Raw genomic sequence first — 283,415 nt, 5'->3', positions numbered from 1 at the left:
ATGTCTGTGTTCCCTGTTATCTTCCTCCTTAGCATTTAGCGAACCCTAATATATGTTATTTTACTTATTTATCTTGTTGATTGTGTTTCTTTCTCCCTAGAACAGAAGCTCCAAGAGGACAAGGGCTTTGTCCATCTTGTTTGCTAAGGTGTCCCCAGCAACAAACACATTGCCTGGCACAAGGGATGCTCAAGACATGTTTAGTGAATAAGTGAATGAATGAATGAATGAATGCAGCCTTCTGTAAACATGATCCTGCTTCTGGCCGGGCACAGTGGCTCACACCTGTAATCCCAGCACTTTGGGAAGCCAAGGCAGGTGGATCGCCTGAAGTCAGGAGTTCGACACCAGCCTGGCCATCATGGTGAAACCCCATCTCTACTAAAAATACAAAATTAGCCGGGGGTGGTGGTATGTGCCTGTAATCCCAGCTACTTGGGAGGCTGAGGTAGGAGAATCCCTTGAACGTGGGAGGCGGACGTTGCAGAGGGCCAAGATCGCGCCATTGCACTCCAGCCTTGGCGACAAGAGTGAGTCTCTGTCTCAAAACAAAAACAAGGACGTGATCCTACTTCTGAAGAGTCAGAAGAGCTGGTCAGGTCAGGGATCGATTTTCCCGCAGAGCCACCAATGACAGAGGAATCTTGCTGGAGGTCCACCGAGGCAGCTGTGAGCTGAGGACTGGATGAGAGCCAGATGTGTTCCGAACTCCATCCCTAGCACCTCCCAGATGTGCAGCTGGGCCAGGTGGCAGATTTTCTAGTTCTTGGAGAATTGGGATGGCACAGCCCGCCTCAGAAGCATCAAGGGCTCTGAAGGGGTTCTTGGCCCCTGGAGACTTTCTACTGGCGGGGAGCTGAGGTTCTTTTTATTTTTGGAGATGGGACAGGATCTCACTCTGTTCCCCAGAGTGGAGTGCTCTGGTGCAATCATGGCTTATTACAGTCTAGTCCTCCTGGGCACAAATGAGCCTCCTCGCTCAACTTCCTGAGTAGCTGAGACTACAGGCATGCGCCGCAAGCCCAGCTAATCTTTAAACTTTTTGTAGAAACAGGGTCTCTCTACATTGCCCAGGCTAGTTTCGAACTCCCAGGCTCAAGCGATCCTCCTGCCTCAGTTTCCCGAAGTGCTGGGATTTCAGGCAGGATCTGCAGCCCCTGGTCAAGCGGAGGTTCTTTAGAGTGGAGAGGATATCTCTTTCTCCAGTTTTGAAAGGACAGAGCAGCCAGGAGCATGGGCCAGGGGTGGGTAATGAGTCATAGGGCACAGGGTCTGGGGTCCCTGTGGGAAGGAAGTATAGAGGAAGCAGACCCTGGAAATCCCAAGGAGAAAGACGGTTCTAGAAGGTCAGGACCCCAGAACGCGGACTCTGGAGGGAGGTTGTATGGTGATGCTCTTGGGATCCGCGCCTGTCGGGGAGGCGGACGGCAGCAGGGGTCACAGAGGGAAGAGCGGGGCAGCTCATCGAGAGCTCAGTCCACCCTCAGACCCTCCGAAGCTGGAGCTGGGCCACCCAAGCTCTGTCCCCATCAGCCACTGGGCAGTTGCCCAAGAAAGGCCTGGTCTTGAGTGAGGTGCTGTCTTCCACAGACGGCGATACCTGGTCACCTTCCCAGCAGGCAGTGGATGGGGGACATGATCCTTCAGATCTTAAGGGGTCTTTGGTCCAACAGCAGAGAGTCCCCTCAACGGGGCAATTAAGATAGGGCTGCCAGGTGCGGCGGCTCACGCCTGTAATCTCAGCACTTTGGGAGGCTGAGGCAGGCGGATCGTGAGGTTACGAGTTCGAGACCAGCCTGGCCAACATGATGAAACCCCATCTCTACTAAAGATACAAAAAAGTTAGCCAGGTGTGGTGACAGAGGCTACTCAGAGGCTGAGGCAGGAAAACAGCATGAACCTGGGAGGTGGAGGTTGCAGCGAGCCGAGATTGCGCCACTGTGCTCCAGCCTGGGCGACAGAGCGAGACTCCGTCTCATTTAAAAAAAAGAAAAAAGAAAAAAGAAAAAAAGAGATAGGGCTAACCTCAGCATCCCCCCTCCTGGCTCCACTGTGGTCCTCCAGCCTTTGACGTCTGTGACCAATAGCCACAGTGCTCTGTACCGTCTCATTCTTGGACCCCTGCCTTCCCCGTGGGCATCTGCAGACATCTGTTGAGTCTGACGGTGTGACTTGCTTTAGCCATCGATAGAGTAGAGGTAACATGAACGGAGGGTTTATTTAATTAATTTATTTATTTAGACGGAGCGTCGTCTGTCACCAGGCTGGAGTGCAGACGCGTGAACTAGGTGCACTCCAGATCCTTACCTAGAATGCAAATGGCGGAGGAAGACACAGGGGCCGGGCTAGGCGTGGGTGAGGATGGGGACGAGGAAGAAAGGCGTCGAGGCTGACAGCAGCAAGGTGAGAAAGATCCCGGAGCTCAACGGGCAGAGTGTGCGGTCCGAAGAGCAGAGGGTCTCTACTCTAGGCCTTCCAGCTCTGCTGTGTGGCCTTGGGAAATTTACCTCCCTCTCTGATCCTTTTCCTCTTCACCTGAACAATGGAGGCTTGGGGCTCGGGGGAGCAGTGAAAGATGCATGGGTGAGAAAGAGCCTCACTGCACATGGACAAGGCCTCGGGGGGCCTCTGTGGGACTCTCGAGCCTTCATGGCCTGCTGTGTGCAGGAGCCGGTGGCCTCTGTCTCCTAGGCTGTGTTTCTGGGGGTTGTACTTGGAGGCCTGCCTGGGTTGTGGGATGAGCCTGCCTCCTTCCTTGGCCTCCTTCCCTAGGAGACATCCAGGGGTGCTAGGGTGGCCCCCAGGGTGGTCCCCATTACTCCACTGTTGAAGCCCACGGAGAAGGTTTTTGGCTGAGGTTGAGGAAATAGACACCCAGTGGGTGCTACAAAGAAGAGCCCAGGAAAAGAACCTCGACCCGCCCCTCCCACCAAACCTGCCCAGCCAATCCAGGGCTGGGGAAAACAGCAATTATGAGCTGAGATATTAAAGGCTGCAGGATTTTAATTAACAATGGAATTACCTGGTGGTGGGACCTGCCAGAGAGGGGATAATGACGGATTGCTGGAGGGCTTGCATTCCAGCCTCTCCAGCCCTTGAGAGGCCTGGGAAGGCACCGAGGGGCTGGCTTTGCAGTCACTAATGAGGAATCTGCAGAGAGCTCAGGGGAGGGCCAGGCAGAGCGGAGGGGCCGTGAGTTCCCTGGGGGGCCACCCTCCTCCCTCGGAGCGCAACTTCAGTGATGTGCTCAGATGTGTTTGCCGACAGGGCTGCTAGAGGAGCCCAGCAGAACCCAGAGAGCCCTGGCTATAAGGTTCAGCAGGAAGGAGGCCATGCACGCCACTAGGGTCTCCTGGGTGTGAATGGACTTCTGGGTCCCATCTCAGATGCAAGTTAACGAAGAGCCTAGAGATTCTCATCACATTTGAGTTTCAAAACCAAAGCAGATCTTGCCAGATCTTCTGATTTATTTCAGAGCCATAGCAATTAGGATAAGGAAATTCTGGCTCCTGGCTGGACAAACAGACCAATGAAGCAGAACAGAAGCTTTCAGAGCCCAGAAACCGATTCCCGCATTTGGAAGCTTGATGCTCAGGAGAGGAGATATTACGGATCAGAAAGGAGAGGATGGACTAGTTCTGTAGAAGGAGGTTGGTGATTCAAATACCCGTAAAAAAGTAAAATTGGTTCCCTGTTCCAGGCTCTACCTATAAATCAATTCCAGCTTGATTAAAGACAAAACAGTGGAAAGGTAAATTTTGAAACAAACAATATAGGAGGAACATACACACCACAAATCATAAAGGACACAATTCAGACATTTGACTATAGTATCATTAAGAATATCAATTTGGCATTGGATAGCGTCAAAGTACCAGCCACCAGCCGGGAGACAGTGTTCATAGCACCTCCGACTAACGGACAGATGATCAGTGACCAGAATTTAAAACAAATTTGTATCGATCTGTTTTTAAAAAGACAATCAACTCAGTAGAAAAGTGGGCAAAAGGCATCTCACAGAAGAGAGGAATGATTCTTAAAACTTACAAAAAGAAGGAAAAAAATACTCTGGCTCGGTGTGGTGGCTCATGCCTGTAATCCCAGCACTTAAAGTGGCCAAGACAGGGAGACTGCTTGAAGCCAGCAGTTTGAGACCCTGTCTTGAAAACAATAAAAAAGTAGGCAGGTGTTGGGCGCATGCACCTGTAATCCCAGCTACTCAGGAGGCTGAGGCTGGAGGATTGCTAGAGCCCAGTTGTTGGAGGCTGCAGTGAGCTGTGATCATGCCACTGCCCTCTAGCTTAGGTAACAGACAGCGACCCTGTCTCAAAAATAAATAAATAAATAAAAATAAAAACCAATAACAAACAAATGCTCAATCAAGGAATCAAGGAAATGCAAATTAAAATCACCAGATTAGCAAGAGTTTAAAAGTTAGCCAACACCAATTGCTGTTTGGAAGGAGTGATGGTGGGAGGCCTCATTCATGGCTGGTGGAGACCCAGCTCAGCTCACCCACAGTGGCAAACGGTTTGTCATCATACACTGAACACATGTGGGTCTTACAGTTCGGGAGTTCTAATCCTACTCATGGGCCTTGGGGATGTTCTTGTCTTTATGTTCTTTGTCAAGACACATAGGGAATGGCAGTGAACCCAAGTGTCCATCCAATGCTAAAGAAAGTAAGGCCAGGTGTGGTGGCTCACATCTGTAATCCTGGCACTTTGGGAGGCCGAGGTGGAAGGATCACCTGAGGTCAGGAGTTCCAGACCAGCCTGGCCAACATGGCGAAATCCCGTCTCTACTAAAAACAATAAAAATTAGCCAGGCATAGTGGAGCACACTTGTAATCCCAGCTACTTGGAAGGCTGAGGCACGAGAATCGCTTGAACCCAGGAGGCAGAGGTTGCGGTGAGCTGAGATTGCACCATTGCACTCCAGCCTGGGGCGACAGAGCCAGACTTTATCTCCAAAAAAAAAAAAATTGATGATGATAATAATAATAATAAAGAAGGGGTAGCCCACCTCCTGAGAATAAAGACCTTTTTTTCTCAGTAGATACAGGATGGCACTGAAATTGGCTTGGTTTATTAGTGGAAAACAAATTGGTCCTGTTGAATTTGTTTTTCCATATGGTATTCATTGCAGAAGACGTCGTGAGCATTGTCGCTGAGTCTCGTCTGTTGAAACGAATTCCCCACACACGAGAGCTTGCTTCCATCTGCAGCTGCTGCCTCCACAGCTGTGAGCGTGGCGTCTGTTCTTCAGCCTCGGGCCCTGCCTCCCATTGCTCTGCATCTCCTTTTCTGAGAGTCTCAGGGCCGGAGGAGATCCTCGTCTCATGCCTGAACCCCACCAGCACCATCCCAGCGGGGTGGATGTGCAGCCTCTGCTTACACACCCCCTCGGACGGAGAACTCACTCCCTCACGTGGGCTTCGTTATTTGAACCCAAATGAATTACGGGCAGCACCCTCTCCTTGCTGCTGGCTCAGCAATCTGGGGTCCCAGACCGCAGCTGGTCCTCTTCTGTGGCTCTTCTTTTTTTTTTTTGAGACAGAGTTTCGCTCTGTCACCCAGGTTGGGGTGCAGTGGTGCAATCTCGGCTCACTGCCACCTCCGCCTCCCGGGTTCAAGCTGTTCTCCTGCCTCAGCCTCCAAGTAGCTTCTGTCACCATGCCTGGATAATTTTTTTGTATCTTTAGTAGAAATGGGATTTCATCATGTTGGCCAGGCTGGTCTTGAACTCCTGACCTTGTGATCTGCCTGCCTCAACCTCCCAAAGTGCTGAGATTACAGGCATGAGCCACAGTGCCCGGCCCTTCCTTGGATCTTCTACAGATGTTTGCCGACAGCAGCTGAGGAGCTGCCCCCACCCCGACCTCCACCCTCAAGCCCTTCCTCCCAGGAAAATTCCTTTAGTTTCTCTGTTCATCCCTCACTCCAGTTCACTGCCAATCTCTCTGGAACCAACTCCACTCCTTCCCGAGCGTTTACCGAAGTGGGATTTGATGAGGCCCTGGGGAATGTGTCTGTCAGGATTGGAGTGGGTTGAGATGAGAGGCGGGAGGGATCAGTGTGAGGTGGGGCAGGAAGATGAGCCCGGGGTCTAGAGGGAGCGTGGATCGATGAACTAAATACAGAGCCTGGCCTCTTGGGCTGTGGGATGCTGGCCTGGCCAGGCAGCAGAAAGAACTCTGAGGATCCCTGGAGGCTCATTCACTAATGCCCGTAACCCCTGTCCAGTGAAGCTCCATTTATGGGGTTCCTCTCATTCCTCCACCCTAGCGGCCTCTGAGACTGGAGGGTCACCTGTCTCACAGTGGGGCCAATGACTTCCTCTCCACCCCCTCAGACGCTTCCCTTGACTGTCACACCTGGATTGCTTGTTAACCATAATGTGACCCCTAAATTGTATTTATTTATTTTTGGAGACAGGGTCTCACTGTGTTGCCCAGGCTGGAGTGCAGTGGCACAATCATAGCTTACTGCAGCCTCGAGCACCCAGGTTCAAGTGATCTTCCCACCTCAGCCTCTAAGTAGCTGGGACTACAGGCGCTCACCACCACATCTGGCTAATTAAAATTTTTGGGGGGGGGCCGGACATGGTGGCTAACACCTATAATCCCAGCACTTTGGGAGGCCGAGGCAGGTGGATCACCTATGGTGGGGAGTTTGAGATCAGCCCAGCCAACATCGCAAAAACCTGTCTCTACTAAAAATACAAAAATTAGCCGGGCGTGGTGGCTCACACCTGTAACCCCAGCACTTTGGGAGGCAAAGGCGGGCAGATCACCTGAGGTCAGGAGTTTTATTTTATTTTAAACCAATTTTATATTAAAACCAATTTTATTTTATTTTTAATTTAAAAAACATTTCAAATATATATGTTTTTGAGACGGAGTCTCGCTCTGTTGCCAGGCTGGAGTGCAGTGGCATGATCTCAGCTCACTGCAACCTCCACCTTCCAGGTTGAGACAACAGGCATGCGCCGTCACACCCAGCTAATTTTTGTATTTTTAGCAGAAACGGGGTTTCACCATGATGGCCAAGCTGGTCTTGAACTCCTGACCTGAAATGATCCACCCACTTCGGCTTCCTAAAGTGCTGGGATTACGGGCGTGAGCCACCGTGCCCGGCCTATTTGAATTTAAATAGAAATGGGGTCTCACTAGGTTGCCCAGGCTGGTCTTAATTTCCTGGCCTCATGCGATCTTCCCACCTCACTCTACCGAAGCGCTAAGGTTACAAGCACGAGCCCCCGCACCTTGCCATCTTTCGTTTTCTTCATCTTGCTGTATGTGCAGTCAGTCTGCAGATTCCTAGCCTTCTGTTCAGGGAACCTCTCTTCCTGCGTGTCTCTGATCACTCCCTCCCTGCTCTCCGTTCTGTCTTTCTGGAACTCCCAGGGGAGACTTGGATTTCCCCTCTACATCTGATCTTTTATCTCCCATCTCTGTTTTCCTCTTTTCTGGGCGAGTACTCAACTTGAATCACCAACTCTTTTGTTACCTTTTAAAACTTCTAGCCAAGACATTTTGAATTTCCCAGAGCTCTATTTTGTTTGTTTGTTTGTTTACTTAGTGAATCCCTCTAGGGACGTTAATTAAAAATTTTATTCAAGTTATCTTCCACCCCCTGAATTAACTTTGTCTACTCGAGGGCACTTTCTAATTGACATTTTACATACACGAAGGTAAGTTTATTGACATTTAACATACATGAAGTTAAAAGCCAGAAGAGTTGGCTTTTCTTCCCTCGCTCTCTTCTGTTTGGTTTGGTTTGGTTCGGTTTGAGACGTGTTCTTGCTCTGTCACCCAAGCTGGAGTGCAGTGATGCGACCATGGCTCACCGCAGACTTGGACTCCAACAGAGACTCGCTATGTTGCCCAGGCTGGTCTCGACCCCCTGGCTTCAAGTGATCCCCACACTCAGCCTCCCGAGTAGCTTGGACTATAGGTGCACACTACCATGACCAGCTAAGTTTTAAAATTTTTTGTAGAGCTAGGAGCTGGCTGTGTTGCCAGGGTTGTTTGCCAACTCCTGGGCTCAGACAATCCTCCCACCTTGGCCTCCCAAAGACCTGGGATTACAGGCAGGAGCCACTGCACCCCGCCTGCAGTTGGCTTTTCAAACCCTGCAAACCCCGAGATTGCTGGTCTCTTCCTTTTCCCTTCTAGTTTTGCTTATAAACTGGCCAAATCTTTCCTGAGCTCCTCTTTCTTTCTTCCTTTAATTTTTTGAGATGGAGTCTTGCTCTGTTGCCCAGGCTGGAGTGCAGTGGCGTGATCTCGGCTCACTGCAACCTCCACCTCCCAGGTTCAAGTGCTTCTCCTGCCTCAACCTCCCGAGTAGCTGGGACTACAGGCACGCGCCACCGTGCCCAGCCAATTTTTGTATTTTTAGTAGAGACGGGGCCTCATCCTGTTGGCCAGGATGGTCTTGATCTGTTGACCTCGTGATCCGCCTGCCCCAGCCTCCCAAAGCGCTGGGATTACAGGCGTGAGCCACTGCACCTGGCCCTAGTTTCTTCTGTGGGTTTGTTTTCAGCTCAGCGATTGCTAGTGTTAGTGTGTTTTAGGTGTGGCCCAAGATAATTCTTCTTCCAGCATAGACCAGGGAAGCCAAAAGATTGCACATCCCTACTCTACATGGATGAATTGTATAGCTTGGGAATTATATCCCAATAATGCTGTTCCAAAGAAAAAAATCCCACTTGACTCCTGGATGTATGGGCTGTGCTTCCAGATACCCTCAGAAGGGCTCCAGCAGCTTCTACTGCCTCAACTCTAAGTGGCAACATCAAGGAGGTGCTCTGGACCAGGAATCAGCGACGTGCTGTGTGTGCTGGGGTGAATCCATGCCCTCTCTGAGCCTCTGGTTCCCCTAGGAGCACCGAGGAGTAATGCAAGAGGTGTCAGAGTGGTCCTGTGGCGGGAACTCTGTCCGAGTCCACGGTCTGGACCGCGGCAGGATGGGGGTGATGGGGGCGGCACCCCAGCCTCCTTGCTCTGGGGCATGGAGACCACCTTCACACGTTCTGCCTTTGATCTTCCCCAGAGCCCGAGCCTGTTGGTCCTTAGATGGCAGAGAATGAAACAAATTACTGATGAAAGCCCTGGCTTGTTGACGGTGGTGGCGCGCTCAGCTGTGACTTGTAGCCAGAGCGATTTTGCCGTCTTTTTTTAGATTAACAACCTGCAGAGAACCTCAGTCTCCTCCCCTCCTAATCCCCTGCTCTGCAAAAACATGAAATTAATCTTCTAGATACTCAAGCTGGTTCCAAAAAGAAGTGAGCAGAGACAAAGGGTGGGAGAGGGCTGGAGAGGAATCCCTCTTCCCCCAGCCAGCCACCAATCTTCCGAGTGCTTGTTCATGTCTGACTCGCTGTCCAGGGGAGGCAAATGGCTGAACTGCCACCTGGAGTTTCATGACATCCCCTGCACCAAACCGTGCAGGCTTCCGTCTGGCTCTGCTTGCATACCTCCAGTAACGGGGAGCTCGCTACCTCGAAAGGTGTCCTGTTCTATCTGAAACAGCTCCGCCTAGGGCTCAGTCCTCCCTCCAAGTCATCTGGCTCCGTCCGCGTTTGCACGGCCTGCCCTCCGGGAATTTTAGGACCAAGCCTGTTACTGGTTCGTTCAACAGATAGCAAGGGCCCCGGGTATGGAACCTTTACAGCCTTGGTCACAGAGGGTGATGACAGTTGCTGAGAGCAGCTTAACCTTGTGGACACCCCAACAACTCCCGTCTCAGCCAGAACACAACAGCTTTCCCTCATCCTGCCCAGTTTGAATGGGATCTTATGCAAGTTAGAAAAAGACTCTCCTTCCTCCAGGTAGATAAGTCTTCACGCCAGGGTCAGGTTCAGCCCCTCCTGGCTCCTTAGCCAGGTGCTCGTGAGCAGTGAACAACGTACACAACCATACCAAGCATCCCTGAATCTGCCCCCATCCCTGCTGCCTGGTCTCAGCAAAGGGCTCCATCTCTTCCTGGTGTTTGTTTGTTTTGAGATGAAGTCTTGCTCTGTCACCCAGGCTGGAGTGCAGTGGCATGATCTCAGCTCACCGCAGCCTCTACCTCCCAGGTTCAAGCGATTCTCCTGCCTCAGCCTCCTGAGTAGCTGGAATTACAGGTACTCACCACCATGTCTGGCTAATTTTTGTATTTTTAGTTGAGATGGTGTTCACCATGTAGGTGAGGCTGGTCTCGAACACCTGACCTCGTGATCTGGTTTGGTGGTTTTGTGCTGAGTCAAACTGGCCAAGCTGGAGTCTTGTTTCCTAGAATCCCCTCCCCGCTGTGGGTCTGAGTGGGAGCTGAACTAAAGCTAGCTTTGCGCTCTGAGCAGCGTCATGGCTAGTGGCGGGGTGGAGAGATGGACACAGACGTGCCCGCAGGTTCCAGTTTATCCACACTCTTTTGCCTGTCCTGTTCCCTGACTGGTGGCCGGCTCTTCTCTCCGACTGCTGGCCCTGTTAAGAAGTCCCAGTGACCTGTGCCTTCCCCGGACACTTGGCCGTGACCTTACAGAGGTGGTGTGCAGAGAGCTCCATGGGTGTCCGCACTGGCCCCGCCTTCGTATTGCAGCCGCCAGATCCACCTGGCTCCCGGATTCTCTGAAAGCTCCGGCTCTTCTGGCTGCCTCCCTGCTGTGGGAGGGCTGGCGGGTGACTTTCCCCTGGTCCCCAGTACACCTCCCTCACTTTGGACCTTGATTTCTGCAGACAACCCCATCCATGTCAATGCTCATTCTTTTTTTCCTTTTTTCGTGACCTGAGTCTTGCTCTGTCACCCAGGCTAGAGTTCAGTGGTGCCCATCTCAGCTCACTGCAGCCTCCACCTCCCGGGTTGAAGCGATTCTCCTGCCTTAGCCTCCGGAGTAGCTGGAATTACAGGCTTGTACCACCATGACTGGCTAATTTTTTCTTTTTTTTTTTTTTAGTAGAGACAGGAATTCACCATGTTGGCCAGGCTGGTCTCGAACTCTTAACCTCAAGTGATCCTCATGCCTCGGCCTCCCAAAGTGTTGGGATTACAGGCGTGAGCCACTGCACACGGCCCTGGCTAGTTTAAAAAAAAAAATTATTTGTAGAGATAGGGTCTCCCTGTGTTTCCTGGGCTAATTTCAAACCCTTGGCCTCAGGTGGTCCTCCCGCCTCAGCCTCCCAAAGTGCTGGGATTACGCGTGTGAGCCACCAAGCCTGGTCGAGCTGCTCCTATTCCTGCAACCCACTTACCCTAGGGGTTGTAGGAAGTCCTGAGGCGGACTCTGGGGAAGGACTCTGTGCCCTGTGCTCCTGGCAGCCATGTACTGTGCTCTCCAGTGACATGGGGCACCTCTGCGCCTTGAGTCACAGTTGTGGGTAGACATGAGTCTTCCCAGGAGCCGGGCCGCTGAGACCTGAGATCCCCGCTGTGATTCGGCCGGGTGGCAGAGCAGACTCTGGGCTGCGTGGCGCTTGGCTCCAGACGTCTTGCCAGCTTTTATCAGCATCAACGAGTCTTGTTGAGCGTTTCGCGATCTTTGCATCTTTAATTTATCGCACAACAAATTGGAGAGGATTTAACGTGTATTTAATTAATTTGACGAAAATAGTTCAACGACTGTAAACAAGGTTTAGGAGATGCAGTTGCTGGGAAGAAGCGCCTGGCTCCTCCCAGCCTTTGCCAGGGGCGCGGCCTGAGGTTGTGTCTGGGGGGCTGATTGGACTTTGCAGGACAGGGAGACGGGGTGCACCCTCGGCGCCAGGGCCTGGCAGGGTGGGGGTCAGGGAGAGCTGGGTGGCAGGCGGGGGTCTGGTCGGGGCTGGGTCACAGGCCCACTGCCAGCCTTGGCTTCAGAAGCGATGGGCAGTCCCGCCCTGCTGCCCGCCAGGGCCTCCTGCTGGGTGGGTGAAGCGCATTTTGCCTCTGGAAATCCCTGGACTTACTCAAGATGCGTGGGTCCCCTCCCGTTCCGCCCTCGAGCCCTACTCGTCCTTCCAGGTGAAGCTCAGACACCACCTCTTCCAAACAATGTTTCTGTTTTTGTTTTTGAGACGGAGTCTTGTTCTGTCGCCCAGGCTGGAGTGCAGTGGTGTGATCTCAGTTCACGGCAACCTCCACCTCCCGGGTTCAAGCGATTCTCCTGCCTCAGCCTCCAGAGTAGCTGGGATGATGGGCCACACCACCACTCCTGGCTAATTTTTTGTATTTTTTATAGAGATGGAGTTGGGGGGAGGGGGCGGGCGGGTCTCAACATGTTGCCCAGGCTGGTCTTGAACTCGTGACCTCAAGTGACCCACCCGTCTCGGTCTCCCAAAGTGCTAGGATTACAGGCATAAGCCACCGTGCCCAGCCTGACGTTGGCTGAATCAATGAAAGGGGAATTACAGGGCCAGCATCTCCCATTTGTCCCTTCATGGAGGTGACATTCTACAGAGGATGTTGGGGTGTTTGTGAGTTTGACAGAGTGGCTCCCTCCATCCGGATCGGGCCAGTACTTCCCTCATTCCCGCTACGCTGGGCGAACCCTCCAGCCCCCATGGGTCCCCAGCTGTTGTTTCTGCTGACTTCTCCCTCCTGGGGTTGGGGTGCGGGGAAGATCTCCAACCCCTCTTCACCTCCACACTCGGATTCACGCTGGCTCCTGAGCCCACCCAGAATGACTTTCCCAACGGCAGGGTCCTGTGCCCGGGCAGGGCCTGCCCTCCCCATTTACTCTTGGCAAATGGACCTTCCTATTTCTAAGAAAACGAGCTTTAATTGGTAATGATCTCATGTCTTTTTACAGTGCCTTTCATCCAGGTGCCCACAGCACCCAGCTTGTGAAACGGAATCCTTAGAAGGTGCCGGGACTTCAAACAGTCCCCAGGTTCAATTGGGCGCCTTGAAGGCTCCCCACAGCGCGGGCACCCCGGGTCACTTGGGGCCAGGTGGGAGTGTGAGTGTAGCCTGGGAGGTTTCCGGAGAACCCGCCATGTGCCCAGCTATGCTAGGAGGCTGTGAGATGGGTCGGAGAGAAGGGGAAGACCCTCTTCTTGCTTTCCTTTGTCCTCGGCACCCCTCATCCCGGTGTTAGTTACGCCTCTCCTCCCCTGCAGAGAAAGAAACCCCTTGTTACTTTGACCTACACCACACACAGCACAAGTGATGGCTTAGGGGATCTTTAGCTCCCGCTCCAACCTGTATAAGGGCTTCCCCACCCCCTTGCCCAGCCTCCTGAAATAGACGATCTAAATAAATTAGGGCATTTGTCATGCAAATCTAACTTTGAGGCAAATCTCAAAGGAGTCCCACCTTCCAATAGATTGTTCCTGATTTTACTTTTTTCATTTTATTATTTTTATTTTTTGAGACAGTCTTGCTGTCACCCAGGCTGGAGAGCAGTGGCGTGATCTCAGCTCACTGCAATCTCCACCGCTTCCCAGTTCAAGCGATTCTCCTGCCTCAGCCTCCAGAGTAGCTGGGATTACAGGCACCCGCCACCATGCCTGGCTAAGTTTTGAATTTTAGTAGAGACTGGGTTCCACCATATTGGCCGGGCCAGTCTCGAACTCTCGGCCTCAAGTGACCTACTGACTTTGGTCTTCCAAAGTGCTGGCCACCATGCCTGCCATCCTAATTTTATTTTTTAGAGACGGGGTCTCGCTCTGTGGCCCAGGCTGGAGTGCAATGGTGCCATCACAGCTCACTGCAGCCTGGAACTCTTGGGTTCAAGAATCCTTCCCCGCAGACTCCTGAGTAGCTGGTACTATAGGCCTGCACCATCATCCAGCTAATTATTACATTTTTTTGGAGAGACAGAGTCTTGCTATGTTGCCCAGGCTGGTCTTGAACTCCTGGGCTCAAGCAATCTTCTCCCCTCAGCCTCCGAAAACTCTGGGGTTACAGGCGTAAGGCACCACCCTCGATCTGTTTCTAATCTTATATGGTAAAGAAATGTTGACTCTCCCCATCTCCCCTACCCTCCACCGGCCCCTTCTGGTGCTTTGCTGGGGAACAAATATTGGCACCCCAGGATCCTCCCAGACAGGGCTGCAGGGACTACGCTCAGGAGGGCAAGAACGAAGCACGCCTCAGCAAAACGGCCACTGCTTTCATTCTTTCTTTCTCAGAAGTAACACGGTCAGTTTCAAATCAAGGTGAACCTGGGCCAGGCACAATGGCTCACGCCTGTCATCCCAGCACTTTGGGAGGCCCAGGCAGGTGGATCACCTGAGGTCAGGAGTTCGAGACCAGTCTGGCCAACATGGGGAAACCCCATCGCTACTAAAAGTACGAAAATTAGCCAGGTGTGGTGGTGCATGCCTGTAGTCCCAGCTACACGGGAGGCTGAGGCAGGAAAATCACTTGAACCTGGGAGGTGGAGGTTGCAGTGAACTGAGATGGCGCCACTGCACTCCAGCCTGGTGACAGAGCGAGACTCCGTCTCAAAAAAACAAATAAATAAAAGTGATGTTTCCCTCACTGATACGGCTTTGGTCTTGTCCTCTCCAGAACTGCACATTTTCCTGGGGAGCCTGGCTTGTCTCAGGGTAAAACCCTAGCATATTATGCTAGGCTTTTAATCATTATACTGTAGTGTACTACTTCTGCCTATTTAAAAAAAAAGTTAACTATAAAACAGCCTCAGGCAGGTGCCTCAGGAAGTGCCCAGGAGAAGACGTTGTTGTCATAGGTGATAACAACTGTGAGTTTTAGAAGACCTTTCAGTGGGATAAGATGAGGAGGCAGAAGATGGTGATGCTGGAGATCCTGACCCTGTGTAGGCCTAGGCTGACGTGTGTGTTTGTGTCTTTGTTTTTAACAAAAAAGTTTAAGAAGTAAAAACAAAAATTTAAAATAGCAAAAAGCTTATAGAATAGGAATATAAAGAAATATTTGTTTTTGGGGGGTTTTTTTTGAGACGGAGACTTGCTCTGTCACCCAGGCTGGAGTGCAGTGGTGCAATCTCAGCTCACTACAACCTCCATCTCCTGGGTTCAAGTGATTCTCCAGACTCAGCCTCCCAGGTAGTTGGGACTACAGTGACCCACCACCACGCCTGGGTAACGCTTTGTATTTTCAGTAGAGACAGGGTTTTACCATGTAGGCCAGTCTCGAACTCTCAGCCTCAAGTGTTTCACCCACCTCGGCCTCCCAAAGTGCTGGGATTACAGGCACAAGCCACCATGTCCAGCCTAAGAAGATATTTTTGCATAGCTGTATGATGGGTTTGTGTTTAAAAGTAAATGTGATTACAGAAGAATAAAGAAGTTAAAAAGAATCAGAAAGCTTATAAAGTAAAAAAGTTACAGGAAGCTGAGGTTAATTATTACTAAAGAAAGAAAAATACACATTTTTTGAGAAGGGATCTCACTCTGTTGCCCAGGCTACAGGGCAGTGGTACCATCATCACTCACTGCAGCCTCAACCCTGGGGCTTCAGTGATCCTCCCCCACCTCAGCCTCCTGAGTAGCGGGGACTACAGACACATGCCACCATGTCCAGCTAATATCTATGTTTATTTTTGCTAGAGACAGAGTGTTGCTGTGTTGCCCAGGCTGGTCTTGAATTCCTGACCTCTATCGAGCCTCCCACCTTGGCCCAGAAGTGTTGGATTAAAGGCGACAATATGAGGGTTGCTGTGGAATATTTTTCAGGAGGGCTCTTACTGGCCATGACCCTCCTTGCTGTGGGTGCCACAATCTGTGGAGGCTGGTGGAAAGTCCAGCTCAGCGATCTCCCTTGGAGGGTGATCGAGGTCAGGCTTAGGGGATGGGTAAAATGGGGGGCGAGCGTTAACAAATGGCTCACCTTTTCTGGGCGCTGTGGCTTACACCTGTAATCCCAGCACTTTGGGAGATCAAAGCAGGTGGATCACAAGATCAGGAGTTCGAGACCTGCCTGGCCAACATACTGAAACCCTGTCTCTACTAAAAATACAAAAATTAGCCAGTTATGGTGGCAGGTGCCTGTAATCCCAGCCACTCAGGAGGCTGAGGCAGGAGAATCACTTGAACCTGGGAGGCGGAGTTTGCAGTGAGCCGAGACCATGCCATTGCACTCCAGCCTGGGTGACAGAGTTAGACTCCATCTCAAAAAATAATGAATAAAAAAAGAAATAAAAATTAAATAAACAAATGTCTCGCTTTGCCCTCCCTGCTTCTGGCGGACGCTGCCTGGGGTGTAAGCTGCTGGGTGCTGGGTGAGGGGCTAATCCTTCAGCCGGGACAACAGGAGGTAACTTGTCATAATCACGGTCCGTCCCGGTGCTGCCGGCTCAGCTCTCGGAGGAGGGTGCGCGCAGTCTCCAAGCAGCAGAAAGCCCACATTAGCACAGCAAATTGGGCCCCTTTGGCAACCTCCAGGCCCCTGGGAGGGTCCCGAGCCTGGGCACGCCTGCCTGAGCCACTGTCTGCTGCAGGGGTGCCCGGAGCCTCGGGGAGGCCCCACCTCCACTTCCAGGTTACTCAGCTCCCAGGCACCCCTTGGGGAATGGGGTGGGTGGAATCGCGGCTGGAAGGGCCGTGGTGCACCTCGAGCGGCCCCTCACGGCCTCAGTTTCCTCAGCTGTCCAGCGGGGCAAAGTCAGCCTGGCTCTTGGAGGGAAAGATAAGGAAAACAGGCAACCACCAGGGCCCCGCTCATCCTCTCTCTCTCCTCCTCCTCCTCCATGCAGGCCCCAGGGATTCCTCCCACCTCATCATTCTCTTCTGCTCTGAGCTCTGGCAAAAATGCCACAGGGGCAGGAGAAGGCGTGGACCTGAGCCCCTACACCCCCTCCCCCGGCCACACTTGCAGAGGGCAGGGACTGACAGGGCAGAGGGATGAAAGGGCTGGAGCTGGCAGGAGGTTGGCGAAGCAGCTGGCTTAGGAGACTCAGCCCTCCTGCTGCGAGCCTCAGCTGCTTTTTCTTTTCTTTTTCCTTTTCTTTTCTTCCCTTTTCTTTCTGTCTTCTCTCTCTCTCTCTCTCTCTCTCTCTCTCGCTCTTTCTCTCTCTCCTCTCCCCCCCCCCCTTTCTTTCTTTCTTTCGAGACAGTCTCACTGTCACCCAGGCTGGAGGGCAATGGCGTGATCTCCGCTCACTGCAACCTCCACCTCCTGGGTTCAAGTGATTCTCCTCCCTCAGCCTCTTGAGAAGCTGAGACTATGGGTGCGTGACACCACACCTGGCTAATTTTTGTATTTTTAGTAGAGACGGGGTTTCACCATATTGTCCAGGCTCCTCTCAAACTCCCGGCCTCAGGTGATCTGCCTACCTCCCCAAATTCTGGGATTACCGGCGTGAGCCACCAGGCCAGCCTGGGAGCCTCCGTTTCTACAGCTGTCAACGGCGAGTGAGGCAGGAGGAGGCCGTGTAAGCCCCTCCGTCTTCCAGGACTTGGGTCAAGGGCTCAAGGCAGGGTATGATGCAGGGACACACAGACCCAGAGAGGTGATGCCCTGGTCCAGGCTGAGTCACAGGGAGCCGGCATTGGTTGGAGGAGGGCCCAGCCTCCTCTCAAGGTTGTTCTCGGCAGCAAAAGGGGGCTTGACCTCTCTTCCCTTCTCAGGCCCCTTTCCAAAAGCAGGCCTTCCTGGCTGTGGCCGGACAGCCACCACCTGTCATGCTGTGCCACCCCCCGCTGAGTTTCCTGGATTTCCTGGGCTCATGTAGTTGGCTGTGGGACAGAGGCTCCCCTCCTGAATTAGCCAGGGTTCCCTAGAGGGCAGAAGTAATAGGACAGAAGTATATATGAAAGGGAGTTTATTAAGGAGAACTGACTCACAGGATCGCAAGGTGCGGTCCCACGATAGGCTGTCTGCTAGGGAAGCTAGCTGGGCGCGGTGGCTCACGCCTGTAATCCCAGCACTTTGGGAGGCTGAGGCAGGAGGATACTTGAACTCCTGACCTCCGTGATCCTCCCACCTTGGTCTCCCAAAGTGCTTGGATTACAGGTGTGAGCCGCCGCGCCTGGCCATCCCCGGCTATTTTTACAGCAGGATGCTGTGACCACAGGACCTTTGAATGGGATGCCTCTCCTGAGCGTCTGTGTTCACAGGAGAAAAGTATATGGGGAAAAGTGAAAGTCACGTCTCACATGGAGGCAGACAAGAGAAAAACCCGTGCAGGGAAACTCCCCTTCGTAAAATCAGAGATCTGATGGTTTCATAAAGGGGAGTTTCCCTGCACACTCACTACATGAGAACGGCATGGGAAGGGCCCGCCCCCATGATTCAATGACTTCCCACCCTGTCCCTCCCATGACACGTGGGGAATTATGGGAGCTACAATTCCAGATCAGATTTGGGGGTGGGGGGGGGACACAGTCTCATAGACTCCAAGTTCACCAGCCTGCTGAGCCACAGCTATGAAACAGGCGAGAGGCATTCCAGGAGACATTCTTCTTAGTTTAAAGGTTTCCTTGTCTTTTCTAAATGGCCTCCAATTGGGAGAAGGCTCCAGATGGGACAGGAGCTGAGGAGGTGGGGACACCAGGGAAAAGACAGCCCACGCCCTCTAACTGTCCTCAAAATCTCAGACCTCCCACCTGGTCATGAGAGAGTTGATGACACGAGAGCCTGTTTCCTCTGGGTTCAGAGGAACAAAGAGGAGGCAGGTCTTGAGTCAGGGCGTGTCTGAAATGCTACGTGTGGGCTGTTCTGGCCTGAGCCAGCCTCTGGTTCCCGGTCGGCTCTAGCCGGTCAGGAGTCTCGGCGGCTGCAGGAGCTCAGGGGCTGTATGCACCCCCAATCTGGACGCATTTGCTCAATACGTGGCAGAGATGGAGAAAGGAGCTATGGATGGAGGACGGGCAAATGGTACTCTGTGGCTTTGGGTGTTTCCTGTGGACCCCGCCTACTGTCTGTTTTGGGGCCACAGGGTCTGAGGAAAGCCGTGGTCCAGGGCTGTGACATTTGAGATGGGAAGAGAGATCATCCAAGGAGTCATGCTGCCCTGGCCAGCCAGTAAGGGCAGGCCGAGAGGGCGTCTCTCCTCCACCAAAGACACAGAAGCCGCAGCACAGGAAGCACGTTCTGAAAGCCCAAGAGGGGCATCTCTTGGCTCAGTGTCTTGTCGCGAGCAGCACGTCCTCTGCCGATAACCAGACAGGATTGGTAGCCGCAATCTATTAGCCCCAGGCAGGTAACAAACTTGCCAAGTGAAACTGACTCCACGGGACAGGTGGAGAAGCTGAGGATTCTGGGAAATTCAGCGATGTGGGGTGGGGTCACATTAGCGAGTGGTCCAGCAGGACTTGAACCCACTTTCATCTGATTGCAAATTCACGCTCTCATCTTCCCATGGGTCCCAGAGCTCTGAGGAGTAGGCGGTGGCTGTGCAGCCTGTCTCCCAGCAGATCACATTTAAATCTCACTGGGATGGTTCTTATTTGTTGTTTTATAAAGAATTACTCAAAGCACAGAGCATGGTGACTCACGCCTGTAATCCCAGTACTTCGGGAGGCCAAGACGAGTAGATCACTTGAGGTCAAGACTTCAATACCAGCCTGGCCAACATGGTGAAACCCCATCTCTACTAAAAATACAAAAAGTAGCTAGGCGTGGTGATGGGCATTGTAATCCCAGCCACTTGAGAGGCTAAGGCAGAAGAATTGCTTGAACCTGGGAGGTGGAGGTTGCAGTGAGCTGAAATTGCACCACTGCACTCCAGCCCAGGCAACAGAGAGAGACTGTCTTTAAAAAAGTGAAAAAAAAAAAAAAAAAAAAAAAACTGGCTGGGCACAGTGGCTCATGCCTGTAATCCCAGCACTTTGGAAGGCCGAGGCGGGTGGATCACGAGGTCAAGAGATCGAGACCATCCTGGTCAACATGGTGAAACCCCGTCTCTACTAAACATACAAAAAATCCCAGCTACTCAGGAGGCTGAGGCAGGAGAATTGCCTGAACCCAGGAGGCGGAGGTTGCGGTGAGCCGAGATCGCGCCATTGGACTCCAGCCCGGGTAACAAGAGCGAAACTCCGTCTCAAAAAAAAAAAAAGAAAAGAAAAAAAAAAACTCGCTGAGTCGTCCAGCCTTCATCTTCTGTGCTGGAAGCTTCCTTCCCTTGAACATCAGACTCCAAGTTCATCAGCTTTTGAACTCTTGAACATCACCAGTGGTTTGCCAGGGGCTCTGGAGCCTTTGGCCACAGACTGAAGCCTGCTCTGCTAGCTTCCTTTTTTTTTTTTTTTTGAGACACAGTCTTATTCTGTTACCCAGGTTGGAGCGCAGTGGTGCGATCTCTACTCACGGCAACCTCCGCCTCTTGTCAGGCGATTCTCCTGTCTCAGCCTCCCGAGCAGCTGGGACTATAGGCACACACCACCACGCACTGCTAAATTTTGTACTTTCAGTAGAGATGGCGTTTCACCATGTTGGCCAGGCTGGTCTCGAACTCTTGACCTCAGTGATCCTCCCACCTCGGCCTCCCAAAGTGCTGGGATTACAGGCTTGAGCCGGCTCACCCGGCCGAGAGGTCTTCTAAAGCAGGCTGGAGACTGGGATGGGGAGGAGTAGGGGAACATGTGATATGGCCCAAGGCATGGAGGAAGGAGATTTCGGGAAGCATTTGAAGAACAGCCGAGGTCAGGGTGGTGGCTGGCCAGGGAAGGGGTCCAGGCTGTGGGGCTTGGGGACCGGGACAGCCTGCTGACCCTGAGGAGTTAGAGGTAAGGGGTTAGGGGTGAGGGCTGACAGAGGAGGACATCGCCCCAGCTTGTTTCAGTATTGTCTGGGGAACAGCTGTCCCCTTGCCAGGCAGCTGGGCTCGTTCCAAGCTCCCTTCCTGGCTCGGACACTCCCAGGACCTTGGTTACCTCTAAAAACCAAGGGCTGGGTTTTCCCTGACTCAACCCTAGGCAGACTTGGCGTTTCTGATCCAGAGGCGACTTGCTCTCCAGAGTCCCCTGGTTGGGAGCAGAGACCCCTCAGAATGTCTCTGACCCCAAGAACTGCCCCTGGCCCTGTGGTCCATTGAGTCAGTGTGACCCAACCATGAGGACTGACTCACTGCAGCCTCTCGTGGGTGAGGGGACTGCAGCTTGGAGAGGCTGTGAGTTCTGTCAAGGACCCATCTACACGGAGGGCGAAGCAGGCTCTGCCCTCCGAACCCCAGGCCAATGACCCCAAAGCCCGCCTCCTTCCCATGGCACTAGGCTGCCCGATGGCAGCTTGAAGGGGTCCCGGCTGCTGGCACCATTTCTCAGATGGGGAAAACTGAGGGTCCCACAGTGGGTATGGAACTCATGGCTCCCCCTTCTCAGGGCCTCCCCAGGAACAAGCGTCTGCCCACCATCTCACCCGGGGTTCTCACCCCCCTACCAGATTTCCCACCGGCTCCTCCTGCCTCCGGTCCTACGAAGGAAGAGGCCAGGGAAGGAAATCCACTGAGACTAACTTGTAAGCCCGGTGTGACTCACCAGCTTCTCTTCCCCTCCTCCGGGCAGGCCGGGCGGCTCTCTGCTTGCTCAGGCCTGCCCCCCCCCCCCCCCCCGCTCCCACCTTCGGGAGCTCCTGCCTTGGTCCTGGGCGTGCTTCCCAGAGGCAAGATCCCTCACTTGCCGAGGCCTCGGGGCGGCAGGAGGCAGGAGTAATAGGTTGGAATAGCATCGTCTCTACCTCCCCCCGCCCCCCGCAAGCCCAGATGCAGGAGGCCCCCAGAGCCAGGCTCACGGGCAGGGCATAAAAGCCTGCCCCGTGGCCACTGTCCTGCGGCCTGAGCCCGGAAAGAGGCAGGCACCTGTCGCTGCCACACTGCCCGCTTTCTGCAGCAGCTCCAGACTCCCAACCCCAGAGCTGGGTGCTCCTTCCCCGGCCTGCTGAACGCAACTGTGAACACACCTATGGAACCAGGACACCGGGAGAGGAGCCCTGTCAGGGGAAACTGAGGCACACAGTTTCCTTGCTGCAGAAAGTGGGCTGTGCAATATTATGGCAGGACCTGGCGCCAGCTCTGGGAGGAGGACTCAGTCACAGGAGCTCAGGGACATCGGAGTCAGCTATAGTCAGGATGACCGGGAGGGGAGCAGGAGGAGGGGATAGTTTGGATGAGCAGAACCTTTTGGAAGCTCCCTTCTGGAAACACTAGAAGGAGGGGCTCTTGGCCAGGTGCGGTGGCTCACGACTGTCATCCCAGCACTTTGGGAGATGGATCAGGAGGTCAGGAGTTCGAGACCAGCCTGGCCAACATGGTGAAACCCCTTCTCTACTAAAAATACAAAAATTAGCTGAGCATGGTGGTGCGCACCTGTAGATCCAGCTACTTGGGAGGCTGAGGCAAGAGAATCACTTGAACCCGGGAGGAGGGTGTTGCAGTGAGCCAAGATCGTGCCACTGCACTCCAACCTGGTAACAGAGCGAAACTCTGTCTCAGAAAGAAAGAAAGAAAGAAAGAAAGAGAGGAGCTCTTGTCTTGGCCCCACCTCTCTATTTTTTTTAGTTTTAGAAATGGGACCTTGATCTGTTGTCCAGGCTGGAGCGCAATGGTGCAATCATAGCTCATTGCAGCCTCAACCTCCTGGGCTCAACTGATCCTCCCACCTCAGCCTCCGAAGTAGCTGGGTCTACAGGCGTGTGTCACTGATAGGAAGGTGCGGGCGGGAAAGTGCTGGGAGGAGAAAGACGAGCTCCCTGATGAGGGCTCCACCCTTGGCCTGTGCTCACAGACCTGGGTGAGGACAGTCACTCCTGTTTTCAAGCCCGAATGTTGTATTTTCCAAGACCACCCTGGCCCACTACAGCCCCCATCCTGTGCCTATAAAAACCCTGAGACCCGCTGGGCGTGGTGGCTCACGCCTGTAATCCCAGCATTTTGGGAGGCCGAGGCGGGCCAAACACGAGGTCGAGAGATGGAGACCATCTTGGCCAACATGGTGAAATCCTGTCTCTGCTAAAACTACAAAAATTAGCTGGGTGTGGTGGCATGTGCCTGTAGCCCCATCTACTCGGGAGGCTGAGGCAGGAGAATCGCTTGAACCCGGGAGGAGGAGGTTGCCGTGAGCCAAGATCTCACCACTGCACTCCAGCCTGGAGACAGAGGAATACTTCATCTCAAAAAATAAATAAATAAATAAATAAATAAAAATAAAAAACCCTGCGACCCTAGCGGGCGCACACACACACAGGTGGCTGGATGTCAGGAGGAGCGAAGGAGCACACCGACCGGCCCCGGCAGACGCTAGCATGCCATCGACTGGCAGAATAATGCAGAAGACCTGGGGAATTTGGCAGGGGTGGGGAGGTGGCAGACGGAGGAGAGTCTGGCCCCTGAGCACCTTGACTCCAGGGCAAAATCACCTTCCCACTCCTTACCCGTTCCGGCTCCCCGTCATCTGCTGAGAGCTACTTCTACCACTCGACAAAACCTGGCACTCATTCTCCAAGCCCACGTTTGATCCATTTACAGGACACCAAGGCAACAACCCCGAGACACAGAAAGCCCTTTGTCTTTGCGCTAAGGTGGAGGCTGTAACGGAGCAGATTAACACAAGCCACCTACAGACGGCGAAACTGAAAGAGCATCCTGTAACGCACGCCCACTGGGGCTGCGGGAGCTGTGAGCGTCCACCCCTGGACAGTGCCATGGGGTCGGAGCCCCACCACCTGCCCACCAGCACGTTCCTCTAGAGGTTTAAGCACTGGGGCACGGAGGAAGCCAGCCACATCCCCATCGCATGCCCTTCAAGGGGGATAAGGGAACTTTTTCCATTTCACCACTATGCCTGGCTAACTTTTAAATTTAAAAATTTTTTTCTGTAGAGACAGGATTTCACCATGTTGCCTAGGCTGGTCTTGAACTCCTGGCCTCAAGCAATCCTCCTTCCTCAGCCTCCCAAAATGCTGGGGTTACAGGTGTGAGCCACTGTGCCTGGCCTCTGGCCCCACTTTTTTTTTTTTTTTTTTTTGGAGACGAAGTTTTGCTCTTGTTACCTAGGCTGGAATGCAGTGGTGCAATCTCAGCTTACCACAACCTCTACCTTTCGGGTTCAAGCGATTCTCCTGCCTCAGCCTCCTGAGTAGCTGGCATTACAGGCATGCACCATCACGCCCGGCTAATTTTGTGTTTTTAGTAGAGATGGGGTTTCTCCATGTTGCTCAGGCTGGTCTCAAACTCCTGACCTCAGGTGATCTGCCTGCCTTGGCCTCCAAAGTACTGGGATTACAGGCATGAGCCACCAACACCTGGCCATGGCTGCACTTCTTACCTGACTTGGCTGAGTGACTTAACCCATGTGTGCCTCAGTTTCCTCATCTGGAAAATGGGGTATGGATTGAATGTGAGGACACGTGTTTCAGGACACGGCCTGACCTTCTGTGTTGGGTATTAGCTGCTCTTCTTATTATTATGCCATTCCCTTCCCCCAGGGCAGGGGATCAGCTGTACTCTGGCCTGAAGGCCTGAGACCAGCTCAAGGGACAGTTAAGCTCTCCAGCCTCTAGGGACCCGTGGGCTCACTGCCTGAACCCAGCACTGCCGGCCCTGGCAGCTGATCAGATGTGGCGGCGCCCAGATGGACAGTGGCAGCCTCTAAGTCCGAGCCGGGGCTGCTGGGCTACGCTCGACACAGGAGGGGCTCTCCAGGCAGATGCAGGCTCTGTCTGGCAGATATCCTAGAGGATTCTTGGGCTGGGCCAAGCCTGGTGGCTGTGTGTGTGCAAGGCCAGGGTGGAATGGAGGTCTCCTTTTTCAGTTCTTCCTCATCAGAGTCATCTCCGTTTTTCTTTTTTTTTTTTTTAAGAGACAACATCTCACTCTGTCACCCAGGCTGGAGTGCAGTGGCACAATCATAGATGACTGCAGCCTCAAACTCCCAAACTCAAGCAATCCTCCTGCCTCAGCCTCCTGAGGAACCACAAGGGCACGCCGCCATGCTCGGCTACTTTATTTTTTGTAGAGATGGGGGTCTCACTGTGTTGCTCAGGCTGATCTCGAACTCCTGGCCTCAAGCGATCCTCCTGCCTCGGCCTCCAAAATCTCTGGGGTGACAAATGTGAGCCACTGTGCCCGCCCCATTTTTGTTTTATTTGTCTCTTTGCTTTCTCTGTTCATTGAGCATTTCAATACCCTGAGGGGTCCCCCAGCCTGGGAGTGAGCAATGGGGGCCATGATAATAGGTATATTGGTAGAAGGGACCCCTGAGGGCCAGGTTGGTGCAGAAACCCTCTCCATAAGCAGACCAGTGGGGTGTCACACCCTCCGATGAGTTTCTGAGCCTCCTGGAGGGTGATGGCCCCACCCAGAGTCCCACGACTGCAGAGGTCCGGCCACGCTGCAGTCTGAGTGGGTCCCAGCCATCACGGGTGGCCCCACCCTATAGAACACTCCCTGACGGCTCCAGGCCAAGTCTTCCCACTGGGGTTGCCGGCCTCGACTCACTCTATGTCCTTGGCCAAATGCCCCTTCCTGGGCCTTGGTCCCTTGGCGCTAGAGAAAACAGTTGCCCAGGGCTCTCGGAGATCTGGAGGCTTAGGCAGTCCCTGCGTCCGTGGTTTTTGCCCACGGATACCCCCCAGCCACACCCACTCTGAATGGCCCAAGGCAGGTGCCTGGCAAGGAGGCCCCCATTCTGTCCTGAATCACCTTGCTCACTGGGCCTGGTGTATGCCAGGGGCCCTGGGAGGACCACTATTTAAGGGCCATCCTCGAGCTGTCCCCAGGCCAGCTGCAGCTCCAGGGAGCTCTCCAGACCATGGTAGGCTGGGGTTGTTCCGCCTCCGCCACAGCCACCTTCCCCCTGCCTCCACCTCCTCCCCCGGGGAGCTCAGACCTGTGGCTGTTGCTTTGGCTTCAGCTCTGCAGGCCTCTCCCGCCCACCCCCGACCCCGCCCCTGAACCTGACCTCATTCCACAACTTTCTTTCTTTTTTTTTTTTTTTTGAGACAGAGTCTCTCTCTGTCGCCCAGGCTGGAGTGCAGTGGTGCCATCCTGGCTCACTACAACCTCCACCTTCCGGGTTCAAGCGATTCTCCTGCGTCAGCCTCCTGAGTAACTGGGACTACAGGCTTGTGCCACCACGCACGGCTGATTTTTGTATTTTTAGTAGAGACAGGGTTTCACCATGTTGTCCAGGTTGGTCTCGAACTCCTGACCTCAAGTGATCTGCCCACCTTGTCCTCTCAAAGTGCTGGGATTACAGGCGTGAGCTACCGCACCAGGTCTCATTCCTCAACCCAGAGCTCATCCTGTGACCTTGACTCTGGTTGTGATCTTGACCTTCACCTCCTGCCTCTCACTCACCTTCCTGACCTTGGTCTGATGTTGTCCCTGGTCTGACCTGCTCTTCCCTCTTGATGTCATGTCTGGACCCACCCGGGAGTCCTCTCCACGTGGGTCCTGATTTGAGTCTGCTTTCCTGGACTCGGTGGGAGCTGCTGGGGAACGAGGAAGGGGAGGGTGGAGAGAGATGGGGTGGCCGGGACCTGAGGGCTTCACAGAAGCAGTGGCTCTGAGGCCATGGGCCCCTGGGAGGGTAGGGGGTCCGTGTTCCCGACAGCGTGACACCTCTGGAGGTCTGAGGTTCCCCTGCTCATCCTTGCCTTCCTTGCCTGCGGGCCTCTTTCAATGTGGGGCTTGCCTGGAGCTCCTGCCCCTGGGGACTCCCTGCAGGGTCTCAATCTGGCTGTCCCTTTGTGCCTGCGTCTCACCTGCCTCATTAGTGAGTCCCTCTCAGCCCGGAGCTCTGACTGGTCTGTCAATCTCCGATTGTCACCTCCTGACTGCCTGAGGGCCTAGGGGTTTCTCCGACCTCTCAACGCCTGTCCCCTCCTCCGCGTCCTGATTCAGCTCTGGGTCCCCAGGACTGGGCACGGGGCCTGCTCGGAGGTCCGCAGGAGTCTAACATATGTCCGGATGCTTTGATGGAGACGTGCTCTTGGTTTTATAAATGGGGAAACAGGCTCAGCGATTACAAGTGAATTTCTTTTTCTTTTCTTTTCTTTTTTCTTCTTTTTTTTTTTTTAAGAGATGAGGTTTCACTATGTTGGCCAGGCTGGTCTCGAATTCCTGACCTTGTGATCCGCCCGCCTCGGCCTCCCGAAGTGCTGGGATTACAGGCACGAGCCATCACGCCCGGGCTTTTCTTTCCTTGCCTTTTCTTTTTGAGACAGTGTGTCTCTGTGTTGCCCAGGGTGGAGTGCAGGGGCCCGATCTCGGCTCACTGCAACCTCCACCTCCTGAGTTCAAGCAATTTTACTGCCTCAGTCTCCCCAGTAGCTGGGATTACAGGCATGTATCACCAGGCCCAGCTAATTTTTGTATTTTTAGTAAAGATGGGGTTTCACCATGTTGGCCAGGCTGGTCTCGAACTTCTGACCTCAAAAGATCCACCCAGCTTGTCCTCCCAAAGTGCTGGGATTACAGGCAGGAGCCACCGCGCCTGGCCGACAAGTGAATTTCTTAACTTCACAGAGGCTGGGAGCAGCCAAGCCAGGCTTTGAACTCAGCTCCAGGCGGCCCACTCCTTCCCTGAGATGTTCCTTTCAGGGGAATTTTATTTTTCAGGGGCCCGTTCTCAAAAGGAATTTCCAAGACAGCGGGGCTGCAAAGACCCTCAGGTTTAGGACTCTTCTTTTGCAGTAGAGAAAATGATCTCTCCCTCCCTTGGGGAGCTCTGGGGCACCCTAGGGCGGTGGTGTGACCATGGGGGTCATGGGGGGCAGGGACTGAGGATGCCGAGGCCACGGCCCGCCAGGTCTGCCAGAGAAAGGGCAGAGCCTCCCACAGACGGAAGTGATCATTTTTTATTAATCGGAGGAAATGTATATGTAATTATGTGAGATGAACTCTGCGGGGAAGTTCTTTTCTTTATGGTGTCTGAAAGGGTTTATAAATATTACAGAGGTTTTACAGCATCATAACGTCCCGGCCGCCCTGGCAGCCCCCTTTCAAAGGATTAGCAGAGACAAAGCACCCAGTAAAAGCTAATTATAAGTCAGCCGGCGCTCCGCCTGCCCCCTCCGCCCCGCCCTCGACACCGTGGGCTCCTGGGCTGGGGGGGGGACTGCAGTGGGCTGGGGGCAGGGGAGACCACACAGGCATTGGGGGAGGGGAGCAGGGAATGAGGGGAGTCCTTTGCTCCAGCGAGGGCGGGTAGACAGGGGCTTGGCAGGGGAGGGTGGTGCAGGCTGTGATGGAGGCAGGAGCTGGCGGTGGGAGCCTGTCTGTGCATCCCGTCCACCTCCCCCTGCGAAGTCCAGCAATTCTTTCCCCACAACAAGAGCCCGTTCTGGGGCTCACAGGTCCCTGGGGGCTTTAAGGAATGGCTGCCGAGGGACGGTCCCCTTAGGGGTCTCGGGGACCTGGGGCTTTCAGCAAATGCCCAAGGGTGGACTTCCAGGCACCCCAACATCACAGAGGCAGGAAGGCCGGCTGGAGACCATCTAACTACTCCATGTGGGTGGTCTCCAGCTTTGCCTGCTTCGTGGGTTGGCCCCGAGTTCTGGGCCGCTGTTTCCAAGCACTGGTTGATCCCCACTTTGAGGCAGGTTCAGGATGGGGACGGGAGGAACCAGAGATGGGACAAACTGGCTTTATCCCACTTAGTCGGGGAGACAGACGCAGAGATACGTCAGGATAGTGTGATGTGTGCTGTGGGGGTGACAGGCTACGATGGAGCCACGTATGGAGCCGTGTGGGAGGGGAGAGTGGCCTGGGGTCAGGGAAGGCTTCTCAGAGGAGGTGACAGCAGAGCTGCAGGATGGGAAGGAGTCTCCAGATGGATTCTCCAGGGGGGGGGGGGCATTCCAGGCAGGGAATTCCAGCAGAGCAACGCATTCCAGGCAGGGTCAAACGCAGGCAGGGAGGGAGGCTGCTTTGGGGCAGAGTAGAGGGCCCGGGTGAGAGGGAGGAGAGGCTCTGCAAGGGGCCAAGAGCCAGATCCAGCATTGGGGCGAAGAGCTCACTTGTTCTGAGAACACGAAGAAGGTTTTCAGCAGCTGGCGACAAGGTCAGATTCCAGCTGTCGTGGAGGATGCCGGGTGGAGACGGGGAGGCTGAAGGAAAAGAGGCCCCCCTCTGCTCGGCTGTGCGGGTGCTGGCCGCCCACCTTCCTGCGCCCGGGGGACAGGGCCAGGAAGCAGCTGTCCAGCTCGGCGGGGGTGCGCCCCACGCAGGCTTCTTGCCACGGGCTGGGAAAACGTCCTGATTACCGCACGGCTTCAGGGGCAGCCTTGTCTGTCTGCTGTGGGCACTGGCGAGGGCAGAGCAGGGTCATTCCGGACTGTGATGCCCTGGGAGGTGAGGCAGGGAGTGGGGGCTGACCCCCGAGGCAGGGGCCGCTGCAAGGCTTCGTCTGGTACCTTGCAGGCACCGAGAAGAGCTCGGAAAAGAGCAGAAGGCACTGCCAGCTCCAACGTCTTCTCCATGTTCGATCAGTCCCAGATCCAGGAGTTTAAAGAGGTGGGTGTGCTGCCCCACAGGGCAGTTGCGAAGATTCATGGAATGCATGCCAGTTGCTCAAGGAGCTGGGCGGAGGCTCGGTCCTCAGTCTTGCGGGGCTGAAGATTTTACATATATATATATATATATATATATATATATATATATATATATATATATATTTTGACAGAGTTTCACTGTCACCCAGGCTGGAGTGCAATGGCGTGATCTTGGCTCCCTGCAACCTCCACCTCGTGGGTTCAAGCAATTCTCCTACCTCAGCCTCCCAAGTAGCTGGGATTACAGGTGCCCGCCACCACGCCCCGCTAATTTTTTGTATTTTTAGTAGAGACGGGGTTTCACTATTTTGGCCAGGCTGGTGTCAAACTCCTGACCGTAGGTGGTCCACCGCCTCGGCCTCCCAAAGTGCCAGGATTACAGGTGTGAGCAACCGTGCCTGGCCCATTATTATATCTTTAAACAATTTTTTTTTTTTTTTTTTTTTTTTTTTTTAGAGACAGGGTCTGGTTCTGTCACCCAGGCTGGAGTGAAGTATTGCAGTCATAGCTCACTGCAGCTTCCAATTCCTGGGCTCAAGCGATCCTCCCACCTCAGCCTCCCGAGTAGCTGGAACTACAGGCGTACATCACCATGCCTGGCTAATTTTTTAATGTTTTGTAGAGATGGGGTCTCACTATGCTGCCTAGGCTGGTCTTAAACTCCTGGCCTCAAGCAATCCTCCTGCCTCAGCCTCCTAAAGTTCTGGGATTGCCAGCATGAGCCACTATGCCTAGCCAATGCCACCATTTTTTGAGGCCACCTCGGCCACGGCCACGGCCCAGAGCCTGAGTGTGTGACCTGTTGCCCTCGGGCAGCCTTTTCCTCTCTCTATACCTGAGCCTGTGCTTGCTGTGTGACCTCGGGCAAGGCTTTTCTCTCTCCGAGCCTCAGTTTCCCTTCTATAAACCAGGATTGCTGTGAGCCTGAAATGAGGGGTTAGGGATGGAGCCCATCCCATGTGGGCTGCCAGAGGGACCTGGCCTGAGCTCTTGGGCAGCAGTTGGCAGGAGGACAGCCTTTGAGGGAGGTGGCCAGGCTTGGAAGGGTGGGTTGCCACTTACCGCCCGTGTCTCTGCCAGGCTTTCACCATCATGGACCAGAACCGCGACGGCTTCATTGACAAAGAAGACTTAAGGGACACCTTTGCCGCACTGGGTGGGTGAACCAGCAGCCAGGGAGCTTGAGGCCACACCGTCTGGAGAAAGCGGGTGGCAGCAGGGGCCATCAGGGCAGTGCCCTCAGTGAGGGTGCGGGGCTCCTGTGCCGGGGAGCCCAGGGGCAAGGCGGACGCTGCCCGCAAAGTCAGGGGATCTTCCTGGGGGTTGGAGAAAGAGTCCAGGGAAGGAGAGGACACTCCAGGGACAGGAGCAGCAGCCTGGGCCTGGTGTAGGGGGCCCTGGGTGTAGGGAGGGGCCAGGAGAGCAGGGGAGAAGCTGAGTCGGGGGAAAGACTCAGAGAGGTTTCTGGCCCCTTTAAGGATCCAGGGAAGAGCCTGAAGTTACCCACGGGGCATGTAGATGGTGGAATGGACGTAACCAAGCCCCGAGTGCCTGGGAATCTGAGTGTCCCCTGGAACCACGGGGAATCCCGGCATCCAGACATCCACTGACCCCTCCTGGGGCACGCTGTGCACCTCAGCTGCACCTTCTTGGGCCTCAGTTTTCTCACCTGTAAAATGGGGATGAGAGTGACTTGCCCCCCTTCCCACGAGGCTGGGGGCAGCCGGAAGCTGACTGTGGCCCAAATGCCTCCCCAAAGAGCCCCGCAGCAAGGCAGCAGGGCCTGAGGGCTGAGTCGGGGGCAGGTGGGGCAGCCGAGCGGGGAGGCTCTGTGGAACCCTCCGAGGTCCAAGCTCTGTTCTCTCACATCCTCCCGGGCGCCCCCATCTCGTCTCCTCCAGGCCGCATCAATGTCAAGAATGAGGAACTGGAGGCCATGGTGAAGGAGGCCCCCGGGCCCATCAACTTCACGGTGTTCCTGACCATGTTTGGGGAGAAGCTGAAGGGTGAGCCTGGCTTCTGGGGGGCCAGGGGGGTGACGGGGAATGCAGGTGGATGGGTGTGGGAGGCGGGGCCGTCACACACACACAGTCCACAGGTGGGAACGTGATGTGACCCCAGATACCAGACCCCGGTGCACATAACTTCGAGATCCCTGCCTCAGTTTCCCTCTCTTCACTGCAGACTGGGGTAACTGTAAAGACCCCTGCCTTGGCCGGGCATGGTGGCTCATGCCTGTAATCCCAGCACTTCGGGAGGCTGAGGCGGGAGGTTTGCTTGAGTTCGGGAGTTTGAGACTAGCCTGGGTGATAGAATGTAACTTTATGTCTACTAACACGAAAATTAGCCAGGCGTGGTGGTGGGCACCTGTAACCCCAGCTACTCAGGAGGCTGAGGCCAGAGAATTGCTTGAACCCAGGAGGTGGAGACTGCAGTGAGCTGAGATGGTGCCACTGTACTCCAGCCTGGGTGACAGAGCAAGACATCATCTCAAAAAAAAAAAAAAAAAGAAAGAAAGAAAGAAAGAAAGGTGGGGGCCAGCCCTGGCAGTGGCTGCCCTGGGTGGTAAGCACTGTCAGCCCCCCAACCTCAAGGCCGCCCCTGCCAGGCCCCCTCCCTTGCTAGGCTTAGGGTCAGGCCCTGGCTTCCCATTGACTCCTAGGCTGACCTTGCACAGATTTATCTGCTTTCTGTCCTCAGTTTTTTGGTCTGTAAAATGGGTTTATAATAGTTTCCTGAACCCACTGTAACAAATTCTCTGAAACCAGGTGTCTCATAAACAGCAGATATGTATTCACTCACAGTCCTGGAGTCTAGATGTCCAAAATCTGGCAGAGGATTGGGGTAGAATCCATTCTTTGCCTCTTCCAGCCCCTGGGCGCATATCTCTCCCACCTCCGCCTCATAGTCAGCGGCCCCATCCTCTTCTGTCTAACCTCCCTCCACCTGCCTCTTCATTTTGTTTTGTTTTTGAGACAGAGTCTCACTGTGTTGCCCAGGCTGAAGTGCAGTGGCTCAATCTCAGCTCACGGCAACCTCCGCCTCCCAGGTTCAAGCGATTCTTGTGCCTCAGCCTCCCCAGAAGCTGAGATTACAGGCGCACGCCCACCACGCCCGGCTAATTTTTTTGTATTTTTAGTAGAGACAGGGTTTCACCATGTTGGCCAGGCTGGTCTCGAACTCCTGACCTCAAGTGATCCACCCACATCGGCCTCTCAAAGTGCTGAGATTACAGGCGTGAGCCACTGGGCCCGGCCCTACCTGCCTTTTAGAAGGATGTTTGCCATTGGATTTAGGTCCTACCTGGATAATCCGAGATGGTCTCTGCATCTCAAGATGCTTAACTTCCGTCCGCAAAGTCCCTTTTTCCAAATAAGGTGACATTTGCAGGCTCTGGTGGACATATCTGCTTAGGAGCCACCGTTCAGTCCACGACGGGGTGATCCTACCTGACATCACAGGTTTGATGGGGTGAAAAATCAGTGTTTTCATGGGTCGCGGCCTGCTGGGGGGTAGAGCAGCCTCCCCGCCCTGAGTTCTGGCTGATCTAGAGCTAGAAGGAAGGCAGCCATCAGCCTGCGTGCAAGAGGCAAGGAAGCCCAGGGCAGGGGAGGACAGGCTCATCTGGAGCAGGCCTTGAACTTGGGGCTGTCTAGCCGAATCAGGAGTGTCACTGGGCCCACCTCCAGGGGCAGCTGGTCAGGACCTATTTCCAGGACCCTGGCTGCCTCCTGGAAAAGCTCAGAAGCCCAGGAGGCCGGGACAGAAGAATGCTCTGTGGGAAAGATATTCGTGACTCCAGCCAGTGACTTCAAAGGAAGCAGACAGGCTGATTCTTTTATCCAGAGGAACGTCACTGAAGACGTGTTCAAGGCCAGCGGGCGGGCCTGGGGAAGTGGCTTCTGGTTAGAGAGATCTCCAGGAGTGCTGGGGGAAGAGGAGGGGACTCTGTCAGCTCACAATGGGCCCCAAACCTGCTTCACAGATGGGAAGATTGAGACTAAGAGCTCATGTCGGTCCATGGCTGAGCCGAAGCTGTGACCCAGGACCTGGAGTGAGCCGCAGGGAGGCAGCTTTTTCTCATTTTTGAAGGGGGTGCTGGGACTGGGGCTCCGGCTCAGCCTGTCGTGCAGATGTTGCCAGACCTCGTGAGAGGCGGGTGGGAGGGGACAGGAGCTGGGAGGGCAGGGGGCTGGGACGGGCGCCACCTCACCCTGCTAATTGGGAAGAGGAGACTGTCGTGAGATTCCCAGCGATGATGGGGGGAAGTGGACAATCTGTAGCAGATTTTATGAGGTTCGCAGTCCCAGGAACAGTGGCCCTCTCTGGGGAGGAGGGAAGGGAGGACTGCCAGCCACGGCGACAAGGAGTGGCGGGGCTGTGCTGGGTGCCTGAGAGCCTGAGCTAAGTCCACGTGCATGGTCCGCAGGGGGACAGGCGGGAGCCAGCCACAAACCTGTCCCAGCAGTGAGGCCTCTTCAAAGACGAGGGGAATTTTCAACTAATCGGTGAAACCTGGGAGACTGGCCTCAGAGGCAAACCCCATATGGGTGCCCCACGTGATGCTCTGGGCACTCAACCCTCACCAGCCTGGAGATACCCCCCAACCCCTGCTGGCTTGGTCAGGCCGTATGGGCCTGGAATGTCCCCGCTGTGCCTTGGGCTGAGCCTGTCTGCTGGGCACACCAGCTCCCTGCCACCCTGCCCAGAGGCAGTCCATGGCTCTGTCCTCTAGGAGCTCCCAGGCCAGTGAGGCCAGTGTGTGCCAGGCTTTTTCACTCTGGGCCAGTTTCAGAGATGCCCGGAGACTCAAATACTGCCCAGTCCCAGTCCCAGGTAGTTTCTAGTCTGATGGGGGAGGCCCAGACGGCCCTGACCCAGTCTGATGGGAAAGGCACAGATGGCCTTGATCTGGTCTGATGGGGAAGGAGCAGATGGCTCTGACCCAGTCTAATGGCGGAGGAATAGATGAGGTTCTGATCTGATCTGATGCGAGAAGTATAGACATCCCTGACCCAGTCTGATGGGAAAGGCACAGATGGCCCTGATCAAGTCTGATGGGAGAGGAACAGATGAGGCTCTGATCTAATCTGAGGGGGAAGGCACAGATGGCCCTGATGCAGTCTGATGGGGGAAGGCACAGATGGCCCTGACCCAGTCGGATGGAGGAGGCACAGATGACCCTCACCCAGTCTGATGGGGGAGGCACAGGCGATCCTGACCTAGCGTGATGCTGGAGGCACATCAGACTTAGTCTAATGGGGGAGGCACATGACCCTGCCGGACCCAATCTGACTGGCAGGAGCACAGGGTGGCAGAAGGAGCAGGGGACTCTGGAGTCCGAAGGTGGGTTTAAATCCTCCCTTCTCTTATTAGGGGGCCCTCAGGCAAGTACTAAAACCTCTCCAAGCCTGTTTTCTCTGTGATAAACTAAGGCATCCATGTCTACTCATCGGTGCTCTCAGAGCTCCAGCGGGTAACATCTTAAAGCTGCAGGCCTGGAGCTGCAGATGTGTTTGCAGCCCTGGTCGATACATGTGTTGGACCGGCCCGAGCATTGAAAGTCAACACCAAGACAAAAGTATGCCACATTGCAGGGTCTTTATTGCCGGCGGCCACAGAGGACTCGCGTCTCCCCAACCCGTGGCCCCGAAAGGAGGGTGTCAAGACCTTTTATACCCATAAAACCACCTCGGGAGTGAGGGTGGGGGCAGGGGTGGGGGTGAGGGGCTTCAGATGTTCTGAGGGCTAGTGGATTCTGTAAATCACCTCCTGGGCGGAGATGAGGGTGAGGGGCTCCGGACACTCCGAGGGCCAGGGGACTTTTGACATTCTGATTGTTACTTAAGTGGTTCACAAAAGTCAAGATTAGCATTTGTTTACACATTGTCTGGGTAGGGTGGAAATTACAATCCTTAATTGGTTATTACAAGTCGCAGGGGCCAAGGTGGCCTGGGTTTGGACGGCTTGCCTGTCACGTTTGCGTTACAGAGAGCAGTTTCAGTAGAAAGCCGAGGTATGGCTGAGGTGTGCAGGTTTACGGGGCTTTTACCATGTCACACATGTTGGTCAGAACCTTACCGTGAATGGTGTGTGACCTTAGCTGCTCCTGTGAGGTGGGTGGCACGCACCGTCCCTGTCCCCATTTCACCAATGACTCAGGTGAGCACCGAGGAAAGGAAGGGAGCACGCCCGTGTCCAAAGTGAACAAGGGGGGACACGGTGACAGAGGGGAAAAGGGCACCGGGCGAGGGTGGCCAGGTCACCTGTTGTCCCTCACGCAGCCTGTTCCTCTCTCTGGGCCTCAGTTTCCCATGGGTGCAGCGCGAGGGCTGCACGTTCAATGCTATTATGGGTATCCGATTCGCGTCTTCGCATGGCATCTCTCCCCATGGCTGTGCTGTGAACGTGATAAAAGCGGAGTATCTCTGGCTGCCCTTCTGCCTCCCCAAATCCCCGCCCTTGGCCCGCTGGCCCACCTGCCCCACTTCTGGCTGGGCCAATCTCACAGACTCCGATGCCACTGCCCAAGCCCCAGCCTTTTGGCACCCACATACAGAACTCTTTTTCCTCTGCCCACGGCCTCTTGGGCATGGCTTGGGTAGTGCACGAGCCCCAGAGTCATGTCCCCCACTCGGACCACTGGCCACGCAGTAGCCTCGGCTGTGAGACTTTGGACAAGTCGCTTAACTTCTCTGGGTCTCAGCTTGCTCATGTGTAAAATAGGGAAGGGTTAAACATAAAGTTTTTAAACGCTCAGGGTCTCCATGTACAGTTGCACAGGCTGTTCACAAAGGTATATATGCGGAACCCTTGTCTACAGTTACAGTGACTTGTTTCCCTCTCTGCTCTTGCTTCAAGTGAGCTCTGCCCTCTCTGTGCAGTGAAAGCTGGGGAAGAAGTTCCCCGGAGCTGTGCCTCTGTGCGGGGCCACGAGACTTGCCCCCAGCCCCAGCCCCTGCCCAGCTCGGTGCCTGTCTCTGTGGGGCCCTCTCCATCTACCTCTCTCCCTGCCCTGTGTGTGCTGCTTACAGGCACGGACCCAGAGGAGACCATTCTCCACGCCTTCAAAGTGTTCGACACTGAAGGGAAAGGCTTCGTCAAGGCCGATGTGTAAGTTTCTCCTGACTTCCTTCGGTTTTTTGCTCCCTGCAGACGCTCCGGGGGTAAGCCAGCTCTGGGCTGGGGTCAGGGTGGGTGGCCGCCCAGTCTCCCCTCCCAGAATCCAGGAGTTGGGAGGCTGCTGCCTGGCCCGGTGATATCACTTGATGTCTCTTCCCCTCCTGAGCCCTGGTGTCCCCATCTCTATGTGTGCGTGCAAGTAGAAATGGATAAGGAATGGGTCAGGCCGGCCGCGGTGGCTCACGCCTGTAGTCCCAGCACTTTGGGAGACCGAGGCGGGCAGATCACTTGCGACCAGGAGTTTGAGACCAGCCTGGTCAACATGGTGACCCCTGTCTTTACTGAAAAAAAAAAAAAAAAAAAAAAAAAAAAATTGCCGGGCATGGTGGTGGGCGCCTGTAATCCCAGCTACTCTGGTGGCCGAGGCAGGAGAATCACGCGAGCCTGGGAGGTGGAGGTTGCAGTGAGCTGAGGTTGTAGTGAGCCGAGATCACGCTGTTGCACTCCAGCCTGGGCGACAGAGCAAAATTCTGTCTCCAATAAAAAAAAACAAGTGTTGGGTCACTCGGAGAGAGTTTCCTAGTGAGGTGGGTGTGGGGGCAAAGGCAGGCCTTGAAGGATGGCCATGGGTTGCCCAGGCTAGGGCGGGAACAGCATTCTAGATGTGGGAATGGAGGGATCAGAGGGCCAGGGCTTGGCGTGTGCATGTTGGTTCGGAGTTGGCTGCAGCTTGAGGGTGCGGGTGGGGGTGGGTGGGGGAGACTCAGCGCGGAGTGGCAGGCGGGGCTTGCCTGCTCACACCCCAGCCCCTGGACCCTGCATGGGAGAGCTCAAGAAGGAGTTAGGCAAGGACACCATGGAGGCCAGCCTGGAGGAGGAGAGGAGAGGGCTGCAGCTCCCAGGAGGGTCATGGCCGTCGAGACGGAGTGGGGTGGACAGATAAGCAAAGAGCCAGAGGCCAGCGCCGGTAGGATCCGGGTTCTGGGAAGAGGACTGAGCCAGATCGTAGCCAGCACCGCCTCGGGCAAGAGGGCAGTGAGGGCTGGGGAAGGTGACCAGCTCCCTTGGAATGCATGAAGGGGACGTGGCTGCAGGCAGCTGTCCGGCAGGTACCAGGCTGCGATCGTGACAGAAGGAGTGCCCCACTCAGTGACAACATGGGAGCAGAGAGCCAAGGATTGCAGGCAGGGCTGGGCGGGGGAGTGGCAGCCTGCCCTGGACCCTGGCTTCAGGGCAGACCTCTGAGCTGGGCCTGGGCGGTCCCTTCAGAACCTCGCTGGACCTGGAGGTGGCCTGGGGCAGGTGAGATTCCTCCCCCCGGCGCGGGCTTCCTGATCAGTTACTGTGATGCTGCGGCCTTCGGGTTTTGAGGCTAGCTTTGCCAGTTTTGAGATTCTCACATATGGAGGTGGAGGGGAGAGGGCAGGCGGGGCAGGGGTGGAGGTGGAGAGGGTCTGCCCGTCTCACACTTTCTCACCTCCAGAGCCATGAGTCACATACTCCCCTGGGGTGGGGAGGGGACGCAGAGGGCCGCTCCAAGTCACAATGCTCTCCTCCTCCCCTCCCTCGGGGTCTGCAACTCCTGCCTCCTTTCTGGCGCCCCTGGAGTGACCCCGAACCCTCCCTCCCCTGTCAACCGCCTTCACTCTCACCAGTGCAAGGACAAGGCTGGGAAGGACCCTTTGGGGACCCAATTTGGGAACTGAAGGCACTGCCTTGGGACGGACTGTGGCTGCAGGCCAGACAGGCCACGGCGGAGGCTCTGGTTGAAACAGTCTGTGAGAAGTCCCCAGCTTGGAGAGCTGGAAACTGTGACTGTCCCACAGAAACATAAATAATGGAAAATGTGCCCTGGTCCTCAGCGAGACCCGCCGCAGCCGGTGCCAGAGGACGCTCTGGGCGGAGGAGGCCTTGCTCAGCCGTCGGGTCCCATTCCTGCCCACTGAGCCCCCTCAGGAACGCTGCACAGCCCTCCAAGTTTGAGGGGCCACCAGTCCCTTGCAGGCTCAAGAGGACACAGACCTGGCCAGGCCGTCCTGTGCCCTTAGCCAAGCACGAGCGTCTCGTCGTCTCTAAAACACTGTCTGACGTCAGTGAACATCACAGGCTGGAAAAAACAGTGTGTCCAGAATCAGGCAGAAGAGGGTCTGGGCGGCGGACCTGAGCCGTCTCCCCTCAATGATGCAGAGCTTGGTGACAGTGCATGACGGGAAATCAGAGTAGCCCTCATGTTGGGGTCCCCAGGTCATTCCATTAGGTCCCCACCTGATGCTGGGAGGAAAGCCCACTTCACAGAGCAGGAAACTGAAGTTCAGAGTGGTCCCCAGGTCATTCTATCTGGTCCCCACTAGATGCTAGGAGGAAAGCCCACTTCACAGAGGAAGAAACCGAGGTTCAGAGTGGCCCCTTTGTTGGGGTCCCCAGGTCATTCCTTTTGGTCCCTACCTGATGCTGGCAAGAAAGCCTGCTTCATGGAGGAGAAAACGGAAGTTCAGAGGCTACTTGGCCATCAGAGGGGCTGACAAGACCAGCCCCAGGGTGACATCCTCCTGGGCCAGGACACTCCCTGCCCCCGCTTGCCCCTCATCACCCCTGGGGTCTGCATGTCCAAGCTGGGTATCCCTTACCCTGAACATGACTGTGTCTCCCCCTTGTACAGCATCAAAGAAAAACTTATGACCCAGGCAGACCGCTTCAGTGAGGAAGAGGTAAATGCGGGCTTTGGGTGGGCACGGCAGATGCCCCGCTCCTGCTCTCACCTGGCCCGCTGCAGGCTGACTCTCTGCTCCTTCCCAGATCAAGCAGATGTTTGCAGCGTTTCCCCCAGATGTGTGCGGTAACCTGGACTACAGGAACCTGTGTTACATCATCACTCACGGGGAGGGGAAGGACTAAAGAATGGCAGGTCTCCCCGACATTCGGGGGCAGCAAACTGTCGGGGGAGGGGTGACAGAGCGCCTGCAGCCAGAGGGGGCGGGGAAAAGGCTTCCCTCGTCCTATGATCGGGGACAAAGCAAGAATAAATAATGCTAACGAGGTCTGCCTTTGTGCGGTACATGCTCCAGTGACGGAGAGAATGAAACATTCCTGTCTTGTTGCTTTTTCCGAAACTTTTGTTTCCCTGGCTCTGCTCAAATGTTCCTGAGAAGCTGGTGATTAGAGCTAATTGACAGTTTTAAGATCCCAGCTAAGCCACAGGATATTGCCTTCATGTATGGAGCTTTTATTAAGCACCTAGTGCGTGCCAGAGACTGCTGGTCCCAGGGACTCGCAGGGACTGGCAGAGGAGCCAGGACCGTCCCTGGGTGGGAAGATCGAGCGGATGGCGGTGAGGAAGGCAGAGGACGGGGGCAAAATGTGGGGTGGGGACATCGGTGGGAGGAGAATGGGGAAGCGCGGGAGAAAACTGGCTACAAAGAGCTGGCTGGAGGCGAAGACGTCAGAAGGGAAGAGGGGGCTTCAAGGGATGTTTAGGGGGCAGGCAGGGGCTTCTTAAACAGGACACGCGTAGCTCTGACCATAAAAGTGGATAAATTGGGCTTCATCAAAATGAAAAACTTCTGCTCACCAAAAGATGCAACTAAGAATGCGAAAAGGTGCTGGACGAGAAAAGATGCCAGCAGCCCAGATCGTGACAAGGATCTCATATCCAGAGGATATTTTTTAAAATCCCACATGTCTATAATAGAAAGATTATAACCCCGAAAAAGGTAGATGACAAGAATAAAATCCAAATGGCCATAAAGATCTGAAAAGAGAGGCTGGGCGAGGTGGCTCATGCCTATAATCCCAGCACTGTGGGAGGCCGAGGAGGGCGGATCACGAGGTTGGGGGCTCGAGACCAGCCTGACCAACATGGTGAAACACTGAGTCTACTAAAAATACAAAAATTAGCCGGGTGTGGTGGCGGGCTCCTGTAATCCCAGCTACTCAGGAGGCTGAGGCAGGAGAATCACTTGAACCTGGGAGACGAAGGTTGCAGTGAGCCAAGATCGTGCCACTGCCTTCCAGCTGGGCCACAGAGCAAGACTCCATCTCAAAAAAAAAAAAAAAAAAAAAAAAAAGATCTGAAAAGAGTCTGGGCATAGTGGCTCAGGCCTGTAATTCCAGAGCTTTCGGAGGCCGAGGCAGGAGAATTGCTTGAGGCCAGGGGTTTGAGACCTGTCTGGGCAACATAGCAAGACCCCATTTCTAAAAAAAAAAAAAAAAAATTAAAAATTAGCCTGGCATGGTGGTGTGTGCCTATAGTCCCAGCTACTGAGGAGGTTGAGGTGCGAGGATCACTCGAGCCCAGGAGTTGGCAGCTGCAGCGAGCTGTATCACACCACTGCACTCCAGTCTGGGGGACAGAGTGAAACCCTGTCTCCAAATAAAAATAATAATAGAAAGAAATGCTAGGGCACTCATACGTGGGAATGCCACATGGCTATGAGAGTAAACCGTTGATATACACGGCAGCTTCGTGATTGCTCGTATATACTACACTGTATGGAAGACGACAGAGGCCAGAGTGCATATTTTTTTAAAGCGCTTTTTTATTGAGACACGATTCGCATACTACAAAATCCATCTTTTTTATTTTTTTGAGACAGTCTCACTCTGTTGCCCAGGAAGGGAGGGAGGGAGGGGAGGGAGAGAAAGAGAGAGAGAGAAAGAAAGAGAGAGAGAAGAAAGGAAGGAAGGGAGAGGGAGAGAGAGAAAGAGGGCGGATGAACGGACAGAGGGGAGGGAGGGAGGAGGAGGGAGGGAGGGGAGGGGAGGGAGGGGGAGGGGGAGGGAGGGAGGGGAGGGGAGGGGAGGGAGGGGGAGGAGGCAGATGGAGAAAGAGAGAAGAGCTGATGTCTAAGGAGGAGAAGCACACGCCTGAGGTGTGGGCTTGGAATTGGTGTCTGAGGTTGGGAGGAGGTCCCTGGAGCCAAGGGTTGGAGGCTGTGGGTTAAGCATAGAATTCAAACCCTGAGAAGCCAAGAGGAAGGAGGCCAAGGAGGGTGGTATGTTGGACCCTGCAGAGGGCCGGTCCTGGTTTTGACGGTAGCTGCTTCACCATAGGGGCCACACGCCCTGACCCCTGGGCCACAGCGAGCCCTCCCCTCCTCCTCACCCCCCCCACCCCCACCCCCGGGCTGAGCCCCTGTTCCCTCTGTGAGAGGCGGGAGAGAAGCACCTCCGTCACTCTGGAGCTCTGGACTCAGGGGCACAGGGGACAGGTAGGTGGCAGAGGAGGGGAGGGGTCCGGGCAGCTCCTCCCTGCACCCCAAGCCTGGCTCCGCTTGCTCTCCAAGACATTGCCTTTCCTGGAAATCATGGACCGAGCCCTGTCTCTGCTGCTGAGGAACTCGTCAGACCTGTCTGGGTCCCGCAGAACCAAGCCAGAGCCAAGGCACCGCAGGCCACCGGCAGCGAAGCCTGCCCACCTGCAGGAGCCCAGCTCCTTGAAGACGCAGAGCCAGCTGGCAGGGGAGGCCAGAGGGGCTCCATGCCGGCTCAGAGAGGAGGCCAGGGGCATGGGTCTCATTCATTCCTCTGTCCTCGGTCCCTCAACTCGTCTATACCTCCTCTGTACCAGTGCTTAGAGAGGATGATCAATATCACCAGTAACTCCTCACCTCTGCCCTCAGCCGTCTCGGCTGGGAGATGCCAGGGTGGGGGTAGGGTAGGGGCATGGGAGTGGTGCGGCTCCAGAGGGGGCCCCAGAGAAACGAAAAGAAAAGCAGGGGTCCTCTCAGAAGGCACAAGCCAGCTGTCAGGCTGCCAGTGCTTCAACTCCCTGGTCTCCGCCACCGGTGGGAGTTACACAGTGTTACAGTGAACCTCAAGTTTCTCTTCAAATAATCGGCATGTCAGCATGTTCCGCTCTCGTATTCCTTAATTCTTTATTTTAAAGTTTAGCTTCCTTGTAATCAGTAGTTCACATCTGTTCCCCCGGCCCCCGGCTCCGTCTTGATTCATCCCGGTCACCTGCTCCTGTCACCTGCTCCGGTCCCCTTTGACCTAGGTCACCCCCCGCCTGCCGGCTCTGACCTGCCCGTACCGTCCACCCTGCCACTCCAGCTCGGACCCCTGCTCTCTTTAGCCAGTCAGGACGAGGCTAGCCGGTGCGGTCTAACCCTAGCCAACAGGGGAACGACACAGCAGTCGGGGCGACCCCCGTCAGGCATAAGTAGCCCTTCCCCTCCTTGTCCAGATGTGTGGCTGCCACTGCCCCATCCGTGCACCGCGCCCTTCTACAGAAGTCAACTGCCTGGCTGAGAGGATTTATCTTCGAGGAGGCCCCTCTCGCCCAAGCTGTGGTCACTGGAGGTCTCCGCTGCCCTGACCTGGGCACACCACCAGCCGCCTTCAATATCCACGTCTTTCTGTCCCGTCCTCGAGGAACACCTGGATGAGCTCAGACTGTCCAGTTCTTCCTCTGGTGTCTGTAGCTGGGGTGATCCACAGAGCGGCCCTTCCAGGGGTGGACAGCGGAGGCTCCCAAGAGCCAGAGAGAAATCAGCAAGAATGAGCCTGGACGTGGACACACCGCCCTTCCAGAGCTCTGTCTGGAACCACCTTTCTAAAGGTGCAAGAACGTGGCGGGGCGCACTGCCTCACGCCTGTAATCCCAGCACTTATGGGAGGCCAGAGTGAAAGGATTGCTCGGGCCCGGAATTCAAGACCAGCCTCGGCAACAAAACGAGACCCTATCTCTAAAACAAAATAATAAAACAAAATAAAACGAACGAAAGAACCCTTTGCCAGCCTCTTGAACTTCCCTGCACCACCGTCCTGTTGGCTCTGGGTTCCAACGGCACAGTGTCATTCGGGGCCCTGCGTTTCCTTCTGCGGCAGGGTGTTTGCTCAGGCTGCTCTCCCTGCCTCCGCCCAGTACCCCTGTGTTAATCAGGGTTCTCTGCCCCCTTCGCCCAGTACCCCCTGTATTAATCAGGGTTCTTAGAGGGAAAGAACTAACAGAAGACATACATATATACATAAAGAATTATTATATATAAATCTTTTATATATATATATATGGGAGTTTATTAAGGATTAACTCACACGATCACAAGGTCCCACAATGGGCCGTCTGCAGGCTGAGGAGCAGGGAAGCTAGTCTGAGTCCCAAACCTAAAGAACTTGAGTCCGGTGTTCGAGGGCCAGAAGCATCCAGCATGAGAGAAGGAGACAGGCTGGGAGGCAAAGCCAGTGTAGGCTTTTTTTTTTTTTTTTTTTTTTTTTTGAGACGGAGTCTTGCTGGAATTCATTGGCGCAATCTCAGCTCACTGCAACCTCCGCCTCCCAGGTTCAAGTGATTCTCCTGCCTCAGCCTCCTGAGTAGCTGGGACTACAGGCATGCAGCACCACACCCAGCTAATTTTTGTATTTTTAGTAGAGACGGGGTTTCGCCATTGTTGGCCAGGATGGTCTCGATCTCTTGACCTTGTGATCCACCCGCCTCAGCCTCCCATAGTGCTGGGATTACAGGCGTGAGCCACCGTGCCCGGCCCAGTGTAGTCTTTTCATGTTCTTCTGACTGCTTTATATCCTGGCTGCACTGGCAGCTGATTAGCTGGTGCCCACCCAGACTGAGGGTGGGTCTGCCTCTCCCAGCCCACTGACTCAAATGCTTATCGCCTTTGGCCACACCCTCACAGACACACCCAGGACCAATACTCTGCATCCTTCAGTCCAATCGAGTTGAGCCTCAATACTAAGCATCACATCCCCTACTCAGCTTTCTGGTCTCAGTCAGCAGCACATCCTAAGGCCCTGAGGCTGGACTAGGCCAAATCACTTTCCATGCAATTTCATGGCACTGAGAACTCTTGCTTTCTGGTAGTGCTACAAGTTCCTGAGGGCAGGGATTGGGCTGGATTTTGCCCATGGCTATGCCCCCAGCACCCTCCCTACGTGGGGCCTCGCATGGAGGAGGCTCCTGGGAAATGTTTGACCAGCTCCAGGATGCCCAGAGAGCCAGCCCCCCACCACAGGAGTTATCTAGAAGCAGTTCTGTGGCTTCGGGTGCCCAAGACACTGCAGGGCAGAAGCTGAGGCTGGAATCGCAATTACTCCTGAGCTTCCTGGGGCTTTCAGGGGGCTTTCCCTGTCTGCCTAGGCCTTAGTCTTCCCCTAAGCAGAATGGAATCCCAGGTCTCCTGGTGTCTGAAGGATCTCTATCCCTGCCCACCCCCCTCCCACCACACACACACACACACACACACAGGGCAGCAGCAAACCCAAGGTCACAGCCAGTTCTGGGCCTGCTTGGTGGCATCCAAGGTGGCCTGTCTTGTTATCCAGCCAACATGGCTCTCCGGGAATTCCTGGTGGTTCCAGACTTGGCCTGGTGGGTGACAGACAGGGAACACAGGCAGGGCTGGGACCGGCCTTTGCAGCCCCAGGGAGCTGTGTAAAGGGATCTGGCCCCGCCCCAGCCCCGCCGGCTCCCACAGCCAGCTGCGTCTCATTGAGGGTAATTAGCCCAGCAAGATGCCTGGGTCTTGGCATTTCATTTTTCCACTCAAGATCCATCAGCTGGGGGCCTCCGGACAGTGGTCCCCATATAAATCATGAGGGGGTCGCTGTTAAGAGAAACGGCAAATTCCTTCCACCCGTGCGGCTGCTTAAATTGACTCTGGGAGCAGATTCTGTCCTGGCGTTCACTCAAGAATGGTCAAGTCCTTTGAAGGTCTTTCCAGGACGGACCCCAGGGGCTTGGAGCTGGCGGGGCAGGGACTCTCCCAGGGAGCCTCCGCTGACCGCAGGAGGGTGGGGCCCCTCCTGGGACAGCGAGGCTGGTGGAGGGACCCTGCCTGGCACCCGCTTCCACCATCAGTCTGTTTTTGTGCCAACCCTGGGGGTGGCTGCACCTTTTTCACAGCCAGGAAGTGGCTGGGGTGGGAGTGGGGACTAGGGACTCTTGGTGTCTTTAGTCCGGGACACCAAACCTCAGGGCAATGAAACGTCCCCATGGAATTTCAGGCCACAGGGGCTGACGAAGGCCTGCGGTGAGGTTCCGAGGGGACGCCCCCGTAGCCGGAGTCTTGATGGGAAGTTGTACTCTATGCCTGCTGTGAGGGTTTCAGTCTGCCGGCTGGGGGGCTTGGTTTGGGCCTCTGGGTGTCTGTCTGTGTTTCTCTTCCTGTCTCTCTCAAACACAGCGTCTCACTTGATCAAGGTGAAGAAGAGCCCTTCGAGGGAAGGAGTTTAGGGGAGGGCGGATCCCTGCTGGCTCCAGAGGCCGGGCTTTGCCTCCAGGTCCGCCGTGGCTAGATGGGTGACCCTGGGAAGGTCCCCAACGTCACTGGGACTCAGCTTCGCCGTGAGGAAAATGGAGACAGTGATGTAAGTTTCCAGGCTGCTCTCTTCCTTCACGCAGGCCGGGCTTGGGGACCGGATGGTGGACAGATCACACCTCATCAGACCATGCTGAGCTTATATACAAGAGAAGGCTGAACCCATGACCAGTCAAGACATCATGACACAAGAAGAACTCGAGGCGGCAGAGGTAGACAGCCAGACGGCAGCTGGGGGTGGGAGGGAGTGACCCATAACTGCGGGCCATGGTGAAGGTTTGGCTCTTGCTGGGTGCAGTGGCGCCCATGTGTAATCCCACCACTTTGGGATGCCAAGATAGGAGGACTGCTTGAGGCCTGGAGTTCAAGACCAGCCGGAGCAACATTGTGAGACCCCATCTCTGAAAAAAAAAAAAAAAAAAAAAAAAAAAAAAAAAAAAAAAAAAAGCTGGGCTTGGTGGTATGTGCCAGCTACTTCGGAGGCTGAAGCAAGAGGATTGCTTGAGCCCAGGAATTGGAGGCTGCAGTGAGCTATGATTGTGCTGCTGCACTCTAGCCGGGGTGACAGGGCAAGACCCTGTCTCTAAGGGAAAAAAAGGGGCACTTTGACTCCACTGGGAGAGACGTAACCAGAAATATGATTTATGAAACCAGGATGACAAATGCCAATCAGGAAATGCCTGTGGAGCTGAAGATGCACAGTCGGGATGCCCTTTTCGGCCTGGAGGGCTTCCTGGAGGAGGTGATAACTTGAAGGATGGGCAGGAGAAATGCAGACAAAGAGGAGACCGATGACCAGCCTCCAAAGGAAAGAGGCTGAAAGGGAGTCTCCTTCCACAATGTTTGCTCCTGGCTGCATCAAGGAGAGGCTGAATTTGGTGCAGACAGGTCTCTGGCCAGCCCACTGCCCTCTAGCAAGAGAGCACACACCAGGCTGAGAGCCTTCCCTGGGCCCCGGCAGCCAGCCCGAACTAAACGGCATTGTTCCGTTTTCGTGGCACGCATTACTTATTTATTTATTTATGTTTGAGATGGAGTCTCGCACTGTTGCCAGGCTGGAGTGCAGTGGCATGATCTCAGCTCACTGCAACCTTCACCTCCTGGGTTCAAGTGGTTCTCCTGCCTCAGCCTCCTGTGTAGTTAGGATTACAGGCGGCCGTCACCATGCCCAGATAATTTTTATTTTTTTTAGTAGAGATGGGTTTTCACCATATTGGCCAGGCTAATGTCGAACGCCCGCCCTCATGATCTATCCTCCTTGGCATCCCAAAACGCTGGGATTACAGGTGTGAGCCACTGTGCCCAGCCGTGGCATGCATTTTTACGCTTATAGTCTGTACGTGGCACAGGGAGGGAACTAGCTTTTCATGCTTGATAGCAAGGTTTCTTTTTTATAAAAGCTTTCTTTAAAATAAACATAAACAAGGTTTCTTTTTTATAAAAGCTGTCTTTAAAAGGAGTTGGTTTAAGGAAAAAGGTACATGTAAACAATATTCAGGTACCAAACAAAAGTCATGAAGGTGGAGTGGAAATTACTGAATTCTGGGAAGAGGCTGGGTGCGGTGGTTCACGCCTGTAATCCCACCACTCTGGGAGGCCGAGGTGGATCACCTGAGGTCAGGAGTTCGAGACCAGCCTGGCCAACATGGTGAAACCCATCTCTACTAAAAATTAAAAAATTAGCTGGGCGTGATGTGTGCCTGTAATCCCAGCTACTCAGGGGGCTGAGGCAGGAGAATCGCTTGAACTCAGTGGGGGCAGAGGTTGCAGTGAGGCGAGATCAAACCAGTGTACTCTAACCTGAGCAGCAGAGCAAAACTAAACTAATAATCAAATAAGGCTGGGTGTGGTGGCTCATGCCTGTAATCTCAGCACTTTGGGAGGCCGAGGCAGGCGGATCACCTGAGGTCAGAAGTTGGAGACCAGCCCGGCCAACATGGTGAAACCCCATCTCTACTAAAAATACAAAACTTAGCCAGGTATGGTGACATGAGCCTGTAGTCCCAGCTACTCGGGAGGCTGAGGAAGGTGATTCGCTTGAATGCAGGTGGTGGAGGTTGCAGTGAGCTGAGATGGCACCACTGTACTCCAGCCTGGGCAACAGAGTAAGACTCTGTCATAAAATAAAATAAAATAAAATAAAATAGAATAGAATAGCGAAGTCTGGGAAGAGCTGAATTCTGGAGAGATTAATCTGAAGGTGGATGTTCCAGAACCTTCTGGAACATGGGTTCCGGAACTGGTGTAACTTCTCTATACCAGTGTCATCTTCCAGCCTTGAGCCCAGATCTCTTTGAATCAAAAGGCTTGATCCTGGAAACCAAACAGGCAGGGTGAGGATGGGGAAGCGTGGCTGCTCACAGATAGACCGACGGACAGACAGACGGAGAGACAGCCGCCCAGCTCCGTGGGAGCCTCTGGCCTGGCACCCGCGCAATGCGGAGTTTCAGGCTGGTCGTGGGGGCCCCTGAGGCTCCTTAGCAGGGAGCATCCATAAGCAGAGCTGTGCTGTGCCGGGCAGGTCCGGCCCGCTCTGAGCCCCAGACCCCTTTGTGGGGACGGGGACTCTGGCCTGACATGCTTGCTGGGCGTGGGCCCGGCAGTGGGGCTCGGAGGGAGAGGCCAGCCCGGAGCTGCCCTAATCCGGGTTTAGCTCTCACTTCAAAGCTGGTGGCTTCAGCTTCATTGGAATGTCCAGCCATACGGGGAGGAGGGGCGGGCCTGGCTCCCATCAAGCGTTGGGGAGTCACTGTGGCCTCTTGAGGGCCAGAGTGAGGGGTTGGGGGGAGGCATGGGGGTGGGGCTGGAGATCTCAGTGAGGTGGGCATCTGGGGTGAGGAGCCCCAGCCCCGCTTCAGCCCTGCCTCTTATAGCTGTGTGACCTCAAGGCTAGTGGCTCAACCTCTCTGAGCCTTCATATCCCTCATCAGAGAAACCGGCTAAGCGGCACCCCCTCTCCTGGGGCCATACCTGGTGCAGGGCTTGGCCTGGAGCGGGGAGACCCTGGTCTGTGCACAGCTTGGTGCGTCAACGCGCTTCTGCAGCGAAGCAGGCTCTTGCGGCCCCACAGCGCCATCTTCTGACAGCTGGGCAGCTCCGCCTGGCTCCGCCTTCCCCAAAGCGTCTGGCGCCTGGGCATCTCCGGATCACCGTGGCGGGCAGGCGTCCAAAGCACAACTTTGGTGCAGACAAGACTGAATACGCAAGCCCTGGCTGCGTGTTAACCTCTTTGACAAGTTTCTGTTAGTAAAAAAAATAGCAAACGCTTAGAGAACAGTCACTGAGCCCCAGGCACTGTGCACTCACGTGTGTCACCCTCCCAGCAACCCTGAGACGTAGATCCTATTATTAGACCATTTGACAGATGAGAAGACTGAGGCCAGAGAGGGTAAGAAACCTACCTGCCTGTCCTCCTATCCCAGCTCTGCCGCTTACTGACTACCTGACCCATAGACCAGCCGAGTGAGTACATCTGGGGCACCCACCTTGCACGGCTGCAGGGAAGGATTATACCTGGAGACAGTGGGAACCCTTGGCTCCAGACGCTGTGATCCGGTGACTCCAGCCACCTAACCCTCGGAGCCTCTGTGTCCCCATCTTCAGTGTTTGCATGTATTGGTGTCATTTTTGCTCTGAGCGGGTGACCCTGCCCGCCCACAGGCCCCAGCAATGATCCGTGAAGCAATCCTTTATCTAGCCTCAGTCCTGCGCCCCCAGGGCACTGGAAGGCAGGCAGTTGGCAGGGGGCTAGGGAGGGTTATTCAGGGGCAAGAGACCTTGCTTGATCCTGGTCCCATGTCCACAGGAGGAACAGGACGCAGTCATCAGGGACCTCAGCCGTTGAACTCCGATTCACGCCTTTCTCCACGTTTGCTGGAGGTGGGTTTCCTCTCCTCGCGGGCTTCCAAGGGTTCTTTAGGTGACCAGACTCAACCACTAACTCAGGAACCTGGGCAGCACCCCCAGGACAATGGGTGGCAGGGGGGTTGTTCCTCTCTCTCTCTTTCTCTCTCTCTCTCTCTCTCTCTCCCCCTTCTTCCTTCCTTCATTTCTTTCTTTCCTTCTTTCTTTTTCTTTCTCTTCCTTTTCTTTCGCTTTCTTTTTCGCTCTCCTTCTCTCCCTTCTTCTTTCTCTTTCCTTCCCTCCCTCCCCCCTCCTTTCTTTCTTTCTTTCCTTTTTCTCTGTCACCCAGGCTGGAGTGCAGTGGTGCGATCTCGGCTCACTGCAACCTCTGCCTCCCAGGTTCAAGCAATTCTCTGCCTCAGCCTCCCAAGTCGCTGTAATTACAGGCACGCTCCAGGCTAATTTTTGTATTTTTGGTAGAGATGGGGTTTCACCATCTTGGCCAGGCTGGTCTCGAACTCCCGACCTCGTGATCCACACACCTTGGCCTTCCAAAGTGCTGGGATTACAGGCGTGAGCCACTGCGCCCGGCCGGGGTGTCCCTTTCTGTCCCCCACCTGTCACTGCCTGGCTGTGCGATCCCCTCTGCCATCCCTTGTTTCCTGGTCTGCAGATGGAATGACGTTGTACCTCCAGCCATTTCCACTCCCAGCGCTCCGTTCGCCGCTCCTCCCTCTCCGCAGCCCAGCCCGTCAGGGCACTGGGTTATTCAAGGATGCAGGTGGAGACCTCCAAGTACCTCCAGGGGGCTTTGTCTGTGAAGTTTGACTCCCCAAGTGGGGTGACAAGATTCTTGATTCCGTGGCCGGGGGCAGTGGAAGTGCCAAGGACAGGGCCTGGGTGAGGCTCCGGATTCCCGGGACAGCCTCGAGGGCAGCTCAGGCTCCTGCACGTCCAGATCCCGTGGGCACCTTTCCCATGCCACCTCCATTCAGCAAAAGGCCCTCCTAGAAATCCCTCATCCATTCCGGGAAATGCTGGTTCTTCTTCCTGCTCTGCCCAGCGCTTCATCAAGTGGGCAGATGTGAGTCTCCCATAAAAGCTGGAGGCCTGGCCAGATGCAGTGATGCACGCCTGTGATCCCAGCACTTTGGGAGGCCGAGGCAGGTGGATCACTTGAGGCCCGGAGTTCAAGACCAGCCTGGCCAACATGGTGAAATCCCATCTCTACTAAAAAAAAGTTAGCTGAGTATGATTGTGTGCCTGTAATCCCAGCTACTCTAGAGGAGGCAGAGGTTGCAGTGAGCTGAGATTGTGCCACTGGACTCCAGCCTGGGTGACAGAGCGAGACTCTATCTGATGATGATGATGATGATGATGATGATGATGATGGAAGCCTGAGCTGCCTTAAGCACAGGCAAATAAAATGAGACGGCCAGAAGCGGGCACCCAGAGACTGTCTGTCCAGCTTGGGAAACTTCAGGAACTTTTTGGGATGGGATCTCAGACCAGGCTGGGCCCAGAGCAACCCTGGCTGGGGACCCAACGCTCACTGGGTCACCATCCAGGCAGACCCTCCTGCACAAGAGCCGCCCCTATGCCCACCTGCCAGTGAGGTTGCCAGTCCCTGGGTGGCCTGGACCACCTCACACATGGCCCTCGACAGTCTAAATGGTACCTGGACCTCCACTGTGAGGTGGCCCAGGCAGGGTGGAGCCCCCATTTTACAGATGAGAAGGCTGAGATTCAGACAGAAAAGGCAGCTCTCCTTCGCACACATAGGCAGGCAGTGGCAGGATGAGCCCAAAAGCCAGGGCTGAGGACCCTGGACCAGCACTTTCCCTGTAGGATGCTGTGAAGGCTCTCACCCCAGCTTAGGTCCGATTCCAGGGGACCAGGCACAGTGACAGAGGATCCCAGAGCTGGAGTGTGGGGACTGATTATTTTGAGCACCTGGGTCCGATTTGGTACCCAGGGCTTCATGCGATTGGTCTCTCTAAAACCTCTCTCCAGCCTTAGGGCCGGGCACTGGGGCTGACACCTGTAATCCCAGCACTTTGGAAGGCTGAGGTGGGCGGATCCCTGGAGATCAGGAGTTCAAGACCAGCCTGGCCAACACAGTGAAACCCCGTCTCTACTAAAAATACAAAAATTAGCCAGGTGTGGTGGTGGATGCCTGTAGTCCCAGCTACTTGGGAGGCTGAGGCAGGAGAATTACTTGAAACTGGGAGGCAGAGGTTGCAGTGAGCTGAGATTGTACCACTGCACTCCAGCCTGGGCGACAGAGTGAGACAGTTTCGCTGTTGTTGCCCAGGCTGGAGTGCAGTGGCGTGATCTCGGCTCACTACAACCTCCACCTCCTGGGTTCAAGTCATCCTCCTGCCTCAGCCTCCCAAGTAGCTGGGATTACAGGCGTGCGCCACCATGCCCAGCTAATTTTGTATTTTTAGTAGAGATGGGGTTTTACCATGTTGGTCAGGCTGGTCTCAAACTCCTGACCACAGGCGATCCGCCAGCCTCGGCCTCCCAAACTGCTGGGATTACAGGCGTGAGCCACTGTGCCTGGCCAAAAAAAGCCCTCTCTTTAGCCTTGTGTTGCTGTGCTATTTTGTAAGGGAATGGGTTCTAATATTCCCATTCTGCAGATGAGGAAACTGAGGCTCAGAGAAGCTAAGATACTTGTCCAAGGGCCCCCACTGCCCACAGCTGTCTGTTCTCGAAGCCTGTCATCTTTCTACTCTGAGGATGTGGTCACACTGCCCTGTCAATGACCAGAGACTTCACTTTGTAAACCACCAGTGGGGGCCTCCTGGCACCAGGCTCATGATAAAGCACTCGGAATCCTCACAGGCTCACACCCAGCCTCTGTCCTTGAGAGGCTGAGCCGTGGGCGAATCCAGAAACAGCCCGGGGCATGGGCTAGGCAGGGTCCCCCGGGCCCTGGAGGAGAGAGAAGGTCTGGTTGCTGGGGGTGGGGGAGCCATCCAGGGCACCAGTGAGCCAGAGCCGCCAGGGCAGGAGGAGCTCCGAGAGGCGGTCACCAGCCCCTTGTCACAGTCATTGGGGGGCCGAGCTCAGCGAGTGATCAGGAGGCAGGGCCTGAGCTGAGAGAGGCCCTCGGGGTCAGGTGGCAGGACCCGGGCTTCCAGCCAGAGCAGAGTTGTCATTTCGAAGGCATGGGGAACCTCCCCCGAGACGTGGGCCCCCGCGTGGGTGCTGCTGTGCCTTCCTTTTGGGGAATGGATGGAAGGCCCATGCTGCCGTCCACAGAGGTGACGACGGAGCCACTGCTGGGCACGGTGAGAGCCCGGTGTGTGCTCTGTCTTGGCCTCCTGCCCCGCGAGTCCTTGGAAAACCAGAGACCGCCGCCATCTGGTCTTTGTGGGTGGAACCAAGGTCGCATGCCAAGAGGGCAGAGGGCAGTGGTTTCTTTGGCCATCTGAGTTCCATTCCCTCTGGGTTTTGGCTCCTGGGATCTGCCCCGTGAGCTCACAGAAAAGTACAGACTCCAGTGAGCTGCAGGCCAAGTCGCCCTGCCAGACTCCAGCTAAGATGGGGCCAACTGCTCCCCGGGCCGGTCCCTTCCACCAGAGTGCCTCTGGCCACTGGGCGACAAAGCCCAGGCACAAGATGAGCTGGGAGCAAAGTTCCTTTAGCTCCAGCCCCCAGCGGGGCCCAGCGTGTGTGGGGCCTGGGATCTGGATGAGAGGCGGTGCCTGCCTGCCTGATGTCACCAGTCAGCTTTGCCAAAGCCGATTGACCGGAACACACAAGCTGCGCTTCCCGGGAATGGAGCAGGGGGCAGGCTGGGCCCTCCCTGCCCCTCCTCGTGCTCGTCCAGGCTCTGGGTCCCTGTCGGGCCTGGGTCTGTTCTCCAGGGTGGATGCTCTGCCCATCGCCTGTGCAGTTTCACCCCTACCCAACCCCATCTGGGATCCTCTCTGGGATCAATCATTTGTCCCTGGAGCAGGGTGTCGGCCCGGCCCAGGAGGCCTAGGGGCCTGCGATTTGCGTCCTCAGCGCTGGGTCGCCGAAGGCTCCACGAGGCCTCCAGCGGCCTGCCCGCTTCCGAGAGGTGAGGTCATGCACCTGAAAGCAGGCCCGCCCGGCCCTGCGCCTTCAATAGACTTCTTGTTCTCCTAGATCCCAGCTGTCAGCACCAGGCTCGTCAGCGGGAGGTGACTCTGTTGGCCGTTCCTGCCTGGCCAGAGGCCCACCAGAGGCTAGGCCGGGATGGAAGGCAGCTCAGAGTTGGGCCCGAACAATCCCTCCAGCTGGGAGGCCCCGACGTCTCTGCACCCCTCGTCCCTGATAGCGGGGCATGGGGAGGAGATGCCATATCTCAGGGTCTTCCACCGTGAAATCCTAGAAGCTTCTGGTGCTCAGATGCTCAGTACAAGTTGCAGGGCCCCTGTATTCAGCAGCTTGGCTTTAATGCCTCCCCTGGAGGCCCAGAGGTAAACAAGCCCAATGACTACCCACAAGGCGCACCCAGCCCAGGGAGCAGAAGAATGAGCAGTTGGGTCCCAGCGGTATGACCTGACCAGTGGGATTTTACAGACAAGTCCTGTAAACAGAACTTCAGAGCACGGAGAAGGGAAGGATGGAGGCCTGGAGGTGGCAGGCTGCAGGAGGGAGGGCTGCCAGCTGAGCACTAGTGAAGGAAGACGGGCAGGGGACAAAGGTGGGGGACAGCTCTAGGAGGCCCTGGAGTGGGAACAGTGCACCCTGGAGCTCCCGCCAGGATAGGACATGGGTCAGGGAGGACAGAAGGGGGACGTGGATGCTGTGTGGGCCTTAGGAAATGTCCTTGTCCCACGAGCACCCCTTCCATTTCTAGTTTCTTTCTTCAGAGTCCTCTGTTCGTCCCCAGAATCAGAGTCTCCCTTTGATCTCTCTTTGAAAGCTTTCTAGCCATTCCTCCTACGTTTGCACACTGTTGGGCCATTCTGATACTTCTGAAAACTTTCAAAGTTGCACATAAATAGACCAGGCACTGGGGCTTATGCCTGTAATGCCAGAACTTTGGGAAGCCGAGGTGGGAGGACTGTTTGAGCCCAGGAGTTTGAGACCAGCCTGGACAACATAGTGAGACCCTGCGTCTGCAAAATAAAACATAAAAAATGTAGCTGGGAATGGTGGCATGCACCTGTAGTCCCAGCTACTCAGGAGGCAGAGGTGGTAGAATCACTTGAGCTGAGGACATGGAGCCCGCAGTGACATATGACTGCACAATTGCACTCCAGCCTGGGTAATAGAGTGAGATCGTGTCTCTATAAACATGGAAAACAAATAAGCAGAAAAGCCCACTGTTACTTTTTTGCTTTTTCTTTGCAGGGTTCAGTAAATATGTGCTCAGAAACTTTCAAGTTCTTTTTTCTTTTTCTTTTTTTTTTTTTTGAGATGGAGTCTCCCAGGCTGCAGTGCAGTGGTGCAATTTTGGCTCACTGCAACCTCTACCTCCTGGGTTCAAACGATCCTCCTGCCTCAGCCTCCAGAGTAGCTGAGATTACAGAAGCCCACCACCATGCCCAGCTAATTTTTGTATTTTTAGTAGAGACGAGGTTTCACCATGTTGGCCAGGCTGGTCTCAAACTCCTGACCTCGTGATCTTCCTGCCTCGGCCTCCCAAAATGCTGAGATTACAGGCATGAGCCACTGCACCTGGCCACATACAAGTTCTTATATGCAAGATTTTAAGTTCAAAATGATGATACATATTTAATGCTCTACTGAAAGGAGTTGGTGAACTTTTCCTGGAAAGGGCCAGACAGCCAATATTTTAGTTGCTGTGGTCCATATGGCCTCTGATACCACCACAGAACTCTACTGCTGTCATGACAAAGCAGCGGTGGATGAGATGTGACGGAATAAGCATGCCTGTGTTTCAATCAAACTTTATTTGTGGTTACTGAAATTTGAATTTCATATAAATTTCTCACATAGCTCACACAATAATATTCTTCTTTTGATTTTTTTTTCCAGCCATGTTGTAGTATAAAAATCATGCTTACCTTGCAGGCTGTACCAAAACAGGCAGCAAGTTATTGTCTATAGTTTTCTGTAGTATAGAATGACTAATCTTTTCCAAAACAAATAGTAAATAAATACTTTACAGTTTCATAAATGGGTATACCATATGTTTCAGTTTGCTGTATAACAAATTGCCCCAACACTTAGTGGTTTAAAGCAATAACCATCTTAAATCTCATTATCCTATGAACTGACTGTGCTCAGCTGGGAGGCTCTTCTGCTTTATGTGATGTTGGCTGGGGATGCGGCCATCAGGGGGCTCCAGTGGGCTGGAATATCCAAGACGGCCCATCCACATGACTGGCAGCTCATGTTGGGTGTTGCCTGGGACTTTAGCAGGGCTGTCAACCAGAGGGTCTAAATGTGGCTTCTACACATGTTTTGGAGAATGCTGGCTGGCTTCTGAGAAGCAGTGTCCCAAGAGCAAGTGTTTCAAGAGGGAGAAGCAGAAACTGCCAGTCTTCTTAAAGACCAGGACTGTAACAGGCCATTGTTCCTTCCATTGCATTCTGTTGGCTAACCTAGACTCAACAGGAGGGAAAATAGATTTCTTTTTCTTTTGCTTTTTCATTTTTTTTGAGATGGAGTCTCACTTTGTTGTCCAGGCTGGAGTGCAATGGCACAATCTCGACTCACTGCAACCTCTGCCTCCTGGATTCAAGTGATTCTCCTGCCTCAACCTCCCAAGTGGCTGAGACAACAGGCACACATCACCACACCCTGCTAATTTTTGTATTTTTAGTAAAGACGGGGTTTCACCATATTGGCTAGGCTGGTCTCAAACTCCTGACCTTGTGATCTACCCACCTCGGCCTCCTAAAGTACTGCGATTACAGGTGGGAGCCACTGTGCCTGGCCGGGAAATAGATTTCTTGAAAGGCATGACAAATAATTTGTAGCCATCTATAGTCCACCGTACCATCTGTCCATGTCAACATTGAATGAATGAACTTGCGTGCATGTTAGGTGATTGCTGGACACTTGAATGTACATGGGCTTCATGTATGAGTACCCAAGCCAGCTAGACAGTGTGGATACGTTCCCAGAGAGTTCATGGCTGACACTTATTGAGCATCCTTGAGGGATCTATTGAAAATGTATTATGGTATCCTCACAATATCCCGTAAAGTAGAAACTATTGTTTTTTCAGTTTTTACAGATGAGAAAAGAGGCTCAGAGAGTTCCATCTGTGTGGCAATGACTGGCAATGTTCATGGAACATCCCATAATAGAGCTCAAGTGAGAGGGGGTGGCAAGGTTTGGGGTTCAGAGCGATCAGGGCTGAGGGGCACAGAATGGCTTAGATCGTGAGAAGTGATGTGTCCAGGGTCAGCCTTGACATCCCCAGTGGAGCTGAGACAAGAACTCAGGGCTCCCAACTCAAGGCTCCACCCCAGGAGGGGGCTCATTTTGCACCACTACCTGGATTTAGGAGACAGAGTCTTGCATTTTCTCCTCCTTCCTTCCTTCCTTCTTCTTTCTTTCTTTGTGTGACAGAGTTTTGCTCTTGTTGCCCAGGCTGGGGTGCAATGGCATCATCTCAGCTCACCCCAACCTCTGCCTCCCGGGTTCAAGAGATTCTCCTGCCTCACCCTCCTGAGTAGCTGGGACTACAGGCATGCGCCACCATGCCCAGCCAATTTTGTATTTTTCGTGGAGATGGGATTTCCTCATGTTGGTCAAGCTGGTTTTGAACTCCTGACCTCAGGTGATCCGCCCGCCTTGGCCTCCCAGAGTGTTGGGATTCCAGGCTTGAGCCACCGCACCCGGCCGAGTCCTGCATTTTCATTCAAGCTTGCCAGTCGGACCAGTCCATTTCCCCGAGCTTCAGGTTTTCCTCCTTGGCAAACAGAGCAGCGAACCGCTTCCTCTCAGAGCCATAGTGAAGACCAAACAAGAAAAGAAAAAAATCACCACCACTGTCACTTTGGAGCATTAAGCCTGGGTCTTCGGAGTGGAATAGATAGAAATGACTCACGTGGCACTCCAGGCTCTGCAGTTTTCTCATCTGTAAAACGGGCCTGGGTGTTGTAAGGGTTAAATGAGATAGCGTGTATAATATGCATCCCACTGCCTGAGTGCCCCCGAGGCACTGGTAGAGACGGCAGCTCTGTCCAAGTGACAAACCGCCTTGGAAGTCGCCAGTCACAGGTCCTAAGCTTGGTGCCTGACAGTGGTGTTCAACATATATTGAATGAATGGATGCATTCTCGAAACTCTACAGCTCCTAAAAGAATACAGAGTAAGACAGCGTGTGCACAGAGGAGAGTCAGGTGAGGGGAAAGTCTTCTGAGAATGAGAGCCTCATTCTGCGTCTTGGGAGGATTGGGGTCTCTAGGGTCAAGCAGTCTTCCTCACTTGACCGCTCCATGAGGAGAAGAAAGATGAGAGACATATTCAGTTGTGTGCTAGAAAATGTAGCAGGGAAAGCCCCGATTGGTAGCATTTGCCAATTCTCACGGTGTAAAGACCCTCACTACGGTTGATGTCTTTCTTGCTTGCTTGCTTTTTTTTTTTTTTTTTTTTTTTTTTTTGAGATAGAGTCTCATTCTGTCACCCAGGTTGGGGTGCAGTGGTGCGATCTTGGCTCACTGCAACCTCCACCTCTCGGATTCCAGGTTCAAGCGATTCTCCTGTCTCAGCCTCCCGAGTAGCTGAGATTACAGGCACACACATGACATCCAACGCATTTTTTTGTATTTTTAGTAGAGATGGGGTTTTGCCACGTTGGCCAGGCTGGTCTCAAACTCCTGGCCTCAGGTGATCCGCCCACCTCAGCCTCCCAAAGTGCTGGGATTACAGGCATGAGCCATCACATCCAGCTACTATTACTGATTTCAAGATATTATCCTGACATCAGCTGGCCTGAAACTTACTAAAAGGATTAACAATTGGTTCTTGAAGCAGGCAAGAGAAAAAGGACCCAGATGCGGTTATCCCCCCAAGTGGAGGGGATTAACTGGTCCCTTTATTATCCATTGTTTATCTCTACTCCCCAAATGGCGTTTGTTAGCAATGAAGACAATACATTAAGATGGAATGATTAAATCAAGATTTGGGGGCTGATGAATGTTAATGTCTGAGAGGCACAGGGTAAGGTCAAGGGTGAGGCTGACACCCTAAGTGAGTGCCATGGCTTTTTCCTGATCTAACCTGCCTCCCCTCCCTTGTGGTCTCAACAATGCACTTGATCTTCTGGGCCAGACAGACCGCTGAGAGGTGAGAGGGCCTGGCGGGGACCAGGGAAGGGTACCCAGGTTGGGGAAGAGAAGGCTCAGAGACACACCATGATCTTCAAGTTTCTGCAGGGATATTCCAGGTCAGCAGGAATACGGGGTCCAGAGGGCACAGCCAGGGCCAGTGTGGATCCCCTATCCAGGAAAGAGCTTCGCACAGATGAGCCTCACTAGCCTGGAAAGGTAGTGAACATCTCGTCAGGGGAAGTATGTAACAGATGCTGGCCAGCCACCTATGGGAGGTTTTTCGAGCACTTGACTTGAGGGCCCATTTGATCCAGGCTGTGGACCTGGTTAAGAATGTGGCTCGGGACTCACATCCCAATTTCACAGCTTCCCCGGCATGTAGTTGGGGCATATCTTTAACCTCTCTGTGTCTGGTTTTCCCTTCCCCTAGACCTCCACCTCCGTGACCAGCCCCTCCAAGTGCCCTCCCAACTGGGCCTCCGGCAGAAACGTTCCTGGTCTCCTAGGGTTTCTGAAGCCGGCTGAACGTGACAAGAGTGGCCACATTTGCGGTGGTGGGAAGCAGAGATTTGGGTTGCTCTCTTTTTGTTTGTTTTGTTTCGTTTTTTTGAGACAGGGACTCGCTCCGTGACCCAGCCTGGAGTGCAATGGCACGATCCGGGCTCACCTCAGCTTCCGCTGCCCAGGGTCAAGCAATCCTGCCTCAGCCTCCCAAGTAGCTGGGACTATAGACATGCACCATTATGCTGGCCTACTTTTTTCTTTTTCTTTCTTTTTTCTTTTTTTTTTTTTTTTTTTTGAGATGGATTCTTGCTCTGTCGCCCAGGCTACAGTGCAGCGGCACAGTCTCGGCCCACTGCAACCTCTACCTCCTGGGTTCAAGCGATTCTCTTGCCTCAGTCTCTGGAGTAGCTGGGACTACAGGCGCCCATCACCAAGCCAGGCTAATTTTTGTATTTTTGGTAGAGACAGGGTTTCACCATGTTGGCCAGGCTGGTCTTGATCTCCTGACCTCAGGTGATCCACCCACCTTGGCATCCCAAAGTGCTGGGATTCCAGGCGTGAGCCACCATGCTCTGGCCAAGATTAGTCTCTTGACACCTTGTTCCTGGTGCCTCTTCTGTTAAGCCCCATTCATTCTTTCATTCCTTTATTTATTCAAGCCATCATTATCATCAGGTGTCACTCATTCAAGCAGGAGCTTATAAAGCCCTTCTGGGCCACCTGGCACCTGGAGATGAAGCCCCCCCTTCTCCCTGGCTTCGAGGAGTTTCTAGGGGAGACAGCCCATGATTAGCTCCTGACTAGCTCAGGACGATGCCCGGGCTAGGTGATGCAGATGCCAGCTGTTCTGATGGGTGAGTTCCAAGCCAGCGTCTCTCTGAGGCACGGCTGGGCCACCTGAGGAGGCGCAGGAGTCTACCAGGTAGAGAAAGAGAAGAAGGTCGTTGGTGTCAGGCCAGGTTGTGCGCAACCGTGGGTCACAGCAGCTGAGCTCTGGTCTAGGACAAGCCCGGCGCCCGGGGCAGGTGGAGCCGGGAACATGTAAAGGAGGGGATGGCGGGCAAAGCCAGGGAAGCTGACGGGGATAGAGCTGCAGGGTTTGGAGCACCAGATTGGGAAGTTGAGGCCACATCCAAGACGGTGGGGAAAGACTGAAGGGTGGAGAGCATGAGGGGTCCCCGCTGAGACAGCAAGGGTGTCAGTTCCCACTGAGTCCACCCCTCGGACCTCTCCTCTGCCCAGGTGCATGACGTCTGCCTGCAGCCCCGTGCCACCTCCCCTGGGCATCAGGGAGAGCCAGAAACAGCAGAGGCCCACCCACCGCGGGAGAGCTGCCCTCAGCTGCCAAGGGCCCGCCAGCCTCTTTGGAAGACCTCAGGGCTGGGTTCAGGAGGCCCAGGCCTCAGAAGCCGACTTCCCAGGGCGAGGCTCGACGCCAGGTGTGCCAGGCGCTCATTAGGCCTCCGTGCGCAGCCCAGGCTCTCAGAGTGTCTTTCTGAGAATCCCCGGAGAAGAAAGAAATCAAAGGCTGGGGATTCAAAAACAAGGATGAGGAGCTAGAAAACAAGATTTCTATCTGAATAATTTCCTCTAATTGCTGGTAAGAGACATTCATTTTCCTTTTGAAGCTCCCCGCGGCCCCGGGCTGTCTTGGGACGTGCCAAGATGGCAGCCCGTCTAGCCGGATTATCTCACAGCCCGCCTGCAGGGCTGGCACCAGGCCACCGCGGGGGTGGCTGGCGGCGGGCTGGGTGCTGCTCCACTCTCGTGGGGGGACTCAGGGTGCAGGAGGAGCCCTGGGTCTGGTGCCTGGAGGACGTCACACAAAGGTCTCAGTGCGCCATGTCCTCCTGGCCTCCTTCTCCACCATGGGTTGGACACAGGAGTGTCCCGGCCACCAGGCGCCCAGGCCCTACTGGGCTTTGGGCACACAGGGGATCAGCTGGGTCTAGGCCCAAGCAACTGCCGTTTCCTCACTTCTCCGGCCCGTGAGTGACTGCAGCCCCCACAGCAAACAGACCCAGGGGTGGCCAGCAAGGGGAATGCCAGTGTGAGGCCCCGGAGAGCGTGCACCTGCCTACAGCTCCCCAGGGGACATAGGTCTCATTATGATCTCCATTATATAGATGAGGGAATGGAGGTTCAAAGCATCAGACTGGGGCCAGACGCGGTGGCTTGTGCCTGCAATCCCAGCACTTTGGGAGGTCGAGGTGAGCTGATCACTTGAGACCAGGAGTTCGAGACCAGACTAGCCAACGCGGTGAAACCCTGTTTCTACTAAAAATGGAAAAATTAGCAGGGCCTGGTGGCACGTGCCTGTAATCCCAGCTACTCAGGAGGCTGAGGCAGGAGAATCATTTGAACCCAGGAGGCGGAGGTTGCAGTGAGTCAAGATCGCACCACTGGACTCCAGCCTGGGCGACAGATCCCCACAAAGTCTGGGATTGGCCCCACCGTAAGAGCAAAGCTGGACGGATTTTCTGTGCCCAGGGCCTTTGCCACTGTGCTGCCATCTCAGATAGCTAGCCCCAGCTGGGCAGAAAAGCACGAGAGAAAACCCGAGATTCTTTAGCTGGACATTCAAGACCGTCTCAGGCTGAGGCAGGAGAATTACTTGAACCTGGGAGTTGGAGTTTGCAGTGAACGGAGGTTGCGCCACTGCACTCCAGCATGGGTGACAGAGGGAGACCCTGTCTTAAAAAAAAAAGGACAGTCTTGACATTCCACACCCCCAGCTCACCCGTTTGGTCTCTTCTCCTGCATCTGAGACACTTAGAGACCTTCTCTGGGTCCCCTTGGCCCTGGGTGTCTCTCCAGAGACTGTCATGGCCTCTTGCTGGGCCTGGTCCCCTGTCCCTGGCGGGGAGCATCTCAGGTCTAGGTGGCATCTAAGCCCACCCCGTACCCCATGCCCGGCCCAGCCCATGCTCTCTCTCCATTGAGGCTCAGGGAAGGCCCCCCACTCCAAGACAGTGTGCGGGGCTTTCCAGCTGGTGATGGAACTCCCATTGTCTTTTACCCTAAGAGCATTTTCCTTTCCTTTTGATCCCTTGCAATTTATGAAAAATAGAACGCATGTGTTCCTGATTAATTTCCACAAAGATCACGAAACTGTTGACTTTTTACTTAAAACAAAAAACAAACAAACAAAAAACCAGTCATTTTATGTGGTGGCTCCTTTCAGATTCTTGCAAGACTGCCTTTGCCCAGGAAGTGAAATCTGGGGAGAAATCAGGCCATCCTGCCACCAATACAAGATTTGGTGCTGTCACGAAAGCTGGCCGTGGCGAGCAGGTGTCCTGGGATGTCGCCACCTCACTTGCACCTGGCTCCCCGCTGTCCTGGAGATAAAGTCTGGTCTTCCACAGCCCAGTCCTCCGGGCCTCTCCATCCCCAGGAACCCTAACATCCAGCCTTACTGAAATTCCAGTCGTTCCCCAAACACACCAGCCCATTCCCGTTCCTATCTCTCTGCACAGTTTGCTCCCTCTGCCGGGAACACACTCGATTTTGTCGCTTGACAAACTCCTACTCATCCCATTCTTCAGGGTCCAGACCCAGTGTCTCCCTGGCTGTTCACTGTGTGCTGCCTCCTCCAAGAAGTCCCCTGGGCTTTCCTCAGCATTCAGAGGGGCGAGTCCTCATTTGACCCAAGAGGCTTGCACACATTGCGTTTGGCCTGCCTCCCAGGGTCACGGACCCGGGTGTGCAAAGATGAAAGGCTGGTATGTCATGGTAAGAAGTCATAAAAGGAAAAAGACAAATCCTTCCCAAATGGAAGCCATGCGCGGTGTTTATTTTTGGTGTTTTATGGGGTGCTTTTGAGAATGGAAGCTGGAAAAAGAGAATTCCACCAGGGACAAGCAACAGATTTCACCCTTAGGTGGGAGGAGGGAGAAAGGAGGGACAGTCCCTCTAGTCCAGGGCTGACCTCTGGGGCCTGCCTGGATTCCGAAGGAACAGAGTTGCTGCCCAGCCCAGAGCAGGTCCAGGCAAACGTTTATTTTCTTTTTGAGATGGAGTCTCACTCTGTCGCCTGCACTGGAGTGCCATGGCGTGATCTCAGCTCACTGCAACCTCCACCTCCCAGGTTCGTGATCCTCCTGCCTCAGCCTCTGAGTGGCTGGGATTTCAGGGGTGCACCACCACACCTGACTAATTTTTCTACCTTTTAGTAGAGACACGGCTTCATCATGTTGGCCAGTCTGGTCTCAAACTTCTGACCTCAAGTAATCTGCCTGCCTCAGTCTCCCATAGTGCTGGGATTACAGGTGTGAGCCACCAGCCAGCCAGGGTTTTAGATCCCAACAGAGGGTCCCTCTGATTCCCATAACCTCCGTCCCCATGCCCACGCCTATAAGTGATTTGGAACTGACTTTGTAAGGTGGGGAGGATAAATACAATACCCATTTTACAGAGGAGCAAACTGAGACCTGGACACAAAAGGAATTGGCTTAAGGCTGCAGGATAAATTAGCAGTCGGGCAAAAACTAGAACCAGGCATCCGTCCTGCAGTGTAAGCTGCTTCTTTCTAGCCCAGCTGTCTCCAGTCATGGGAGAGGCAGCCCTGGGTCCCCAGCATCCTATCTTGAGAGCAGAGGCTGCCATATCTGTCAGCTTCCCCCAGTCTGTCCCCCGGCGTTCCTGCCACCCCTCTGCTTTCCAGAGTCCTGTCGCTTCTTTGCTTGAAGAAGCAGGGCCAAGCATGCATGTGGCGTTCTAGCCATGAAACCACGTGGCCCAGCTGAAGAGGCTGCCTAAGGGGCAGGCCAGCATCGGAGACAAAAGAGACCCTCATCTGCTGGATAGCCTCCTCCCCATCCAGCCACAGCCCAGAGGGCACTCCAGGACCACCAGCAGCCTACGAATTATGGGAGCCTGAAGCCATGGCAGAGGCTGGAAGGTGCCAGGGGCTTGGAAAGGTCATGGGTGCTGTTAGGTGTCAGCCCAAGGGAGGAGTGGGTGGTGGGGGCAAGGGGAGAGCGCTCAGCTCTTAGGGAGTGTGCATGGGTCATGGAAAGCAGAGTGGCCTTGGGTGAGGCCCACTTGCTGAGCTCCTGTTAGGAACCTGTCTCTGGGGCCGGATGCGGTGGCTCACGCCTATAATCCCAGCACTTTGGGAGGCCAAGATGGATGGATCATTTGAGGTCAGGAGTTCAAGACCAGCCTGGCCAACATGGCAAAACCCCTTCTCTACTAAAAGTACGTAAGTTAGCTGGGCGTGGTGGTGCATGCCCGTAATCCCAGCTACTCAGGAGCCTAAGGCAGGAGAATCGCTTGAACCTGGGAGGCAGAAGTTGCAGTGAGCCCAGAGATCGTGCCATTGTACTCCAGCCTGGGCAACAGAGTGAGACTCCGTCTCAAAAATAAATAAATTAAATAAATAAATAAGAAACCTAGCTCTGGGCCTTTACCCATCAGTCACCTGACTGGCCTCAATTCAACATAGAAGGAAACTGAGAGGGCTGAGACGAATCAGTGACTCTTCCGGGCTCACAGGGCAAGTCAGCAGCAGATCTAGGATTGGATCCACGTGTGTCTGACCTCAGCCTGTGCCCTGACCCTCAGGAATGGCTGCTCACAACAGTGGGGGCCTCCCTGTCCCTCCCCCTGGGCCAAGGTTGAAGGAGAGACTGCTGAACTGGCCCCAAGAGGCATCCCAGGTGTGTGGCCTCATACTGTCCAGCCAGGCCCCCCAGAAACATGAAAGTGATTGCTCTGTCCACCACCAGTGACCACCCTAGGCCATTTTGGAAGGCAGCTGGGCGTAAATCCTCCATCAGACAATCTTATCATATTTTAGTTATTTATTATTATTATTATCTTTTTGAGACGGAGTCTCGCTCTGTCACCTAGGCTGGAGTGCAGTGGTGAAATCTTGGCCGGCTGCAACCACCACCTCCCAGATTCAAAAGATTCCAGAGCATCCTGGAGTAGCTGGGATTACAGGCACACACCATCAAAGCCGGCTAATTTTTGTATTTTTAGTAGAGACGGGGTTTCCCCATGCTGGCCAGGCTGGTCTCCAACTCCTGACCTCAAGCGATCCACGCCGCCTCAGCCTCCCAAAGTGCTCTGATTACAGGCGTGAGCCACCGCACCCAGCCAACCTTATTGCAGACTCATCTCTGACATCTTGAGGCTCTGCTGAAGCCCTTCAGTGCCCTGCCCCGAGAACTGCACGTGATTGAACACTCACAACCACCGCTGCAGGAATGCAAACGTTCGCCCTTTAGCCAAGTGCTTCTCTACCTCCTCGCATCCTTTGCAAGCCACTGGGGGTCATGTGACCAGGTCTAGCCAATAGGATGTGAGTGGAAATGACCCCATCTCTGTTGGGCTGGAGATGTGAGGAGCCAGTGTCCCCTCTCTGCCTGTCTCCTGCTGCTGTGATCTTAGAGGAACACCCACTCTAGATAACAAAGCTGTAAGAGAGAGGGAAGCTGCCATGCTGGATTTTGCATGGGGCGAAAAATCACAGTTGTACGTTTAGTTCAGCCACTGGGTTTTAGGAGTTTCTCTAATGTTGATTACCTGAGTATTATTACCCTGAGATACAATTCGAGGAAGTAGGGGCTATGATCTCCATCCTGCAGATGAACACACTGAGGCCCAGAGAAAGAACTTGGCTGAAATCTCTTTGTTATTGTTGTTTTTGAGACAGAGTTTCAGTCTGTTGCCCAGGCTGGAGTGCAGTGTGGTCTCTGCTAACTGCGACCTCTGCCTCCCGGGTTCAAGTGATTCTCCTGCCTCAGCCTCCCCAGTAGCTGGGACTACAGGCGTGTGCCACCATGCCCAGCTAAGTTTTTCATTTTTTAGTAGAGACGGGGGTTTCACCATGTTGGCCAGGATGGTCTCGATCTCTTGACCTCATGATCCGCCCACCTCGGCCTCCCAAAGTGCTGGGATTACAGGCTTGAGCCACCACGGCCGGAAGGTTGGAATCTCTTAATTACAGAACCGCTGCAGCCCACCCGGTCTGATTCCAAACCCCGTGAGGTTTTGCCTGCTCTTTCATGGTTGGCTTGTTGAAAACAAAACAGCCTACAGGGCACAGGCCAGGGAGAGGGTAAAAACCCAGCAGGAGCTCGCTCCAGCTTGCTTTTAAAACTTGCATGTCGTTAAAACCCAATCAGGCTTGTGTAATCGGGGGCAGGGACAGCTGCTATTTATGAAAGCACAAGAGATAAGTAAAACTGCAGGGACACCTGGGCCCCCCAGGAGGCTGGGAGGATGCAGGGTCAGCCACGTGATGGATGTGCACAGGGCATGAGGGCGGCGTGTGGGCCTGGCTGTCGGATGCCCCACCTGCAGCGTAATGGATGGCAGGTAGGGGCCACCAGGACCCAGAAGGCAGAGATAGGGCCTGATTTACAGGCACCAGGGAAGAAAACGCAAACAAGATTTATGGCGGCTCAAATGACTCGTTGGAGCCGAGTTTATTATCCATCACGTGCATCTGAATGTGGATTTATGGCTTTCCAAATGATCCTGTCTCGTGGAAAATTATGTCCAAAGAACATCAACAGCAATTAATCTGCCTTTGGAAGAACTGATCCTGAGTGAAGGAGTTCAAGGCGTCTTCTAGTCTCCCAGGGATGCCGGGGGCTGCTCCTATTTACGCGGTGCACAGGTTGGAGAAGCAGACACTGGCCAACAGATGCTCTGAGTCAAGTCTTGCAGAGCAACCAGTGTGCAGAGATGACCGTACCTCACGGAGCCCTGCCTGCACCCTGCTGCGTCTGGTGCTGAGCTGCAAACGTTCACCAATTAGCCACGTGCTTCTCTACCTCCCAGCCTGCTTTGCAAGTCACCTGGGGTCATGTGATCACTTCCAGCCAATAGGGTGTGAGCAGACATGACCGCATGTCTTCTGGGCTGGAGCTCACAGGTGCCACTAAGAAGACAGCCCAGGGAGAGGGCAAGAACACCAGCTCTGTCATCTAACTGCTGAGTGACCCCGGGCAAGTTACCTAACCTCTCTGAGCCTGTTTCCTCATCAAGAAATTGGAAATAACAGCAATAGCTACCTTGGAGGGTAATTCTGAGGCATCCAAGATCCTGCATGTGAAGTGCTTAGCACAGCAAGAGCCCATAAATGGTTTCTTTTTGTTATCAACATGATTATGACTCAAGCATCATATGTTACGCGCTTGGCACAACCTGACCACACAACAAAACCAAACAAGGCAAATGTGGTATAGGCCCCGGCCATGCAGATAATCACCTACACCGAGCTTGTATCTTGGAACTTTATCAATACATGAAAGAACTGGTCATGAATGGCATGATCTGTGCAATCCTCAGACCTGCAAATACTGTTTATTTATTTATTTATTTATTTTTGAGACAAGATCTCTGTTGTCCAGGCTGGAGTGCAGTGGCATGATCATGGCTCACTGCAGCCTCAACCTCCTTGGCTAAAGCGATCCTCCTGCCTCAGCCTCCCAAGTAGCTGGTACTACAGGTGCATGCCCCCATGCCTGGTTGACTTTTGCATTTTTTTGTAGAGACGGAGGGTCTCACTATTTTGCCCAGGCTGATCTTGAACTCCTGTGCCCAAGCTGTCCTCCTGCCTCGGCTTCCCAAAGTGCTGGGATTACAGGTGTGAGCCACCATGCCCAGTTTTAATATTTTTACTGAACCCTGAATTTCAGCATTATTGAAGACAAGAGTCGACATTTCACTGGTACACACTGGTATGATTGTCTCTTTCATGTGTGTAATTAGCAGTCACAAAACACTAGAAACTGTTGGCCAGACACCTGCTGCCCCGGGCCACCCCAGCCACTCTGCCAGGACTGTTTGATTAAGGGGTGTCCTTGGCTGGGCACAGTGGCTTATGCCTATAACCTTAGCACTTTGGGAGGCTGAGGTAGGAGGACGACTTGAGTCAGGAGTTTTATTTTATTATTTTATTTTTTTGAGACAGAGTCTTGCTCTGTCACCCAGGCTGGAGTGCAGTGGCTTGATCTCGGCTCACTGCAACCTTCGCCTCCCGGGTTCAAGTGATTGTCCTGTCTCAGCCTCCTGAGGAGCTGGGACTACAGGTGTCTGCCATGACATCTGGCTAATACTTTTGTTTTTTTAGTAAAGACAGGGTTTCGCCATGTTGGCCAGGCTGGTCTCAAACTCCTGACCTGAAGTGATCCACTCACCTTGGCCTCCCAAACTGCTAGGATTACAGGCATGAGCCACCACACCCGGCCATGAGCCCAGGAGTTTTAGACCAGCCTGGGCAACATAGTGAGATCCCATCTCAACCAAAAATTAGCTAGACATGGTGACACATGCCTGTAGTCCCAGCTACTCAGGAGGCTGAGGTGGGAGGATCACTTGAACTTGGGAAGTGGAGGCTGCCATGAGCTGTGATTGCACCACTGCACTCCAGTTTGGGCAACAGAGCAAGACCCTGTCTCAAAAAACAAACACACGGACGAAAACACAGGATCATCTTTGTTTAAGAATGCAAAACCTAAGACAAGGTCTTGGGAGTTGGGAGTTTATTTGGGAGGCGCCTCAGGGAACAGACAGAAGGAACAAGAGTGTTAGAGGGAAAGAGGAAAAGCTGATGTCAGGGTGAGTTACCATGGTCGCTGCTTCGGCAAAGGGAGGTTGATTCTGTAGGAACCCTTGCAAAGACTACAGAACGTCTCCAGAATTGTCCTTCTGCAAGAAGGAGCCTGGAACATTTATCCACCTGCCCCTCCACCTCTAGAGATGGAGGGTGTCCCTTGAGGACACTGACTTCCTCACAATTGTGGACAGACCTCATAGCCTCAACAGACCCTTGTTGTTGAAAGGACCCTGAGCCTGAGCATGCTTGATGTGGGACACGCCCTGCATGCCTGCACTTGCCTGTAACTGATCCTGCGTTTGCCTGTAACTGCTGAAATCAGAAGGGAATTGAAGGAAAGTGACACAGAGCACCAGAAAGTGTCTGCCACAGTCCACCCCTTGCACTACTCAGATCCACATGTGCCCACCCTGAGTCCACGGTGGCACTGAGTCTTCGGGAGAGTGGATGGTCATGACCCACAGAAAGACTGAATACAGAGATGTGTTGGAATGAGCTACATTCCGGGCAGCTGTAGCGGGTCCCAAGTCCGTAAGTAATACCTGTCATCAGTCCCCTCTAGAGAGAACCGATGCAAGATTTTCTTCACCCTGAACCAGCATTTCAGATGGTCTGAGGCTCTTGCCTGCTGAGGTGACCCAGGCCCTCATCCCGGAGGGGCCCAGCCTTTGGTTGCCTGTTCTCTTTGGGCATGACTGCCCCCTGTTCACCGTTATCGCCGGGCATGAATGCACCAAGATCCTCATGGTCTCCTGGGCTCATAAGGTCCTGGTGAAGCCCTGCATTCCAGACAGACTCCTCCCTTCCTCCACTGTGCAGACAATACTCAGTACTCCACTGTGCAGCACAATACTCAGTACCCAGTACTCCCCTGTGCAGACAATACTCAGTAATCCACTGTGCAGCACAATACTCAGTACCCAGTACTCCCCTGTGCAGACAATACTCAGTACTCCACCGTGCAACACAATACTCAGTACCCAGTACTCCCCTGTGCAGACAATACTCAGTACTCCACTGTGCAGACAATACTCAAAACTCAGTAATGACCCCCATTAGTATGGCAACTCCTTCCTTTGAATTCTATTTCACTGACACAGAAACAGATAGCATTTACACATTTACAGATGCAGATTCAGAGGAACTTGTCATGGTTTTATTTATTATTTACTTATTTTGGAGACAAGGTCTCCTTCTGTCGCCCAGACTGGAGTGCAGTGGTGCCATCGTGGCTCACTGCAACCTCCACCTCCTAGGCTCAAGTAATCCTTCCACCTTAGCCTCCCAGGTAGTGTGAACCACAGACACACAGCACAAAGTTTCTGTATTTTTTTGGTAGTGATGTGGTTTCGCCATGCTGCCCAGGCTCCTCTCAAACTTCTGGGCTGAAGCGATCCACCAGCCTTGGCCTCCCAAAGTGCCGGGATTGCAGGTATGAGCTACTGCACCCTGCACCTGGCCCATTTCACTGAGTTTTCTAATGGAAGTGTTTCTCTGGCAATTGGAAACAGGGCTGCCTGGTGCCGCCCCTGGGAGTGATTTGGGAGAGTCAGTCCCTGCTTCGGAACTTTTGAATTCCAGCTGTTGGAATGCAGCGCGTCAACTGTTGGTTCAATGTGTACGGCATGTTGTAGAAGATAGCTTACATCAGTAACATTTGTTTAAACTGTCTGTATTTTATGATGCTTCGACTTCTGGGGGCCTGGCTAATCCTGGAGAGACTGTGCCTTCCAGCACTAGTGAATTCCTAGAGATGGTAAGCAACGTCCCTGCGAGCGCTAGCATGCCTGGGTATGCAAACCGACCCATCCAGAGCCAAACTCGACCATCTTCTCCATCTGAGTTTCGCACTCTTGGAGACAATATTCCTCTGTCTCCAGCATCCCGGGGCCAGACATCAGACAGCTAGGAGTGGCCCTTATACCCTGGAGGCTGCTTATCACTCAAATGAGCCAATCCCAATCCCAATCAGCCCATTCCCCCGGCCCACCATTCCTTCTTGCAAAAACCACAGTGAAGGCTCTCACCCTGTTCCCGAGTTCCCCCTCTGCCTCTGCCTCCTCACCCACCCAGGTGCTTCCCTAAGAGGTCCCACAGGCCTCCTGTTTCTAGGGATGTGGGAGTAAAATCTTTTTCCTTCACGGTATTTGTCTTCTGACCTGTTGGCTTCACCATACCTGATTAAAACAAATCCCAGGCACTTTCTTGGAGGCGGGAGTTGGGGACAGAGTCCTGCTCTATTGCCCAGGCTGGAATGCAGTGGCACAATCATGGCTCACTGTAGCTTTGGACTTCTGGGTTCAAGTGATCCTCCCACCTCAGCCTCCTGAGTAGCTGGGACTACAAGCATGCACCAACATTCCTGGCTATTTTATGCATATTTTTTTTTAGAGATGGGGAATTCACTATGTTGCCCAGACTGGTCTTGAACTCCTGGCCTCAAAACAAACCTCCTTCCTCGGGCTCCTGAAGTGCTGGGATTACAGGCATGAGCCACGGCATACATTTTAATTTAATACAAGCTCCAAACACCACAGAGAAAGCGCAAACCAGCCCCTTAGGCCAGACTTTAATAAGGTCAGGAGTTCGAGACCAGCCTGGCCAACAGAGTGAAACCCCATCTCTACTAAAAACACAAAAAATTTGCTGCCCGTAGTGGTGGACACCCGTAATCCCAGCTACTGGGGAGGCTGAGGCAGGAGAATCACTTGAACCTGGGAGGTGGATGTTGCAGTGAGCTGAAATCACACCACTGCACTCTAGCCCAGGCAACAGTGTGAGACTCTATCTCAAAAAAAAAAAGAAAAGAAAAGAAAAAAAGAACATTTTGGGGCTGGGTGCAATGGCTCATGCCTATCATCCTAGCACTCTAGGAGACTGAGGTGGGAGGATCACTTGAGCTCAGGAGTTCAAGACCAGCCTGGGTGGCATAGTGTGACTCTGTCTAAAAAAAAAAAAAAAAAAAAAAAAAAAAAAAAAAAAATCTAAATGCCAAATAATTTCATCTGTGGATGATGGCAACTTACTTTTTCCTTGCAATCTGTATATCATTTTCTTGCCTTATGGTGGAGGTTGGCAAACCTTTTCATAAAGGCCAAATAGCACATATTTTAGGCTTTGCAGGCCATATGGTTTCTGTCGCAGCTACCCAGTTTCTCAGTTGTGTGCGAAAGCCGCTACAGGCACCGTGTAAATGAATGGGTAAGGCTGCATTCCAGTAAAACTTCAGGCACAAGAACAGGTGGAGGAGCACGACCAGAATGAGAGAATAATTAGAAAAAGGACTTCTGAAATCTGTTCCTTCATAAAAGCAATGAGCACGCTGGCAAAAACGTCGAAATCAACTTTTTCATACCTCCAGAAATTAACCAAAGGCTTGCAGCTACCTGGGGAGTGTTTATTATTACAATGAATATTTTTTAATAAGGCTGACTTTGGGGGGCTGAGGCAGGAGGATCACTGGAGGCCAGGCATTCGACACTGGCCTGGGCAGCATAGTGACACCCCATCCCTACAAATATTATTTTTAAAAAATTAGCAGGGTTCAATGGTGCCTTCCTGCAGTCTTAGCTACTGGGGAAGATGAGGCAGGAGGATTGCTTGAGGCTGGGAGTTTGAGGTTGCAGTGAATTATGGTCATGCTACTTTGATCCAGCCGGGGAGATGGAGTGAGACCCAGCCTTAAAAAAAAATAAAATCAGGCTGTATTGCAGTAAGAACAGTGAACTTTGTGAAGTTTTAGCTGGTCCTATTCCCACAACCCTTTTTATAGCTCTGTTGCAGGCATGAAAACCAACAGCCTTACGACTATGGTATCTGTGAAACCAATAGCTTAATAGCTACTAGAGGGGAGTAACTTGTTTGGAGTGTCCCCAGAAAGCTCTATCCCCATAGAATGGCCACTATTTGACCTGTCTGGAAGCGCCCTGAAAAGCTCTGTTCCCAGGGATCCTCTTTATTTGACCTGACTCAGAGCTTACTTTGTGGGACCAGCCCTGGCCCGAGGGCACTCGTCAAAAACAATCAGCAATAACTGTTCAACATTGTAGCTGCCTGTGTGGCAATGCCATTTGGGGTCAACAATAGGCTAAGTAAAATTGTGAAAGGAAAAACTGGGAAATGAGACATCCTTTGGGAACTTAAAAAACTTTAATACATTCCTGGGATGATCAAGGCTACATGCATGTGCAGACCAGTGCATGTGCCCAGAAAGACCTGAAAAGACCCTGATGTCTCACCTCTGGCTGAACTTGAGGCTCTCTGCTCAAGCAGGAAATGAAGGCTAGGGCAGAGCTACAAACTGCTTGGTAAAGCGTTGAAGTCAGGCTCCACACACACAGTGGTCCTCAGTGAAGGCTGAGAGACTTATAAGTTTAAGGGATTTAGAGCAATCACACCTGTCATCCCCAGCCCTTCAGGAGGCCCAGGTGGGTAGTTGAGGCCAGGAGTTGGAGACCAGCCTGGCCAATGTGACAAACCCCCGTCTCTACCAAAAATACAAGAATTAGGCAGGTGTGGTGGTGTGTGCTTGTAGACTCAGCCACTCGGGAGGCTGAGGCATGAGAATTGCTTAGACCCAGGAAGTGGAGGCGGCAGGGAGCCAAGATCGTACCACTGCACTTCAGCCTGGGTGACAGAGCAAGACTCTATCTCAAAAAAAAAAAAAAAAGCTTTTTCAATCATTAGTTGACTACTAAGCTAAAAGAAATTTTGGCTGCAAAACATGAAAAAGAACACAGACTTTATAGAATTAATCCAGAAAAATCACTAAGGAAACAAATAGCAAAAACAACAACAAACTCTTTGAGGTGGGAGTGGGGGAAGGGTCAGGGAGATCTGATTTCCAAATTCGCTACATTATGTTATTTTAAATGTTCAGTATTCAACCACAAAAAATTATGAGACATGTAAAGAAACAGAAGAGTATGGCCCATTCACAGAAAACTATCTCTGAGGAATGAGAGACGCTGGAATTACTAGGCAAAGTCTTCAAGTACACTGCTAACAATATGTGTAAAAACTAAAGGAAACCATGTCTTCAGAATTAAAAGAACACTATTATTCAATGGAACCTTACAGACATCTATAGAACACTCAACGACATCAGAACACATGTTCTTCTCAAGAGCACGTGGAGTGTTCTGCACTATAAACCATATGTTAGGCCATAAAACAGTTCTCAGTAAGTTTAAAAGGATTGAGATCACACAAAGCGTGTTTTCTGATCTCAGCAGAATGAATTTAGAAATCAATAACAGAAGGAAACGAGAAATTCAGGAACATGTGGAAATTAAACAGCACGCTCTTAAGAAACCAGTGGACCAAAGAAGAAATCACAAGGAAATCAGAACATGCTTTAAATAAAAATGAAACAACCCACCGAAACTTGCAGAACGCAGCCATAAAGTAGCGCTTAAGAGGGAAATTTATAGCTGTAATCACCTATATTAAAAAGAATAAGGATCTAAATCAGTCACCTAAACTTCCACTTCCTGTAACTTGAAAAAAGTCTAAACTAAACCCAAAACGAGTTGAAGAAAAGAAATAGTAAAGATTGTGAAGAGGTGTCGTTTGTCTGAGGTTCATTGCCTCACACCAAGGAAACTGATTACACAAGGTGTGAGTTTAAGAGCAGAGGTGTAAGAGGTGAAAGGAAGAGAATAGAGAAAAGGTCCCTCTCCTGCAGAGAAAGAGGTGCTCCTGAACGGGTCTTCCGGTTTCATGGTGAAATGCATGGGGTTTTATAGAGGAGCTTGAAGAGGCACTGCTTGATTTACATAGGACATGAGAGACTGGTAGGACCAGGTGTGCTGTTTGCATAGCACAGCGTGCAAAGAAGCTGGCCATCCCACCCTCATCTGTTATTATGCAGATGGGGTCTCTACCTGGCCAGTGCCATTTTGCCTGCTTTTTTACCACACACGTGGCGACAAAGGAAAGGGAGGAGGGAACCTCCGTGTTGAATATACCTGGCTTCCAGGTATCCCTTTTCTATCGGCACGGCTGCTGGCATTTACCTATGCAAGCTTTCAGCTTGCTTGTCTATGCTTACAGCTTGATTTATCAGGCCAATTTTTGTTAGAAAAGAAATTATTTGGGGGCTGCTTTTTATTCAAAGGAAACCTTACCTAGGATTCTCTTATTCTCACTATCTGCCTAAATAATTTCTTTCTGGCTCCTATATCAATTGGAATAAAACAGATGAAATAGAGAATAGAAACACAGGCTCATGTGGCTTCACTGGTGAATTCTACCGAAAATGTAAAGAATGATATGGTTTGGATTTGTGTCACCACCCGAATGCCACGTTGAATTGGAGGAGGGACCTGATAGGAGGTGATTGATGTTAAAACGTGTGCTCTAAATGAAGAGACCCCTCCCCCCCCCAAACAGGCTTGGCATGAGCAACGTGGCTGTTTATACACCCTGGGGCAGGCGGGCTAAGTCCAAAAAGAGAGTCAGCAAAGGGTGGTGGGATAGGAGTTGGTTTTATGGGATTGTGAGGAGGGCAGTAGAAAGTTGCAAAAGTTACAGTTTAGGACGGTTTTTTGCAGGCTGGGAGGGGGGTCGTAGGGTGTGAGGTTACAAGGTTAGCCAAGGTTGATTACAAAGTCCAATGCCCTTGTCAGTTGAGGCTGGAATAAGAAACAATAGAGGAATGTCTCAGGTGAGGTGCTGCAGGGGTTGATTGTCCTTCCGTTTTTCCTGGTATTCCAGCTACTTCAGGTTTTCTAATTCCGGAAGGCCCTCCAGAGGTGCACGTGCGGGTCATGGGGGTCGCCATGCTGTCCACGGTGCAGTCAGACCTTACAATTGGATCATGGGTGCGGATTTCCCCCTTGCTGTTCTCGTGACAGTGATTGAGTTCTCAGGAGAGCTGATGGTTTCAAGTGTGGCACTTCCTCCTTCCCTCACTCCGCCTCCTGCCACCACGTGAAGAAGGTGCTTGCTTCGCTTTGCCCTCTGCCATGACTGTAAGTCTCCTGAGGCCCCCTCCTAGTCACATTTCCTGTTACGCCTATGGAATTTGGAGTCAATTAAACCTTCGCAGATTACCCAGTCTCTGGTAATGCCTTACAGCACTGTGAAAATGGACTAACACAAAAAATAAACGCAAATTCTTGACAAAACCTCCAGAAAATATGGATGAATAGATTTTCCGACTCATTCTATGATACCAGTATTACCCAGATAATAAAACTAGACAAAGACATCACCAGAAAAGAAATTTATGAACCAGTATCCATTATGAACATAGATGGAAATCGTCAATAAAATACCAGAGAACCAAATTCAGGAACGTATAAGAGGATTATATATCACCACCAGGTGGGATTCATCCCAAGAATGCAAGATTGTTTTAACATCTGAAATCAATCAAAGTAATACACCATGTTAATAAAAGAAAGGAAAAAACACACAGGACCATCTCAAAATGTACAGAAAAAGCATTTGATAAAATCGAACACCCTGTCATCATAAAAAATAATAATAAATAAACTAAGAATATAAGGGAACCTCTTCAACATGATAAAGGGCATCTACAGAAAACCCACAGTTTGGCGAGGCATGGTGGCTTATGCCTGTAATCCCAGTACTTTGGGAGGCCGAGGTGGGCAGATCACAAGGTTAGGAGTTTGAGACCAGCCTGGACAACATGATGAAACCCCGTCGCTACTAAAAATACAAAACTTAGCCAGGCATAGTGGCGCACACCTGTAATCCCAGCTAGTCAGAAGGCTGAGACGGGAGAATCGCTTGAACCCAGGAGGTGAAGGTTGCAGTAAGCCGAGATCATGCCATTGCACATCAGCCTGGGCAACAGAGGGAGACTCCATCTCAAACAAACAAACAAACAAACAAAAAACCACAGCTAACATCATATTTAATTGAGAAAGTATGAATGTTTTTATCCTAAAATCAGGAGCACAACTAGGATATCCTCTCTCACTACCTCTACTCAGCATTGTACTGGAGAGTCTGGCCAGACTAATTAGGCAACAAAAACAAAGGCCTCCAGATTGGAAAAAGATAAGTAAAACTATTTCTATTCTCAGTTGACAAGAACTTACATTTAAAAAATCCTCAAAAATAGACACACACACTATTAGAACTAATAAACAAGTCCAGCAAAGTTTCAGGATATAAAGTCAGCATACAAAAAATCAATTTTACTTCTATAGACTAGGAATAAATAATATGAAAATATTTTATTTTATTTACTTTTTTTGGAGACAGGGTCTCACTCTGCTGCCCAGGCTGGAGTGCAGTGGTGCAATCACAACTCACTGCAGCCTCAAACTCCTGAGCTGAAGCAAACCTTGAACTAGCTGGGACTACAGGCACTTGCCACCACACCTAGCTAATTTTTACTTTTTTATGGAGACAGGAATTTTACTATATTGCCCAGGCTGGTCTGAAACTCCTGGCCTCAAGCGGTCCTCCCACCTTGGCTTCCCAAAGTGCTGGAATTACAGGTGTGAGCCACTGTGCCTGCCTAAAAAAATTTTAGCAAAGCCATCAAAAAGAAGAAAATCCTTAGGATTAAGTTTAACTAAAGTAGTGCAAGACTTTTCTGTGGAAACCTCTAAATCATTGCTGAAAGTAATTAAATGGGTTACATCCATGGAAAGACATCTCATGTTCATGGATTGAAATAGTTAATATTGTTAAGATAGAAATACTCCCCAAATTGCTCAATCCCTATAAAAATTACAGCTGACTTTTTTGGTGGAAATTGAGAAGCTAATGCTAAGATTCTTATGGAAGTACGAAGAACTGAGACCAGCCACAACAATCCTGACAAAGAAGAACAGAAGTTGGAGGACGTATACTTCCTCATTTCAAAACCGCTAAGGCACCATACTCAACACAGCTGGTATAAGAACAGACATGTAGGCCAATAGAAGCGAATTGGGAGTCCAGCTATAAACACTCACACTTATGGTCAGCTGATATTCAACAAGGGTATCAAGACTATTCAATGGGGAAAGAATAGTCTCTTCAACAAAAGACTGGGACAATTGGATATCCACCTGCAAAAGAATAAAGTTGGATCCCATATTAGTTTCCTAGCTGCCATAACAAATCACTCTAAACTGTGTGGCTTAAGAGCAAAGAAATGTATTGTCAGACAGTTCTGAATGCTGGAAGTCCAAAATCAAGGTGTTATGACAGGGCCATGCTCTCTCCGAAGGTTCTTGGGAAGGATCCTTCCTTGCCTCTTCCTACCTTCTGGCTTGTAGATACGTTACAATCCTTTGTTTGTAGACACTTCACCCTTATCTCTGCCTCCACTGCACATGGCATTCTTTCTGTGTATCTCTATGTCCCTGTTGTCTACATGGTGTTCTTATAAGGACACCAGTCATTGGATATAGGTCCAGTCCTACTCCTGTATGGCCTCATCTAATCTTGTTTATATCTGCAAAGACCTTGTTTCCAAACAAGGTAGCATTTGCAGGTGCTTGGAGTTGGAATTCTAATTTATCTGTTGGTGGAGGCACAGTTCCACCCACGGCAGGCTCCTACTTCCCACCACATACAAAACTATCTCAAAATAGACTGTAGACCTAAGTGTAAAAGCTTAAACTATAAAACCCTTAGAAGAAACCTAGGTGTACATTTTTGTGAGCTTAAATTAAGCAATGGTTTATTTGATGTGACACCCAAATGAATGGAAGAAACAAAAGAAAAATTAGATAAATTAGAGTTTCTCAAAAGTAAAACCTCTGTGTTCTAAAGATACTATCAAAGAGTAAAAAGACAACCTTCAGAATGGGAGAATAGGAGAAAATAGTTGCAAATCATACAACCGATAAGGGACTTTTTATCTAGAATATACAAAGAACTCTTACAAATAATTCCTCAGCGGGGCTTGGTGGCTCACACCTGTAATCCAAGCACTTTGGAGGCCAAGGCAGAGGTCAGGAGTTCAAGACCAGTCTGACCAACATGGTAAAACCTCATCTTTAAAAACAAACAAACAAATAAACAAACCAAATAGTTCCTCAATATTTACAACTCAACAGTAAAAATGCAAACATAACAATTAAAACTTCAACTGACAAGTTTCCTAGTCCAGGGTCACCAAGATTGATACTAATGTTTTCTTCCAAGGGTTTATAGTTTTAGCTCCTACATTTAGGTCTATAATCTATTTTGAGTTTACTTTTTTTTAATGGTGGGAGGTAGGGGTATGTTGTGTAGGAAAGGATTTTAAGAGACATTTCTTCAAAGACATACAATGACCAATAAGCCATGAAAAGATGCTCAGTATTCTTAGTTATTAGGAAAATGCAAACCAAAAGAGTGACCTACCATTTCACAGTTACTAGTTTGCCTAAAATTGAAAAAGACAATAACAAGTGTTGATGAGAACATAGAGAAGTTGAGGTCCTCATACGTTGATTCCAAAATGGTGTGGCCACTTTGGGAAAACAGTTTGACAGTGTTTCAAAAAGCCAAACAGAGAGTTACAAAATAATCCTGCCATTCCACTCTAAGATGCGTATCCATGAGAAGCAAAAGCATGTCAACACAAAAACTTGTATAAAAATGTACATAGTAGCATTATTCACAATAGTCAAAAAGTAGAAAGAACCCAAATGTCAATCAACTGAGGAATGGATAAACAAAATCTGGTTATCTATATGGTGGAATATTATGCAGCCACAAAAATGAATAAAGTTTTATTTATTAATTTTTTAACCTGGGTGAATCTTTAAAATATGCTAAATGAAAGAATCCAGACACAAAAGGCTACATATTGTATGATTCCATTTATATGACATGTCTAGAATAGGCAAATGACCCCCAGCCCTTGGCAACAACTAATCTACTGTCTGTCTCTGTGAGTTTGTTTATTTTCTCCTTGAATGTTTAGTAGAATTCATCTGTTAAGTAATCTGAGGCTGAGAATGTTTTTTTTGTGGGAATGTTTCTAATTATGAATTCAATTTCTTTAGCAGATATAAAAGTATATAGATTTTTTATTTTTATGACAATTTTAATAAATTGTGTTTTTCAGTGAATTTATCCATTTCATCTACATTTTTAAATTATTGGCATAAAGCTGTTGACAATATCCTTTTATTATATTGTTAAAGTCTTCGGGATCTGTAGTGATGTCTCCTGCTATGGCTAATTTGTGTTTTCTCCTTTATTTTTCTTGATCCAGCCTGCTAAGTATTTATCAGTTTGGTTAATCTCATGTGTCAACGTGTGGCTTTTCAATTTTCTCTATACATTTGCTTTTGATTGTATTTGTTTCTACTATTATTTTTATTATTTCCTTTATTTTTCCTTCTCCATTCTCTCAACATGCTGTTTTTTCTCTAGCTTTTTGAGTTTGAAGCACAGATCATTCATTTTCTACCTTTTTGCTTTTCTAACATGTTCATTTAGAGTTGTAAATTTCCTTTTAAGAGCCGCACTAACTGCATCCAACAAATTTGTATGTCATGTTTTTATTTCCATTAATTTACAATTTCTTTTCTTTTCTTTTCTTTTCTTTTTGAGACAGAGTTTCGCTCCTGTTACCCAGGCTGGAATACAATGGCGTGATCTCGGCTCACCGCAACCTCCGCCTCCTGGGCTCAGGCAATTCTCCTGCCTCAGCCTCCTAAGTAGCTGGGATTACAGGCACGTGCCACCACGCCCAGCTAGTTTTTTGTATTTTTTTTTAGTAGAGACGGGGTTTCACCTTGTTGACCAGGATGGTCTCGATCTCTCGACCTTGTGATCCACCCGCCTCGGCTTCCCAAAGTGCTGGGATTACAGGCTTGAGCCACCGCGCCCGGCCTAATTTACAATTTCTATTGTGATTTTTTCTTTGACATATTGAATTATCTAAAAGAGTATGGATTATTTCCAAGGCTTTGAGGTATTTTCTAATATTTTTGTTATTAATTTCTAGTTTAATTGCAATGTATCAGAAAACACATTTTATTATTTTAATCATTTGAAATTTGTTGAGACTTATTTATGGCTAGGTATATGGTCTATTTTGGAAAATGTTCTGTGTGTACTTTTTAAAAGCACATATGATGCAATTGGTAGGAGTGTGTTCTATATATTGTCCACTGGGTGAAGCTGGATAACTGTATGCTTCAGATCTTTTATACTGTTCTTTTATTCAAAATGCGCTTCTTATAAACAGCATATAGTTGAGATTTTGAAAATCCAATCTGACGCCCATCCCTTTGGGCTGTTAATAGCCCTAGCTCATCCCAGTCTCCCTTCTGGATCTTCTGCAGCCCACGTACACCTTTAAAAATAGTCTCCTTGAAATTAAATCTTCCTCAAATTATCCTAAATTAAGTATACCGTGTGTTTCATATGGGAGCCTCAACCAACTCACTGTCTTCTTGATCACAGCCCTGGTTGCAGTGAGGTTGGGGGCCATATGACTAGTGCTGACCAATGGACTGTGAACAGAAAGGACAGCATCACTGCCATGGAGCCTCCTCCGTCCCAGTCGTCCCTGTTGTGACAATCTCAGAGGCAACGTTCTCCAATGGCTGAGCTACGAGATAGGGAAAAGCTGCCCAACCTGGTAAGTACTTACTTTGTGTGAGTAAGAAGAAAACATTGTATGGTGTAAGGGTTCCAGGGTGAATTTGGTATTTCTGAATAGCCAATTCTACCTTGACTTGGGATCATACCGTATATCTACTTTGGTACCGTAAGTATAGCTGTTGATGGATGTTTGTATTGTTTTGTCTTTTTACTCCTTCCTTCCTTTGTTCTTTCCTTCATCTGTTCCTTCGTTCTTCTCTCTTTTTTCTTTATATTTCTTCTCTCTCACTCTTCTTCTGATTCTTTTTCTATTTTTCTTTCTTTCTCAGTTTAGTTCTTCCATGTTCCTGTTGACTCCCAGCCCTATAATTTTCCTCCAGTGAATTCTGCTTTATCCAGACAGCCAAAGTGGGTTTCTATTGCTGGCATCTAAGAACCCCAATTGGGGGTTCACCCTATTCCCCGCTTACCATTATGTCATAGATGTATTTTCATGCCATCAAATAGTATTCAAAAGATTATTTTAATGGCTGCACAATCTTTCATCATATTTATGTAGCATAATTTATTTGACCATGCCCAAGTGTTCTAGTAAGTTATAAACTTCTATTAAATACTTACAATGAATATTACCATATTTACATTTTTAGCTTCAATCCTGGACGTTGTGTTAGGATATCTTGGAGTGAAATTATCAGCTTAATTTTGTAAACATTTTAAAACCTCTTATGGCATAAAGGTAATTTTTTTTCCTAGAACTTTTATACCAATTGGTACTTTTACTTGTGAGATGCTCTATTTTCCTACTTTACTCAACAAGACTGAGTGCCATAATTATATTTAAACATATATATTTGCTAATCTGTAGGAGAAAAATCTCACTGATATTTTAATGGGCATTTCTTTGATCAATGAAACTGAATATTTTGAAATATTTTATTATACATTTTTATTTCATCTTTTGAGCATTTTTGCATTCACTATTTTTCTATTGGAATGTTTATTTTTATTGATTTGTGATTACTTTTTACATATTAGAGATATTAATCTTTTGTCATATTTCTTGCAACCATTTTATTCTTGTTTGTAGTTTCCCAATAAATTAAACTAAATGCTTTTTAAAACAAAGAGATTCAGATTTTATGTATTAAATTCTACCTTAATCTTTGCTATTTTTTTCTGTTACTTTTAGGTTTAAAGTGTCTTAATGTACCCCCAAGATCAAACATTTGTTTCCTTTTTAATGATTTCCCTTTCTTACATTTACTTCTTTAAATCCTCTGGAATTTATATTAATGTATGATGTGAAGAAAAGAGCTAATTTTATTTCCCCGCAAATCGCTAACCAAATGTCCCAGCATCATTTATTGAATGATCTGTTTCTTCCCCACAGGTTTGCAATGCCACCTCAGTAAGCTGAGATGTGGTAATCGCCATGGCAACAGGGCTGCATTAAAAGCACTGTGCACACAAAGTGGAGGGCTGGCGCCTGGCAGAGTTCAGTCCGATCTCACTGCACGTCTTTCCTAATTAAGATGCACCTTTTGGTTTTGTCTTGAGAAAAAAAAAGAAAAAGAAAAAGAAAAGAAAGGAAAATTCTCCCTTTATAGCTACAAGGCAGAAGAAAAATTAAGGCGAAGATCCTTTCATGCCCAATATGGGCCTTCCAGGTAGTTGTGGCATGGGGAACCATGGGCAGCAAGTGAGAAAGTGCACAGTGATTTGCCACTGTTACAGTCTGAGAAACTGGAGGAACGTCATCAAAGTCCTTGAATAGCTGGAGAGCGGGTGTGGGATGGTTCTGTTTGGAAAATGCAGCTCTGATATAAACAAAGCAGAGACTGCAGTGTTTGCCCAGCAAGACCCTAGCTGGAGACCCTAGCCTGCCTTCTCCCACTTGGATCAAAGCTTCCACCATCAACAGGCCACAAAACCCATGCTTCCTGCTCTCTGAGGCTTCTGACTTTAGTTCCCTGGAATCCTCCTTCCTTGTCAGGTGTCTGTGTCTAGGCCTGGGGGAGACCAGACTGAGGTCTGTCCTTGCCTGCCTACGTGGACAAGGCATACTATTGCTGTAGACCACTTGCTTACATGCCCCTAAAATTTATATGTTGAAGCCTGAATCCCCAGTGTAATGATATTTGGAGGTGGGGCCTTTGAAAGGTGATTAGGTTTATATGAGGTCATGAGGGTGGGGTCCTCAAAATTGGATTAATGTTCTTTAAGAAGAGACACAACAGAGCTTGCTTCCTCTCTCTCTCCCGATCATGTGAAGATGCAGCAAGGAGGCGGCCGTCTGCAAACCAGAAAGAGAGCCCTCACCAGGAACCAGATCTGCTGGCAGCTTGAGCTTGGACTTCCCCGCCCTTAGAGCTGTGAGAAATGTTGCCTCCAGGTCAATGAGGTATTTGTTACAGCACCAGGGGCTTCCTGAGAACTCTACCTTTAGAGAGGCCCCAGGAAGCCTGCGTGCTTGACACTCAGTTGAATATTGGGTCACTGCAAAGCTGTCTGCTGCTGGAGGACAGCCAGCGAGAGGTCATGGCAAGACATTGGAAGAAGCAGAAGTCATGAGCAGGCTGATGCTATGAGACCGAGACAAAATGACACATTGCCCCAGGAAGAGGGACAAAGAGGCAGCAGGCAGAACCTGTGGGAATCAGTAATCTCCTGCTGCCACTGAGGCCCCAGGACCAACTCAGATCCAGTACTGCTCTCCTGGGGGTCTGTTCTGACTCCAGCCCCTGTCCTTGGAGTCCCCTGAGATACCTGTAGCCATGCAATAAGCCCACATTATCATATTTCCCCTGCTGGCCCCACCCCGGAGCATTTCTAACAATTTCCAGTGCTTTTCCCCTTAGCACACCACTGGGCCTTTGCACACGCTAGTGCCTCCCGGATTTGCCCGGACTTCTCCTTCATCCTCAGACTCCTCAGCTTTCTCCCTCCCTAGGGGAGGACTCTCTTTCCTCCAGTGGGCCCCGTGGTCTTCCCTGACGTCCTCACTGCCATCCTTGTTCTCTACTCAGAAGGAGGCAGATGCTGGCCTGTCCCCACTCCCCTGTAGACTGATCAGATGAATTGACCTGGGCTGGGCAGGGCAGGTGTGTTTGACCAAATAGCTGGGCACCCTATGGCCCAGTCAAGTTGACACATAAAGTTAACTGCCATAGGGCCCCTTCATTGTATTTGTCTATGAACAAAAAACAGCATCAACTCCGGGTATCTGAGGGTTCTGAAGACAGGTTCTGTGATCCCTTTTTACAGATGAGGATGCAGAGGTTTAGTTATCACTCACCCAGATCACACTCTCATCTGCGGATGGCAGGAGTATTTGATGGGATGTGTGAGCCTGGCCGTCTCCCTCAGGACATACTGGCTCATTAAATTTGCCAGCTCCTGCCTGGAAAAGTATTTAATTTGCCTTTTACAATGCACCGATTTCAAGTTAATTAACTGGCAATTGAAAGTTATAGGTAGCATTCGAATTTATTAATAACATTGGAAATAAATCTCCCTGGAATTCAATTGATTGAAAACCTCATGAAATTCTTTTTTTATAATCCATAAAGCTGGTGTGAGAGAGAGGTGTTCCAGAAACCTTGGGGATGGGGGCACTGCAGGTGTGGAGGGGTGGAGTGGGGAGGGGGCTTCTGTTCTGATGTAGGCCAGTCTTGGCTCCCACCCGCCCCTGCCCATAGCCTCCAATGTGGCCTCTGAGGGTCAGGGAAGAAGCCATGCCCCCATCACGAATGTCCCGGCATGTGCTAGTGATTCGTTTGCAGTGATTCGTCTGCTCTGCACCTGACCTGAGCTGGGGACCCAGACGTGACCTGGCACATAGGACACTCACAGCCGACTGAAAGAGACAGAGCTGGAGGGTACACCTTGGATTTAAGGAGGTGAGGACTGAAGCTGGGGGACCCCAATGGTACCTTGACCACCCTCCGCCAGGCCCAAAGCCAGAATCAGGTTGTTTCTGCCACTCCAATAGGAGAGCTGCCCCTTGTGGATCTTCGGGACATGCCAGGAGCAGGCTAAGAAGAGTGTGCCTCCCCGGAAACCTCTGAGGTTCAGCCCAGCCCCAGCCACCGCCGCACTGCGGCCGTCATGTCAGGCTCTTGCCAGAAGTTACCATCCGATTCAGTGGGTCCTGACTTTCTTTTCTGGCTGGTGGCAACTGCGGTAGGGAAGGCAGGGGTCCCTGGCTGGGGACTGAGAAGTTGCTTTCGGGCCCAGACTCTGGGTCCCAAGGCAAGCCTGCCTGCTGGGGAGACCCTTGAGCCCCTACCCAAGTAAGAGGGGAGGCTGCGAGGCAGGGTCCTGCCTGAGCGTGCGGACTTGCTCCATCCCGGGGCTCAGCGGGGCTGAAGGGGTGAGGACAAGAGGGTCCCCACAGCCAGAGAACTGTCACAGGCCAGGGCCTGGGTGCACCAAGGACTATGGGTCAAATGAGTTCCAGTCCCTAGGGGAGAGGCCTTGGAAGAAAAGGTGTTACTGGCCGGGTGCAGTGACTCAAGCCTGTAATCCCAGCTCTTTGGGAAGCCAAGGTGGGAGGATCATCTGAGGTCAGGAGTTCAAGACCAGCCTGGCCAACATGGTGAAACCCCCTCTCTACTAAAAAATATAAAAATTAGCGTGGTGGCGCAGGCCTGTAGTCCCAGCTACTCGAGAGACTGAGGCAGGAGAATCATTTGAACCTGGGAGGCAGAGGTTGCTGTGAGGTGAGATCACCCCACTGCACTCCAGCCTGGGCGACAGAGTAAGACTCCATCTCAGAAAACAAAAGAAGGAAAATAAGAAAAAAAGGAAAGGTGTGACTGAGGTGGTGTCAGCCCCTTCCCCACCACACACCGTGTAGGCACACACGTGCCCATGCGGGCACACGCCGTAGCAGATACGCACACCCACACACACCCTCAGGCACACACATGTGCACATATGTGTAATGCACTGGATATACATTCTCACGTATGTACAATCGTGCACACACAAACACATGTACACAGAACATGCACACACATGAACATACGCATTCTTATGCACACACTGGCATATGTGCATGCACACGCATAGCAGGGGCTGAAGCCAGCTGGCATTTGAGAAGAAATGTCAGGTTAGATCCGGACGCTGGGCCACAGAAGGGAGAGGCGGGAAGTGCACTGTGGGTGGCGGGAGCCGCAGAGCCAAGGAGACTCAGGGAGGACATTCCAGGTAGCCATGTCTGGGCCAGGCAAATGGGGACAGGGTGGGGCAGGGCGGGGCGAGCTGAGCAGGGGAAGGAAAGAGGGAAGGAGGGAAGGAGGGAAGGGAAGAAAGAAGGAAGGAAGGAAGAAGAAAATAGCTGCGCATGGTGGCGTGTGCCTGTAATCTCAGCTACTCCTTGGGAGGATGAGGCAGGAGAATTGCTTAAACCTGGGAGGCGGAGGTTGCAGTGAGTCACGATTGCGCCACTGCACTCCAGCCTGGGCAACAGAGTGAGATTCCATCTCAAAAAAAAGAGAAAGCAAAAAAGTTATACATTGAGCTAACCAGCTGTTAAGTGAAACAGACTCTATCTTTCTACTTTGACAGATATCCCTTTCCCAGGACCTGGAAGCCAGGTTTGACACTGGAATTGTGACTGTCAGTCTTGTGCTGGAAGGTGAGAGCTGGGGAGAGCCAGTCCCTGTGGTCCTCCAGCCTTCCTGCTTCCCACACTAGCTTCCATCTTGCGCCACGGGGAAGCTTCGTGAGCACACCTGTGGGTGCCCACCTGACGCATCTAAGCTCAGTTCTCACCCTGCAAACACAGCAGCCCCCTGGCTGAAAGATAGAGGTGGCCGAGCACAATGTCTTACACCTGTAATCCCAGCACTTTGGGAGGCCGAAGCAAGTGGATCATGAGATTAAGAGTTCGAGACCATCCTGGCCAACTTGGTGACACCCCCGTCTCTACTAAATATACAAAAATTAGCTGTGCATGGTGGTGGGCACCTGTAATCCCAGCTACTTGGGAGGCTGAAGCAGGGGAATCCCTTGAACTCAGGAGGTGGAGGCTGCAGTGAGCAGAGATCACACCACTGCACTCCAGCCTGGGCAACAGAGCAGGATTCCATCTGAAAGAAAGAGAGAGAAAGAGAGAGAAAGAGAGAGAGAGAGAGAAAAGAAAAGAAAGAAGAAAGAAAAAGAAAGAGAGAAACAAAGAAAGAAAGAAGGAAGAGAAGGAAAGAGAAAGAAAGAAGAAAGAAAAAGGAAAGAAAGAAAGAAAGAAGAAGAAAGGAAGAAAGGAAGGAAGGAAGGAGTGTCCTGGGTAATACAGGCAGGACTCTCCCTTATCTCTGGCACTGGGTCTAGGGGAATGGATGGCCGCTGGTCTGCTTCCCTGAGGAGGAGAGAATGTATTTTTTCACAAACAAAAAAAAATAATAATTAAAAAAAATTAAAAAACAAGGCCGGGCGCGGTGGCTCAAGCCTGTAATCCCAGCACTTTGGGAGGCCGAGGCGGGTGGATCACGAGGTCAAGAGATCGAGACCATCCTGGTCAACATGGTGAAACCCTGTCTCTACCAAAAATACAAAAAAATTAGCTGGGCATGGGGCACATGCCTGTAATCCCAGCTACTCAGGAGGCTGAGGCAGGAGAATTGCCTGAACCCAGGAGGCGGAGGTTGCGGTGAGCCGAGATCGTGCCATTGCACTCCAGCCTGGGTAACAAGAGCGAAACTCCATCTCAAAAAAAGAAAAAATAAATAAAAAATAAAAAATAAAAAAATAAGACTAATCGTCAGCTCATGGGCCTTAGCACCTCCACACTGCTGATCATCTGGACACAGCTAGCGTTCTAGCCTATCATCTTACTGGCTTTAAAAATATAGACATTTATTGGCCGAATGCAGTGACTCACGCCTGTAATCCCAGCACTTTGGGAGGCTGAGGCGGGCAGATCACAAGGTCAGGAGATCGAGACCATCCTGGCTAACACGGTGAAACCCCGCCTCTACTAAAAATGCAAGAAATTAGCCGGGTGTGGTGGCAGGTGCCTGTAATCCCAGCTACTCGGGAGGCTGAGGCAGGAGAATCAATTGAACCCAAGATGTGGAGGTTGCAGTGAGCCAAGATTGCACCACCGCACTCCAGCCTGGTGACAGAGTGAGACTCCGTCTCAAAACCAAGCAAACAAAACAAAACAAAACACTTTTCACCTATTTTTGTTCTGTTTTTGAAACAGGGTCTTGCTCTGTTGCCCAGGCTGGAGTGAGGTGGCGCCATCTCGGCTCACTGCAGCCTTGATCCTCTGAGCTCAAGTGATCTTCCTGCCTCAGCCCCCTGAGTTGCTGGGACTACAGGTGCGTGCCACCGCATCTGGCTAATTTTTGTTTTTTGGTTTTTGGTTTAAGAGATGAGGTCTCACTACATTGCCCAGGCTGTTGATTGCCTATTTTGACTTGGAAGTGTTGGTTCCTTGAGGGCAGAGACCCCTGTCTTTTGCTGGTGGAGACTTCTCAGGGCCCGGCTCAATTAAGGTGATCAATAAAAGGTTCATTACATGAGGGAAGGGAAGAAGGAAGGAAGGATGCATGGCTTTGTGATTCCTGCCCTGGGAAAAGGAATAAAGGGGGTGACAACATTTCTCCAGCCTAAACATACGCACACTGCCTGCCTGGGACAGTTACCCAGTGATTCCCGCCAGGGTTTGACTTCACGCACCTGTCGCACCCCGGGCCTCCGTGGTTGCTGAGTGAGCTGTGCCTGCTGGGCCCTGGACAAGGTGGCTGGAGGAAGCGTCCCAGAGTCAACGGGCCTGGAAGAAGAGGCTCCAGCTTAAGGAGCGTGTTGCCTATTCACCAGCAATTAAAGGCAGGTGAAGCTCAGGCAGGCAATCTCCGTCTCTTGTCTCTCTCTCCCTCTCGCCCTCTTTCTCTGTCTCTTTTTCCTTCCCTCCTTCTCTCTTTCTGTTTCCCTGCTCTCCCTGCCCTTTTGGTCTCTGGGTTCTGGACTCAGAGCAGCCTGGAATCATCTCCGTCCTCCACATGCTTGCTATGGTGCTTTTTCATGCTTCTCTTTTAGTGACAGGATCATGCGCTGTTGCCCAGGCTGGAGTGCAATGGCACAATCATGGCTCACCGCAGAGCCTCTAACCTCTGGGCTGAAGCGATCGTCCCACCTCAGTCTCCCAAGTAGCTGGGACTACAGGTATAAGCCACCAGCACGTCAGGCTAACTTTAAAAAAAAATCGTAGCAACAGGCTCTTGCTATGTTGCCCAGGCTGGTCTTGAACTCCTGACTTCAAGCAGTCTTCCCACTTTGGCCTCCCTGAATGCCGGGATTACAGGTGTGATTTACCGCACCTGGCTTGGTTTGGTGTTTAATTAACGCTCACCCTCTCTATAGTATTTCAAGCTCCAGGCAGAGGTGGGCAGGGCTCTGTGTGTAGCTGGGCACTGGACACAGGGTGATATGGTTGGGCTGTGTCCCCACCCAGATCTCACATTGAATTGTAGCTCCCATAATTCCCATGTGTTTTGGGCGGGACTTGCTGGGAGGTAACTGAGTCATGGGAGGTTTTCCCCATACTGTTCTCGCGGTAGTCAGTCAGTCTCACGAGATCTGGTGGGTTTGTAAGGGGAAACCCCTTTCGCTTGGTTCCCAGTCTCTCTCCTGCCTGCGGCCACGTAAGACGTGCCTTTCCCCGTCCACCACGCTTGTGAAGCCTCCGAGCCACGTGGAACTGTGAGTCCATTAAACGCTTTTTTCTTGATAAATTACCACAAATTACCCAGTGTCGGGTATGTCTTTTTTGGCAGAGTGAGGACAGACTAGTACCCAGAGCTTAATGCCTGCACAGGTCACCGGGTGATTCAGCAGTGGTTTGGGTCTCTGTGTCGTGCCTGGGACTTATTTCAGGGTATATGGGCCTCCCTGGGGTCACTGACACGGCACCGACCCCAGGCCTGAAGAGGAGCATGGGGCAGGATTGGGTGCCTGCTCCCAGAGCCCTCAGGCCGCTCCAGCTTAACTCACCTTCTTGCGGAGCTGGGGGCCAGGCCCGGCTTGGGGCCAGCGTGGTTAGGTGGAGGGCTGAGATGGCCTCTGAGGGTGGGGCCTCCCTCACCCTCTGGAGGTAAGAAACAGATCTTGACTCTGGAGATAGGGCTCGGACACCAGGCCAAATTGAGGACTAGCTAAAACAGGGACACAGAGGAAGCGTCTTTCCATTAGACACGCCCACCAGTGTGCCATGTCCGTTTGCCATCACCATGGCGACACTCAGGCGCCACAGCCCCTTTCCACGGCAAAGACTCAATGACCCAGAAATGACCACCCTTTTTCTAGAAATTTCTGCATAAGCCACCCCTTATTCTGCATGCAATTAAAAGTAGGTATAGGGCCAGGTGCTGTAGCTCACGCCTATAATCCCAGCACTTTGGGAGGCTGAGGCGGGCAGATCAGACCACCTGCGGGCAGGTCAAGAGATCAAGACCATCCTGGCCAACACAGTGACCCCCGTCTCTACTGAAAATACAAAATTTGCCAGGCGTGGTGGTGTGTGCCTGTAATCCCAGCTACTCGGGAGGCTGAGGCAGGAGAATCGCCTGAACCCAGGAGGTGGAGGTTACGGTGAGCCAAGATGGTACCACTGCACTCCAGCCTGGTGCCAGAGCAAGGTTCCATCTCAAATAATAATAATAATAATAATAATAAAAGGAGGTATAAATATGGTGCAGAGCCGCCCTGAGCTGCTGTTCTCAGCCTAGGGGGCAGAGTCCTGCTCCATTTGGGAACAGTCCTGGAGCTATAACCCTACCCGTCCAATACAGCTGTTAATCCTGCCTCCAGCTCACCTTTGAATTCTTTCCTGGGCAAAGCCAAGAATCTTGCAGGATAAGCCCCAGTCTGGGGCTTGCCTATTGTGTGTCATCCCCAACCCCTCCCTAGAGGTCCTGGGGGCAGGGCTGGACCTCCCTGCCACAGAGGCCCTGTGGTCACCCCGGACCTGGCTGCAGCTGCTCACAGCTTCACTGGCACCCAGCCAGTGGGACGCAGACCAGCGTCGCAGTTATCACCGTACAGACTCACAGTGGGGAGAGCACCTTTATTGTCATATATATTAACAACGCTGCAGGCTGGTGGTCCCGCCCGCCTCTGACTGCCCCTCCATGAAGACAGAGATCGCCTCACCCAGACCCGCCTCAAGGGCCAGAAGATACCAGGGCCCAGCAGGACCAGACCATAGCTGAACAGGAGCAGCAAGAGCGCTGGAGACAGTCACTCCTGCTGTGAAGACAGAGCGCCCCAGGGCGGTGCCAGCACCTTCAGTTCTCTGAGTTTGCTGTCGTGGCTCTGTCCCGGGTCCCAGCCCAGCAAGAGGAGCACCAGGGCTGAGGTGATCCCGGAGACTCTGGCCCCAGAGGCCTTGAGGGCTCCAGTCAGCTGCTCTGGGCTGCCAGGGACCTGGTGCCTGACGTGGAGCCTGCCAGACCCCTAACTCTGGAAGGTGGGGAGGCAGAAGCATCTCTTCCCAGCAGGCCTGGGACTAGGGGACACTGACCTTGCTGTGCCATGCAAAAGTAGCAAGCCTACAGAGTCCCCTGAGACGGACTTGAAGGGTAAGGCAGAGGTTGCAAGTCCCACCTCTGACAGACATGCTCACGAATTGCTGCTTCCTCTGGCTCAGGGATGGGATGGACCCAGAGTGGGCCGGTGGGCTCAGCGAGACTGGGGGGCATTGGCTGGTGATGCCGATCTGGTGCGGGGGCCGCTGACCCCCAGTGCTGCTCTCTCATGGTCCTCAAGGTTGGCAGTGGCTTACTCAGGGTCTCCCAGGCCTCTGAGAGCAGCTGCAGGCCAGGCCACCCCCCAGCCAGTGGGGAAGGGGGCTGAGGAAGGGAAGCCCCAGGCCCTGCAGGACCCTGCCTGTCCCCCTGGGCTGGCTGGCCCAGCCTCCTGCAGCCCTGCCTGCCTCAAGGAACCATCCTGGCCCCGCACTCTCCCTATCTGAGCTTTCTCACGAAGAGGGGAAGCTGGCAGGGTCAAGAGACCACGGCTTCAGAAACTGAGGGGCCTGGGTTCAAATCCGGCCCCTGCCACCCATGATTTGGTGGCCGAGGAAGGGTTATTTCTACCATCCGAGCCTCAGTCCCCTTATGAAGTGGGGATAATAAGCTTACTTCCTAAGGGTTAAATAATGAGACAACATAAGGAAAGGTCCCTGGACAGGGCCAGTTACGGCAGGGACTCAATAAATGACAGGTATTAGGGTTATTCTCATTCCCAGCAGCCAGCCCACCCAGAGCCGTCTGCAGCCGGGAGTGGGGGGTGGGGGAGGGGAGGAAGGGACAGGCCAGAGAAGGGTTAGCACCCTGATGAGGGTGCTGCGCCCTCCAGACCCTGCCCCTGGAGGCATTATCTGTCCCCAAAGCCCCCCAGGCCCTCACAGTCGTCCATGCCTGGAGCCCAGTCCCCTGGGAGTGTCTTCAGGAGCCAGCAGCCACTCAGGCCTCTGGGCTGGGTCTCTACAGGACAGGGTGTCTCGGAGCAGTGGGCTCTCACTTCCTGCTGCTGGCGCGGTCCACGCTCTTCTGTCCAGGGTCGGGTCCAAGCAGGGCAGCCAGGACCCCATCGGCTTGGGGGCCACCCCTCTTCATCTTGAGGTTGGCTCTCAGGGTGGCATCCTGGCCAGACCCTCCCTCTGGGGAGGCCAGGGGATCTGGAAGACGAGAAGGAGGGTGGAGTCAAGACAGAGCCTTAGGAACACTTGGGGGCACCTTTGATCACGGTGCCTGGCCGCGGAGAGAGGCGCTTGTCTAGCGTGGAGAAGCAAGGCAGCAGCGGGCTTTCTGCTCCTTATGCATTCATTCATTCACAGATCCACGCATCCATCCATTCATTCACTCATTCACCCACCCACTCATTCATTCATGGATCTACGCATCCATCCATTCATTCACTCATTCACCCACCCGCTTGTCCATTGATCCATTCATCCATGTATCTGCCCATTCATCTACACTCATTCATTCATCTATGCATCTATCCATTCATTCACTCATTCACCTGCCCATCCATCCATCCATCAATCCATCCATCCATCCATCCATCCATCCATCCATCCATCCATCCAACCATTCATCCACCCACTCATTCATCCATGCATCTATCCATTCATTCACTCATTTACCTGCCCATCCATCCATGCATCCATTTATTCATCCATTCATCCATTCACTCATTCACCCACCCACCTGTCCCCTCACCCATCCATCCATCCATCCGTCCGTCCATCCGTCCGTCCATCCATCCATCCATCCATCCATCTATCCACTCATTTATTTATATATGCATCTACCCATTCGGTCACTCATTCACCTAACCACTTGTCCATCTGTCCATCCATCCATCCATCCATCCATTCATTCATTCATTCACCCACCCAGCTGTCCACTCCCCCATCCATCCATCCATCCACCCATCCACTCATTCATCCACCCAGCTGTCCACTCCCCCATCCATCCATCCATCCACCCATCCACTCATTCATCCACCCAGCTGTCCACTCCCCCATCCATCCATCCATCCACCCATCCACTCATTCACCCACCCGTCCACTCATCCATCCATCCGTCCATTCATTCACTCATCCATGCATCTACCCATCTACTCCCTCATCCACTTATCTACCTGTCCATTCAACTGTCCATGCATTCATCTATCCATGCATCCACCTATTTGTACATTCATCCAGGCAACCAGCCATTCATTCACTCATCCACTGCCCCCCCCCCACACCTACCCACCTGTCCATTCACTCATTCATTCACCCATTCATTCTCCAACAAGTACTTCAGGCTGTGCAGAGCCACCATCCACTGTTCTGCACCGGGGACTCCCAGAGGGTCACAGACACAATCCCATCATGGAATGGAAGGCTCCCCAGAGCACCACAGGGACAAAAAAGAGGGCTCAGAGAAGGGTCACAGAGGCAGACCTTGAAGCAGGTCCCAAAGCGGCAGTCTGTTCACCAGGCAGAGGGACAGTCCGAGCAAACGCATGGAGGTGAGAGGGGCGTCGGCATGGCTGGCCAGTGCTCTGCTTGCTGTGGCTACACTAGGGAGGGTCTGTGAAACTGGGCTGATGCACGTGGAAGTCCGTCATGGGCAGCAGGGAGCCACGGAGGGTCTTTGAGCAGGGGAGGGGCAGGGTCGGGCTAGGAGTAAGGGAGGGAGAGCAGAGACCCAAGGCAGCAGCCATGAGGGCGACAGGGAGGGAGGGGAGGGAGGTTCCCAAGTCTGCTGGTCCTGGTCACTGCTCACCGTGGACCCCAATCATGTGCTCCAGGATGAGGACTCGCTCTGCCAGGATCTTCAGGGCCTCTCTCAGCTGCTTGACCCCCTCGCTCTGGCAGAGAGGAAACGACCAGGGTCAGGGCCTGCCTCTTCCCACCCGACACCCTCACACTGCAAGTGATCATAGACCGAACATCATCAGCTATGCGCCAGGCCGGGCTTCAAACCCTATTCACAGACATAGAACTTGAAACACAGAGGGCAGGCAACCTCCCTGTGGCCACACAGCCTGGCAAAGCAGCCAATCCACACTGCAGGTCCACCCACCGGCCTCGACCCTGGGCTCTTCCTTCCACCATGGCTGGCTGGCTGGCTGCGTCCCCGGCAGGCTCTGAAAATACCCTAACCAGGGCAGGGCACCTATCCCAGGGCATGGACGTGGGAGGGTCTTTGCTTGTTTCCTTCCCTGAATGCCCAACCGAGAGCTCTCCACCAAACAGCAGGCAAAGGGGAGGGTCGGTGTGACCATGCCAGGCAAGAAAGACAGCAGAGAAAGCCACCACTTCACAAAGTGCCGGTGGGCAGCTGGCGCGATGGCGGCGTCTACACTTCAGGGACCCGGTCTACACACGGGCAGAGGACCTTGTGCATGGAGACACTTGAATGAGCCAAGACAGGGTGCTGACTTATTGAGAAGGCAGGCGCCAAGGCCACTCTGGAAAGAAAAGTGATGGTGAAGAGACAAAGCCACTGCTGTCCCCAGCCTGCCCAGCCCCGGGAGCTGGCAGCGGAACAGGTGCCTTCTGCTGGTGTAACTTGACTGATCTGTCTTATGTTCAGATTAATTTCACTTAAAATGAAACAAAAGGAAACCAAAAAGCGTCCCACTGGGTTACAGGAGAGAGGTCTGCCCGCCAGGAGACCAAAGGCAATGGGGAGTTGAGCCCACGACAGGGTCTGGGATGGGAATGTCAGTGTTGCGTCCAACTCAGGGAAGGAGCAGGGGACCAAGGACCTGGCTGAGCCTCACGTTCCTAAGCCACAGATGGTGGCTGCTGCTGTTTTATTATTACGATACTTTAGGTTCTGGGGCACATGTGCAGAACATGCAGCTTTGTTACCCAGGTACACACGTGCCTTGGTGGTTCGCTGCTCCCATCACCGGGTCATCTACATTAGGTATTTCTCCGAATGCTATCCTTCCCCCACCCCCCACCCCCTGCTATCTCCTGCCTAGTCTCCCACCCCGAGTTGTTGTGGGTTTTTTTTTTTTTTTTTTTTTTTTTTTAGTTTTTAGAGACAGCGTCTTGCTTTGTCACCCAGACTGGAGTGCAGTGGCACGATTATAGCTCACTGCAGCCTCAGCCTCCCGGGCTCAAGCGATCCTCTCACCTCAGCCTCCCGAGTAGCTGGGAGGACAAGCAGATGCCACCACACCTGGCTCATTATTCTTTTTATTTTTATTTTTTAAAGAAATGGGGTCCCGCTATGTTTCTGTTTCCCAGGCTGGTCTTGATCTCCTGGGCTCAAGCGATCCTCCTCCCTCAGCCTCCCAAAGTGGTAGGAGTACAGGCACGACCACCATGCCGGGGCAGATTGCTGTTATGAAAGGGAGGGGCCACGGTCACCTCTCAGAGTCCCGCTGTGAGTGACTAGCGTATCTGGGCTCATGCCTCCGCCCTTCTCACCTCTTACGCCTGGCTGCCCCCTGCACTCCCCAAGGCTGCCCTGATTCCAGCCTCTTCCCTTCCTCTGGTCTTTCAAGGACCTCCTGAATGTGCCCTGGACCCAGCCTGGCCCACCCAGCTCCGACACCCGCAGCGGGAGCCCCTCTCGGGCACTTTCAGTTTTAGCTTTCGAGGCCTCCCCTCCGGCCCACCGCAGCGGCGCCCCCATGCACCAACCTTCTGATTCTCTTGTACTCACGGCTGCCCTCAGCTGTGCCCCCACTGGGCTGTGAACCTCTCAGGGCAGGGATTCTGTGCACCTGCCGGCCCAGCACCCAGCTCAGGGCCAGCGGAGGGGAGGCGTTTGACTCCGGACCTCAGACGAGCCCTTCCGCCCCTCCACCACCCCAGCCCCAGCCTCCCCTCCTCCTCCCAGAAGCTGAGGGTCCCCACGGCCAAGCCCTTGCCCCCTGCTGCCCCCTCCCCCTGGCCCCGGCCTCTGCTGCTCCAATCTTCTCTCCTCAGATTCCCAGTCTGCACGCCCTTCTTCCCCCATCCATCCTCTGCCACATCCAGCAGCCCCGTCCCCGTCAATCCCCCAACGCCTTGACCTTGTGGCCACGTCCAGCCCAGACGCCATTCATGGGAGGACCCAGTCCCTTGAGAGGGACTCTTCAGCCTGAAGCCTCTGCCAGGGAGACTGTCTTTCCTACAGGTTTGTGACTCTCTCCCTGTCTCGGGAAGCCCCCCAAGGACCAGTCACCCCTCTGTGCCCCCCTCCCCCGCAGCCACCTTCTCACTCTCTCACAACCACTGCTGTACGCAATTCCCCACTGGGCTGCGAACGCCTGAGGCCAGGGACCCTGCCCAGCCGGTGGCCCAGCACCAGCTCAGGGCCGGCTGAGGGTCAGTGCAGATCTGTGGGACGCCCGCCCTCCCGTGACGGTGCTCACAGCCAAGGAGGCGGCGGGCGTGGGGGGACGTGGCCGGCAGGCATACTTACCTCCGCAGTGGGGGCCTTCTCTCCTTCTTCCCGCTTCACGCCAGGTTCACCCTAAGAAGCAAGTCACACAGTCAGCACCGGCGCCTGTCCACCCTCTCCAGTTGCCTGGGGGCCTGCAGGAAGTCAGGGGCAGGCCGTGCAGGCGGGGGCTGGGTCCGGAGGACTCCTATCCTGGGGTGAGCCAAGCAGGTGAGGCCGCGGCTCCAGGACACACCTGCATAACCTGGCATGGGTCGGGGAGGGTCCAGGGTTGGCTTTAGGTGCTGCATTCTGCTTCTGGGGCAGAAGAGACTCGGGTGGGAGCCCAGCAAGCTCATCCCTGGGCCCCTCTGGCATTGAGTACCCTGCCTCGAAGGGCTGTACTTGTCTCTAGCACAGGGCTGGTCATACCAGCTTCAAAGTCACATAGTTTATTTATTTGAGATGGAGTCTCGCGTTTTCACCCAGGCTGGAGTGCAGTTGTGCGATCCCGGTTCACCGCAACCTCCGCCTCCTGGGTTTAAGCGATTCTCCTGTCTCAGCCTCCAGAGTAGCTGGGATTACAGGCCCCCACCACCAGGCCTAGCTAACTTTTTGTATTTTTAGGAGACAGGGTTCCACCATGTTGGCCTGGCTGGTCTTGAACTCCTGACCTGTTATCCACCCGCCTCAGCCTCCCAAAGTGCCGGGATTACATGCATGAGCCCCTCGCCTGGCTGATTTTTTTGAGACAGGGTCTTGCTCTGTTGCCCAGGCTGGAGTGCAGTGGCACAATCATGGCTCACTGCAGCCTCTACCTCCTGGGTTCAAGTGATCGTCCCACATCAGCCTCCTTAGTAACTAGGACTACAGGCATGCACCATCACAACCCAGCTAATGTTTAAATATTTTTGTAGAGATGGGGGTCTTACTATGTTGTCCAGGCTGGCCTTGAACTCCTGGCCTCAAAATGATCCTCCCGCCTTGGCCTCCCAAAGCACCGGGGTTACAGCATGAGCCACCACCATGCCTGGCTCACAGCAACATCTAAATGTCCAGCTACTACTGTGTGACCTTGAGCGGGTCACTCTACTTCTTGGTGTGGTGCCTCAGTTTGCTCACCTCTAAAGTGGGATCAGTAACAGTATCTATCTCGGACTGTTACTAGGAGGATGAAGTTTGTCAATGAGCTTAGGCTAGGGCCTGGCACCTAGGCATGCCATCGCTGTGTCTCCTCTGTTGTGTCTGGTCACTAGGCAAACACAGGAGGAGGCATGGCTTTGGTGCTTGACACTCCCCAGTTCAAGCCAGGCTCTGCCACTGCCTCGCTGTGTGGCTTTGGGCAAGTGACTTAACCTCTCTGAGCCTTAAGTGGCCAGTTTTGGCAAACGGGGACAATACAGCATGGTCTCCTGGGGTCGCTGTGAAGCTTTCGTGCGCTGTGGGGGAAGGGAGCACCTTCACTGTGGCCAGCACATAGTAGGTACTCACTCATCAATGATCCGTACCTCCTCCCTGCCCCGTATCCCTGCAGCGAGGCTTGGGCGTCAAGGAAGCCCTAGAGGCAGGAGTTGAGACTCATAAATTTTTTTTTTTTTTTTAATTTGAGATGGAGTCTCACTCTGTTGCCCAGGCTGGGGTGCAGTGGCGTGATCTCGGCTCACTGCAACCTCCACCTCCCGGGTTCAAGTAATTCTCCTGCCTCAGCCTCCCGAGTGGCTGAGATTGCAGGTGCCCACCACCACACCCAGATAATGTTTGTATTTTTGGTAAAGATAGGGTTTCACCATGTTGGCCAGGCTGGGAGACTCATAAATTCTTGTTTCCAGGAAAGGCGATTAGAGGCCAGGGGTCTAAGCCTATTTCTGGGAGGTTCTAGACAGGAAGGGACTTCCCAGGTCACACGGCGTGTTAACCCGTGGCCTCAGGCCGCACAGCACGTGAATGAAAGGCCTGGGTCACACAGTGCATTAACCCAGGGCGGCAGGCACCCAGGACCGTCGTTCCCCCTCTGGAGGTCGATCCCCTCCTCACCCCAGGACAGAAGGTTATTTCAGGGCTTTCTCAGTCACTCCCTGTGGCCTGAGCTCCAGCAGGGCCACCCAGGGCAGAGCCCCCCTCCCCCAGCACCCGGCCCATCTGCAAAACCCACACTTACGGATGGCCCCACCGTTCCTCGCTCTCCAGCCAGACCCTGCAGAGAAACAAAGGAAGCGTGTGAGGGCCTGCCTGTCCTGGCTAAATCTCCAGTGCCCTCCAGCCACCCCGACTGCGCTCTGAGTCTGTAGAAGAAAAAGGGAGAGGAGGGTGGCCCGGCGGGCATGGGAAGGGCAGGCTCAAAGGCCTCCTGGGCCCCGCAGGTAAGGCCCCTGCCCACTGCGCCTCATCCCACACCACACACTCCTTTGCTCACTCCCTGAGCCTTTTCCCTGCCTCAGGGCCTTTGCGCCTGCTCTATCTGCCTTCTGGCGCAGCTGCAGAGGCAGGGCGAGCTTGGGGTTTGGGGCTGAGTCAGGGTTGGGGTGACGCCTCCCCACGGGCAATTCTCAGGGCAGGGTTGAGAGGCTGAAGTGGAGATTCCGTGACCTGGCCCAGGTCTGCCTGCACCCTCTGTGCAACCTCAAGCAGCATCTGGTCTCTCTGGGACTCAGTTAGCTCATCTGTGAAATGGGGGTGATGCTAACACCTCCCTGTCACAACGGGAAGAGGATATAGTCAGCAAAGAGCTGCTGCTGCTAATAAAATTAAAGTCTCAGCCAAGCACGGTGGCTCAGCCTGTAATCCCAGCACTTTGGGAGGCCGAGGCAGGTGGATCACTTGAGGTCAGCAGTTCGGACCAGCCTGGCCAACATGGTGAAACCTTGTCTCTACTAAAAATACAAAAATTAGCCGGGTGTGCCGGCAGGCACCTGTAATCCCAGCTAATCTGGAGGCTGAGGCAGGAGAATCACTTGAACCCAAGAGGCAGAGGTTGCATGAGCCGAGATTGTGCCACTGCACTCCAGCCTGGGTGACAGAGGGAGACTCTGTCTCAAAAACAGTAATAAAAAATACTGGCCAGTCACAGTGGCTCACGCCTGTAATCCCAGCACTTCAGGAGGCCGAGGCAGGCAGATCACCTGAGGTCAGGAATTCGAGACCAGCCTGGCCAACATGGTGAAACCCTGTCTCTACTAAAAATATAAAAATTAGTCAGGCGTGGTAGCAGGCGCCTGTAATCCCAGCTACTGAGGAGGCTGAGGCAGGAGAGTCACTTGAACCTGGGAGGCGGAGGTTGCGGTGAGCCGAGATCGCGACATTCGCTCCAGTTTGGTGGACAAGAGCGAGACTGCGTCTTATAAATAAATAAATAAATAATAAAAATTAAACAAAACAAAATAGAATCTCGCCGGCCAGGCCGACCGGCCCCTTCCTGAGTGACTCTTGCTGGTAAGAAGGTGCTTCATCTCCCCTAGGAGACAGCACCCCCCTAGGAGACAGCACCCCCCACCCGATGCCTCCCACACCATACCTACAATGGCAAAATCCTTACCTGGGATCCAGGTGGTCCTGGGGGACCTTGTGGCCCGGGAGGACCTGTGGGCAGAGTCACAGTTGGTCATCTGGGCCCAGAGAGGGGCGCCCCCAGCCTCCCACCCCAGCACCTGTTCTGGATCTGTCTCCATGGGCAGCAAAGGAGGGTTCGGAAATGAATGGGGGGGAGGAGGGAGGCACCCCCACCCAGCTCTCCATCCTTGGGGCCCAGAGCCGTATCCACCGGCTGCCCACAGCTCTCACACCTCCTCCTCCCAGGGCCTCATCCACGAGTCCTCCCAAATCCCAAGACCTGGCAGACGAGGGAGGAAGCCTGTCCAGACCGGCCCAACGCCCCAGTCAGCTGGTCCGCGTACATCTCAGGTCTGGCCCGCCTTGGGACCTGGGACCCATCCCTCTTGCCGGGGTTACTATAGCAGCCTCCTGGCCTTCCACCCTCCGTGTGGCCCCCTCAGAACATGCTTTCAAAAATGCAAGCCCAGTTAAGTCTCTTTCAGGTTTCCCGAAGCCCTCAGCCCAGCCCCTTCCCACCCTTCCCACCCTCCCTGCCCCAGCTGGACACCCTTCTCGCGTCTGCTAAAGCTGTTCCTTCCTCCTGGAGCCTCCCTATCCCTCCACTTTCCCAGCAAACCCTTTCCTGTTGGTTTTCCTACTAGTCTGTCACAGAGCATCACCTCTTCCAGGAAGCCTTTCCAGCTTTCCAACTCTCCTCTAGGCGAATCCCTTATGTAAACCAGCCACCGCCCATGGCCACTGAGGTTTACACGTCTGTCTCCCCCATGGGCCATGGAGTATCCAGAGGGCCAGGCTGGGTCTCATGTGTGTGCCCCCAGCTCAGAGAGAAAGATTCCTGACTAGTTTCCAGCCTGCTTGGAAGAGTGAGGCCTCAGTCTCCCACAGCCTCCCATGGCGCAGGGAGCCCCGGGCTGGGCTGTCCAGCATGGCCTGGCTTGCAGGTTTGAAGAGGGCATGTGAGGACAGGCACTCCAGGGGAACAAACATCCGGACCCTAGCCAGCTCTCCTGAGACCCAGCCTGTCACCCGAAGGCCCCCAGGTACCCTCCGAGCTCACTCCCTCTCCTCCCTAGAGCATCTGCTGAAATGTCACGTTTCGACGGGGCCTCCCCGCCACGCCCCAGCTTCTCCCTTGTAACTCTCGGATCCTATGGAAGTCACAGATTTGATGACATGCCTGTCCTCCACTAAAAAAGATAGTGTCACGGTGACATTTTTTTTTTTTTTTTTGATTAGTCAGGTGTCCCGGGAGCCTAGATCACTGTCCAGCACATGGAGTAGCAGACGCTTAATGAATGTTTGTGGGATGCACAGAGGAACGAATGAATGAATGAATGAATGAATGAATGAATGAATGACTCCCTTCCTGGGAGAGAGGGGCAAGGTGGTCAGCCCCCCACTCCTCCGCCACTGAGGAACAGGGACGATGGAAGGTCAGGCCAGGACTGACAGCCAGGTCCCAGCCCCTGGGTCCTTGGTTTCTGCCTCAAAGTTAGTGACTTCCTGCCACCCCTGTCCTGACCCCATTCCCCCAGTGTGTGTCCCGATGTGGTCCATGCAAGGCAGCCACATGCAGCCATCTTATTCCAGCAGAACCATGTGGGTTTCCTGCATCCAGTCCTCCAGGGGTGCAGCCACCAGGAAATGAGGGGCTTCACTTCCTGCCACATGGCAGGTGGGACAGACCCAGTCCCCAGCACTGTCAGGAAGCCAGGGACCCCCAGCCCGCCTCCAGCTCCCCTCGAGGCCCCTTGGCTCAGGCCCAGCCCTGGGGGGCTGGAGTCCTCAATGCAGGCCAGCCCACCATTCACTTACCTGGTGGGCCGGGGGGACCCCGGGGTCCTGGGATGCCCGCCAGTACTGTGTCCACGATGGCAGAGGCCAGCCTTGAGTCTCCATCTGTGGGAAGAGCAGAGCGGCCAGGGCTCTGGTGGGGCAGAGCTGGCAGTGCTGGGGGGCACTGAGCCCTGAGCCAGGCCGCATGGAGCCCCCACAAGCAGATACTGTCACACCCCTGGCTCCCCATGCACCACACTTACTGTCTTTGTCTGTAGGTGGCTGCAGGGAGTAAAGGGCGCCCTGGGGGCTGCTGTTTGGTGAGGGGCCCAGGCTGCCTGTTGGGCCGGGTGGTCCTGGGGGGCCAGGGCGCCCCATCTCTCCAGGAAGCCCACGGGGCCCTGGAGGCCCCAAGAGCCCTGCAGTGAAGAAAAGAGTAGTCACTGTGGCGGCCGGGGCCTGGTGGGAGGCCGAGACATCACAAATGGGGAAACTGAGGCCCTGAAATAAATGGGGTTGGTCAGGGGCACACAGCCAATCCGTGGTGGTCTCCGATCCACCGTCTTCCTGGGGGGTATCCTGGGATGTAAATGAAATGGCTTCCCCTTCCCAGCCCAGTCCAGAGGGGACACTTGGGGGCAGCTGGGGAGGGTGAGGGGGGCAGGGACGGTGAAATTAGCAAAGGCTCTGGCCAGAGGCCTGTTGGTCCCTCCCAGGGACTACAGCTCTGTGGCAGGGACACCAAGTATAAGCCATCATCCTGGGCTGGCCCTGCTTCTGCTGAGCCCAGGGTCCTTCCTTTGCAGGACCCAGGAAGAGCTGGGAAGGTGGTCTCCGGAGGTGTTGAAATGGCTGAGAACAGCTCCTGGGCCCTGACAGCCTCAATGTTCATGCCTGTACCCGAAGCCCTCTGAAGACCCTGTTTTGGCCACGTGTGGTGGCTCACGCCTGTAATCCCAACACTCTGGGAAGCTGAGGCAAGCAGATCACCTGAGGTCAGGAGTTCGAGACCAGCCTGGCCAACATAGTGAAACCCCGTCTCTACTAAAAATACAAAAATTAGCCAGGCGTGGTGGTGAGCACCTGTAATCCTAGTTACTCGGTAGGTTAAGGCAGGAGAATTGCTTGAACCATGGAGGTGGAGGTTGCAGTGAGCCTAGATCATGCCACTGCACTCCAGCCTGGGTGACAGAGCACAAGATTCCATGTCACAAAAAAAAAAAAAAAAAAAAAAAAAAAAAAAGTGCTGGCGTGGTGGCTCACACTTGTAATCCCAGCACTTTGGGAGGCCAAGGTAGGTGGATTCCCTGAAGTCGGGAGTTTGAGACCAGCCTGGCCAACATGGAGAAACTCCATCTCTCCTAAGAATACAAAAGCAGCCGGACATGGTGGCAGATGCCTGTAATCCCAGGTACTTGGGAGGCTGAGGCAGGAGAATCGCTTGAACCCAGAGGCGGAGGCAGTAGTGAGCCAAGATCGCGCCACTGCACTTAGCCTGGATGACAGAGCGAGACTCCCGTCTCAAAAAATAAAAAATAATGTAAAAAAAGACCCTGTGTTACTTGTACCCACAGCACCAGGGGTGCGGGTGCGCGGGACACCTCGCCTATTGGGGTAGTGGAGGAAACCCAGCCCCTTCCACGGGTTGACAACATCATGTGAGTGGGGTTTTTCTTACCAGGAGGCCCTGCTGGGCCCTTCTCTCCTGTCTGGCCTCGGTCACCTTTGGAGCCCGGGGGGCCTGCAGGCCCTGGTGGTCCCGTCTGCCCCGGGGGGCCTGAGGAGAGGAGACAGGGCATCAGAACACCGTGAACCCCCAGCCTCCAGCGGCTCCAGGCCTGGACACCGGGGCAGCCGGCCAGCCTTCCCCCAGGAGCCCGCCTACCTGGGACTCGCCCAGCAGGCAAAGGCACTCACATCACCTTTCACTTGTTGGTTTTCCAACTGACAACCAGTTTTGCATGTATGAACATCACTGATACCAAGACCTGCTTTCGTTCCCATTTTAAATGTGGGAAACCTGAGGCTCGAGAAGGTTGGTCCCTTGCCCAAAGTCACACAGCCAGGCCGCAGCTGAAGTTGCTTAGCTCCAAATCCCTCTCTCACACCTTCCTGTCTCTCTGCTTAGGGTCAAGAACCAGGCTTGTGACAAAACGCTTCCCAGTATGGCCTCCCAGGAGGTCCTGAAGGATGCATCTTCCCAGCTCCAGGCCTCCACGCCCCAAGGGCGGACAAGGTGATGGAGAGGTAAGGCCTGCTGTGTGGCCAGGGGACACAGTCCTTTCTCCCTCTGGTCCAGACAGGATGCTCAAAAATGTCTGCTCAGCACTTTGGGAGGCCGAGGCAGGAGGATCCCTTGAGCCCAGAAGTTTGAGACCAGCCTGGACAACATAGTGAGATCCCATCTCTACAAAAGATACAAAAGTTAGCCAGGTGTAGTGGCGCATGCCTGTGGCCCCAGCTACTGGGGAGATTGGGGTGGGAGGATGGTTTGAGCCCAGGAGGTCGGGGCTGCAGTGAGCTCTGATCACGCCACGGCACTCCAGCTCAGCTTACAGTGCAAGACCTTGTCTCAGAAAAGAAAATGTTTGCTGATCTGATGAAGGACTGCGCTGAGTCTTAGGGCCCCTTGCACCCCGGCTGCATGGGACTGTGGCACGGTAGGGAGGGCCTGGCTGGGGGCTGCCGGGCTGGGGAGAACCCCACCTGCTCTCTGGGATCCAGGTTGGCTGCAGGTGTCACCATGTGTGGGGTGTGTGCCCCACCTGGTGGCCATTCTTGAAACTGCAGTTTCCTGGTTGGCGAGGTCTCGCTAAGTGTGGGAAGCAGAAAAGTTCCTTTTTAAAGTTTCCTTTCTTGTTAAAGAATAAGTGTGCTAATAACTTTGTGAAGCCCTGTCCTATGTAGCTGTGAGACCGGCCATGCTTACAGGCACGTAATATATTCTACGTCCTTGTGCTTTAACTAAGATATCCGTGCTGGACGTGCTCACGGGCATGTCCCAGCTCGCCATTGCTTTTACCTGCTCAGAAAAGTTTTCACTTACTAGCCAATCGGGTTTCAGTTTAGCTTGTGAGGTCTGGCTCCCGCCAATGGGGATCAGACACAGCAGTAAGGAGACCCCAGATGCACAAGGGATACATTTGTGTGTGTTCCTGTGTTCATTGTACTCTCGTGGCACAGTGGCTGGTGAGGGTGCCCTTCCTGCAGCCCAGGAAGGAAATATGGCGTTGCTGAAAGATCCTTTGTCTCAGTGCTCATTTTTCTTTGTGGCACTGAACATCTATTTCCAACACCAGGAATCCCCGTTGGGGGCCCTGGGTCCCCGGTGGGATGGGAAGTCCCCTCCTCCTCCATCCCCAAAGAAAGATTTGAAGGTTGTAGGCTCGAGGGGTGGGCCACGGGGCCAGAGTGACAGATGTCTCCCTTCCCATAGGAGACCTGAGCTCAACCCTCCTCCTGAAGCCTTCAGTCCCTTTTGAAGAAAGCAGGATGCCCGCCTCTCCTTCCCCGGCCCTGGGACTGGCCACTGGAGGCCACCTCTGTCACACATCTCTCCTCCCTGCTCTGGCCCTGCTCCCCAGCCCGGCATCAGAATAGACACAGAACAGACGGGAGACAGAGCGGGAAGAGGGAGAGTGCCCCCTCCGAAGGGCTCTAAGTGCAGAGAATCATCGAGGCAAGATGCCCGGGTGTGCTGGCTTGCTGGGTGACCGCAGGGGTGTCACTTAACTTCTCTGAGCCTCAGGTGTCTTCCCTGTAACCTCAAGGTCTCCAAGCTTTGTGTGAAGATGAAAAATGATATTAGTAGGCCGGATGTGGTGGCTCACGCCTGTAATCCCAGCACTGTGGGAGGCCAAGGCAGGAGGACTGCTTAAAACCAGGAATTTGAGACCAACCTGGGCAACATAGTTAGACCTCATCTCTACTAAAAATTTTTTTTAAAAGCCAGGTGTGGTGGTGTGTACTTGTAGTTCCAACTACTTGGGAGGCTAAGGTGGGAGGATCACTGAGCCTGGGAGATGGAGGCTGCAGTGAGCTATGATCATACCACTGCACTCCAACCTCAGTGCCAGAGCAAGACACTATCTCAAAATTACATTAAATTACATTAAATTGTAAAAATGTGGCAGAACGGAGAGTGGCGGATGTCCTCCAATTCCAGCCAGAGTGTCCAGACAGCAAACCCCAGAAAGAGGTGGGAGGCAGTAAGTTCCCACTCCCTGGCCAGACAGAAAACTGCAAAATTAAACCCAGAAGGCTGGGCTGGGGGTCCTAAGTGCAGAAGCCAAGGGGCAGGGCAGGCACCAAAGACAGTAGCTGAGATGTAAGACAACAGGGAAGGGTGGGGACTGCGGCAAACTGCACAGCCTGGACTGGACCTGCAGTGGCAGCTGTGACTCCACGGTAGTTGATTGTTTCCATGCGGGACGGCCAGTCCTGAGGGCCAATTCTCTCATTTTTATTTTTATAATTTTTCTTTTTTGTAGAGACAGGATCTCACTATGTTGCCCAGGCTGGTCTCGATCTCCTGGCTTCAAGTAATCTTCCCACCTCAGCCTCCCAAAATGCTGAGATTGTAAGTGTGAGCCACTGCACTTGGCCAAGATCATCTACTTTTCTTTTTTTGGGACAGAGTTTCACTCCCGTCACCCAGGCTGGAGTGCAGTGGCACGGTCTTGGGTCTCACTGCAACCTCCACCTCCCCAGCTCAAGCAATTCTCATGCCTCAGCCACAGGAGGAGCTGGGATTACAGGCATGCACCACCGTGCTGGGCTAATTTTTGTATTTTCAGTAGAAACAGGGCTTTTGCCACGTTGCCTAGGCTGGTCTTGAACTCCCGACCTCAAGTGATCTGCCCGCCTCAACCTCCCAAAGTGCTGGGATTACAGGTGTGAGCCATTACTCCCCTCCAGACCATCGACTTTCCTTGTCTTTTTTTTTTTTTTTTAGATGGAGTCTCGCTCTGTCCCCCAGGCTGGACTGCAGTGGCACCATCTCGGCTCACAGCAACCTCTGCCTCCCGGGGTCCAAATGATTCTCCTGCCTCAGCCTTCCAAGTAGCTGGGATTCCAGGCGTGCACTACCACGCCAGGCTAATTTTTGTATTTTTAGTAGAGACGGGGTTTCACCATGTTGGCCAGGATGGTCTTGAACTCCTGACCTCAGGTATCCACCCGTTCTCGGCCTCCCAAAGTGCTGGGATTACAGGCGTGAGCCACCGCGCCTGACCAGATGGCCTACTTTTTACGAGAAACTAAAAATCCTGGCTTTTAGGTGAAATTCCCCAGTTTTCAACAGTTAAGCTTAATTTTTCAAAACGCCACGTGGCATGTATGAACCAGAGAGCTGCGCGTGTGGCCTCCCTCGGGAGGCTGCCCCGGCCCGTCCTCTCTGAAGCCCTCACTCACCAGCTGGGCCTGTGGGCCTTCTCTGTCGTGGCCCCGGGTGAGCGAGAGGGATGGCGTCAGGGAGGGAGTCCTCGTTCCAGGGCGGCGGGGTGCTCTGGGGGGACGGCAGGTCGTTGTCCGGGCTCGAGGGCCGTTCTGCTGCTTCTAGCAGGAGGACCTGGGTTGAACGAGGCAGACAGTCAGGTCCCTGTCGGGCCGGGGTGGGGGACATGGGACCTGCAGCCGTCCGTTCTGCGTGTGCCCCGTCACGCTCCTTGGTGGGAACACTTCAGCCGCATCCTCCTCCTCACATCAGGAAAGTCCTCCTGGACCCTAAGGTTCAAGCAGTGCCCTTCAGACACCTTCAAAGTCCCCGTGCTGGCCAGGAGCAGTGGCTCATGCCTGTCATCCCAGCACTTTGGAAGGCTGTCAGGAGACTCACTTGAGGCCAGGAGTTTGAGACCAGCCTGGGCAACACAGCGAGACTCCCATCTCTACAAAAATGAAGAAAATTAGCCCGGCGTGGCGGCACACGCCTGCAGTCCCAGTTACTCAGGAGGCTGAGCTCAGGAGTTCAAGGCTACAGTGAGTTATGATTGTGCCACTGCGCTCCAGCCTGGGCAACAGATCAAGAAGACCCTGTCTATTAGAGAGAGAGAGAGAGAGAGAGAGAGAGAGAGAGAAAGGGAAGAAAGGGAGAGCGGAGAGAGGAAGGGTGGGTATAAATACATTCCTTATGGCACGTGATCTTTAGAAGGTTTTCCAGAAAAACAAAAGTAGCCAGGTTGCTTGGGACCAGCCTGTAGGGCAGCCCCATCTGTCTCTCCTTGAGTGACGCAGGAGTCAAAGGCGGCGGAGACCCAGAGCCCCTACCCAGAGACTTTCTCCTTCGTTTAAACCCCCTGAAAGCCAGGACTCAGAGGCCCCGTGAGTCCCTGCTGCCCCCAAAGAGGCCGGCAGGGGGTGCTGTGTGCCTGAAATGGGCTCAGGGTGGTTGGAGGTTCCTGCTGGGAACCTGGGTGGGCCCCGGGGCCGAGGGGCATCAGGGACCCGCTGGGCTGGGCTGAGGGTCCATGATGCACAGGCAGATGGTCTCCCTGAGTAGCCCCCTCACCAGTTCTGCAGTGCTCCTGGGCCTGGGGGACAGTCCTGGGATCTGGGGACAAAGTGGCCTGCTCTGGGCTCCTCCCCAGCAGGTGCGTCCCCAGGGCATGCTCCGCGGCTGCTCGGGGCTCTGACCCTGCACCCAGGCTCCTGGCTGGGCCCCCTGGGCTCGGGCCCCGCTGTGGGCTGCAGAATGGGCTCTCACCCCACCTCCCTGCGGGACACGGCCCTCTGACGACCTGGATGCCTGGCCCAGGCCACTTTGACTCCCCAGGGCCAATTCTTTCAGCCCCTCCCCTTTCTGGTCCTTAGAAGGGCCCATGAAACCCGGAGGGTCACTGTGGAGACATCACAAATTAGGTGGAGACAGAGGCTCAGAGATGGCAAGTGACTTGCCCGAGATCACCCAGCAAATGGGCAGTGAGGCCGGGGCCCCACGTGGTGCCTCATCCTCCAAACCACAGTTGATTCTCCCAGCAGCTCCGCCTTGAACCTGACTGAGCTTTGCGGAGGCAAAGAGAGGAGGGGCTGCTGGCTCAGATCACACAGCAGTGAAGGGTGGGTCCCCAGCCTCCTGACCCCCAGAATCCCCAGGAGGAGGGACGGGTTCCTATTCCTGCCCCGGACGCTGGCATCCCTGGAGAAGCTGATGGGCCACAGCCAAGGTTAGGGGCTCTGGGGAGGAGCAAGGAGACTGTGCCCGCCGGGTCACGTGACGGAAGGGCCTGGGACGGCCCGTGCAGGGGACTTGGAGAACTGTCAGGCGCTCTTGCTCCGGGGCTGGGGGCAGGGGGTGGGGTGAAGGCTGGAGTGTCTTTCCTCTTTCTTTTTCTTTTTTTGAGATGGAGTTTCGCTCTTGTTACCCAGGCTGGAGTGCAATGGCGCGATCTCGGCTCACCGCAACCTCCGCCTCCTGGGTTCAGGCAATTCTCCTGCCTCAGCCTCCTGAGTAGCTGGGATTACAGGCACGCGCCGCCATGCCCAGCTAATTTTTAGTATTTTTAGTAGAGACGGGGTTTCACCATGTTGACCAGGATGGTCTCGATCTCTCGACCTCGTGATCCACCCGCCTCGGCCTCCCAAAGTGCTGGGATTACAGGCTTGAGCTACCACGCCAGGCCGCCAACTTCTTGTCTAAGGGAGAAGCAGCCCCACTTTCCAGGCTCTGGGTTGCTGCTGTTTTATACAAGCCACCTGACTGCTGCTTTTCCTGTCTGGAATCTGCCCACCTCGCTCCTCTTCTGGCTCTGCCCTCGCCTTGCTGGGATCCCGGCCTCTGCCCTGGCTGACCCTGAGCCTCTGATCTGAGCTGAAAACCCAGCTTGCAGGCTCGCCTGACCTCAGCACGCCTCTGGTGCTGCTGGGCTGTCTTCACAACTAACCCAGCTGGTGTCCCCTCCCCTCTCCGGGCCACTGCCTCTCAGGGCCCTCTGATTCCGGCCATCAAAGTGCCCAGTGGGGCCAGGTGCGGTGGTTCACGCCTGCAATCCCAGCACTTTGGGAGGCCAAGTCGGGAAGATCACTTGAGGTTAGGAGTTCGAGACCAGCTTGGCCAACATGGTGAAACCCCATCTGTACTAAAAATACAAAAATTAGCTGGATGTGATGGCGCACGCCTGTAATCCCAACTACTCAGGAGGCTGAGTCGGGAGAGTCACTTGAACCTGGCCCGGGAGGTGAAGTTTGCAGTGAGGTGAGATCATGCCACTGCATGCCAGCCCGAGTAATAGTGTGAGACCTTGTCTCAAAAATACATAAATAAACCCCCCTAGTGGCCTTCTCAACGCATGTGGGCATGCGCCAAGCAGGTGGGCAGCTGGAAGGTGCCCCAGACAAGACACAGGAGCCAAGATAGGAGTCTCCCAGCCCCTACCTAGAAATGCAGACAACTGTCAAAAGGAGGGGGGCTGCAGAGTGTCCCCCTCTCTTCACACCCCCGGCCCAAGCTTCCACCCCCAGCTCCCCACTCGCGAGCTGCCTGAGCTTCCCCACTCGGGACCAGCCTCAAAATGAAGAGACTCCAATGTCCGTCTTCCAGGCCAGCTGACTGGCATCCAGAGGGAGAAGCTGCCAAGGTGGGTGGAGCTAGGATGGGAATCTTGGACTGGGCTCCTCCCACACACTGCTGTCCCTCCCTCCAGCCCGCACACAGCGCTCAGGGTCACAGGGCATGCCCTGCCCCGGGCCTGCTGCTGGAGGCCATGGAGAGGATGTCGGGACTGGCAAGGCCGCAGGGGGAACCGCGCATGATGGGAGGGCGTGGGCCAGGTGGGCGGGGGACAGCTGGGGGCTCGCCCGTCCTCTCCTCGAGCTGTGACTTCTAACACCCACAGTCCTGCGCTGCAGCCAGGGCTGCTGCTCTGCGCCAAACCACGCAGAGGCCCCGGTCCTGGGAAAGTGTCCATCACGCCGGGCACGGCTCGGGGACCCCACCTTTTCCAACATCTCAGGTGCCAGAAGCTCACCCCGTCAGCATTCTAGGGGTCCTAGCCCCAGCTCAGCCCGTGTGGAAACACTTGCTCCCTGGAGTCCTCCAAGAGATAAGAATCCAAGGAGGACAGCCGCGTCCCTCCCATCCCAGGCCTGTGCCCGAGCTGCTGGGAGACGCTGCCCACCCATGGAAGCGCTGGAGGACAGGGGAGGCTGTGCATGCGTGCCCTGGGCCCCCCTCCCCGTCACTGCTCTGCACGACGTCTCCCGCACACCTGCGTCTGTGTCTGCAAGGTGGGAATAGTGACAAGGCTGGTATAGGTGACAGCACTAATACCTAACTCCTGGTCAGCATTAGACCATTTCCAAACCCGGGTCCCACCGCCATCTCCAAGGAGGCTCTCAAACCCCGTCTCTACTAAAAATACAAAACTACTGCCTGTAACCCCCGCTCCTTGGGAGGCTGAGGCAGGAGAATCACTTGAACCCGGGAGGAGGAGGGTTCTGGAGGTACTGGGTTCAGGGCCGATGCTCTGATCCCTTCCACAGATGAGGAGAGAGTCGCCCAGCGTGCGAGTGGCGGTCCCACAGATGTCTCACGCCAAGCCACATGCCCCTGCAACCCCAGGTGCCACTTGGTCAAGCCCCCAGGGCAGACGTCACGGCCAAGAGTAACATGGAGTTGTCCCGGGCTGTGTGTGTTGACGTGTGCTCATCCGCGTTGTGTGCATGTATCTGTGTATGTGTGTGTGCCACGTGCATGCATGCTTGTGCATATGTCTGCTTGCGTATCCGTGTGTGCATGTTTTTGTGTGTGCACGTGTCTGTGTATGTCTGTATGTGTATATATGGATGTGTGTCCACGTGCACGCATATGTGTGTGCACAGTGCCTGTGTGTGTGCATGTGTGCGCACATATATCATGTGGGTAGGCATGTGTCTCTTCTGGGGGGGCCGCTGCTGTCTGGGCTCCAGTCGGCAGTCCTCACAGCCTCCCTGCCACGTGGCCCTGCGCACACCCTCTCTTTGGGCAATGCCGAGTGCTCCGATCGCCACAGTTCTGCCAGGGAGTCAGCTCTGCCTCGGGCTCAGGCGATGCCAGCCTTCTGGTGCTGGCTCTACCCTGGGGGGCAGGCAACAAGGCCGACCCCGCTGTCCCAAGAGGCTCTGTAGATATTTGGAGGCTGCCTCATCCCCCCAGACCTGTCCTCTCCTGGACCGAGCCCCTCTGGGTAAACATCAGAGCCGGCTTTCTAAGCTCTCTGAGAACGGCGCTTGTCCCTCCTGGGGCTGACACTGTTGATGTCCCTCGAGCTCCTCTCGGTCCCACCTGGCTTTGGCTCCTGCCTGCGGCCACCTGCAACTCTGCCGAGGGCTTTCTCCAGACACAGGAGCTTGCATGAGCCCGCTGAGGCAGCAAGTAGCCTCGGGGACGTGCTACCCAGCGAGGGACAGAAGAGACACCTGGCTTCATCGCCCTAAGGTGGGCTGGCTCCGGATGTGCTCCAAACCTCCGTCTCCCAGAGGGATGGTGGGATGGAGCCCCAGGTGCCCCCACAGGTCGCCTGCCCATAAACACACCCGTACTGGGCATACCCTTCTCTGCCCCTCCCTGCCTGATGCTGCCTGGGGCCACTGCCATATAAATTACTTGTCCATTATGGATTCCTTCTGTCGCTGGACTGACTCCACTAGGGAGTTCTCTTCCCAGGCTGGGCGCAGTGGCTCAGCCTACAATCCCAGCACTCTGGGAGGCCCAGGCAGGTGGATCACCTGAGGTCAGGAGTTCGAGACCAGCCTGGCCAACATGGTGAAACCCCGTCTCTACTAAAAATACAAAACTAGCCAGGTGAGGTGGTGCATGCCTGTAATCCCAGCTACTTGGGAGTCTGAGGCAGGAGAATTGCTCGAACCCGGGAGGTGGAGGTTGCGATGAGCTGAGACGGCAACATTGCACTCTAGCCTGGCAACAAGAGCGAAACTCTGTCTTAAAAAAATTTTTAAAAGGGAGTCCTCTTCCTATAGACCGGGCTGAAAGCTGCTCACTTCCCAGCCGTTCCTCCTCCACGGAGTCTTTTTCCGTCGGTTTCTCTGTGCCCAACCCTGTTCTGGAGTAGGGCACAGTGGCCCTGGAGGGACAGAGACTCCCTCCTCATTCGGCTGCCTTCTGGGCATCCAGTCCCCCAGCCCCCCAGCCCCCCAGCCCCCAGGGCCTGGGAGCTCAGCACCATTCTGCCCTGCCCACAACCAGCCTGCTGCCTGGGACCTCCCAGCCCAAGAAGGCTACCCAGAGCCACCAAGGCCTGAGCAGTGCCCGGTACCTGGGACCAGCTGTCCAAGCCTGCCAGGCAACCTGGGGCTGGGAATTCCCCAGCCATACCCAGTGGATGCCCAATGCTTCTCCCCACCACCCTGCGTCCTCAGGCAGCTCCCAGGCCCAGACTTCCCAGACTGACTGACCTTGGCCTCCAGTGTGGTGAGCCGCTCACTCATGTCACTGAGCCGGGTGCAGTTCATGCATTCTGAAAGAGAAAGGAACTTAATGAGAGCAGAGTGTAGACCCCAGGGAGAGAGCAGCCAGTCACCAGGATAGCATCTGGGCAGGCAGGCAAGCAGAGAGATCGCCAATCATTTTGCCTGTAAAACTCCTATTCATCCTTCAAAGCCTTACCCTCAGAGCCCCCTCCTCCATGCAGCCTTCGGGACCACAGAGCCTCCCTTCTGAGCATGTGCGGCACCCTGTGGTGTCTGTTACATTCAGACACAGTGATGCCGTGAGCTGGTGAGCACCATGAAGGCAGGGGTCTTTTTCTATTCTGTTCACCAATGAATCTCAGTGCCTGGCACAAAACAGGGACTCAAAAACCACCTGACAATTGATGAGAAGATTATGAGCTGGGCCCCTGATTTTGAGAACCAGAGTCTGGGGAAGGAGTTGGGCTAATAGACGCAGGCTGGGAAGGAAACGCCAAAGCCAGTCCAATCAGGGGTGGGGGACGGGCAATCAAGGAGGATGTCCTGAAGGCAGTGGCCTCAAAGATGAGACCCGAGGGCTGCACAGTGGCTGGCCAGGTTCAGCACAGAGAAGAGCAAAGGCATTCTAAAAGAAGAAGACATGGATTCTGTGGAAGTAGACAATTTCCTTTTTAAAGTTTCCTTTCTTGTTAAAGAATAAGTGTGCTAATAACTTTGTGAAGCCCTATCCCGCGTAGCTGTGAGACCGGCCATGCTTACAGGCATGTAATATATTCGACGTCCTTGTACTTTAACCAAGATCTCTGTGCTGGACGTGCTCACGGGCATGTCCCAGCTCTCCACTGCTTTCACCTGTTTAGAAAAGTTTTCAGTTGTTAGCCAGTTGGGTTTTAGTTTAGATGGTCAGGTCTGGCTCCAGCCAACGGAGATCAGACACAGCAGTAAGGAGGAGCCCAGATGCATAAGGAAGACATTGGTCTGCTTTTCCTTTGTTCATTGTACTCTCGGGGCACAATGGCTAGTGAGAGGGCCCTTCCTGCAGTCCAGGAAGTAAAACTTGCGTTGCTAAAAAATCCTGTCTCCGTGCTATGTTTTCCTTGCGGCACTGAGCATCTGCTTCCAACACGTTCTGAAACCGCGCCTTTTCCGAGGCTGGGAGGGGAGTGAGCACACGGCGGCTTGGCCAGCTCAGAACGCACTTGGGAGCTGCCGAGGCCGGAAAGGTCAAGGAGCCCCGACACCAGGGGCCTGGGAAGGGGCTGTAGCAGTGTCTGTAGGTCACTGGAGGGTCTTAGGCGGGTGAAATTCAAGGTCAGGTTTGCATTTTCAGAGGCTCACTCTGGCAGCAGAGCGTGGAGCGGGTCGAAGAGGGAGGAACTGGAACACGGAAGACCAATTAGGAGCCTAGTGATGCTGACCCCCAGCCAAGCACACAGCTCCCTGGGCTGTAATATCTTTTTATGTCTGTCTCCCGCAACGCCTGAGACCTGGAGCTCTTTAAAGAAGAAATAGATGGTTCAAAGCTGTTCTAAAGAGCTTGTATTGCTCTAGAAGTCAAGGGACGCCTAGATCCTCTCATTCCTCAGCTCAGTTCAAAGCCTCAGCCTGCAGGAACCTCATCCCTATTTGACAGACACATAAGAGGTATTTGGGTAAGTGAATAGCTCTGGCTTGGCATGCCAGGGCTGCCTATCTCGCTGATTGGGAGTGCCAAGGACTGGAGCTCTTGGGCACAGTCCACGGCCCCCCAACACTGTCAGCCTCCCCCTTGTTCTTGGAGATATCCCCATCTTGGTCAGTGAATGCAAATCACCTTGCAATTTTCCCTGTCCTTAAAAAAACAAAAGGCGAAACCAGGCGCGGTGGCTCACGCCTGTAATCCCAGCACTTTGGGAGGCTGAGGTGGGTGGATCACGAGGTCAAGAATTCAAGACCAGCCTGACCAAGATGGTGAAACCCCGTCTCTACCAAAAATACAAATATTAGCCTGGCGTGATGGTGGGTACCTGTAATCCCAGCTATTCGGGAGGCTGAGGCAGAGAATTGCTTGAACCCGGGAGGCAGAGGTTGCAGTGAGCTTAGATCATGCCACTACACTCCAGCCTGGGCAACAGAGCGAGACTCTGCCTCAAAGAAAAACAAAAACAAAAACAATTAGCTGGATGTGGTGGTGTGCGCCTGTAATCCCAGCTACTTGGGAGGCGGAGGCAATAGAATCATGTGAACCCAGAAGGTGAAAGTTTCAGTGAGCCAAGATCACACCATTGCACTCTGTTTGGGGAGGTGTCTTAGGACCCTGGGAATAGGTGGTCCAGGCTATGCCCTCCCCAGGGGTGCTCAGTCTCGGGTCAAGAGGGGACAACATCCCACTCTCTACTCCCCAGCGACATGTGGGCTAGCAGAGGGCTCCTCTCCCGCCTTCCCTCCCTTCTACCCCTGGCTGGCCCAACTCAATGATTGATAAGCACGCGTTAAGGAATAGAAATCTTTCTCCTCCATAAAACCTTGTCACTAACTCGGATGCATAAAACACATTAAAGACTGAGATATAAACACTGAACTTTCAAACAGCTAGAATCATGGATAGTTTTCTCACTCTGGGAACTGAGCAGGACTTCACCAACGACACATGATTCAGGGAGGTGGTTTCCCGGCTAAACGTGGGGGACTGAACGGTTTCCTTCTATTTCCTCCCAGGAAAGGGCTGATGAAGAAATCAAAGGTATCCATGAAGCAAAGGGAAAGGCAGAGGGAGCTCTTGGCAGATGAAGGATGCAAGGGGCATGCAGCCGGGTGTGCCAGCCCAGCCTTGCAAACCCAAGGTGGGGATGGAAACTGGGAGCCGCTGGCTCTCCTGAGGCTCTAGATGCCCCAGATGGGACAGGGGAGGGAGTCATCCCTGGAAACAGGGACCTGCCAAAGTTGGAAGACCCACCAACACTGACATTTGGGCGCATCTGTGATGAAATGGAAGGGTCCCTAAAAGACCAGTCTCCATGCAGTCCCCAGTCAACAAGGTTCTGGCATTCAGGGGGCTTCCAGTGCTTTCATATTTTTATATTTTATTTTTATTTTTTTTGAGACAGTCTCGCTCTGTTGCCCAGGCTGGAGTGCAATGGCGCGAGCTCAGCTCACCGTAACCTCCGCCTCCTGGGTTCAAGCCATTCTCCTGCCTCAGCCTCCCGGGTAGATGGATTACAGGTGTGCACCACCACACCTGGCTAATTTTGTATTTATAGTAGAGACGGGGTTTCACCATGTTGGCCAGGCTAGTCTCGAACGTCTCACCTCAAGTGATCCACCCATCTCGGCCTCCCAAAGTGCTGGGATCACAAGTGTGCGCCACCACACCCCGGGCTAGTGCCTTCCTCTTAAACTCAGACAACCGATGATTCCTGCACTGCTAAAAGAAGTCCTTAATGGGAAAGGCAGAGATCAAAATGAATAGGCATTTCTTCGCCTAGCCACTGACCCACCCGCCCATTCTTCTCCTTACGCTACCCCCACCCTAGCGCCCCCACCTACTCACCTGTGCATTCACCCTGCTCCCCATCCTGTCCACTACTTCACCTCTACCTCTAATGATCCCTCGGCCACCCAGAGGCTCCGTGGGTGTTCCTGTGACCTGGCTGACACTGTGCTGACACTCATACTTGCGGGGAGAGGCGCAGGGCTGCACAGACCCGATGCCTGCCTTCAGGGGGTGTCTACGTAAAAGCACAGGTCCATGAGCCCTCCCTGGTAGCTGTGTCCTGTAGGCTGACCAGGATCACTAGGGAAAAGCAGAGTGGAACCTAAGTGTGCACTCATGGTGGAATGGATAAAGAAATCGAGGTGTGTATACACCGTGGAATTTTTTTGGTTTGAGACGGAGTCTCTTGTCGCCCAGGCTGGAGTGCAGTGGCATGATCTTGGCTCACTGCAACCTCCCCCTCCCGAGTTCAAGCAATTATCTTGCCTCAGCCTCCTGAGTAGCTGGGATTACAGGTCCCCACCACCACGCCAGGCTAATTTTTGTATTTTTAGTAGAGATGGGGTTTCACCATGTTGGTCAGGCTGGTCTCGAGCTCCTGACCTCGTGATCCTCCCGCCTCGGCCTCCCAAATAGCTGAGATAACAGGTGTGAGCCACAGCACCCAGCCTTAAAGTAAAATACTGAGAAAAGAAAAGAATACCGAGTATGGTGGCTCATGCCTGGAATCCCAGTACTTTGGCAGATTGAGGTAGGCAGATCGCTTGAACCCGGGAGTTTGAGATCAGCCCAGTGAACATAGTGAGACCCTGTCTGTACAAAAAAAATACAAAAAATAGCCAGGCATGGTGGTGTGTGCCAGTTACTTGGGAGGCAGAGGAGGGAGGATCGCTTGAGCCCAGGAGGTTAAGACCAGCCCAGGCAACATGGTGAAACCCCTTCTTCACAAAAAATACAAAAATCAGCAAGGTGTTTATGGCATGTGCCTGTAGTCCCAGCTACTTAGGAGGCTGGGGCAGGAGGATTACCTGAGCCCTGAAGGGTGAGGCTGCAGTGAGCCACAATGGTGCCACTGCACTACAGTCTGGGCAACAGAGTGAGATCCTGTCGAAGAGTGGAGGGGAAGGGAGAGGAGTGGAGTGGAGGGAAAGGGAGGGGAATGGGAGGAACAGGGGAGGGGCGGGAGAGGGGAGGGGAGGGGAGGGGAGGGAAAAGCAAATCTGCAGCTCAAGCCACACAGGAGGACACCACCCCGCCCTGGGGGCCTGCGGGAAGAGGAGGAGGAGGTAGACATGGGGAAGGTACAAATGACATCCTGGCCTGTCCAGGAACTCTGCACAAACTTCACAATCTGGAGGCTTTTAGAGACCTTGAGCAGAGCGTTTCCAGGGCCTGAGGCAACAAATAGGGCCGCCTGCAGGAGGGAAGGTCAGCGGATGGAGGGGGAGGCCCAGCTCTTGCAAAGACCTATTTCTGGAAATTGTGCTGGGCCTGGGCCCAGTTTGCTCTGCACCCTGCTTGGCAGGTGAAGAGCAGCTTGGCCAACGGTGGACACGGGGGTTGTGGGGTGGGCCCAGCTCCCCAGCTGTGGTGAGGCCCCTGAGGCCCAGCCAGCCCGGGCTCCCCACACCACCCCCATACCCGAGCAGACCCTCCAGAGCCGGACAAGACTCATTCCCTGGGCATCTGCCATCGACAGGCAATTAAAGCATGTTTGTTTCACTTTCTCTGATCATTCACTGGAGCGCTGGGAACATGGCAATGGTGACGAGAATGAATGAAGTGTATCACCGACCGGAAGAGGGTTCTTGGAATATGTACATGCACAAAGTAAGAGCTTCAGATGGCCAGATAGCATATGAAGAGGGGCTCACCTTCATTTGCCATATCAGGGAAATGTCAACTAAACCACAACGTGATCCTCCCACATACCCACTAGAATGGCTGCTATTAAGAAGACTAACAGTTACTCTTTTTTTTTTAAACCAAGTATTAGAGAGGGTGTGGAGTGACTGAAACGCTCATACACTGCGGGTGGGAGTATCGATGGTACAATCACTTTTTAAAACCCTTTGGCAGCCTCTGGTGAGGCTGAATGTAAGCCCTCGCTATGATCCAGCAACTCTATCCTCAGATAGCGCCTCCCTTCCCATAACACAAGCCAGGATGATAAACCAGCATCAACCGTCTTCCTGGTCTCTATCTTAAGTCCCTATTGCCCCAATGGAAGCCCCTTTCTGCTTTTACTAGAAAGCCGAAATGGAGGCTGGGCGTCGTATCTCACACCTGTAGTTCCAGCACTTTGGGAGGCCGAGGCGGGTGGATCACGACGTCAAGAGATCGAGACCATCCTGGTCAACATGGTGAAACCCCGTCTCTATTAAAAATACAACAATTAGCTGGGCATGGTGTCACACACCTGTAGTCCCAGCTAATCTGGATGCTGAGACTCCATTTCAAAAAAAGAAAAAGAAAAAAAAAGAAACAAAAAGCAGAAATGGAAAACAGCTGCTGGGGGCTACAAGCAGCAGCAGTTCCCATGCACGAGGAGGAAGCCCCATCAGATACCTGATTTTGATCTTAGACTTCCCATCCCCCAGAGCTGTGAGGAAATAAACTTCTGTTCTTTATAAATTACCAAGTGTCCAGGATTTTGCTTTAGTAGCACAAAATAGACTGAGACAGATGGATATATGAAAAGTTATTCCATCCAGAGGGCTAAGGGCTGTCAGCCAATTGTGCACAGGGTGCATAGCAATTGGTGAGAAAATGGGTGCCTAAATCCCCCTGGAGTGGTCAAGGAAGGCTTCCTGGAGGAGGTGGTGCTTAAGTAGGAGCCAGCTGACCAAGGCAGGTGTGAGGGAGGGTTGGGAGCCATTTCTAGATGAGAGAACAAGACAGACACAAAATTCATTCACAAAATGAATAAATATGTTCACCGAAAGGCATGCACAGGAATGTTCATGGCAGCGTTGCTCAGAATAACCCAAAGTTAGAAACAACCCAAATTCCTATCAACGGCCAACCGGGTAAGTAAATTTTATACTCACAAAATGAAATACAACAGTCATAAGCACAGGCAAAGCACGTGCAACAGTGTGGACAAGTCTCACAGAGCATAGTGCCAGGTGAAAGCAGACAGACTCAATCAAGTGCCTACTGTTCGATTCCATTTATCTGAAGTTCAGAAACAAGCAGAAGAATCTAAGGTGTTAGAATTCAGATGAGTGGGCCGGGCGCGGTGGCTCAAGCTTGTAATCCCAGCACTTTGGGAGGCCGAGGCAGGTGGATCACGAGGTCGAGAGATCGAAACCATCTTGGTCAACATGGTGAAACCCCGTCTCTACTAAAAGTGCAAAAAATTAGCTGGGCATGGTGGCACGTGCCTGTAATCCCAGCTACTCAGGAGGCTGAGGCAGGAGAATTGCCTGAACCCAGGAGGCGGAGGTTGCGGTGAGCCGAGATCGCGCCACTGCACTCCAGCCTGGGTAACAAGAGCAAAACTCCGTCTCAAAAAAAAAAAAAAAAAAAAGAATTCAGATGAGTGGTTACCCTCGGGGAGAGTCATGATTGAAAGGGGCAAGAAGAGGGCTTCTGAGATCACAAAAACGTTCCTTCTTAACGTGGGTGCTGGTTACACAGGCATGATCAGTTTGTAATAAACAGGCCAAGGTGTTCTCTTCACTGTCCTCAAACGCCAGTCCAACCTTGTCACCCTGTGCGCTGCTCTGGGCTACTCGCCACGCTCTGTGCACCTACTGCTCTCTTAAGCCTTTTCCCATCTTGTACTGTCATCTAGAAATGGCTCCTGATCCTCTCACACCTGCATTGGTCAGCTAGTACCACCTCCTTCAGGAAGCCTTCCTTGACCACCCCAAGGGGACTTAGGCACCCACGTCCCCACCAATTGCCACGCACCCTGTGCACAACTGGCTTACAGAATTTAGCACCCTGCAGAGGATAACTTTTTGAATATCCACCTGTCTCTGTCTATTTTGCGTTACTAGAACCAAATACCTGAGACTGGGTAATATGGTTTGGCTCTGTATCCCCACCCAAATCTCATCTCAAATTCGAATCCCCACGTATCAAGGGAGGGACGTGGTGGGAGGTGACTGGACCATGGGGGTGATTTCCCTATTCTGTTTTTGTGATAGTGAGGGAGTTCTCACGAGATCTGACGGTTGAAAAAGCAGTCGTTTCCCCTGTGCACATTCTCTCCTGCTGCCTTGTGAAGACGTGCCTTGCTTCTCCTTGGCCTTCCACCGTGATTGTAAGTTTCCTGAGGCCTCCCACGCCCTGTAGGACTGTGAGTCAATTGGGCCTCTGTTCTTTGCAAATTACCCAGTCTGAGGTAGTATCTTTACAGCAGTGTGAAGATGGGCTAATACACTGGGTAATTCATAAAGAACAGAAGTTTATTTCCTCACAGCTCGGGGGGCTGGGAAGTCCAAGATCAAGATCAGCCACCTGGTCAGGGTTCCTTACCGTGCATGGGAACTGCACCTCTCTGCAGCCCCCAGAGCTGTTTCCCATTTCCACTAAGTCCAGAAAACACATAAAGGGGTTTATAGAGAAAGCCAGGGTCCTGCTGCTGGGGAAGAAGCATGGGAGGAGAGCAAGAGGAAGAAGACTCTACATGTCCACCTGCTGGAGCAAAAACATGCAAGAACATGTGTGTGTATGTGTGTGTGCGTGTGCGCACGCGCGCACTTATCTATCGGATTCTTTTCCTCCCACCTTAGACTCCTGAGTAGCTGGGACTATAGGCATCCACCACCATGTCCAGCTAATTTTTAAAAAAAATTTTGTAGAGATGAAGTGTCACAATGTTGCCCAGGCTGATCTTGACTCCTGGCCTCAAGCGATCCTCTCACCTCGGCCTCCCAAAGTATAGGGATTACAGGCTGGAGCCATTGCACCTGGCCAGTTCTTAAATGAGTCTCTCTCCAAAATGATCTGAATATAAAAGGCTCTGCTATCAGGCACCTGGGAGGGTCCCCGAAGACCCCGTATTCTGCACTGTCCCTGGTGGAGCTGCCTTGCCTTCCCCACACAGGTGTTGGGTGGGCTTGACCCAAGAGTGTAGCCTGAGACGCTCAGACCCCATCTTCAGCCTATGATGCTCCCAGGGGACTTCCAGACGTAGCAGTGGTGTCTCTACTCAGCGTGCACACAGAGAGCTCGTCCCTGCCCCACATCCTCCCTGGATAAACAGCTGGACAGAAGGTAAGGGCACTCCCTGCAGTCTGATGGTAAGGTCTGGACCAGCCAATAGACCAGGGGACTACTGCCCCATTTTATTGTGGAGGAAAACAGAGGGCCACTGAGAGGGAGCAGATGAGCTGGGATGGAACCAGGGCATCTGGCTGCTCATCCTGTAGCCCTGCCTGGCCTGGAGGGCCTGGAATGCTTCAGAAGGGATCACGTTTCACCATGGAAGCTCGAAAATGAGCTGCCGTGATGTGATCCGTCTGCTCTTGGCACACAAAACTCAGCTCCTTTTCCTGAGGAGGGAGGAGGGAACACTGGACGTCCAGATGCCGTGCCTTCTAGCTCCAGGTAGCTACTGACTCAGAATGATGAGGTTGAACGGACTTTGAGAGAGTATCCAGGTGGCTCCTGCATCTGAGCTATATGGGTGGTTGAGGCGCAGAGAGGTCTGTGCTTTGCCTGAGGATGCACAGCACAGTTCTCAAAACCTGACCTCGCTCCGTGGAATGCCCCCACTCCCCGCCCCGGTAGCGGCTGAGCGGGTTCGTTGAGGTGGATCTCAGAGGGTGCACACGCGCAGAGCAGGGACTCTGTCCCCGGCCTCAGCAGCCTGCACAGAGTGGCGGGGAGCCACCAACAGGGCCCGACAGACTCTCCATCTGCCACCTCCTCAGGCTCTTTTGGTTCTTTTGTTGGAGAGGCTGAGGCGGGAGGATCGCTTGAGCCCAGGAGTTGCAGGCTGTAGTGAGCTATGATGGTACCGCTGCACTCCAGCCTGGGCCACAGAGCGAGACCCTACCTCCAGGAAAAAAACGAAAAAAAAGAATCTGTGGCTCTCGATTGCTTTGGCCACCTTAGAAACCTCAGGAGTGAGTAAGTTAGAACTGTAACATCCAGGAGGGCTCTCGAAAAGGCTCATAAGCGTTAGTGCCTGGATCCTGGCGCCTCCTGGGGCCATGTCTGTACCTGTGTCGCCTGCCAGACAGATTACCTTGAGATGAGTTCAGCTCACCTCTTCTGGACAGGCAAGCATAACACCTTGTGGCAGGCCTGTTTGATTAAATTCATATATTAATTTATCAACAGCGCTGTTCCATAGACCAGCTTTCCTTCAGACCAGCCATGAGTAGATGTCCCCACAATCAACGGTGTGAGTATGGAGGGGTGAGAATCTCGCAGGATCAAGTACTTCTTGGCCCTCTGTTGGGGACAGATTAGGGTCTTCACTGCTGGGGACACGTGGATGAAGATAGCTGGGTTACAGTTTGCTCAGCGGAGGGATTTCAATCTTCCAGGAATGTCCCTCAGGACTTGACAGGGATTTCATTGCAACAAAAGTAAGTGATCAGTCCCAGCAGTGGCACGGGGGAGCGAGGACACCAGGAGAGGGAACATTGCTACACATGTTTATCTTGCTGCTTTCAGCGATTCAATTGCTTCTCTTGGGTGGATTTCTGAGGATCACATTGTTCATCTGAAGTTATTGCTTCAAGTGCTCTAACCCTTTTTTCCTCATCCAGAAAGAAATCATAAATAACTCCAGGGCCCTACAAAGCTGGCAGCAGGCCCCACCCGGGGCCTGAAAGATGATACCGACTGGAGGGGGACATGAACTCTGTGGTTCCTGACCCACTTGGACACGGGGAGTCGGCGCTGCCCTTGCTCTTCGTCACTGGGAAAGAATTCGTCTTAATGGCACTCCAAGTCCAAGGTCAAGGCTCAACGGGTCATGAAACAAAGCTGGCAGCCTGGGAGCCTCCAGGCCGTGGGTGGGGGCAGCCTGACAGTGCCAGGCACTCTGAACCCCAGAGGGCTGAGAGTGGCACCCACAGCCTTGGGCCTAGGTGAGACCTCATCTTCCTGCAGCACGCACTGGTCAAGGCTCAGGAGGAGGCAATCACCTCTCAAGGAACAGACGAGGTTCCTGAAAACACAGCAAGGTTCTCTGGCTTCCAGAGGGAACTGGCAGCAGAGTTTTAAAAACTAAAGACAGGCTGGGTGCAGTGGCTCACACCTGCAATCCCAGTACTTTGGGAGGTAGAGGTGGGATTATCTCTTGAGCCCAGGCGTTCAAGACTAGCCTCAGCAACTTAGGAAGACGCCATTTCTAAATGTTTTTTTTTTAAAACAAGCGAGGCATGGTGGCGCATGCCTGTCGCCCAAGCGACCCAGGAGGCCGAGGTGGAAGGCTCGCTTGAGCCCAGGAGTTGGAAGCTGCTGTGAGCTATGATCTCTCCACTGCACTCCAGCCTGGGACACAGAGCAAGCTCTCGTCTCAACAAAAAAAAAAAAAAAAAAAAAAAAAAAAAAAAAAACTGGGAAGAAGGAAAGCTTCTCAGACGGCGCACCCCCACTCCATCTCCCAGCCCAGCCATCCTCTAACCCCGGGCTGGAGATGCCCAAGAGACGGTGATCCGGGTCCGCTGTGTACTCACGCAAACCGCATCTTGAATTCCCGCGTGTTGCCCGACGGACCAGCGGGAGCTCATTCAATCACGGCGCAGGGCTTTCTCGTGCTGTTCTCGCGATAGCGAGTAAGTCTCACGAGATCTGATGGCTTATATAAGCGGGAGTTTCCTGTCCCCTGAGTAAACGTTCTCGTGGCCGGGGAGACGTCGTCATCGTGATGGAAGGAACGGAGGAGCGAGCCGCATCGCCAGCCACGTGGAACTGTAAGTCCATTTAACCTCCCTTTCTTCTGTCAATTGCCCAGTCTTGGGTGTGTGTGTATCAGCAGCGTGGAAACGGACCGGTACAGTTGGGCAGGTCTCCGACCCGCGTTGCCCAGGTTCCCAGGCACCCAAGGGAGGAACAGGTGAAGGAAATCCATCTATGTCTCTCGGGGATGCGGCCCTCACGTGGAAGCTGCCTGCTTGATGGCGTTTGGCAGTCTGGGCTCAGCTTCCCCAGGGCAGCCATGTCAGCTCAGGGGCTTGGGTGCTTCCGAGCCACAGAGGGGCAGCCTGACTTGCTCCCTCCAACCGTATATATTCCTCAGGAGCCACCAGCCGCTGGCCAGCTGCACCTGCCTCTCCTAGCCAGGAGTAGGTCTGTCTGGACTCCAAGCCCCTGGGAGATTGGATGGAAGGAAGAGACAGGAAGGGAAGAATCCTGGGGGCAGTTGAAGGAGACTCCTTGACTCTCAGGATCAGACTCAGGATCACACCTTTCCCGGTGGGAGGCAGTTGCCATGGTAACCCAGGGAGCACTTGACAGGGCTCCTCCCCTTACCAGGCACAGACCTTCACCAAGGATGAACTTTTTTCCTCTGTTTGCCTGTATTTTCCAGCCTGGACAATCACCCGGACACAATCTGGTTCTTTCTTAGACTTTCTCTTTATTGCTGCCCCAAATAGTTGTTTAAAACGCTTTTGCGCCGGGCACAGTGGCTCACGCCTGCAATCCCAGTACTTTGGGAGGCCGAGCCGGGCGGATCACCTGAGGTCAGGAGTTCGAGACCAGCCTGGCCAATATGGTGAAACCCTGTCTCTACTAAAAATATAAAAAGGAACCGGGCATGGTGGTGCGCGCCTGTAATCCCAGCTACTCAGGAGGCTGAGGCAGGAGAATTGCTTGAGCCCGGAAGGCGGAGGTTGCAGTGAGCCGAAATCATGCCACTGCACTCCAGTCTGGGTGACAGAGCGAGATTCTGTCTAAAAAAAAAAAAAGAAAAAAAAAAAAAAAAAACGCGTTTGAACACCATGACAGCTTCTGTGCAGGATTTTACAGTGGTTGCCTAATTGCTTAAGGCATAGTCGGCTCCCTGCGCCCTGCCCCCGACATGCTGTGTGACCCTGGGGAACTTTGTTGCATCTCTGAACCTCAGTTGTTTGGCCGTTAAGAGAAGAATGATCAAGGCCGTCTCCTGGGCCCCTGAACTGGTTGGAGAATGTGGGATTAGACTGCATGGCTGAGAAAGGACAGCTATAATTTGTATGCTTATATTAAAAAGCAAATCTCACCAGGTACACTAGCTCATGGCTATAATCACAGCACTTTGGGAGCTGAGGTAGGAGGATCACTTGAGCCCAGGAGTTTGAGACTAGACTGGGCAACATAGTGAGATCCCACCTCTACAAAAAATTTAAAAAATAGCCATGCCTGTTGGTGCGCGCCTGTAGTCCCAGCTGTTCGAGAGGCTGAGGAGGGAGGATCGCTTGAGCTGAGAAGGTCAAGGCTGCAGTGAGCTATGATTGTGCCACTGCACTCTAGTCTAGGCAACAGAGCAAAACCCTCTTTCTCTCTAAAATACAAAACAAAAAACAAAAAACAAATCTCCCATACAGTTGTAGAGACAAGAAGGCTCTTGGAATCATCTCACTCAGGCTGTTCTTCGTACAGATTAGAAAAGAGACGTGGAGGTTAAGTAACTCACGGCCACAGTCACACATTGGAACGGTGGCCAACCCAGGCTAAAGCCAAGTTCAGCCTCCCAGGGTGGCAACCCCTTACCTCCCCCTTCGTCATTTACACCAAAGTAAGAATTAGTCCTCAGCACCACGGGGACACAATTTACAAAGCATTCTCTCATCCTGCTCTCCTTCCAGATGTCAGAGAGGTCGTATTGCCCCCAAAGTGAAGGAGAGGAGAGAGATGGCCACCCCCGAGGAGGTGAGAGAGGGTCTGGCCGGATGCGGTGGCTCACGCCTGTAATCCCAGCACTTTGGGAGGCCGAGGTGGGCAGAGGAGGCCAGAATTTCAAGATCAGCCCCAGCAACCTAGCAAAACCCTGCCTCTACCAATAATACAAAAATAACGTGGTCGTGGTGGCACACACCTGTAATCCCAGCTACTTGGGAGGCTGAGGCACAAGAATCACTTGAGCCAGGGAGGTGAAGGTTGCAGCAAGCTGAGATCAGCCCACTGCACTCCAGCCTGGCTGACAGAAAGAGACTGTCTCAAAAGAAAGAGAGAGAGAGAGAGAGAGAGAGAGAGAGAGAGAAAGGGAAGGAAGGGAAGGAAGCTGGTCGTAGTGGCTCATGCCTGTAATCCCAGCACTTTGGGAGGCCGAGGTGGGCGGATCACTTCAGGCCAGGAGTTCAAGACTGGCCCAGCCAATATGGCAAAACCCCGTCTCTACTAAAAATACAAAAATTAGTCAGGTGTGGTGGTGCACACCTGTAGCCCCAGCTATTCGGGAGGCTGAGGCAGGAGAGTCACTTGAACTGGGAGGTGGAGGTTGCAGTGAGCTGATCATGCCACTGCAGTCCAGCCTGGGCAACAGAGCGAGACCCTAGCTCAAAAAAAAAAAAAAAAGTGGTAAGAGAGGTCTCCAATCCAGAAACCCAGTCCTTGATCAGAGCGGCACCATCTGTGCGCAGGTTCTAGGAAGCGGGCAGAAGACCCTCTGTTCAGGCTCCGAGCGAGGTTACAGAACTGGGGCTCCTGTCTGTCCTGTTTATCAGCACCTACACGCTGGTCCGGAGCGGCAGGGAAAGCTCCTGCCCCATGGGCTGGGCTGGCGTCCACACTGGCCTTATCCCAGGCTTCTGGGAACCCAGCTGGACTCACGAAGGCGCAGATGGGAGAATGCTTAGGCCAGAAGAAAGCCATGTTCTGGAGGAACTGGGGACCACCAGAGGCTGGCCTCGGTGTCTGAGGCCGGCCGTCTGCTCACAGCTGGGCTGGGTGAGGGAGACTTCCCTGCTCAGCCTCTTGCAGCTTTAGGGATATGGTGGTGGCGGATGGGGGCTGGGATGCAGATTCTCTGCAGGGAGGAGACTGTTCAAGTACAAGGGAAGGGCAGTCTGCCCAGTTACCCCACATACCCCTTCTCGCTCTCTCCTCCACCCCGTTCTGCAGGCTGGGCCCAGGCGCTGCAGCCAAAGATGAATCTAGCTCCCTGGGAGGGGGGTCTTGACACCAGCAGGTCCCCGCCACCTGTGTCCAGAGCCTGGGGTATGACCCAAACAGCACTGCCTTGGTGACCATTGCTCACTGTCCCCTGCTCTCCAGCCAGCCCCAGTCAAGTCTGGAAGGAATAAACCTCTCTAATGGGGTTGTGGGGGACAATCTCAGCTCCCCTGACTCCTCCAACACCCCTCCTCCTCCAGACCCCAGGGCCCAGAGAGGCAGCTCTGCCAACCTGGGGGGCAAAGTGTGAAACAGGATCTTGTGGGTTTTGTTTTTTTTTTTAATTCTTCTTTTCTTCACTCTGTCACCCAGGCTGAAGTGCAGTGGCATGATCTCGGCTCACTGCAATCTCCGCCTCCCAGGTACAAGAGATTCCCCTGCCTCAGCCTCCCGAGTAGCTGGGACTACAGGCGCCCACCACCACACCCTGCTAGTTTTTTTATATTTTTAGTAGAGACAGGGCTTCACAGTTTCACCATATTGACCAGGCTGGTCTCGAACTCCTATCTGCAAATGATCAGCCCGCCTTGGCCTCCCAAAGTGCTGGGATTACACAGTAAGCCACCGTACCCAGCCTCGTTGTGGTTTAAATTTGCATTTTCTACATTGTTAATGAGGCTGGATATCTTTTCATAGGTTTTTGAGCCATTTCTGTTTCCCCACTCTAGGAAATGCCCATTCTTGCCCTTGATCCATTTTCCTAGTGGATCGTTCTGTCTTTTTCTTTTTGACGCATAGGAGTGCTTTCTGCTGTATTTCTGATACCAGCCCATCATCAATTTCATGCTTTGCAAATACCTCCTCCCCATCTGTGGCGTGTATTTGTGATGTGTTAACACTGTCTTTTGTCATAAAAATTTTTTCAATTTACCTTTTATTCCTTTAACTCCACACATTGCACAGGCTAGGATCTGAAGGCGATGCTGCATGGAAGTTGTGACAACGGCCTCTGAAAAGGGAGGCTTCTGGGCAGGCATGGTGGCTCACACCTGTAATCCCAGCACTTTGTGAGGCTGAGACACGTGGATCACTTGAGGCCAAGAGTTTGAGACCAGCCTGGCCAACACGGCAAAACCCCATCTCTACTAATAAAACAAAAACAAAAACAAAAATCAGCTGGGTGTGGTGACACATGCCTGCAGTCTTAGCAACTCAGGAGGCTGAGGCACGAGCATCACTTGAACACAGGAGGCAGAGGTTGTAGTGAGCCAAGATCACGACACTGCACTCAGGTGGGCAGATCATGAGGTCAGGAGTTTAAGACCAGCCTGGCCAACATAGTGAAACCCGTTTCTACAAAAATACAAAAAATGAGCTGGGCACGGTGGCAGGCGCCTGTAATCCCAGCTACTGGGGAGGCAGAGGCAGGAGAATCACTTGAACCCAGGAGGCGGAGGTTTCAGTGAGCCAAGATCGCACCACTGCACTCCAGTGTGTGCGACAGAGCAAGACTCCATCTCAAAATAAATAAATAAATACAAACATAAAAGAGCCGCGCCGCCTCCTCCCCTCTCTCTAGCTCCCCTTTTGCCATGCAACGTGTCAGCTTTACCTTCTGCTACTAGAAAAAGCTTCCTGAGGCCTTACCAGAAGCTAAGGAAATGCTAATGCCAGGCTTGCAGAACTGTGAGCCGGATAAACCTCACCCAGGCTAGAGGGCAGTGGGACGATCATTGCTCACTGCAGCTTCGACCTCCTAGGCTCAAGGGATCCTCCCACCTCAGCCTCCCGAGTTAACTGGAACGAATCTCTTTACTTTATGCATTACCCAGCCTCAAATATTCCTTTATAGCAACACACAACGAACTAATACAGGTGGAAAGGTAAGAGCCTGGGAATTTGAAAAGTGACCGCTTCCACATGTGAAATGACACCCGGCAAACATGAGGGTTCTCTCCTCCCTCTGAGCTGAAAGATCTTAGATTCAGGTTTCATTAATGATTGGAGAATCCTCTAAGGGTTCCTGTAAATAAGATTCTCAATGTCCGGGCATGGTTTAGGAGAGAGGGGTCCAAACTTCGTCTGATTCTCGAGGAAGGGTGGGAAGGGAGGGTTGGTTCATGCCTTCCTAAATGATAAGACAGTAATTTTTTTTCTTATGGACAGAAAAGAAGCCAACAGAGCGTTTCTCTCCGTTGCCCCGGCTGGAGTGCAGTGGTGCGACCGTGACTTACTGCAGCCTCCAACTCCTGGGCTCAAGTGATCCTCCCACCTCAGCCTCCTGAGTACTACAGGCATGCACCACCATGGCGGGATGATTTTTCTATTTATTGTAGAGATGGGGTCTTACTGTGTTGCCCAAGCTGGTCTTGAGCTCCTGGCTTCATGCAATCCTCCTTCCTCAGCCTCCCAAACTGTTGGGATTACAGGCATGAAGCACCACACCTGGTCAGGTTGAGGAATTTTGTAACAGGTACATGGCAACGCTGGGATTCTGTCTCCAGAGTCCACATTCTTTTTTTTTTTTTTTTTTTTTTTGAGACAGAGCCTCACTCTTTCATCCAGACTGGAGTGCAATGGCATGATCTCTGCTCACTGCACCCTCCGCCTCCTGGGTTCAAGCACTTCTCCTGCCTCAGCCTCCTGAGTAGCTGGGATTACGGGCGTCTGCCACTATGCCCAGCTAATTTTTTTGTATTTTTAGTAGAGATGGGGTTTCACCGTGTTGGCCAGGCTGGTCTCAAACTCCTGAACTCAGGTGATCCACCTGCCTTGGCCTCCCAAAGTGCTGGGATTACAAGAGTGAGCCACCGTGCCTGGCCTAAAGTCCACATTTTTCACCTCAATGCTCCTGTGTCTGGAGAGCCTCAAACAGCTTGTGATCAGTGGAAGAGTAGATGTGAGCAGGGACAAGGGGCAGGAGACCTGAGCCTGGAGGGCCATCAGGCTCTTGGAAGCCAGGAGGCTGTTGAATTCAGGACACTGTGTTTGCACAACCCTAGGGGGCGCCATCGTGTCAGAGTCCTCCTAGATTTTATATTTATTGCGGCAGTTTTCCAGCAGATGGCGGTCACGTGCCTTGAGGAAGGGGTGCTTTTTCCTTAATCTGCACAAAGAAACCACAGGGACCAGCGGAGGGGCTGTTTGGCCGACATCCAGGTGGGCTGGAAAGTACAGAAGGGTCTCAAACAGGGAAGGGGAATGTTTAGATTTCCTCTTGCTCTTGGTGGGGAGAGACCGGAGGTAGCTGAGACAGTTCTGATAGGTGGGTGAAATCTCAGGTAAGAAAACGGGCCACTTGCGGTGGCTCATGCCTGTAATCTCAACCTTTGGGAAGCAGAGGAGGGAGGATCACTTAAGCCCAGGAGTTGGAGACCAGCCTGGGCAATGCAGAGAAACCCTGTGTCTATTACAAATACAAAAACCTAGGCATGGTGGCGTGTGCCTGTGGTCCCAGCTACTCAGGATGGGGAGGAGGGAGGATCACCTGAGTTGGGAGGTGGAGGCTGCAGTGAACTGTGATCCCACCACTGCACTCCAGACCGGGCAGCGGGGTAAGATTCTGTCTTAAAAAAAAAAAAAAAAAAAAGTCAGGAGGGGCAGAAAAGAGATGGATTAGAGGGCTGTATGGACAGGAGAATCCATGGGATGCTGGGGACCCCTTGCAGTGGGGTCACAAGGAGAAAGATTAGGCTTTGAGGTTTCTAATTTCAACAGCGGATTGACTAAATAGAGTGGCGCTTTTCACTGAGCGAGGAGGATTAGAAGCGGTTCCAGGCAAGGCTGGGTGTGGTGGCTCATTTCGGTAATCCCAGCACTTTGGGAGGCCAGGGCAGGTGGATCCCTTGAGGAGGAGGCTGAGCAGGTGGATGACTTGAGGTCAGGAGTTTGAGACCAGCCTGGCCAACATGGTGAAACTCCATCTCTGCTAAAAATACAAAAATTAGCCAGGCATGGTGGTGCATGCCTATAGTCCCAGCTACTCAAGAGGCTGAGGCATGACAATCACTTGAACCCGGGAGGTGGAGGTTGCAGTGAGCCAAGATCACGTCACTGCACTCCAGCCTGGGTGACAGAGTGAGACTCTGTTTCAAAAATTTTTAAAAAGTAGTTCTAGGGAGTGGTGTTTTGGATGTTTGCAGGGAGGAGAAGGCCGCAGATGGGGCAGGGAAGAGGGAAATTGGAGAGGGATTGGACGGAAGGTATGAATCTCAGCGTGTGACCAGTCCTTGCAAAAGGCCTGCACTCTGGCTGGAAGTCCCCGTGATGGTCCGAACCACGTTGCAGAGCTGGGGAGAAACGCTCTCTCTCCTTAGGGGCCGTGGTGCCCGCTGACCAATCAGAAGGAGCAGATACAGTCCTGACACCCCAGGGGCCTCTTCTGCAGTTAGGAACACAGAGGCCAGGCAAAAGGAGGCGAGGGATCCAGTGTCCTAGAACTCAGGGCTGGTACCCGGGATCTCCAGTTTCTTTCTTTTCTTTTCTTTTCTTTTCTTTTTTTTTGAGACAGAGTTTCATTCTTCTTGTCCAGGCTGGAATGTAATAGCGTGATCTCAGCTCACTGCAACCTCTGCCTCCCGGGTTCAAGCAATTCTCCTGCCTCAGCCTCCTGGGTAGCTGGGATTGCAGGCACGCGCCACCACACCCAGCTAATTTTGATTTTTTTTTTTTTTTTTTGGTAGAGACAGGATTTCACCCTGTTGGGCAGGCTGATCTCCGACTCCTGACCTCAGATGATCCACCAGCCTAGGCCTCCCAAAGAGTTGGGATTACAGGCATGAGCCACCGTGCCAGGTGGGATGTCCAGTTTCCAGACCAGCCCTGCAGCTCACCCCTGGTCTCGGGGCCCCTCTCAGCTCCCTGGAGCCAGAGCCACTGTCCCAGGGGGCGGGCCTAGTGGGTCTAGTTCGGACCGGTTTGGTTTCTGCTAAGGGGCCCCCACCAGCTCTTTGATTAGCAGCCAAAACATGCTCCTTTCCAAGTCAAAAATAAAATAAAATAAAGCGTGTTACAAAGTGACTCTCTCCGCCGATTCATTTTAATGTGGTTTTCAGCGTTGGTTTATTGTGAGCAGCTCTGTGTGCAGAAAACATGTGCTTGCAATATGCCAGCGACGGGTGGGACTCCAGGGGGCCTCCCGGCCGCCCGCCCTGCCAGCCGGGATGGTCAGGAAGTTAAAGGCATGTCTTTGAGGAGCAGGTAATTGGTGACTCTCAAATATTTGTCTGAAAGGCTCTCAGTGGGTGTGATTTCACCCAGAGTCCATTCCCTCCACTGACCCCATTTGGGCAGAGGGAAGGGACAGAAGGCGAATTCATGGGCTGTGGTGTGAGGACAGGTTCCAGCTTAGAGTGTGGCTTCTCCTGTTCCAGGGTCCTCAAAGGTGTAACGAGGTGGGAGGGACCAGGAGACTCGGGATCTAGCCTGTAACAGCACTGTGTCATCTTAGGCCAGTGTCTGTCCATCTCTGGGCTGCTGGGCCTCAGCTTTCCCATCTGTGAGAGGAGGCAGCTGTGATAGTTAATACTGAGTGTCAACTTGAATGGACTGAAGGATGCAAAGTATTGACCCTGGGTGTGTCTGTGAGGGTGTTGCCAAAGGAGATGAACGTTAGAGTCAGCGGACTGGGGAAGGCAGACCCACCCTCAGTCTGGGTGGGCACCAGCTTATCAGCTGCCAGTGAGGCCAGAATAAAGAACAGGCAGAAGCCTAGCCCGGCCTGGCCTCCCAGCCTGCATCCTTGTCCCATGCTGGACGCTTCCTGCCCTCGAACACCGGACTGAAGCTTTTCAGCTTGGGGACTTGGACTGGCTTCCTTGCTCTTCAGCCTGCAGATGGCCCATTGTGGGACCTTGTGATCATGTGAGCTCCTACTCAACAGACTTCCCTTTCTGTCAGAAAACAATTATACAACATACTCATGCACACACAAACACAACGTGAGTTCGCAGTCATGCACACACGGAGTGATCACACACTCATGCACACACCTAGGCACACGCACGCAGAGTGCCCACACACCCATCACACTCATGCATACACACAACACACTCATGCACATTCACGCGCACTCATTGCTGTGAAACAGGAAGTGGCCGGCGTGGGTTCCAGCAGTGGACTCACCAAGGAGGAGAATGGCCGCGGTTCCGTACGCATGTCCCTCGGAGGCGTCACCTCACTGCTCCCAAACCTGACCAGTGCCTGTGACTTCAGGACTGAAACAGAAGTCCCAGCACCTTCCTTTGAGGCACTCTTGTGTGGTTCAGACCCCCTGTCCGCACGTGCTAGGGCTTTGTGAGTCATGCAGACCCTTAGCAAGGCACAGTGACTCGTGCCTGTCACCCCAGCACTGTGGGAGGCCAAGGCGGGATGATCACGTGAAGCCGGGAGTTCAAGACCAGCCTGGACAACATAACAAGACCTTGCTTCTACAAAAAATAAGAACATTAGTCAGGTGTGGTGGTGCACACCTGTAGTCTCAGCTACCTGGGAGGCTGAGGCTGGAGGATCCCTTGAACCCAAGAGTTTGAGGTTGCAGTGAGCTATGATCGCACCACTGAACTCCAGCCTGGAGACAAAGCAGGGCAGGGCAACGCCCAGGGCCTTCCCAGACCTATCCGATCCGAATCTGCACTTAAATGGGACCCGGGGTGATTCCTGCACCATGGGACAGCTTGAGAAGTGCTGCTTATATTTCATTTTCCAACCATCATTTCTGAGACACACAAACCACGAGCATGTGACAAGCTCGCAGCACTGTACATTGTTAGAGAACACAGACCTTACCCCAGAGAAGAGACCACGGCAAGGACAGCTTTCCTGCTCACCTTGCCCCTCCTCCCAGCAACCCCCGCTTCAACCCTGGAGAGGCCGGGAGGGGTGGCAAGAGAGGTGGGGACGCTGCAATGGCAGAGGAGGCAAGCGTGTCCTAGCCCACTCCAGACAGCCACCATAGCAGGCCCCAAAAGAGAAGGGGCAGGCTCAGTGCTGAACCAGACTTGGAGTTTTGCTTATTCCACAGAACAAGACATAGCTGGTTGATGCATCGCAGCTTATGACTTCAACTGACTGTCAGATGATCATGGGAATGCCCAGTTTTCCCCACTGTGCCTGAATACATTTTATTTATCTATTTACTTATTGAGACAGAGTTTTGCTCTTGTTGCCCAGGCTGGAGTGCAATGGCACGATCTTGGCCTACTGCAGCCTCCGTCTCCCCGGGTCAAGCGATTCTCTTGCCTCAGCTTCCCGAGTAGCTGGGATTACAGGCATGCGCCACCATGCCCAGCTAATTTTGTATTTTTAGTAGAGACAGGGTTTCTCCATGTTGGTCAGGCTGGTCTCGAACTCCTGACCTCAAGTGATCCACTGGTCTTGACATCCCATAGTGCTGGAATTACAGGCGGGAGCCACTGTGCCCGGTCTGAATACATTTTAAAGGGAGCACAGGAGACCATAACAAAGGTGGGTTTTTTCTTTCTTTTTTGAGACAGTCTTGCTCTGCTGCCCACACTGGAGTAGAGTGGCGTGATCTCGGCTCACTGAATCTCCGCCTCCCAGGTTCAAGTGACTCTCCTGCCTTAGTGTCCAGAGTAGCTGGTATTGCAGGCATACACCACCACGCCCAGCTAATTTTTTGTATTTTTAGTAGAGATGAGGTTTTACCGTGTTGGCCAGGCTGGTCTCGAACTCCTTACCTCAGGTCATCTGCCCACCTCAGCCTCCCAAAGTGCTGGGATTACAGGCATGAACCACCGCCTCCGGCTATGGCTAATTTTTATATATTTTGTAGAGACAGGATCTCACCATGTTACTCAGGCCAGTCTCAAACTCTCAGGCTCAAGCAATCCTCCCACCTTGGCCTCCCAAAGTCCGGGGATTACAGATGTGAACCCCTGAGCCCAGCCCTGTGCTCAGCTTTAAATCAAGGGTCCTAATGCCCACCTCGTGATGGCTGGGAGGATGCAGGAGGAGGCAGAAGGTCGAGGCTGTGGACACACAGTCCCCAGGTCAGCCAGTGCCCTGCGTCCCCACAAGCTCCAGCCAAGGCACCTCTCTCGGCCTCCCCCTCCCCAGCCGACCTTCCCGGGATAGGCTAGACCTCTGGTCCCCCAATCTGGAAAGCATTGAGGCCGAATGGCACCATTTCAAGTGCAATTATTACAAACCCTTCAGGGAACGTGAGCTCCAAAATGAAACCTCTCTGTCAAAACTTTCATTAATGCACAGTTTTGTGCGGGGATCGTCTTACACGCCGTGCCTGAGAGCGCTCGATGAAGACCAGATTCTCGGGGGTGCCGCGCAGTGGGGAGCCAGCACAAAGTCTCCCCTCCCTTTGCAGACCCTGGGGGAATCCATCTCCAGCCTACGTTTCCAAACGACAATAGCCTTAGACTTGGGAAAACATCCCCTTGCCGTTCACCAAAGCCTGCAACACACGTGTCTGGGAAAACTTGCCACAGCTTGCTTGTTTCAAAGACCTTGTCTAAATGAAAAGCAACATCACGAAATAACTCCACAGTGTGCAGAGTGAAGAGTCTACCACGTGCAAGCACAGCCACGGTGTTGCTGGCAGGGTCACTGTTTCTCATGCAAAGAAAGACAAAGAAAAGCGTAGAGGCACCGGAGGCTTGCCCAAGTCTCACCAAGGTGCTCAGAGCCAGGGCGAGAACCCGGGGCTCCCAATTTTTGCACAGTGCTCATGCCACACTCTATGGGCTGTGCACACCTGAGTCTCCTCTCTCAATCATTCCGGTGTAACTTTGAGGGCCCCAAAGGCAGAGTGTCAGGTGTCCAGAGGGAGCACCAAGGAACTCAGCACTTGGGGTGGCTTTGGCTTTACTTTGTCTGTTTTACAGAAAACTGATAAGAGGTGGTTGGTTTGCACTGAGCTCCTGCCCTAGGCTCCACCAGACCAAACCAAAATGGAGTCACTCATGCTAAGATCCACATCACCAAAAAGAAACTAAGATCTTTATCCAACCTTCTTGTATGTATTTATTTATTTATTTATTTTTAAAAGATGGCGTTTCACCATGATGGCCACGCTGGTCTTGAACTCCTGCCTCAGGTGATCCACCCACCTCAGCCTCGCAAAGTGCTAGGATTACAGGCATGAGCCACTGCGCCTGGCCTATCCGACCTTCTGAGAAATCCGGCAAGAGAGAGACAACAGCCACATCCCCAAACAGGCCAGTTTTAGCCCGTATGATGAGGAAGTCATCCTCTGCTTCAACCTTCACGAGGAAAGTAACTCTGAAATGACCGATGGCTTTTTGTTCTCTGTGTTGGCTTTTCTCAGCCCTTTATTGCCTACAAAAGCCAACCTCTTCTGCTTGGCTCACTGGATCGCTCACGAGTATAGGGTCTCGCTCTGTTGTCCAAGCTAGAGGACGGAGGTACAATCAAAGCTCCCTGCAGCCTCAAACATCTGGGCTCAAGTGGTCCTCCTGCCTCAGCCTCCCAAGTAGCTGGGACTACAGGTGCGCAACACCACACCTACCTAATTTAAAAAGAAAAAAGTTTTTGGAAGATGGGGCCTCGCTATGTTGCCCAGCCTGGTCTTGAACTCCTTGGCTCAAGTGATCCTCCCGCCTTGGGCTGCCAAAGTGCTGGGATTACAGGTGTGAGCCACTGCGCCTGGCCTTTTTTTTTTCTGAGACAGGGTCTTGCTTTGTTGTCCAGGCCGGAGTGCCACTGTGCAATGCCACTCACTGCAGCCGCAGCCTCCTGGGCTCAAGCAAGGAGCCTCCAGAGTATCTGAGACCACAGGCATGCACCACCACGCCTGGTGAATTTTTTGTGTTTTTTGTAGAGGCAGGATTCTGCCATGTTGCCGAGGCTGGTCTCAAACTCCTGGGCTCAAGGATTCTACCCTCCTTTGCCTCCCAAAGTGCTGGGATTACAGGCATGAGCCACCACATCTGGTCAGAGTTAAATTCCTTTAAGGGACTCATCCCAGGGCCTGGACTTCAAGGTGCTCAATATATGCTAGTCAAAATAGAATAAAAATAGTCAAAATAGGATGCATCTCCTGCTCCCTGGATCATAGGTCATGTTTCCAGAACTTTTTTTGTTTGTTTTTTTGAGATGAATTCTTCCTCTGTCCCCTAGGCTGGAGGGCAGTGGCGTGATCTCGGCTCACTGCAACCTCTACCTCCCGGGTTTAAGCGATTCTCCTGCCTCAGGCTTCCAAGTAGCTGAGATTACAGTCGTGCGCCACCACATCCAGCTAATTTTTGAATTTTTAGTAGAGACAGGGTTTTGCCATGTTGGCCAGGCTGGTCTCGAACTCCTGACCTCAAGTGATCCGCCTGCCTCACTTCCCAAAATGCTGGGGTCACAAGTGTGAGCCATCGCGCCTGTCCAAGAACCCTCTTTTGGGGTCTGGATCTGGACCCTTTCCCTTACAGTCTGAAGACCCCACAAAGGAAAGGGATGAGCACAGAACACAGCGTCTTCCCATCTCCGTTCCAGGACTTCAGCCTGCCCTCTTCCACCCATCAACCGTCGCCACACGCCAGCCCACTCCAAAGCCGCAGCCCCACACTGCTCAGGGAGATGGATTTGAGGTTTCCTTCCATCTCCTCGTTCAGCGATCCTATGACTAAACCTCTTTCTCTGCTGCAACCCGGTGTCTTGCTAAATTGACCTGCCGTGTGCATTGGGCAATGACCCTATTATAGCTACACAGACATTAACCCCAGGGCCCTGGAATCAGCCGACTGGTCCAGGAATCAGCTGCCTTTAGATTCTGCCCAGTAGGAATTCCACACTCTGGATGCAAGCAAATGGCCTTGGGAAATGCAATGTCCAGTTTGCCAGGAGATGTGAGCTGCTGGGAACCGAGCCACGCCTAGTCGTGCTGAGCTGCCTTTTTTTTTTTCTTTTTTCTTTTTTTTTTTTTTTTCCTGAGACAGGGTCTCACTTTGTTGCCCAGGCTGGAGTGCAGTGGCGTCATCATGGTTCACTGCAGCCTGGACCCGCTGGGCTCAAGTGATCCTCTTGCCTCAGCCTCCTGAGTAGCTAGTACTCAAGGCATGTGCCACTATGCCTGGCTAATTTTCTGTAGAGACAGGGTTTTACTATGTTGCCCAGGCTGGTCTCAAATTCCTGGGTTCAAGTGATCATCACGCCTCGGCCTCCCAAAGTGCTGAGCTTACAGGTGTGAGCCACCGCGCCCGGCCTCGCGCCACGTTTCTAGTTGTGCCTAAGGCCTTTGAAGGCCCCAGGCACAGAGTGACCAGATACGGTGGCAAAAATACCCCAGGCTCGTGGTGGCGCATGCCTGTAATCCCAGCTACTTGGGAGGCTGAGACAGGAGAATCGCTTGAAGGATGAAAAGGAAGAAGGAAGGAGGGAGGGAGGGAAGCAAGGAAGGGAAAGGAGGAAAAAAGGAGAGGGAGGGAGGGGGGAGGGAGGGAGGGAGGAAGGAAGGAAGGAGAGAGAAAGAGAAGAAAGGAAAGAAAGAGAAAGAGAGAGAGAGAGAGAGAGAGAGAGGGGCTGGGTACAGTGGCTCACACCTGTAACACCAGCACTTTGGGAAGCTAAGGCCGGCAGATCGCCTGATGTCGGGAGTTCAAGACCAGTGTGACCAGCATGGAGAAACACCGTCTCTAAGAAAAATACAAAATTAGCCCGGCATGGTGGCACGTGCCTGTAATCCCAGCTACTCGGGAGGCTGAGGCAGGAGAATTGCTTGAAGCCGGGAGGTGGAGGTTTCGGTGAGCCGAGATCTCGCCATTGCACTCCAGCCTGGGCGACAGAGCAAGACTCTTTCCTTCTTTCTGAAAGAAAGAAAGAGAAAGAAAGAGAAAGAAAACTCAGGCTGCCCATGCAGAGCCCCTGCCTGTGCCCCTGCACCAAATCCCCCCACCAGAGGTGCCCTGGAAGCTTGAATTCCTCGACAGCTTCTCTCAGGAAAAAAGAGAAATCAAGTCAACATGCTTTGGGAAGGTCTGACTATCAGGGTCCCCAGCACTGGTGTGCTACTACGCATCTGGGCTGCCTCAGGCAGATAAGGCTGTAACCCTGTGTGCTGGGCTCCAGCTGGGACTGACCGCTCCTCTTCCTGGGCGGCCCCTTCATTCCCTGATCTCCTGACATTCTCAGCAGATAGCGTAATGCCTCTTTAAGACAACACTCAAGATCTTTTTTCTCCAGGCCAAAATAATATCAGGTCAATTACTTTCTTAAACCGCAGCAGCTCCTTCAGGCTGCCTTCCCCAGGAGGAGGGTTTGGAAGCAACAGAGAAGGAAGTCCAGAGCTGAGATGAATGCAGCCCCTCTCCCCTTAGAGGAGATGAATCGGGACCGTCTCTGGACAGCACACGCAGGCACTGATTCCGAGAGAGGGTCTCGCTTCCAACCTGCAGTGTGCGCTCCGGGCAGCCTGCGCTCCCAGTCACGGCGCCAGGATCAGGCCAAGTCACGTTCATGCCATTAAACAAGTGCAGCTGGAAGAGCTGGGACTGGAGGAGGAGCAGGCTGGGCCCCCTGCTGTGGCTTCCTTGACTGAATTCACTCGCTCACCCATTCACCAAACCTGCGTGATTGGCTGTAGTCAGCTTGTCTGCAAATGTGCCAAGCAGGCTAGAAACACAGATGAAACTCAATCCTGCCCCTCAGTGGGCTCTGAGTCTGTAACCTAGGCTCTTGGCCAGGGTCCAAGGATAGAAATCAGGCATGGGTGAGCTTTGAGGGGAAATAGAACTACGCCTTTACTTTCACCAAGCTCGAACTGCATTTTAGCATCTCTTCCTGTTAGGAATGTAGTAACGGCATCAACAACACGGTAGATGGCTTGGCACGGTGGCTCACGTCTGTCATTTCTGCACTCTGGGAAGCTGAGGCAGGCGGATTTGAGGTCAGGAGTTTAAGATCAGCCTGGCCAACGTGGTGAAACCCTGTCTCTACTAAAAATACAAAAATCAGCCGGGCATGATGGCGAGCGCCTAGAATCCCAGCTACTCAGGAGGCTGAGGCAGGAGAACTGCTTGAACCCAGATAGCGGAGGTTGCAGTGAGCCAAGACTGCACCACTGCACTCCAGCCTGAGCAACAGAGAGACTCCATCTCGGGGTGTGTGGGGGGCGGGAAGACAATGCAATAGAAGTAGAAGTACCTGTGTCTTTATTCCCAGTAGAATTCACACAATGATTGCTGCTGCCTTGAAATGCCTTTCTGCTCATGTCTACTCCAGCATTCTGGAAGTTGTCAGGCTTACTGTAGGACCATGCTGTGTATGTGTTAGGAAAGAAACGTGCATCATTCTGTACAGAATTTGTTTTTGTAAAAAACAAAATTTCGCTTCACTCTATTTCATGGTCATTGATAATCCTCACAGCTCATTTCCTGAACTAAAAAATACCATTCTGAGAAGGAGTCTACAGGATTCAGCAGACGGCCAAAGAGGTCCACGAGTGAAGAGCACCCAGCCAACGTGACGGCTGTTCTCACCTAGAGTGGTGAGGACTTGAACTAATGGGAAAAGCCAGCTCTGCAGGAAACTAGTAGTCAGGAGGGCTTCATGGAGGAGGGGACTTCTGAGCTGAGCCTTTGCAGAAGGACTAGAGCCTGCCAGGCAAACATTAAGGGGTAAGGGTGGAGTATTGTGATCTAAGCATGGAGGAGGGAGGGAAGGAGGACTGGCCCATTTGATAGAGTGGGTGGGGTGGGGAGGGAGGCAGGGGCAAGGGGAGGGGGCGGGCAGCCTGGTTCATCCTAACTTCTTGCAGTGAGATGGGGAAAGACACACTTTGGCTTGAGACAGATCCCAGCTCTGACATCTCCCGGCTGAATGTCCCTGAGCAAAATCGCTTCTCTTCCCAGTTCTTATTCTCCTCCGTGAAAGTGGAATGCCGATACCCACCTTGTCTGAGGACTGATTCTGACAGTGTGCCAGGCGCAGTGGCCCACACCTCTAATCCCAGCACTCTGGGAGGGCAAGGTGGAGGATCATTTGAGCCCAGGACTTTGAGACCAGCCTGGGCAACACAGCAAAACCCCCTTGAAAAATTAGCTGGGCGTGTTGATGCACTCCTATAATTCTAGCTACTTGGGAGGCCGAAACAGGAGGACCACTTGAGCCCAGGAGTTGGAGGCTACAGTAAGCTATAATCATACCACTGCATTCCAGCTTGGCCAAGAGAACAAGGCCCCATCTCTATTTTTATTATTTATTTATTTAGAGACATAGTCTTGCTCTGTTGCCTGGGCTGGAGTGCATGCAGTGGTGTGATCTCAGCTCACTACAACCTCCACTTCCCGGGTATAAGCAATTCTTCTACCTCATTCTCCTGAGTAGCTGAGATTACAGGTGCCCACCACCACACCCTGCTAATTTTTGTATTTTTAGTAGAGACAGGTTTCACCGTGTTGGCCAGGCTGGTTTCAAACTCCTGACCTCAGGTGGTTTGCCTGCCTCGGCCTCCCAAAGTGCTGGGATTACAGGCATCAGCTATGGGCCGTGGCACCTGACCTTTTTTTTTTTTTTTAAGGTAGAGTCTGACTCTGTTGCCAGGCTGGAGTGCAGTGGCACAATCTCAGCTCACTGTAACCTCCATCTCCTGGTTTCAAGTGATTCTCATGCCTCAGCCTCTCCAGTAACTAGGATTGATTACAGGTTTGTGCCACCACACCTAGCTAATTTTTGTATTTTTAGTATAGATGAGTTTCACCGTATTGGCCAGGCTGGTCTCAAACTCCTAACCTCAGGTGATCCACCCACCTCGGCCTCCAAACTTGCTGGAATTACAGGCCTGAGCCACTGTGCCCGGCCTGCCTCTCTGCTTTATCATGGGCCTCCCATAAAAGTGCACGGTTGGCCAGGCACGGTGGCTCAAGCCTGCAATCCCAGCACTTTGGAAGGCCGAGGCGGGTGGATCGCAAGGTCAAGAGAGCGAGACCATCCTGGCCAACATGGTGAAACCCCGTCTCTACTAAAAAATACAAAAATTAGCTGGGCGTGGTGGCGCATGCCTGTAGTCCCAGCTACTCGGAAGGCTGAGGCAGAAGAGTTGCTTGAACCCAGGAGGCGGAGGTTGCAGTGGGTCAAGATTGTGCCACTGTACTCCAGCCTGGCGCCTGGTGACAGAGCAAGACTCTATCTCAAAAAAAAAAAAAAAAAAAAAAAAAAAAAAGGGCAGTGTTGGCTGAGCACAGTGCTCATGCCTGGAATCCCAGCACTTTGGGAGGCCCTGGTGGGAGGATTGCTTGAGCTCAGGAGTTTAAGGCCAGCCTGGGCAACATAGAGAGACTGAGACTTTGTCTGTACTTAAAAAAAAAAAAAAAGCCAGGCAAGGTGGCTCTCGCCTGTAATCAATCCCAGTACTTTGGGAGGCTGAGGCGGATGGATCACCTGAGGTTGGGAGTTCGAGACCAGCTTGACCAACATGGAGAAACCCCGTCTCTACTAAAATACAAAGTTAGCCAGGTGTGGTGGTGGACACCTGTAATCCCAGCCACTCAGGAGGCTGAGGTAGGAGAATCACTTGAGCCTGGGAGGTGGAGGTTGCGGTGAGCCGAGATAGCGCCACTGCACTCCAGCCTGGGCAACTAGAGCAAAACTCCATCTCAAAAAATAAATATAATAAAACTAAAATAGCCAGGTGTGGTGGTGCACACCTGTAGTCCCAGCTACTCAGGAGGCTGAGGAAGGAGGATCTCTTGAGTCCAGGGGTTCGAAACTGAGGTGAGCTATGAATTCTTTCTTGTGTGAAATCCAAGAACCCTTTCGGGGTCTGGATGGGGACCCGTTCCTGTAACAACATGAGCCAGTTGGAGAGAGGTTCTCAGGTCCCTTGCAGCTCTGGCCAGGCTGGGCACTGAGTCCCTGTATTTGCTCCTGGGGTGACAGAGGATGGAATATATCTGGCACCTCTTTCCCTAGCTGGACTCAACGTATTCTAACCTCATGTGGGACTGTGCCTTTGGCTGAGGAACCTCAGGGGTTAAACCACAACTCCTCCTTCCCGCAGACTGAAATCCTGTTGTTAAAAGACTGATTCCCACAAGAAGAAAAAAAAAAATCGCAGCTCTCATACAAGTAGAAAATGAACATGTGTCAAAGATTTTATTTAACACATTAATCAAAGAGGGAACAAATCAGGCAGATGCCACGTGTGGTTCAAAGGCAAAGTCGTAGAACCACGGGATCCCGAGGCAGACACGGAATGCTGCCAGGAATTTACAAATAGATGTGAAACAGGTTTGTCCCCAGGGCCATATCCAATTGCATTCCACCGGACACAATTAACTTACATGAACGTGAACAAAAATCCATTCTCGTGATTATTATTGCACAACTTTACAGTTGTAAACTGGCTCAAAGACAATAAAAGGTACCAAACCTGGAAGAGTGTGCTAGACAGGACACACACAGTAAATTTTCTTCCCCTTTAAAAGTTTGCAAAGCAGCCGGCCGCGGTGGCTCACGCCTGTAATTCCAGTACTTTGGGAGGCCGAGGCGGATGGACCACAAGGTCAGGAGTTCAAGACCAGACTGACCAACATGGTGAAACCCTGTCTTTACTAAAAATGCAAAAATTAGCTGGGTGTGGTGGCAAGTGCCTGGAATCCCAGCTACTCAGGAGACTGAGGCAGGAGAATTGCTTGAACCCAGCAAGCGGAGGTTGCAGTGAGCCGAGATCGGGCCATTGCACTTCAGTTGGGTGACACACTGAGACTACAGCTGGGAAAAAAAAAAAAAAAAGAAATACATATACATATATATATATATATACACACACACACACACACATATACATATATGTGTGTGTGTCATATACATATATGTGTGTGTGTATATATATATATATAATAAACAGGTTAAAATAGTAAAAATGTATTTTATGTATATTTAATTACAATTTTTTTTTTTTGAGATAGACTCTCATTCTGTCACTGAGGCTGTAGTGCAGTGGCAAAATCTCAGCTCACTGCAACCTTAGCCTCCCAGGTTCAAGCGATTCTTGTGCCTCAGCTTCCTAGTAGCTGTGATTACAGGCACCCGCCACCACACCTGTCTATTGTTTTTTATTTCAGTAGAGACAGAGTTTCACCACATTGGCCAAGGTAGTCTTGAACTCCTAACCTCAAGTGATCCGCCTGCCTTGACCTCCCAAAGTGAGCCACCACGCCTGTCCTATTCACAGTTTTTTTAAAAGCCTTCAGTGTAAAAGAGACTGCAATATTTCGAGAGCAGCCTGGGCAATAAGTGAGACCCCATCTCTGTAAGAAAAATTTTGAAAGATACTGCAATAGCTGGGTGGGGACATGATGGGTTCACTTTGTGGTCTGGAAAATCAGTGTTGTGGGGGGGCGTCAAACCTGCCCCTGAAGGTGGTCTTTCCTGCCTAGAGCCCCTCCCGCCCCAGTGACAGCACATGGGCTTATCTTACAGGCAGGCTGGCCCACCACAGGGCTGGCTGGAGGCTCTGGGGACACAGTGGTGTCTGGAGTGGCTGAGGGTCTCAGGCGTGCACAGGAGCGCAGCATCTCGGAGGCAGGAGAGTCCCTACACAGCCCCAGCTTCATGGCTGGTTTGAATCCCGCTCTTAAGAGAGATGGGGCCCTAGAAGGAGAGTGTGCCCTAGAAGGAGCCAGAATGGCGAGGAGGTCCTGAGAGAGGAGGTCCTGAGAGAGGAGGTCAAAAGAAGCCGAGGACACTGGTTGAAGATCCGGTATCAGGCAGAGGGGACAGGCTGGCTGGGGAGCCCTTGCTGCCGACGCGGGGGGATGGGGTGCAGGCCACAGGATCCAAGCCTCAGCAAGAGACAGTGACTCTCCAGGGCCATGCCATGCGCAAAGGGCAAAGCTGGCTGTCTTAGTCCAGACCTGGTTGGCTCTCAGGGCAGTCCCTGGCTCACAAGACCCTGCCTTCCTCCCCAGGCCTGCTGGGACACTCAGTCAGGTCCTTTTCTCCAGGACCTCGCAAACTGGTGTCCAGTGTCTGTGACAGCCCCAGAGACACTGGTGCTCCCAGTTCCGGGGTTTCTAGAATATCTGTGCCTCCTCCTCCCCACCCTGCATCCTCCCGGCTTCCCTGTCTGTCTCCACCAGCACCCCTGGCCTCTCCTCCCACGCCTGCCTGGAATTCCCTTAATTGGGAGCCGGCGGCCCAGGCTCCCTTCCTCCCCCTCCAGCCCTGGGACCGTGCCCGGGTTCCCGGTGCCTGTCTGATGACCATGGGGGCGCGCACAGGGCCTCGGCCTCCCTGGAGATTTGCCCGAAGGCTTTAGAATTCATCGTACAGGGTCTGATTCCAAAGGAACATAAATTACATCCTGGAATCCATTACGTTTCTGATCCGCTAGGCAGGAGGAAACATCGTCTGTAGCAAAATAAAAGACATCCTGGAACCCATTACGGACCCCGGTGGAAGACAAAGGCTGGAGAAAGGACATTACGGGATCGACGTGCCTAATAAAAGGCGTGTCGGCATCTCCCTTCCACCGGGACGTGGATTAACAACAGATGTACAACACTAATGTCGATTTGTATGCTAATTTAAAACAACTGCAGGGCCTTTGCAGGCAGGAATTCTACAAATGCGCCCGTCCTCCCTGCAGCTGCTGATGGCAGGGCCAGGCTGGGCGGCTGGGGGCTGTCTCCAGCCCTTCCCAACACCGCAAAGCTGCCTGCACAGGGGCCCGCAGTTCGGGGTCTGACCTGGAGCCCCCACTGTCCTCAGTGTCTCTGCTGAGGCTGGCCTTCGAACCCCAAGACCCGGCTTCAGAGCTCGATATGGGATGTGACACAGGCAGCCTCAGGCTCTGGGGTTGGTGGGGTCGGGACATGGGATGGACAGTTGAGCTTAGTTCCCTCATGAGACTGAAGATCTCTGACCATTTCCTTCCTAAGGGTCAACTACGCCTAGAGGGTGAAGACAGATCCAAAAATCCCAGAGAATCTCAGACCCACTGAGATTGCTTTTTTTTTTTTTTTGGAGACAGAGTCTCACTCTGTCGCCCAGGCTGGAGTGCCTCACTGCAACCTCAGCCTCCCAGTTCAAGCGATTCTCGTGACTCAGCCTCCCAGGTAGCTGGGACTATAGGCCCCTGCCACCATTCCTGGCTAATTTTTGTGTTTTTAGTAAAGACGGGGTTTCACCATGTTGGCCAGGCTGGTCTCGAACTCCTGACCTCAAGTGATTCGCCTGCCTCCGCCTCCCAAAGTACTGGGATTACAGGTGTGAGCCATCGTGCCCAGCCTCCGCTGAAATCCTTTTATACTCCCACACCACCATCAGAGGTTGAGAGACAGGATGTGACAATCCCAAGGTCACATGGCTGCCGCAGCTGGACCGGCGCCCATCTCAGGCCTCCACCTTCCACTGCTCCCATGCTGCACTCCCCAGGGACAGCCCCCTCAACACCCATAGCCCCAGCACCGACAGCTGTGTGTCTGCCAGAACTGTCCATCTGCCCCACCAAAGAGCCTTTCCTGAGGCCTCATCAGGGCCAGGCCCTGTCCAGGACACTGGGGACGTGGAGATCAATCAGATGATGGGAGGTAAACAAAGGCAGCCACAGGCAGGGGAGTTAGAGTCAAGGGGCAAGACCTGTGATGGTGTTAGATACAGTGAACCCCAAGTGTCTCTTTGAAGAATCAGTATGTCAGTATGTTCAGCTCTCTTGTTCTTTAATTCTCTATTTTCTAGTAGAGAAATCACGGGTTTTAATCAGTAGTTCACATCTATTCCCCCGGCCCCCGGCTCGGTCTTCATTCATCCCGGTCACCTGCTCCTGTCACCTGCTCCAGTCCCCTTCTTTGACCTAGGTCACCCCCGGCTACCGGCTCTGACTCCCCCGCTCCCCGTACCAGTCCTTCCTACCACAGTACACACCCTGCCACTCCAGCTCAGACCCCTGCTCTCTTTAAAATAGCCAATCAGGATGAGTCTAGCCGGTGCGCTCTAACCCTAGCCAATAGGGGAACGACACAGCAGTAGGGACGACCCCCGTCAGGCATAAGTTCCCCTTCCCCTCCTTGTCCAGATGTGCGCTCGCCGTTGCTCCTTCTGTGAATGTGATTGCCTTGCTGAGGAAATTTGTATTCAAATGCTACTTCTTTTACAGCATCAAAAATTCTCCTTATAACAACAGACACTGGAACAAGCTACTGGGGGCACAGAGAAGGCAGTGACTCTGAGGACCACACCCTTTCTGGTCCATTAGCTTGCAAGCGTGTGTCCTGGGGGGCCCTAGTGCCCCCTGCAGCATCATAGCCTACAATGCAAAAGACCCAAACCCACACTTGTCACTCAGCGCTCATGCCTGATGTCCGAATGTGTCTCCAAAGATGCGTGTGTCCGGCCTGATGTGACAGTCCTCTGGGAGCACCTTATGCAGGTGAGCTGGAACCCGGCTACCCCCAGGGCTCAGACAGGTGAGGCAGCATTATCTCTCAGCACCGGGGCGTGCAGAACTGACCTCTGGACTTTTCTCTCCTACCTCCGTGTCTGCTTGTCCCTCTCTTTCTAACTCTTTCTGTCCCCCAGTAGAAATATACGATGTGGGCTGGGCATGGTGGCTCATGCCTGTAATCCCAGCAGTTTGGGAGGCCAAGGCAAGTGGATCACTTGAGGCCAGGAGTTCGAGACCAGCCCAGCCAACATGGTGAAACCCTGTCTCTACTAATAATACAAAAAGTGCACAGACGTGGTGGCACATGCCTGTAATCCCAGCTACTTGGGAGGCTGAGGCAGAAGAATCATTGGAACCAGGAGGCAGAGGTTGCAGTGAGCTGAGATTGTGCTACTACACTACAGCCTGCATAACAAAAGCAAAACTCTGGCTGGGCATGGTGGCTCATGCCTGTAATCCTAGCACTTTGGAAGGCCAAGACAGGTGGAAAATTGGCCGGGTGTGGTGGCTCATGTATGTCATCTCAGCACTTTGGGAGGCTGAGGCAGCAGGATTGCTTGAGGCCAGGAGGTCAAGTCAAGTCTGAGCAACATAGCATGACTCCATTTCTACAAAATATTTAAAAATTAGCTGGGTGTGTGGTGTGCACCTATAGTCCCAGCTACTTAGGAGGCTACCATGAGTGAGAGAGGAAATAAAAGCACCAGGAAAGGCCAGGCATGGTGGCTCACACCTGTAATCCCAGCACTTTGGGAGGCCAATGTGGGAGAATCATTTGAATCCAAGAGTTGGAGACCAGTCTGGGCTACATGGTGAAACTCTATCTTTACCAAAAATGCCCACCCCCCAAAACTGAGCATGGTGACACACACCTGTAGTCCCAGCTACTTGGGAGGCTGAGGTAGGAGGATCACCAGATCCCAGAAGGTCAAGGCTATTGTAAGCCATGATTGCACTATGGCACTCCAGGCCAGGCAATAGAGTGACACCCTGTCCCAAACAAACAAACAGCAAATAAAACAATCAGAAAGATTAAAGCCCCAGTAACATGAAAAAATAAAAATTCTAATATGAAAGAATATATGAAATATGTATGAAATAAGAATGTTGAAAAGTATCAAAGAGCTTAAAAGGAGTTGAAAATAGGGCATAAGTGAAAAATAACTCAGTATAACTTGCAAAAATTCAAATAATAATTAAATGGACAGATAAGGCTTATTGGACACATTGAGGGGGGATAAATAAAATGAAAGCTAGATCTGAGAATATTGCCCAAAATGCAAAAAGAAATAGAAATCGTAAGCAATTTAGAGGCTCAGAGGATAGAATGAGAGAATGAGAATTTTATCTAAAAGAACTTCCAATGGGTAAAAACATACAGCTAAATAGAAGGAATAAGTTCTAAATCCCAGCTACTTAGATGGCTGAGGTAGAAGGATTGCTTGAGCCCAGGAGTTCAAGAACAGCCTGGAAAAAATAGTGAAACACTGTCTCTTAAAAAAAAAGTTTTAATATTCAATAGTATAGTAGAAAAATTATAGTTAACAATAATTTATTATAGATTTCAAAAACAGCTAGAAGAGTTGTAATGTTCCCAACACAAGAAAAAGATAAATACTTGAGGTGATGGATATTTGATCATTACATATTATATACACATATCAAAATATCACATGTATCCCCAGAATATGTATAACTATGATATACCAATAAAAATATAAACAAACAAATAATAAAAGGAGTTCCAGAAGCAAAGTATAGAGAAAAGTATAAAGAAGCAAAATATGAAGAGATAATAGCTTGAGGTTTTCTGGAATTTATTTAAAAATATGTGGATCCTCAAATATAACAGATTCAAGATTTACTAAGAGTCTCAAATGAATAAGTAAACTGATCCATATCTAGACACCAAATCATTACAACTCTACAGAATACCAAAGACAATGACAAAATATTATAGTCAACCAAAGAAAAGGAATGAATCACCTCCAAAGACATCTTCAGTAGATCTTTCAACAGCAACAATAGAGGCTAGAAGATAATGGTGTAGTATCTCCAAAATGCAGAGGAAAAATAACTGTCAACCCAGAATTTTATACCCGGCTAAACTATTATTCAAGAGTGGTGTCTAAAGATGAATTTTTGAACAAACAAAAACTGAAAGAGGCTTAAATTTGGATGTATTAGCGAGATGCACATTTTTAAATGATATACAGTTTCTCATCCATTTGTGTGCAAAATGTAGTAACTCTAGTAACACCAAAAATTGGCTAGACTATGGAGTAATGGGAAACTTCTGTACACTGCTCATGAAGTAGAAATTGGAACACTGAGTTTGGAGAGCAATTGACAATATCTATGAGTTAACTCTAAGTATTTTCTGTCCGGGCAAGCCTTTGCTCATATGCACAAGGATTCAAGGGTAGTCTCTGTAGCTCTATTTGTAATTGTGAAAAAGTAGAAGCAATATGCCTGTTTGTAGGGGAATTATAAATAAATGGCAGTATATCTCTGCAGTGAAATACTATAAAGCAGTTAAAATCAATGAACTTCAGGTGAAACAGTCAATACATATAGATCTCACTCTATTTTGTCAAGTGAAAAAGCAGGCTGCAAAATGATGAATTCAGCAGAACGTAATTATGCAAATTTAAAAACACACAATAGTTTGTTTTGTTTATAGTTATAAATATATATGTAGTAAAAGTACAGAAATGTATCAAGGAATGACACCCACCAACTTGATTAGCATCATGTTTGGAAAAAGAGAAAAGGCATACAGGATGCCTGCCTTCAGCTGTACCTGACTTTAGCCATATTCATAACATTTTATTCCTTTAAAACATACAGTTCTGGATTATTTCGAAACAAAAAGTTAAAAAGAAAACACTGAAGCAAATATGACATAATGTTAACAACTGTTAAATCTCAGTGGTAGGTGTATATGTATTTTATGGGGTGTTTTATGTGCTTTTTGGTTAATTTAAAATATTTCTTATGTAGATTTTAGAAATTCAGAGTTTTAACTTTACCATGAGGATGGTGAGAGGTACACTAAGGGTGACTGAGACTGGCTGTCCTGTGTCATGACCTAATCTTACAAAGAGACATTTTATTTTCCTCTTCTCATCTGTTTTGGGCACAGATAGCAGACACACATTTACCACCAGGCTCTCCTGAAACCCCCTCCTTAAGTCACAGAAAGGTTTGTGTTTTCTTTAAAGATATCAATGGGCCAGGCATGGTGGCTCATGCCTGTAATCCTAGCACTTTGGGAGGCCAAGGCGGGTGGATTACTTGAGGTCAGGAGTTCAAGACCAGCCTGGCCAACATGGTGAAACCCGTTTCTACAAAAATTAACCAGGCATGGTGGTGTGCACCTATAATCCCAGGTACTCAGGAGGCTGAGGAGAGAGAATTGCTTGAACCTGGGAGGTGAAGGTTGTAGTGAGGTGAGATCTCGCCATTGCACTCCAGCCTGGGCAACAGAGAGAGACTCATCTCAAACTAATAATAAAAAAATAAAAATAAAGAGATATCAATGGACAAGGACAAAGAAATTGACAAAGATTAAAGATTCAACAGCAACAGAAATGTGTAAACTGCAAAATAAATGGGCAAATGGTAGCTGATTTTACTGACCCACGAAAGGTCAGACCTGATTTATAGCAGGGAAAGCTGAGAAAATCTCAGCTACACCGCAGAAAACCCCTTCCACAAGTACTTGGCAACGTGCCAAGTACTTGGACAAATGAAGGTAAACAGAGGTGCTGAAAACAAGTTGGGTTCAAAGTCTCAACGGAGGACGGGCCAAGCGTGGCGGCTCCCGCCTGCAATCCGAGCACTTTGGGAGGCTGAGGCAGGCAGATCACGTGGTCAGGAGTTTGAGGCAACGTGGTGAAACCCCATCTCTCCTAAAGATACAAAAATTAGCTGGGTGTGGTGACGCATGCCTGTAATCCCAGTTTCTTGGGAGACTGAGGCAGGGGAATTGCTTGAATCCAGGAGGCGGAGGTTGTGGTGGGCCGAGACGGCGCCACTGCACCCCAGCTGTCTGCTTCTTCATCAGATTTAGCATAAAAACACACAGGTTTCCCTGTTTCTCTGTGTCATCATGTCTGAAGATTCCCGTGGCACATCAAACTTACACAAAAGTGCATGTTTTTCTCTTCTTAATCTATTTTGCGTCATAGAGGTATTAGCTATGGACTTAGCAATGAAGAAGAAAAGAAATCTTTTCTTCCCTATACCATCCAGCACAGGCCTTCTCACCATAGCCCCAGCCTCAGTGTGGCACATGCCTGTAGTTCCAGCTACTCCATGCTCTCCTAGGGGGCATTTTCCCAATGAGCCACACGGTCCTCATGTACCAGGAAGGCCTCCGTCCATATATGCTTGGCATATCCCTCCCGCTATGATGGAATGGGTCCACCTGTCAGAGGAATCTTAACCAGAGTGACTCCATCTTGAATAACGGCCAAATAAAGCCAAACCTGGTGGGTTACATTCCCAGGAAGTTAGGCACTCTTAGTTACAGGATGTTTGTGGTGGAAGGGACAAGTTAATGACACCAGCTAACTAAATAAGACCTAAAATTTAAAGAGAGGTCCTGATGCCCTGACATCTTAAGAAGAAACAGCATTCTTAGTTGAAAAATGAGTTTCAAGGCTGGGCACAGTGGCTCACACCTTTAATCTCAGCACTTTGGGAGGCCAAGGTCGGCAGATTGCTTGAGCTCAGGAGTTCCGGACCAGCTTGGGCAACGTGGTGAAACCCTCATCTCTACAGAAAAATTCAGAAATTGGCCAGGCATGGTGGCAGGTGCCTATAGTCCTAGTTACCTGGAGGATCGCTTGAGCCTGGGTGGTTGAGGCTGCAGCGAGCCTTGTTTGTACCACTGCACTCCAGCCTGGGCAACAAAGTGAAATCCTATCTCAAAAAAAGATTTGCTTTAAAGATAATAGCATACCTATTCCATATCGCTGAAATTAATAGTTACAGAAAAGAATAGCAATGCTAATAGCCTGCCACGAGCTGATCACAAACCTTTGGAATAAAGCATGTAAGACCTCATTCTGGCTGGGGGCGATGGCTCATGTCTGTAATCCCAGCACTTTGGGAGGCCAAGGTGGGCAGATCACTTGAGGTCAGGAGTTGGAGACCAGCCTGGCCAACATGGGGAAACCCTGTCTCTATTAAAAATACAAAAATTAGCCAGGCATGGTAGCTTATGCCTATAGTCCCAGCCACTATGGATGCTGAGGCAGAAGAATCATTTGAACCTGGCAGGTAGAGGTTGCAGTGAGCAGAGATCGTGGGCAACAGAATGAGATTGTCTCAAAAAAAAAAAAAAGACATTATTCTTAGCTCTGCTATCCTATGCAAGCAAGCATTGTATTTGAGGTGGGTGTATTCCTTCTGCTCTCTGAGGACAGCCTATTCTGTGATTGAGGAGTCTCTAATAAATTATCTTAACTTCACTATGCTCTGTGACTCACCCTGAATTCTTTCCTGTGTGTGGGAGATGGGAAGGTTCTTCTAAGTTTATATCTTAGACTACATTATAAGGAGTTACAGTCTCTTGCTCTATGGCCATTATCTGCTACTAACATAAACATATACCCATGTATATATATTCTGTAAATCAGCTAGCTGATTTCGACATAGCTGATCAGCTAAATCAATCAATCAAGCCTGTGTAATTGACTCACTCCAGCATGCCTGAACAGAACGGGGCAAGCTGCAAACCCTGGTGCGTGCCATTCCTTATTTGGAAACCTTCCTGACCTTCTCCTGACTAGCTTCCTCTTCTTCCTTGTCTTCTTCCCCCGCCATCTACTCAGGAAATTTCCAAATTTTATAATCCAGGACTTCGGGAGGCCGAGGCAGGGGGATCACGAAGTCCGGAGTTCAAGACCAGCCTGACCAACATGGAGAAAACCCATCTCTACTAAAAATACAAAAATTAGCCAGGTGTGGTGGTGGGTGCCTATAATTCCAGCTACTCGAGAGGCTGAGGCAGGAAAATCGCTTGGATCCAGGAGATGGAGGTTGCAGTGAGCTGAGATCTTGCCACTGCACTCCAGCCTGGGAGACAGAGCGAGACTCTGTCTCAGAAAATATGTGTGTGTATGTGTGTGTGCGTGTGCACGCGCGCACGCTTGTGTGTGTGTGTGTGTGTGTGTGTGTGTGTATGTATTTGGTCTTTGTTGAAATTGCTAGCATGCAGTTCCTAAGACCCTTGGAATTTCCTGAGTGACAGGAGTGGGTTTGTGATTCATAACAAGCCTCCTTCCACCAAATCTGAGTTTATGCTAAGTGAGGTGACCACTGCTGGGTCCCTAGGCAGCTTCAGGATGAGGGGTAGGGGCCAGAGAAGCCAGCCATGTGATTAGAGAGTGGGAACTTTCAGCTCCACTCCTGACCTCCAGGAAGGGAAGACGAGAATGAGTGAATCAACAGGGGCCGATGATGTAACCAATCGAGCCTGTGTAATGAGACGCCGCATAAAAACCCTGAACAGTGGAGTTCATGGAGCTTCCAGGTTGGTAAACACCTGAATGTTCTGGAACAGGGGATATTCAGAAAGAAGACAGAAGCTCTACATCCCATCCTGGCCCTCCGTCTTGGTCTATGTGATACAAGAGGTAGAAAGAAATTATTTAGTTACATATCGAGGAGAGGTTTCCCTTTTAACAAAAAGCAGCCCCCAAATTATTTCTTTTCTAACAAAGAGCAGCCTGAAAAATCGAGCAGCAGAGATAGATAAGACGGAAGCTTGCACGGGTGAATGCCAGCAGCTCTGCCAATAGAAAAGGGATACCTGGGGCCAGGTGCAGTGGCTCACGCCTGTAATCCCAACACTTTGAGAGGCCAAGGCGGGTGGATCATCTGAGGTCAGGAGTTCAAGACCAGCCTGTCCAACATGGTGAAACCCCATCTGTACTAAAATACAAAAATTAGCTAGGCATGGTGGTGCACTCCTGTAATCCCTATTTGGGAGGCTGAGGCAGGAGAATCATTTGAACCTGAGAGGCGGAGGTTGCAGTGAGCTGAGATTGTGCCATTGTACTCCAGGGCAAAAAGAGCAAAACTCCATCTCAAAAAAAAAAAAAAAAAAAAAAAAAAAAAGGAGAAATCGTGGAAACCCTTGAATTTGCAGGAGTGCAGGTAGCCTGGGCACCCGTTTATGGCCAGCATCTACCATGGGGACAGTCTCTTGGGCCTGAGCCCTTAAACCAGGCATCCCCAAACTTTTGGGGGTCCCTCAGACCAATGGAGGGCCGCCACATACTGTGCTCCTCTCACTGACCACCAGTGAAAGAGGTGCCCCTTCCTGAAGTGCGGCGGGGGGCCGGATAAGTGGCCTCAGGGGCCGTAGTTTGGGGATGCCTGCCTTAAACTGTGGGTGGAGTCTGCTGTAACTCCCAGTAGTGTCTGAATGAAATGGAATTGGTGGTGGTGTCAGAGAATTGGAGCAATGTATTTGGAGTCAGAAAAAAACACAGCAGGCCGGGTGCAGTGGCTCCCGCCTATAATCCCAGCCCTTTGGGAGGCCAAGGTCAGGAGTTTGAGACCAGCCTGGCCAATATGGTGAAACCCATCTCCACTAAAAAAAATACAAAAATTAGCCGGGTGTGGTGGTGCATGCGCCTGTAGTCCCTGCTACTCAGGAGGCTGAGGCAGGAGAATTGCTTGAACCCAGGAGGCGGAGGCTGCAGTGAGCCAAGAGCACGTCACTGTACTCCAGCCTCGGTGACAGAGTGAGACTCTGTCTCCAAAAAAAAAAAAAAAAAAAAAAAGAAAGGAAAGAAAAAAGCACAGCAGTCTCCATTTCCACTTCCACAAAGATATCTCCTAAATAGCGACCAGCATAGCTTTTAGCCCTTTTCAGAGAAAAAGACCTGCAGAATTTCTAGGAGGATTGTGCGTCTGCACAGCGTTTTACAGCCTACAGAGCCATTCCTCTGCCCTACAGTGTCCCCAGAGCCCCAGGAGGCAGGTCTGGAACTCAGAGAGGCATTCCTTCTGCTAATACGCATGTCTGCCGACGCGCTCTGCCAGGTCGTAGAAGATCGGGAGACGGGAAGCTTTTTGCTGGGAGAGTCTCTCTCCCACCCTCATTTCACAGATGAGGAAACCGAGGCCCCTGGGAGGCTGTGACTGGCCCAAAGTCCTCCCGGTGCAGCTAGATGGAGCTGGTTTATGGGAGCCAGGCCTGGGAACTGCCGGGTCTGGTGGCGGCCATTCTCTGACACCAAATCTCAGCAGAGTGCTAAGAGGTTGCCCCACAGGGTGGTGCCTGCACCCCTACAGATGGCCGGACGGGAAGTGGAAAAGAAGTGAGCACGTCGCCACCTCCCTCCTCCCACAGGTTCCCCATCACGTGTTCAAGACACAGAAATCTCTCCTTAAAGTTTTATGGTTTAACCCCCGAGCATGCTGCATCGTCTCCGTGATTTAAACCTGACCTTGTGTCTAGACATGGCATTATGGGAAGACAAGCCCCATTCCGCGGGAAGTTTACGCTAACCAGGGTTCGGTGAGTCGTTCCAATGGCCTTGCTTGGCAGCATGGAGCCCCGCCTCAGGGAGCAAAGACCTTCGGGGTACCCCTTCCCCAGCAGGGCTACTCCTGTGACCCCATTTCCAGAGAAGAAACAGGTGGGCAGATCACTTACGACGTGGTACAAGAGCTAGAAGGAAATTATTTAGGCAGATAGTGGGGGTAAGAGCGTCCTTGGTAAGGTTTCCTTTTAATAAAAAGCAGCAGCAAAATCATTTCTTTTTTGTTCCTTTTTTTTTCTTCTGTGTCACCCAGGCTGGAGTGCAGTGGAGCGATCTCAGCTGACTGCGACCTCCACCTCCTGGGTTCAAGTGACTCTCTTGCCTCAGCCTCCCGAGTAGCTGGAATTACAGGTGTGCGTCACCACACATGACTAACTTCTGTATTTTTAGTAGACACAGAGTTTCACCATGTTGGTCAGGCTGGTCTTGAACCTCTGACCTCAAGCAATCTACCAGCCTTGGCCTCCCAAAGTGCTGGGATTACAAGCATGAATCATTTCTTTTCTAACAAGAAGCAACCTGAAAAGCTGCTAGCAGAGATAAGCAAGCTAAAAGTTTGCATACGTGCCAGCAGCTGTGCCAATATGAAAGTCTACCTGGGCCGGGCGTTTTCAACATGGTGGTGCCATCTTTCCTTTTCTTTGTCAACCACGTGTACAGTAAGGAACAGACAAGATGGTGCCAGCCAGGTAGGGAAACCATCTGAATCATAAACAATTAGGGCGGGATGACCAGCTTCCTCGCACACTATGCTAACATCACATGTGGTCTGATCAATCTCTGGGGCCCTGTGTAGATCAGACTCTGTCTCCTCAAGCTCGTCTATAAAACCCTGTGCATTTCACCGTGAAATCCGGAGACCTACTCAGGAGCCCCTCTCTATCTGCAGGAGAGGGGGCTATTCTCTTTTCTATTTTTATCACCTCTGAAACCTCTGCTCATTTTTTTTTTTTTTTTTTTAAGATGGAGTCTTGCTCTGTCACCAGGCTGGAGTGCAGTGGCTCCATCTCAGCTCACTGCAACCTCCACCTCCGAGGTTCAAGAGATTTCTCCTGCCTCAGCCTCTTGAGTTGCTGGGATTACAGGGGCATGCCACCACGTACAGCTAATTTTTGGAAACAAGAAGCCAGGGTGTCACCTTGTTTGACCTCAGTAGGAAGGGTGCCCTTCTGGCGACTTGAAGTTTTTGCTACTGTGCCCCATATCCATGAATGACCGCGGCGAGTTACTGATTTGAGGGTTACCCATCAATTTTAGGGAGGAGCCGAATTCACAATACGAAATCTGCAAATCATTAAGATCGACGGTGTGTAGACATACGTAGAAGGGAAAGTATTTCCAAACCTTAGACCTGCCCTCCTGGGGCGTCCAGGGAGGGAATCCCCACTGAACCAAAGCAGAATCCACTGAACTGCATCTCATGGACCTGTCTGTTTCCAGAGAGGCAGGAATGAGAAGCAAAAGGGAATTGATGGTGTGGGACTCGCCACAACCATCTTCGGAATGTGCCCAGAGTCACGGGCATGGCCTTGATTTAGCCTGCTGTCTTTATTGGTTTATATTCGGGAATGTAAAATCTTTACAAGGGTTTTCAGGAGCCCATCCCAAACTCAGCCCAGGCTGAGACTCCCAGGAATTTTTCAACTGCCAACTCTCCCATCCCAAGATGCCCAGGGCCCTCAGGCACACAGCTGGAAGGGTCACTTAACCCTAAGGCTTGTAGACAGGGACATGTGTCCTGAGCAAGGTGCTTGAAGCCCAGAAGGTTTCTCCACCAGGGAGGGTCTGGCAGAGGCGCTGAGGCTGAGAGTATCTTGAGAGGTGCTGGAACTCATCATAATCAGTCCAAGAACTCCAGATGTTTCTGGTGAGTATAATCTCATGCCACAGAACAACATTTCAGGCTGTATACAGTGGTCCTAAAATTTCTTTTCTTTTTTGAGACAGGGTCTTGCTGTGTCACCCAGGCTGGAGTGCAGTGGTGCAATCTCGGCTCGCTGCAAACTCAGCCTCCCAGGTTCAAGCGATTCTCCTGCCTCAACCTCCCGAGTAGCTGGGACTGCAGGAACGTGCCACCATGCTCAGCTAATTTTTATATTTTTAGTAGTGGGGTTTTGCCATGTTGAGGCTGGTCTTGAACTCCTGACCTCAGGTGATCCACCCGCCTCAGCCACCCAAAGTGCAGGGATTACAAATGTGCCTGGCACCCATCCCCCCCCTAAAATTATAATACTGTATTTTAGGCTGGGTGAGTGGCTCACACCTGGCTAATTTCCGTACTTTTAGTAGCGATGGGGTTTCCCCATGTTGCCCAGGCTGGTCTCAAACTCCTGGGCTCAAGCGATCCTCCAGCCTCGGCCTCCTAAAGTGCTGAGATTACAGGCGTGAGCCTAACATGGCTGATTTCACTGATCACTGAAACAGGCTCAGGTATTCACCTAAGTGTAAACTAATCACTTCCCTGGAAAAACTTGCCTCCTCAGGCTCTGGCAGAATCTAGACGGCAGGTCTGCTCCGTCCTGTTGAGGGGACCAGACAGCTGTGCCCACAGCCATGGCACTGACCAGAATAACAGATCCAGGTCCTGGCATTGAAGGGCTCAGGCCTTCATGAGGGACCTGTGAGCTGTGGTCCTTCAACACCATAGCATTATGCCAGGGCTGGCCCGTTGCATAGAAGCCTGGCATCCCCTCACCCCTTCACCTTACAGATCCTTCCTGCCCCTCTCTCAAGAAGGGTCCAAGTCAACCCTGTAACAACAGGATAGCCCAGCTTCCCCTGCCGGCATCAGGCACCTCATCAACCAGGACAAGTGGCACCTATTGGACTCCATGGCATCCCAGCCCCTTTCCACTAGTTTTGCTCTGGGCCATCAGCTCCCTGAAGCAATCGTCGGAGTCTTGCTATTTCTGTCAATTGCGGCTTTATAACCCAAAGGGCGCTTTAGGCAGATTACACTCAAAGCATATAGATACTGCAATCAAATCAGTAAGTAATAAGACGACAGAGAAGAATTTTGTCAGAAAGTGAAAGTGGAAGACAGCTACTGTTTCCAAATACAAAACTGACCCCTCCGGCCAGGTGGGGTGGTTCACACCCATAATCTTAGCACTTTGGGAGGTCGAGGCAGGAGGATAGCTTGAGCAGAGGAGTTTGAGATCAGCCTGAGCAATACTGCAAAACCCGTCATTAAAAATCATACAAAAAAATGGCTGAGGCCAGGTGCAGAGGCTCACACCTGTAATCCCAGCAGTTTGGGAGGCTGAGACAGGGAGATCACCTGAGGTTGGGAGTTCGAAACCAGCCTGACCAACATGGAGAAACCCCGTCTCTACTTAAAATACAAAATCAGCCAGGTGTGGTGGTGCATGCCTGCAATTCCAGCTACTCTAGAGGCTGAGGCGGGAGAATTGCTTGACACGGGGAGGCGGAGGTTGCAGTGAGCTGAGATCGGGCCATTGCACTCTAACAACAAGAGCGAAACTCCCTCTCAAAAATAAATAAATAAATAAATAAATAAATAAATAAATAAATAAATAAATAGCTGGGTATGGTAGTGCACACCTGCAGTCCCAGCTACACAGGAGGCTGAAGTGGGAGGATCGATCGAGCCAGGAGTTCAAGGCTGCAGTGAGCCATGATCATGTCACTGCACTCTAGCCTGGGCAATAGAGTGAAACGTTGTCTCAAACAAAAACAACAACAAAAAAATCTGACCCCTGAGCCTCATCCTCCAGACCCATCCAGCCATGCTGGGGAACAAGGTGGGCTGCAAACTTGTTCATTAGGCAGGACTTGATTTCCCCGGCCAGGAGCGAAGGGGGATTTGCTCTGTCCGCCACTGCTGGCCCACCGAAGTGCTGTTGTACAACCTTCTCAGGCTCCAGAGCCAGGCTGAGCCCAGGTCCCCCGGCTAAACACCAGCACGGCAGAAAGACAGAAAGCAGCTGGGTCAATGTCTGCAGCTACTGGTCAGCCTCTCTGCCTCAGTCTACAAAATACATGGCCTCAGGGCTGGTGAGACCTCATCCAAATTTGCTCAGAGCCCAGATATCCAACTCTGCCTGCCCCCGGGGGTTCCAGGGGCATCAGAGCCAGAAACAGAAGAAACTGTCTAGAAATCAAATCCCTTTCCGGGTCCCCAGCATTGCTTTTGGCTTCTACATTCTACTACCCAACCAATGCAAATGGGGACCTGCCTTGGTGCCCGGGGGCAGGCGGGCAGCTTCACCCTCGTTTGGCCAGGGCCATCCAGAACATTTGCTTCAGAGGTGACTGGGAAAAAGGAAAGAATGTCAAGCTACAGAGGAAAGGAGAGCTGCTTGCAGGAGGAAGCCAGAGGAGGGAGAAACGCCAGCCTGGCCCGCGCCTGGCCCCTGCACCCAGCCCTGTACCCCAAGTGCCTGCAGACTTACCCTCATCACAGTTGCTCCCGGTGAAGCCAGGACAGCACCTCCACTCTAGTGCGGTCACCGTGCGGTAGGACACTCTGTAGGTGGGTCTGATCAGAGTCCTGTAACTAACACACGGACAGCGTCAGCAGGGCCTGAGCTCCCGCCCACCCACTTCCAGACCCCACTCCTGCAAAGACGGGCCAGGCTGTTCTGCCCAGCCAGGGCTTCAGGAGGCCCCCGTGGCGTGGAACCCCCTGACAGGCTCCCTGTTCCCCGGCTGTGCAACTGCCTTTGCAAAAATTATAACAGAGGAAATTATGATGGTGAAAGAGATCAGACCTAACTGACTCTATCTTGCTTAGGCTGTCCTTGTTCATTGCTGGGAGTAGGCCCAACTCATCCTGGGAAGAAATTTAGTTTATGGTTTGACTCCGAAACAAAATTGATAATATCTCTTTCCCAGAAAGACTCCCCTGCTTGCCTGGGGACCAGTTGGCCTTTGTAGGACTAATAAATTAGCTACAAGATTAGAAATGATGGTTTAGGGGTCACGCAGCCTATGGCTGCAGGAGTCTGAACCTCCGCAAATTGCTCCTGGGGATAACATCGCTATTACAAAACCTAAGGTCAGTACCTGAGACACTTTGGATATCTAGAAACGCTGTGGATATATATGGATCAGCTGAGGCCACCCAGGCCAGTAATCCCACTCGAGCAGTGCTGCGATTCCACGCAGGAACAGAAGACAGCAAGAAATCTCACTTCCACTCCCCACGATTCCATCTCCAACCTGACCAGGCAGCACTCCCCACTTCCCGAGCATCTACCCACCAAATTATCTTTAAAAACTCCATCCCAAATGCTCAGGAAACTGATTTGAGTAATAAAAACCTCCAGTCTCCTGCACAGCTGGTTCTGCGCAAATTACTCTCTCTCTTTCTTTTTTTTTAAATTGAGACGGGGTCTAGCTCTGTCACCTAGGCTGGAGTGCAGTAACGCGATCTCGGCTCACTGCAACCGCTGTCTACCAGGTTAAAGCAATCCTCTCATCTCAGCCTCCTGAGCAGCTGGGACTATAGGTGTGAGCCATCACACCCAGCTAATTTTTATAGTTTTAGTAGAGAGGAGGTTTCACCGTGCTGGCCAGGCTGGTCTTGAATTCCTGGCCTCAAGTGATCTGCCCACCTCAACCTCCCAAGGTGCTGGGATTACAGGCAAAAACCACTGCACCTGGCCATCTTTCTCTATTGCAATTCCCCCGTCTTGATAAATCAGCTCTGTTAGTTGGGCATGGTGGCTCACACACCTGTAATCCAAGCACTTTGGAGGACGGATCACCTGAGGTCGGGAGTTCAAGACCAGACTGACGAATATGGTGAAACCCCGTCTTAAAAAAAAAAAAAAAAGTTAAAAAAAAGTCAGCTCTGTTTAGGCATCGGGCAAGGTGAGCCCCTTGGGCAGTGACAGCTGTGTGACCCTGAACAAGTCACCATCCCTCTCTGTGTCAGCTATGATCTAAACATGGATGGAACTGTAGGCTGTTATCTTACATGAACCACCCAGACACAGACAGACAAAGACTGCATGTTCTCAGTTATAAGAGGGAGGTAAACAATGTGTACATAATGGAGACACAGAAGGGGAGTGGGTAGGTAACAAATGCAATGTACATGGTATAGCTTGGATATTTGTCCAAACTCCAAATCTCAGGTTGAAATGTAATAATTCCCAGCACTAGGTGAAGCCTGGTGGGAGGTGATTACATCGGAGGACAGACTCCTCGTGAATGGTCTAGCACCATCCCATTGGTGATAAGTGGGTTTTGGATCTGGTTGCTTAAAAGTGTGTGGCGCCTCCTCACTTGCTCTCTCTCTCTCTCTTTTTTCTTTCTTCTTCTTTTCTTTTTTTTAATGGAGTCTCCCTCTGTCACCAGGCTGGAGTGCAGTGGTGCAGTCTAGGCGCACTGCAACCTCTACCTCTTGGGTTCAAGTGATTTTCCTGCCTAAGCCTCCTAAGTAGCTGGGACTACAGGTGCATGCCACCACACCCAGCTAATTTTTTTGTATTTTAGTAGAGATGGGGTTTCACTATGTTGGCCAGGCTAGTCTCGATCTCCTGACCTCGTGATCCACCCACCTTGGCTTCCCAAAATGCTGGGATTACAGGCATGAGCCACCATGCCCAGCAGCTCTGGCACTCTCTGAATTCCAATTCACCTTCCGCCATGAATGAAAGCTCCCTGAGACCTCCCCGTAAGCCAAGCAGGTGCCTGCACCATGCTTGTAAACCTGCAGAATTGTGAGCTAAAATAACCTCTTTTTTTTTTTTTTTTTTTAAGAGACAGGGTCTCGCTATGTTGCCCAGGCTGGAGTGCAGTGGCTATTCACAGGCGCAATCCCATTACTGATCAGCATGGGAGTTTTGACCTGCTCTGTGTCCGACCTGGGTCGGTTCACCTCTCCTTAGGCAACCTGGTGGTCCCCCGCTCCCGGGAGGTCACCATATTGACCGTAGTGCGGACACCCGATCGGCATAGCGCACTACAGCCCAGAACCCCTGGGCTCAAGAGATCCTCCCACCTCAGCCTCCCGAATAACCTCTTTTCTTTAAAAATTACCCAGTCTCAGGTATTTCTTTATAGCAATGCAAGAATGGCCTAATATTGTACATTATCTGGGTGGCGGATTTCCTAAGATCCCCGACTTCACCACTGTGCAATAGATCAGTTGCACTTATAACTCATACATTTATACAAATAATAATAATAATAAAGTCCCTGGCCAGACATGGTGGCTCACAACTGTAATCCCAGCACTTTGGGAGGCCAAGGTGGGTAGATCACCTGGGGTCAGGAGTTCGAGACCAGCCCTGACCAACATAGTGAAACCCCATCTCTACCAAAAATACAAAAATTAGCCTGGCATGGCAGCAGGTGCCTGTAATCCCAGCTACTCGGGAGGCAGAGGCAGGTGAATTGCCCGAACCTAGGAGGTGGAGGTTACAGTGGGTTGAGATCCATCCCACTGTACTCCAGTCTGGGCAACAAAATGACACTCCATCTCAAACAAATAAACAAATAAAATAAAATAAAAAATAAAGTTTCCTCTAGCTCTACCATTCTGCATCTCTCCAAGTGTAGCCACCTATGATAGGAAAATGTTCTGTACACTAAACACAGACCAAGATGATAAAGAAAAGGAAAATATTGGCCAGGCGCAGTGGCTCACACCTGTAACCCCAGCACTTTAGGAGGCCAAGGTAGACAGATCACAAGGTCAGGAGTTCGAGACCAGCCTGGCCAATATGGTGAAATCTCGTCTCTATTAAAAATACAAAAATCAGCAGGGCATGGTGGCGGGTGCCTGCAGTCCCAGCTACTCGGGAGGCTGAGGCAGGAGAATCCCTTGAAAGTGGGAGGTGGAGGTTGCAGTGAGTCGAGATTGTGCCACTGCACTCCAGTCTGGGTGACAGAGCGAGACTCTGTCTCAAAAAAAAAAAAAAGGAAAAAAGAAAGAAAAGGAAAACATTAGCAAGAACCTGCAAAACGTTCAACTGCCCTCAACACACTAACTCTGACCTTTTTCCCAATTATTACTTCTTTTGGTTGATTCACCCAATGAATGTTTGTTGAACACCCACTTTGTGCTATATTGTGCTCATAGATTGATAAAACTGTGTCCTCATCCTCAGATGAGCGAGACACTTCAATGAAGAGAACTTAGAATACAAGGCCAGGAGCGGGGGTTAAGCCTGTAGTCCTAGCACTTTGGGAGGCCGAGGCAGGAGGATTGCTTGAAGCCAGGAGTTTGAGACCAGCCCGGGTAATATACCAAGATGCTGTCTCTACAAAAAATAAAAACTAAAATATTAGCCTGGCATAGTGGTGCACACCTGTAGTCCCAGCTACTTGGGAGGCCAAGGTGGAAGGATCACTGGAGCCCAGGAGTTTTGAGGCTACAGTGAGAAGTGATCAAACCACTGCACTCTGGCCTGGGCAACAGAGCAAGACCCTTTCTCTAAAAAAAAAAAAGAAAAGAAAAAGAAAAAACTTGGAAAGCAGTAGTGGAACTCTTGCAAGAATTAAAAAAATTCTTACAAAATGCTGTGAATCCCGTGGTAAAGTTTCATGCTCCCACAGTTTTGAAATTTTTCTTACACATAAGTTGGACGCTATTTTGTCACACTCCAGGAATAGTGAATATAAAATGCATGACCAAATTTCACAAGGGAGACGCATTCAGCTTTTATTATTCACTTTATTGCATCGTCATAACTGCTGCTTGATCAAGCTTGCACAATCTCCCCTTGAAGACAAAACGACATAACTTCACAGAATTTAAATCTGCTGACATCGAGCAACTTAATCAGTGAATGAAAAAATCATGAATTAATTGGTAGCAGCAGGCGTGACGTTTGGAGACCACTGTTGACAGGAAAATACACGAGTGATGAATTGGGTTTCAGAAGTGCGGCTCTGAATCTGAAAAATCCTGCTATGCTCATTGCTTTTTTAAAAAAGCAAAAACCTACGCTCATGTTTCGTAAACATTCCAGCAAACCAGTTTTCCCCTGGAGATCTGGGGGCTGGCGTGGCTGTGTGCAGCTGGGGTAGGAAGTCTCTAGCAAGGAGGGAGAGCTAACCAGAAGTGCCCACAGTTGTGAGCTGGAGAGAAAAGCCCCAGCCTTTGGGAGCAACTGGGCAATCCAGTGCACAATGTGGGGCTGGGAGGAGTGGCAGAGCTGTAGTGCCAAGGTCACCCCTCCTCACAGCAAGTGGCTCAGGATGGGATGAGGAGCCTGAGTCTGAAGAGCACAAATACACTCTGCACAATAAACACACACTCACATGCACACGTACACATTCACATACACACCATGCACACACGTGCTTCACATGCTTGCACACTCACTTGCATGCTCTCACACACACACGCTCACACATTCACACACTCACTTGCTCTCACACTCAGAAACACACTTGAGCACACTTCCACACACACTCTCACACGAACACACACTCAGCACCCTGAGACTCACTCATGCACACTCATATTCACATATATTTTTTTCTTTCTTTTTTCAGAGACAGAGTCTCGCTCTTGTTGCCCAGGCTGGAGTGCAATGGCGCAATCTGGGCTCACCTTAACCTCTGCCTCCCAGGTTCAAGCAATTCTCCTGCCTCGTTCTCCAGAGTAGCTGGGATTACAGGCATGCGCCACCACACTTGGCTGATTTTGTATTTTTAGTAAAGACAGGGCTTCTCCATGTTGGTCAGGCTGGGCTGGAACTCCCGACCTCAGGTGATCCACCACCCACGGCCTCCCAAAGTGCTGGGATCACAGGCCTGAGCCACTGTGCCTGGCCGCATACTCTTACACAATTATGCACACACACGCACCTTCTCACACACTGGCATAACACACGCAGAGCCTGACACTAACACGATAAACACACTCACACACCTGAGGACTAAACTCTGACCATTTCCTTCTCTTGCCCAAATTCCTGTCTAAGGAGTCTGGGGAGTCATGCCTTTCAAACCACAAACCCTCATCACACGGGTTTTATTTTAACCCTATATAATGTTGCTGGCTTTCCAACCAGAACATTGCATGGAAGATAAGGAAAAAATCAAGATATTCAAACCCCAAATATGTTTCTGTGCTACATCTTTTGTTTTGTTTTGAGACAGTCTTGCTTTGCCGCCAGGCTGGAGTGCAGCGGTGCAATCTCAGCTCACTGCATCCTCCACCTCCCAGGTTCAAGCGATTCTCCTGCCTCAGCTCCGGAGTAGCAGGGATTACAGGCGCCCACCACCACATCCAGCTAATTTTTTGTATTTTTTAGTAAAGGCGGAGTTTCACCATGTTGGTCAGGCTGGTCTCGAACTCCTGACCTCAGGTGATCCACCCACCTCAGCCTCCCAAAGTGCTAGGTGAACCACCGTGCCCCACCGAGACAAGGTCTTTCTCTGTCACCCAGGCTGGAATGCAGTTATGCAGTCACGGTTCACTACAGCCTCAACCTCCCTGCTTCAAGTGATTCTCCTGCCTCAGACTCCTAAGTAGCTAGGACTGTAGGCATGTGCCACCACACCCAGCTAATTTTTTTTTTTTTTTTTTTTTTTTTTTTTTTTTGAGACAGAGTCTCACTCTGTTGCTTAGGCTAGAGTGCAGTAGCGTGATCTAGGCTCATTGTAACCTCCATCTTCCGGGTTCAAGCAATTCTCCTGCCTCAGACTCTTAAGAAGCTCAGACTATAGGCGTGCAACACCATGCCAAGCTAATTTTTTTTGTTGTTGTTTTTTGGAGTTTTTTTGAGACAGAGTCTCACTCTGTCACCCAGGCTGGAGTGCAGCAGTGCAATCTCAGCTCACTGCAACCTCCTCCTCTTCCTGGGTTCAAGCAATTCTCCTGCCTTAGCCTCCCGAGTAGCTGAGATTACAGGCATACCACAACACCCAGCTGATTTTTATATTTTTACTTGAGACAGGATTTCACAACGTTGGCCAGGCTGGTCTCCTGACCTCAAGCAATCCACCAGCCTCAGCCTCCCAAAGTGCTAGGATTACAGGTGTGAGCCACTGAGCCCAGCTTTTTGTTAAAATTTTTTACAGAGGTGGGTCTTCCTATGTTCCCCAGGCTGGTCTCGAACTCCTGAGCTCAAGTGATTCTCCCACCTCGGCCTCCCAAAGTGTTGGGATTACAGACATGAGCCACTGTGCCCAACTATCAACACGCTTAATATTCACATGTGCACACTCTCACACACACTCTCACATTCACGTGCATGCTTCATTGCTGTGCTATAGGATGATGCTAAAATGGGACCCATCCACCCACCATTTCAGGAGGGGTCTCAAAGGCGGAGGACAAAGCCATAGGTGCCAAGTGTCCTTCAGGTGAGGAGCTGCACCAGCCGAGCACCAAACGCTATGCCCGGTGAAACTGGGTCTGGCAGCCTTAGCATCTTCATCTCCAGGCTACATAAAAGAAAGTGGGCTGGGCGCAGTGGCTCAGGCCTGTAAGCCCTGCACTTTGGGAGGCGGAGGCAGGTGGATCACTTGAGGTTAGGAGTTTGAGACTAGCCTGGCCAATACGGTGAAACCCCATCTCTACTAAAAAGACAAAAAATTAGCCAGGCGTGTTGGCAGGCACCTGTAATCCCAGCTACTCGGGATTACAGGCTGAGGCAAGAGAATCGTTAAACCCAGGAGGCGGAGGTTGCAGTGAGCCGAGATGGCACCACTGTACTCCAGCCTGGGTAATAGATCGAGACTGTGCCTCAAAAAAAAAAAAAAAAAAAAGAAAAAGAAAAAAAAGAAAGTGAGGAATTCATGGCAGGGAGGGGCGGGGGTTTGCAATGTCCCAAGTAGGGACCCTCAACACGACACCTCACAGGGGAGATTTAGCTGCTTCCTAACTTACCCCCAAGAGAACTTCCAGGAGAGTACAATACCCCTTCCCCAGTTTGGGGGCCACGGGAGCCAGGGAGGACTCTGACTCTAGCTTGGAGGGGACAGCAGTGGCAGAGCACAATAGCCAGCTCCCTTCTGAAGCATATGTGTGGATTTCACACCAGCCAGATGTGGAACCCCAGCACCCCGCAAAGGAAGCAGGACTTGCGAGAGGGGTACCTGGGACTGGGTGACCCAGCAGCAAGGAGGATCCCGGGAAGTCAGAGGTGGAGGGCACAGTCCTGAGTGGGCAGCCAGACAGGGACCTCCAGCCCCCGTGAAGTGGAAGAGTCCAGGCTGGGCAGGCATCATGCCTGGGAGATCTGAGAACGAATCCCACGAAGGGGCCAGCAATTCACAGGAGTCACTGTCAGGCACCACATCAACAGAGGACAGCAGTGTCAACTGAGTGAAAATCTGTGCCCCGGCCGGCCGCTGTCTGGTCCCCTCCTTCCCCACCCTAAGGGGTCCCTAATCAGCATCTGCAAGTGAAAAATAAAGACAGGTGGGGTGCAGTGGCTCAGGCCTGTAATCCCAGCACTTTGAGAGGCTGAAACGGGTGGATCACCTGAGGTCAGGAGTTCAAGACCAGCCTGGCCAACCTGGGGAAACCCCATCTCTACTAAAAATACAAAAATTAGCTGGGCATGGTGGTGCGCGCCTGTGATCCCAGCTACTCAGGGGGCTGAGACAGAAGAATTGTTTGAACCTGGGAGGTGGAGGTTGCGGTGAGCCGAGATCGTGCCACCCGCACTCCAGCCTGGGTGACAGAATGAGACGCCGTCTCAAAAAAAGAAAGAAAGAAAGAAACAAAGAAAGAAACAAAGAAAGAAAGAAAGAAAGAAAGAAAGAAAGAAAGAAAGAAAGAAAAACAAAGACCTCAAAAAAAGAGAAAGGGCTCACAACACTCTCACTGTTGCAAGGCCCGGTTGGGAGAGAGGAGAAGCTTTTGTTTAGATGAAAAATGGCAGTTTTAAAATTAATTCCTGAAATGAGATTACTCCTTCCGACCACAAGAGACTAAAAAAACTACAGAATCCACCCAAGGTCCAGGGCAGGGGAAGGGGCCAAGCTGCTGTTGTTTGCACCCTGCTGAGCACAGCTGATGCCCCAAACCCGGGTCCCTCCCTTCACCTCCGCACAAGGGGCTAAAGGGAGCCCTGGCTCAGGCGTGCAAGCTGGTAATTCACTACACAGGTACCTACGCCTCTCTGAGGCCACTTCCGGGTCTGCATGATGAGGATACTGGGGAGACCAGGATGTCTGGTGTGAGGCTCTGAGGGCGGGAGGGATGTGTGGATGCTGGGTTTGCAAAATATAGACCTGGCCTCATTCCTCCCAGCCCACGCCCTTCAGCTGTCCCGACTGTCATCAGGAGAGAGTCTGGGCTGCTGAGCCAGGTGTGCTGGTCCTTCTCCACCTGAAACAGTCACCTCTGGCCCCTCACCCACCAGCCGGGAGCCCTCCAGATGCACCAGACACCCTCACTTCAATCTACACCTGAAATGACGAAGATGGTAATGAGAACAATAAAAGTAGATATGATAGGCGGGGCGCGGTGGCTCACGCCTGTAATTCCAGCACGTTGGGAGGCTGAGGCAGGTGGATCATCTGAAGCCAGGAGTTCGAGACCAGCCTGGCCAACATGGTGAAACCTCATCTCTAATAAAAACAAAAAAAAATTAGCCGGGTATGGCGGTGGGCACCTGTAATTCCAGCTACTCGGAGGCTGAGGCACAAGAATCACTTAAACCCAGGACGTAGAGATGGCAGTGAGCTGTGATCACACCACTGCACTCCAGTCTGGGTGACAGAGAGAGACTCTGTCCTAAAAAAAAAAAAAAAAAAAAAAAAAAAAAAAAAAAAAAAGATATAATAGCTTCAATTGCAGGCTCACAGTATACACAGTGATTTACATAAGGTGACTGAGAACAACAGATGTCATTATAATTCCCAATTTACAGGCAAGGAAACTGAGGCACAAAGGTCTTAAGCAACTTTGTCAAGATGGTGGAACTATGATCTGAACCCAGGCAGAATCGTATGTTCCTTCAGTACAGGGGAACGTTTTTCCTCCCATCTACACATGGGGACTGATCTCAGGCCCCTGATTCAGAAACGGAGCTCATCGTCCCCCCACCCTGCCGCCGACGCTCTTTTTCTTTTTTCTTCTCTTTTCCACCAAGTCTCACACCGTCGCCCATGCTGGATTGCAGCAGTGCAATCTCAGCTCACGGACACCGCTGCCTCCTGGGTTCAAGTGATTCTCCCGCCTCAGCCTCCTGAGTAGCTGGAATTGCAGGAGTAATTTTATATTTTTAGCCTAATTTTGGCTAATTTTGGTATTTTTAGTAGAGACAGGGTTTCACTATGTTGGCCAGGTTGGCCTCCAACTCCCGACCTCAGGTGATCGTCCTGTCTTGGCTTCCCAAAGCGCTGGGATTACAGGCAAGAGCCTCTGCACCAAGCCACAGTCTTTTTCAGCCCCTCATTCTGAACTCCATGGACCTGGCCTGTGCCACTCTGGGACCCAATGGCTGCCAAGTCCAGGCGCAGGGCACACCAGTAGGTGGCACTGTGTCACCGGCCCAATGGGCCAGAAGCAGCTTGTTGCCCCCCCTTGGTGTCACCTGAATGCCCAAGACAGGTCCCATGTTTGTGGCCCATCTCCCAGTCTTGGAAACAGCCTGAGGAGCCTGGTCTCCCATCTCCATGGAGAATTGCCGCCCCAGCCGCGAGGGTCCAGCTGGGCAAACATTTTTGGTGGTTTTGTTGGTTTTTCTTTTTTTTTTTTTTTTTAAAGATGGGGTTTCACCATGATGGCCAGGCTGGTTTTGAATTCCTGACCTCAGGTGATCCACCCACCTCGGCCTCCCAAAGTGCTAGGATTACAGGCATGAGCCACAGCGCCCAGCTGTTTTTTTTTTCTTTCTTTCTTTCTTTCTTTTTTTTTTTTTTTTTAATAAACTAATCCTGTGCAGTCTCTGGGTTCTTCCTTCCATTCTAGGAGGAAGCACCACACCCTGACAGCTTCTGAAGGGTTCCATGTTATTTTTTGTTGTTTTCGTTTTTGTTCTGAGACAGAGTCTCGCTCCGTTGCTCACACTGGAGTGCAATGACGTGATCCTGGCTTCCTGCAGCCTTCACCTCCGGGGTTCAAGCGATTCTCCTGCCTCAGCCTCCCGAGTAGCTGGGATTACTGGCAAGCACCACCACGCCTCGCTAATTTTTAAATTTTTAGTAGAGATGGTGTTTCACCATATTGGCCAGGCTGGCCTTGAACTCTTGACCTCAGGTGATCCACCCACCTCAGCCTCCCAAAGTGCTGGGATCACAGGCGTGAGCCACTGCACCTGGCCTAGGCAAACTTTCTAAAATGCAGATCCAGTCTGCGACTGCCCTCCCTCAAAAACAGGGTGTACATATTTTATTTAACCTCTGACCGTCTTGAGGCTGCACTCAGTTGAGGACACCAGACTCTGGGAGAGAACTCAACTTCCTCAAGGCTCCCTGCAGAGTCACTAGCCACATGATAGTGTCGATTTTGCTGTTTACTGGGAACATCAAGGTCCTGGCCCAGTGCCTCACAGCCCTGGGCAGGGGGAGGTCCCTCCTACCCCTAAGACTTTAACAACTCTCAGATTTGGGAGGCAAAAACAAGATTGGCCTCTGATGCGTGGATTACAGGCATGCACCACCACGCCCAGCTAATTTTGTATTTTTAGTAGAGATGGGGTTTCTCCCTGTTAGTCAGGCTGGCTCGAACTCCCAACCTCAGGTGATCCGCCCGCCTTGGCCTCCCAAGTGCTGGGATTACAAGCATGAGCCACTGTACCTCGCTCCAAGTGATGTTTTAAAAGCAGAAATTTCCTTGAACTCCTCCTAGCTTTTCTTCAATCTTAGGGCAACCCCAGGCACAGTGGCTCATGCCTGCAATCCCAACACTGGGGAGGCCAAGGCAGGAGGATCACCTGAAGCCGGGAGTTCAAGATCAACCTGAGCAACATAGCAAGACCCCCATTTCTACCAAAAATTTAAAAATTAGCCAGGCATGGTGGTGCATGCCTGTAGTCCTCATGTACTTGGGAGGCTGAAGTAGGAAGACTGCTTGAGTCCAGGAGTGTTACACCAACCTGAGAAACATAGCCAGACCCTGTCTCCTAAAAAAAAAAAAAAAAAAAAAAAATGAGTGGGACGTAGTGGCACATGCCTGTAGTTCCAACTATCTGGAAGGCTAAGGCAGGAGGATCACTTGATTCCAGGAGTTTGAGGCTGCAGAGAGCTGTGAATGCACCACTGCACGCCAGCCTGGGCAACAGAGTGAGGGCCTGTCTCTTAAAAGAAAAAAAATCTTAGGACAATACCCAAATCCTAAGCCTAACCTTGTGGACTTCTGCCATCTGGCTACTGTCCACCTTGGCCATCCCTCCTCCTCTCCTGGGCCACTAGCTCCTCCCCACCCCCATACAGAACTCCGCCCCCACTCAGAACGCCGCCCCCATACAGAACTCCGCCCCCATACAGAACTCCACCCCCATTCAGAGCTCCGCCCCCATTCAGAGCTCCGCCCCCATTCAGAGCTCTGCCCCCCTTCAAAACCCTGCCAGCCATATGTGCCAAGGCCCTGTCTCTGCCCAAGACTCACAGCTTCCCAGAGCTCCGTGAAAGTGCTGGCTCCTCTTAGAAGCCCACCCTGACTACCCCACACTCAATCCCTTCCACCCAACAGCAAGCTGGGCCCCTTCAATCTACACCCTCAAAGAACCCAGATGTCTCTTCTGAGCACTTATGATTATACACCCATCTATGCAATTATTTGTCTGACATCTCCACGGAGCCGCTGGCTGCACCGCCTGCCTAGCTTAGGGCAAGGCACATCGTCTGCACCCAGTGAAGACGGGTGGAAAGAACGAAGCAATCAGTGAACAGGATGCCTGGATGCAGTCAGTCTAGGAGCTGCAAGGCTAACCAAGACAGAGCGGCTCTGGCCCGGCACAGTGGATCACACCTGTAATCCCAGCACTTTGGGAGATCGAGGCAGGCGTATCACCTGAGGTCAGGAGTTCGAGACCAGCCTGGCCAACATGGTGAAACCTAGTCTCTACTGAAAATACAAAAATTAGCCAGGCGTGGTGGCAAATGCCTGTAATCCCAGCTACTCGGGAGGCTGAGGCAGGAGACTTGCTTGAACTCAGGAGGTGGAGTTTGCAGTGAGCAGAGATTGTGCCACCACACCCCAGCCTGGGAGACAGAGTGAGACTCAGTCTCAAAAAAAAGAAAAGAGGGACTCTCAGGAGGAATGAGGTCCTCATCATTAAGTGGAGGTCTTGTCTCTCTGGCCTCCAAAGCGGATGTGCCCAGAAGCATCACGAGGTCCTGCCTTGGGCTTCGGGGACATTGCACCATCCAGGCATCGCCTGCTCAGAACAACTCTGCCAGCACAGAGACTTTGCCTGGGGGAGCCAGATGCCCCCTCCCTCACTGGGCATGTTCACCTTCTCAGCCTCCATCTCGCCCACCCTCACTCCTCCCCTGGCCTCCGCTTCCTCACCAGGGACCCCCACGAGGAGAAACAGGCTGGGAGGTTCCAAGTCAGGCTGGAGACTCAACAGGAAATGAGAGTGGGGGTTTCAGAGTGGGAGGCAGAGGATTATTAATCTCTTGATTAATAGCCGTGGGCCATCGGGGAGGGGAAAGGGGATTCCCGCTGCAGTTCTGGGGCCTCAAGCCTCCCCAGAATCCAAGCTAGGCATTCCTGAGTGCCAGACAGAAGGGACAGTGGGTCCAGTGGGCAGGATCTCCCGCCAAGCCTCACCTCGCCACCTGGGAGCGGTGGTGCGGGCAGTGGATACAACCCAGACAAGCCCCCATGCTTGGGGTGGGCAGCTGTGGTGAGCTTCTCAACCCAAACAGTCCCGCTAAGGAGGAGAAGCAGGGAAGAAAAGTCAAGTTTTAAGAAAACACTTAAATCCAGGACTTTGTGTCGCCTCACGGGCATCCGTCCTGAACAGCAGGCGACCCAACCGGAGGGGGGAGGCTGGCTGGCAGGGTGCCGTCTGGCAGAGGGCAATGAAGGAGGCAGACGAAGCCCCGGAGAGTTCCGGCAAACCCCTCTGCTCAGCACATCTGGAAAAGGTTGGCTCTAATGCCATCAAAGGACTCCAAGGGGCCGGGGAGGCAGCCAAGGGCAGGGGAAGCACAGCCGGAGAAAACTTAACCCCCCGAGTCCCTGGAACTCATCCTTCTAAGTCTATCAGGCTCCTGAGCCCCAGCCTACCCCGGCCAGCAGCCAACTGAGGGGCTTGGGAGGGGACCAGGGCGGCGTCAGTGACACCCACCATCCCCACTGCCAAGAACAGAGCCCAGTCGGGGGTGTGATCCACTCCAGAGGAAGGCAGGGGGGCTTCTCTCTATTTTCCAGGATGGGAAACTGAGGCATGGGGGCAGAAGCATGGCTTGTGCTGTCTGCCTTTTAGTCCCTGACCCTCCCAATAAAGTCACCCACTCCAGCCCGGTCTCCCAGCCAGCAGGGAGGGGATGGGCTCAGGGTGCTTCCCCCCAGGCAGGGGCTTCCTCCAGGGCCGACTGCATGGCCTCAACAGCTGTCTTCTTCTTTATTTATTTTGGGATGGAGTCTCGCTGTTGCCCAGGCTAGAGTACAGTGGCGCCATCTAGGCTCACTACAACCTCTGCCTCCTGGTTTGAGGGATTCTTCTGTCTCAGCCACCTGAGTAGCTGGGAGCATCACAGGTGGCTAATTTTTATATTTTTAATAGAGACAGGGTTTCACGATGTTGGCCAGGCTGGTCTCAAACTCCTGACCTCAGATGATCTGCCTGCCTCAGCCGCCCAAAGTGCTGGGATTACAGGCATGAACCACCACGCTCGGCCCTAAACAGGGCTCCTTCTTCCCCACCAGCGTCTCTTCCCCTAGTGAAATCTAGTCCCCAGGTCTCTGTTAAATGTCACTCCCAAGGGAAACTCACAGACCAGGTCTCCCTCCAATGCTGTGAGTCTTTGATGAACATGTCCTCACTGCCCCAACCTTATAAACACACAAGCAGAGGATCGTGCTCTGTCTACACACTAGTCTCTGGCCCTTCACTGCTCAGACAACACTGGATGAGCAATCGAACAGTGAACACATCATCTGCAAAACCCCAGGCAAGGTCACTGTCCGCAGTGTGCCCAACCGGAGCGGGCAGGTGCCTGCATGCTCATCCACATCACGCTGCTGACCATCTGGGCACCCTGCGTCACCCTTGGTCACCATGCTTGCTAGTAAGCATGAGTTTGGAGTGGTGTCTGCTCTGCCCATCCACACACTCACACACAATACATTACAGTATTTAAAAAAAAAAAAAAATCAGGCCAGATACAGTGGCTCAAGCCTGTAATTCCAGCACTTTGGGAGACAGAGGCAGGGGGATCACTTGAGCTCAGGAGTTCAAGACCAGTCTAGACAACATAGTAAGACCCTGTATCTACAAAAAATAAGAACAAAAAGAAATTAACCAGGTGTGGTGGCGTGTGCCTGTAGTCCCAGCTACTTGAGAGGCTGAGGGGGAAGAACCGCTGGAGACCAAGAGCTGGAGCCTGCAGTGAGCCATGATTGTGCCATTGCACTCCAGCCGGGGTGACAGAGCAAGACCGTGTCTCTACAGAGAGAGAGAGAGAGAGAGAGAGAGAGAGAGAGAGAGAGAGAGAAAGGAGGGAGGGAGGAAGAGAGAGGTGTGGAGTGGGGAGAAAGAGAGAGAGAGGAAAGAGAAAGCAAGAAAGCAAGAAAAGCAAGAAGGAAGGAGAGGGAGGAAGAAGAGGGAGGGAGGAGAGGGAAGGAGGGGAGGGAAGAAGGAAGACAGGAAGGAAGGAAGGAAAAAAGCAAAAGAAGGAAAGGAAGGAAGGGAGAAGAAGGAGGGAGGGAAGAAAGAAAGAAAAAGATGAAATGAAGGAGGAGAAAGAAAGAAAAAAGGAAGGAAGAAAGGGAGGAAGGGAGAAGAGGGAGGGAGGGAAAAAGAAAGAAAGAGAAAGAGAAAAAGAGAGAGAGAGGCCGGGCGCGGTGGCTCACGCCTGTAATCCCAGCACTTTGGGAGGCCGAGGCGGGTGGATCACGAGGTCAAGAGATCGAGACCATCCTGGTCAACATGGTGACACCCCATCTCTACTAAAAATACAAAAATTAGCTGGGCATGGTGGCGTGTGCCTGTAATCCCAGCTACTCAGGAGGCTGAGGCAGGAGAATTGCCTGAACCCGGGAGGCGGAGGTTGCGGTGAGCCGTGATCGCACCACTGCCCTCCAGCCTGGCAATAGATCAATAGACTCCATCCCAAAAATTTAAAAAAAAAAAAAAAAAAAAAAAAAAAAAAAGACAAAAGAAAGAAGAGGGAGGGAGGGGGGGAAGACGGGAAAATCCACAAAGAAAGTGGTCGTATTACAGATACCCATTTTTTTTTCATCTCGCAAGAAGATGAACATTTAATGAACATTGCCGAGCACCTCAGTGTGCTGGACCATGGAGTAAAGTCCTGAGACTAACGAGATGAGGACAGAGCATCCTGCCTCTGAGGCGCTCCCGGGCTGTTCCGCGGCTCCCCTGCGCGGGCCCCTGCTGCGCCTCCCCTCCCGCTGTCCCTTCCCGACCTGCCGCAGCCTTTCTCCCCTTTCCGAGGATCATTCTTGGGTGGTTTAGAGGCATCACACCCCAAAAACTGCACTTGCCAGGGTCTCCAGTGACCCCCAAATCCAATGATCACTCCTCTGCCCTCATCCTATGGTGTGTCTCAGAAGCGTTTGGGACAGTGTATTCTCCCTTTTCCACCCTCCCTCTGGAAACACTCCCGAGGACACCAGGAGGACACCTGCTTCCCCTCCTAAGCCCCACCTGTAAGACTGGGGTGCCCGGGACTCTTCTGGGGCCAGGATCCCTTCTCCTTTTATTCATCTCCAAGGTCACCTCCAGTCTCATGACTTTATTTACTTATTTTTTGATACAGGGTCTGGCTCTGTCACACGGGCTGGAGTGCAATGATATGATCTTGGTTCACTGCAACCTCCACCTCACAGGCTTAAGCAATCCTCCCATCTCAGCCCCCAAAGTAGCTGAGGTTACAGGTGCGCACAATCACGCCTGGCTAATTTTTTGTACTTTTAGTAGAGACGGGGTTTTACCATGTTGACCAGGCTGGTCTTGAACTCCTGACCTCAGGTGATCCACCTGCGTCAGCCTCCCAAAGTGCTGGGATTATAGGCATAAGCCACCACGCCTGGCCGGTGAGCTCTAGTTTCTTTGGCAACATTCTTTTTTGTATTTTTTTTTTTTTTGAGACAGAGTTTTGCTCTGTCACCCAGGCTGGAATGCAGTGGCACAATCTCAGCTCACTGCAACCTCTGCTTCCCAGGTTCAAGCGAGTCTCCTGCCTCAGCCTCCAGAATAGCTGGGATTACAGGCACCCAACACCATATGTAGCTAATATTTTCTATTTTTAGTGGAAATGGGGTTTCACTGTGTTAGCCAGGCTAATCTCTAACTCCTGGCCTCAAGCGATCCACAGCCTGCCAAAGTGCTGGGATTATAGACGTGAGCCACCGCACCCGACCCAGTAGCATTTTTTTTCTTGTTGCCCAGGCTGGAGTGCAGTGGCACGATCTCGACTCAACACAACCTTTGTCTCCCAGGTTCAAGCTATTCTCCTGCCTCAGCCTCCCAAGTAGTTGGGATTACAGGCACCCACCATCACACCTGGCTAATGTATTTTTAGTAGAGGCAGGGTTTCACCATGTTGGCCAGGCTGGTCTCGAACTCCCGACCTCAGGTGATCCGCCCACCTCAGCCTCCCGAAGTGCTGGGATTACAGGCATGAGCCACTGCATCCAGCCCAGCAGCATTCTTAATCATAATAGAAGAATGCACTTCTTAATACTAATGGCATCTTGGGATCTCTGAGATACGGTCTGCCTCTCGCTCTGGCTTCTTCCTGGGACTCAGCCTCCTACGTGACACCCCTCCCTCTGGATGTCTCGCAGGCAACTCATCTCAGCTGAAGCACAACTGCGGGCTCCCGCCTCTCAGGCCTGGCTTCCTCCCAGTGTCCCTATTTCGATAAATGGCACGCCCTGCCGGCTGGCTGCTCAAGCCACGAACTTAGGCCAGTCCCTGACTGCTCCCTGCCATTAAGAGACATGATATTGCTGTCACCTCAACCTCCAAAATACCTCTTGGGTCCACCACTTCTCTTTATGTCCTCAGGTATCCCCCTGGCATGAGCCACTGTCATCTCATGCCCGGACAATGTCCATTCTTCTCACAGAAGCTAACGATCTCTCCAAAATCTAAATCAGGCCGGGTGCGGTGGCTTATGCCTGCACTCCGGGAGGCCAAGGTAAGAGGATAGCTTGAGTTCAGGAGTTCAAGACCAGCCTAGGCAACATAGCAAGACCTCATCGCTATTAAAAAATTATAAAATCAGCCAAGCATGGTGGCATACACCTGCAGTCCCAGCTACTCGGGAGGCTGAGGCAGGAGGATGGCTTGAGCTCAGGAGGTCGAGGCTGCAGTAAGCCATGATCACACCACTGCACTCCAGCCTGGGCAACAAAATGAGACCTAAAAGAAATATAAAATTATCACCCAGTAGAGTGTATTCCAGAGTAGCAACATTGCTTCAATATTTGAGAGTTACTCAATGTAATCATCGTATTAAGAGCCTAAGGAAGAAAAATCACATGATCATATCAATCAATGCAAGGAAAGTATTTGACAAAATTCCAACACCCATGATTAAAAAAAAAAAAAAACTCAAAAAAATAGTAAGAGGGAAAACTCCCTTAACTTGATAAAAAGCATCTGTGAAAACCTTAGAGCCGGGCATGGTGGCTCATCTCTGTAATCCCAGCACTTTGGGAGGCCAAAGCAGGAAGCTTCCTAAGCTCAGGAGTTTGAGACCAGCCTGGGCAACATGGTGAAACCCCATCTCTACTAAAACTATAAAACTTAGCCGGGCGTGATGGGGCGTGCTTATAGTCCCAGCTACTGGGGAGGCTGAGATGGAAGGATTGCTTGAGCCCCAGAGGTCGAGGCTGCAGGCTGCAGGTAGCTATGACTGAACCAGTGCACTCCAGCCTGGGCAAAAGAGAGAGCCCTTGTATCAAAAAAAAAAAAACACACACAAAGAAAGAAGGCTGGGTGTGGTGACTCACACCAGTAATCCTAGCACTTTGGGGGGCTGAGGCATGGGGGTCACCTGAGGTCAGGAGTTTGAGACCAGCCTGACCAACATGGAGAAACCCTGTCTCTACTAAAAATACAAAATTAGCCAGGCGTGGTGACACATCTTGTAATCCCAGCAGCTCGGGAGGCTGAGGCAGGAGAATTGCTTGAACCTGGGAGGCGGAGGTTGTGGTGAGCTGAGATTGTGCCATTGCATTCCAGCCTGGGCAACAAGAGCAAAACTCCGTCTCAGAAAGAAAGAAAAGAAAAATGAAAACCTTATAGTTAATATCGTATTTAATAGCAAAATGTTTTATTGGGAACAAAGCATTCCTTCCACTCTCACCACTCTGATTCAACATACTGCTAGAAGTCTAGCTAGTACAAAGGCAAGAAAATAAAATAAAAGGCATGCAGGCCGGGCTCAGTGGCTCACACCTGTAATCCCAGCACTTTGGGAGGCCGAGTAGGGCAGATCACTTGAGGCCAGGAATTTAAGACCAGCCTGGCCAACATGGCAAAACCCCATCTCTACTGAAAATACAAAAAAAAAAAAAAAAAAAAAAAAAAGGGCCGGGCGCGGTGGCTCAAGCCTGTAATCCCAGCACTTTGGGAGGCCAAGGCGGGTGGATCACAAGGTCAAGAGATTGAGACCATCCTGGTCAACATGGTGAAACCCTGTCTCTACTAAAAATACAAAAAAGTAGCTGGGCATGGTGGCATATGCCTGTAATCCAAGCTACTCAGGAGGCTGAGGCAGGAGAATTGCCTGAACCCAGGAGGCGGAGGTTGCAGTGAGCCGAGATCGCGCCATTGCACTCCAGCCTGGGTAACAAGAGTGAAACTCCGTCTCAGAAAAAAAAAAAAAAAAAAAAGTGGACATGGTGGTGGGCACCTGTAATCCCAGCTACTACTGCCGAGGCAGGAAAATCGCTTGAACCCAGGAGGTGGCGGTTGCAGTGAGCTGAGATCGCATCACTGCACTCCAGCCTGGGCAACAGAGCGAGGCTCTGTCTCAAATAAAATAAAAGGCATACAGATCAAAAAGGAAGAAGTAAGACTGTCTCTATTGGCAAATGACATGATTGCCTTCATAGCAAATCTCAGGGAACCTACAAAGAGCCTTCCAGAACTCGTAAGTTCAGTAACATCACAGGATATGAGATCAGTATCTAAATATCAATTGTATTTTTATAAACTAGCAAGGAACACATGGACATAAAAATTAAAAATACAACTTTACAAATTTTACCCAAAAAAAACTACTACTGACAATCACTCAGACAATGAAATAGTCAGGTGTGAATCTAACAAAATAAGTATAAGATTTGTATACCCAAAACTACAGGATATCAAAGAAATCAGTGAAGAAAGCTGGAAAAAATAAAAACAGACCTAAGTGAATGGAGAGATATGCCAAGTTCTTAGATTGGAAGACTCCTCACGCTAAAAATATCAGTTCTCCCCAAAATAGGTTAAATGCAATTCCTATTAAAATAAATCCATCAAGACTTCTGGGAGACATAGACAAGATTATTCTAAAATTTATATGGAAAGACAAAGGAACTGTAATAGCTAAAACAGTTTTGGAGGCTGAGCATGGTGGCTTACTCCTATAACCCAGCACTTTGGGAGGCAGAGGCAGGAGGACTGCTTGAGGCCAGGAGTTTGAGAGGAACCGGGCAACGTAGCAAAATTCTATCTCTAAAAAAAAAAAAAAGGCCGGGTGCGGTGGCTCAAGCCTGTAATCCCAGCACTTTGGGAGGCCGAGGCGGGTGGATCACAAGGTCAAGAGATCGAGACCATCCTGGTCAACATGGTGAAACCCCGTCTCTACTAAAAATACAAAAAAAATAGCTGGGCATGGTGGTGCGTGCCTGTAATCCCAGCTACTCAGGAGGCTGAGGCAGGAGAATTGCCTGAACCCAGGAGGCGGAGGTTGCGGTGAGCCGAGATCGCGCCATTGCACTCCAGCCTGGGTAACAAGAGCGAAACTCCGTCTCAAAAAAAAAAAAAAATTGTTTTAATTATCTGAGCATAGTGGCGTGTGCCTGTAGTCTCAGCTACTCAGGAGGCTGAGGCAGGAAGATCACCTGAGCCCAAGAATTCAAGGCTGCAATGAGCTAAGATTGCACCACTGCACTCCAGCCTGGATGACAGAGCAAAACCTGTCTCAGAAAAAAAAAAAAAAAGGAAAAAAAGAATAAAGTGAGAAAAATCAATCTATCTGATTTCAAGACGTATTGTATAGCCATAATAATCAATACTGTGTGGTATTAGCAGAACATAGAAAGGAAAAAAAATGTCCAAATCATTTTTGAGAAAGATATAAAAGCAATTTGATAAAGGAGACGTTCTAGCAGCAAATGGTGCCAAAACAATGAGCCACCCATAGGCCAAAAAACTAAACCTCAATCTAAACCTCACACCTTAGGCAAAAAAAGCTCAAAATGTATGATCAACTGAAACGTGAAATAGAAAACAGTCAAACTTTTAGGGAAAAAAAAAAAAAAAAAAAAAAAAACCAGAGGCTGGCATGGTGGCTCTCACCTGTAATCCCAGCACTTTGGGAAACTGAGATGGATGGGTCACTTAGATCAGGAGTTCCAGACCAGCCTGGCTTACATGGCGAAACCCCGTCTCTACCAAAAATACAGAAATTAGCAAGGCATGGTAGCAAGTGCCTGTAATCCCAGCTACTCAGGAGGCTGAGGCAGGAGAATTGCTGGAACCTGGAGGCAGAGGTTGCGGTGAGCCATGATCGCCACTGCACTCCAGCTTGGGCGAAAGGGCGACACTCCGTCTCAAAAAAAACAAAACAAAACAAAAAAACAGAAAATCTTCAATATCTAAGGATAGCCAAAGAGATCTTTAAATAGCCACTAAAAGCATGATTCATAAAAGGGAAAATTGGGCTGTGCGCCGTGGCTCATGCCTGTAATCCCAGCACTTTGGGAGGACAAGGCGGGTGGATCATAAGGTCAGAAGATCGAGAATATCCTGGCCAACATGGTGAAACCCCATCTCTACTAAAACTACAAAAAATTAGCCGGGGGTGGTGGCACATGCCTGTAGTCCCAGCAACTTGGGAGGCTGAGGCAGGAAAATGGCTTGAACCCAGGAGGCGGAGGTTGCAGTGAGCCAAGATCGCGCCACTGCACTCCAGCCTGGGTGACAGAGCAAGACTTCGTCCCCCCGCCCCCCAAAAAAAGGAATATTGATAAATAATTAGACTGCATCAAAAGTAAAAACTTCTGCTCTACAAAAGACCATTTAGAGAATGAAAAGACACACCAGGGAATGCGATAAAATTATTTGCAGACCGTGCGCAGTGGCTCACCCCTGTAATCCTCAAACTTTGAAAGGCCGAGGCAGGAGGACTGCTTGAGTTGGAGACCGGTCTGAGCAACACAACAAGACTCTGTCTCAACACACACACACACACACACACACACACACACACACACACACCCCGACCACAGAAGACTACAAAAACCATAACCTCGCACAAAGTCCACCACAGCCTCACACATGCGCAAAAATATATTTACGTCTACCCAGCAACTGCCTGTCCAGCCTTGAACAGGCACTGCCCTTGTTTTCTGATACTTGTAGACGAGGATAATTGATTCAAAACAATTATCTAATTCTCATTTTTCCTTTAAAAACCCTTATCTTCCTTGCCCTCTCAATACCCACATAGTTTTCTATGCATGCATACTCCTGTTTCAATGCCCATTCCCAAATAAATATCATTTCCTTGGCTTTTTTGGTTGGAGACAGGGTCTCACTGTGTTGCCCAGGCTGGAGTGCAGGGACACAATCATAGCTCACTGCAGCCTCAGACCTCTCAGGTTCAAGCCATTCTCCCAACTCAGCCTCCTGAGTAGCTGGAACTACAGGCATGTACCACCACACCCGGCTAATTTTTAAATTTTTTAGAGACAGGGTCTCACTGTGTTGCCCCAGCTGCCATTTGTTTCAGAGAGCTTCTCTCTGTTTTTTAAGCTGACACCTCCAATTCCCAAAACTGTCTGGGGAACAATCTGGAAGATGCTTTTCCCTTTTTCTTTCTTGTGCTATCATGACAATGAGTCTAGAATATACTCACGCCCTAGAGATCACACATATGTAAAATGGAGAAAGGAATGTGTCACAGGAAGAGGCGAACCAGGAGAGGCAGTTTATATTAGTCACACCAGGAGGAGCAGACTCCATTCTGTTTTCCCCCAAAAGTTCTGAGTCAACACAAATGAAAGCATCCAAAATGCTCCAAAGGATGAAGGGAACCAGAATCAGGTCCCCTACACCTCCTGAAAATGCTGAGGAGACCCAGGTGCAGTGGCTCAGCCCTGTAATCCCAGCACTTTGGGAAGCCGAGGTGGAAGGATCACTTGAGGCCAGGAGTTCAAGACCAGCCTCGGCAACAAAGCAAGACCTCATATCTAAAACAAATAATAATTTTTAATTTTTTAATTTTTTTGAGAAACAGTTTCACTCTGTCACCCAGGCTGGAGAGCAGTGGCGTGATCTCAGCTCACTGCAATCTCCACCTTCCGGGTTCAAGCAATTCTCATGCCTTAGCCTCCTGAGTAGCTGGGATTACAGGTGCCTGCAACCACACCTGGCTAATTTTTGTATTATTAGTAGAAATGGGTTTTTACCATATTAGCCAGGCTGGTCTGGAACTCCTGACCTCAAGTGATCCCCCCACCTGGGCCTCCCAAAGTGCTGAGATTATAGGAATGAGTCAGCATCCCCAGCCAAAAAAATGTTTTAATTAACCAGGTGTGGTGGCACACATCTGTAGTCCCAGATACTCAGGAGGCTGAGGTGGAAGGGTCACTTGAGGCCAGGCATTCAAGACCAGCCTGGACAACAAAGCAAGATTTCATCTCTACAAAAAAACAAAATTTTTTAAAATTAGCCAGGCATATGGCACCCATCCATCATGGCACCCAGTTACTTGGGAGGCTGAGGCACAAGGATCGCTTGAGCCCAGGCATTCGAGGTCACAGTGAGCTATGATTGTGCCGCTGCACTACAGCCCAGGCGACAGAGTGAGGCTCCATCTCTTAAAAATAAATACATAAGAAAATGGTGAGGGGGAACAGACAAGATATACACACATTTGCAAATTTCTATGTAAATGCTGGGGATGAGATGCAGCAAGACACACTGAGCAGACAGGACGGCAAGCAACAGAGTACAACACAAGATAGCCACAGGGGCCCAGCTGGGGCTTGCCACCTTAACCTCAGAGAGCGGAATACAAGATCAAAGCATGCCACGGCCGGAACTGCCCGCTGGGAGCTGCCTCCAGGAGACCTGCTGGGATCTGCTTCTGATTCCCTTCATAGCTTACCCGTGCCTTGGCCTCTGCCTGCATTCCCAGGGCTCTTATTACAAACAGGCTCAGTGCAGGACGTTCCCCTGCAAACCTCACATCGCTTTCCAATAACTTCTTGAGGCAGCCTTCTCTCACCACCATTTAGCATTGGGGAAACTGAGGCTCAGAGGAAAAATGATGAAAAATGAGACATCAGGGAAGTCTGCCAGGGGTTCTGGAAATGGCTGTCCTCTCTGTAGGAGAAAACTGTCGGGTGGGAGCCTGTAATCCCAGCACTTTGGGAGGCTGAGGCAGGCAGATCATGAAGTCAAGAAATAGAGACCATCCTGGCCAACATGGTGAAACCTCATCTCTACCAACAATAACAAAAATAACAGGGCATGGTCGTGCACACCTGTATACAGTTCCAGCTACTCAGGAGGCTGAGGCAGGAGAATCACATGAACCCAGGAGGCAGAGGTTGCAGTGAGCCGAGATTGCACCACTACACTCCAGCCTGGCAACAGAGCAAGACTCCATCTCAAAAAAAAAAAAAAAAAAAAAAAAAAAAAAAAAAAAAAAAACAACAACAACAACAAACTGTGTCCCGTCTCCTCCTTCCTCTCTTTTGGGGGACACTGTTGTGTGAGATGTGATGCCTGGAGCTGTTGCTGCCCTTCTGTGACCTAGAGGAAGGTCATGATGCAGAAGACAGACCCTTCCTCAGAGTGCTCCCAGGAACCTTTAGAGATCCTTCCACCCGGCTCTGCTCGGGGAATTCTACCCAGCACACAGACTCTTGCAGCAGGCAGACTCTTAAGAAAACTGAAAACTAGGCTGGGCGCAGTGGCTCATGCCTGTAATCCCAGCACTTTGGGAGGCCAAGGCGGGTGGATCACGAGGTCAAGAGATGGAGACCATCCTGGTCAACGTGATGAAACCTGTCTCTACTAAAAATACAAAACATTAGCTGGGCATGGTGGCGCGTGCCTGTAATCCCAGCTCCTCAGGAGGCTGAGGCAGGAGAATTGCCTGAACCCAGGAGGCGGAGGTTGCGGTGAGCCGAGATCGCGCCATTGCACTCCAGCCCGGGCAACAAGAGCGAAACTCCATCTCAAAAATAAAAAAAGAAAAAGAAAACTGAAAAGCTATGCTAAAAAATTATGCTGGCCAGGCGCAGTGGTTCATGCCTGTAATCCCAGCACTTTGGGAGTCTCAGACGGGTAGATCACTTGAGGCCAGGAGTTGGAGACCAGCCTGGCCAACAGAGTGAAACCAAGTTTCTACTGAAAATACAAAAATTAGCCAGGTGTGGTGGTGCTACTCAGGAGGGGTGGGACAATCGCTTGAACCCGGGAGGCAGAGTTTGCAGTGAGCCAAGATAGCGCAACTGCACTTCAGCCTGGGCCGCTCCATCTCAAAAAAAAAAAAAAAAAAAAAAAAATGCTAAGAAGCACTGCGGGGCAGGCACGGTGGCTCACGCCTGTAATCCCAGCACTTTGGGAGCCCTAGGGAGGCCGATCATTTGAGGTCAGGAGTTCGAGACTAGCCTGGCCCACTTGGGGAAACCCCATTTCCACTAAATACACAGAAAAGAAAAAAAAAATAGCTAGGTATGGTGATGCACACCTGTAGTCTCAGCTACTCGGGAGGCTGAAGTCAGAGGATCGTTTGAACCTGGGAGACAGGGGCTGCAGTGAGCCACGATCGTGACACTGCACTCCAGCCTGGGGGACAGAGTGGCACTCCCCCTAAAACAAAACCCAACGTTCTCTGACATCTCTGATCTGATTTCATCCTCCCGACCTAACCAGAAATTCCATTATACCGCTCGAGCTCCCGCAAACCAGGTATTGGGAACGCGGCAGCCAGTGAGGCAGTCCCCGCCCTTCTAAGGCTCCCAGGCTAGCAGAGAGGGCAGACACCGAGCAACCCCGCCATGGAAAGAAGCTGCATTTCAGAGAGTGACAAGGGCTAACAGTAAGACAGAGCAAGTTGAGAGGCTGAAGAGTGACCATGGGAGGGACGGGGAGTCAGAGAAGACAGACTATGATCAGAGAACTGATCAGGTGAGACCCAGCCGTTCCCATCTCTGGAGTAAAAATGGTCCAGGCAGCAGGGCGGTAAACGTGAAGACCCCGAGGAGGAACAGAGAGGCCCGTGGGGCCAGAGCCCAGGGAGCGAGGCAGTGACTAGGCTTTGGGCTCAGGGAGGGGACAGGGTCCATACGATGTTAGACCTCAGTCAATCACAGAAAGGGGTATCAACTTTACTGATACGGGAGATCCTGGAAGGTTTGGCGCATGGGAGAGACACGCTCTGACTTGGAATTTTATTTAATTTTTTAGTTTTTTTTGAGGTGGAGTCTCTCTCTGTCACCCAGGCTGGATTGTAATGGCACAATCTTGGCTCACTGCAGCCCCCACCTTCCAGGTTCAAGTGATTCTCCTGCCTCAGCCTCTTGAGTAGCTGGGATTACAGGCATCCACCACCACATCCAGCTAATTTTTGTATTTTTAGTAGAGACAGGGTTTTGCCGTATTGGCCAGGCTGGTCTCAAACTCCTGTCCTCAGGTGATCCGCCTGCCTCAACCTCCCGAAGTGCTGGGATTGCAGGCATTAGCCACTGCACCCAGCGTGATATTGTATTTTCAAAGTGTAACAAACTTCAACTTGTTGAGGCCAGGCATGGTGGCTCACACCTGTAATCCCAGCACTTTGGGAGGCAGAGGCAGGAGGATCCCTTGAAGACAGGAGTTCAAGACCAGCCTGGGCAACATGGAGAGACCCTTGTCTCTACCAAAAAAAAAAAAAAAAAAATTAGTGAGATGTGGTGGCACATGCCTGCAGTCCCTGCTACTCAGGCTGGTGCAGGAGGATCACTTCAGCCCAGAAATTGGAGGCTGCAGTGAGCCTGATTACACACTGCACTCCAGCCTGGGCAACAGAGCCAGATCCTAATCTCTAAAAAAAAAAGAAAAGAAAGAGTAGGACATCAACTTCTCCAACAGAGCTCTGAGCTAAAGCCCTGCCTGTTAGGGTCACAGACAGATCAGACTTCAAAGACTTTTCTTCTCAGAAACTGTTCCCAAACCAAGAGGCCATGACCTAGTAATCTGAAACTCCCTGCTAATGAGAAAGGCAGGAGGGTCTTGGAATTTAATTTAGCTCTTGGGGGAGTGGGGAAGGCAGGGGTTAGGGAGTGTCTATACTCTCTGCCGAAAAGGAAGAAGTATTTTTTTTTTCCCACTGTAGACCTACTGGTCATCTCTCTAGCACAGCATTTAAAAGCAGTCTTCCTTATAAAACTTAAAATGAATGACATTCCATATACCTAGCCATTCCCCTTGCAGAATGACCCGTATCAAAACACCTGTATACAATAGGGGTTCCCAAGTGAAGAACGTCTGCTATTAAAAAAAGGATAGCTGGGCGCGGTGGCTCACACCTGTAATCCCAGCGCTTTGGGAGGCCGAGGTGGGTAGATCACGAGGTCAAGAGATCGAGACCATCCTGGTCAACAAGGTGAAACCCCGTCTCTACTAAAAATACAAAAAATTAGCTGGGCATGGTGGCGCACGCCTGTAATCCCAGCTGCTCAGGAGGCTGAGGCAGGAGAATTGCTTGAACCCAGGAGGCGGAGGTTGCGATGAGCCGAGATCGCGCCATTGCACTCCAGCCTGGGTAACGAGAGCGAAACTCCGTCTCAAAAAAAAAAAAAAAAAAAAAAAAAAAGGACGAAGCCAGGCACAGTGGCTCACGCCTGTAATCCCAGCACTTTGGGAGGATGAGGCGGGTGGATCATGAGGTCAGGAGTTCAAGACCAGCCAGCCAACAAAGCGAAACCCCGACTCTACTAAAAAGGCAAAAAGTTAGTTGGCCGTGGTGGCACCCGCCTATCATCCTAGCTATTCGGAAGGCTGAGGCAGGAGAATTGCTTGAACCTGGGAGGTAGAGGTTGCAGTGAGCTCGGATCACACCACTGCACTCCAGCCTGGGTGACAGAGTAAGACTCTGTCTCAAAAAAAAAGAAGGATGAAAATAGGAAATCACCTTTTGGCAAACACCATAGTATTAACTGTTGCAAGCAAGATGATAGAATGATGAGAAACAGGATATTCATATGGGTTTAAAATGTCTCCCCACAACATACATGTGAACGACAAAGGGAACGATCATTACCCACAGTGGAGAAGCCTGGCAGATGCCATCTTAAGCAAGCGGTCAGCGTTAACATCACCAGTCATGAGACGTAGCAATTTTTTTTTCTTTTTTTTTTTTTTAAATACAATTCCTTTTGGAAAGCTCAAAACAGTAATTTTTTTTTTAAGACGAAGTCTCACTCTGTCACCCAGGCTGGAGTACAGTGGCACAATCTCAGCTCATGGCAATCTCCACCTCCTGGATTCTTGCCTCAGCCTCCCGAGTAGCTGGGATTAAAGGCACCTGCCACCACACCTGGTGATTTTTGCATTTTCAGCAGAGATGGGGTTTCACCATGTTGGTCAGGCTGATCTCAAACTCCTGGCCTTGTGATCATCCCACCCCCGCCTCCCAAAGTGCTGGGATTACAGGCATGAGGCAGCGCACCTGGCTAAGATTAATTTAAGTCAGCAGACTTGTAGTAAAGCAGGTTGCCTGCTATAATGTGGGTGGGCCTTGTCCAATCAGTCGAAGACTTAAAGAAAAAGGCTGACTTCCCCGGAGGAAGAAAGCTTTTGACCACAGCTGGCCTCCCACCTCAAGCCTCAACATCAGCTCTGTCCCCTGGGTCTCAGCCGGCCAGCGCACCCTGCAAGTTTGAGATAATCGCCAGTCTCCATAATCATACAGTAAGTCCGTTTGTTACCATTTCAATCTCTCTCCCACTCCCCCTCAACCCGTCCTATGGGTTCTTTCTCTGGAGAACCCGGACCCATGCAAAATGTCCCGTTAGGGAGGGCACAAAGGAGGGGGAGGGATTCGGAGTTTGAGGACAGTGGCTCCATGGTGCTTGGGGTAGAGGCCCCAGGCTGGGCAGGCAGTGGGGAGAGTGGTATGGGGAAGCCAGTCCCCGGAGCTGAGCAGGGCGTGGGGAGGAGGAGGAAGGGAAAAGAAAGGGAGGTGGATCTTTGAGCCTCTGAATGCTGGGGTCTGACGGCAAGATCTCTCTCTCTGAGGTTGCAAGGCTGTAGTTTGCGTCTGGGCTGGTGAGAGGGAAGGGCTGATGATGGGCGGGACTTGTGAGGGGCGGGGCTGGTGAGGGGCGGGGCTGGTGAGGGGCGGGGTTGATGAGGGTCATGGCTGGTAAGAGGAATGGGCTGCTTAGGGATGGGGCTGGTGAGGGGCGGGACTGGTGAGAGGGAGGGGCTGCTGAGGGATGGGGCTGGTGAGAGAGAGGGGATGCTGAGGGATGGGGCTGGTGAGGGGTGGGACAGGTGAGAGTGGGGCTAATGAGGGGCGGGGCTTGCGAGGGGCTGGGCAGGGCAGGGGCGGGGCTGGTCAGGGGTGGGGCTGGGCAGGGGCGGGGCTGGCGAGGGGCAGGGCTGGTCAGGGGTGGGGCTGGCGAGGGGCGGGGCTGGTGAGGGGCGGGGCTGGTGAAAGGGTGGGGCTGGGCAGGGGCGGGGCTGGTGAGGGGCAGGCCCGGTGAGGGGCAGTCCCGTGACAGGTAGAGCCAGTGAGTGGGACGGGCCAGGTGAGTGGGGGGGTGCTGCCAGCGGTGAGGCCAGTGAGGGAGGGGGAAAGGCGGGCTGGATTTCCAAGGTCATTGGAGCCCCTCCTTCCAGCCTGGAGTGGCAAGGCTGGCTGGTTTCCTCTTCAGCTCCACCTGGCCCTTCCCCGACCTGGGTCCCCTCACCCCACTCATCTGTGGTGATCTATCTGCCTGTCAAACACCCACTGGGTTGTGAGGTTCTGTTGTGGTGGGGAGCACGTCCCTGACATCTTTGCACACACATACCCCCATGCCCTGTATACAGAAGGTGCTCCATAAATGCATGTTCAGCCTTCGTCTGTGAGCACAGCCCAGCCTCTCCCAGAGCCATGCTGGGACTGGGTTTGTCCGAGGGAACCGGAGGGAAGGGCAGAGCGGGCTGGCCCGGCAGCCTTTACCTCACGAGGTTGGCACAGGGCCCCGGCCACCGGCAGCTCTGGTACACACGCTGGACCACCGTCTCCGAGCCATTCTGCACCTGGCAGGACACCGTCCTTGTCACCGTGTGATGGCACCAGTGCCTGTGGAGAGAGCAGCAGTCACGTGAGCCCTGCCTGTTCCCAGAGGTGCCAACTTCGGGTCAGGAGGTCATGCTGGACAGAGACGAGCCCCCGCAAACCTGGCATGGGGGCTCGTTCTCTTGGATGAGAGGCCCACTGACACCTTTTGTCTTGGTCTGAGGGGAAGAGAGAATAGCAACCCTTGGCCACTGAGCCTTGCCATCATTTCGATCATTGACCACTCCGTGTGGAATTGGTGAAAAAGACTCAGCCCTTGGCAGGCGCGGTGGCTCACGCCTGTAATCCCATCGCTTTGGGAGGCCGAGGTGGGCAGATCACCTGGTCAGGAGATCAAAACCATCCTGGCTAACACGGTGAAACCCCGTCTCTACTAAAAATACAAAAAAATTCCACAGAAAACAGAAGTAGTAAAAAGAAAAAAAAAACAAAACACAAAAAATTAGTCAGGCATGGTGGCATGTGCCTGTAGTCCCAGCTACTTGGGAAGTTGAGACAGGAGACTCACTTGAACCCGGGAGGTGGAGGTTGCAGTGAGCCAAGATCACACCACTGCACTCCAGCCTGGGTGACAGAGCAAGATTCTGTCTCAAAAAAAAAAAAAAAAAAAAAAAAGGCTCAGCCCTGTGCATGGAAATCCACCCTGGTGGGGAGTGGAGAGGACATGACACAGACCCTAGGAAAGGCAGGTGATAGGTTCCAGCACCACGTGCTGAAATTCAGGAACGCTACAGGAACGGACCCGCCAGCAGGTCCTAAGGCCACCAGCTGAGAACTGCAAGATAAGTTAGCCAAGCGACCAACTGACCAACATGTGGGGGCCATGAGAGGGGACGAAGCCAGCAGAGGAGGCAGCAGCGTGACAGGCACAGAGCAGAGAGAGAGCACGATGTGTCTAGAGACTTGCCTTCAATGAGAAGTGGCCGGGCCAGGTGGCTCACACTTGTAATCCCAGCACTTTGGAAGGCTGAGGCAGGAGGATCTCTCGAGCCCAGGAGTTCAAGATCAGCCTGAGCAACATAGTGAGACCCTGCTTCTACAAAATAAAACTTTTAAATCGGCCCAGGCATGGTGGTGCACACACGTAGTCCCAACTACTCAGGAGGCTGCGGCAAGGGGGATGGCTTGGGCCCAGGTTCACAGTGGCTGTGATGGCGCCACTACACTCCAGCCTGGCCGACAGAGTGAAACCCTGAAGAAAGGGGGCGAGGAGGGAAGGGAAGGGAAAGGAAAGGAAACGGGGGAGGGAGGGAGGAGAGAGAGAAAGGAAAAAGAGAGAGGGAGAGAAGGAGGGAGGAAGGGAGGGAGCATGGAAGGAAGGAGGGGAGGGGGAGGGAGGGAGGAAGGAGGGGAGGGATAGAGGGAGGGAGGGAGGGAGGGAAGGAGGGAGGGAGGGAAATAGCTAGAGAGAGAAAGGGGCGGAGGGAGGAAAAGAGCCAGGAGAGAGAGAAAGCGAGAGAGAAAGAGAGGGACGGAGGGAGAGAAAGAGCCAGAGAGAGAAAGTGAGAGAAAGAGAGAAAGAGCCAGAAGTCTGATAGAAGGGGAGGAGCCAGGAAGGAAGGGGAGGAGCCAGGAAGGAAGGGGAGGAGCCAGGAAGGAAGGGGAGGAGCCAGGAGAAATGAAGACTTGTGCCCTGCCAGGCTAGGGAATAGATGCCTTCAGAGTGCAAGAGGCGAGGGGCTGCGAGCTTGGGCAGTGGAAAGGAGGAGGGAGAAAGGGACGCACGTAAACAATATGGGATCAGGTCAAGGTGCCCCCACCTCCTCCACCGATCCCCATAGCCTAGAAATTGAAAATTGTCCTGGGTGACAGCCAGACTCTGTCTCAAAAAAACAAACAAAACAAAACAAACACATGGAAGAAAAGGGAAAAGCAGGGAAAAGTTGAGCCCCCTCCTCACAGGCACCAGGAGACCTAGTTTAAAACCTGGTTCTGCCACAAACCTGCTGTATGACTCAGGCAGAGTGATGTCCCTTCTCTGAGCCTCAGTTATATGTAAAAATCTACCTCTTATGGTTGTGATGAGGCTGGCTCAGTGGCTCATGCCTGTAAACCCAGCACTTTGGAAGGCTGAGGCAGGAGGATCCCCTGAGGTCAGGAGTTCGAGACCAGCCTGGCTAACATGGCAAAAACCCGTCTCTACTAAAAATACAAACAATTAGCCGGGCGTGTTGGCAGGTAATCCCAGCTGCTCCGGAGGCTGAGGAGAATCGCTTGAACCTGAGAGGTGGAGGTTGCAGTGAGCCCAGATTGCACCACTGCCCTCCAGCTTGGAAAACGAGAGGGAAATTCCATCTCAGGAAAAAAAAAAAAAAAAAAAAAAAAAAAGGTTATGTATGATGAGGACTAAATGAACACACCGCAGTCAGTGGTGTGTAAATCACGCAGCATTACCTAACCCAAGGCATCGTTCTTAATCAGCTGGATACTTAAACCCTACAATGTTAATAACAGCTTAAAGACAGTCCTAGTTTGCAGACAGGAAAAGACTGGAAAAGAGTTCAACGTCATTGCCCATAGCTACAGCTCAAACCAGAGGCTGAGCTGGAAAGGGAGTCTTGTCTTCCTGACCGAGGACTGGCGGGATCCCACCTACCCAATACAAACATAAATTCCACCCCAATTACCAGGTGGTGGGGGGCGGGGGGAAGGTCCTGAAACAGTGGGAGACTTCACAGCCTGGGCCCTTCCTTCAATTCTACTGGAAAGCCTCAGCTGTATGTAGCTCAAGCACTCAGTGTGTTTCCAAAAAGAGAGGTGAGCTGGGTGCAGTGGCTCACGCCTGTAATCCCCGCCTGGATGACAAGGTGAGACTCTGTCTCAAAAAAAGAAAAAAAAAAAAAAAAGATCTTCAGGATCTTAGGCTAGACAAAGAGGTCTTAAAATTGCCACCAAAAGCATGATCCATAAAAGGGAAAATTGGGCCAGGCCTGGTGGCTCGCACCTGTAATCCCAGCACGTTGAGAAGCCAAGGCAGGCAGATCACGAGGTCAGGAGATCTAGACCATCCTGGCTAACACGGTGAAACCCCGTATCTACTAAAAATACAAAAATTATCCAGGCATGGTGGCAGGAGAGGCTCAGGCAGGAGAATTGCTTGAACCCGGGAGGTAGAGGTAGCAGTGAGTCGAGATCGCGCCACTGCGCTCCAGCCTGCATGATGGAGCAAGACTCCATCACACAAAAAAGAGAGAGAGAGGTGAGACTTTCCTTGGGATGGGTTACTATGGAATCCTGAGATGCGTCCTGAGAGTTCTAGAACAGACAGACCATCCAGCACCTCTGAACCACACTGAGTCAGGCCTTTCCATCGGAAAATGAGCTGTGAATTGGAAACATTTCCAAATACCTCGAATCACCGTCTCCAGAACATTTGGTCTTTAAATGGGCTGGAAATGGCTTCCTAAAATCAAAACCTGGCCAAAAACAATGAAGAAGGGAGGCAGAGGCAAGGAAAGGCGGCCCCAGGCCTTTCCAGATGGAATTCTACAGCCCGTGCATCCCTCGGTACCCACAGTTCCGGGGCCCCGCACAGCCTTGCCCCTAGGACCCTGCGTCCTGCCACTGTCTTCTGTCTGGTGGTGTCGTCCTGCCCCTGCCCACCTGCACACCTTGGCCCTGGCTATGCAGGGGCACAGCAGTGTGTGAACAGAGCTTTGTGGGCTATCGAATACCTGCACCCAGAAAGGCACTTAGCAGGAGACGGATGTCCCTTTCACCACCCTCCTGGAAGGACTAACCCAGGAGGACAGAACTGAGATGTGTCAGGCCTAGTCCTTGAACTGCAAAGAAATGAAAACACTCCTGGCAGCCTCCATCAGAACGGCAAGGGACTGGCATTATCTCTGGGCATCATCTCAGCAAAGTTCCTTTCTCATTTCCCTTCCCTTCTCCCAAGCAGAGCACTCAGGGAGGGTCCAAGACAGTAAACTCACTCCTAGCAAGGCCTTGGGGACAGATCCGCTTCGCCACAAGTCTCTTTTCCTTCCTTCCTTCCTTCCTTCCTTCCCTCTCTCCCCCGCTCCTTCCCTCCCTCTTCTTTCTTTCTTTCTTTCCTTTTCTTTCTTTTTTCTTTTGTTGTTGTTGTAGCTCTTGAGACAGAGTTTCCTCTTGAGGCCCAGGCTGGAGTGCAATGGTGGGATCTCAGCTCACTGCAGCCTCCACCTCCTGAGTTGAAGTGATTTTCCTATCTCAGCCTCCCAAGTAGCTGGGATTACAGGCACCTGCCACCACACTGAGCTAATTTTTTTTTATTTTTAGTAGAGACAGCGTTTCGCTGGCCAGGCTGGTCTCGAACTCCTGATCTCAGGTGTTCCACCTGCCTCGGCCTCCCAAAGTGCTGGGATTACAGGCGTGAGCCACCACGCCCCACCCCAAGTCTCTTTTTCTTGCAAGAAGAGGCCCACTTACTCCACCGAGGAGAGAAGCAATCGAGCTGGCCTGAGCCACCACCAGCTCAAGGCTGACGCACACGGCACTGTCACCACACCAAGTGTTTGGCTCTGTGGCTTGGCTGAACCCTCAAACTAATTGGGGGTTAACAGAAAAAACTCATGCTAAGTGATTTCAGGATATCATGTCACGATGGGATAGAGGGACCTTCGGGATACTCCCCAGGTTCATGCCCATCTCCAAAAGTGACCAGCCAGCCCCTCTACGAGGCTGCCTGCCACCCTAAGAGATGCTGCTTGAAGCAGCCTCTTCCCCCCACAGCCCAGGGGAGCCCCCACATTGAGACTTAGCCTGAGAGGGCTCTTGGTTTTTCCCAAGAAAGAATTCAAGCATGAGCCAGTGGTTGGGCCACTTTGACAGAAGTGGCATGGAACAGCAGCAGCTCAGGTCCTGCGCCCTGCAGAGCAGGGCTACCCCCAGGTGGTGTGCCCAGAACAGCAGCTCAGAGGTGGGGCTGCACCCACATCTATACCCACCATTTTTTTTTTTTTTTGAGATTGAGTCTCGCTCTGTGACCCAGGCTGGACTCTGCCTCCTGGGTTCAAACGATCCTCCTGTCTCAGTGCCCCCCATGCCACCCCCAGTAGCTGGGATTACAGGCCCATGCCACCACACCCAACTAATTTTTGTACTTGTAGTAGAAATGGGGTTTCACCATATTGGTTAGGCTGGTGTCAAACTCCTCACCTCAAATGATCCGCCTGTCTTGGGATTACAAGCATGAGCCACCGCGCCCGGCTCTACTTTTAATTATATGCAAATTGAGGGGTGGTTTATGCATAACCTTCCCGGATGAGGGTGGTAGCTTTAGGGTTGTTGGTCGCTGTCATGGAAAGGGGTGGTAACTCCGGAGGTTGTTGCTATGGCAATGGTAAATGGACATGGTGCACTGATGGGCATGTCTTATGGGAAGATGCTCCTGCCCTGGACCTGTTTTATTTAGCTAGTCCTCAATTTGGTCTGGTGTCCAAGCTCTGCCTCTGGTCATTCCACCACCTCTACCCCAGCCTCAGGCGTGGCCTCCCAAGCCCCAGTGCTCCCAGCTGAGCTTTGCTTTGGGATTTGATCTCATGGGTCTCCACCCTCCCAGGGACACTTGAGCCCTGAGCCTGAGTAAGGACCCAGGGCTTTTTTTGGGGTGGGGGGGGGCGTGGGGGATGGAGTCTTGTTCTGCTGCCCAGGCTGGAGTGCAGTAGCACAATCATAGCTCACTGCAGCCTTGACCTCCTGGGTTCAAGCAATTCCACAAGGACCCGAGGCCTTGCCACTGCCCTCCCTTTCCACCAGAACCACACAGCCTGCCCCCATTGCCTCATGCTGAGCTCTGTCCTGCCCCGCTGTTGAGTCACCTCTGTGCCTGGCTGCTTGCCTAGACAGTGGTCACATCCCATTATGTCCCACAGGACACTGCAGTACACACAATTCCAACCTGCCCAATCCAACTGAATCCATCACTATTCAACCCCGCTTGCTCCTCCAGCTTGGAGACTAGCACCTCTAAATTCCGTTTCCTTACCAGGAGCAAATCACTCAGACTCCACCTTCTCCTTTCCTCCCTCCCTCCGTCCCTCCTTACAGGCAATTAGGCACGTGCCTGGCAAGTCCGTGTCCTCACACCCCTCCCACGAGGTCCTGGACAGTCTCGAACCTCTAGCCACCGCTCCCCCCGGCCTGCAATGTCTTCTATCTGCCACCAGAGAGCGTCCTCTCAAGCACAGACGCAGCCCTGCGCCTCCTGGAAGCCTACCCTGACCCTCTAGCCAGAAAGGGTCCCGTCCCACAGGGCCCTGTGTATGCCTCTCTCTTAGCCTTCATCCTGTGGGAAGACTCTGGGCTTCTGAAGACGGCGGGCTCAGGGCAGGCCTGATAAAGTTCTGTTGCTCTGACCCCAAGCCCTGCATCCCAGCGGGAGTTTTCCCATCCACAGTCACTCAGCTCAATCACAGCAGCTGCTCGGGGCTTTGGTCTGCGCCAGGACCTGAGCCCCAGCAGGATCGGGGCCATCCCAAGGTTGGGGTGTCCAGCTTCAGGCCCAGCTCCCTAGCACCACACCTGCCCTCATTGTTCAAATTACCTAGCCACACCTGACCAATCCTTCAGAGAGGCCAGTGCCATGGGCTTGCCTGCCAGCTGTGTTCAGGAAGCTCTGTTAGAATTAAGGATTGCCCAGCTTGGGCAACGTGGCAAGACCCCAGCTCTACGAAAAAATTAGAAAAAAAAAAAAAAAAAAATCAGCTGGGTGTGGTGCCTCATGCCTGAAATCCTAGCACTCTGGAAGGCTGAAATAGGAGGACTGCTTGAGGCTAGGGGGTTGAGAACAGCCTGGGCAACATAGTGAGACCCCATTGCTACAAAATTTTTTTTTAATTTAGCCTGGGCAACATAGCAAGACTCCATCTCTACAAAATATTTAAAAATTAGCTGGGCATGGTGGTACAAAGCCAGGCATGTACATGCCTGTAGTCCCAGCTACTCAGGAGGCTGAGGTGGGAGGATCATTTGAGCCCAGGAGGTTGGCAGTGCAGTGAGCCATGATCGCCCCACTGCACTCCAGTTGGGGTGACACAGCAAGACCTCATCTCTTAAAAAAAAAAAGAATTAATTAAGGATGGGCACAGTGGTTCACGCCCGTAATCCCAACACTTTGGGAGGCCAAAGCAGGTGGATTTCTTGAGGTCAGGAATTCAAGACCAGCCTGGACAATATGGCAAAACCTCATCTCTACTAAAAATACAAAAATTAGTTGGGAATGGTGGAGCAGGCCTCTAATCCCAGTTACTTACGAGGCTGAGGCACAAGAATCGTTTGAGCCCAAAAGACACAGGCTCCAGCGAGCTGTGATCACGCCACTGTCCTCCAGCCTGGATGACAGTAAGTGCCCAGCTCAAAAAAAAAAAAAAAAAAAAAAAAAATTAATGAACTAGCTAAGTTTTTAAAAAAGAATGGGAGTTTGCATCCTAAAGGCAACAACCAAACATGGGGCAACCTGAATGAAGGATCCTTAGGCTGCTGCCCGGGAATGCACCTCATACAGGCGCTGGCTGGTTCCCAGGGAGGTGAAGGAGGAGAGGCCAGCTCCCAGGTCCCTGTCAGGGAGAAAGAGCGTAACCCTAGCACCAACAGGAGTCAGCCTGCTGCATGCCCACCCAACTCCTGACACACAGAGACCCTCACCTACATGCACAGCACCCAAGACCCGTTTTACGGGATGATTGGCAAAGCAGTTTAGCAGTTTCACATACAGTTATGGAATGCACCGTGTCCCTCCCCAAACTGACACGTTGAAGTTCTAACTCCCAGGACTGCCCTTTGGAATAAGATCTTTAAAGAGGTAATGAAGTTAAAACGAGGTCAATAGGGTGGCCCCAATACAATCTGACTGTTGTCTTTTTTCTTGTTGAGCCAGAGTCTTGCTCAGCTGTCCAGGCTGGAGTGCAGTGGTGCAAGCTCAGCTCACTGCAGCTTCCACCTCCTGAGCAAAAACAATAATTAAACCCTTTCTCTGTTACAACACCTGCTGTCCCAGTATTTTAGCTGCATCTGTGCAGCAGGCAGGCGAGAACCCTGATCAGGTGGTAACACACTTTGATCTTCTATGTCCAGCCTCCGGAACTATGAGAAGATAATTTTCTTTTGTTTAAGCCACCCAGTCTTGCCAAGAAACCCAGGGTGGCATGGCAGCCCTGGCAAACAAACACGTGTACATTCCTCTGTTCAATCTTCTCAACAATGTGGCATGCAGGAATTTTACAGACAAGAAACTCCAGAGAAGACTGCAAGTCACAGAATGACTATGTAGTAAATTTATGCCTTGAAACTCAGTCTTCTCATTCCCAATCCCATGCTCCAACCACTGTGCTGATGAGAAGGATTAATAGTCAAAGAGCAAATAAAATATCCCTTGGTAGGTCCTTCAAGGGCCAGGAAAAATACCAAGGAGGAGGAACTATCCCTATTCCTGTTTGAAACCAATGAGACAAGAGTTGAGTGTGGTTCAGACCCCAGCCAAGTGCATGGAGTGGTTTCTCTTCCCCTCCTGATTCTGCTACCTAAGCAAAGTGTCCTGATCATCTTCACCCAATTCTGGGTAGTAAGTACTGTTATTATTCTACCTTCACAGATAAGGGAACTGAGGCACAGGGAGGTGTAAATAGCATGTCCAAGGCCATGCAGCAAGTCAACAGGCAACCCTTAAACACTTTGCTGAACAGCCAGATGATCTAGATCGTGGCATATGGCTGTCTCTCTTCTTGGGACCACGCCTCTAGAAGAGGAAGACCTTGACTGGGAAGGCAGCAAACTGCTGCTGGAAGCTGCGGAAGACCAGGAGCTGGCAGAGACAGGGCCCTGAGTCTTAGGAGACACTTGGGATCCAAGCTAGATCTGCACAGCTGCAGCAAGGAGCCAAGTCTAACAAGATGAAATCTGACCAGGCAAAAGTAAAGTCCGACCCTGCAGCCCCAGAGCCCAGAGGACAGCCCCAGATGGGATGCAGAGGTTCTTGCCAACAATAAGTTCAGCATGAGTCAACGGTGTGAGATGTGGCCTCTACAAATCATAGGCCATCCCAGGCTGTCTTTCTAGCAAAATACCATCAGGAACACACCTTGTTCCCCTCCATGCCCACCAGCCCTTGTGGTAGATGTTGAGCCATGCCACCCAGATCCCATGAAATGAAAGGCTTTTAGCCCCAGCTGCAGGAAGTCTTATCAATGACATCCATCATTCAGCTGCTCAAAGTCACCTCATCCAAAGTCCCAGCTCTTCCCAAGGCACCCTCCATCTTGTGACTGCTGGAGGCACACTTCAAAGGTGCCTGGGGACAACCCTGAATGATCCGCCCAGCTGCAGAGCCTCGTGGGGTCTGGGGTAGTGGTCCCGGCCGAAACAAAGGCACATCTCCTGCTCATTCCTGCCTCAGTCCCCTCCCCCCCCAGGTATTCATCCCTAAAGCCATCCCTAATAAACACCCTCCATGTTAGACTCTGTGTCAGAATCTGCTTCCACTTAAACAGGGTAGGTGAGCCCCAATGTTGGGCTTAACCAGGGAGGGTTCTTGGCTTAGCCCAGCAAAGAATTCAAGGGCAAGCCGGTGGTATTAGCAACTTGTATTGAAGCAGCAGTGCACAGCAGCTGCAGAGGTCTGTGCCTGGCAGAGCATGGCTGTCCCATAAGTTGTGTGCCCAGAGTAGCAGCTCAGAGGCAGTGCTGCACTCATATTTAGACCCATGTTAATGATATGCAAATTAAGGACTGGGTTATTCAGAATGTTTATATAACCCCTTAATTTGCATATGATTAAGTGGCAACTTCCAGGTGGTAACTTTGAAAGGGTGCTAACTTCCGGGTCAACGGGTCATTGCCATGGAAAGCGGTTGTAACTTGTAGGTGTTGCCATAGCAATAGTAAACCGTCATGGCGCCGGGGGCATGTTTTACGGAGAGGTACTTCCACCTCTTCCCTGTTTTAGCTAGTCCTCAATTTGGTCCAGTGTCTGCACCCCGCCTCCGGAGTCAAATCCCACCTCCTACCTCACTGAGGACTCTCCCTGTGTCTGCCATTGAGGTTCAATAGAAAAGCAGAAAAACTGCCACCCAGCGCCCTGGGAGGAGTATCTGTGGCCGCTGTCCCACGATCAGGAGGTGACTGAGCCGGAAGGGAGGGGAGGCTGATGTCAGAGCCATGTGCTTCTGTGAGAAGAAAAGTCATCACCCAGGATTTGGCCAGGTCAAAGGGAGGCCCCATGGTGCCTCAGGCTCCGACCTGTCCTCTCTAGCAGGGCAGGTGAGGGCTGTTAAGGATGGGTCCCCAGGAATATCAAGCAGAAACAAGCTGAGGGCCATAGTGAAGGCTGCCAGCTCTCTGCCCTGAGATCCTGTAGGGGAGTTGCACCAGAATTACTCTCGTGGCCCCAGAGGGCACGCAGTCAGGTCAGAGCATGAGGCTGCTGGGAGACAGGCATTGCTCAGGCTAAGGAGGTACTTGCTGCCAGGAAGAGCTGCCCATGGGTGCAATGAGCTGCCCACAGTGGGTGGAGTAGATGCCCCATCCTGGAAGGGGTGAGTAGGATGCCCACTTGATGGGGGTGGAAGGTGAAGAGCTGTGTTGACCCTGGAGAAGCTTGGAGACTCATCTTATTGGAAAAGAAGTGAAAACATGGAAAGTGGGGTGACGTAGGGTTTTTGTTTGTTTTCTTATAGAGATAACACCTTGCTCTGCTGCCTGGGCTGCAATTGTAGCTCACTGCAGCCTCAACCTCCTGGACTCAAGCAATCCTCCTGCCTTAGCCTCTCAAGCAGCTGGGACTACAGGTGTGCGCCACCATGACCAGCTAATTTTTTTTTTTTTTTTTTTTTTTTTTTGAGACAGAGTCTTGCTCTGTCGTCCAGGCTGGAGTGCAGTGGCACGATCTTGACTCACTGCAACCTCTGCTTCCTGGTTCAAGCGATTCTCCTGCCTCAGCCACCTGAGCAGCTGGGATTACAGGCACGTGCCACCACACTCAGCTAATTTTTGTATTTTTAGTAGAGACAGGGTTTCACCATATTGGTCAGGCTGGTCTCAAACTCCTGACCCCATGATCCGCCCTCCTCAACCTCCCAAAGTGCTGGGATTACAGGCATGAGCCACGGCACCCGGTGACAAGCTAATTTTTTGAGAAATTTTTTGCAGAGGTGGGATCCTGCTATGTTGCCCAAGCTGGTCTCAGAACTCCTGGGCTCAAGAGATTCTTCCACTTCCCGAGTGGCTAGGACTACAGGCCTGCACCACTGCACCTGTCCAACACATGGAAAGTTTTTAAAGGGAACCGGGTCACAGCGGGGTTCCAGGAGTGCCTGCTGGGGCAGGAGAGAGAGGCAGAAGCTGGAGGCTGAGCCCAGTCAGGGCAAACGGACACAGTCCATGAAGGTACTCATGGTCACAGCCCCCCAACGGCCTCCTGAGAGCACTTCTCCATCATCTGTCTGCCGTCAGGCAAATTGACACAAATTGGGTCATCTCTCCCAGCAAAATGAGTGTCGCCGAGGCTGCTGTTCCTGTCCGTCACTCATCCGCCTCAGCACCGCGGGGAGTGCCGGTTTTGTTCACATAGGGATAGCCAAGTGTATGTAACACCATGGCCTGATCAGTTTTTAGGGCACAAAAAACAGTAGGCGTGTTTGGATAGCAGACAGACCCGCCTGCGCTTCCTCGTAATAGTTTTTACTGGCACTGTCCGTTTGGAAGCACTACAGGGGAGGAATTGAAAAGTAGGTCCTTGATTTTTAGAGGGAAAAGATGATCTGAAATTTCCGCGGCAACTGACCAAATCTTTCTGCAAAAACACAGAGATGATGACATGATCTCCAGGGCACAGCACGGAGGTCTGAAGGGCGAAGGAGTTGCGTGGACTCCAATCAGGGAGGAGGGAGAGGGGCCTCGGGAGTGCATGACCCATATCCCGGAGCACCGCTGTGCTGTGCCACCAGCCTCTCGGCTTCCTCCCTCCTCGTTATCTGCATTTATTCTCCAGCAGCTTCCATGGTGGGGAATTTCGGGACCCACCCCACCTGAGAGTCCCCACCAGGCAGCATCGGCTCCTTGCCTGCGCACTGGTGGGAAGGGCTGGCGGGGCCACTGAAGGATTGAGTTTCCCACGTGGAGGGGACAGCTGAGAATTCTGTGATTTGGCCAAGCAGACTGTGTGGTTTTGAGCACTTGAGCAGTGATCCCCAGCTACCGCTGTTAATAGGAGGGCCGGAGGGGACAGGCTGGGAAGAGATGGGAAGAGATGGTGCCACGCGCTTTCCATAGGGTCGGCACTTAGGGAGGATCATGTGAGGGAGGACCACACAATGGAGGATCAGCATTTAAGGAGAATCAGCATTCAGGGAGGAGCACACGAGGGAGGATCAGCATTTAGGGAGGATCAGGATTGAAGGGGCACCAGCATTCAGGGAGGATCAGCATTTAGAGAGAACCATCATGCCCAGCTAATTTTTAAATTTTTAAGCAGGTGGGGGGTCTCTGTATGTTGCCTAGACCAGTCTCGAACTCCTGGCCTCCAACGATCCTCCTGCCTTGGCCTCCCCAAACACTGGCATTCCAGGAGTGAGCCACTGCACCTGGCCTGGTATCTGCACTTTTGTCACCAAGAGACTGCCTTCGTGGACAGCCTCCTAGACTGTGTGTGGGTCAGGGAGAGCCAGCCTGCTTCAGCTTGACCATCCCCTTCATTTGGGTTTTTAGCCCCTTGGCATGCAAACACCTCACTTCCATAAACGTCAGCATGGCCCATGCCCTGTGACTCCCACTGCTGGCTGCCAATGAAAGTGCCCAACCTGGATGGTGGGGGCCGAGGTGGCACTGCTCACTGATCCCACAAATGTTCACAGAGCCCCTGCCACATACAAGGCCCCAAACTAGCTGTGTGGCCCCTGTGATGCCCTCACACACCCCAGGGTGATGTATGGTACCCAGGCCTCGGGTTGATGAGCAGAGGCAGGCTCCAGTCCAGTTCTGTTGTGCGTGGCTGGAAAGGTTTTATGGTACCTGAACCTCAGGTTCAATAGCTGGTTTCCTGCTTTTTCAACTCAGTTTGCTCAAAATTTTGTATATTACATCTGTTTAAGTGAAGGCTACTATACATCAAACAGGCAGCTGTGGCCAGGCACAGTAGCTCACACCTGTAATCCCAGCACTTTGAGAGGCTGAGGCGGGTGGACCATGAGGTCAGGAGATTGAGACCTTCCTGGCCAACATGGTGAAACCCCATCTCTACTAAAAATACAAAAGTTATGTGGTGGCACATGTCTATAATCCCAGCTACTTGAGAGGCTGAGGCAGGAGAATCGCTTATACCCAGGAGGCGGAGGGTGTAGTGAGCCAAGATCTCACCACTACACTCCAGCCTGGCAACAGAGCGAGACCCCATCTCAAAACAAAAACAAAAACAGGCAGCTACAAAGCCCAACTGTATTCTACCTTAAGAAGTCTTCATTTACGGCTGGGCGTGGTGGCTCACTCCTGTAATTCCAGCACTTTAGGAGGCTGAGGCGCGCATATCATGAGGTCAGGAGTTCAGGATCAACCTGGCCAGCATGGTGAAACCCCGTCTCTACTAAAAATACAAAAATTAACTAGGTGTGGTGGCATGAGCCTGTAATCCCAGCTACTCAGGACACTGAGGTGGGAGAATTGCCTGAACCTGGGAGTCAGAGGTTGCAGTGAGCTGAGATCGTGCCACTGCACTCCAGCCTGGGCGACAGAGCAGGACTCCATCTCAAAAAAAAAAAACAAAAACAAAAACAAAAAAAAACCCTTCATTTACATACCCTCCACACTGCGTTTATGGTCAAGGGCAAATGAGATCTTGCAGGTACGTGAAATTATATCATGAGGAATGACTGACACACCTGTGCACTGCTTACAACAGGGTTCTCCAACCTCCATGGCCTGTTTCCAAACAGCAGGAAGTGAGCAGAGGGCCAGCCAGTGAGCGAAGCTTCATCTGTGTTTACACCCGCTCGCTTCACTCGCATCACCGCCTCGGGTCAGGTCAGCGGCAGCATTAGAGTCTCACAGGAGCGCGGACCCTATCGTGAACTGCGCATGCGCGGGATCTAGGCTGCCAGCTCCTTAAGAGAATCTAATGCCTGGTGATCTGTCACCGTCTCCCGTCATCCCCGGATGGGACCGTCCAGTTGCAGGAAAACAAGCTCAGGGCTCCCGCTGATTCTACATGATGGTGAGTAGTCGAATTATTTCATTACATATCACAATCTAATAACAACAGAAATAAAACACACAATCAATGCAACGTGCTTGGATCATCCTGAAACCAACCCCCGCAGCCAGTCTGTGGAAAAATTGTCCTCCACAAAACCAGTCCCTGGTGCCAAAAAGATTAGGGACCCCTGACCTAGAAGACTTGCAATATGGGTGTGTGACCTTTATATTAATACGTTCAGAGAAGACTTAACTTTCCTAATGCTGCTTCAAATTGGGCTCATTATTTCTGCTTGAATCGGGTTTTTTTGTTGTTGTTTTAAGACAGAGTCTCACTCTGTTGCCCAGGCTGGAGTGCAGTGGCATGATCTCATCTCACTGTAACCTCTGCCTCCCAGGTTCAAGCGATTCTCCTACCTCAGCCTCCCGAGTAGCTGGGACTACAGGTGCAAGCCACCACGCCGGCACATTTTATATTTTTAGTAGAGAAAGAGTTTCACCATGTCAGCCAGGCTGGTCTCAAACTCGTGACCTCAGGTCATCCACCTGCCTTGGCCTCCCAAAGTGCTGGGATCACAGGCATGAGCCACTGCGCCCAGCCTCGATCAGGCTTTAATCTGAAATTTAGTCAGGATAATCCTGGGGTCTTTTTTTCTGAATAAACGCCATTCTCATAAAAGCTGTTTTAAAATGTGGGGCAACAGTTCAGAAGAGGACTGCCATTGAAAAGATGGTTCAGGCCGGGTGCGGTGGCTCATGCTGCAATTCCAACACTTTAAGAGGTCGAGGCAGGAGGATCACTTGAGGCCAGAAGTTCAAGACCAGCCTGGGCAATATAGCAAGATCTGTCTCTACGAAAAAAAGTGTGTGTGTGTGTGTGTGTGTGTGTGTGTGTGTGTGTGTGTTTGAGACAGAGTCTCACTCAGTAACCCAGGCTGGAGTGCAGTGGTGTGATCTCAGCTCACTGCAACCTCTGCCTCCCAGGTTCAAGCAATTCTCCTGCCTCAGCCTTGTGAGTCGCTGGGATTATAAGTGCGTGCCACCATACCCAGCTAACTTTTTGTCTTTTTAGTAGAGATGGGGTTTCATCATGTTGGCCAGTCTGGTCTTGAACTCCCCAAGTGATCCACCCACCTCAGCCTCCCAAAGTGCTGGGATTACAGGTGTGATCCACTGTACCCAGCCCAAAAAGTTTTAGAAATTAGCCCGGTATAGCAGCATGCACCAGATACTCAGGAGGCTCAAGCAGGAGGATCACTTAAGCCCAGAAATTTGAGGCTGCAGTGAGCTATGTGCAACCAGGGCAAGGCAGTGAGACTTCATTTCTGAAAAAAAACAAAACAAAACAAAACAAAAAAAACCCAGAATATACCCATCTCTTTGAAAAATAAAAATAAAAATAATCTGCCAACTGAGATCAGTAAAAATATATGAATATGGCCGGGGTGGTGTCTCACGCCCGTAGTCTCAGAACTGGGAGGCTGAGGCGGGTAGATCACCTGAGGTCAGGAGTTCAAGACCAGCCTGGCCAACATGGTGAAACGCCCCTCTCTATTAAAAATACAAAAATTAAGGCCGGGCACGGTGGCTCAAGCCTGTAATTCCAGCACTTTGGGAGGCCGAGGCGGGTGGATCACGAGGTCGAGAGATCGAGACCATCCTGGTCAACATGGTGAAACCCCCTCTCTACTAAAAATACAAAAAATCCCAGCTACTCAGGAGGCTGAGGCAGGAGAATTGCCTGAACCCAGGAGGTGGAGGTTGCGGTGAGCCGAGATCGCGCCATTGCACTCCAGCCTGGGTAACAAGAGCGAAACTTCATCTCAAAAAAAAAAAAAAAATACAAAAATTAGCTGGATATGGTGGCAGACACCTGTAGTACCTGCTACTTGGGAAGTTGAGGCAGGAAAATCGCTTGAACCCAGGAGGCGGAGGTTGCAGTGAGCTGAGATCGAGCCACTGTGCTCCAGCCTGGGAGACAGAACGAGACCCCATCTCAAAAAAGAAAAAAAAAAAACAAACATGAATACATAAACAGTTTGTACCTTGTGAAGGATCAGTGGTAATTACCGACATGGTTATTTTCACAGTTAGGTCTAACCAACAGCGACCCCGCAGAGCATGGGACAGAAAGCTGAAACTCACTAGAAAGGTCCCCTAGAAGTCTGGCCTCTGGGAACCCAGAATGCCAATCTCAGCTGCACCATTTCGGGGGAGGAATGCTTCCCCATGAAGGAGGGACACACAAAAGCCCCTCCCGCTCCTAATCTCCCACTGCAGCAACTGTGCCGAAAGCATCTCCCGCTCTTCGAAGGAAAGACAGAATTTTGCTTACATCTATCGTCTCCTGAAACCATCTCGCTACGGACTTGAATGGAGAATTATTAAGACTTTGTGGGCTGGGCGCAGTGGCTCATGTAATTCCAGCACTTTGGAAGGCTGAGGAGAGAGGATCGCTTGAAGCCAGGAATTTGAGACTGGCCTGGGTAATAGAGAGAGACTCCCCTGTCTCTACTAAAAATTGAAAAATTAGCTGGGCATGGTGGCATGTGACTGTAATCCCAGCTACTCAAGAAGCTGAGGCGGGAGGATAGCTCGAGCCCAGGAGGTGAAGGCTGCAGTGAGCTGAGATTGTACCACTGCACTCTAGCCTGGGCAAAAGAGCAAGACCCTGTCAAAGAAAAAAAGAAATAGGAAAGAAGGAGAAGGAGGGAGGAAGGGAAGAAAGGAAGGAAGGAAGGAAGGAGGGAGGGAGGAGAAGGGAAGGGAAGGAAAGAGAAGGAGGGGAAGGGAGAGTGAGGGAGGGAAGAAGGAAGGAGAGGAAGAAAGAAAGAGAAGGAAAGAAAGAAAGAAAAGGAAGGAAGGAGGGGAGAAAGAAAGAAGAAAGAAAGAAAAAGAAAATAGATTTTGCACAGTCAGGGGCCTTGGAAAGATCATCCTGCCCCAACCCCCTTTTTACAGGTGAGAAAACCGAGCCCCAGAGAAGAGGGAGGGCTCAAGCAGGCACAGAGAGCTGGTGACAGAACCAGGACAAACGCCAGGACTCCTGCTTTTAATTTCCTCCCATCCTCCTGCAATCAGCGGGGAGGCTGGTTCCCAGTGTTCACTTGGGGGGAAAGTCCCTGATAAGAATCTAAGGAATGTGACTGCTGAAAAGGACTGACCGTGGAATTTGGCGTCCGGCACGATCCCAGCCCAGCCCAGCGCGTCTCCGCCAGCAGAACACCTTTTCCAAAGGACGGGGGCTCGGGGACTAATCGCCTGTCAGCTGGTAGCACCCCTGCCACACACTGCTGGCTCCGAGTCTCTGAGGAATTCCCCAGTTCCCCTGCAGAGGCCAGGCTGGGGAGAACCCAGTGAGAAAGAAAGAAATCCGGCTGCCGATGAAGTTTGCCTTTTGTATTGGATCGTTTCTTTCCAAATCTGTCATTTCTTTCTACCTCTCGGAGGTAGGAATTTTTGGCAGCTCACGTAACCCCCAGCAGGCAGTTCAGGGAAACGTGGCTTCAACAGCACCAGAGCCTGTAGCTTTCCCCGGGAGACAAGAGATGGGGTCCTGGGTTGGAGCCCAGTTGGGAAATTGCTGCAGGGTCCATCCCTCTCCAGGGTCTTCCTCCTCCTCCTCTGCCTCATCGTCCTCCTCCTCCTCCTCCTCTTCGTCATCCTCCTCCTTCTTCTCTTCCTCCTCTTCCTCCTCCTCCTATTCCTCCTCCTCCTCCTCTTCCTCCTCCTCCTCCTCCTCCTCTTCCTCCTTCTCTTCCTCATCGTCCTTCTCTTCCTCCTCCTCTTCCTCCTCCTCTTCCTCCTCTTCCTCCTCTTCCTCCTCCTCCTCCTCCTCTTCCTCCTCTTCCTCCTCCTCCTCCTCTTCCTCCTCCTCTTCCTCCTCTTCCTCCTCCTCCTCCTCTTCCTCCTCCTCCTCCTCTTCCTCCTCCTCCTCCTCTTCCTCTCCCTCTCCTCCTCCTCCTCCTTCTCTTCCTCCTCCTCCTCTTCCTCCTCATCCTCCTCTTCCTCCTCCTCCTCCTCCTCCTCCTCTTCCTCCTTCTCCTCTTCCTCCTCTTCCTCCTCCTCCTCCTCTTCCTCCTCCTCCTCCTCTTCCTCCTCCTCCTCCTCTTCCTCCTCCTCCTCCTTCTCTTCCTCCTCCTCCTCTTCCTCCTCCTCCTCCTCCTCCTTCTCCTCTTCCTCCTCCTCCTCCTCTTCCTCTTCCTCCTCCTCCTCTTCCTCCTCCTCCTCCTCTTCCTCCTCCTCTCCTCCTCCTCCTCCTCTTCCTCCTCCTCCTCCTCCTCTTCCTTCTCTCCTCCTTATTGTCCTTCTCCTCCTCCTCCTCCTCCTCTTCCTCCTCCTCCTCCTCTTCCTCCTCCTCCTCCTCTTCCTCCTCCTCCTCCTCCTCCTTCTCCTCTTCCTCCTCTTCCTCCTCCTCCTCCTCTTCCTCCTCCTCCTCCTCTTCCTCTTCCTCTCCTCCTCCTCCTCCTTCTCTTCCTCCTCCTCCTCTTCCTCCTCCTCCTCCTCCTCCTCCTTCTCCTCTTCCTCCTCCTCCTCCTCCTCCTCCTTCTCCTCTTCCTCCTCCTCCTCCTCTTCCTCTTCCTCCTCCTCCTCTTCCTCCTCCTCCTCCTCTTCCTCCTCCTCTCCTCCTCCTCCTCCTCTTCCTCCTCCTCCTCCTCCTCTTCCTTCTCTCCTCCTTATTGTCCTTCTCCTCCTCCTCCTCCTCCTGTTCTTCCTCCTCCTCCTGGCAGGATTAGAACTTGGAGAGGCTTCAGAGACCATGCCATTGGCACAGCTTTCATCCTCATCCTCACCACCACTGGTAGGAAGCTCAGGGCAGTGCTGCCTCTCACCCAGAAGCCCAGCGTCTGGGAGGCCAGGCAGGCAGAGGCTACAGCCTCGTCACGTTCTACATCCTCCGAGGCAGCTCTCCTTTGTCTAGAGGGCTTGAAGGATCAGGGGCAGCCTTAGCCCGATGCCCTCTCCAGGCAGGTAGTTCTGCAAACACCTGGTTCGACAGTGCCATCCCTGGGTCTACAAAATCCTCCCCAAGCCAGGGACTCGGTGACAACTTCCTGCCACGTTCAGCCTCACGTGGGACACAGACACGCTGCTGTCCATCTGCCCCATGTAACTGCAGCCTGCAGACAGAGGACAGACCCCGAACTTCCACCTCCCCATCCCTCGTTCTGATTTACTGCAGGGCACACATCAGTGGTATTTACTAAATGAACGGGTGAATGAAGAAAGGCGCAGTGACTCATGTCTATAATCCCAGGACTTCGGGAGGCCGAGGCGAGTGCATCACCTGAGGTCAGGAGTTCAAGACCATCCTGGCCAACATGGCGAAATCCCGTCTCTACTAAAAATACAAAAATTAGCTGGGCTTCGTGGCGCACACCTGTAGTCCCAGCTACTCAGGAGGCTGAGGCAGGAGAATCACTTGAACCTGGGAGAAGTTTGCAGTGAGCCGAGATCGCACCATTGCACTCCAGTCCGGTCCACGAGAGCAAAACTCCATCTCAAAACAAATAAATAAATAAACAAAAATGAAAATAAAATAAAAATACAAAAATTAGCCGGACATGGTGGTGTGCACCTGTGATCCCAGCTACTTGGGAGGCTGAGGCACGAGAATCGCTTGAACCCGGGAGGTGGAGGCTGCAGTGAGCTGAGATGGCGCCACTGTACGTACTCCAGCCTGGGCAACAGAGCCAGACTCCATCTCAAACAAACAAACAAACAAACAAACGTTTGATGGTGTTTTTGTCAGAGGAGAGCAGCTCTGTGGGGCTTGGAGTAGTCAGTTCAGGGGCTGGGAAGTGAGGCTGAGGCTGGCATTAGGCTAGGAGGAGATGAAGGCCTTGAATGTCTCACTGAGTTTTGAACCTTGGCCTGAGGCATGGGGAAGGAACCACTAGGAGTTTTGCGTTGTGTTGTGTTGTGCTGTGTTGTGTTGTGTTGTGTTTTAAAGACAGGGTCTTGCTCTGTCATCCTGGCTGGAGTGCAGTGGTGGGATCTCAGCTCACTGCAGCCTCAACCTCCTGTGTTCAAGCGATCCTCCCTCACCACCCCCGGTAGCTGGGACTACAGACCCCACCACGCCTCGATAATGGATATCTGGTTTTTTGTTTTTTTTTTCGGTTTTCTTTTTAGTAGAAACAGGATTTCACTATGTTACCTAGGCTGGTCTCAAACTCCTGTGCTCAAGCAATCCTCCCACCACGGCCTCCCAAAACACTGGGATTACAGGCTTGAGCCACCATGCTGGGCCACGAGGCGTTTTCAAGCAAGGGCCAGATGTGAACAAAACCAAGTTTCGGAAGCACATAAGAGCACAAAGCCCCCCTGAAGGCTGAGACGCAGGCTCCAGAGATCCCCGAACTGCCCTCAGCTGGTCTCAGGCAAGTCCTGGGCCCGCTTTGCTTTCAGCGGTGATGAAAGGCAGATGTCCCCCAGGTGGAAGGAGCCACCTTGCCCTGCTGTTCCCCTCTCATCTGGCTGCTGTGCCCAAGACCAGCAGGCACCGGGGGGCTGACCACAAGAAAGCCACAAAATCGACACAGAGGAATTGCATCTCTCCCTGGGCAAGCAGAGGGAAAGACACGTTTCAAGATCTCGATTCATTCCTGCAGAGTCCTGTTTTCCCTGCAGCGCCGCTGATTAAAGAGCGCTGTCCCCAGGAACCTCTGCAGACGGGCAATGCCCACCGCATCCCAAGAGCCGGGCTGCCAGGGCGGAGGGCCCGCCTAAGGCACTTCTACTCATTTGTGGTTCACCGTGGGATCGAAACAGAAAATTAAACCCATCCCAAGCTGCAGAAGGCTCTGAAGTGGGCCACCCAAGGGTCACACATGAAAAGGCTGGAAACTAATGACTTGCAGTTTTCCTACGAGAAAGGTTTCTTTTAATCAGTCCTGTGGCGGGTTTGCCAGGCTTTTGGTTAGAATTCCTCAGGATAAGGTTTTCTCCCTTCCAGAAGAGATTCTCACAACAGGACATTCGGAGCAACACGACAGTGAGATCTTGAAACTGCTGTATGGGGCTGGGTGTGGTGGCTCATGCTCTCATCCCAGCACTTCGGGAGGCCAAGGCAGGAAGATCATCTGAGCAGTTCAAGACCAGCCTGGCCAACATGGAGAAACCCCGTCTCTACTAAAAAAGACAAAAATTAGCTAGGCATGGTGGCAGGCCCCTGTAATCCCAGCTACTCCAGGGGCTGGGGCATGAGAGTTGCTTGAACCTGGAAGGTAGAGGTTGCAGTGAGCTGAGATCATGGTACTGCTCTCCAGCCTGGGTGACAGAACGAGAGAAGGAAGGAAGGAAGGAAGGAAGGAAGGAAGGAAGGAAGGAAGGAAGGAAGGAAGGAAGGAAGGGGGGAAGGGAGGGAGGGAGGGAGGGAGGGAGGGAGGGAGAGAGAAGGAAGGAAGGAAGAGAGAGAAACCACTTTATGGAAACAGAAATCTACAGCAACAGCCAAGAAGATCGGAAAGTCTCCCGTTTTCTCATCCTCAGACACACAGTCAGGACAGGGGAACTGAGGCCACTCTACAGATGAGAGAAAAGAATGTGGTTGGCCGGGCATGGTGGCTCATTCCTGCAATCCCAGCACTTTGGGAGGTGGAGATGGGAGGATCATTTCAGTCTAGGAGTTCAAGACCAGTCTGAGCAACATAGAGAGACCCCCATCTCTACAAAAAAAAAAAAAGAAAGAAAGAAAAAAAATTAGCTTGGTGTAGTGGTACACACCTGTGTTCCCAGCTACTCGAAGGCTGAGACAGGAGAATTGCTTAAGGCCAAGAATTCAAGGCTGCAGTGAGCTATTATCATACCAATGCACTTCAGCCTGGGCAACTGAGCAAGACCCTGTCTCTAAAGAAAACGGCTTGTGCTCTAACAAATTACCACCAACTGAGTGACTTCAAACCACACACATTTATAATCTTATCATTCTGGAAGTGAGATGTCCAAGCTGGGTGAGTTTTCACCAGAGTCGCACTGTGAGAATCCGTTCCTGGCCTTTTCTGGCTCCTAGAAGTCCCCCTTGCCCCCTGGCTGGAGGCTTCCTTCGGACATCACACCGACCTCTGGTTTCCATGGAAACATCTCCTACTACTCTCTCTGACCCTCCTGCTCCCCTCTTACAAGATCCACTGGTCCTAGCTCTAAGCCTAGTACATAATAGGTGCTCAATAAGCATTCGTTCCCAGCCAGGCGCAGTGGCTCATGCCTATAATCCCAGTTCTTTGGGAGGCCTAGGCAGGAGGGCTACTCGAGGCCAGGAGTTTGAGACCAACCTGGGCAACACAGAAAGATCCCATCTCTACAAAAAAAAAATTCTTAAATCTAAAAACTAAATAAAAATATGTTTTAAAAATTAGCCAGGTGTTATATGTAAATTTTCCATGCTGCAAAAGCAGCAGCACTCGGATATGAATGTTCTCAGCAAGGTGACTGATTTCTATAGAAGGGTGCGTCTTACAGATGGAGCAGTGGCGAGCGCACGCCTGGACAAGGACGGGGAGGGGGTTCTTGTTCCTGATGCAAGTAGCCTTTACTGCTGTGCCCTTCTTCTGTGGGCCAGGGTTAGACGGCACAGTTTAAGCTAATTCTGATGGGCTGTTTTAAAGAGAGCAGGGGTACGAGCTGGGGTGGCAGGGTGGGTAGTTTGGCGGGAAGGGCGGTTCCGGGACAGGTCAGAGCAGGTGACCAGGGGTGACTCGGGTCAAAGCCGATGACCAGGGGAACAGATGTGAACTACTGATTAGAACTGACGGGAGAGTTGTTTACTGAAACCAGAGCAAGGGGGCGCAGAGAACCAGGAAGTTAAACTTTAAAAGGAGGACTAAAGAATAAGAGAGCTGAACATGCTGACACACTGATTCTTTGAAGAGAAACTTGGAGTTGACTGCCTCTAACACCGGGGGTGGTGGCACATGCCTGTAGTCACAGCTGTTCAGGAAGCTAAGATGGGAGGATCACTTGAGGCAGAAGATCAGGATCACAGCACTGCACTCCAGCCTGGGTGACAGAGCAAGACCCTGTCTCTAAAAAAATTTAAGAATTGGCCAGTCAAGGTGGCTCACACCTGTAATAGGAGATATATATACATATATCTTTCCCATTAGTTCTGTCCCTCTAGAGAACCCTGACTAACACACCCTGTCTCGACTAGAATTACAAAAAAATTAGCCGAGTGTGGTGACGCACGCCTGTAATCCCAGCTACTTGGGAGGCTGAGACTGGAGAATTGCTTGAACCCGGGAGGCAGAGGTTGCACTGAGCCGAGATCACGCCACTGCACTCCAACCTGGGCAATAGAGCAAGACTCCATCTCAAAAAAAAACATTTTTTAATTGAAAATGTAAAAATGCAGAAGTGATTCTTATTTTGTTTATATCTGAAAAGTCCCTTTCACCACGTAAAGTAGCGTACTCACAGGCTGCAGGGATTAGGACCTGCTATCTTTGAAGACCACTCTCCTGAGTCCACCCACCTGTGGCAAGCCCAGGCCACACAGCGAGAGGTGACCAGCCCGTGCCAGGACCCCAGGCTGTCTCCAGTCAGGCGTTCTGCTCTTTCATTACCTGCATGGAGGGTGAGGCCATGCAGTGAAGGGACGCACATTTCAGACAACTGGGAATTGCATCACAAATATTTGTCACCCTATCAAAAAGCCTGGTTTTTGGCGATGCAAAGGCTCACGCCTGTAATCCCAGCAATTTGGGAGGCTGAGACTGGCAGATCACTCAAGGTCAGGAGTTTGAGACCAGCCTGGCCAACATGGTGAAATCCCGTCTCTACTAAAAAAAAAAAAAATTAGCTAGGCGTGGTGGTGCACACCTGCAATCTGAGCTACCCGGGAGGCTGAGGCAGGAGATCCGCTTGAACCCAGGAGGCGGAGGTTGCAGCGAGTCGAGATCGTGCCACTGCACTCCAGCCAGCAGCAGAGCAAGACTCAGTCTCGAAAAAAAAAAAAAAAAGATTGGTTTTTGGATACGTGTTCCCTAGCTGGTACAGAAGGCACCTGCTCATAGCAGCAGATGGAGAAAAGAACGGGTTCCTGCAGCTGCGGGCAGGAGGTGGACGGACACTGCCCAGCGTGGCCCTCATGCCCCTTTGTTCCTGCTGTTTCCAGCAAGCTGCAGTGACCCTCCCGCCTCTTCACTGGCCACCCTCGAGTCCCAGCCCCCGTCACACCTCTACAGTGAAATCTCTAGCAACTTCTCCCTCCTCTGCTAGAATGACCTCTTTCCTTTGCAGTGTGTATCCTCCGATGTCTCAGGCACACGCACTGCCCTGCCTCGATGAACTGACAGCCCTGCTGGACTCAGAATGCACTTCCAGACCAGATACACTGGCTCATGCCTATAATCCCAGCACTTTAGGAAGCTGAGGCAGGAGGATTGCTTGAGGCCAGGAATTTAAGACCAGCCTGAGCAACGTAGCAAGACCACATCTCTACAGGAAAAAAAAAAAAAAAAAAAAAAAAAAAAAACCAGGCGGGGCATGGTGGCTCATACCTATAACCCCAGCATTTTGGGAGGCCAAGGTGGGCAGATCATTTGAGCTCAGGAGTTTGAGACCAGCCTGACTGACATGGTGAAACCCTGTCTTTACCAAAAATACAAAAATTAGCCAGGTGTGCTGGTGCACGCCTGTAATCCCAGCTACTTGGGAGACTGAGGAAGGAGAATCGCTTGAACCCAGGAGGCGGAGGTTGCAGGGAGCCATTGCATTCCAGCCTAGGCGACAGAACGAGACTCCGTCTCAAAAATAAATAAATAAATAAACAAATCATCAACACTAATAGTAATAAAATAGGGTCCAAATGCAGAGATCCCTGTTTCCTTCCAGAGAACTGTGGAGAAGAGCTACAAGGAGTGAACAAGGCACATGAAGACTCTACTCTGCTCCCGAAATTTCCTGGGTCCAGCCCTGGACCAATGGGACCGTCTCCAGGTCCCAGGATACCAGACTGGGAGCAGGTCACAGCCCTCGCCCAGGATGAATTCACAGCTCAGATACAATCAGGCCCTAGGAAAGAGCTGTTTAAAAAAACAAACCAGAATCCTGGACAGACCCCAATGCTTCCAGCAAAAAGGAGAGGAGCCACAGCCCCTACCTGCCCCCTACGCAGTCACGTGTGAATCAACTCCTGAGACCAGAGAAGCTCCCGCATTGCCCCCAGAACCGGACACCCCAGAGAGGCAAACAAGCCATGTTTTTCTTCTCCATCTGCTCAGCTTCAAGGGCTGGGGCCCTCCCCATCCCCTTTCCTTCCGCTGCTGTGTTCTCCTGAGGCTCCTGTTACCACAGCCAGGCAGCCGCCGACCTCAGAACAGAAGGCTTTGGTTAGCAGGTCAGGCCAGAGGCAAAGGGCACAGGTCAGAAGTAGACCTGGAGAGGGAAAAGAATCTCTAAAGCCACAGTGGGAGGAGGGAGGAGCAAAGAATTCCGGGGTCCCTGGGAGGCCCACAGGCAAGACCCCCTCCCCACACAGCCTGGCCCGATATATAGCACAGCCCACTCAGCTTCCCAGTCTCGGAGACGCAGCTCCCAATCCCTGAGACCTCACCAGATATTTCCAAGGAAATTTCCAGAAATGTCTCCCTTCTCCGTCCACTTCCACCCCCTAAAGCTGATGGCTTCTTGAAAAGTGGCTCCGGGCCAGGCACAGTGGCTCACACTTGTAATCTCAATGCTTTGGGAGGCTGAGGCTGGAGGATTTCTTGAGGCCAGGTGTTTGGGACTAGCCTAGGCAATACAGCAAGATCCTGTGTCTCAAAAAATTTAAAAAGTATGGTAGGCATGATAGTGCGTGCCTGTAGTCCCAATTACTCAGGAGGCAGAAGTGGGAGGATGGCTTGAGCCCAGGAGTTTGAGGCTGCAGTGAGCCGTGATGGCACTCCAACCTGAATGACAGAGCAAGACCCTGTCTCACCAAACGAAACTAAAGCCAGGTGCAGTGGCTCACGCCTGTAATCCCAGCACTTTGAGAGGCCGAGGCGGGCAGATCACTTGAGGTCTGGGCAACATGGTGAAACTCCGTCTCGACTAAAAATACAAACACTAGCTGGGTGTGGTGGCGCCTGCCTGTAATCCCAGCTACTTGGGAGGGTGAGGCATGAGAATCGCTTGAACGCTTGAACCCAGGAGACAGTTTGCAGTGAGCCAAGATGGCACCACTGCACTACAGCCTGGGCGACAGAATGAGATTTCATCTCAAAAACAATAACAAAAACTAAACTAAACTAAAGTGGTTTCAGAAAGCTGGCCAGGTGGGAATATAGCACAGACGCAGATCTCACTCTAGGACCCCTGGGAATTACAGACCTGCTCTGGAGGAGAGACAAGCACTTGGGTTTCCCGGAGGAGAGTGGGTCGGACCCTCAGTAATGTGTTCACTTAGCATTCTCCTGCATTTGTCCTAAATTCTTGGTCCCTGTGACTGAGCTGAGGTTTGCAGCCCCAAGCACGGGTCTTCGCTGCCAGTGGGTATCTGACACTTAAGGAGATCCTGGACCATGTGGCATTTGCGTCAGGGGACCCTGCAGTCCCTAGCACTCAGTTGACACACAGAACATTTGAGGGTCTTTGAATTCCTCAAACAGAGCAGCAGGCTTCCCTACCCTGGACTTTTGGAGAGAGGGTCAGGTTTTCATCTTTCCCAGGTAGGCTCCTTTCTCCTTCTCTACCCAAGTCTTGCTTGTGAAACCCTTCCTGGTTCAGTACAACTAACAAAGCTGGTTAAAACATCAAATTAAAAAATACATATTATTTCATGTATGGCTAAGTTGGAGAGAAGGGAAAGGAACTCCTAAACAGCCAGAAGCTAAAAGAGAAGATGCGAATTCATAGGGATAAGCCAACAAATGTCTTCACATTGGCTCTGGGGCAGAATTCCTAAACCCAAGCCTCATGTCCACTTCACCTATTCTCAGAAAGCTACTTGAGGATACGCGCTATCACGACGAGGGAGTAAACAAAACAACAAAAAAAAAGTGGGTGTGAAATGCAGGAGAGGGAGAGGTGCCAACACAAGAGAGAGGCTTGGGGCAAAAGAAGTCTTCAGGATTTTGGTGAAGGGTGATCCCAAGACTGTAGGTCCCAACATCAAAATCAGCCCAGATCTCAGCAGTTTCAGGGAGCAATTGCCCCAAGCAGATGAATATCTAATGCATTACCAGGAGGAAATCTGCACAACTAGGAGAGAGTTTGAAGATGATTAAGAATGATTGGCTGGGTGTGGTGGCTCATGCCTGTAATTTCAACACTTTGGGAGGCTGAGCTGGGAGGATCGCTTGAGCCTGGGAAGTAAAGTTTGCAGTAAGGCAAGATTGCACCACTGCACTCTAGCCTGGGATACAGAGCCAGAGAAGGAAGGAAGGAAGGAAAAAAGGTGAGGGGAGAGAGAGAAAGAGAGAAAGGAAAGGAAAGAAAAAAAAATCCCAACAAAAGCTAAGCAAACAAAAACAAGAAACATAAAAAGGAAACATCACCATAGTACACTGCGTGGCTCAGCTATCACTAGGCACTGAATGTAATTCCTAGGTATTGAGCTAACCAGAATTGTAACATAAATGAAGTGCACTGGACAAAGCAGAACACAGAAAATGTGTGTGAAGGGGATGGCAACATGTGGATGACATTCCAACCTCATGTTTCAGGATGGAGATTCAACAGCTGATGCATAAAATGGAAAAATTAAGATGTAGAAAAAAAAAAGTTTTTTAGAGATGTGGGAGAAAGCACCACGAATATATAAAGTTAAAAGAGTTGGAGTGGTTGTTTCTGGAGGGCGGGAGAGAGAAGATCAATGATAAGAGACTGTTGTTTTGCATTTCAAGCTTCATAAACCTTTTTTTTTTTTTTTCCCAAGACAGATCTCACTCTGTCACCGAAGCTGGAGTAGTGCAATCATGGCTCACTGCAGCCTCAATCTCTTGAGCTCAAGAACTCCTCCCACCTCAGCCTCCCGAGTAGCTGGGACTACAGGCATGCACCATCATACTCAGCTAATTTTTCCATTTTTTGTAGAGGCAGTCTCACTATGTTGCCTAGGCTGGTCTTGAACTCCTGAGCTGAAGTGATCCTCCCGCCTTGGCCTCCCAAAGTGCTGTGATTACAGGTGTGAGCCAGTGCACCAAGCAGCACTATTTTATTTTATTTCTTTTGAGACAGAGTATCACTCTGTCGCCCAGGTTGGAGTGCAGTGGTGTGATCTCGGCTCACTGCAACCTCCACCTCCCGGGTTCAAGCAATTCTCCTGCCTCAGCCTCCTGAGTAGCTGTGTCTACAGGCAAGCACCATCACACCCATCAAATTTTTGTATTTTTGGTAGAGGTGGGGTTTCGTCGTCTTGGCCGGGCTGGTCTCAAACTCCTGACCTCAGGTGATTCACCTGCCTTGGCCTCCCAAAGTGCTGGATTACAGACGTGAGCCACTGTGTCTGGCCAACAATATTTGATTCTTTAAGTTATTTACATGTGCCACCTTCATTAAAAAACTACACAGTGAAATTAAAAATTTCGATATACGATCCACCAGGGACAAAGTCATGTGCTTTAACAACTTTTCCTCTTTGGTGTTCACCTCCGGCTCTGAGGCAGAAATGATCCCTTGCTCCTGATCCTGTTTACTCTTTTTCCCTTTGTCCAGACTCCAGACCTCATAGGAGAATTGCTCATTTGTCCTCCCCTCACTGGACTTCGAAGCTGGTGACCTTTTCTAAATCGTTTTGTACATTCAGCAATAGACAAATTCCCTAGTACACCATGGACATCATAAATAGCTATATAATGAATGGGGCCAGGCGCAGTGGCTCACGCCTGCAATCCCAGCACTTTGGGACGTCTAGGTGGGCTGATCACCTGAGGTCAGGAGTTCGAGACCAGACTGATCGACATGGTAAAATCCTCATCTCTACCAAAAATACGAAATTAGCCAGGTGTGGTGGCGGGCACCTGTAATCCCAGCTACTCGGGGGCTGAGGCAGGAGAATCTCCTGAACCCAGGAGGAGGAGGTTGCAGTGGGCTGAGATCATGCCACTGCACTCCAGCCTGGGCAACAAGAGCAAAACTTCATCTCAAAAGAAAAAAACGAATGAACGAAGATCTCTTCGTGAAGACTTCTGGGCAAATTCGTTAAACAGAAAAGACGGGACCCAAAACCAAACGTACCAGCCCTCCTCCTTAAGGTACACTGTAGAATTGCAACGCTACAAAAATAATAAATAAATAAATAAGCGTTGCCTGTAATCCCAGTGCTTCGAGAGGCCGAGGTGGGAGGATCACTTAGGTGTTTAAGACTGGCCAAGATAGTGAGACCCCCATCTGTTAAAAAAATACAAATAAATACTTTTTAAAAATTAGTCCACATGGTGGCATGAGCTTGTAGTCCCAGTCACTCAGGAGACTGAGGTGGGAGGATCCTTTGAGCCCAGGAGGTCAAGGCTGCAGTGCGCTATGACCATACCATTGTACTCCAGCCTGGGCGACAGAACAAGACCCTGTCTCTAAAAAAATAAAGAGCATAGAGCAAGGACCAGAAGGAAATATGTCCAAATGCTGACAATTCTTTCCTCTCAAACATGAAATTACAGAGCAAGGACAGTCTTCTCAATGAACAGTGTTGGGAAAACTGAATACCCACATCCCAAAGAATGAGGTTAGAGCCTTCCCTTACTTACACCATGTAGAAGAATTAACTCAAAACCAATTAAACACCTAAACGTGACCAGGTGTAGTGGCTCACACCTGTAATCCCAGCACTTTAGGAGGCTGAGGCAGGCAGATCACTTGAGGTCAGGAGTTCAAGACCAGCCTGGCCAACGTGTCAAAACCCCATCTCTACTAAAAACACAAAAAATTTGCAAGTGTGGTGATGCATGCATATAGTCCCAGATACTCAGGAGGCTGAGGCAGGAGAATCGCTTGAATCTGGGAGATGGAGGTTGCACTGAGCCGAGATCTCGCCACAACACTCCAGCCTGGGTGACAGAGCAAGACTTTGTCTCAAAAGAAAAAAAAAGACCTAAATGTAGACCTAAAAGGTCTAAAACTCTTAAAAGAAAAGCTTCATGGCACTGGATCGGCAATGATTTCTTGGCTATGACACCAAAGCCCAGCCAACAGAAGAAAAAATGAGATATTAATAAATTAAGTTACATCAGAAGTAAAATTTTCAGGCTGGGTGCAGTGGCTCTTGCCTGCAATCCCAGCACTTTGGGAGGCCTAGACGGGTGGATCAAGAGGTCAGGAGTTCAAGACAAACCTGACCAACATAGTGAAACCCTGTCTCTACTAAAAACATAAAAATTAGCCAGGTGTGGTGGCGGGCACCTGTAGTCCAGCTACTTGGGAGGCTGAGGCAGAAGAATCACTTGAACCTGGGAAGGGGGGTTGTAGTGGGCCAAGACGTTGCCATTGCACTCCAGCCTGGGCGACAGCATGAGACCGCGTCTCAAAAAAAGAAGTCAAAATTTCTGTGCATCAAAAGATCCAATCAACAGAGTGAAAAGGCAACTCACAGAATACAAAAAAAGAGGGGCAGATCTCCTGAACTCTGGAGTTCGAGACCACCATGGCCAACATAGTGAAACCCTGTCTCTACTAAATTACAAAAAACTAGCTGGGTGTGGTGACGCATGCCTGTAGTCACAGCTACTTGGGAGGCTGAGGCAAAAGAATCACTTGAGTCCCAGAGGCAGAGGCTGCAGTGAGCCGAGATCATTCCACCACACTCCAGCTTGGGCTTCAGAGTGAGACTCCGTCTCAAGAAAAAGTAAATTGCAAATTATACATCTGATAAACGGTTAATACTGAGATATATAAGGAACTTCTACAACTTAACAACAACAAAGAAGCGACCCAATTCAAAACAGGGCAAATGACTTATTAATAATAGAAATTTCTCCAAAGAAGATATGCAAACGGCCAGCAAGCACCTAAAAAGATGTTCAGCATCACTGATCATTAGGAAAATACAAATCCACAATGAGATACCACTTCATACCCATTCGGTCAGCTACTCTCAGAATAAACAAATTCGCTCTTTCCCATCTTGCAAGATGGTGGGTGAAAATGTTAAGACGGATACTAAAGCAACCCGGAGCGTGCCGGGCGCGGTGGCTCACGCCTGTAATCCCAGCACTTTGGGAGGCCGAGACGGGTGGATCACCTGAAGTCAAGAGTTTGAGACCAGCCTGGCCAACATGGCGAAACCCCGTCTCTAATAAAAATCCAAAAATTAGCCGGGCGTGGTTGCAGGTGCCTCTAATCACAGCTACTCGGGAGGCTGAGGAAGGAGAATCGCTTGAACCCAGGAGGTGAAGGTTGCAGTGAGCTGAGATCGAGCCACTGCACTCCAGCCTGTGCAAAGGGGGTGAGACTCCATCTTAAGAAAAGAAAAGAAACCTGAATACAAGAAGGCTAATGCTGGTGGCAAGGTGAAAAAGGGTCACCCCAAGACTAAAAAGCCCAAGAAGGGGAAGCCGCATCACAGCCAAAATCCTGTCCTTTTCGGAGGAATTGGTAGATATTCCCGATCTGCTACGTATTCCAGAAAGGCCATGTACAAGAGGAAGTACTGTCGCTAAGTACAAGAGGAAGTACTCAGTTACTATGTCCCAGGGTGAAAAAAAAAAAAGAAGGGCTGGGCGTGGTGGTTCATACCTGTAATCCCAGCACTTAGGGAGGCCGAGGCGGGTGGATCACTTGAGGTCAGGGGTTTGAGACCAGCCTGGCCAATATGGTGAAACCCCATTTCTACTAAAAATACAAAATAATTAGCTGGGCGTGGTGGCGGGTGCCTCTAATCCCAGCTACTTGGGAGGCTGAGGCAGGAGAATTGCTTAAACCCGGGAGGCGGAGGCTGCAGTGAGCTGAGATTGCAGCATGGCACTGCAGCCTGGGCAACAAAGTGAGACTCTGTCTCAAAAAAAAAAGAAGAAAGAAATTAGGTGGTGATTGCCAGGGGCCAGGGGAGGACAGAGTTGGCAGTTAGCGTTTCACAGGTACAGGCTTTCGGTTTTGCATGATGAAAAGAGCTCGGGAGATGGATGGTGATGGTGATTGCATGAGAGAGTGTCTTTAATGCCACAGCGCTATACACTGGAAAATGGCTTAAGATGGTAAATTTTGGCCCAGCGTGGTGGCTCACGCCTGTAATCCCAGCACTTTGGGAGGCTGAGGCGGACGGATCACTTGAGGCCAGGAGTTTGAGACGAGCCTGGCCAACATGGTGAAACCCCGTCTTTACTAAAAATACAAAAATAAGCTAGGTGTGGTGGTGCACACCTATAGTCCCAGATACTCAAGAAGCTGAGGCATGAGAATCACTTGAACCCGGGAGGCGGAGGTTGCGATGAGCCAAGATCGAGCCACTGCACTCCAGCCTGGGCAACAAGAGCGAAACTCTGTCAAAAAAAAAAAAAAAAAAAGGGTGGGGCGGGTGGGGAAATATAATAAATCTTCTGTTACGTCTCTTTTACCAGAATACAAATAAACGTTTAAAACTTTTGCAAAGTGCAATGATGAATGATTTCTTTCTTTTCACTTTTCCAGATTTTCCAGGTTTTCTATAATAAATATAATCAAGGGGAAAACATAAACTTTTTTTTTTTTTTTTTTTTTTTCCCAGTGTGTCGGGTTTCTTTCACCTAAACATCTGTGCTGGCCACAGGAGCCTGAACCCTGCGGCGCCCGGAGCCTGCTGGGTCGAGGGCTTCCATCATCTTTTTCTACCCGACACCAACATTTGGTTTCCATTCCCGGCTCCCCTCATAATTCTTGGAGATCATCTCGTGCGGGTTTCGGGTCCAACGGAAAGAAAGCAGCTCTTGGGAGTGTCAGCTTGCATCCCGTGGGGGTAGCTTTGGCTCAGCCAGCAGTCAGTTTGCCTTTCCCAGTGCCACCCCTGGCCGCCTCCGGAGCACATCCATCCTGCAAGCTACCCACCCGCTGTCAGCAAAGCAGGCGCGTTTCCTGGTGTGCGGTAACCCGACCCGGGCTCTGCTCCCCAGGGGCGTGGCCAGGCTCTGGGATTAATCTCGGGGCAGATGCCCTGTCGGACGCTGAGACAGCTGTCCCCACGTGCAGCTGTCCCGGACCTAGGCCCAGCAGGCGGACAACTTGCAACGCTACCGCCACCCTCCAGCAAAGAAGATTGGGATTTCCTGCCAAATTCCTTGCCCAGGCAACAGCCTGGACCCTCACACTGGGGCTGGGTGCACCATGCTGCCTGCTCACTCCTGGTTCATTCCGGGGCAGAATTCAACTCAGGCCTTGTGAGTGCCTGCGTGAGTTGGACCTTGTCCCAATGGGTCCGGCTGCCTTTGAATCCATAAGGGATTGTTTGAATGAGAGGTCAATCCTGTGTTCAGGGCTGGATTACCTGTCATGGCAGATTTAGCCTTCTGGGACAGGGCTCCTGACCCCTAGTGGCCTGCCGTTCAGCCTCAGATGAAGTGTGTGAAACGAGAACAAAGTAAGCCAGGACCGGGTGCGGTGGTTTACGCCTGTGATCCCAGCACTTTGGGAGGCCGAGGCAGGAGGATCGCTTGAGACCAGGAGTTCAAGACCAGCCTCGCCAACATGGCAAAAACCCGTCTCTACTAAAACCATAAAAATTAGCTGGGTGTGGTGACACACGCCTGTAATCCTGGCTACTCGGGAGGCTGAGAAACGAGAATCACATGAACCCAGGAGGCAGAGGTTGCAGTGAGCCGAGATCATGCCACTGCACTCTAGCCTGGGCAACAGAGTGAGACTCTGTTTCAAAAATAATAAAAACAGGCCAGACAAGGTGGCTCACGCCTGTAATCCCAGAACTTTGGGAGGGCAAGGCGGGTGGATCACCTGAGGTCGGGAGTTAGAGACCAGCCTGACCAACATGGAGAAACCCTGTCTCTACTAAAAGTACAAAACACTAGCCAGGCGTGGTGGTGCATGCCTGTAGTCCCAGCTACTCTGGGAAGCTGACGCAGGAGAATCACTTGAACCTGGGAGGCAGAGGTTGCAGTGAGCCGAGATCGCGCCATTGCACTCCAGCCTGGGCAACAAGAGTACAACTGGGTCTCAAAAAACTAATAAAAAATAAAAATAAAAATTAGCTGGGTGGAGTACACCTGTAGTCCTAGCTACTCGGGAGGCTTGCTTGAGCCCAGGAGGTTGAGGCTGCAGCGAGCCATGACTGTGCCATGGCACTCAGCCTGGGCAACAGAGCCAGACCCTGTCTCAAAAAAGAAAAGAAAAAAAGCAAGCTAGGACAGGACCAGAGGAGGTCTGCTTGGGGCAGACATTCAGCAGGAGACACACAATTCAAAACGTAGGCTGGCCACCTGCAGTCTCCGCACATGCTGGATTCCAACAGCAACACAGCCCTGACTCAACAGCTTATTTCATGCTCCCACATCCCTGGGAACTGGCTACAATTAGTCCCACTGCACAGATAAGTAAGCCAAGAGACAGAACAGGAGAAGGAGGCAACGTTACCCGACTCCCAGGTGTCAAGTGTTAGGTCTGTGCTTCTGGCTTCATTCACACAGCTGCCATTTATAAACCTTTATAAACGCCCCTGCCCACTCACCCACAGCTGGCAGATAGATGCCTACCCTGCATGAATGTCCGTGGCCTTATCACCTATTTCTGGATCTGTATTGGCCAATGCCAGGGATACAGTGATGAGCAAGGACCGTCTCGGTTTCCCTGCTATGGTGATCCGAGTTCTGCCTGCAGGGAAATCTGCATTCATGATGTTTTTTAAGAGACGAGGTCTTGCAGTGTGACCCAGACTGGAGTGCAGTGGCATAATCACAGCTCACTGCAGCCTCAAACTCCTGGGCTCAAGCGATCCTCCCACCTCTGCCTCCCGAGTAGCGGAGACTACAAGCACCCACCATGACATCCAGCTAATTTTTAAATTTTTTGTGGAGAAGGGGGTCTTGCTACATTGCCCAGGTGGGTCTTGAACTCCTGGGCCCAAGCAGTCCTACTGCGTCAGCTTCCCAAAGTGCTGAAACTACAGGTGCATACCGCCATGTCTGGCTATTTATTTATTTATTTATTTATTTTTGAGATGGGGTTTTGCCGTGTTGCTCAGGCTGGAGTTCAGTGGCTCAATCTCTGTTCACTGCAACCACCGCCTCCCAGGTTCAAGTGACTCTCCTGCCTCAGCCTCCTGAGTAGCTGGGACTGCAGGCATGAGCCACCACACCTGATTAATTATTTTGTATTTTTAGTAAAGACAGGGTTTCACCATGTTGGTCAGACTGGTCTCAAACTCCTGACCGCAAATGATCCACCCACCTCAGCCTCCCAAAGTACTGGCTAATTTTCACTTTTTTTTTTTTTTTTTTTTTCTAGAGATAGAGTCTCACCATGGAGTTCATTCTGGCATTTATTTATTTTTAGAGACCAGGTCTCCCTATCACGCAGGCTGGAGGGCAGTGGCGCTATCATAGCTCACCGCAGCCACGGACTCCGGGGCTCAAGCACCCCCCAACGAGCTGGTGTTCCAGGCATGAGCCACTGCCCCCGGACCATCCCCCCCCTTTAACCAGGTCCTGCCTCCTCTCTTCAGAGGAAACGAACAAAGAACGGTGGGAAGAGGAAGCAGAGGGGATGGTTGTGAGGAAATCATGCCAGGTTTTTCAGGTTTTAGACTCCGGAACTCACGCCAGTGGTTTCCCAGGGACTCTCCGACCTTCAGCCACAGACTGAAGGCAGCGGTCTGCCTTACTTTTGAGGTGTAGGTACTCGGTCTGAGCCGGTGCTGGCTTCCTAGCTCCTCAGCTTGCAGGCGGCTTATTATGGGACTTCACCCTGTGATTGTGTGAGCCAATTCTCCTTAATAAACTCCCTTTCAGGGGCAGGGGGCAGAAAAAATAAAATAAAATAAAATAAATAAACTCCCTTTCATATGTACATATATCCTATTGGTTCTGTCCCTCTAGAGAACCCTAACACACACAATGACCAACACACACACACACACACACACTGAAAGACTATAAGATTCTCCACTGAACAGGTGCAGTGGCTCCCACCAACACTCTGGAAGGCCAAGGCTGGAGGATTGCTTGAGCCCAGGAGGCCAAAACCAGTCTGAATCTGGGCATGGTGGCTCATACCTATAATCCCAGCACTTGGGGAGGCAGAGGTGGGAAGATTACCTGAGGTCAGGAGTTCAAAACCAGCCTGACCAACATGGTGAAACCCCATCTCTACTAAAAATACAAAATTTAGCCGGGCGCGGTGGCTCAAGCCTGTAATCCCAGCACTTTGGGAGGCCGAGGCGGGTGGATCACAAGGTCGAGAGATCGAGACCAACCTGGTCAACATGGTGAAACCCCGTCTCTACTAAAAATACAAAAAATTAGCTGGGCATGGTGGCGCGTGCCTGTAATCCCAGCTACTCAGGAGGCTGAGGCAGGAGAATTGCCTGAACCCAGGAGGCGGAGGTTGCGGTGAGCCGAGATCGAGCCATTGCACTCCAGCCTGGGTAACAAGAGTGAAACTCCGTCTCAAAAAAAAAAAAAAAAAAAAAAAAAAAATTTAGCCAGGCATGGTGGCAGACGCCTGTAATCCCAGCTACTCTGGAGGCTGAGGCAGGAGAATCACTTGAACCCAGAAGGCAGAGGTTGCAGTGAGCTGAGATCGTGCCATTGCACTCCATCCTTGGTGAAAGAGTGAGACTCCATCTCAAAACAACAAAAAGAAGGAGGAGGAGGAGAAGGAGGAGGAGGAGGAAGGAGAAGAAGAAATAGCAGCAGCAGCAATGCAGGGAGACCCCCATCTCTACTAATAATTTAAAAATTAGCCAGGCATGGTGGCACACACCTGTGGTCTCAGCTACTCAGGAGAGAGCTGAGAGAGGAGAATCACCTGTGCCCATGAGTTGGAGGCTGCAGTGAAAAGCGATCGCCTCATGGCACTCCAGCCTGGGCAACAGAGTGAGACCCTGTCTCAAAAAGTAAATAAATAAATAAATAAATAAATAAATAAGAAAACTGGCAAAAAATATTGCCTTCCTTAAAAGAAAAAATTCTCCACCTCCAAAAACTCTAGAGAACTACATAAAAAAACCATTAAAACAATTTGTTAAAAATTCACAAAGGTAGCTGATGTATAGTCCACATGCCTCAAATGAACAGCTTCCCTACTTGCCAGACATCCGCATTTGCAAATGGCAAGGAATCAAAGAGTCCTTTCACGATAGCTATAAAAATGACAAAATGCTCAAGAATAAATCTAACAAGCCCTGAGTCAATGGAGCAGCAGACCTTTTTCCTAAGAAACACACAATGTTATAGGCATGTAATTGTTTTGTTTTGTTTTATTCTCAAAGACTTTTGCAAGACATTGGAGACCATTTGCTTTTCAATTTTTTTTTTTTTTTTTTTTTTTTTTTTGAGACAGAGTCTTGCCCTGTTGCCAGGCTGGCGTGCAGTGGAGCAGTCTTGGCTCACTGCAACCTCCACCTCCTGGGTTCCAGAGATTCTTCCGCCTCAGCCTCCCGAGTAGCTGGGACCACAGGTGCATGCCACCACGTCCAGCTAATTTTTGTATTTTTTTTAGTAGAGACAGTTTCACCATGTTGGTCAGGATGGTCTCGATCTCTTGACCTCATGATCCACCCGCCTTGGCCGCCCAAAGTGCTGGGATTACAAGCATGAGCCACTGCACCTGGCCTTTGTTTTGTTTTGTTTCATTTTGTTTTGTTTTTTGAGACAGGATCTCACTCTTTCACCCAGGCTGGAGTGCAGCGGCGCCATCTTGGCTCACTGCAACCTCTGCCTCCTGGGCTCAAGCGATTCTCCTGCCTCAGCCTCCAGAGTAGCTGGGATTACAGGTGTACACCACCACACTCAGCTAACTTTTGTATTTTTAGTGGAGATGGGGTTTCTCCATATTGGCCAGGCTGGTCTCGAACTCCTGGTTTCAAGTAGTCCACCCACCTCAGCCTCCCAAAGTGCTTGGATTACAGATGTGAGCCACCATGCTTGGTCATAAACATGTAATCCTAAGAATCCATTAAATCAACACAGCATGATCAAAATCCCAACAGCATTTTTTTTTTTTTTTTTTTTTTGAGACGGAGTTTCGCTCTTGTTACCCAGGCTGGAGTGCAATGGCACGATCTCGGCTCACCGCAACCTCCGCCTCCTGGGTTCAGGCAATTCTCCTGCCTCAGCCTCCTGAGTAGCTGGGATTACAGGCACGCACCACCATGCCCAGCTAATTTTTTGTATTTTTAGTAGAGACGGGGTTTCACCATGTTGACCAGGATGGTCTCGATCTCTTGACCTCGTGATCCACCCGCCTCGGCCTCCCAAAGTGCTGGGATTACAGGCTTGAGCCACCGCGCCCGGCAGAGCATTTTTATAAACCTAGGAAAGATGATTTGAAAATTCACCAGAAAGAAAAAGATGTGTAAGAACAGCTAAGAATATTTTGATAAAGACAAACAATGAAGGAGAAATTGTTCTATCAGCTAACAAAATATATGACAAAGATATAATAATTAAAACACAGGACTGTGGTTTTGGCACCAGACCAAATAAAGTTCAGTAGAAAAGAAGAGTTCAGGCTGGGCTCAGTGGCTCAAACCTGTAATCCAAGCACTTTGGAGGCCAAGACAGGCGGATCACCTGAGGTCGGGAGTTCAAGACCAGCCTGACCAACATGGTGAAACCCCATCTTAAAAAAAAAAGAGAAAGAGGAAAAAAAAAAAAGAAAATAAGAGTTCGGAAAAAGCATCATACATATAGGAAAATTTAGTATATGATAAAAGTGGCATTTAAATCAGCAAGGAAGAATGGATTATTCAATGAAAGCATGAAGGCAGTTTGGGTAAAAACCTAAGTTAAATCCCTACCTCACAGCCTTTGTAAAAACAGGGCCAAGTACGATGGCTCACACCTGTAATCTCAGTGCTCTGGGAGGCCAAGCCAGAATTGCTTGAGGCCAGGAATTCAAGATTAGCGGACAACATAGCAAGACCCCTTCTCTACAAAAAATTTAAGAACTTGCCTGGTGTGGTAGCACGCACCTGCAGTCCTAGCCACCGAGGCAGGAGGATTGCTTGAGCTCAGGAGTACGAAGCTGCAGTAAGCCATAATTATGCAACTTCGCTCTAGCCTGGGAAACAGATCAAGACCCTGTCTCAAAACAGCAACAAAATATAAATAAAAAATTTAAAAAACAAATGGAAAAGCCATGCTCTAATGACCCTTAGCTCGAGGCTGAATCTTAACAGGCTTGACACTCAAAGCCACTTTCCTTCTTAATTCTTTCTGGAGCCTAGGATCAGTGAAACCCTCCAAGGCCCCCAGATATCTGGCGTATCATTCCCTTTTCATCTCCGTTTGTGTGTTTGGCCAAATAATGTTTCCCTCGAGGATGTCCTCTTCCTAATCCCTGAAACCTGAGAAAACGTTATCTTCTGTAGGGCTATGGTTTGAATGTGTCCCCCACAAAGCACACATTAGAAACTTAATCCCCAACACAACAGAATTGGGAGGCAGGGTCTAAAGGAAGATATTTAGGTCATGAAAGTTCCACCCTCATGAATAGATGAGACCGGAGGTAAAAGGGCTTGAGGCTTCGAATTCGATCTCTTGCTCTCTTTCTCTCCTTCTCTTTGCCCTTCCACCAGAAAAGGACACAGCTTTTTCCAGATGGTTCTTGGACTTCCCAGCCTCCAGAGCCATGAGCCAAGAAATTTCCACACATATAAATTATCCAGTCTGTGCTTTTCTGTTCCAGCAGCACAAGAGGAAATAAGATCTGTGGTTAAAGGGACTTTGTGATGAAAGATGTTGAAGTTGAGGGGGTATCCACGTGCCCCAACCTAATCTAAAGGGTCCATACAAGAAAGAGGCAGAAAAATCAAAGTCAGAGAGAAAGGAAGTATAAGAAAGAAAGGTTGGAGTAATGACCTTTGAAGATGGAGGGAGGGGCTACAAGTCAACGAATGCTGGTAGCCTCTAGATGCCGGAAAAGGCAAGGAAATAGCTTCTCTCCTGGAGCCTCCAGGAAGACCAGCCCTGTAAATACCTTGATTTTAGCCCAGTGAGACCTGATTTGGACTTCCAGTCTCAGGAACTGTAGGATAATGAACTAGTATTATTTTAAATTTGTGGTAATTTGTTACAGCAGCAAAATGAATCTAATACAGCTTGCAGATACCTGGTCATTTCCTGGGTACCCTCTGTAATTCAGGCAAGGGTGACAGAGAACAACCTAGAACAGGCGTCCCCAAACAACGGCCCGCGGGCCGCATGCGGCCCCCTGAGGCCATTTATCTGCCCCTCCGCCCCACTTCAGGAAGGGGCACCTCTTTCATTGGTGGTCAGTGAGAGGAGCATAGTATGTGGCGGCCCTCCAACAGTCTGAGGGACAGTGAACTGGCCCCTGTGTAAAAAGTTTGGGGGACGCCTGACCTAAACCCTAGAACTATGGAACTGAACCAGACAGGAGCACTGCCCTGAGAGAATCTGCCATCTCTGGGAAGATCACCATTATGAATTCTCCAATCATTAGTTACGGAATTTACTCACTGTTGTCAGAAGCCTGTAATTTACAGAGCTAGCTCTGAGACCTTTCAACAAAGGTACCTGACGTTATCTTGAGGGGCAAGCAAACAGCCCCTGAAGACGTGATTTTTTTCTTTTTTTTTTTTTGAGACGGAGTTTCGCTCTTGTTACCCAGGCTGGAGTGCAATGGCGCGATCTCGGCTCACCGCAACCTCCACCTCCTGGGGTCAGGCAATTCTCCTGCCTCAGCCTCCTGAGTAGCTGGGATTACAGGCATGTGCCACCATGCCCAGCTAATTTTTTGCACTTTTAGTAGAGACGGGGTTTCACCATGTTGACCAGGATGGTCTCGATCTCTCGGCCTCGTGATCCACCCGCCTCGGCCTCCCAAAGTGCTGGGATTACAGGCTTGAGCCACCGCGCCCGGCGCGATTTTTTTCTTTTGTTTTTCTTTTTTTTTTTTTTTTTTTGAGACGGAGTTTTGCTCTTGTTGCCCAGGCTGGAGTGCAGTGGCACAATCTTGGCTCACTGCAACCTCCACTTCCCGGGTTCAAGCGATTCTCCTGCCTCAGCCTCCCAGCTAATTTTTTATTTTTAGCAGACACAGGGTTTCTCCATGTTGGTCAGACTGGTCTCGAACTCCCGACCTCAGATGATCTGCCCACGTAGGCCTCCCAAAATGCTGGGATTACAGGCGTGAGCCACCGCACCCAGACAATGCGATATTTAAGCTAATCTCCGAGGTCTGGGCAGGAGTTACCTAGGCCAAGAGTCAGCAACGACCGATCAAGGTGTTGCCAGAAAGATGTCCCAATCCAGACCCCAGGAGAGGGTTCTTGGATCTTGTGCAAGAAAGAATTTGGGGAGAGTCAACAGAGTAAAGTGAAAGCAAGTTTATTAAGAAAATTAAGTAGGGAGACTGAGACGGGAGGATTGCCTGAGCTCAGGAATTCGAGACCAACCTGGGCAACATGGTAAAACTCCATCTCTACTAAAATACAAAAATTATCCAGGTGTGGTGGTGCGTGCCTGGAGTCCCAGCTACTCGGGAGGCTGAGGCACGAGAATTGCTTGAACCTGGAAGGCGTAGGTTGCAGTGAGCCAAGATAGCTCCCTGGCACTCCAGTCTGGGTGACAGAGAAAGACTCTGTCTCCAAAGGACTAGAGAACAGCTACTCCATAGAATAGACAGAGCAGGCCCAGGGATGGCTGGTGCCCATTTTTATGGTTATTTCTTGACGATAGGCTAAACAAGGGGTGGGTTATTCATGCCTCCCCTTTTTAGACCGTCTAGGGTAACTTCCTGACGTTGCCATGGCACTTGTAAACTTGTCATGGCACTGGTGGGAGTGTAGCAGTGAGGATGACCAGAGGCCACTCTTGTCACCATCTTGGTCTTGGAGGGTTTTAGCCGGCTTCTTTACTGCAACCTTCTATCAGCGAGGTCTTTATGACCTGTATCTTGTGCTGACCTCCTGACTCATCCTGTGACTTAGAACGTCTTAACCATCTGGGAATGCAGCCCAGTAGGTCTCAGCCTCCTTTCACCCAGCTCCTGTTCAAGATGGAGTTGCTCTGGTTCACACGCCTCTGACAACTTGTGCAAAGGCCCTGGGGCAGGACGAATCTGGAGGTCGAAAGGCAGCCAGTGGTGAGCAGAGCACAAGTGAGGCCAGGAGCAGCCAGGCAGAGCCAGGGTGGGGTCCCTCTCCGAGCCCCTGATGCAGAGGCTCCCCGCCCTGCTCCACTCCTCCCTCAGAAGGCACCCATGTCCAGAGTCCGTGTGTGAATCCTTTCAGGACAGGGAGAGGCTGCAGCCAGCCGGGATCACAGCACCACGGAAATGGGTGCCCGGGGCAGGCCAAGACTTCTTGGAGCCCAAGAATCAGCCTTGTGGCCAAGTCAATCACAGGAGGCCAGGAAGGGAGATAAGCCCTCCCACAAGAGCAGGAATGACAAGAATGTCAGAAGCCAGAGGCAACTGGCCCGGGCGCAGCCAAATCAGAAGGAAACTGCTACCTTCCCTCAAAGCTGGGGAAGCCCGAGCGAGACTCTTGTGGGTGTTTGGCAGGCATGGTCCCCTCCAGGGGCCGCAGAGCCGCAGACATCCTGCAACAAACCCTCATCCAGGGACAACTCCCTGGGGAAAAGTCTGAGCCTCCAAGCAGGGGACATTGTCCAAGGGGCTGGGAACTGGGGGGGATTGTCAGGCATTTATCGCCACATAGTCCTTGCCTTTCCAGAACAAGAAAGCGGGTAGGAGATCAAATTCTTACAAACAAAGACAGATAGTATTTGGGCTGCAAACCACTGCGCAGTCATGACCGCAAACGGCTCACACACATGCGGAGCAAACGATGTCTGCCCTCCCACCGGTTTTGCTGTCCCCAGCCCCCCAGTCTTACTGAGTGGGGTGGGAGGAAGGGAGCTCCAGATCTGGAGCCCTTGGCAGTGGCTCACTCCTGTTATTCCAACACTTTGGGAGGCCAAGGCGGGAGGATTGCTTGAGGCCAGGAGTTCGAGACCAGCCTGGGCAACAGAGGGAAACACTGTCTGTACAAAAAAAAAAAAAAAAAAAAAAATTTTTTGAGATGGTGTTTCCCTCTGTCACCCAGACTGGAGTGCAGCGGCACAATGTCAGCTCACTGCAACCTCTGCCCCGCAAGGTTCAAGCGATTCTCCTGCCTCAGTCTCCCAAGTAGCTGGGATTACAGGCACCTACCACCACATTCGGCTAATTTTCGTATTTTTAGTAGAAATGGGGTTTCACAATGTTAACCAGGCTGGTCTTGAACTCCCGACCTCAGGTGATCCACCTGCCTTAGCCTCCCAAAGTGCTGGGATTATAGGCAGGAGCCACCACGCCCAGCCAGAAAAAAATTTTTTTAAATAAATTAGCAGGACATGGTGGTGTGCACCTGTAGTCCCAGCTACTCAGGAGGCTAAGGTGGGAGGATCACTTAAGGCCAGGGGTTTGAGACTGACCAGGACAACATAGTGAGACCCCCATCTCTATTTAAAAGAAAAGAAATCAGAAGAAAAGAAAAGGCCGGGCACAGTGCTCACACCTATAATCCCAGCACTTTGAGAGGCCAAGGCAGGCAGATCACCTGAGGTTAGGAGTTCGAGAACAGCCTGGCCAACATGGTGAAACCCCATTGGAAGTAAACATACAAAATTAGCCAGATGTGGTAATCCCACTATTTGGGAGGCTGAGGCAGGAGAATCACTTGAACCCAGGAGGTGGAGGTTGAAGTGAGCCGAGATCTCACTACTGCACTCCAGCCTGGGCGACCGAGCCAGACTCTACCTCAAAAAAATAAATAAATAAAATAAGAAAAGAAATCCTCGCTGGGCGCGGTGGCTCAAGCCTGTAATCCCAGCACTTTGGGAGGCCGAGGCGGGTGGATCACAAGGTCAAGAGATCGAGACCATCCCGGTCAACATAGTGAAACCCCGTCTCTACTAAAAATACAAAAAATTAGCTGGGCATGGTGGCGCGTGCCTGTAATCCCAGCTACTCAGGAGGCTGAGGCAGGAGAATTGCCTGAACCCAGGAGGCGGAGGTTGCGATGAGCCGAGATCGCGCCATTGCGCTCCAGCCTGGGTAACAAGAGCAAAACTCCGTCTCAAAAAAAAAAAAAAAAAAAAAAAAAAGAAATCCTCAACCTCACTCCTCACCACAGGCATCTGAGCACCTCAGATCCCTCCCGTCTGCTCCTCAATCACATCTGGGGGTGATTCTCTGCACCGACGCTCCAAGTGGCTGAGGTTCAGCTGGGGGTGCAGACAGCCCCGCACCCCTCCCTGTGGTCTTGAAGACCTAAGCAGGGTCCTAAGAGACAAGGGACAACCATCAGGATGGCAGCTTCCGTCTCCTCCAGCTGCCTTGCAGCAGCAAGGATGGGCTCCGCCGCAGGAGGAAGTCCCGAACGACCGCAGTGCACAGGCCCAGGACCTGCTCAGGAGAGCACCGGAAACCTCCCGGGCCATTCTGCTCATCCTACGAGGCCCGACTTCAATGAAGACTCTTCCAGGAAGTCCTCAGCATTTCGCCCCCATCCACTAGAACAGCCTCTCACGGAGCGCGCCGTCTGAAGGGCGCCACCCTGGCGAAAGTCACCCTAGAAAGAGATTCTGTGGCCTCGTATGTTTGTTGTTTGGTTTGGGGAAGGATTTTTTTTTTTTTTTTTTTTTTTTTGAGACTTTCTTCGAGACAGGGTCTTGCTCTGTCACCCACACTAGAGTAATGTGACTCAATCGTAGCCTCAACCTCCTGTGCTCAGGTGATCCTCCCACCTCAGCCTCCCCTCCCAGGGGGCTGGGACTATAAGCATTCAACGCCGCGCCTGGCTAGTTTTTATTTATTTATTTATTTTTATTTTCCTGAGATGGAGTCTCACAATGTCACCCAGACTGGAGTGCAGTGGCACAATCTCAGCTCACTGCAACCTCCTCCTCCTGGATCAAGTGATTCTCCTGCCTCAGCCTCCCAAGCAGCTGGGATTACAGGTGCCATCACACCCAGCTAATTTTTTTCTTTTTCTTTTTTTTTTTTTTTGAGACGGAGTTTCGCTCTTGTTACCCAGGCTGGAGTGCAATGGCGCGATCTCAGGTCACCGCAACCTCCGCCCCCTGGGTTCAGGCAATTCTCCTGCCTCAGCCTCCTGAGTAGCTGGGACTACAGGCACGCACCACCATGCCTAGCTAATTTTTTGTATTTTTAGTAGAGACGGGGTTTCACCTTGTTGATGAGGATGGTCTCAATCTCTTGACCTCGTGATCCATCCACCTCAGTCTCCCAAAGTGCTGGGATTAATGGGGTTTCACCATGTTGGCCAGGCTGGTCTCAAACTCCTGACCTCAGGTGATCTCCCCACCTTGGCCTCCCAAAGTGCTGAGATGATGGGTGTGAGCCACCTTGCCTGGCCTGTGCATTTTATTTCTATTATTATCACGTTGTAATATACAAGGAAGTAATTCTACTATTCACCATCATGTAGAATCAGCGGGAGCCCTGAGCTGCTTTTCCTGCAACTAGATGGTCCCTTTTGGGGGTGATGGGAGACAGTGACAGATTATCAGACATTAGATTCTCATAAAAGTGCACAACGTGGATCCCTCGCCTGTGCAGTTTACAGTAGGATTGGAGCTCCTGCGAGAAGCTAATGGAGCTGCTGATCTGACAGGAGGTGGAGCTAAGGCTGTACCGCAAGCAAGGCTTTTCCTTCCGTCACTCACCTCCTGCTGTGTGGCTCCAGTCCTTTAACTAGTCTTGAACCGGTATCTGTCCGTGGCCTGGGGGTTGGGGACCCCTGCTTTACACAGATCACTCTGGGGGCAGCTAGGGGTGGGACAGACAGGGCGACGTGGAGGCTGGAACGCACATCACCCTCCTCCAGTATTTCAGAATTAACCTGGGCTGAGTGCAGCTTGTTTCAAGGTAATCAGTTACAGGACTCCAAACAGAATAGACCCAGGTTTCTGGGAGGGAGGCAGAGAGAAGGCCAGGCTGGGGAGGCCGGAGACCCCTGACGACTCGGAGAGCAGAACAGCGCAGCGTGTGTGTGTTTCTGAAGGGTCGTCTGCAGAATTCCCCGAGCACTTTGTGCTCACATTCCCGAAAATCCTCTAACAGTCAGTTATTGTTGCTCTTTTCCCCTGCCCCAGGCTGAATTGGTCCAGGTCCAGCGCACACACTCTCGAAGTGGTAATGAAGTGTCACACGACTTCGAGCCAAGAGAAGCCTGGAGGAGCGCTCTTACTGCCATAGGGATTGTTGCTCTGGGAATGGATTTTAAAATAACAGACAAGCTGGGGGAAGATTCAGAAAACCCTGGAGCTTGAGGACAAGGTCTCACCAGATATTTACATGGAGGCCATTCCATGTGATTCGCGGGAAAATCTTCCCCGCTCTGTGCACTCACACTTCAAAGGGAGAAGCAGGATCCCTAAATCAGGGGTCTCCATGGTTTCTCTAAAAGCAGCTTAGGGCTTGGAGAGATGATGGATTTCACAGACATAGGAAACATGGCTGGGCACAGTGGCTTACTCGTATAAGCCCAGCATTTTGGGAGGCCGAGGCGGTTGGATCGCCTGAGGTCAGGAGTTCGAGACCAACCTGGCCAACCTGGAGAAACCCCTGAGCTGGGCATGGTGGTGAGCGCCTGTAATCCCAGCTACTCTGGAGGCTGAGGCAGGAGAATCACTTGAACCCGGGAGGCGGAGGTTGCAGTGAGTCGAGATTGTGCCACTGCACTCCAGCCTGGGTGACAGAGCAAGACTCCTCAAAACAAAACAAAAAAAATGCTCCCCAGCAAAAGATTCCAAGGCCTCATATATTTGTAGAACCCCCTGTCCTTGCAACCTTTGCAAGGCATCTGAATACCTCCATGGTTATATACCTGAACAGAGCATTTACTGTTTTCCTAAGAACATGATTAATATGAACCCATTGAAGCCCCAGAACAACTTAAGTACTAAGATCATTCCCATTTTACAGATGAGAAAACTGAGGCACAAAGACTCCCAGGCTCCAACACACCCTACCTCCCGTAGCTCACTTTGCACACATTTGCATCACAACAAATTCCACTCTTGCCCATCAATGTTTTCCCCAACCAGACTCTGAGCTTATCAAGGGCCGAGTCTGGGTCTGAATCATCTCACTGCCCCAAAGACAGGGTCTCATTCTGTCATCCAGGTTGGAGTGCAGTGGGTATGATCATAGCTCACTGCAGCTGAGATTGTGCCACTGCACTGCAGCCTGGGTGACAGAACCAGACTCCATCTCAGAAAACAAAAACAAACCAACAAAAAACTGTGTAAGCTTGATTTATAATTTTTAAATATTTAGCCATATGGCCGGGCGCGGTGGCTCACACCTGTATTCCCAGCACTTTGGGAGGCCAAGGCAGACAGATCACAACATCAGGAGTTCAAGACCAGCCTGGCCAACATAGTGAAACCCCATCTCTACTAAAAATACAAAAAATTAACCAACCATGGTGGCACATGCCTGTAATCCCAGCTACTCGGGAGGCTGAGGCAGGAGAATCACCTGAACTCAGGAGGCGGAGGTTGCAGTGAGCTGAGATTGCGCCATTGCATTCCAGCCGGGGCAACAGTGTGAGCCACCGTCTCGAAAATAAATCAATCAATAAATAAGCCATATGGTGAATGGTCTTCATCTTTAGTCTTGCCCCAAGCCCCAAAAATGTTCAGGGTGGCCAGGGCTTGCAGGTGGTTTAAGATCATGGAAGTCTAGTCTCCCCACAAAAGACCATATCGAGCCAGCATCATTTAAAACGGCCTCTTCAAAATATACCCCAAGAAGAAACTGCTGATGGGAATGCAGAATGCTGTAACCCCAGTGGAGGGAAGCTGCATGCTATCTAGCGGAATTAAACATGTGTTTGCCATTTAGCTGCACAAGTGTCTATCAGTAGAAGACTGGCTGAGTAAATACAGTCACTCACACTATGCACGACTACAGACCTATAAAAATGGATGTGGATTGTCTTTGCTTTATTTATTTAGAGACAGAGTCTCATTCTGTGGCCCAGGCTGGAGTGCAGTGGCATGATCTCAGCTCACGGCAACCTGCACCTCCCAGGTTCAAGCAATTCTCCTGCCTCAGCCTCCAGAGTAGCTGGGATTACAGGCACGCGCCATCACATCTGGCTAATTTTTTATATTTTTAGTGCAGAAGGGGTTTCACCATGTTGGCCAGGCTGGTCTCAAACTCCTGATCTCAAGTGATCCACCTGCCTCGACCTCCCAAAGCCTGGGTTTACAAGCGTGAGCCACCGTGCCCGCCTGTCTTGCTTTTTGATAGAGCCATCTCCACAGCACGTTATGATGGGAAAAGGCCGAGTGCAAGACAGAGTAACTAGCACATTACCTCTGTGTAAGAGGAGGATACAGACACAAACACACACATCCTCATTCACACTCTCACGCTCACACACGTTGCTTACATTTACAAAAAGAAACAATGGAAAGAGAATCCAAACACTAACTCAAAATCTGCCTCACTACAAATAGCAAATAAGGGGGAAATTATGTGCACAAGTATTCTAGCAATCACCAATTTTAAAGAGTCAAAATTATAGTACCACAGTGAAGTAGGAGGTGGGACTGGACTCTGGAGGCTGGGCTTGACACCGGACCAAATTGAGGACTAGCTAAGACAGGGGAAGCACATTCCCACGAGACGCACTCACTAGGGCACCATGTCAGTTACCATTTGCCATGGCAACACCTGAAAGTTACCACCCGTTTCCATGGCAACAACCCAACAACCAGGAAGTTACCACCTTCATTCTAGAAATTCCTGCGTGTTAAAAATCATGTGTTTTCAGGAAAAGATTTTAAAAGTAAAAAAAAAAGAAGAAGAAAAAGAAATTCCTGTGTAAACTGCCCCTTAATTTGCATATAAAAAGCGAGTATAAACAGTGCTAAACTGCCTCTGAGCTGCTAGCCTGGGCACTCTGCCTGTGGGGCAGCCCCGCTCTGCAAAGAGCAGAGCCTCTGCAGCTGTGCGCTGCCCATTCAATAAAAGTCGCTGTCTGACACCACCCACTCACCCTTGAATTCTTCCCTGGGTGAAGAACCCTCCCGGCTAAGCCCCCGTTCAGGGACCTGCCTGTCCTGCATCCACCTCGCGATCCTTACTGAAATAATGGCATAGGCAATGATCACCAACCCCTCAAGCATCACAAGAGCAAAAGAGACACAACCAGACATTGCATGATTCCCAGTGGAAAAACGCTACACCACCCAGGAGGTCATTCTGCCAAAATAACAACGATCATCATAAGGAGAAAAAGAAGGAGGAGGAACTAAATCCAGCCAAGCTCTTGATCCAATTTCCCATTATCTGGAAATAGAGGATAGATGAACACGTTCACAGGCACCATGAGCATGTAACCAACAAAATCCTGGACAAAGAAAACTCTAGAAGGCTGTGTTTCTTCAACAAATAAATTGCAACAAAAAGAAGGGAGACGGAGGAGGAGACTTGTAGACAGCGGTGTTCTGCTGAATATTTAATACTCAGCTTCCCAGAAGAAAGCCACGTCCTTCTGTTAGTCAGCTCAGAGCTGCCGTAACAGAATACCATAGACTGAGTGGCTTAAGCAGCAGACGTTTGTTTGTTTCTCACAGTTCAGGAGGCTGGGAAGTCCAAGATCAAGGTGCTGGCAGATTCAGTTTCTGCTGAGGGCTCTCTTTGGTTTGCAGACAGCCGTCTTCTTTCTCTGCTGTGTCCTCACATGACTAAGAGAGAGCTCTAATATCTCTTCCTCTTATTTTTATTTTTAATTTTATAGAGATAGGGTTTCTCCATGTTGGTCAGGTTGGTCTCAAACTCCCGACCTCAGGTGATCCGCCCGCCTTGGACTCCCAGAGTGCTGGGATTACAAGCGTGAGCCACCGAGCCCAGCTTTTTGTTTGTTTGTTTTTTGAGACACACTCTCACTCTGTCACCCAGGCTGGAGTGCAGTGGCATGATCTCACCTCACTGAAGCCTCTGCCCCCCGGCTCAAGCGATTCTAGTGCCTCAGCTTCCCAAGTAGCTGGAATTACAGGTGTGCACTACCACACCTGGCTAATTTTTATATTTTTAGTAGAGACGGGTTCACCATGTTGGCCAGACTAGTCTCAAACTCCGCACCTGAGGTGATCCACCCACCTTGGCCTCCCAAAATGCTGGAGTTACAGGCGTGAGCCACCAAACCCAGCCTCTCTTCCTGTTCTTATAACCCCACTAATCAAATCATGGGGGTACTACCCTCATGACTTCATCTAAATCTGGTTACCTCCCACACGACCCACCTCCAAATACCACCATGTTGGGGGTTAGGGCTTCAGCGTATGAATCTGGTGGGGAGACACACACTCAGTCCATAGCATCTCCTGACATGATATGGTAACTAGATCACCAGGAAGTATTTCTGTCTCTCCCAACACCACCAAATAGAGACCATAAATATCATCAGACCTTTCCACCTAACTTCCAAAATAGAAAAGACACAGGGGGCAGAGGATCAAATTAATTACACCACTGGGGAGCAATTAGTAATTAGCTAGTGTAATCACACCTGTATGTGGACATTGCAGGTGAGATTAATTACACATTGGTGTAATTAACTTAAAACAGTTATGTGGAAATTGCAGAGAACAACTGGTCTTCAAGTCAACAGCATGAAGGAAGAAGTACTCTTTCAAAGTGGCAGGACTTTCCTACACTAAAAGGTACGGAAGAGACAGGGTCTGGCCCTGTCACCCAGGCAGGAGTGCAGTGGCACAATCATAGCTCATTACAGCCTCGAACTCCTGGGTTCAAGCAATCCTCCCACCTCAGCCTCCCAAGTAGTTCAGACCACAGGCATTGCCAATTAGCAGACTTATTTAGATCCAGACTTGAACAAAGTAACAATTAAAAACTGCTTTTTGACTAGGCACAGTGGCTCATATGCTAATCCCAACACTTTGAGAGGCCAAAGCCAGGGGATTACTTGAGGCCAGGAGTTCAAGACCAGCCTGGGCAACACGGCACAACCCCATCTCTATGAAAATTTAAAAATTAGCCAGGCTTGGTAACCCATGCCTGTGATCCCAACTACTCAGGAGGCTGAGTTGGGAGGATTGCTTGAACCCAGGTGGTTCAAGCAGTGAGCTATGATCTTGCCACTGCACTCCTGCCTGGGAGATAGAGTGAGACCCTGTCTTAAAAAAAACCTGAAACTTTAGGAGCAATAACAATGAAATTAAAGAAGGCTCTTAGTCAAGAAACAGCCCTGTCATCACTGCCCATCAACTGAGACCACGCCCCTGTAAACACACTGCTGAAAGCCAACGCTGCAAGGACCACTGTGCCACCTGCTGTCCCCAAGCCTTCTGCTTCTAGAGATCTTGGATCTCGAGAGCAAGGGACACTTGTGACAGATAGCTCATGAGACAAAGAAACATGTGATGCCCAGGCCAGCGCCAGCCTGGGAGGCCGGGATGGGCGGATCATGAGGTCAGGAGATGGAGACCATCCTGGCTAACACAGTGAAATCTTGTCTCCACTAAAAATACAAAAAAAAAAAAAAAAAAAAAAAAAAAAAAAAAAAATTAGCCAGGTGTGGTGGGTGCCTGTAATCCCAGCTATTTGGGAGACTGAGGCAGAATTGCTTGAACCCAGGAGGCAGAGGTTGCAGTGAGCAGTGAGCCGAGATCGGACCACTGCACTCCAGCCTGGGCAACAAAGCAATACTCAGTCTCAGAAATAAATAAATAAATAAATAAATAAGTAATTTAGTTGGGCACGGTGGCTCACACCTGTAATCCCAGCACTTTGGGAGGCCGAAGCAAGCGGATCATGAGGTCAAGAGATCGAGGCCATCTGGCTAACGTGGTGAAACCCCATCTCTGCTAAAAATACAAAAATTAGCTGGGTGTGGTGGCGCGTACCTGCAGTCCCAGGTACTCAGGAGGCTGAGGCAGGAGAATCAGGAGGTTGGAGGTTGCAGTGAGCCAAGATTGCACCACTGTGCTCCAGCCTGGGCAACAAAGCAAGACTCTGTCTCCAAAAAAACCACAAAACCCAGAAGAACATTCAGACAAGCCACAAGCAGACAGAGGGGAAACGGCTCAGCCCTAGGCTTCTTCGTATCGTTAACCCCTGAAATGGTTTCCTAGAAACTTTCTTCTGTGCATTTGTCTACCTAGATGTAGATCCGATTTTCTTTTTCATAAATAAAATCACGCTGTATATATTATTCTGCAAGTTGAAAAGCTTGTTTTTTAGACAGTCCTCATATGGAACGTTGCAGAGCCCACACCAGCATGGGTGTTTGGCGAATACTCCTCAAAGAAGCCCCGGGTCAGTATTTCCAAACAAAATAAGAGAAATAGAATTGCATGCAAACTTTTCCAGAGGCACTTTCATGCTTTTCTGGGTCCTGCCTCATCCAGCCATAAGTGTATGGTTCTTCCCAGCACGAAACATCCCTTTCTCCCTGTTGTTAAGGCATTAGCCAGAAATCGTCTTGGAGTCCTCTGATTTGGTAAATATCAAGGAGAAAAAAAAAAAGAACTGGGATTTTTTAGCTTTGATAAGCAGAGCAGTATTCCAGAAATCATCAGCTCTGGGCCAGGTGTGGTGGCTCCTGCCTATAATCCCAGCACTTTGGGAGGCCAAGGCAGGAGGATCTCTTGAGACCAGAAGTTAGAGACCAGCATGTGCAACATAGTGAGATCCCATCTCTACAAAAAATAAAAAAATTCGCCAGTCATGGTAGTGCGCGCCTGTGGTCTCAGCTACTCAGGAGGCCGAGGTGGGGATGGCTTGAGCCGGGGGAGATCAGGTCTGCAGTGAGCTATGACTGTACCATTGCACTGCAGCCTGGGAAACAAGCTAGACCCTACCTTACAAAAAAGCAGAAAAGAGGTCAGTCCTGAGTGGCCACGGAGCCTAGAAAATCCTCTCTGTGCCTCAGTTTCCTCAGCTAAAGGAAAGATACTACTCTAATGTTTTAACCCTACGGTCGTTAAGGATCAAAAGAAGTGGAGATTGGGAGGCCAAGGCGGGAGGATCGCTTGAGCCCAGGAGTTTGCAACAAGCCTGAGCAACAGAGATTCTGCCCCTGCAAAAAAATAAATTAAAATGTAAGCCGGGCGCGGTGGCTCAAGCCTGTAATCCCAGCACTTTGGGAGGCCGAGGCGGGTGGATCACGAGGTCAAGAGATCGAGACCATCCTGGTCAACATGGTGAAACCCCTTCTCTACTAAAAATGCAAAAAATGAGCTGGGCATGGTGGCGCGTGCCTGTAATCCCAGCTACTCAGGAGGCTGAGGCAGGAGAATCGCCTGAACCCGGGAGGCGGAGGTTGCGCTGAGCCGAGATCGCGCCATTGCACTCCAGCCTGGGTAACAAGAGCGAAGATCCGTCTCAAAAAAAAAAAAAAAAGTAAAAATAGATGGAACAGACACAGGTAGCGCATTCCAAAGCGCTGTCATAGCTGTGTGGGTTGTAGTTATCACTAAATGGGGAAAAGCTAAATTCAAGTGATTTATGCAAACGAGGCGGCTGGCAACTTTTACTTGCGTGCTTACGGTTTTCTGAGCGAATTCAAATGCGGGCTCCCGAGCCGCAGCCCTGAGCATCCCGGGGGCGGCCATGACGCCACCTGCCGGCTGAGAGGGGAGAGACGCCCGGCGGGTCCCGGCTCCCGGGCCTGGTGACCCTGCGCCCGGGCCCGGTGACCCTGCACCCTCTCCAACCCCGCAACGGAGCCACCCGATCCCAGCCGGTTCCACGTCCAGGGATGGCCGAGAGTCGCAGGAAGATCCCCTGCGGCCTCAGTCCCAAAGACTGGGCGGGAATGACCCCTCCCGTGTCCTGGGGCCGCCGGTAGGAGAGGGGGCGCCCGGAACGCGCGGCCTTGGCCACCCCGGAACCTGCTCCGCGGCACAAAGCAGCAGCCGCGCAGGTGAGCGGCGGAGCCACGTGAGCGGACGAACGCCCCGGGCAGAGCCCCAGCCCCGGCCACCGTGGTCGGAGCCATCTCCACTCGGAGCCCGAAACGAGGAGGCGAAGGTTGGGGAAGCGAAGAAAGGAAGAAACAGGGTGGGCGCAGCCAGAGACCACCGCAGCCAGAGACCACCTGGACCCGAACTCTCGCCCCCGCGACCATGTGACCTCAACCCCCAGCCCCGCGTCGCTCGTTCCAGCCGCCCCCGGTCTCCAGCCCCCAGCCCCCGCCGCCCCGCGCCCCTAGCCCCCAATCGCTCTGCACCCCAGGCCCTGCGGTCTCTCCCCGAGTGCCCCCAACCCTCAGCCCCCGCCGTTTCGTCCCAGCCGCACCGTGTCCCCAGCCCCTGGCCTCCGCCACCCCGCGCCCCCAGGCCCGGATCGCCCCGCACCCCAACCACTTCCAGTTCTCGCTCCAGCTGCGCGGTGTCTGCAGCCCCCAGTCCCCACTGCCCCGCGCCCCCACTAAGCCCCCGGTCGCCCCTCGCTCCAGCCCCCCTTCCTGCGACCCCCAGGCCCCGCCGCCCCGCCCTACTCACCGGCGGCTCGCGTAGCCGCTGCCGGGGGAGCCGGCGCCGGGCTCGGGGTAGCCGTGCTGCTGCAGGGCTGCGGCCGGGAAGGGGTAGAGGAAGCCGGTGGCCAGTGCCGACCCGCAGAGGCAGCAGCACGCCCAGGGCAGGAGTAGGGCCAGCTTCATGGTGCGCGGCCGCCCGCGGGGACTCAGAGTCCCGGGCACCAGGACCGGCAGGAGCGCACCGGCGCCCAGACCGAACCCGCGGCCCCGGCCGGGAGCGGAGCGAACCGAGCCGGGCGAGCAATCGGAGCCCGGCTGCGAGTTGGAAGAGTGTGGGGGGCGCCCACGCCTCTCCGGGGCCGCCTTTTCAAATTCGGCGAGGTGGGCTCTGCGCCGTCAAAGGGGGCGTGGGGCTTTCTGGTTAACCCTCGGCAGTCCGGGGTAGAGGAAGCGGCAGTGGCGGCAGAGCTAGGGTGCGAGCTCCGTTGGGGATCCCCGGAGCCTGGCACCCCGAAAGCCAGACCTCGCGCCCGGGGCCCCGATACACAGAAACTTTGCAACCAAACCTTCTTCGGGTCCACAAAAGGTTTGGAGTGCCCATTCTGTGACTGACTATTTCACCTGGACGATGTTGGTGAATCCCCACCACCCTGCCCTCGGTGGTTCCATTCAAAAATAGAAACTGAAGCTCAAGAAAAGTTAAGCCAGTCAAATGCGCGTCTTGCCTTCCTTGAGCAGGGCTCTTTGGATCCAAGTACTGCGTGACCCTGAGAAATCGGCCAGGGCTTCCCAGGAATCTTCTTCCCGTTTCTTCCCTCCAGCCCCCATCTGCCCCGCTGGCTTTTCCAGGTAAGAAGCTTTGGGAAAGGAGGAAGGGTCAGTTGGGGTGAGAAGTTGTAGCTAGATTTGGGAGGCCTAGGCAGGCGGATCACCTGAGGTCAGGAGTTCGAGACCAGCCTGTCCAACATGGTAAAACCCCATCTCTAGTAAAAATACAAAAATTAGCTTGGTGTGCTGGGGGCACCTCACTTCAACTACAGGCTGGGCTGAGGCAGGAGAATCACTTGAACTCAGGAGGCGGAGGTTGCAGTGACCCGAGATCATGCCACTGCCCTCCAGCCTAGATGACAGAGTCTCCATCTCAATAAAAGAAAAAAGTTGCAGCTAGAATCACAGATTCATAAGACATCCTATCCAGAAAAGGGCTTCAGGAAGATGTAAGACAATCCCACCTTTTATAAATGGAGAAACAGAGTCCCAGCTCCCACAATGGGCCCAAGGCCAGCCTGGCCATAGGTTGGTCTTTTCTAGGTTGCAGGATTTCCATAGTGCTTGGACCCTGTACCAGGCACAGATGGGACCAGAAATCCAGCCCACTGGGAGCTGGATTGCCCGAGTTGGGAGCTTTTTTTCTTTCTTTCTTTTTCTTTCTTTCTTTCTTTTTTTACAAGACAGAGTCTTTCTCTGTCACCCAGGCCGGAGTGCAGTGGTGTGATCTCAGCTCACTGCAACCTCTGCCTCCCAAGTTCAAGTGATTCTTCTGCCTCAGCCTCCTAAATAGCTGGGATTACAGGCAAGCAATAACATGCCTGGCTAATTTTTGTATTTTTAGTAGAGACGGGGTTTCACCATGGTGGCCAGGCTGTTCTCGAACTCATGACCTTAGGTGATCAGCCTGCGTCGGCCTCCTAAAGTGCTGGAATTACAGGCATGAGCTGCCGAACTGGGCCTGGGAGCTTTTTTTCTAACTCTCCCAAAAGCATCCTAAGGGTGCAGATGCCCTGAGGCTTGCTCTACCCCTGTAACCAGCGAACTCCTGTCTGTAAAATGCCTATAGGATGGAGAGAAGCCATCAAATATGGAAGTGCTTAGTGGACTGCAGCACATTTTGCAAAAGGATTGTAGAAGCCGGTGGCGGTGGCTCACTTCTGTAACGCTAATGCTTTGGAGGCCCAGCACAGTGGTTTACACCTGTAATCCCAGCACTTTGGGAGGTGAGGCGGGCAGATTGCCTGAGGTCAGGAGTTCAAGACCAGTCTGGCCAACATGGTGAAACCTGTCTCTACTAAAAACTAGAAAAAATTAGCTGGGTGAAGTGGCATGGCCTTGTAATCCCAGCTACTCAGGAGGCTGAGGCAGGAGAATCACTTGAACCCAGGAGGCGGAGGTTGCGGTGAGCCGAGATCGCGCCATTGCACTCCAGCCTGGGTAACAAGAGCGAAACTCCGTCTCAAAAAAAAAAAAAAAAAAGTAATGGCAGATGATAGGTGTATATAATATATAATGAGTATATGTATAATATGGATATATTCGTTATCTGCTTCAACAATTCTCAATCATTTTCAATCTTGTTTTTATCCACTGTCATCATTTTATTTTTTCCCCTGGAATTTTTTTTTTTTTTTTTTTTTTTGAGACGGAGTCTTGCTCTCTCACCCAGGCTGGAGTGCAATGACATGATATTGGCTTGCTGCAATCTCCGACTCCCAGGTTCAAGCAATTCTCCTGCCTCAGTCTCCCAAGAAGCTGGGACTACAGGCGCCTGACACCACACATGAGTAATTTTTGTATTTTTTGTAGAGTCGAGGTTTCACCATGTTGGCAAGGCTGGTCTCGAACTCCAATTCAGGTGATCTGCCCACCTTGGCCTTCCAAAGTGCTGGGATTACAGGTGTGAGCCAATATGCCCGGCCTCCTCTGGAGTATTTTAAAGCAAATTTCAGATATCACATCATTTCACCACTGAATACATGTGTTTACCAGATAGACATTTTTAAAACCCATAACCACCATGCTGTTATCACACCTAATAAAATAAACAATGATGCCTTGTTGTGAGACAATATCCAGTCCATGTTCAAACTTCCCTGATGGTCTTAAAGATATTTTGACAACTGATTTGTTCAAACCAGGATTCAACCAAGAACCACCCGTTGCATTTGGCTGTTACATTTTTGAAATCCGTCTCTCCTTCTCTTTTAAATAAACTTTTGTTTTGGAATAATTTTAGATTACAGAAAAGCTAGTACAGAGTGTTCTTGTATACCTTTCATCCAGTTTTCTCTAACGTTAAAATCTTACACAACCGTAGTACATCTGTCAGAACTCAGAAATTAACACTGGAACATGATTGTTGACTAAACTTCAGAATTGATTCCGATTTCATCAGTTTTTCCAGCAATGTCCTTTTTCCATTCCACCATCCAATCCATGCTGCATTTAGTAAGTCTCTTTTAATCTGTCTGCCTACCTCTGTTTTTTTCTCCATGACCTTGATGTTTGGAGAAACCAGGTCATGTGGCTTGCAGAATGTCCTGTATCCAGACTTGGCTAATTGCTTTCTTATGGCGTTAACTTGTTCCTCTGTCCCCTGTATTTCCTACAAATTGATGATTAGAGGTAGAGGCTTGATTAGATTGAGGCATCATATATATATATATATATATATATATATATATATATATATATATATATATAAATTATTCTTGTTCTTGTTCTTATTTTTTGAGACAGAATCTTGCTCCGTCACCCAGGCTGGAGTGCAGTGGCATAATCTCTGCTCACTGCAAGCTCCGCCTCCCAGGTTCAAGCAATTCTCCTGCCTCAGCCTCCTGAGTAGCTGGGATTACAGGCACGTGCCACCACACCTGGCTAACTTTTGTATTTTTAGTAGAGACAGGGTTTCACCATGTTGGCCAGGCTGGTTTCCAACTCCTGACCTTAAGTGATCCACCCACCTCAGCCTTACAAAGTGCTGAGATTACAGGTGTGAACCACTGCGCCTGGCCATATTCTTCTTATTTTTTTGAGCCAAGGTTTCACTGTTGCCCAGGCTGGAGTGCAATGGCATGATCATAGCTCACTGCAACTTCTGCCTCCTGGGCTCAAGAGATCATCCCACTTTAGCCTCCCAAGTAGCTGTTACTGCAGGTACATACCACCAAGCCCAGCTAATTTTATTTTTTTTTCCTTGTAGAGACAGAGTTCTACCACGTCCCCCAGGCTGATCTCAAACTCCTGGGCTCAAGTGATCCACCTGCATCAGCCTCCCAAAGTGCTGGAATTACAGGTGTGAGCTACCATGCCCAGCCTTTTTTTTTTTTTTTTTTTTTTTTTGACAAAATTATTTGTGGATTGTGCTGTTTTTTTCCTTATTGGATTGCATTAAAGGCTTTAATGTCTGGAGATCCCATATCCAGATTTTTAAAAAATTATTTATTTGTTTTTGAGACAGGGTCTCGCTCTATCACCCAGGCTGGAATGCAACACCGCGCCCAGCTAATTTTTTATTTTTATTTTGAGTAGAAACAGGGTTTCAGCATGTTGGCCAGGCTGGTCTCAAACTCCTGACCTCAAGTGATCCACCCACCTCCCAAAGTGTTGGAATTACGGTCATGAGCCTCTGTGCCCAGCCTTTCCCTCCCCCCGCCCCACCACCCCCGAGACAGAATTTCGCTCTGTTGCCCAGGCTGGAGTGCAGTGGTGCGAACACAGCTCACTGCAGCCTCTGCTTCCCAGGCTCAAGCTATTCTCCAGCCTGAGCCTCCTGAGCAGCTGGGAACACGGGCACAAGCCACCAATACCTGGCTGATTTTTATATTTTTTGTAGAGACAGGGTCTTGCCATGGTGCCCAGGCTGGTCTCAAACTCCTGAGCTCAAGCAATCTGCCCGCCTTGCAGTTTCATTTATTTAAACCAGCTGCACCAAGCAGGGTCCTGGCAGAAAACCTGGATGGTTCGAATGAAGAAGCTTTAATAAAGAAGCCCTGGCTGGGCACGGTAGCTCGTGCCTGTAATCCCAGCACTTTGAGAGGCTGAGGCGGGTGGATCACGTGAGATCAGGAGTTTGGGACGAGCCTGATCAACACGGTGAAACCCCATCTCTACTAAAAATACAAAAATTAGCCAGTTGTGGTGGCATGCATCTGTAATCCCAGCTACTTGGGAGGCTGAGGTAGGAACATTGCCTGATGCCAGGAGGCAGAGGCTGCAGTGAGCCAAGATCACGCTGCTGCACTCCAGCCTGGGTGACAGAACAAAACTCTGTCTCAAAAATAAATAAATAAATAAAGGCCTTACCATGGTGTGGATAGAGCTAAGGAAGCAAAGGAGGAATGGGATGGTGCTGTAGAGGGGCAGTGAGAGCTGCAAGTCTTGGAGAGGTGCGGGCCTATCGCTAGAGACTTGGCCTCGGAAGCTGGAGGGAGAAAGGAAGGAAGACCCTAACCTGAAAGCTCACTCTCCTCCAGACCTTTGTTCTTGATCCCTCCCGCTGGCCGAATCCACCGCAGAGTGCAATGAGCAGGCAGCCAGACCATGGGAGCCACCAGGCTCAGCCTCCCGGGGCTCAGAGCAGGGCAGAGAAGCGCAGGTTGTGGATCTGGAGCAGGGGACAGCGACAAACAGAGGAAAAGCAGCACCTCGGGGAATCAGGAGACTGGGAGCTGGAAATTAAGAATCTTCACAGGGCAGGCGCGGTGGCTCACGCCTGTTATCCCAGCACTTTTGGAGGCCGAGGTAGACAGATCATTAGAGCACAGGCGTTTGAGACCAGCCTGACCTACATGGTAAAACCCCGGCTCTACCAAAAATACAAAAAAATTAGCCGAGGGTGGTGGCAGGCACCTGTAATCCCAGTTACTTAGGAGGCTGAGGCAGGAGAATCACTTGAACCCCAGAGGTGGAGGTTGCAGTGAGCTGAGATCGCAAATTCTTACTGTTCATTATTTCATTTCACTCACAACTTCAAATATAAAGGCTTTTGTTTTCTCTTTCCTTCCTTCCTTCTTCCTTCCTTTCTTCCTTCCTTTCTCCTCCTCCTCCTCTTTCTCCTTTTTTTTCTCTTTTGAGACAGTTTCATTGTTGCCCAGGTAGTACAGTGGCATGATCGTGGCTCACTACAGCTTTGAATTCCCAGGCTCAAGTGATCCTCCCACCTCAGCCTCCTGAGTAGCTAGAATTATAGGTATGCTGCACCACATCCGGCTAATTTTTTTTTTTTTTTTTTTTTTTTTTTTTTTTTTGAGGTGGAGTCTCACTCTGTTGCCCAGGCTGGAATGCAGTGGTGTGATCTCGGCTCACCATAACCTCAACCTCCCAGGTTCAAGAGATTATCCTGCCTCAGCCTCCTAAGTAGCTGGGATTACAGGCACGCGCCACCCCACCCAGCTAATTTTTGTATTTTTAGTAGACATGGGGTTTCTTCTTGTTGGCCACACTGGTCTTGAACTCTTGGCCTCAAGTGATTCCCCTCGCCTCAGCCCCTCAAAGTGCTAGGATTATCCACAGTCGTGAGCCACCATGCCCGCCCTTTCTTTGTTGTTAATTGAGATGGAGTCTCACTGGAGCACAGTGGCGAAATCTCGGCTCACTGCAACCTCCACCACCCAGATTCAAGCGATTCTCATGTCTCAGCCTCTGGAGTAGCTGGGAGTACAGGTGCGCGTTTATTTTTGTTGTTGTTGTTGTTGTTGAGATGGGTTTTGCCATGTTGGTCAGGCTGATTTTGAACTCCTGGCCTCAAGTGATCCACCCGCCTTGGCCTCCCAAAGAGCTGGAATTACAGGGGTGAGCCACTATGCTCAGCCTCTTTTTCACCTTTTTTCTCTTCTCTGTCTTTCCTTCTCTCTCTTTTTTTTTCCACTTTTTTATTTTTCTTTACTGCCCTTTCCCACGTGTTCTGAAACGTTCTTTCTTTCTTTCAAGATGGGGTCTCAGTCTGTCACCTCGGCTGGAGTGCAATGGTGCAATCATGGCTCACTGCAGCCTCAAACTCCTGGGCGGGCTCAAGCCATCCTCCTGCCTCAGCCTCCTGAGTAGCTGTGACCACAGAGCACCATAACACCTGGCTAATTTTAAAATTTTTTGTAGAGGCAGGGCCTCATTATGTTGCCCAGGCTGGTCTTGAACTCCTGGCCTCAAGCAATCCTCCTGCCTTGGCCTCCCAAAGTGCTGGGATTTCAGACATGAGCCACTGTGCCCAGCTCCCTTTTCAAATATTATATATCTGAATATAATCAAGGTGTGAATTTTCCCAGTGGCCCCAAGGTGAAAGTATTCTTTCCACTTTACAGAGAAGGAAAGTGAAGTTCAGGGAGGTTAAGAAAGTTGCCCAGGCCGAGTGCAGTGGCTCATATCTGTAATCCCAGCACTTTGGGACGCCGAGGTGGGGTGGTTCTCCTGAGGTCAGGAGTTCAAGACCAGCCTGGCCAACATGGTGAAACCCCATCTCTGCTAAAAATACAAAAATTAATGGCTGGGTACGGTGGCTCACACCTGAATCTCAGCACTTTGGGAGGCCAAGGTGGGTGGATCACCTGAGGTCAAGAGTTTTGAGACCAGCCTGGCCAAAAATGGCAAAACCTCATCTCCAAAAAAAAAAAAACAAGGTTTCGCAGAGCACGCTGTAGTCAGTGTCTGAGCTGGAGTCCCGTCAGGACACACTGGAGGGACTGGAGGGTACAGGGGGACAGCAGGGAAGTCAGAGAGAGATTTGATGGCCGAGTGCAGGAGCCTGTGCCTGTAATCCCAACACTTTGGGAGGCCAACGCAGGAGGACTGCTTGAGTCCAGAAGTTCAAGACCAGCCTGGGACACATATCAAGACCCTGTCTCTATTTAAAAAAGAGATTAAAAGAAGCCTCAGGTGGCAGCCTCCAGGTGGCCCCAAGAGGCACACACTGAGCTAGAGGGCTGCCTCCCTATGGCAGTGTCACTCTGGGTGGCTCTGGGAGGCCACATCAGCCAGCCTGAAGGCATCTTGGAGTGGGACCAAACAGCTGCATGGGGCTTGGAAACCAAATGGGCTCCCTCCCCAGTCCCCTCTTTCCCAGAAGATTTTGATTACATTGTCGGGGTGTTCTGGTCATAACTAAAGCCTCAGTTTTAATAATGCCTTAATTTAAAAATCCTTAAAACCGTCTTTGGCTCTCTTTAGCATGAAAGGATTTCCTGCTGCCCCGCCCACAGCCCCGAATCCACCCTCCACCCCCACCCCACCACACCACCAGAGCCTTTAATTGCACAGTCATCTAGGTTTCCAATGGAAGGTAACTCCACCAGACTTTCACTTTCATGGTCTTAATTGACGACTCTAATCAGCATTCCAGTCTAACTGCTTTATCCCTGCCTGTGTTCTGGTTGCTCAGCAAAGGGCTTATCTAGAACTTGTTTCAACTTCAAACAGACACTTTGTAACAGTAAATTGCAACAAGGTTTTATCAAGTGGAACATTTTCATGCTCTTTCTACTGAGTCTTGGTATCAATGCAAAGCCACTCTTAGGAAACATGACCCACCTTCCCCTCTTCCTCCCTGACTGTTAGCAAAACATACATTCCCTTCCCCACTGCCTTATTTTTTTTTTTTTCCCCCGAGATGGAGTTTCGCTCTTGTTACCCAGGCTGGAGTGCAATGGCGCGATCTCGGCTTACCACAACCTCCACCTCCTGGGTTCAGGCAATTTTCCTGCCTCAGCCTCCTGAGTAGCTGGGATTCCAGGCACGCGCCACCATGCCCAGCTAATTTTTTGTATTTTTAGTAGAGACGGGGTTTCACCATGTTGACCAGGATGGTCCCGATCTCTTGATCTTGTGATCCACCCGCCTCGGCCTCCCAAAGTGTTGGAATTACAGGTGTGAGCCACCTCGCCCGGTTTTTTTCTTTTTTTTTTTTTTCTTTCTTTCTTTTTTTTTTTTTTTTTTTAAATAGAGTCTTGTTCTGTTGCCCAGGCTGGAGTGCAGTGACGTGATCTCAGCTTACCGCAACCTCCACCTGCTGGGTTCAAGCGATTCTCCTGCCTCAGCCTCCCAAGTAGCTGCAATTACAAGCATGCACCACCATGTCCAGCTAAGTTTTGTATTTTTAGTAGAGATAGGGTTTTGCCATGTTGACCAGGCTGGTCTTGAACTCCTGAACTCAGGTGATCCTCCCGCATCAGCCTCCCAAAGTGCTGGGATTACAGGGGTGAGCCAACCCACCCAGCCTGCGGAATTATTTGGAGGATACATGTACTAACTCATCCAAGGTGTTCAGCTCAGCTCTTGGCACATAGAAAGGGGCCCATCAATGTTAGATTTTCATGACTGCAAACCTGGCCAGATGCCAGCATAGCGTGCTGTTTTATGAACCAGTCCTTCCCTGCAGGCAAGCGAACTTGCAAAGAAAGGCATTTAAGAGCACTGCAAGTTAGAACCGCAGGAGAGCAGGAAGTGGCTTGACTGTGTCGTGCAGTACAATCAAAGGTAAACAGGCTAGAGAAATACCTGCCCTGCAAATAGCTAGCGTGCATGTATGAGGTTTAATATGTTTAGGGAGGATTCCTTTAAATCTTTTTTTTTTTTTTTTTTTTTTTTGAGATGGAGTTTTGCTCTTGTTGCCCAGGCTGGAGTGCAGTGGTGCCATCTCGGCCCACTGCAGTCTCTGCCTCCTGGGTTCAAGCGATTCTCCTGCCTCAGCCTCCCAAGTAGCTGGGATTACAGGCACGCACCACCACGCCCAGGGAATTTTGTATTTTTTCAGTAGAGATAGGGTTTCACCATGTTGGTCACACTGGTCTCAATCTCCTGACCTCAGGTGATCCACCTGCCTCTGCCTCCCAAAGTGCTGAGATTATAGGCGTGAGCCACCGTGCCTGGCAATACCCAGTTTTCTCTTGTTATTGTTTTGAGACAGAGTCTTACTCTGTCAGCAGTCTGGAGTGCAGTGGTGCAATATCACTCACTGCAACCTCCTCCTCCCAGGTTCAAGCTATTTTCCTGTGTCAGCTTCCCAAGTGGCTGGTACTACAGGCACCTGCCACCACGCCTGACGAATTTTTGTATTTTTAGTAGAGACAGGGTTTCCCACTGCACTCCAGCCTGGGCGACAGAGCAAGACTTGGTCTCAAAAAAAAAAAAAAAAAAAAAAAAAAAAAAAAAAAAAAGCAGGAGGCAGTGGCTCATGCTCACGCCTGTAATCTCAGCTCACTGCAACCTCTGCCTCCAAGGTTCAAGTGATTCGTGTGCCTCAGCCTCCTGAGTAACTGGGATTACAGCCTGCCAAATTACTGGGATTATAGGCAGGTGCCACCATGCCTGGCTACGTTTGGTATTTTTAGTAGAGATAGGATTTCACCATGTTGGCCAGGCTGGTCTCAAACTCGTGGCCTCAAGCAATCCACATGCCTTGGCCTCCCAAAGTGCTGGGGTAACAGCCGTGAGCCATTGTGTTTGGTTTATTTGATGGGTTGGTTCATTGGGTGGTTGGTTGGTTTGCCTGAGTGATTTTTTTCTTTTTTTTTTTTTTTTTTTTTTTTTTTTTTGAGACAGCCTGTCATCCAGGCTGGAGTGCAGTGGCATGATCTCGGCTCACTGCAACCTCCACCTCCCAGGTTCAAGCAATTCTTCTGCCTCAGTCTCCTAAGTAGCTGGGATTACAGGTGTATGCCACCATGTCTGGCTAATTTTGTATTTTCAATAGAGACAGGGGTTTCACCATCTTAGCCAGGCTGGTCTCAAACTCCTGACCTCTTGATCCACACGCTTCAGCCTCCCAAAGTGCTGGGAATACAGGCGTGAGCCACTGCGCCCAGCCGCCTGAGTGAATTATTATCTGGTTACCATGTGCCAAGCATCTTCATGTGCCTCGTCTCATTTTATCTTCCCAATAATCCCATCACGTATGGGTGATTATTTCTATTTCACAGAGGTTCAGAGAAGACTTACACTTACAGACGGGGCTCAGTGGCTCACACCTGTAATCCCAGCACTTCGGGAGGCCAACGCGGTAGGATCACTTGAAGCCAGGGATTCGAGACCAGGCTGGGTGACATAGCAAGACCTAGTCTCTTTTTTTATTTTTTATTTTTATTTTATTTTTTGAGACAGAGTCTTGCTCTGTCGCCCAGGCTGGAGTGCAGTGGCATGACCTCAGCTCACTGCAACTCCGCCCCCTGGGTTCAAGCGATTCTTCTGCCTCAGCTTCCCGAGTAGCTGGGACTACAGGCATGCACCACCACGCCCAGCTAATTTTTATTTTTATTTTTATTTTTATTTTTTGAGACGGAGTTTCGCTCTTGTTACCCAGGCTGGAGTGCAATGGCGCGATCTCGGCTCACCGCAACCTCCGCCTCTTGGGCTCAGGCAATTCTCCTGCCTCAGCCCCCTGAGTAGCTGGGATTACAGGCACGTGCCACCATGCCCAGCTAATTTTTTGTATTTTTAGTAGAGACGGGGTTTCACCATGTTGACCAGGTTGGTCTCGATCTCTCGACCTCGTGATCCACCCGCCTCGGCCTCCCAAAGTGCTAGGATTACAGGCTTGAGCCACCGCGCCCGGCATTTTTATATTTTTAGTAGAGATGGGGTTTCACCATATTGGCCAGGGGGTCTCGAATTCCTGACCTCGTAATCCATCAGCCTCGGCCTCCCAAAGTGCTGAGATTGCAGGCATGAGCCACCACACCCGGCCTCTATTTTCACTTTTTTAAAAATTTATTTATTTTGAGACAGAGTCTCACTCTGTCGCCCAGGCTGGAGTGCAGTGGCACAATCTTGCCTCATACAACCTCCTCCCAGGCACAAGTGATCCTTCACCCTCTGCCTTTCAAATAGCTGGAACTACATGGATTCGCTACGATGCCTGGCTAATTTTTGCATTTTTTATAGAGACGGGGTTTTGCCACATTGACTAGGCTGGTCTCAAACTTGTGAGCCCAGGCTGGACGCGGCGGCTCAAGCCTGTAATCCCAGCACTTTGGGAGGCCGAGGCGGGTGGATCATGAGGTCAAGAGATCGAGACCATCCTGGTCAACATGGTGAAACCCCGTCTCTACTAAAAACACAAAAAATTAGCTGGGCATGGTGGCGCGTGCCTGTAATCCCAGCTACTCAGGAGGCTGAGGCAGGAGAATTGCCTGAACTCCGGAGGCGGAGGTTGTGGTGAGCCGAGATCGCGCCATTGCACTCCAGCCTGGGTAACAAGAGCGAAACTCCGCCTCAAAAAAAAAAAAAGAAAAGAAAAGAAAAGAAAAACAACCATTCTTATACTTACCCTAAGTCACACTGGTAGTGTTTAGGTTGAATGAAACCTCATCGTTCGCAATGGCTATAGATGAGGGCTTTCAGCTCACAGACTAGGCAACATGACTTCCGGCCCCAATTTCCACCAAGAGATTTGAATGGAACAGGCGGAGGCTGGAGGCTGCGACAGAGCAGGGGACTCTCCCAGGGGCAGCGGATGGGGAGACAGTCACAGGAAACTGCCTCCTGCTCCTGGTGGCATTGTCTTGTGCTGTCCTGACACAGGCCCTATAACTTGACGAAAACCATCCTCCCTTCCAAATCCTCCTCTGGAGATTGATTAGATAACCGTGGCAAAGTGCTTTGAAGACAAAGGATGTAGGAAGTGTTCTGTGGATTCCCAGGGTACTTCAGATGAGATGAAGGCCCACGATTGGGTCTGCTCGGGTGGCTGGGATGCTTTGTGTGGAAAAGGAGTCTTTCCCAAAACATTTCTCCTAGAGGGGCTGCCAAAATCACCCAGCGCTGCTCCGCACCCAAGTGTGTCTTCCATCACATGACGAAAAGGAAAGTGTGGCCATCACATGACGAAAAGGAAACTTCCACGCTCAGTTCAGTCATGGACTGGTCCATGTAATGTTGACATGCACTTAGATATCAAAGTGTGTCTTTGATGAGAAAGAACTACTAAATGTTTTATTTTTGTGTGTGTTTATTTATTTATTTATTTATTTATTTTGGAGATGGAGTCTCACTCTGTCACCCAGGTTGGAGTGCAATGGTGTGACCTTGACTCACTGCAACCTCTGCCTCCTATGTTCAAGCAATTCTCCTGCCTCAGCCTCCTGTGTAGCTGGGATTATAGGCAGGCGCCACCACGCCCAGGTAATTTTGTATTTTGTTAGTAGAAACAAAATTTCTCCATGTTGGTCAGGCTGGTCTTGAACTCCCAACCTCGGGTGATCTGCCTGCCTCAGGCTCCCAAAGTGCTGGGTTTACAGGCGTGAGCCACTGCACATGGCCTCTATTTTTTTTTTTTTTTTTTTTTTTTTTTTTTTTTTGAGACGGAGTTTCGCTCTTGTTACCCAGGCTGGAGTGCAATGGCGCGATCTCGACTCACCACAATCTCCGCCTCCTGGGTTCAGGCAATTCTCCTGCCTCAGCCTCCTGAGTAGCTGGGATTACAGGCACGTGCCACCATGCCCAGCTAATTTTTTTTGTATTTTTAGTAGAGACGGGGTTTCACCATGTTGACCAGGTTGGTCTTGATCTCTTGACCTCGTGATCCACCCGCCTCAGCCTCCCAAAGTGCTGGGATTACAGGCTTGAGCCACTGCACCCGGCTTTATTTTTTTTTTTTTTTTTTTTTTTGAGACGTAGTTTCGCTCTTGTTACCCAGGCTGGAGTGCAATGGCGCGATCTCGGCTCACCGCAACCTCCGCCTCCTGGGTTCAGGCAATTCTCCTGCCTCAACCTCCTGAGTAGCTGGGATTACAGGCACGCGCCACCATGCCCAGCTAATTTTTTTTGTATTTTTAGTAGAGACGGGGTTTCACCATGTTGACCAGGATGGTCTCGATCTTTTGACCTCGTGATCCACCCGCCTCAGCCTCCCAAAGTGCTGGGATTACAGGCTTGAGCCACCGCGCCCGGCTTTATTTTTTTTAATACAAATAAAATACTTTAAAAAATAGTCACAGAGGCCAAGTATGGTGGCTCACGCCTGTAATCCCAAAACTTGGGAGGCTGAGGCGGGTGGATCACAAAGTTAGGAGTTCAAGACCAGCCTGGCCAAGATGGTGAAACCCTATCTCTGCTAAAAATACAAAAATTAGCTGGGTACGATGGTGGTCACCTGTAATCCCAGCTACTCAGGAGGCCAAGGCAGAGAATTGCTTGAACCCGAGAGTCAGACATTGCAGTGAGCCGAGATCACGCCACTGCATTCCAGCCTGGATGACAAAGTGAGACTCAGTCTCAAAAAAGAAAAGAAAGAAAGAAATAGAGACCAGGTGTGGTGGCTCACATCTGTAATCCCAGCACTTTGGGAGGCTGAGTTGAGCAGATCACCCAAGGTCAGGAGTTCAAGACCAGCCTGGCCAACATAGCAAAACCCCGTCTCTACTAAAAATACAAAATTTAGCCAGCATGATGATGCACACCTGTACTTCCAGCTACTTGGGAGGCTGAAGCAGGAGAATTGCCTGAACCTGGGAGATGGAGATTGCAGGGAGCCAAGATCCCTCCATTTGCACTCCAGCCTGGGCAACAGAGTGAGACTCCATCTCAAAAATAAAAAATAAAATAAAACAGCTTTGTATGAAGGCAGCATTTATTCAGTGAAAAAAAAAAAAAAGACTCTGGAATTATTCTGGTTAAATATCAGATTAAAACCTGACTCAAAGGCCAGGTGTGGTGGCTCACACCTGTAATCCCAGCACTTCGGGAGGCTGATGCTGGTAAATCACCTGAGGCTGCAATATTGAGACCATCCTGGCCCAACATGGTGAAACCTCGTCTCTACTAAAAATACAAAAATTAGCCAGGTGTAGTGGCACACTCCTGTAATCCCAGCTACTCAGGAAGCTGAGGCAGAAGAATCACTTGAACCCAGGAGGTGGAGGTTGCAGTGAGCTGAGATCGTGCCACTGCACCCCAGCCTGGTGACAGAGCAAGACTCTGTCTCAAAAAAAGAAGCCTGACTCAAGAAGGAGTAATGCAACCAATTTGAAATGGCATTAGGAAAGCAAGTGTTACCGGATATGGTGGTTCACGCCTGCAACCCAGTACTTTGGGAGGCCAAGGCGGGGGGATCATTTGAGTTCAGGAGTTCAAGACCAGCCTGACCAACATGGTTGAAATCCTGTCTCTACAAAAAATATAAAAATTAGCTGGGCATGATGCTGTGTACCTGTGGGAGGCTGAAGTGGGAGGATTGCTTGAACCCAGAGGTGGAGGTTGCAGTGAGCCAAGATCACACCACTGAAACTCCAGTTGGGGTGACAGAGACAGACCCTGTCTCAAAAAAAAAAAAAAAAAAAAAAAAATGGCCATCTGTGGTGGCGCATGCCTGTAATCCCAGCACTTTGGGAGGCCGAAGCTGGTGGATCATGAGATCAGGAGATCGAGACCATCCTGACTAACACAGTGAAACCCGTCTCTACTAAAAATACAAAAAGTTAATCAGGCATGACGGCATGGGTCTGTAGTCCCAGCTACCCTCGGGAGGCTGAGGCAAAAGAATCACTTGAACCCAGGAGGCAGAGGTTGCAGTGAGCTGAGATCGTGCCACTACACTGCAGCCTGGGCGACAGAGCAAGACTTTGTCTCAAAAACAAAACAAAAATGCAGTGGGAAAATTTTGTGGGTGTGGAGACATTAGTCAAAAGCATCACGAAAATGTTCTAAAGGCCTGTGAGTGCCATAAGTGATCACAGCTATCCGATATCAACCATCTGTCACGTGCTGGGAATTAGACTAAAAAATTTGCATGCCTCATCACATTCAATCCTCCTAACCACCCTAGAGGATCTGGTTTAGGATCCTCATTTTATTTTACTTTTTTTTTTTTTTTTTAATCAGTCTCCATAGAGACTTTCAAACATTGCCAGTGCCGACTCTATTGCAAGTCGTCACGGCGGGGTATTGGGAAAAGTTTTCAATTAGCAATAATCGCACCTCGGATAAACCTCATTGGCTATGATACTGCCACTGCACAAAGCTTTTACTTTGTTTTATTTTATTTTTGAGAGAGTGTCTCACTTATTGCCCAGGCTGGAGTGCAGTGACATGATATTAGCTCACTGCAACCTCCACCTCCTGGGTTCAAGCCAACAATTCTAGGATCCCCATTTCAGTGAGAGAGAAACTGAGGCTCTGTTAATCATCTATTGATGTGTAACAAATTCTCCCAAAACTTAGCAACCTAAAGGAACAATAAACACTTATTATCTTATACACTTTCTATGGGTCAGGAATTTGGGAGTAGCTTAGCTGGGTAGTTATGGCTCAGGATTGCTCATGAAGCTGCATTCAAGATATTGGTCGGGTGCTGAGCGCAGTGGCTCATGTCTGTAGTCCCAGCACTGTGGGAGGCTGAGGCAGGATAATTGCTTGAACCGAGGAGGTGGAGGTTGCAATGAACAAAGATCCCACCACTGCATTCCAGCCCTGGTGATGGAGTGAGACTCCATCTCAAAAAAAAAAAAAAAAGAAAAGAAAAGAAAAAGAGATATTGGCTGGGGCTGGAAGCAGTGGCTCACGCCTGTAATCCAAGTACTTTGGGAGGCTGAGGCAGGAGAACTGCTTGAACCCAGGAGGTGGAGGTTGCAATGAGTGGAGATTGCACCACTGCATTCTAGCCCTGGTGATGGAGTGAGACTGTCTCAAAAAAAAAAAAAAAAAAAAAAAAAAAGAAAGAAAGAAAGAAAAAAAGAAAAAGAAAAAAGGTATTGGCTGGGGCTGGGAGCAGTGGCTTACATCTGTAATCCTAGCACCTGGGAGGTCGAGGCAGAAGGATGGCTTGAACTCACTAGGTTGAGCCCAGCCTAGGCAAGATAGTGAGACTCTGTCTCTACAAAAAATTTAAAAATCTAGCTGGGCATGGTGGTGTGTGCCTGTAATCCCAGGCACTTAGGAAGCAGAGGTGGGAGGATCACTTAAGCCTGGGAGGTTGAGGCTGCAGTGAGCTGATTGCACCGCTGCACTCCAGCCTAGGTGACAGAGGGAGACCCCAATCTCTCTCTCTCTCTCTCTCTCTCTCTCTCTCTCTCTCTCTTTTTTTTTTTTTTTTTTTTTGAGACGGAATCTTGCTTTGTTGCCCAGGCTGGAGTGCAGTGGCACAATCTCAGCTCACTGCAAACTTCGCCTTCTGGATTCAAGCCATTATCCTGCCTCGGCCTCCCAGATAGCTGGGATTTACAGGTGCATGCCGCCATGCCCAGCTATTTTTTTTTTTTTTTTTTTGTATTTTCAGTAGAGATGGGGTTTCACCATATTGGCCAGGCTGGTCTCGAAAGATACTCATCGGAGCCTGAGGCAGGAGGATCATTTGAGTCCCAGGAGGTCGGGGTTGCAGTGAGTCGTGATTGTGCCGTTGCACTCTAGCCTGGGAAACAGAGCAAGACTGTGTCTCAAATTTGAAAAAAAGAAAGAAATCTCTTAAACTCTCGGCTTAGTGAAAACCAGCATCCAAGATGGCTCCAGTAATTCTCACCTCCTGATATTCATGCTCTTGTGTCTCCCCTCCCACATGGAAGAGGCCTACCTGCTGATATGGTTTGGATTTGTGTCCCCACCCAAATCTCATGTAGAACTGTAACTCCAGTGTTGGAGGAGTGGCCTGGTGGGAGGTGATTGGATCATGGGGAGGGGGTGGTTTCTAATGGTTTAGCACCATCCCCCTAGTGCTGTCTCCTGATAGAATTTTCACAAGATCTGGTTGTTTAAAACTGTGTAGCACGTCCCCCTCACCCACTCTCTTCCTCCTCCTTCTGCCATGTCAGATGGGCTTGATTCTCCTTCACCTTCCACCATGATTATAAGTTTCCTGCCCAGGTGTGGTGGCTCATGCCTGTAATCCCAACACTTTGGGAGGCCGAGGCAGGCGGATCACCTGAGGTCAGGAGTTCAAGACGAGTCTGACCAACACGGAGAAATCCCATCTCTACTAAAAATACAAAAATGAGCCGGGTGTGGTGGCGCATGCCTATAATCTCAGTTACTCGGGAGGCTGAGGCAGGAGAATCATTTGAAGGGGAGCAGAGGTTGCAGTGAGCTGAGATTGCGCCATTGCACTCCAGCTTGGGCAACAAAAGCAAAACTCTGTCTTAAGAAAGAAAGTTTCCTGAGGCCTCCCACGAAGCAGAAGCCTATACAGCCTGCAGAATTGTCTGCCAATTAAACCTCTTTCCTTTATAAATTACCCAGTCTCAAGTTATGTCCTTTTTTTTTTTTTTTTTTTTTTTTTTTTGACAGAGTCTTGCTCTTGTCACCCAGACTGGAGTGAAATAGCGCAATCTTGGCTCACTGCAACCTCTGCCTCCTGGGCTCAAGCGATTCTCCTGCCTCAGCCATCTGAGTAGCTGGGATTACAGGCATCTGCCACCATACCTGGCGAATTTTTGTATTTTTAGTAGAAACAGAGTTTCACCATGTTGGCCAGGCTGGTCTTGAACTCCTGGCCTCAACTGATCTGCCTGCCTTGGCCTCCCAAAGTGCTAGGATTACAGGCATGAGCCACCACACCTGGCCTCACTCACCTAATTTCAAATTGTCTTACTCTGGAATCGATACTCTTTCCACGGCACGACACCACCTCCCAAAATCCCTTCTACAGGACATGGCCAAATGCAGGCTACAGGCTCCTGGTCCAGCCATATCCCTGTTTCACTGCTTTGCCAAAAGCTTATCTTCAGTCGGCTGGGAAATGTTTTTTATAGTGAAAGCATAGCTCAGGCTTTGTAATGGGAATTGATGAAAAGTAATTTTTACATCATCGATTTTCCTAAACCAAACTTGCTGGACATCATCTCTGGCTAGAGCTTTATTCCTTTTTTCAAATAAAAGAAAAGATGACAGCATTCATAGGGAACACAATATTTCCAGGTTACATACCATTTTGTGAAATTCTTCTCTTCAAGAGTTGAACGGAAAAGCTTCAAATCCTCGAGTTGCTGGAGAAGGTGACTGAAGGGCATTTGATTCCCTGGAGTCATGGGAAATCCACAATTTATTCTTTAATAATAAAAATTGCATGTGTAATCATGAGACCACAGAGGGTCAACTCAAATTAAAGATTTTATGGCTGGTGGTTATATTAAATCTTTTCAACAATTTATAGAAGGGATTTGAAATATGTCAAACTTATTTCTTTACTTTTTTTTTTTTGTAAGTGAAAGATTTTATTGCATTGAATCAGAGAAGGAGGAGAAAAATGATTCTAAGTTCACCCATTTCTCACCCCCGCTAATGGTCTACTGCTCATTTTACAACCAAAGGCTGGGTATTAAGCTGTCTGAAGTCGACCTCTTCCAATTAAAATGAAAGTCATAAAGCAAACTATTTCAATGATTTACAATAGTCACCCCAAATGTACACAGCACATATATCGAAGTAAGGTAAAGCATCTGAGAATTTTTATTTCTCTCACCTGGAACCAAAAGCTAAAGCTTCTTGGCAAGATTAAGGGAACATTCATTAACTTAAATATTTATAGAGTAAATGAACGTATATGTGTTCCTATGTGCGTGTTATGAAAGGAAATATGAAACTGACACTTTTTTTTTTTTCTTTGAGACACCCTTGTCTTTGTCGCCAGGCTGGAGTGCAGTGGCGTGATCTCGGCTCACAGCAATCTCTGCCTCCCGGGTTCAAGCGATTCTCCTGCCTGAGTTTCCCAAGTAGCTGGGACTACAGGCGTGCACCACCACACCCGGCTAATTTTTGTACTTCTAATACAGGCGTGTTTTCACCATGTTGGCCAGGATGGTCTCTATCTCTTGACCTCATGATCCACCTGCCTCGGCCTCCCAAGTGTTGGGATTACAGGAGTGAACCATCATGATTGGCCCTTTTATCTTATTTTTTTTTTGAGTCGGGGTCTCGTTCTGAAGCTCGGGCTACAGTGCAATGGCGCAATCATGGTTCACTGCAGCCTCAAGCTTCTGGGATCAAGTGATCCTCTCACCTTAGCTTCCCCAGCATCTGGGACTACAGGCATTCCACCATGCCTGGCTGATTGTGTGTGTGTGTGTAGACAGGAGACAGGGTCTTGCTTATTGCCCAGGCTGATCTCAAATGCCTAGTGTCAAGTGATCCTCCCAATTCAGTCTCCTAAAGTGCTGGGATTGCATATGTAAGCCACTGCACTGGCCCAGAACCAACACTTACTGAGCATCTATATTGTAGAGTTGTGATCAGTGAACCCAAACACCAATGAGACCATTCACTGAAGTCATGTGTTGTTAAGAAACGTAGCTTAGGGCTGGCCACGGTGGCTCATGCCTATAATCCCAGCACTTTGGGAGGCCAGACGGGTGGATCACGAGGTCAAGAGATCGAGACCATCCTGGTCAACGCGGTGAAACCCCGTCTCTACTAAAAATACAAAAATTGCTGGGCATGGTGGCATTAGTCTGCAATCCCAGCTACTTGGGAGGCTGAGGAAGGAGAATTGCTTGAACCCAGGAGGCAGAGGTTGCGGTGAGCCGAGATCGCGCCATTGCACTCCAGCCTGGGTAACAAGAGCGAAACTCCGTCTCAAAAGAAAAGAAAAGAAAGAAACGTAGCATATGGGGCTGGGCACGGTGGCTCACCTCTGTAATCCCAGCACTTTGAGAGACAAAGGCGGGCAGATCACGAGGTCAGGAGTTCGAGATCAGCCCGACCAACATGGCGAAACCTGTCTCTACTAAAAATACAAAAATTAGCTGGGCATGGTGGCACGTGCCTGTAGTCCCAGCTACTCAGGAGGCTGAGGCAGGAGAATCACTTGAACCCGGGAGGCGGAGGTTGCAGTGAGCCGAGATTGCGCCACTGCACTCCAGCCTGGGCGACAGAGTGAGACCCTGTCTCTAAAAGAAAGAGAGAGAGATGGCCGGGAATGGAGGCTCACGCCTGTAATCCCAGTATTTTGGGAGACCAAGGCGGGCGGATCCCTTGACGTCGGGAGTTCGAGACCAACCTGACCAACACGGAGAAACCCCGTCTCTACTAGAAATACAAAATTAGCCGGGCGTGGTGGCGCACTGCCTGTAATCCCAGCTACTCGGGAGGCTGAGGCGGGAGAAAAGCTTGAACCCGGGAGGCGGAGGTTAATGGTGAGCCGAGATCGCGCCACTGCACCCCAGCCTGAGCGACAGAGTGAGACCCTGTCTCTAAAAGAAATAGAGAGAGGTCAACCCCTACAGAACCGCGTCTGCAGTCCGGGCTTGGCGGCTTCTCTCCGCCCCTCTCTCAGTCGCAGACGCGCCCACTTTCCGCCCCGCGCGCCGGAAGTGGCCGAGTCCCGTCGGCCCCTGCGGCCCGCTCGCCGCTGCCATGGAAACGAAAGCCGCCAAGGCGCGCTCGATCGCGACGCGCCGGTTCCGGTGGGCTGATGTCCGCTACGCCGGCTGTGGGTGACGATGCTGAAGGCTAAGATCCTCTTCGTGGGGCCTTGCGAGGTGAGGCCTGGTCCGGCGCGGGAGAGGGAGCGGGGAGCCGGCCTCCGGGCCTGGCAGGCCCCCAACCACCTGGTCTGGGAGGCGGAAACCCGGGCCCACAAGGCCCATCCCGGCTGGTGCCCTCGGCCGTTCCGTGAACTCCGTGCTTTTAGACGTTGATTCCAGCCACTGCTGGGAGGGTGTAGTGGAGGCGAACCCGGTGTTATTGAGCCACCGAAGGCCCAAGGTACGGAGTGGCGTCATTGGAACCACAGCCTAGGTGTCGTGACTCTTTCCTTTGCTTCCGGGATCCCCCTAATGAATGCGTCTGTGGGTCTGGACTTCTGTTTGTTTGAGACAGGGTGTCTCGCTCTGTCGTCCACGCTGGAGTGCAGTGGTGTGATCAGAGCTCGCTGCAGCCTCGACTTCGCTGGGCTCAAGCAGTCCTCCTGAGTCCTCTGTCTCCCAGGATGGAGTGCAGTGGCATGATCTTGGCTCACTGCAACCTCCATCCCCCGGCTTCAAAAGATTCCTGCCCCAGCCTCCTTACTAGCTATTACAGGTCCACACCACCATCCCTGGCTAATTTTTGTATTTTTAGTAGAGATGGGTTTTCACCATGTTGACCAGGCTGGGCTCGAACTCCTGACCTCAAGTGATCAGCCGGCCTCACCCTCCCAAAGTGCTGGGGTTATGGCCATGAGCCACCACCCCTGGCCTAAATTTGTTAATTATTTATAGAGACAGGGTCTCACTATGTTGCCTAATACCTAGGCTGGTCTCCAACTCCTGGCTCAAGCGGTCCTCCCGCCTCAGCCTCCCAATGTGCTGGGATTACAGGTGTGAGCCGTTGCTCAAGGCCTGAGTTTTTTACTATACGGTCTTGGAACCGTTGGCTATTCATGTGTGTTTCGGGGGAGTGGTAGTGAGGATCACATCTACATGTATACTTATCATCCACAGAAATAAAGCTCAGATGGACTGAAGCTAAATGCATTAAAAAAAAAAAAAAAAAAAGCCAGGTGCTGTGGCTCATGCCTGTAATGCCAGCACTTTGGAAGCCTGAGGCGGGTGGATCACCTGAGGTCAGGAGTTCGAGACCAGCCTGACTAACACGGTGAAACCCCATCTCTACTAAAAATACAAAAATTAGCTGGGCATGGTGGTGGGCGCCTGTAATCCCAGCTACTTGGGAGGGTGAGGCAGGAGAATCACTTGAATCCAGGAGGCAGAAGTTGCAGTGAGCCAAGATCGTGCCATTGTACTTCAGCCTGGGCAACAAGAATGAAACTCCATCTAAACACACACACACACACACACACACACACACACACACACACACACATCCTTACCCTTGTAGGTGTCTCAGGCCAGGAACAGTGGCTAATGCCTACCAGCACCTTGGAAAGCCAAAGAGGGGCGATCACTTCAGCTCACGCATTCGAGACCAAACTGGGCAACATAGGGAAACCCCATCCCTACAGAAATAAAAAACTTAGCTGGGTGTGGTGGCATACACCTGTAGTCCCGCTACTCAGGAGGCTGAGGTGGAAGGATCACTTGAACCCTACAGATCGAGGCTGCAGTGATCTATGATCATGTCGCTGCACTCTAGCCTTGGTAACAGACCAAGACCTTGTCTAAAAAAAAAAAAAAAGCAATATGTATTACTCATATAATCGAGATGGAGAAACAGCTCTGTGTGAGATTGTTAGACAGCCAGCCACAAGTCCCCAGGCTGACTTTGATCCTTTCTGTGACCTTAAAGAACTCCTTGGCTAGGCGCAGTGGCTCACGCCTGTAATCCTAGCACTTTGGGAGTCGGAGGGAGGTGGATCACTTGAGGTCAGGACTTTGAGATCAGCCTAACATAGTGAAACTGCATCTCTACTGAAAATACAAAAATTAGCCAGACGTGGTGGCACATGCCTATAGTCCTAGCTACTCAGGAGACTGAGTGAGGCAGGAGAATCACTTGTACCCAGGAGGCAGAAGTTGCGGTAAGCTGAGATCACGCCATTGCACCCTAACCTGGGCAATAAGAGTGAAACTCTGTCTCAAAAAAAAAAAATTCCTAATCCCATGCTCCCTGGGCCTCAGACCAGGCTGTGCCCACTGCACTGGAGCAAGACAGTGAGGTCATAACCACCGCAGTGATCTCCGAGTGCCCGTGACCTATACTGCATCACAGTGGGTTCCAGGACACCTCTTGGGGTGCTTTTTTTTTGGTTTGCTTCTGCCTTTCAGCAAAGGCCTTTACTTGTTCTCATTTTCACAGAGTGGAAAAACTGTTTTGGCCAACTTTCTGACAGAATCTTCTGACATCACCGAATACAGCCCAACCCAAGGAGTGAGGTGAGCCCTGACCGATCTGAGTCCCAAAGAGTCAAAGAGTGTCCGACTGGCCGGGCAGGGAAGCTCACGCCTCTAATGCCCACACTCTGGGAGGCCAAAGCAGGAGGATCACTTGAACCCTGGGCAATATAGGGAGACACCCATCTCAACTAAAATAAAATGTTAGCCAGGTATGTTGACATCTGCCTGTAGTCTCAGCTACATGGAAGGCTGAAGCAGGAGGATCGCTTGAGGCCAGGAGTTAGAAGCTGCAGTGAGCTGTGACTGTGCCACTGCACTCCAGCCTGGGTGACAGAGTGAGACCCTGTTGCCATTCCTGAAGTGTTACGCGGCTTCATTACTGGTGCTGCTGCTGCTCTTCTTTTTTTTTTTTAATTTTGAGATGGAGTCTCACTCTGTCACCAGGCTGGAGTGCAGTGGTGCAATCTCCACTCACTGCAACCTCTGCCTCCTGGGTTCAAGCAATTCTCCTGCCTCAGCCTCTGGAGTAGCTGGGATGACAGGCATCCACCACCACGCCTGGCTAATTCTTGTATTTTTAGTAGAGATGGGGTTTCACCATGTTGGCCAGGCTGGTCTCGAACTCCTGATCTCAAGTGATCCTTCCACCTGGGCCTCCCAGAGTGTTGAGATTACAGGTGTGAGCCACCCCGCCCAGCGTACTGCTTTTCTTTTTCCTTTCAGGATCCTGGAATTCGAGAACCCACATGTTACCAGCAACAACAAAGGCACAGGCTGTGAATTCGAGCTGTGGGACTGTGGTGGAGATCCCAAGTATGTTTCCTTTAAATAAAGTCACTTCATCAAATGGTTTAAAATCAGCTTCCCAGGCCTGGCGCGGTGGTTTACACCTGTAATCCCAGCCCTTTGGGAGGCCGAGGCGGATGGATCACCTGAGGTCAAGAGTTCGAGACCATCCTGGCCAACATGGCGAAACCCTGTCTCTACTAAAAATACAAAATATTAGCCAGGCGTGGTGGTGGATGCCTGTAATCCCAGCTACTCGGGAGGCTGAGGAAGGACAATTGCTTGAACCCAGGAGGCGGAGATTGCAGTGAGCCAAGATCACACCATTGCACTCCAGCCTGGGTGACAGAGTGAGACTCTGTCTCAAAAAAAAAATCAGTTGCCCATGAAGCACCATGGAGTTGGGCCAAGTATATTTCCTGGCACATATGAAGAGCTTGATAGGCCGGGCACGGTGGCTTACACCTGTAATCCCAGCACTTTGGGAGGCCGAGGCGGGTGGATCACAAGGTCAAGAGATCGAGACCATCCTGGTCAACATGGTGAAACCCCGTCTCTACTAAAAATACAAAAAATTAGCTGGGCATGGTGGCGCGTGCCTGTAATCCCAGCTACTCAGGAGGCTGAGGCAGGAGAATTGCCTGAACCCAGGAGGCGGAGGTTGCGGTGAGCCGAGATCGCGCCATTGCACTCCAGCCTGGGTAACAAGAGAGAAACTCTGTCTCAAAAAAAAAAAAAAAAAAAAAAAAAAGAAGATGAGCTTGATAAAGTATTTGCTGACCTGCACTGCTTTATACACTTTAGTGATTAGGTTATGATGCAGTTAGAAGTCATCGACCTTGGCTGGGTCGGGTAGCTCACACCTGTAATCCCAGCACTTTGGGAGGCTGAGTCAGGCAGATCACGTAAGGTCAGGAGTTCAAGACCAGCCTGGCCAACATGATGAAACTTCATCTTAAAAAAAATAGGGGCCAGGCGCCATGGCTCACACCTGTAATCCAGTACTTTGGCGGGATGAGGCAGGCAGATCACCTGAGCCTCAGGAGTTTGAAACCAGCCAGGCCAACATAGTGAAACCCCGTCTGTACTAAACATATAAAAATTAGCCCAGTGTGGTAGTGTGCACCTATAATCCCAGCTACTTAGGAGGCTGAGGCAGGAAAATCGCTTGAACCCAGTAGGTGGAGGTTGCAGTGAGCTAAGATCTCCAGCCTGGGCAACAGAGCCAGACTCTGTCTCAAAAAAAAGTAATAATAATAATAAAATTTTTTCATGAAGAAATTGTCAACCTTTCCACGAAATAAAATTGATGTGGTGCACACCCATAGTCCTAGCTACTCAGAAGACTGAGGCAGAAGGATCACTTGAGCCCACATTGGAGGCTGCAGTGAGCTGTGATCCCACAACTGCACTTTAGCCTGAGAGAGCAAGACCCTGTGTCTTAAAAAAAAAAAAAAAAAAAAGGAATTCATCTACCAACTTTTATTACTAAGATATTCTTTTTAAAGTCCACAGTTAGAATCCAGAATAACCTAGGCCGGGCACAGTGGCTCATGCCTGTAATCCCAGCACCTTGGGAGGCCGAAGCAGGCGGATCACCTGAGTTTGGGAGTTAGAGACCAGACTGACCAACAAGGAGAAACCCCATCTCCACTAAAAATACAAAATTAGCTGGGCATGGTGGTGCATTCCTGTAATTCCAGCTACTCAGGAAGCTGAGGCAAGAGAACCACTCTGTCAAAAAAAAGAAAAGAAAACCCGAACAACCTAACATTCCCGCTTGTTCCTTTTCTTCCTTGCAGGTTTGAGTCCTGCTGGCCAGCCCTGATGAAGGATGCCCATGGAGTGGTGATCGTTTTCAATGCTGACATCCCAAGCCACCGGAAGGAAACGGAAATGTGGTATTCCTGCTTCGTCCAGCAGCAGTCCTTACAGGACACACAGTGCATGCTAATTGCGCACCACAAACCAGGCTCTGGAGATGACAAAGGAAGCCTGTCTTTGTGTAAGGAAACTGGAATTTCTCTTCCTCTTTTGTCTTGAGCGTTTTGGATACCTACATATTGTCTCATGTCCTAGAAACCAGCAGCTCCGTCCAGTTACTGAGCACATACTGTACCCTAGGCAATTGTTGCCCTCTCCATGTGAGTCAGAATTGCCAGGTTTGGCTGGGCATGGTGTCTCCTGCCTGTAATCCCAGCACTTTGGGAGGCTGAGGCGGGTGGATCACCTGAGGTCAGGAGTTCAAGACCAGCCTGGCCAACATGGTAAAACCTCGTCTCTACTAAAAATACAAAAATTAGCCAGGCATGATGGCAGGCGCCTGTAGTCCCAGCTACTCAGGAGGCTGAGGCAGGAGAATTGCTTGAACCCGGGAGGTGGAGGTTGCAGTGAGCTGAAATCTCACCATTACACTCCAGCCTGGGTGACAGGGTAAGATACCATCTCAAAAATATAAAAAGGCTGGGTGTGATGGCTCACGCCTGTTATCCCAACACTTTGCGAGGCAGATCACTTGAGATCAGGAGTTCAAAACCAGCCTGGCCAACATGGTGAAACCTCATCTGTACTAAAAATACAAAAATTAGCCAGGCGTGGTGGTACATACCTGTAATCCCAGCTACTCGGAAGCCTGAGGCAGAAGAATCACTTGTGCCTGGGAGGTGGAGGTTGCACTGATCTGAAATCGTGCCATTGCACTCCAGCCTGGGCAACAAGAGTGAAACTCTGTCTCAAAAACAAAAAGAAAAACAAAGCAGTATACAGAGTGGAAAGTCCTGCGTGTAGCTATTCTTGGGTATGGCTGGTGGGAGGCACTCTTTGCTGAAAGAACTTTTGTGGAGAAAAACCTCCAATTCACATGACACACACATCCCAGAGGTCACACAGTAATCCTGAAAAACAACTCCAAAAATACTCAGAAACAAAATGAAAGAGAGAATCTATTCCTTTCTGGTTTAAGAACAGAGGAATGGCCAAGCGCGGTGGCTCACACTTGTAATCCCAACACTTTGGGATGTCAAGTTGGGCGGATCAGAAGGTCAAGAGATCGAGACCATCCTGGCCAACATGGTGAAACCCTGTCTCTACTAAAAATACAAAAATTAGTTGGGCATGATGTCGCATACCTGTAATCGCAGCTACTCAGGAGGCTGAGGCAGGAGAATCACTTCAACCCGGGAGGCCGAGGTTGCAGTAAGCCGAGATGGCATCGCTGCACTCCAGCCTGGCAGCAGAGCAAGACTCCATCTCAAAAAAAAGAAAAAGCAGGGGACCTGGAGGGTGGTTTCTGAAGTTTCCGTCCTGTGACCAGGTGGCAGTATAGCAAAACCTTTCTTTGTTCACTGGCATCAGGAAAGACAACTTGGTCTGTGAACTTCAGAAAGTTAAACAGATGTCTTCTAGAAATTTTACTGGGAGCTAGAAAGAGTCCCTCATTGAGACTGCTTGTCCAATGAACCTTATTTTCATTTTCAAGCGCCACCCTTGAACAAGCTGAAGCTGGTGCACTCAAACCTGGAAGATGACCCCGAGGAGATCCGGATGGAATTCATAAAGTATTTAAAAAGCATCATCAACTCCATGTCTGAGAGCAGAGACCGGGAGGAGATGTCAATCATGACCTAGACAGCCTCCACCTGGGGCTGCCACAGCCCTAGTGAAATCGGCGTCTTTCTTGGTGCAGATCTGAAACTGCATCCAGCTGCTGATGTTGTCTTCTCCCTGTGACTGCAGAGGAAGTGTTTCTACCTGCAGGAAGGCCCCAGTCCTGCTCAGACTGTGCTCTGTCCTGAGTTCAGCTGAGAAAATCCTATCATCGATTTCTGATTTCCTGACCCCAGAACTTCCCAAAGAGCTGTAAAATAGAGAGATTTACCACCTTCACGAATGTCCACTTACACAGTTTGTGGAATTGTAACTGTTGTAGCCCAATAATACAACAGTAGTTCAATCCACGTGTATGGGCTTGAATATGATTTTCATTCTTTGATTCACCCAAAAAATACTGACCGGTTGAGTGCCTGCTGTGTGTGCACCGCTGTTCTAGCTGCTGACTGTAGACAGCATACATGAAAAAGACGGAAATCCCCACCCTCGTGGAACTCATTACATTTTCCTAAATGTTAGATTAGTGCAAAATAATCGTGGTTTTTGCCATTTTTAATTTTTAACAGCAAAATCCCCAATTACTTTTGTGCCAACCTAATAGTAAGGCAGATTCAGAAACTTGAGTGCAATGTCTTGGATATGCAAAAAAGGAAATAAAAACGCATTCTTCATTTTCTTTAAGAGTTCTAGGCCAGGCGCAGTGGCTCACACTTGTCATCCTGCACTTCAGGACGCCGAGGCAGGCGGATCACTTGAGGCCAGGTGTTCGAATCCAGCCTGCCCAACATGGCAAAACCCCATCTCTACTAAAAATACAAAAATGAACCTGGCATGCTGGCAGGTGTCTATAATCCCAGCTACTCGGGAGGCTGAAGCAGGAGAATTAATTGAACCCAGGAGTTGGAGGTTGCAGTGAGCCAAGATTGCACCACTGCACTCCAGCCTGGGCAATAGAGCAAGACTCAGGTCTTAAAAAAAAAAAAAACTTGATGGGGAAATCAAGAATGTGATAGACTAGAAAAGGAATGTGGTTGGTGAATATTTTCAAAGTAGTTACAATAAGAAATGCATTGCTATTTTCATTATAAGCCTAAAAGATTTACCTGGTCATTCAGGGATTTTTCTTTTCTTTTCTTTTCTTTTTTAAATTTTTTAATTTACATACCCAATTCCTGAAGAGGGGATTTTTTCAAATTTTAAAAGTTATCGGCGGGGCTTGATGGCTCACACCTCCTAATTAGTGCATGCCTGGCTAATTTTTATATTTTTTTGTAGAGATGAGGTTTCACCATGTTAACCAGGCTGATCTCAAACTCCTGACCTCAGGTGATCCACCCACCTCAACTTCCCAAAGTGCTGGGATTACAGGCCTGAGCCATTGTGCCCAGCCCATACACAACTTCTAAAAAACTTTTCATAACACCAAATTGGTAAACATGTTCAAGAGATTTAATGCACAGAATCACTAGATACGGTGAGTTTATGGTTTATTGTAGAAGCGAGTTTGTTTTAATCATTTTAGGAGTTCTTTTTCTTTTTTTTAAGCAGGTTTTCATTTTTCCAAAAATTGCACCAAGGTAAAGCAAAGCTGTAGTTGATGCGGGTGTGTTGTTCAGGCGTTAGCAGTACTGCCCTCGCTATGCGCGCATTGGACAGTAGCGCAACCCCAAGGAAGCGATAGCTTTTTTTTTTTTTTTTTTTTTTTTGAGACGGAGTCTTGCTCTGTTGCCCAGGCTGGAGTACGGTGGCACAATCTCGGCTCACTGCGAAGTCTGCTCCCCGGGTTCAAGCGATCCTCCTGCTTCAGCCTCCCAAGTAGCTGGGATTACAAGCGCATGCCACCATGGCAAGCTAAATTTTGTATTTTTAGTAGGCACGGGGTTTCACCATCTTGGCCAGGCTGGTCTTGAACTCTTGACCTTGTGATTCACCCACCTCGGCCTCCCAAAGTGCTGGGATGACAGGCATGAGCCACCAGGCCTGGCCATGGAGTTACTTTTCATTCATAATTGTTATGTTTGTAACTTTTTAACATAACCAACAAGAAAATCGGCTAAGTGGATGAAATGGTAGATGTATCTCTTTTCAGCTGAGAGTGGGAGAAAAAGTTGAGGCACCTAAAGGAGATGAATAAAAATGCTTCTTTTTTTTGAGACAGAGTTTCACTCTTGTTGCCCAGGCTAGAGTGCAATGGAGCAATCTCTTGTCTCCCGGGTTCAAGCGATTCTCCTGCCTCAGCCTCCCAAGTATCTGGGATTATAGGCATGCACCACCACCATGCCTGGCTAATTTTGTATTTTTAGTAGAGACGGGGTTTCTCCATATTGGTCAGGCTGGTCTCGAACTCTTGACCTCAGGCGATCCACCTGCCTCAACCTCCCCAGGTGCTGGGATTACAGGCGTGAGCCACTGCGCCTGGCCGTGTCTGTCACTTTCACAGTGAGGAAGGCTGACATGTAGCTGTGTAGGCAATCTGTTGGAGAGAGTGGCTTTTCTAGACCATGCCAATTCCCTGGCAATTTATTTTGAACCACATTCACCTGTTAGGATTACTGTGAGTACTATTAATGTTAACTGAACAAAATCATCTTTCCATGACTGCTGCCTAACAAAAATCAATCTCACAAAATTGGCTACCTCAAAAAGCAATGATTTTCATTTTCACCTTTAATGATTATCCAAGACCCCAGTGTAACAACCCAGCAGATTTTGTTCACACGAATGGCCAGAGTATAATGATTTAAATCTCTTTGAATTGAGAAAAAGGCTTCAGATTTTAAGTTTTGAGAGTTTTTTTTTTCTACTTGGTCTAGTCTATCATTGAAACTTTCAAGTGTACTTCGTATTTCATACATTGATTTCCTCAGTTCCATATTTGCTGTGTACTCTGGAAAACTCAGTATCTGGTTGATAGCTACGTCAACTATATCCACAATTGCTATTGACATTTTGTTCCTTTCTTTTTTAATTAAAAAAATTTTTTTAATGACGGGGTTTCACCACGTTGGGCAGGCTGGTCTTGAACTCCTGACCTCAGGTGATCTGCCCGCCGTGGCCTCGGAAGTGCTTGGATCACAGGCGTGAGCCACGGCGCCCGGCGACGTTTTGTTCCTTTCTTTTTCAGAAGTCTCTTGTAAACCCCTAATCTTGGTTAAAATTAATATGCCCAATTCTCTATCTGACAATTCTTCAATTTCTTTTGGATGGGCATCTGCTGCTGGAAAATCACTGGGCTCCTTTGGAGGCGTCCCATTTCCTTGCTTTTGCATGTCTCTTGTGTCCTTCTGTTGAGATCTGCCCATCCTGTGTAAATTGCTTCTTCCAAGTTTGTGAATTCGCTTCCTAGGGGAGCACTTCTTCCTGAAAAGGTAGATACGGTGTTGGTTCGGTGGCACTTTGATTTGGGGTAGTACCACAGGCTCTGAATGATTTCTTGGGTGGCCTAGGGTGTGGTTATTAGTAGAAGCTGTGGTTGCTGGCGACTAGGAGGCTAAGGTGGGCCAGTCTTTGGGACCCAGTGGTGACCTGAGCTTGCCTCTTCTTGAACCCCAGAGCGACGCAGGCTGGCTCTGGCGTTAATGGAATCAGGGGAGCAATTCGGTGTCCTGTAAGTGCCCGGCTCGATCCTGGTAGTGGCAGCCCCAGCTGAGCTTGCGGTTGATCCCAGGCCCAGGAGCAGTCGGTGTGATGTGGGTGAGGGCAGTCACAGTTGAGGGACAACCCTCTGGAACCCAGGCAGTCCCTGCTGGGTGTTGTAAACCCCTGGGTGTTGGAGGTGGCTGCCACAGGTTGGGCGGGCAGGCGAGGTCCCTTGCCTGCAGGTGGCCTGGGATGGTACCCCACAGGCTGGGACGTCGAGCTCAGACCCCGGGGAGGAGTGTTCAGGCGCCAACAGTGGCGGACAAGGCCGAGCGCAGCCCCCAGTCCCCAGGCCCCTGGCCCCATGCTTAAGACCCAGGGGACTGTGCTGAGGTCCCCGGGGTTCGGGCGCTGGCTGTGATGGACACCGGAGGGCTGCTCCCAAGGCTGCGAGCCCAAAGCTCAGGCGGGACAGGGCGGTTGGCTCGCGTCTGGGTCCCGCGGCAGCTGCAGGGTTATTTGACTCCTGAAAACGCCCGGCCTCCCCGCTCCCTCCCTGGCATTCAGCGGGCTTTACCCCAGGCCGGGCAGGAGCTGCCCTCGGGGCTGGACTCGGGACTAGGGCTGGCGGGGGCTGCAGCTGCAGCTGCTCAGGGCAGGGAAGCCCGTGGGCTCCACGTGGGCTGCCGCCACGCCGCTGGGGAATCTCTCCGCCGCTGCCCGCTGGTCTGGAGGCCCGCGAGGGTCGGGGGCTGTGAAGTCCGTGGGGGGACTGCGGAGCGCCGGGGTCTCTCACTCATCCTTTCCCCGCGCTGGAGCTGCAGGCGGTCCCCGCAGATCCGATTTCTCCACGCGGGCTGCCCGGCGGCCTCTGCTCCGCTGCTTGGGCTCCCCGGGGCTTCTCGGCTGGATGCCGCGTTCTCTCAGCCGATCTGCTGCAAGGGTGAGAAGCTGCCGGCCCCCTGGGTTCCCTGAGGAGGCGGGAGCCGGCTGCATCTGCCCGGCCATCTGGAGCCCGTGGTCCTAGGTGGGAACCGGTCCCACCTCCGCGAGTTACTCAAGAGCGTTCCCTGGAGGCTCCGAGTCGGCCCCGCCCTCCCCTCGGGACTGCACCAAACTCCGTGTGCGCACAGGTGTGTTTGCTAACAGAAACGGGAGCACACTATTAGCACTTTTTTTTTTTTTTTTTTTTTTTTTTTTTGAGACAGAGTTTCACTCTTGTTACCCAGGCTGGAGTGCAATGGCGCGATCTCGGCTCACCGCAACCTCCGCCTCCTGGGTTCAGGCAATTCTCCTGCCTCAGCCTCCTGAGTAGCTGGGATTACAGGCACGCGCCACCATGCCCAGCTAATTTTTTGTATTTTTAGTAGAGACGGGGTTTCACCATGTTGACCAGGATGGTCTCGATCTCTTGACCTCGTGATCCACCCGCCTCGGCCTCCCAAAGTGCTGGGATTACAGGCTTGAGCCACCGCGCCCGGCCTACTATTAGCACTTTTTACGCTGGTCAATACTCGCCTGCAATTCCAGCACTTTGGGAGGCCGAGGATTACCTGAGCACTTTGGGAGGGCGGATTACCTGAGGTCGCGACTTCGAGACCAGCCTGACCAATATCGAGAAATCCAGTCTCTACTAAAAACACAAAATAAGCCGGGCGTGGTGGCGCATGCTTGTCAACCCAGATACGCGGAAGGCTGAGGTGGAAGAATTGCTTGAACCCGGAAGGCGGAGGTTGCGGGAAGCCGAGATCGCACCATTGCACTCCAGCCAGGGCAACAAGAGCAAAACTCCGACTCGGAAAAAAAAAAAGTAAGGATGGAATGAGATGACTGGTCACGGCCTTCTAGGTGTTGTCGCTGCACTCAACCATTTTGTATTCCGTGCTGAACAGACCAGTGTGTGCCATGCCTGTGCTATCATGCAGGTAAGATAAGGCTACTTTCTATCTGTGAGAGATGTCACAAGAACACAGGAAAGTCAAAGCTAAAACAGCCTAGTCACAGGGGAACTCAGTAGCTCAGCACGTGGCTCAGTGTGTGGAGCCAGTGTGTCTATGAATGCGATCATGTGGTCCAGGTACAGTGGCTCATGCCGGTAATCCCAGCACTTTGGGAGACTGAGGCAGAGGGTTGCTTGAGACCCGGCTGGGCAACATAGTGAGACCCTCACTCTACAAAAACATACATTTTTGTTTTTAATTATCCAGGCATGGTGGCACCCACCTGTTATCCCAGCTACTCTGGAGGCTCACGTGGGACAGTTGCTTGAGCCCAGGATATAGAGGCTGTAGGGCACCCATGTTTTTGCCACTGCTGTCTAGCCTGGGCAATAGAACAAGAGGGAGGGAGGGGTTTGGTGGCTCACACCGGAAGGGAAGGAGGGAGGAGAAGGGCTTGGTGGCTGACGCCTGTAATCCCAGCACTTTGGGAGGCTGAGGTGGACAGATCACCTGAGCTCAGGAGTTTGAGACTAGCCTGGCCAAAATGGTGAAACCCAGTCTCTACTAAAAATACAAAAATTAGGTGGGCCTGGTGGCGCATGCTTCTAATCCTAGCTATTCAGGAGGCTGAGGCAGGAGACTCACTTGAACCCGGGAGGCGGAGGTTGCAGTGAGCCAGGATTGTGCCACTGCACTCCAGCCTGGGCTCCCCTAATTGTTGAGAATTACATGAATATCAGGCCATGGCTGGGCTTTCTCAATAAATGTACTCTTAGGCAGGAAATGAATGTTTATGTTTTAAAAAGCAAAACCAAAGAAATTAAATGAGGGGAGGAGGAAACTCTTTTAAATGTGAAAAACAGATGACATAGTTTTGACATGACTTCTAAACTGCTTCCTCAGTTAAATAAATCTTCGCGTTTATGATAAGGGCCATTCTTCCTACTAAGGGAAAAGCGGGTATACATGTTGTGTCTGCCAACTATTCCCACTTCAAAAGGAAAGTTCTGGTGCTTTGATAGGAGCAGCATTCCTATCTAGACTTTTTGATAGGCTTTAAAGCATGCATCTTGACCAGGCTCGGTGGCTCATGCCTGTAATCCCAGCACTTTGGGAGGCCACGGTGGGTAGATTGCCTGAAGTCAGGAGTTTGAGACCAGGCTGGCCAACGTGGTGAAACCCCGTCTCTACTAAAAATACGAAAATTAGCCAAGATCGCGTCATTGCACTCCATCCTGGGCAACAAGAGGGAAACTCCCTCTCAAAAAGAAAAAGAAAGAAAGAAAAATTAGCTGGACGTGGTGGTGCATGTTTATAATCCTAGCTACTTGGGAGGCTGAGGCAGAAGAATTGCTTGTACCTGGGAGGTGGAGTTGCAGTGAACCCAGATCACTCCACTGCACTCCAGCCTGGGCAACAGAGTGAGACTCCATCTCAACCAATCAACCAACCAACAGAAACACTCATAAAACCAGGCTGTGTATTGATTAGTTGATGAAAATGCCGTGACAGGCTCACAGGAACCTGCCCTTGTATTTCACCTAGGAACAATGTTCAGCTTTTGCTAATTTGGCGTTCTTGGTGATGTTATGGAACATTAGTTACTGTGAATACCAAGAATCAACATCTCCATCAAATGTCAAGGCTTCCAAGTTAGTTCAGTCTCTGGGATGAATAGTTAATGTTTATGGTTATAACCCACTTCCTCTACCTTCTCCCCAAGGCACTGTGAGGGTGCTGCATGCAAAGGATTGGATTTTTGGAAAGGATTTGTGTCCTTTCCATTGACAGCCGCCCGGTTCCGTTCTGGCTGCCACACCGGCCATCTCCTGGGAGGTCCAACACTGGTGAGGCTTTGTCCACACATCCCAACACCAGGAGTCCCCAGGCGGACTCTGCCCCATGCTTGCTGGGCTGAGGCCATCTGACAGCTCTGTCCTCTAGCCAGTCCGAGGTTTGTCTCTGTGGTAGGATCCTTTTACCCTAGGCCAGTCCACTCTCAGTTCTCTGTCTCCTAAGAGGATGACGTAATTTCCTGAGGAATCAAAAATATCAGGCCACCCATAGTAGCTAATGTCTGTAATCCCAGCACTTACGGAGGCTGAGGCAGGCAGATCACCTGAAGTCAGGAGTTCGAGACCAACCTGGTCAACATGTTGAAACCCCGTCTCTACTAATAATACAAAATTTAGCCCCATGTGGTCGCGGGCTCCTGTAACCCCAGCTACTGCGGGGGCTGAGGCACAAGAATCCCTTGAACCAGGGAGGCAGAGGTTGCAGTGAGCCAAGATTGCGCCACTGCATTCCAGCCTGGGTGACAACATGAGACTCTGTCACCAAAAAAAAAAAAGAAGAAGCCAGAAGCAGTGGCTCACGCCTGTAATCCGAGCACTTTGGGAGGCTGAGGCGGGTGGATCATGAGATCAGGAGTTTGAGTCCAGCCTGACCAACATGGTGAAACCCCATCTCTACTAAAAATTCAAAAATTAGTCAGGTGTTGTGGCGCACACCTATAATCCCATCTACTCAGGAGGCTGAGGCAGGAGAATCACATGAACCTGGGAGGCGGACGTTGCAGTAAGCTGAGATCGCACCACTGCACTCCAGCCTGGATGACAGAATATGACGCCATCTCAATAAGTAAACAAATACATAAATACATAAGAGCTTCCGCAAGTTCACCGTGCATGCAAATCAACTGAGATCTCATTGAAAATGCAGGCTCGAGGCTGGACACAGTGGCTCAGGCCTGTAATCCCAGTACTTTGAGAGGCTGAGGTGGGCAGATTCTTGAGCTCAGGAGTTCCAGACCAGCCTGGGCAGCATAGCAATCTGTCTGTGCTAAAAATACAAGAAAAAATAGCCAGATGTCGTGGCATGCTCCTGTGGTCCCAGCTGCTTGGGACTCGAGAAGATGAAGTGGGAGGATCCCTTGAGCCTGGCAAGTGGAGATTGCAGAGTGAGCCAAGACCAGGCGGGGCCCCTGCACTCCAGCCTGGGTAATGGGGAGAATCTGTCTCAGAAAAAAAAAAAAAAGTCAATGTTTAAAAGAAAAGGAGCTTAATGCCAGGCACGGTGGCTCACGTGTGTAATCCCTGCACTTTGGGAGGCCAAGGCGGGCAAATCACGAGATCAAGAGATTGAGACCATCCTGGCCAACATGGTGAAACTCCATCTCTACTAAAAATACAAAAATTAGCTGGGCGTGGTGGTGCATACCTGTAGTCCCAGCTACCGTACTCGGGAGGCTGAGG

The 283,415-nt window shown here is 51.4% G+C and overlaps 3 protein-coding genes, 1 long non-coding RNA gene and 2 other non-coding genes across 12 annotated transcripts; 3 read left to right on the top strand and 3 right to left on the bottom strand.

Moving 5' to 3' along the window:
* The first annotated feature begins 23,548 nt into the window (after positions 1 to 23,548).
* MYL10 (myosin light chain 10) lies at positions 23,549 to 39,541 on the top strand. Of its 4 annotated transcripts, none has more exons than XM_074390339.1 (8): positions 23,549 to 23,798; positions 29,251 to 29,343; positions 29,513 to 29,612; positions 30,462 to 30,537; positions 31,283 to 31,387; positions 36,416 to 36,494; positions 39,163 to 39,211; positions 39,300 to 39,541. In XM_074390339.1, exons 4-8 carry the CDS (start codon positions 30,474 to 30,476, stop codon positions 39,396 to 39,398), a joined length of 396 nt encoding a protein of 131 aa, XP_074246440.1. In that variant the 5' UTR covers positions 23,549 to 23,798; positions 29,251 to 29,343; positions 29,513 to 29,612; positions 30,462 to 30,473; the 3' UTR covers positions 39,399 to 39,541. The 4 variants fall into 4 exon arrangements, with proteins under 4 accessions (XP_074246440.1, XP_003934194.1, XP_074246441.1 ...); XM_003934145.3 differs by having other exon boundaries at positions 23,721 to 23,798; positions 29,251 to 29,347; positions 29,515 to 29,612; positions 39,300 to 39,522; XM_074390340.1 differs by lacking the exons at positions 23,549 to 23,798; positions 29,513 to 29,612 and adding an exon at positions 28,846 to 28,891 and having other exon boundaries at positions 39,300 to 39,522.
* A 41,829-nt stretch (positions 39,542 to 81,370) lies between these two features.
* LOC141582447 (uncharacterized) lies at positions 81,371 to 84,943 on the top strand. Of its 2 annotated transcripts, none has more exons than XR_012515287.1 (3): positions 81,371 to 81,491; positions 82,848 to 83,124; positions 83,730 to 84,943. It is a non-coding gene; the product is annotated as an uncharacterized LOC141582447 (long non-coding RNA). The 2 variants fall into 2 exon arrangements; XR_012515288.1 differs by having other exon boundaries at positions 82,848 to 83,127.
* Positions 84,944 to 91,514: 6,571 nt separating this feature from the next.
* Positions 91,515 to 247,169, bottom strand: COL26A1 (collagen type XXVI alpha 1 chain). Of its 2 annotated transcripts, none has more exons than XM_074390287.1 (13): positions 246,817 to 247,169; positions 191,957 to 192,079; positions 161,899 to 162,002; positions 114,058 to 114,119; positions 108,085 to 108,241; positions 104,351 to 104,449; positions 102,936 to 103,091; positions 102,712 to 102,795; positions 100,880 to 100,923; positions 99,506 to 99,541; positions 97,390 to 97,440; positions 94,747 to 94,831; positions 91,515 to 93,143 (listed from the first exon to the last, which is right to left on the bottom strand). In XM_074390287.1, exons 1-13 carry the CDS (start codon positions 246,972 to 246,974, stop codon positions 92,983 to 92,985), a joined length of 1,320 nt encoding a protein of 439 aa, XP_074246388.1. In that variant the 5' UTR covers positions 246,975 to 247,169; the 3' UTR covers positions 91,515 to 92,982. The 2 variants fall into 2 exon arrangements, with proteins under 2 accessions (XP_074246388.1, XP_039316435.1); XM_039460501.2 differs by having other exon boundaries at positions 161,899 to 161,996.
* Positions 247,170 to 262,370: 15,201 nt separating this feature from the next.
* LOC120360461 (U4 spliceosomal RNA) lies at positions 262,371 to 262,511 on the bottom strand. The gene has a single exon (XR_005576952.1). It is a non-coding gene; the product is annotated as a U4 spliceosomal RNA (small nuclear RNA).
* Positions 262,512 to 267,781: 5,270 nt separating this feature from the next.
* IFT22 (intraflagellar transport 22) lies at positions 267,782 to 275,630 on the top strand. 2 transcript variants are annotated; one of them, XM_003934147.4, is made up of 5 exons: positions 267,782 to 267,952; positions 270,210 to 270,286; positions 270,971 to 271,060; positions 272,836 to 273,038; positions 274,512 to 275,630. In XM_003934147.4, exons 1-5 carry the CDS (start codon positions 267,914 to 267,916, stop codon positions 274,658 to 274,660), a joined length of 558 nt encoding a protein of 185 aa, XP_003934196.1. In that variant the 5' UTR covers positions 267,782 to 267,913; the 3' UTR covers positions 274,661 to 275,630. The 2 variants fall into 2 exon arrangements, with proteins under 2 accessions (XP_003934196.1, XP_074246385.1); XM_074390284.1 differs by lacking the exon at positions 267,782 to 267,952 and adding an exon at positions 267,971 to 268,178.
* A 568-nt stretch (positions 275,631 to 276,198) lies between these two features.
* Positions 276,199 to 276,319, bottom strand: LOC120360444 (U4atac minor spliceosomal RNA). The gene has a single exon (XR_005576941.1). It is a non-coding gene; the product is annotated as a U4atac minor spliceosomal RNA (small nuclear RNA).
* Between the last annotated feature and the right edge of the window lie 7,096 nt (positions 276,320 to 283,415).

The sequence above is a fragment of the Saimiri boliviensis genome, chromosome 20, assembly GCF_048565385.1.
Source record: "Saimiri boliviensis isolate mSaiBol1 chromosome 20, mSaiBol1.pri, whole genome shotgun sequence".
NCBI lineage: Eukaryota > Metazoa > Chordata > Mammalia > Primates > Cebidae > Saimiri > Saimiri boliviensis.
This window is presented reverse-complemented; position numbering and strand designations above follow the sequence as displayed.

Excerpts from the sequence above, each read along its gene's own strand:
- MYL10 (XM_003934145.3), top strand. The coding sequence starts at position 23,721 with ATGTTGCCTAGGCTGGTCTTGAACTCCTGGCCTCAAGCAATCCTCCTT. Across the intron at positions 23,799-29,250 it reads CCAAAATGCTGGGGTTACAG|GCACCGAGAAGAGCTCGGAA; the intron begins GTGTGAGCCACT and ends GGTACCTTGCAG. Across the intron at positions 31,388-36,415 it reads GTTTGGGGAGAAGCTGAAGG|GCACGGACCCAGAGGAGACC; the intron begins GTGAGCCTGGCT and ends TGCTGCTTACAG.
- COL26A1 (XM_074390287.1), bottom strand. The coding sequence starts at position 246,974 with ATGAAGCTGGCCCTACTCCTGCCCTGGGCGTGCTGCTGCCTCTGCGGG. Across the intron at positions 99,542-100,879 it reads CAGGACCACCTGGATCCCAG|GGTCTGGCTGGAGAGCGAGG; the intron begins GTAAGGATTTTG and ends GTTTCTCTGCAG. Across the intron at positions 94,832-97,389 it reads AGAAGGCCCCCACTGCGGAG|AGCGAGGGGGTCAAGCAGCT; the intron begins GTAAGTATGCCT and ends CCTCTCTGCCAG.
- IFT22 (XM_003934147.4), top strand. The coding sequence starts at position 267,914 with ATGCTGAAGGCTAAGATCCTCTTCGTGGGGCCTTGCGAG. Across the intron at positions 267,953-270,209 it reads TCTTCGTGGGGCCTTGCGAG|AGTGGAAAAACTGTTTTGGC; the intron begins GTGAGGCCTGGT and ends TCATTTTCACAG. Across the intron at positions 271,061-272,835 it reads GACTGTGGTGGAGATCCCAA|GTTTGAGTCCTGCTGGCCAG; the intron begins GTATGTTTCCTT and ends TCTTCCTTGCAG.